Source organism: Gobio gobio (assembly GCF_949357685.1).
Source record: "Gobio gobio genome assembly, chromosome: 19".
NCBI lineage: Eukaryota > Metazoa > Chordata > Actinopteri > Cypriniformes > Gobionidae > Gobio > Gobio gobio.
This window is the reverse complement of record NC_137112.1, coordinates 31561835-31850192: the sequence shown is the minus strand read 5'-3', so window position 1 is coordinate 31850192 and position 288358 is coordinate 31561835. Positions and strand designations below refer to the sequence as shown.

General features: G+C 39.2%; 2 protein-coding genes across 5 annotated transcripts; both read right to left on the bottom strand.

The window, feature by feature from the left end:
- Positions 1-39470: 39470 nt before the first annotated feature.
- mdfi (MyoD family inhibitor) lies at positions 39471-81795 on the bottom strand. Of its 2 annotated transcripts, none has more exons than XM_079844365.1 (5): positions 81313-81795; positions 80562-80702; positions 65959-66099; positions 41290-41565; positions 39471-41173 (listed from the first exon to the last, which is right to left on the bottom strand). In XM_079844365.1, the coding sequence occupies exons 2-5, from the start codon at positions 80662-80664 to the stop codon at positions 40920-40922; spliced, it is 774 nt and encodes a 257-aa protein (XP_079700491.1). In that variant the 5' UTR covers positions 80665-80702; positions 81313-81795; the 3' UTR covers positions 39471-40919. The 2 variants fall into 2 exon arrangements, with proteins under 2 accessions (XP_079700491.1, XP_079700492.1); XM_079844366.1 differs by having other exon boundaries at positions 39720-41173; positions 65959-66096; positions 81313-81784.
- Positions 81796-90469: 8674 nt separating this feature from the next.
- foxp4 (forkhead box P4) lies at positions 90470-221115 on the bottom strand. 3 transcript variants are annotated; one of them, XM_079844359.1, is made up of 18 exons: positions 220533-221115; positions 178463-178640; positions 158139-158228; positions 143591-143713; positions 136509-136595; positions 129927-130077; positions 124666-124870; positions 124072-124167; positions 122074-122178; positions 113409-113496; positions 109154-109237; positions 106299-106500; positions 106115-106191; positions 105743-105844; positions 99433-99554; positions 97913-97979; positions 94986-95158; positions 90470-93647 (listed from the first exon to the last, which is right to left on the bottom strand). In XM_079844359.1, exons 2-18 carry the CDS (start codon positions 178628-178630, stop codon positions 93500-93502), a joined length of 2088 nt encoding a protein of 695 aa, XP_079700485.1. In that variant the 5' UTR covers positions 178631-178640; positions 220533-221115; the 3' UTR covers positions 90470-93499. The 3 variants fall into 3 exon arrangements, with proteins under 3 accessions (XP_079700485.1, XP_079700484.1, XP_079700486.1); XM_079844358.1 differs by having other exon boundaries at positions 91294-93647; positions 129927-130080; positions 220533-221076; XM_079844360.1 differs by having other exon boundaries at positions 91294-93647; positions 129927-130074; positions 220533-221022.
- Positions 221116-288358: the final 67243 nt, after the last annotated feature.

The following is a 288358-nucleotide window of genomic DNA, read 5'->3' as shown; positions in this document are numbered from 1 at the left end:
CATTGTACCTGATCAAACTGCCACTCAACCACAGGAACCTTCATTCACACTGCATTTGCGTTTAAGTTTTCAACTACACGAACTTACTCTTGCTCCGTTTAATGGTAATACATGTTGTCATGTGCTAAAGCTGCGAAAGAGATCTTAAAACAGCTCTTATATTAAGAAGCGTTCTGAAAGAGTCCTCATGGGTGTCAAATCCCACACATCCCTGCTTCTCTTTTCCAAGTTCTGAAACTGGGGACGGGTGAGAATAGGGACAATCTGGGGACAGACTGGCAGCCTAATTAAGCCTGGGGAAAGATGCCTGGGGTCAGCCAATTACAGCCTCATCTATATGCGTCTGTTATGAAGGGTTCTCCTGGGAGACAGGAGGATGGTAACACTGAACGGACAGCTACCGAATCCTATGCCCCAAAACACTGGATGTCCATCAGTTTTAGTGTTGGTGACTGATATTCTTTGTATCTTTTTCTTCCATTTTTCTCCGTTGTTGGTGACATTATTTTTAAATTGTTGTGACATGTTTCTCACTGTGCTTAAAGGATTAGTTCACCCAAAATAAACATGATATTTATTAATTTTTATGTTATTTCAAACAGTTTTCCTCCCCTCATTTTTCTCACTATGCCTAAAGGTATAGCTCACCAGTAATAAAAATACAAAACATTTACTCACCCTCATGCCATTGTGCCGATCACAAAAGGAGATGTTTGAAACATTGTGCTTGTTGCTCTTTTCAATGCAATTACAGTAAAATGAGACTGAAGCTTTTAAGATTCTAAAACAATACAAAAGCACTAAGTATCATACAGTAAATGTCATCCATACTGAAAATCTAGCTCTCCTCGCTGCATTCATAAGATTACGGTATATATATATATATATATATATATATATATATATATATATATATATATATATATATATATATATATATATATATATATTTATATATATATATATATATTTTAGTAGAAACTTTTCAGTGAATCATTTGATCTGATTTACAAAAGCAGTCTGAATGATTTGCTCATAAATTAATGCAAAAATGTGAATCACTGTAATGATCACACCTTGTATGGCTTCAGAATGCTTGGACAGGTTTTCTGCGGGTCTTAAAACTTCTTAATTCACCCGTGCACAAATTAAGGCCTTAAAAGTTCAGAGCAGAATATCAGATTAGACAATGCACAGTCATAGTATTAAATGTTGCATGCTTTGCAAAAAAATTATATCTTCCTCAGTATTTTTTAATGTTACCAATACAAATATCTAAACCTGTTTAAATCAAGATGCATTTACTTGACAAGCAAATGTAAAAAGTCTTCAAAAATATACAAAAATACAAAGTTTATGCTTAAAGCATGAGCAAATATCTGTCAAATATCTTTCCTTTGAATTAAGTAGATTTTTCTGAGCCCATTTGCATGTTTTATTTTGTATCTTCAGTAAATGCTTCATGATTTAAGAATCTTTAGACAATTGCACTGAAAAACAAGACAAGAATACTGAGAAAGAACATCACTTCTCTTCAGTGTGATCAGAAGGTACAGTCAATGATATTTCCATATTCCAATGGTTGGGAGCAGAGCGGTTAGAGCTACTGAAGTAACTCTGAAGTGTTGCTAATACAACTCATTGTGTTTCTCCATTTGGTGAACATATTGACATATTGTTTTTCCTTCAGTTTATTACTTTAAGGCCCGGTTTCACAGACAGGGCTTAGATTAAGCCAGGATTAGGTCTTAGTTCAATTAGGACATTTAGGAAGCTTTCATAAATGTGCCTTTGAAAAACAAAACAAAACAATGGCAGTAACACATTTTAAGATAGTTCAGTGCAAGTTTCTTTCAGTTTCATTTTAGTCTGGGACTATCTTAAAGGGTTAGTTCACCCAAAAAAGGAAAATTCTGTCATTAATTACTTACACTCCAGTGGTTCTACAATAACTTTATGGAGTGACGAGAATAGTTTTTGTGCGCAAAAAACCCCTAAATAACGACTTATATAGTGATGACGATTTCAAAACACGGCATCATGAAGCTTCGAAGCGAGTCGAATCAGTGAGTCGATTTAGCAGTTTGGATCGTCAAATTTCAGCAGTTTGGCGGTTTGACACGCGATCCGAATCATGATTCGACTCACTGATTCATAACGCTTCGAAGCTTCATGATGCAGTGTTTTGAAATCGTCATCACTATATAAGTCGTTATTTAGGGTTTTTTTGCGCACAAAAACTATTCTCGTCACTCCATAAAGTTATTGTAGAACCACTGTAATGAGATGGACTTTGTAACGACGTCTTTAGTACCTTTTAAGGGTCTTGAGAGTGTACCGTGCATTGTGCCAATGGAGGCCTTTCAGAGCCATCAGATTTCAACTAAAATATCTTCATTTGTGTTCCGAAGATGAACGGAGGTCTGACGGGTGTCGAACGACATGAGGGTAAGTAATTAATTGGGTGAACTAACCCTTTAAGCCTTGTCTGCGAAACCGGGGAAAATGTTCCTTACTTGGTCTTAAAAAAGTTTACCTTCATAAAATCTGTAGAAACCCCACTAGGAATATAGTGCACTAGTCATATCACTACTAGTCACTAGTTTTTTTCTCCTTGAAGTTTGTAAGCCCCAGTTAACATTCATTGTAATTGCGCTGAAAAGAGCAACAAGCACATTCTTCAAAGTACCTCCTTTTTTGCTGTACGGTTGTACGGGTTTGGAACGACGAGAGTGAGTAAATGATGAAATTTTACTTTTAGGTGAACTATTCCTTAATGCATTGTACTAGATCAGTGATGAAGGGTGATGTATTTGATGTAAAGATCTCGCCGAGCAGCGTTTTACTCCTCTGAGTCAGGGCTAATGGGTCCGTCAGTGAGACACTAATGACAGATTGGACTAATCACAGCTTCCTTCCATGTGACTGAAGTCTTCTGAACCGCTGTTTTAGCAACACTAATTTCTCCGCCGATACTTCTTTCACATTCTCTTTTTCCCCGTTGTCCTTTTAAATGGACGCAAAATGATTCTGTTAGTGTATCCGCCAGCATTCTCTGTTCACCTGTCAAATGACGGAAAATACCAAATTGCTCTGTCTTTTAGTGCCTCTGGAAGCTATTTGTACAGATGCTGCGAGAGAAAAGAGACGATTGCTTACAGTGTGCACTCATCAGGGGGGTGACACTCAGACAATAGGTTTTGCTGTGGGGTAATTGCAGCCCGTTGGGGTGTCAGTCTGCCCAACAGTGGCCTGCTCGCGCTGCCGTCACTGAACAACTGAGACTCCTCTCCCTGGTGGATGGAGCTTCTTATGGACATCAGGGGGCAGTGTTGAGTCACAATAGTTTCTTCATTTTGTGTGGCCGTCTCCTCTTTTGCGTTCTGTCCTACCCAGATGATGCTGGCAGGGGTCCAGGAGCTGGACCGAGGCAGATTAATTACACTTTTTCAATTAATGTTCTAATGACGAACTGTTGTGTATTCTGCCGATAAGCATGTATAATCTATGTGTCAAGGGGGCTGATAGGGGAGATAATGACACAAGAAGAAATAATATTTCACACCTGACCGAGGTAAATAGAGCCAGATAGATAGCCTTGACCACTGACAACCTGACCACATCTGTATAGAGGCAAACAACACAACATTTTCAATATGTCTGTATATCATTCTGATTCATTCGATTTGAAGCTCTGGGCACATTAATGATGACCCGGAAAAACTAATTGCTCATCTGTCATTTGACAGAAGATGGCAAATTGCATCCCCTGAAGATATATAATATTAATATTTATAAATATAATAATTAATGATGTATGTACATTACAGTTAAAAAAAATATTTGAAAGAAGTCTCTTATGCTCACTAAGGCTGCATTTATCTGATCAAAATACAGTAATATTGTTAAATGTTAACCGTTTTCTATTCCAATATATTTGAAAATGTAATTTATTCTTGCAATGGCAAAGATGAATTTTTAGTCCTCAGTGTCATGATCTCTCAGAAATCATTTTATTATGCTGATTTTCTGCTGATGAAACATTTATTAAATGTTTAATAATAATAATTTTGTGGAAACCTGCAATGCTTTTTTTCAGGATTCTTTGATGAATAGAAAGTTCAAAAGAACAGCATTTATTTGAAATAGAAATCATTTGTAAAATTAAAAATGTCTCAACTTTATACACTATATAATGCAACAGACTAATAGTTGATGAACTGTTAGTAAATAATGGTCAAATCATATCTTATTTTAAATCTCAAAAATGTTCTGATCACACATATGTGGCAATATCAACTTTTTATTTTAAGACAGTAGCCGCAATAATAGCTCAAATTCATGAAATCGCTTTAAAAATAATTAGCTGTTAAGCACGGTCTGTCCTCAGACACGAAGGGAAGAAAAAAATCTGTTTTTAATTCCACAGACACTTAACATGAGTCTTATTCTCACTTTAGCTAATCAGGGCCAATGATTTCATTACACATAGTTTTTAAGATAATAGGAATTCAAAGTGTGTTAAATTGAAATACGCTCTCCATCCATGTGCTGCAAAACAGTACCGGACGAGAATAAAATATTGGGACTGAGGGCTAGTCTTCTGTCCATTATATCATCTCCATCCCATGAGGGAGAGAGAGAGAGAGAGAGAAGAAAAAAGAGAGATAAGTCTCTTACTGCCTTGTGACTAAAGACCTGAATTCAACTTCCCATTAAAGTGTTAAAAAATTTAAATAATAAAAAAAGAGAGAGAGAGAGAGAGAGAGAGAGAGAGAGGGGGAAAAAAACTAACGCACTTTTTAATTAAAAAGGATCCTAATAATCCACATCATATTATACACCGTAGATTCATCGGTCAATTTAATAACATGGAGTCTTTTGAATCTTAATATCTTTGGAAACAGGTTTCCTTCATAACTGAGGGGCTTTGTTAATTACACACAGGGCCTAATGATTTTGAATATTCAGTGGCTCTCGATGTTTTGATAAATGGGCTTCCACTAAGATTTATTCCTAATTATCTCATTTGTCTTTCTCCATTACTTTTTATAGCTTAAATTTATGAAGTCATTAAGACGTTAGTGGCCCTGATAATGATTAGGAGAAAGAATTGTATGAAAGTGAATTATATGAAAATGATTATGGCTAAAGGAGTCTTTAAAATGAAGCCGGTGAGGAAGTTGTGTGGGCTTTGTTTAAAGGTGCAGGGTGCTGTTCAATCACGCAACCCCTGGCACGGCCCTCGTTCGCCTGGGCGCAGGCGGAAATAACGGTGATTAAAATGTCTTTTTGTCACTGTTCGCCCCTCTCTCTCGCTCCTTCTGTTCTGATTCATCCCTTAATGTGCGCTAGTGCTGACGGTAGCAATATTCTCCATGGAACCCGAGATGAGATCGCTCCCTGAAAAAAAGAAAGGGGCTATTTTTAAAATGGCCCTTTATACTTGCACGTTTGTTTAATTTCAGCCCGTCTTTGAAGATAAAATGAAACACATAAATACAGGCCATTACATCCACATTTGGGCTCCTTTATTATTATTACATTTTTACTGGTTTTCAGCTTCCAGACCGACAACCAGGCGGAAACATTGACTTTATTACTTTTTCCTCACTCTTTCAAAACTGATTTCCAGCCTTTTGTACCTAATTAAACAATGAGGTATGTAATATACCATGTGTCTTCTCACATTCACAGTCTGTTATGAGAAGCATCTGGCAATTCAAACATCGGTCATGCCTTGATTTTTATTTTTCAGGAGAATATCGATGGCCATATCTTCCGTTGAAACCATAAATGTCAGCTGAGGATCTAGATCATTGTGAGGAAAAGCTAAACAGTTGAGACCGAATGTCTACATCACTTTTGCGACGTCCCCCTTGAAAGCAACGTCCAAAAACATTAAATGGTGTCTTTGAAAATTAAATATCAAAAATCACATTGTGATGTATACATTTGGTCATTGGCTTTAATTGGAAAATTCTGCGTTCATCTTTTCACTCTCATGTTGCCTCCAACACTGTAAAAAAATCTGTTTCAACTTAAAAAAAGTAAGTGTTCATGCAGCCTTAAAATTTGAAGTTTAGTGAACTCAAATATCCAAGTTATCATGTTTCAATTTTCTAAACTTAAAATTGTAAGGCGGCACGGACACTTGCTTTTTTTAGGTTGACACAATTTTTTTTTTACAGTGAAAGAAATTTGGTAAGGAGTTATTAGTTGAAATTTTGATTTGTTTTATTAAATAAAACCCAATAAAATAAATATTGTATATTGTTATTTATTGATTATTGTATATTAATTTATATTTGTATATTTTATTATTATTATTATTATTTAAACCAGGGTTATATTATTATTATTTAAACCAGGGTTATATATACCTTTGTGGACATGTGTAGATCTTCAATTGAAAAGACAATTTCAAATTTCCGTTTTGTTTTTAAACGTTGTAAAATTTTTAGGGTGAGTATAACTAACTAACAAACTAACTAAATGAGGTGCGGGAGAACATGATTTGCTGTCCATTGAGAACTCTCCAGATGGGAGGCTAAATGCATCTGTCCTCCTCTCATTCTCCCTCCCGCCCGCTTCTTTTCTCTCTACTGAGAAAGACAGATCTGAAGAGGTTGTGTAAGCCCCTAGTTAATTAATTATTTAATTATCTAATCAAGCAGATGAAGAGCATCTCCCTACACCAGTGTTAATTATGAAACAGCTGGGGCAGTGTGCTGAAGGAATATTGAAACAGGGCTTGGCAACCTTTAGTTTTTCCTCTCCCGCGCTCATCTCTGCTTCTCTATTCTGCAGTCAGTATTTCTACCAGCAGGGGGAGCAGTGTCTCTGCTAGTGGATGATCAGAATGGCACTGGAGAAGAGAGAGTTGGGTTGGGTGGAAACTTCCTAGGGCTCAGAAATATCATAGATTTAGTAGGTGAGAGTTTAGAGCTCAGATTCAGCAGAGGTTTCGATGAGCAAGTGCATTTGTTTACCAAACCATATGGGTCTCATCTGAATCACTGTCATTTTTCAACTGTACACTTTATTTTATTTATTTAATTGTTTTATTTTATTTAGCCACTTTTTATTAATACCTGTCTGAGTAATACCTGTTTTAGGCTTACTGCAGTCTGACATTACATCTGTGTATAAATTGGAAAATTATCACAAATATAGTATATATGAATCTTGGCTCTTTATGTATTTGTTTAAATTTTATTTTATTTCATTTTAATTTACATTTTATTTAAAAATTACAGAAATAATTTGTAGCATTTTTTTATATTATATATATAAGAACAGAATCCAAAGCAACTTTTAAATATATAGCTGTCAATGGAGAAAGATTTTGGCCGCATCCGAAATCGCATACTTCATACTACTATACTCGCATACTACTATATAGTAGGCTTGGCGAAAAACAGGATGTGACAAAAGAAGTAAGTCCGAATTCACAGTATTCATAAAAGAGTAGGCAAAAAGTACCCGGATGACCTACTACTTCTGGCGAGATTCTGAAGTGTGCATAAGATGGACACTTTACTATCCCATGAGGCCACAGGAGAGGATTTATGAATAGCATTGAAGCAATGTATCTGACGCTGGTAGGTCACGTGATGATGACAACATGGCAGATTACATTCACACTCTAAAAAAAAAAGGTTCTATATGGCACCAAAAATGGTTCTTCGTCGTAATCATAGAGGAACCACTTTTGGTGCTATATAGCACCATATCTTAACATGTTCTGTATATGGTAGAGGTGCTATATAGCACCTTAGTCAAAGAACCAGTGACCGCTGAAGCACCAAAATTGGTGCTATATAGCACTTAAAAAGGTTCCCCTATGATTACGAACCAAGAACCATTTTTTGGTGCCATATAGAACCTTTTTTTTTTTAGAGTCTATACACATTCATACTATATAGAACATTTAAGCGGTCGTGAAGTAATTACTCAATTATTCAAAATAAGTACCTACTCAAGAGAATATGCAATTTTGGACGCAACCAGTGTCTCTTATCTATTAGCAGGGGCTAATGCTCACCAGCTAAACTCTGACCATTTGGATGAATTTTCAATCTTTCATTTTTATTTACATCCAAATGGTGTAAAACCGACTTAAACTATTGATTAACCACTCATGCGAACATTTAAGGAGACATGTCCTCAATATCTATAATGGTTACAAATATGGAACAGATGAGCGGGAATATCAGTGCATGGTGAATTCAAACCTGCATTTCCACTATGCACTACCTACTATGTACTTCTGCCTTCACCAGTGCGTCCAGCATTATTACCTACCATCCTCCTTTGATTTTGCATAGATTTATCTCTCTTCTTCATAGTGCCTAATTAAAGCATGTGAAAAAGGATGTCAAGAATAGCCCATCACACCGGTCAATGATTAAGACCACCTTGAGTGTTTCCCCCATCTCCTTCCCCAACAGCGTTTCCACCTAACGGCAGCAATGTAGTGGAATTGCCTTTAATTGCAATCATCTAGACAGGCCTTGGATGTCCGCCTGGTAGGGAGACGCAGTTTCATGGGCTCCATGCATTGCATAAAATTAAAGGCAGAGTGGGGACTGGATAATTGGCTTGAGTCTCCAGCTCTCCTCAGTCACGCAAAAGCGCCAGCGTGTGTTTCTTCGACACACGCGTTTCACGGTCACTTCCGCTCGCAGGCCAGCACTCAGCGGGCTGAGATTAATGAGAGCTGGCTTGCCTCGCTCAGCTTTACGTGGCCTTTGGGTTAGGAGACCCTATGTGGGGTCTGAAGAACTAATTGTGCTCAATTTGGCAATGAGGGCTGAGCTCTTAGTCAAACGTCTATAACTAATGGTTATTTAGTTAACGGTGGTTAGTTAGCTAAACAACTCAACTTGTTCTAAAGCTTTGTGTTTAGCTATACTTTTGTTTGCTATAATAGATCGGTCTCACAAAAGCAAACACACTCATACTCCATAGTTTCCACTGCTTTGCAATTGCAATGCATGCATCGCTTCCATGCGAACTGAAACGAGTATTTGTGTCACACTTTTCCTCAAATGCTACCATTCCACTTATATACAGCAATTAGTTCCTGCGCTTAAATCTGAACAGCATTCAAAGAGTGCTGATATCACTTTTTGTATCACTGAAACTATCTGTCTATTAGTGGACTCTTTCTGCAGGCCAGTGGCGTAGCAATTCAGTTCTGGGCCTATATGCAAAAAGTGCAACGAAGAGGCATTTATGCAATGTATCAGGACCAGGACCTTACCAAACACATTGCTTCACAAAGGACAATTATATCTCATTTATTTTTATCAGAGTAGCCTGATAAATACTTAACCTCTGAAAGTGTACTATTAGTAATTGTCAAAAATTGTTAAAATGCAACCTGGAGTGGCATACCTCTACCTAAAAACTTTTGACAACCAGAACAGAACTAACATAAGTAATGGATAATCTAGCTGTGCATTAAATGATTTTAATGCACGACATGGAGGCAAATAACCACTTGACGTGAAGTGATGACTGGAATGGTAAAAAATGATGGTTATGTTTGTCAGATATTTTGTCTACGCATCGTTAGATCTAGCATTCTGCCCACTTTAAATCAGACACAGAGATAAAGTACTTTGATTAGATTACATTTATGTAAATGAATTAAAGAGAGGGGGAGAGAGAGGTTGTGTGTGTGAGAATCGTCTAAGCAGCATTTCTCTATTGAAGGTTTAGTTCACCCAAAAATTAAAATTCTGTCATTTATTACTCACCCTCATGTTCCAAACCCGTAAGACTTTCGTTTATTTTTGGAACACAAATGAAGATCTTTTTATTATGAAATCTGAATCTTTCTGTCCCTCGATGGACAGCTATGCAACTGACACTTTGACGCTTCAAAAAGTTCATAAAGAGATTGTAAAAACGAATCCATATGAATTGAGCGGTTTAGTAAAAAAATGTCTGACGAGACACGATCACTTTATATGATGAACAGATTCAATTGTGGCTTTTATTCACATATAAAAATGAATCAACTCACACATCAGTTATGATAGACGTTACGATGTTCGCTTGACATGTGAGAACCAATGAGGTTCATTCTCGTGTCACGCAGCACGTTTGAGCTTCCGCAAGAACCAATGAAGTTTGTTCTCGCATGTCAAGCAAGTACGGCTGAGCTTCTGTTTATGTTCTCTGATCAATGTTTAAATGTGAATAAAAGCCTAAATTCGATATGTTCATCATATAAAGTGATCAAGTCTCTTCATAAAATTCAAATCGATTAGTTTTACGATCTCTTTATGAAGTTTTTGAAGCGTCAAAGTGTCAGTTGCATAGCTGTCTATTGAGGGATAGAAAGCTCTCAGATTTCAGATCTCAAAAAGATCTTTATTTGTGTTCCGAAGATGAACAAAAGTCTTCCGGTTTTAGAACAACATGAGGAGTAATTTTCATGTTTGGGTTAAAGGGTTAGTTCACCCAAAAATGAAAATAATGTAATTAATTACTCACCCTCATGCAGTTCCACACCAGTAAGACCTCCGTTCATCTTCGGAACACAAATTAAGATATTTTTGTTGAAATCCGATGGCTCAGTGAGGCCTGCATAGGGATCAATGTAATTTACACTCTCAAGATCCATTAATGTACTAAACACATTTAAATCAATTCATGTGAGTACAGTGGTTCAATATTAATATTATAAAGTGACGAGAATATTTTTCATGCGCCAAAAAAACAAAATAACGACTTATATAGTGATAACCGATTTCAAAACACTGCTTCATGAAGCTTCGGAGCGGAAACGAATCAGCGAGTCGATTCATGATTTGGATCGCATGTCAAACCGCCAAACTGCTGAAATCACGTGACTTTGGTGCTCCGAACCGCTGATTCATAATGCTCCGAAGCTTCATGAAGTAGTGTTTTGAAATCTGTGAAAGTCGTTATTTCGGGGGGTGAACCACTATATTCACATGTATTCACATGGACTGATTTAAATATGTTTTTTAGTACATTAATGGATCTTGAGAGTGTAAATTACATTGATCCCTATGCAGGCCTCACTGAGCCATCGGATTTCAACAAAAAAATCTTAATTTGTGTTCCGAAGATGAACGGAGGTCTTACGGGTTTGGAAAGGCATGAGGGTGAGGAATAAATGACATTGTTTTCATTTTTGGGTGAACTAACCCTTTAATAGTGTGTGTTAAATTACTTTAAAAAACTATTAAATTCCCACCTCGTTGCTGAGAAATATAATGTAGCGTTTCAGTAGTAAACCTTTTTTTGTAATAAAAGTCTTAGGTTAGTTAGTCTTAGTTGACAAAAGGTTTTTGTGCTCCTGAATGTTTATGTGTGTGGGCTGCACGATCTCTGTGTGAGAGTGACTGTCTGAATGTGTGCACATGTGCTTCAATGAAGCCATACAGTAATGAAGCACATGCATACCCCTGCATACCCAGATGCTACACCACTGCTGCAGGTACATTGTTACACGAGTAGGTGGTGACATTTGAGTGTCTTTATGAGTCAAACACGAATTCGGAACAGCGTATCATATATATATATATATATATATATATATATATATATATATATATACATATACATATATATATATATATATATATACATATATATATATATATATATATACATATATATATATATATATATATATATATATATATATATATATATATATATATATATATATATATATATATATATATATATATATATATATATATATATATATATATATATATATATATATATATATATATATATATATATATATATATATATATATATATATATTATACATTTTTCTGCCAGTGAAAGCTATTGTAAAAATAGTAAGAGTAGTATGTAGGGGTGTAACGGTACACAAAACTGATGGTTCGGTACGAACCTCGGTTTTGAAGTACGGTTCGGTACAGCAGTTTTACAAAATTGCTTTTTATTTATTTTTATTAAACAGTGGTTTACTGAAAAAAAGTGTCTGTCCTTAAATTAATTCAGTTATAACTAAAAGTTTATTGAAGATATTGCTGTAAAATATATAGAGAGCCCTTACTTGCACATTAATATTAAAGGTTAACAACAGAGCCCAAACTATTAGCCTAAATTCAGTTGCTATTTATTTTAATTATAAAATAGTTTTTTCCCCGATTCAATGTTGAAGTATAATCATTTATACAAGTGCTGTCATTATCATGACAGGTTTATTTAAACATACATGAAATAATCAAGACATCACTAACAGGTTAAGTAGAATCTAATGAATATATATAGGCTAATATAGTGCATATATTTAGTGAAAGAGTTGATTTCTCTAGTGAACTAACAGCTGTGGACACTGAATGACTGCCTGAGGTAAATGTGACGTTAACGTTACATGACATTCTTTAGTTTACAAGCAGTTTTATTGAGGTCTTTCCGCCGTTGAAACACTGATTGAGCGATTACACCACATATGATTCGTGACAGTAAGTTGTAATGCATCCTCAACATACCTTCAGATGTTCATTCATGTTTATTCTTTAGGAAGAGATGATCGATCGCGTTCACAGATGATCGCGTTCATGCTCGTTGCACGGCTGCTTGAATTTAATTGTTTTTTAAAGTAATTTAAGCAATTACACATGTATCATTTTAGTTAATCAATCATTAATAGGCACATAGTTAAAATATAAAAAATATAATATAAATATAGCCTATATAAAGGTCATACAAATAAGCTTTAAAATCAATAAATAAAGCTATAAAAATGACTACATGTGAGCTTAAATGTTCAATTCTCTCTATATATCAACTAAACTAACTTCATAACTTTTACTTGCATTGACGTAGTAAGATTTTTCTTAAAGTTGTCCTCTTTCATAGACAGCTCTTTTCTTCTTCCTGTGTTAATTTGTTTAAATTCTTAATATTTTTCAATCATGTAATATTCTGCATAAGAGAGAAATCATTATCACTGCTTCTCTCGCGAGAAGTGAATCTCAGTTTCACTGATCCACCACAGCATGTGATTGGCTGTTCACTACTGATGTCACAGCTGAACTCCTAAACTCACGATCAAATCCTGAGTTGACAGAGAAAGCTGATGATCAGCATCATGGGACCGACAAAGCCTGAATAGATTGGTTTGGTTTTGTCAACTCGAAACTAATCCTGTAACCCTGAGTTTGTTAAACTACCATCATGGTACAGGCCCCAGTAACTAAAGAAGTGATTCAGGAACTAAAGAACCAATTCGTTCAGGAACGAGTGCGTCATTGAATCATTAATTTAACCAATTCAGTTAAAAACACTGACTACTGTGTTTTGCTCAGAGATGTGTAGCATCTGGACTGTGGCTTTATTTGGAACTATTTTTGTTGGCAGTAAAATATTGCAATATTCTGTCTAAAAAGTAGTTGGTAGTTGGTTATAACTCCAAAACCCAGCCGCTCTGGAGCTCCAAACTCCAATACCTATGTTTATGAACTGTTGTAAAAGCAATATCACACTTGCAATCATGCTGTTTTATTTATAAGATCCGCAATATCAGACTGTGAATACTGGATCAACAGAACTCTTGCTCGTGTGATATTCAACTCTGAATCTTTGAACTTATCTATTTCTGTGCTGTTTTCCTTATCACAGGTTGCTTATGTCTTTAAAATCTTCTCTTGTTAGAGACTTACCTGCCTACAGCAAAGCCACCACTTCAGTATGTGGTTCAAATAAAAAGTACATAAAAACTGTATTAAATAGATTATTTTGTGGAATGCAGTTCAGTTCTAATACATTTCATCTTCTCTCCCATTGGTGTGATTGTGTCTCATTTGAAGCGAAGCAACTGAACCTCGGTGTGCACAGGGAATAATCTCGGTGTCTGTTGATGCATACCTGATCTGTGTTGTCTGCATTCAGAGATTAGTGTTGTGTAGTGTCGCTTAGGGACTGTTGAATAAGAGAGTGTGTTTATTTTGGAGAGTACAGTGGAACAGAGATTTGAACAGCATTAAATATGGAGAACATGACAGATTACATGGATAATTTTAATCTAAATCAGCACAGGGTGTATCTGGCAAAAGGAAAATTACAACTTTTACTAGTATTCCATGACAGCTCCTTCTGTATTTGTCTCTTGACATCTTTTCAGATCGCTGGTACAGTGAAAACACTAAATAGTTATAATACTATAGTATACTAAATAGTTAAACTGAATATAAATAAATAGTCCTCCTTACGCCATTGAATTAAACTGGGCTAGTCAAGTCACCTTTATTTATATAGCACTTTATACAGGAAAGATGATTTCAAAGCAGCTTTACAGTAATAAACAGGAATATAATGATCCATGTTGCAAACAGAATTCTGCTCTAAAAAGTCAATAGTGTCATTGTTCAGCTAAAATCATTTTAGTGTTGATTTAATTCAGTTTAATAACTGTGTAAAGGGAATTAATTATGAAATGAGTTCAATTGAGCAATAAAGCAGCTCTGGAGAAAACAGTGATGCCATCAACCAGCTCAGTTCAGTTCTCATCCGGTAGTGTCAGTGCAGTCAAATAATGCTTTTTTTACTAAATATCTAGTAAATGTCTTTCTATTGGAAAAAGTACTATGGATTGGTTTGAACATCCTAACACATAACACCATCCTAGAAAACTATAAATTCATCAAACACTTAAAAAAAATGATTTGCGATTAAACCGTTACCCGGACATTATTGTTTGATCACTTCCACCTGTTTGTCATCCGTCTCTGAGCATTATGTGACAACAGAAGATTTCGCAATGAGTGAGTCCGGTTAATGGGTTATGAGAAATCATAGACTGTAAAAAATATGGGCGACACACCTTCACTCTCTTCCATTGTAGAGAAGTGAAGCCGCCAATGTCCAAATATGGCGCTGACATCTTGAGTCGGCGCAGTAGTGAACTCGAAGCCCAAATCTGCGCTGTAGTGAAGTGAAGTGGAGCCGTGGTATCAAGGCCCTGCCCACACTCCTGCAGAATCAGTTAGTAGAGTTTACTGCAGAACAACTCATGAAATATACCGTTATGGAAAAGTAGAAATTAAAAGTTGAAGCTCCAATCTCCTCCCGAATATCCAGAGAAAAGTCTGTTGGTGTCTCAGTGACTACTTCGCTCAGAGATGTTGTCAATCTCAGCTGTCAATCATGACGTCACACACACGTTTTTATAACTAAAACCTAACTTATTTAAAAAATGAAAAATTGAACTTACATCAGCATGATAAAAACTACCTAAAATGACAAACCATCTTTAACCCTTAAATGGATGACTGTTTTGCCAAACATTCTTACATATTCGGGTCTTTAGCGACCCGGATCTATATCTAACATGGATAGATCTATACCAGTCGCGATAATATATAAAACTCCGGACATTTGAGTAACAATTACAGAAGAATAAAATAAAACATATTTCGTTACCTTTTGGAGCTTGAAAGGGTTCAGTTTGAGCAGATGTTTTATACCATCATCACTGTCCTCGTCAGAACTCATTTCCCAGTACATTCAGCATTTCCCTCATATTCGCGATCTCACGCATATCCTCAAAACTCATTTTTAACATCTTCAAAATAAATATTTTGATCACTGACAGTGACACTAATATGTGATTGCGTTCAGTACTGTCTCTGCAGTAAATCGCTGAGCCATTTCAAGTTTTGCAGATTATATATAGATTATTGTGTGAAACGTCACTTCATCATTGTGTATCAGACATTGCCACCTTGTGGAATAAAGGTGAATTGCACTCATTTCGTCATTATAGATTTATTTATTATTGTGCAGATAAAAAAATGCGTACAATCTTACACACCTCGGGTCGTTAGCGACCCTATACAATTTGAACAAAAAACTAGTGGAAAAACAGGCATTCAATTATTATTTTATTATTTTTTTCTTGTTAAATTGTTTAAAATGGATTGATTGAGGAATACTAAGAAGGTTGATGTCTAACTTTAAAAAATGAATGAGGAGGAGGGTAGTGAATGACGTCTCGGGTCGCTAAAGACCCAAGGTATACATGTAAGGGTTAAAAAACCCTTACATGTCCCATTAGATTACATAGAGAGGGTGAGGTTTATGACCGATACGGCGCGCAGCCACCTGGGGGCGATCGAAACGTTTTGGCTTCAATTTTCAGGACTTGTGCGGCACACTTGTGGGAAATGCAGTCCATGATGATATAACAAAGACGGAAGGAGTGCCCTCTGGTGGCTATCACTGGCACTCCGGCTGGCAGGCGTGACAGGAGCACACTAAATTTCGAACCTTTGGGGAATTACCCATTTTTTAAAAAACAAACAAACAGAGAGGTCTGCTGGCAAAAAGACAACACAGCAAAGCTTGTAATAAAATGAGAATCAACACTGGCTTGGCTTTCTGCGAGAACTGAGGGGTTTGAAATGTTGTAAAAGTGACGCGGATATGGCGTTTTTATTTTATTTTTTACAGATAAATTGCCATACGTAGCTCTCTAACAGAGTATATTGTAAAGTATTATCTATTGTGTAGTAGGGCTGTCAAATAAAAATGTGAATATTGAATATTCGTTGAATTTACGAAAAAAAATCACATTTTAATGTAAAAACCGTGCATTCGAATTTTTGGTAGAGGCGCGCGAGACATGATGACGGAATTGATGCGGTTTGTTTATCCAGTACAGCGCAGAGTGGCTGTGTTGTTCATTTGAAAAAAGGTGGAAAAAACAGTGAGGACTCGGGGAATGGGGAACCTGTTTGACGGCGTATACAGTCAAACACAGAGCAGTGCAGAAGAAGGCAATCAGGGCTTTGGAGCATGAGATGGATATAAATGAAAGAGAAGATACGCCACCTGCTGACAAAAATCCTCTCAGTTGGTGGCAAAATTATGCGGTATAACGTTATATGTATCCACAAAGACATACTTGATCATACCTCACAAAAAAACGCTCAGCACTCGCTGCAGGTCAAGTTGACTGTTTGGTGTTTTTGACGAACAATATGTAGATGTTTAGTGAGTGGAAATGGATTGTTTCTGAATGTCCGTTTGCTATTTTGTGTTCACATTAACTGATGCACTTGAAGTTTTATGCACTTTTGTTACCTAATTTCCCTTACATGCTAATTAATGAAATGATATTTTATTTAACAACAATTGTTTGAAAAGTGAATTCACTGTAAAAAGTGAATGTCATTTCATTTCAATAAAAGACGTGATGCTTGATTTGGTTTACAATTGCTGGTTGCGCTCGCTTGCGCACTCTTGTGGGCATAGGAGACAATACAGTACTTTTTCACTCTAAAATTAAGTATTGCCTTTAGCATTCGAATATAATTCGAATTTTGATCAAATTTAAGAAAGAATTTTGAATTTAGCTTTTCAGCCATTTTGACAGCCCTATTGTGTAGTGAAAGCTAATTTCATTGTGGTTGTTGTAGCACTGTGCTAGAATTTATTTTCAAGGAAGTACCGCAATAATAATCTTCAGTTAGTTAGCTTGAGATCCGAAGCACAACCAAAACAATGTTCTTCTGCAAAATGCATGGAGTTTTGTTTTTTAACCGCTAGAGGGCCAAAGGTTACATAGTGTACCTTTAAAGGATTTTTAGATGTTTTGCTGAAAAACAAGACAGAAGTAATTTATACAATTATTTTTGACACTGTTTAAAAAAGCAATGAATCACACTAGTTTATCAAAACGTGCCGCTTTGTTCTACTCTTGCAAGAGCACCATTACTGCACAACAGAAACTCTACCACACCTACAGAGATCTCACCAACAGTGTGAAGGTGAGCATTCGTCAACCCTGTTTTTCCTCTGTTTTTACCTGTTCCCTTAAAAGGTTAACAGAGAGGACTCGGCGAGGCACTCTCTGAGCGGCACAAGTGATTGCCGTATTAATTGCCTCTCCCTTTTCTCCACAAGGTCACCCCTGTCCACTGGAAGATAAGACAAAGTAATTCTTCTGTACTACACTAGAGCACAGCACATCACAGAGCCATTCAGCCTGAACCAACGAGAGCGGGGTTGGGGAGGGGTGAGGTTTGGCACAAAGTGGCTTACCTTTCAAGAGGCTTGACATCCGCAACAATACAGACCTCATTAAGAGGTAGGGATATGCCCTCGCTGGCCAATTTAAAACCCCTGGTCAACTGCGCTGCAACTAATTTGCTATCAGCATCAGTGACACCTCGCACAAACAGCTAAATTATGCCGGCAATTTTAAGTGCAAATAGTAAATGATCGTATTTAAGACATATAGGGTTTTTTTTAAAAGGAGGGGGGGGGGCAGTATAATTTTTATTAAGGATGATTTTCTGATCCATTCGAACTCTCCATATGAGAGACAATCATGGGTCAGGGCTTCTGGTGGGGAGGTATGTGAATTATCTCTCTCCTCCAGCTCTCTGGAGCTTCTCTCTATGAGGTGAGAAAAGCCTAATTCCCACCTGACAAAGGGACAGATTGGATATGTTCTTCGCCCTGCCCCAGATAGTGCTGAATACCATAGAGTCATTTCTAATGTGAAGTTGGACAATGGCAGTCATTACTCATTCCTCCTCTGGACAACCTTGAAGACTTTGCCAGAGTTTTGAGAATGGTGGTCATCTTCATGCAAGTTCTAACTGAATATAGCTGGATATATATGTGATTCATGTATTTTGCATCTCTTCGGACCATTTGCGACCTCATGTGTGTGATTTTAAATAGTTTTTAAATGATTTGAGTTTTTATTATTTTAGATGATAATGCATTTTACTGTGGCCATGCAAGTTGCCAATGCAATTCATTGAATTGCAATACATATTTAGTTATATATTAATGTTACTCTTTCACCATATGATAACTATAGTATAATAGAAATGTATTTTAGTCCACATATGGCCTTACAAGATGAATAGTTCCACCCATGTGTATACGTTTCCCGAAATACAGCTTACTGTAAGCAGCAAGCTTATGGGATCTGTTTACAGACAGAATGCGCACTGGTCTTTTGTGAACTCCCTTGAGCGATAGTAGATATCAAGTACAGATAATTAAGTTAACCAGTTTCATTGGAAGTGTTAAATTGAAAACTGCCTCATTCTCTGTACTGTACCTGTTTACATTGTCATGTTTTGACAGTTTGTCAATTTTTCACTGTGGCTGTAACATTTTCTCTTGCAGAATTATTGCAAAGGGAGTTTTTACGATTTACCATCACCAAAAAGAAAAATTGTAAAAAATGGTCCATTTATCGATTCATTTTATAGCATTTGCTACAATAATATAGGCTAAGACACTGATAATGCTTTCCAGATGCCCCTAAGTGACACTTTTTCTTGTTTAACAAGATGTTCAATGTCAGTAGTTGTTTCTAATATCATTCAGGCCACATTTTCCGAAACATTTGCCAAATCTGCACTTTTAGTCTGGCAGCATTGTACAAAATGCAGAGCGAAATCTGACACGTGAGGCGGAGAGAAATAAACTTGTGTTTATCTCTCTTGTGCAAACTTGACATTTTTCCGTCTTTCTAGCCCTGGCTTCCACTTTCCAGCTGTCATTCATTTATTTGCACAGGACAGATGCCAGCAATCAGCATTTTCCACACACATCTACATTACTCTAAATTTAAGATGTCTAATAAAATTAAGGTATGATTTTATTAGATTTGTTCCCAGAAAGAGCAATATTTAGGCCACTGTTACCTAGAGTCTCATGCTCTGAACTATATTACCATTCGCAAATTTGAATTTCCCACTAAATCTTCCATTGATCATTGCTCCAAAGATTTGATATTACCATTCAACATCCCCTTTAACTGACACCGGGTGGAATTCGGTATGAAATCATGCTGTAAACTAGAAGATATTGAAATATTAACACGTCAAATGAATATTCTATATATGGATTGTTGACGTGATGCCATTTTTTATAAAAATGAATACAATTAGTATTGCCATCATTTAAAATGCAGGAAATTATTAAACATTTCTTTGTCTTGCGTGGACCTGTTGATATAAAAAAAGTGCTTTGTTATTAAAAATGTTTTGCCAAATTTTTCCTACGGTGTGACTGTCTCAAGCATGGTTCAATAAATTACAACTTTTATAAATTAAAAAGAAAAGCATACAAATATTAATAAATACCTCAGGCATAATTTTACAAGTGTCGATTGTAGTAAATGACATTTTTTTCATCCATTTATTTTTAAAAGCGTAGGAACTTGATACACTATATTGCCAAAAGTTTTGAGACGCCTGCCTTTGCTTGCACATGAACTAATGACATCCCAGAAAAGGCCTGGCTTGCAGTCTCCGCTCTAATTCATCCCAAAGGTGTTCTGTCGGCTTGAGGTCAGGACTGGTAGAGGCCAGTCAAGTTCCTCTACACCAAACTCGCTCATCCATGTCTTTATGGACCTTGCTTTGTGCACAGTTGCGCAGTCATGTTGGAACAGGAAGGGGCCATCCCCAAACTGTTCCCACAAAGTTGGGAGCATGAAATTGTCCAAAATGTCTTGGTATGCTGAAGCATTAAGAGTTCTTTTCACTGGAACTTAGGGGCCAAATGAAATACCATTGGAAAACAAAAAAACAAAACCACCATATATTTTCTCAAGCATCAGACTTCACATAACATAATAATGTATTTTTTTCTTCAAAAGCATTTTTTTTATTCATATTTGTCAATTACCCATATTCAATATAGAATGCAGTGACAGCAGGTGGCTGGGCTCCAGAACCGTACCGTACATCTGACTAGAGAACGATTCTCTTTTTTAGTTTCCCTGGCAATCGATACGTTATGACCCAAACACTTCAGGTCTCCCAGCGGCCCTCTAAATCTGAGATGAGGGAGCAGTATTTTGGGGGGTGGGGGATAAAGTGGAGATTTCTATTAAGAGAGTCCCTGATAATCACTTCAGCCCTCAAACCTCTTTTCCTTTCTTCAAAGGATGGCCTTGTGGTCCGCCACACTTTGGTGAACTAATGCCTCATGGACTATCTGGTAATAGTCAGCTGAGAATTTTGCACCAGGCAGGCTCGGGAAAAGGAACGAACACAAAGCTGCTGCAAAAAGGGCCGCTTAAGTGGGAATTAATTTTTTTGGGTTTCTTTTATTTTTATTTATTTGTCTAAAATGAAATCAATCATGCTTCTATATAAATATAAAATTATTTCATTTTATTAAATTCTGTTTAAATTAAAAATAAAATTAAAGATGCATTAATGCGTGACTGAGATTGCGAGAAAAACAAATATAAAAAATAAATAAAATAATTTCATATTTTTATTTTATTGTGATAAAATTAAAATGAAATAAAATTTAGAAATGTCTAAAAGAGTGTTAGAGTAAACAGAGTGTCACTGAACTGTATTTTATGTAAGAATCATTTTTTAATTATTTAAGTTTAGTTTTCCTCCGCCATCCTAAAAGATTTTTTTGGGCTGATGTGGAGCCTCTTTCTGTATAGTGCCTTGATGCTTGGGTTCCTATCGTGCTTTCGTCCCGCTGCAGACACACCTGCTCCAGAACGCTAGGCTTCAAATGCTACTGATCTGTGACACATCTTCACCAAGCTGTGCAAATATGCTTAATTGGAGACCATTTAGGGACCTCAAGACCGAAAGAAATGAACTCATTCTCACGATTCCAGAATCAATACCCAGCACTCCAGTCAACATACCGGCCTGTGTGCCAAACTAGCCAGACAGATGCTAATTTGACTGGTACATTTAGTTCGCCATTTTAGAGTCTGGTGATCGTTTCGCACAGTGAAATATTTCAAATCAAGCATGAGTAAATATTAGAGGAGACAAAAATCTCCAAGTGTTTAAGATGAGCTGGAGTTCAAGGTGAAATCAGAGAGCCAGTTAGCCCTGAAAAATGTTTACTTGTGGCAAGCCTCCATGAAGGGCTGCAACGTCCTACAAGGCCACGGTCTGTGCTCCTTATTTGCGCAAGCTGCACTGAGTCACTGTGGGTTAAACAGGGGTCTGTTTTTTCATGCTCTGCCAAGCTACCTCTTTGACATTTAGCTGTAATACATAAAATGCTATGTGTTTTGCTGGGCTGCCTTAGACTCTCACAAAGCACACTTTTGAGTGGACGATACCATATGAAATTGCAGAACAGTGACAGAGAAATGCTGGTTAATTAAACCTGTAGTCTTGCATTACATTACTTGCTGATTCCACTTTCATTTGATATATATATATATATATATATATATATATATATATATATATATATATATATATATATATATATATATATATATATATATATATATATATACAGTGTTGGGGGAAACGCATTACAAGTAACTTGAGTTACGTAATAATATTACTTTTTCAAGTAACTAGTAAAGTAACGCATTACTTTTCAAATTTACAACAAAATATCTGAGTTACTTTTTCAAAAAAGTAACGCAAGTTACTTTTTCACATTTATTTGACTGACAGCTCTCCTGCCCCCATGTTGTGAAAAATAAGGCGTTGTGTGTGAACATGATGGTTATTGTAGTTCTAGACTAAATGTGAGCATTTATTTATCTCACTTGCACAATAAAGATACTGTACTCCTCAAAATGAATAAAATCAGTCAAATGCTAAATCAGAGTACTCAAACCTCAAATATATAAATGTTAAATAGAACAAATATTTGTATGCATTTAATCTACCTTCATTGACCAATGTCGTGCTGCTGACCTTTGATGATTCAGTTAAGCCATGAGCAAAAATTACTAGATTTTTTGTTTTTATTGGTAAAACGTTTTTCTCCTGCGTCCTATTCTTCCATTATCCAGAATGGCAGCACATTTATACCTCAGCCTGAGGCCTATTATTTCAATTTTGGTATGAAGAGGTCTTTACATTTGCACAAAAAAGGACTTTTTTTGCTATTAAAAAACAAAACTAAAAAGCAAGCCCAGCCCAGGTGAGAAAAAGTAACGCAAAAGTAACGCAAAAGTAACGCAAAAGTAACGTAACGCATTACTTTTCTTAAAAAGTAACTAAGTAACTCAATTAGTTACTTTTTAAGGGAGTAATGCAATATTGTAATGCATTACTTTTCAAAGTAACTTTCCCCAACACTGTATATATATATATACAACACAATATTAGGAATAATGGTCATAAAGTTATGCCTGATCGTTATATATATATATATATATATATATATATATATATATATATATATATATATATATATATATATATATATATATATAACGATCAGGCATAACTTTATGACCATTATTCCTAATATTGTGTTGGTCTCCCTTTTGCTGCCAATATAGCCCTGACCCGTCAAGGCATGGACTCCACTAGATGTGGACTCCACATGGACTCCACTAATCCCTGCTGTGGTATCTGGCACCAAGATGTTAGCAGCAAATCCTCTAAGTCCTGTAAGTTGAGAGGTGGGGCCTCCATGGATCAGACTTGTTTGTTCAGCACATCCCACAGATGCTCAATTGGATTGAGATCTGGGGAATTTGTAGGCCAAGTCAACACCTCAAACTCATTGTAGTCCTCAAACCATTCCTGAAACATTTTTGCTTTGTGGCAGGGCGTATTATCCTGCTGAAAGAGACCACAGCCACCAGGGAATACCGCATGGAAGGGTGTACAGTGTTGATTCTGGTCAGTACCTGAATGGTAGACCTCCTGGGAAAACTAGGTAGCTGCTGGTAGAGATGTTAGTGAGGCCAGCAGGGGGCGCTCACCCTGTGGTCTGTGTGAGTCCTAATGCCCCAGTATAGTGATGGGGACACTGTACTGTCTGAGAGCACCGTCCTTCGGATGAGACATTAAACCGAGGTCCTGACTCTCTCTGGTCATTAAAAATCCCAGGATGTCCTTCAGAAAAAGAGTAGGGATGCCGGATCCTGGCCAAATTTGCCCCTTGGCCTCTGTCCATCATAACCTCCCAGTCATCCCCTTATAATGATTGGCTTCATCACTCTGTCTCTTCTCCACCAATAAGCTGGTGTGTGGTGGGCGTTCTGACGCAATATGGCTGTCGTCGCATCATCCAGGTGGATGCTGCACATTGGTGGTGGTTGAGGAGATTCCCCCTTCTATATGTAAAGCGATTTGAGTACCCAGAAAAGCGCTCTATAAATGTAACAAATTATTATTATTAATTATTATTATTATTATTATATGGTCTGCAACAATGCTTAGGTAGGTGGTACGTGTGAAAGTAACCTCCAAATGGATGGCAGAATCCAAGGTTTCCCAGCAGAACATTGCCCAAAGCATCACACTGCCTCCGCCGGCTTGCCTTCTTCCCATAGTGCATCCTGGTGCCATGTGTTGCCTGGGTAAGCGACACACACGGACCCAGCCATCCACGTTATGTAAAAGAAAATGTGATTCAGACCGGGAACACCCCACAAGGGCTGCAGTTTTGGAGATGCTCTGACCAAGTCGTCTAGCCATCACAATTTGGGCTTTGTCAAACTTGCTCAATTCCTTACGCTTGCCCACTAACAGATGCCGTGATGAAATAATCAGTGTTATTCACTTCACCTGTCAGTGGTCATAATATTATGCCTGATCGGTGTGTATATATATATATTACATAACATTTAAACATTTAACATATATAACATTTAAAAAAATACATATTTATAACCCTATACTTCTTTTTTTTTAAATCTACATATATTTATAACGCTATACTTTGTTATATTACCTCGGGTATTAAATTACAAAAAATTTAATAAATAAAATTATAATAATACACTGCTGCGTGAATTCTTCTAATACAACATCTAAGGGAGTGACACCAAATTTTACATCATTCTCTTATTCTGCTGTGATCAATCTCTATATTCTTTTTTGGAAAGTCATGGAAACTCTGTCATTGATTTTTTTCTTTTGCTATTGGAGCCAATGGGAATACAACAATTCACACAACTATTGAAGTTTACCCAACTATGATGACTCCCCCTTCTGAAAGCCCCTTTAAATGTCAAAAGGGTCCATTTGGGCTGTCCAGAACAAGAGGGAACTGCACCTGGGACACTGAGTCACTCATGCACCCTAGTGCCTGTCTTGCCCCATTTGCTGATGCAGTCAGATGCGGTGCTTTTGGCTGTAGACCAGTAGTTGCGTAACAGTATAGTCATAAAACAGCAGGCTGCATATTGTACTGCATTTATTTTGTCGCAGACTTCCAAGTCTGTTAACGGCAGACAAACTGGAGCAGCACACTGAGAGGAAGTTTGCTCTGCAGACAACCTTACGTGCCGTCTTACATCAGAAAACGCCCACCCACCAAGATCAAAGTCGCCGCCTTGCTGTTCTGTCTGTTTTTACACCACTGTCTCCTTTTTCATAACCCAGCACTGAGCAATACCATAGATATACACCAGACTTCATATTTAATGGCTTAAGGTCTTTGTGAATGTAAAAACTTGATGCATAAGTAATAATAAAAATGTTATTCCTTCAAATAAATCAAAATTAGTGTATACAATTCAATGCAAAAATACTGTGAGGGATTTTCTAATGGATATCATCCATGTCATCAGCTCATAAACCCATCCTCAACACATTCATTTATTTAGCACTTATTTAGCGCTAACATAAAAGAAGACTATAGGCTGTATTAAAGGGATAGTTCACCCAAAAATGTTGTCATCATTTACTCACCCTAATGTTGTTCCAAACCTGTATGCGCTTCTTGACTTTTGACTTCCATTGTAGGGAAAAAAAATACTATGGAAGTCAATGGATGCCATCAACTGTCTGGTGGTTACTGACATTCTTCAAAATATCTGTTTTGTGTTCAACAGAAGAAAGAAACTCATACAGGTTTGGAACAACATTAGGGTGAGTAAATGATGACAGCTGCGTCCCAATTCGCATACTATCCGTACTAAATACTATTCGAAAAAAGAATTAGTATGTCCCAAATCGTAGTATGTTGAAAAGAGTATTCCAAAGATTCCCGGATGGTTTACTATTTCCGGTCAGAATCCGAAGTGCAGATCGATGCGCACTCTAACGGCTGATATTGCCCACAACCCATTGCGAGATGGACGAGGATTCGATTAGAACTACACACACGGATATAAAGTGTTAAAAAACTACAAACATGACGGTTACGCGAGTCTGACGGTTAAGTGGAGAGGATTAGATAAAGTGGTTTGAGTGAGCAATTATCAGTATTTAACCTGATGAAAAGATATTTATTCAATATTATCCACATTATATTTCACCAGCAGCAGCATTGAGAACTTTTGTATTGATACGTTTGGCCATTAACTTTGCAAACACATGAGAGGAGTCTAAAGACCCACGAAAGGCAGATCAACGAGCGACTACATCTCTCTCCGATACGGTAGGAAATTAAATTTAAAGTGGGGGATTTTAACTGTGACGATGATTGACAGTTTAAACGGTGACGGGACGCATGTAACAGAGTCCGTTAAAGATGACGAAGTAGTGTGTCCCAAAGCTTGCATACTCTTCTGCTACACACTCAAAAGTATGTACTTTTTCTTCACAAAAAGAGTACATACTTTTAGGACGTAGTATAAGTAGGCGAATTGGTACGCAGCCAACATTTTCATTTGTTCCTCATGTCAGAAATAGAATGGGGCATCAGTTTACTGTCGGAGATCGGTTGAGTCGTAATGTTGTGCTGCGTCACGCCACATCCAGCGTAGACAGCATCGCGTATTATAAAGGGTTCTGCAGTCTTTTGTCACGTTATGCAGTTCACATCACAGTGTTAGCCAGATTCATTTATTCTGTGAGAAAATGTGTCCAATACCAGAAGGGTTACTGGTACAAAGTGAGTAGATTTAAGCTGGTCATGTGATCCTCAAATGGCAGCCCAGTTGATGTGACTTGTTTCATGTAAAATAAAATGGCAAATTGTGAGTCAACATAATATACAATGGCAAGAAAAAGTATGTGAACCACTTGCAGGATCTGTGAAAATGTGAATCATTTTAACTAAATAAAAGATATAAAAATAGCTGAATTTATTAAAATAACCTTGTTCAGAAGTTTATGAACCATTCATTCTCAATTCTGTGTGTCGTTCCCTGGATGATCCACGGCTGTTTTTTTGTTTTGTGATGGTTGTTCATGAGTCCCTTGTTTGCCCTGAGCAGTTAAACTGCCCAGTGTTCTTCAGAAAAATCCTCCAGGTCCTGCACATTCTTCAGTTTTCCAGCATCTTTTGCATATTTGAACCCTCTCCAGCAATGACTGTATGATTTTAAGATCCATCTTTTCACACTGAGGACAATTGAGGGACTCAAACACAACTATTAAAAACATTTGAAACATTCACGGATGCTCCTGAAGGAAACATTCACGGATGCTCCTGAAGGAAACACAATGCATTAAGAGCCGGGGGGGAAAACTTTTGAGCAGGATGAAGATGTCCAAATGTTTAATTTGTTTAAATATATATTTTTTTCTTCATTTAATACTGCCCTTCAGAAGCAACAGAAGACACTTGCATGTTTCCCAGAAGACAAATTGAGTACAATTTACCTTGATCTTCAAATTCAATAAGTTTTCACCCCCGGTTCTTAATGCATTGTGTTTCCTTCTGGATCAGTGAATGTTTCAACCTTTTTTAGTAGTTGTGTTTGAGTCCCTCAATTTCAAAATCATACAGTCCCTGCTGGAGAGGGTTCAAATATGCAAAAGATGCTGGAAACCTGAAGAATGTGCAGGACCTGGAGGATTTTTCTGAAGAACATTGGGCAGTTTAACTGCTCAAGACAAACAAGGGACTAATGAACAACCATCACAAAACACAAAAACAGCCGTGGAACGACACACAGTACTGAGAATGAATGGTTCATAAACTTTTGAACAGGGCCATTTTAATAAATTTAGCTATTTTTTATGACTATATGTCAACTTTTTTTATGTAAAATATATTATTCACAGTGACAGCACTAAATAAAAAATAACATGCATTTGGTATGATCTCTTTTATTTAGTTAAAATTATTCACATTTTCACAGATTCTGCAAGTGGTTCACATACTTTGTTTTGCCACTGTATATAATTCAATTTTTGAAAATTGAAATTAAACAAAATGCCGGTTTAGAAGGTATCACAGGGACATTGAAAGTGTATATTTAATTATACATATTATATTATAAAATGAAATTTTAGTTTAAACTAAGATTCTGAAGGTTATTGTCAAGGTGTTTGTATAAGAAACGTCTAAAGTTGCATTAGTGAACAGAGCATCACTGAACTCTATAAGCTTCCTTACTGAGCGTCTCATTGTTGCATTATCTCTATTCTCTAATATTCACTGTATGTATGGCAGGTTCATTATTAAAGCCACTTACAGTAATCTCATCCATCTTTTAATTTTTTCCCCACTTCTTAATTTTACCCCCTTCTCTCTCTCTCTCTCTCTCTCTCTCTCTCTCTCTCTCTCTCTCTCTCTCTCTCTCTCTCTCTTTCTTGAGACTGGTTTTTGATTAAATAAAAAGCCGAAGGGATGGATATGGCTGTTAATTGCATGGGGCTGATGCGAGAGCTGAATCAACACAGAGGAGAGGTCATTAAACCCAGCCGGTCCTCTCCACTGCGTTTGTCTGACTGCACCCCCCATCTGTTGTGCAAATTCTGCCTTTAATTTAACTTTGCAGTGTTGGGTTGCTCCAATCCACCGGAAATAATCTTCCCCCTTCATCTTCAAACCACTGTTATCCCCCGTGCTCTTATTGTGCAGTCACGTAGCCCCATTGTCCAACTACCAAACTTCAATTAAAAGAGGACGAATATATCTGGGCATTCATCAACTGATTCATTATTCTGCAATCCGTCTCCCATCATGGTTATTTGGATAGGTTGATTAATCTTTCTGTCATGCATCTATAAAGATATATGATGATTACTTATCAAAAAAAAAAAAAAAATCATCAAGGCATCACCAGTTTCATAAAGATTAGTTTTCTGAAAAGCACTCTAAAACATCTTTTCAATCTGGAGAATGTAATTCAGAGCAAATCGAAAGGGTGAAACTTCATCTTATTACCATCTTTGATTACATTTAGGTGTTTGTGTAGGTGCCTGTTGGCATTATTATCAGAGAAAAATGTGTTGGATTGACCACACGAAGACGGTCGGACGATCTCGTATTTCTGCTGACGTTGAAGCCTCAGCTGCAGAAGCAGCCTCATTGTTTGCTGGGTCTAAAGGGAAGCATTGTGCTCAACATGTGTTTCTGATGAAGGCATCACTGCTGTGCCGCACCGCAGAGCTTCAGAAACAAACTGAGAGTGACACAACCATGAAGGGAGGGAGAGAAAGAGCAAAAGAGGCATGTTGCAAAAGCTTATAATTTCCTTAGGCAAATTCCTTCATATTCATCGCTCTGACATTGCAGAACTCGCCTCGTGGAACACAAGAGCATCTCTTGTTCTCTCCGCTGAGGCCGTTCGAGAGGAAGTCGAGCTCTATATGAGAACTTTTCAGATCGGAATTTTCTTTCTGAAGTAGTGCTACATTTTCTTATAAATGAAGTGTGGAGGTGCCAATTTATTCGAGAATACCATGGTGTAGTAGGTCCAAAAAAAGAGCAATTAGATTTGATGTCATTCATTTTCAGTATAAACGTCCAGACATCCACTTAATAGTTTCATCATAAGCCAATTTACCTGTTATTGGAAGTAAATTGAACACAAGCGCAGAAGTGAGTCCATACGGAGCCATTTGAGTCTGTGTTATGTTCAAGCTTCATTGTGCAAGTTAAACAAATCCAGACCGAATCAAATCCATCACTGTCTGCCAGGCTGAGGCAGTTTAAAGGAGCCACGATGAAATACACATTTCCCTCTTATTTTAAATCATTTTCTGCTCGTATGTATTTCTTAAAAAGCTCCATTTTGTGGGAAGTATCTGAGCACATTTATGAGCGATGTGTCATGCTGAACCTGCACATACAGAACACAGCAGTGCTTTCCTGACTGCTTCTGTTTGGTTTATTATCAGGGCTTGACATTAACTTTTTTTAACTTTTTTCTCACAAGCCACTGTGGCTGGCTAGTGGTTTTCAAAAGTTACTAGCCACTCAGCATTTTCACTGGCCACAATTTTACTGCTTGGAAATGACATTTTATATGATTAAAGTTGACTTTGGCATGCTTAAATTACTTGATTTTGAGTCATTTTACTTGATTTAGAAGATTTTAAACCCTTTCAAACTTTCAATGCAGAGTGACCACCCAAATTAGATTAGATTAGATTAGATTCAACTTTATTGTCATTACACAAGTACAAGTACAAGGCAACGAAATGCAGTTTAGGTCTAACCAGAAGTGCAATAGCAGGACTACAAATAAATCAAGACTACAGTGTATATTAGCTGGTGTGCAGGTGGGCAATATGGCTAATATGAGAAATTTTATATACGAGTAATACTTGTTAGGCTATATAAAAGAACAAAGAAGCAAATTACAAAAACAATAGTACATTTATCTAAAGAAAGATACAGATACAGTAGGTTTATTTAATATGTATACATTTATTTAACACCTGTAGTTTTTTGATTAACATTAATGACATTGTAACGAGTATGAATACAGTGTGGCCCCTTTAAGAGTGCGCGCTCCCTGTTGAACTGCCTGCATTTTGTGTGCGTGCGCCCTGCGCCTCGAGCACCCATGTGTGCGGATTATTTTCTGTTGCTAACATTTAGTTATTTTGTTTTATTAAGTAATGCTGTGGATGGAATGGAGTTTGTGACGCACTCTTGTGAGAGTTTTGCAAGGAATAAAGTGTGAGCTGTTTAATGTCGATCGCCTCCGTGTTTGCATCAACTCCAGTTACGTTAAGTGAGCCATCCCTATTTTCACTCGTACACAATGTGTTACAACGTAATATTCTGACACATATCCAGTTATTACCCACCTGTTTACGTACACTTAAGCCATAACTGACTGTGTTCATGCGAGATACTCCACATGGAAATGTTGACATCTGTGTGCGCGTGTATTTGACTATTCAGGCGCAAGGAGAACTGATCACGCGAGAGAGCGCTGCTGTTGTGTGTCATTCAGCGCGATTCTGCCTATCCCGCCTTCACTAACTGCAAGTTAATCGATAAATAATTGTAATTGAATTGTAATTTTGTGAATTGTAATATTTTGTGATACAATGGTCTTGGCATTTCATTTGGCTGTAGGCTGAAATTATATTCAACCCGCCAAAGTGGCTAGTGGGAGTGGCTGCCTTACCCGCCACAGCTGAAATCTACCCGCATTTGGCGGGTGTTAATGTCGAGCCCTGTTTATTATATATGTAGCACAGTCATGAATATCTTTGCGTTGGCTGATCTGATTATTGGCTACATGGGTGTGCATGTGTGACATCATAAAAAAACTGTTATTATTTAGGAATTAAGAATAGTATGTTTGTGGAATGTGCATTTTCATTTTTGTAAACAATACATTTCTGTTCCAAACGTTATTGAAAGACGTCTCTTGCTTCTGGTGCTCGCCAAGATTGATTTAAAAAAAGAGTAGGCTAATATTGTAAAATATTACAAATGTAACATTATATATATATATGTATATTTGTTTGTTTTTCTTTTTTTCTTCAGTGTCACATGATCCTTCAGAAATCATGCTAAAGAAATGTCTTGATATATTGCTTAATATTTTTGTGGAAACCATATCGCATTTTTTTTCAGGATTCATTGATGAATAAAAAGTTCAAAAGTGCAGCAATCATTTGAAATAGAAATCTTTTGTATTATAAATATCTTTACTGACACTTTCGATTATTTAATGCGTGCCTGCTAGAGAGAAAAAAATATTACTGACTTCAAACGTTTGAACAGTAGTGTATATTTAATATAGAATTTGAAATTCATGTTTCTAAAAAAAATGTAAATCCTTTTAAAATAATATTATTTAAATATTTGCAATATTACGCGTTACATATTTCTTGTTTCTTATTTCTTAAAGTAAAAGCTATGGGACATTTACAGGGTTAGAAAAGGTAATGTTAAAAAACTGATATTGATTAAAATTTTTTTAAAAATGTCAGAGAAAAGGCCAAAAAAAAAAAAAAAAAAAAAAAAAAAAAATATATATTATATATATATATATATATATATATATATATAATATATATATATATATATATATATATATATATATATATATATATATAAAATGTGGCTAAATTAAGTAATAAAGTTATTTCAAAAATATGATTTCTTGTAAATTGCCTTTTCTATCATTCCAACACAACACAAGTTTTCATGAAGGAATCATTTTCTGATTTATTAATCCTCTTTTCAGGGGAGCAACACATGCTGTTGTGATTGTGTATTGGTGTTTGTTTGTGCAGAATCTCGTAAGTGCGCTTGAGCTACAGTGTGTGTTTGATATATAATGATGGCTAAAGACAGGCCTGTGAGTCGAGTGTGTAAGTGGGAGGAAAAGATGCTTCACTGTAGAGAGCACAACTGGCTCTGGTCCCACATATTTGGTGACTCACCCGGCCTCTTCAGCACTGATCCCTGTGTCTGTGTGTGTGTGTATGTGCGTGGGTGGGTTGGTGGTATGTGTGACTGTGGTTCTGCATGTACAGTACATGTGCACGGATCCCACAAAATGATCATAAAACCACCAGCTGTGCTCAACCTTTGGTATTAGTGAAATCCAAACAGAGAGATGTGCTCCATTGAGAGCCGTCCTCATTAAGGAAAACCAAAAGAACCTGACCGATATATTATATTACGCACTGAATATACCCACTCTCTCCGCAAAACATTTATTCTACTCTCTTAGATATACATTTGCAGTTGCTTTGATTAGTGAGGCCGGATGCATTAAGGGTAACCGATCATTCCTCTATTTGATCCGGTTTGGTTTGGATGAGCAGAGGGAAAATAAGGAGACCATTGTTTCAAAGGCATTACTGTTAAGTGCCCTAGTGTCCTCTAAACACTTCACTAACACGCTGAACTAGGACTGCATTATATTACTGCATATTAACCGAAATAAAACGGATTAAATGGTTTTAGTGCAATTATCAAATTACAGTCTGCGATTTAATTAAATAAATATATGCGCTGTGTTTCAGAGTAAAGCATAGCACACTGTGTTCATTTTGGCTGCGTTTACACTGCAAGTCTTAATGAACGGATCTGATCTTTCGTCCATATCCAATTTTTTATCCCACCTGTTTACATTCACTTTAGACAAGACTGGTATCCGATATCTGTGTTTACATTAATCCCCACTTTACTATGCCACATGGTTGACCCTTGGGCTTTCAATGGCCGTTCTAAAAATATTTTATAATTCACATCGGGTGGCCATGATTATTTGCCAGCATGGATAAGTTAAAAGCTGTCATGAATGTTTGCAGTGCAAAATCTGATTGAACGGATATAGACTGGAAAATAACGGTAATTTTGTTTATTTTAGTAGCGCGGTAAGATTTCATTTATTTGAATGAATTTGAAGGACCCGTTTAGCGCGTGTTCGGGAAATGTCACGCCCCTTACCATAATTGTGAGCTCTACTCAGATGTAAAACCCATTTCAAACCATTTCAAGCCTGATTCAGACTCAGAATGTTAACAAACAAGAGGATCGTGCAGAACGGATTTCATGCACAGACTTTGCAAGCACTGATTTCACAGGACGTTTCAGAGTGGTCATTTTCTTATACATTTTAGATACAATGTTATGTTCATGATACTCGTAGGACAACTATGGTAATACAACCAGTAATCGATCACAAAACCATGATTAATTTTCCTAAGGGCGGTGAACAGTCTTATAAGAGCTACAGTGAACACTATATCAACACTAATGTTGGCTAGTAGGCGAGCGGAGGCAAAGCTTTGCCTTTTGTTTACATCATAGCAACAACATAAAACTTATAATTGGAACTTTTAATAGAAAATGCACCTACAAATAATGCATTACACTTTGTGATCCAACAACAACAAGTGGGAACTGCTCCATTTCAGAAGCGTTTTGGCGTAGCCTGCATTTTGCTCAGTTTCTGGAAGCTGTTCTCCATAAAATGTGCAGCACACAGATAAACTTTGGGGTTATAATTGTTCAGGATCAATGTTTCAAATACATTTTAGCCACTCTAAGTTCGTCAGCCCTGACACACTTCTCTGTGCAGTGCATATGCTTACTTCCTAGCAACCCGCCAAAATAAAAGCTTGCTGATTTTAGGTTTGAAAATGCATATAAAGTAATATAATTACAGAGGTCAAACGTTTCCTGTAGTTTTTTACCAGGTTTGCACACACTGCAGGAGGGATTTTGGCCCACTCCTCCACACAGATCTTCTCTAGATCAGTCAGGTTTCTGGCCTGTCGCTGAGAAACACGGAGTTTGAGCTCCCTCCAAAGATTCTCTATTGGGTTTAGGTCTGGAGACTGGCTAGGCCACGCCAGAACCTTGATAAGCTTCTTACAGAGCCACTCCTTGGTTATCCTGGCTGGCTGTGGCCTCGACCCATCTTCAATGCTCTAACTGAGGGAAGGAGGTTGTTCCCCAAAATCTCGCAATACATGGCCCCGGTTATCCTCTCCTTAATACAGTGCCCCCCCCCCCCCCCCCCCCCCCCCCCAAAGCATGATGCTACCACCCCCATGCTTCACAGTAGGGATGGTGTTCTTGGGATGGTCCTCATCATTCTTCTTCCTCCAAACACGTTTAATGGAATTATGACCAAAAAGTTATATTTTTGTCTCATCTGACCACATGACCATCTCCCATGACTCCTCTGGATCATCCAAATGGTCATTGGCAAACTTAAGACGGGCCTGGACATGTGCTGGTTTAAGCAGGGGAACCTTCCGTGCCATGCATGATTTCAAACCATGACGTCTTAGTGTATTACCAACAGTAACCTTGGAAACGGTTGTCCCAGCTCTTTTCAGGTCATTGACCAGCTCCTCCCGTGTAGTTCTGGGCTGATTTCTCACCTTTCTTAGGATCATTGAGACCCCACGAGGTGAGATCTTGCATGGAGCCCCAGTCCGAGGGAGATTGACAGTCATGTTTAGCTTCTTCCATTTTCTAATGATTGTTCCAACAGTGGACCTTTTTTCACCAAGCTGCTTGGCAATTTCCCCGTAGCCCTTTCCAGCCTTGTGGAGGTGTACAATTTTGTCTCTAGTGTCTTTGGACAGCTCTTTGGTCTTGGCCATGTTAGTAGTTGGATTCTTACTGATTGTATGGGGTGGACAGGTGTCTTTATGCAGCTAACGACCTCAAACAGGTGCATCTAATTTAGGATAATAAATGGAGTGGAGGTGGACATTTTAAAGGCAGACTAACAGGTCTTTGAGGGTCAGAATTCTAGCTGATAGACAGGTGTTAAAATACTTATTTGCAGCTGCATCATACAAATAAATAGTTAAAAAATCATACATTGTGATTTCTGGATTTTTTTTTAGATTATGTCTCTCACAGTAGACATGCACCTACGATGACAAGTTCAGACCCCTCCATGATTTGTAAGTGGGAGAACTTGCAAAATAGCAGGGTGTTCAAATACTTATTTTCCTCACTGTATATATATATATATATATATATATATATATATATCTATATATATATATATATATATATATATATATATATATATATATATATGAACATTTAAATAGCATTGTATTTTAATTTAACTATATTTGTATTTTTATTTAATACTATTTTTTTATTTCAAAATATATCACACATTATTATTTTGTTTATTTTATAAAAAAACCCTAACTAAATAAAGTGCAATAATGCTATTATAAATGATAAAATTTTGTATAGTTAATGGGTCACAATACGTGCAGTGTGAACACCAACCAAATCTCTAGGTGCTTTCATGAGAACCAGACTGAAAAACGTATGTGCACCCCTGAACATTACACACTTCCTAAAGTTGAAAGTATAGGGATACCTGAAGTTTTTCCGACAAAATAAAAGCTTGATGGTTTAACATTTGGAAATCAATTAAGACAGCCATAGTTATTCTTAAATACTATATATACACACCTAATATTGTGTTGGTCCCCCTTTTGCTGCCAAAACAGCCCTGACCCGTCGAGGCATGTGCTCCACTAGACCCCTGAAGGTGTGCTGTAGCAGCAGATCCTTTTAAGTCCTATAAGTTGCGAGGTAGGGCCTCCATGGATTGGACTTGTTTGTTCAGCACATCCCACAGATGCTCGATTGGATCGAGATCTGGGGAATTTGGAGGCCAAGTCAACACCTCAAACTCGTTGTGCTCCTCAAAGTGGTTCAGTGGCTCACCACTGTTCCTTCCTTGGACCACTTTTGATAGATACTGACCACTACAGACCGGGAACACCCCACAAGAGCTGCAGTTTTGGAGATGCTCTGACCCAGTCGTCTAGCCATCACAATTTGGCCCTGGTCAAACAAAATGTTCACTTGCTGCCTAATATACCCACTAACAGATACAGTGATGAAGAGATAATCTGTGTTATTCACGTCATTATGTTATGCCTGAATCGGTTTATATGTTGTAATATTATTTAGTAGTAGTTGTAATACTAATAATTTATTATATAATCATTGATATTTAATCATAAAATTGTGGGCCAAATTGTGCAGCTCCACAAACAAGCACAATAAACCTGCAGTTGAAAACCCCCACAAATCACAATCACATTTTTCATAGGGTGAAACCCTATTCTGAACCCTGAACAACTATCATGAAAGTCACCAAGGACAGTTCTCTCTCCTAAAGCAGTCAAACTAGCAGCGTGAACTGGACTACTTGGAAAAACAATCGAAATATGGCCGCCATTGCCCTCTGTTGACCCCTGCATTAATAAAACAGACACTATGTCTTCTGTTTGGCATCTTTGTGACTTCTGAAAGAAAAGAGAATCTGAATTTTCTCAGAGCTTGAGGCCAGTGGCGTTTTCACGCCAGAGTTATTAATCTATGATTTTCATCACAGCTGGCGACCCCTTCACCTCCATTATAATGCGCTCTTTGTAATTTCATAGTTATTATTCAATAATGTCCTCTGTTGCTGAATTGTGAGAATATCTGGACGGGATTTGTGTCAGAGTATGAATACCCTCATGAGAAAACAAGAAACTCTACAAATGCATTGTGTATGAAGACACTGGATTCCTCAAAACAGATGCAGATGTTCAAGAATATGTTTAACCTTTCCCCTCGACTGAATGGCTCCTGTTTCATGCAAACATTTAGAGACCAGAGCTGCTCTGACCACCAGGTTAAAACTGTGAACTCCCTATCTATAGACGTGTGTGGTTAAGACACAACCAGGGATAGAATCTACCACCCACAACCATATTTATAGAACATACACTTGAAAGAGAGAGAAAAACAAGGGGAGAGAGAGAGCGAGAGAGAGTGAGAGTGAGCAAGAGATGTAACAGAGAAGGTCTTATCACATATTGCACTGTTGCCTTGAACAGACATTCCTCTTCAACGACTTTGGCAGCCCTTTAAGAGCCTATTAAACCGCACTGTTTTCTGTTGCCCAAACCTCACAGAGCTTTCTTAGGCAACAGAAAAGAGGCTAGAAGCGATGCCTGTCCAAGCAGCAGTCTTTATCACACAACTTCACATAGCTAATTGCCAAATAAGATGAAAATATGAGGATTATGTGCAACAAATGCTATCAAGATGCTGATACGGTTAATGTGATTTGGTTATGAGCAAATAAAGCAGACACCGTTTAGCGAGCTGACGTATTTCCCAGCATTAAAGGACTTTAGTTGCTTTTTGTTTGTCAAGTACTCGCACATGCCTATTCACTAAAGAAGACGCATGTGCATGACATCAGCGTTTTCACAAATGTGCACTTTTGTAGTTTGCACGGAGACAATAACGGTATTGTTTTCAAAAATGTGCAATTTGAAACCCGTTTTCAAAAGTTTGTTGTCATGTAAATGAACAGCCAAAACACACAAGAAGGTTTCCGTTTATGGTTGCAAATGGTTTTGTGTTAATGGCCCCTTAGATACATTTTAGGTCTAGTTCACCCAAAAATGAAAATTATCCCATAATTTACTCCATCCTAGGTGTATATGACATTCTTCTTTCAGATGATTACAATCGGAGTCATGTTAAAAAATGTCCTGGCTCTTCCAAGCTTTATTATGGCAATGAATGGCAGCCCAACATTTGAAGCCCAACAAAGTGCATCCATCCATTATAAAAGTAATCCACACAGCTCTGAGGGGTTAAGAAAGGCCTTTTGAAGCGAATCGATGGTTTTTGGGTGAACTGTTCCTTTAACCCTCTGGTGCTCTTCGTTTAGGGGTTGGGTTGCATTGGTTGTCTTCCCGGTCATAAGTGACCCGGACACCTAAAAATTAAACTTCCTCCACCCTAGTAAAACCAATGCAATTTATTTTTCTTCAATAATATGTATTTTGTATTTTGAGATGATTTGATGGTATTTTTTAATATTTATGCAATAATTATGGTCTATTTTTTTTATATATATATTTTTTACTATTGCAGTATTTCAGGTTAAAATAGAGACTAGGCCTTCCAAATAAATTTTTTTGAAAGCAGATTAGAGCCCTCTTTTGTTTTTTTGCCTCTCTTGTTTTTGTTTTTGAATTATTTAAGAATTCATGCAACCATGTGTGTAATCACTAGAGGTCTCTATGGAGAGGCTTGAGAATTCCCTAGTTCTCTTTAGGACACATTTAATGATTTTTTTTTTGTTGATGGATTTGAATATGTATATATAAAAAAATCTCAAAGACTATTTATTATAAAGTTTTAGATATTTATTTATTTTTTTGTTAGAAATATAGATTTTTTTTCTGTGTATTTGTATTTTTGCAGATTTCCCATTCATTTCCTATGGTGGTCATTTTGGACCGAAGAGCACAAGTGGGAGTATTTTTTTTACGACCACTTAGCATTCTCGAATCATGCCGTCAATTTTTGTGTGTTTACATTCCTAATGCTAGAAAAGTCACTAAGTTTCATATCATTCTGATGAAGCTGTGATTCTTTAAAATTTAAAATGTGGTTCATTGGTTCAGTTTTTCATAGGTGTGTGTGTGTGTGTGTGTGTGTGTGTGTGTGTGTGTGTGTGTGTGTGTGTGTGTGTGTGTGTGTGTGTGTGTGTGTGTGTGTGTGTGTGTGTGTGTGTGTGTGTGTGTGTGTGTGTGTGTGTGTGTGTGTGTGTGTGTGTGTGTGTGTGTGTGTGTGTGTGTGTGTGTGTGTGTGTGTGTGTGTGTGTATATATATATATAAATGTGCGTGTGTGTGTGTGTGAGAGTGGATGTGTCAATATCAAACTCTTGATGTTTTAGAGTGTCAGCCCTTTACTGTGGTGTACTTTTTTTCAGCATCGTGGCCGATTTGTAGATTGTACACACAAATATTCTGAGAATTTTTGTGTTTTTGCCGATTTCCCATTCATTTCCTATGGTCGGTCAGACAATGAATGCTTTTTTTTTTTTACGACAAATTAGCATGCTCGAATCATGACCCCACATTTTTTGTGTTTACATACCTAATGCTAGAAAAGTCACCACGTTTCATATAATTCGATGAAGCAGTGATTTTTAAAATTTCAAAACAGAACATTTTTCGGTCAGAAATGACCGAAGAGCCCCAGAGGGTTAATGGTTGAACTCTGATGCAAGACTATTAGATGCCTCTCTATTAAATAACAAAAAAAAACACACACAAAAGATACAACATCAAATATGACAGTGATAGATTTCTTTTATCCTGTTCTTTTGTACACATCATCGTACACTCTTGTCCAGTTAAAAATCCTGTTTACATCCAGTTTTATTGCAAGCAACAATAGAAACACGTTCTTAAAATGTAAACGATTCAAATCAATGCATTGCTTTTCACCATCTTTCTGTAAGATGATTATGTACAGTTTATGGTATGAATTTCAGCCATTTTTTTCTGGAAAGGATAAAATAATACTGCTAATGCTAGGCATTTACTACGTCAAAAAAACAAAACAAACAATAGGTAGATATGTAAAACTTACATTTAAATTCACACAATTTGATTTAAATGGAAAGTTTTGGAATTACAAGACAGACATTTCACATTGGGAAAAAAAATATGGAGCAATTCACAATGGTTTACAGTATAATATTCCAGTATGTAAGAAGATTGATTGATGAAGTGAAAAAGCTAGAAAGAGTGAGGATAAAAACATCACAGGACAAAATGTAGAGACTGTCAGGATTCTCTTCATGTTTATATACAATCTATGATACAACTGTAGTATGGCACCATATATTAAATACAAGCATCTTTTTCCCACTCGCATACATCTATGAGTTTCGCACTCACAGTTTATGGCTTTTGTAATCCTCAGAGGACTACACCAGTGTACTACAGTAAGTGTGCATACTGAGAGATGATATTTGGGAATACCATAAAAAAAAATTGCGGTAGAGAACTCGACGTCGGAATGTTATTAGGAGACTCCATTGTTTTCTAAAACAGATCTGGGTCGCAATTCAAGCTCTTTTATAGTGTGCATTATTGTGGAATTCTTAAACCACTAGATTGTGCATTTATCAAAACCTTGGCACTAAGACGATTTCAAATAACTAACAAACACTGGCATTTTACGAATGTTTTTTGGACCTTTCTCAGTGGCCTCATAAGTCTTCTGGATGTATTTGTATTCAGCATCATGCCAATGTAGACTCTACAAAACATTTGAAGCAGAAATCAGTCCCGAAAGAGTTCAAATGTATAAAGAGTACGACGACTAACCCTGCTCCTAGCAAGACGGTTCAAAAGAAAGCTACTAGACTGTAACTCACAACTCCAACTTGGTTTGCGGCCACTCCAGATCACTGATGTCATTCTCTGCTTGCTTCTTCTCAGGTCTCAACGCATTGAAAGAGGCAGCGCCCCCTATGGGAGTCTCAGGAGGAGAAGCACAGGCCGCAGCATTCCATGCAGATCTCCAGACAGTCTGCAGACTCGCAGCACGCGTCGATGATGCCGCAGTCCATGTCACAGGGCAGGTCGCAGTCGCCACATTCCTCTGAAGCGCAGCAGCAGCAGAAGCACGAGTCGTCTGATGCGCAGGAGCCGCAAGTGGCGCAGTCCAGCACGATGTTGCACAGTGTGAGGAACTCACAGAACAGACAGGCCAGGATGCAGTGGAAACAGCAATCTGGACGCAGCAGAGAAAGTTAGTCACAACAAAAAACTCACTGGCTAGTGAAGCTTATCTGTGTCAGTCAAGTCAAAGAAATGCGTGCAAACAATCACGGCAAATGACTGCCTCACCATCCTGAGCCTCTGTGGGGATCTGTGAGCTGTTGGATTTGGAGCTACTTTTGCTCCTCTTGCTGCTCTGACTGTTGATGGACGGGTTCGACTGCAGCTTCTTGGGGTTTTTATGGGCTGTGGATGAAGATGAGGAGGAAGAGGAGGCGGCTCGAGAAAAAGTTCCGTTTCTGACCCCGTTGCTGTGTGGCTTGCTGTCTCTCCTCAGTAGCGCTGCTGATTCGGTTGAGCTAGCTAGCATGGAGTGTATGGGTGTAGACCGTGCCTGAGGTTGATCTGAGAGAGAGAGAAAACAAACAAAAAGGTGAGCAGGGATATAGCTGGGTTTTATAACAGCTTTTCTGCTGCTGTGTAATTATTCTCCTTCTGCTGCCTGAGGATGTGTAGAAGAAAAGCAGCAGCTGCATACTTGTGGCCAGAAAACGTAGTCAGTATCTTGTTTCTTATAATGGAATTAGCCTAGTCTGGCTCCGCCCTCCTACGTACTTCCGCTCAATTTTCATTTTCCTTCAGTACTCCGTCTGGGATTGCGGTATATTCTCTGGTTTTCTCCGGTCAGCGAACAGAGGGAGTGGACTGAGAACGATGACGTTGATGTCGTGCGCTAGTTTGAGATGACATGCGTCACGACCAAACGTTAGCGATTGGTTATGGCAGATCCAGAGTAGCTCTGGGCAGATCCAATAGTTTTAAACTTCAACAGAGTACCGGCCTTCAAGGAAGTTAACGCTTGTCAATGGAGAGTGGCCAGACTCTCTGTACAAAAGAAATGAACGCGAGTCTGGTAAGACCAGGCTAGAATTAGCCTTCCAAAAAAAAAGGCATCTGGCAGATTCTTGTGCAATACCTAAGAATTTTATTTTTGTAATTGGCTCTTAATCCTAAATCTAACAAACTACCTCTAAGCCATGTCCTAAGACAGCCATTACTCCAGTCTTCAGTGTCACGTGATCCTTCAGAAATCATTCTAATATGCTGATTTTGTGCTCATGAAACGTTTATTATGATCAATGTTGTTGTTGTTTTAAATCGGAGACTTTTAAAGCATCTGTAATGCGTGTTAGCTCACAAAACTAGTCTAATGAGTCTTTAGGAAACTTAATGAGCATATAAAAAGCACATTGAGATCACAATGTTGCTTAATTTTATATCACAAACAAAACCAGTGAATTCAATTCATCACCCAGCCCTAGTTTTGTCAACAGGTCACTCACAGAAGGAAACAAAGGGCAAGATCGATTTAGATTTACACCAAAGTGAGGTTTGTTTCTGGGAAACAGCCGTCAGAATTCAGTAGGGACAAGAGTCCTGATGGGAAGAGCGCATGTGTTTAGAATATCCGCTTTGAGCTTGCTGGTCTGTCGTAAGCATCGGGTCTAGACTGTTTATATGACTAGACACAATGATATGCCTCATATTTAAGATTCACTTAGTTGCTCTATCATGTTCATCTGTTTCTTCTATAGTTTGTTTACTCATAATGTTTCCTTTAATTTTTGGTTGTGTATCATTTCAGTCTGATGGCTTTCCCTCCTAACCAGCTTCAAAGAACCAAGAAGAAAAAAAAGTCCAAAGCAAACAGACAAGCAAACAAACAAAGAAACAGGAATTAATAAACCGAGATCAAGAGACCAGAATGGATTTGCATATCATTGCTTCAGAGTTGCAGGAAGAGTACACAAAGGAAGAAATAAACAACATGAGATCACCGCTATACGCTTCGTTTCCCACAGAGAGCAAGTGACAAGACAACATACACAAATCAAGAAACAAAGCCAGCAGAAGTTGCAGGAAACATTTCTGTGTGCCTTGAAAATGAAAAATAAATAAACCCACAGACGTCTAAATTGAAATTAAATATTTTATAAACAGGATAGCTTTAATATAACAAATGCAATAATCAGGCTCTACTGTAAGTCAGTAAGACAGAGTCTAAAACGTAAGATGTCAAGATGCTAGCTAGCAGCCAACCCTGTCTACTGCATTTTCCGGAAGTTTCTGTAAAACAGCACATTTGGATTTGTGCTGAATGATAGAGGTGTGAGCCTAAGTTTATTTGTGTAGAGCATTCCGTACACACTGGTAGTTATATGTAAAATATAATTAAAAATATATTTTACAAGATATGTAAAAGATCATGTTTATAGTGTTTGCAACAATTTTGTTTCATTTACCAGTATATTACATTATTTCTGAATGTAATAATTAAATGGGACTTGTCTGTGCTTTTTTTCTCGACCTAATGTGACAGTAAAGGCTGCGCTCACACGGTCAGTCCAAATGCGATGATTTGCGTATCCGATTGTGCGATTGTGTGTCCATGCAGCTCTTTCGTTTTCCGGAATATCTGCATCGGTTTCTATGTCAATGACGTTGCGTTGGTAGGCATAAGCCTAAAACAGCAGCAACAACCACAACATAGAGGGGTTTGCAATACAGATGTTGTCTTATTATCACACTGGACTAGCTACTTCGTCTTCTGAGGCAGCGAGCGGAAGAACGTAGGAGGCTGGTATAAGCAGCTTTAATCCATGCTGTCATCTTCGCCGGTTTCAAAACAGGTCTCCGTTATACTGTCATTTTCTGCACGGCCGCTACTTTGCAACAACACAACCTCATTTCTGCGTGTGCACGTATATCAACGTGTGACGTTTTACACTGTACGTTGGCATGAGAGAGTCACATAAACCACGCAAAATCCGATCAGAGCAGTCATATTGAAACGGATTTCCAGAAATTCCAAACCACATATGAATGTACCTTGAAACGGATTTGTAAAAATCGCATTTCATGTGATTTTTGAATCAGGGTATCTTGCGTCCATTCCAAATCCGTTTTCAATTAAAAAACAGAAAACGAAAAAACAAATCATTTTTCTTTTTTTCATTATTTTCAGACAAACGAAAAACAAGATTTCTGCTTGATTTTTCGTTTTTCATTCAGAGGTAGAAAATGTATAAACAGTTTGAATATTCGATTTCTACATGTGGGCGGGAATTATACGCCCCTTTCGGCTGATTGGTCAGCCGAAGATCAAACTATTCCATCATCGCTTCTTCCTCAGTTCCGCACAGCAGAATAAAAGTCCTGCACTGCCACAGCTGTACGGATTCTTAATGCTTTTATTGCAACTACATTTCATATATTTTTCTCATCAAACAACCAGACTAACGAATGGCTCGACACAACCCGTACCGGGGCAGAACCTAGGCAGGGTTTTCTTCTGTGTAGACCAGTGGCTTTAGACCAGCAAAGTGTCAGGGGGTCCGCGAAATAATTTGCTAGGCTATCCTACTGTATTTTCCTGACTGTAAAGTTACGTTTTTTTTTATCACGAAACATGCTCTGATTTATTCCAAAATGACTTATATAATGTATTGAAAGTCAAATAATCGAAATGTTGACTTTTTTTAAAGTAGGCGTGTCTATTCGCTGTATTTTAGTTCATGTTTCTGGTGTGCGTCAGAGAGATGTTCATATGAGACCGAGACGCGCTAAAGCAGCGCATCCTGTTTTGTTTATTTTACAAAGGCATGACTTTTTGTAGTAATTTTAAATGTACACAAATAAAATAAATATTTTACTGCTTCCAATGAGGAAAAAATTAAGTGATGGCGCCGGAGACTCGCGCGCTCACATAACAGTTCTGGTATTGCTGACTTGACATCGCAGCCTGTTCATTATCAAAATAAAACCAAACATATAAAAAGTTATTCTGCTTAGCCTTAATATTGTACAACAGACAAATTAAATTGTGCCAGTCAGTACTTGCTTTTATTCCAAACTCACACCTATCTCTGCATGTAGCCTAAATAATTTAGCCAATGCGCGTATGAGACTGCGAAGCCTTCTTTACATAAATAGGCCTAGTATAATAAACAAATGTTACATTGCAAATATGAAAACTTTGGACCGAATGAAAGATGTCCAATACAGTCCAACGTCGATACAGTTTCTATTAAAATAATTTCATTTGGCTTGGTATTTAAACTAAATGTTGTTTGTAATAAATGGCACAATATATAGGCTAGACTATTTTTATAGGCTTCTATGTATATTTTTTTATTATTTGGCTACTTATATTTTTCATTCTTGTTGTTTTCTTAATAACATTAATTTAAGGATTTGTCATACAGCGAGGGGAAGTAAAATACGCATAGCCGTGTTAATAGTGTTTATTAGGCCTATGTTGTATTTTATTTACCGGTATTTTAAACTAGGCTACTTCTGAATGTAGGCTAATAATAAAATGCAGATTTTACTACAATGCAACGTTCGCGTGTTTCTCTCTCAACATGACCCGGCGTGTGAATTAGGCTACACTTGGTGCGACTTTTCTGGCAAATAGGCTACGGTCAATTATAAAATATGCTGTATTATTACAAAATGCATAGGATGCATTATAGGCTATACATTGTGTTAATTATCCTCACCCACATTAACTTTGTCACTGCCTAATTATATGGGGGTCATTGGACATTTATTTACTCAATATGAAATAAACTCAAATAACTGCTGCGTATTTCCATGTCCCTGCCTGACTGGTGCGTTTATCTGCAGTTTATTACGTTTATTTAACCCATCGCAATTTATTGGAACTGTGTGAAATAAATAGGGTACCTACAAAATGATGTTATGCCTTTTACTTTCTTTTTTTCGGAACACACACACACAGACACAAAAAAATGTCCTGCTCGCATTTGCCCCTTTTTTTTAAAAGCGGATGCAAACATCTCGTAACATAATACATATGCAACTCGTGCCATAGGCTATTCCAAGCGCTCTGAATACTGGGTTTGAGAAACAAACTGAAATGGCAAGATATTACAGGCTTTAATGAAAATCTTGTGTGCAGCAGTAGCCTACACAAGCACCCTTTTGAGGTATCAATTATAATCCATTTTAATAAAACAGGCATAAATCATAAAATAAAAGAGTATGTCTTTTAATATCTGTTTTTCTCCGGTTGTCTGGTTGCAACGCATTATTCTTTCCTTTTTGTATTAGTGTTTAAAATATTTATTTTTAATTATTTATTTAACGAAGGTAGGCTATGACAGCCGTCATATATCCTGCCAGCTGATGCAAAGAGGTGAATTTATATCTACACGAAAAAACCCTGCCTAGGCTCTGCCCCGGTACGGGTTGGGTCGAGCCATTCATTAGTCTGGTTGTTTGATGAGAAAAATATATGAGATGTAGTTGCAATAAAAGCATTAAGAATCCGTACAGCTGTGGCAGCGCAGGACTTTTATTCTGCTGTGCGGAACTGAGGAAGAAACATAGACTGTAAAAAAATAGGGAAGAACCGATGACGGAATAGTTTGATCTTCGACCGACCAATCAGCAGAAAGGGGCGTATAATTCCCGCCCACATGTAGAAATCGAATATTCAAACTGTTTATACATTTTTCTACCTCTGAATGAAAAACGAAAAATCAAGCAGAAATCTCGTTTTTCGTTTGTCTGAAAATAAAGAAAAAAGGAAAAACGATTTGTTTTTTCGTTTTCTGTTTTTTAATTGAAAACGGATTTGGAATGGACGCAAGATACCCTGATTTTTTTGGCTGTTCAGACTTGCTAAATCTAATCGGATTTCAATTGGATACACACAAAAATCGGATTTGGACTGACAGTCTGAACGTAGCCTTATTTTCCAGAAAACGCCGTATCTGCAAGCTTTCTAACTTCAGCCGCTCTCTCGAAATTGAACGTCTCGTAAAAGTCAAAAACATTTTTCAAGTCTGATTAAAAATAAATGCTTTGTTTCAGGCACAGGCACTGATTAAACAAATTCTCAATTAAGCTCTTGAATGTGGGCACCGTATGGCGGCGGGCACTGTTTGAAAAGTGAACCGCAATCCACGCAGCCTGCCATCGAAAACAAAAGAGCGCGTCCAACGATACGCCGCGGTGCAGCCAGATCAGCGTAATGAAAACAAAAGGAGAGGCATATCAGCAAAGTTATGACTAACGTTATGATTAAAACGTCAGTCTTTTTTTGTGCTGGGTGTGAGGATGAGGCCAATCGCTTGGCGTTTTGAAGTTCAGACACCGTCTCCCTGTGAGTTTACAGCCTACAAATGTTCTAGTGTTCCTCCACAAACTGCTCATGGAGTTGACTTTGGCAAGCGCTCCTCAGCACTTCGTATATTTTACTCTTGAGCACCGCAAAAGACTAATTATTCTGGAAGAAAGAAAAACTATGTGAAATGCAGACCATCAGAGCCAAAGGAAATAAACCCCCAAAACAGAGAAAGGCTAAATGGACCTTTTACGTGAAATGTTTTGTTATATATTTTTTTCTGTGAATGATGATAGTATTTAATCCCATCCTTTTGCTGCAATAAACATTTTCTTGACCTTAACGCATGTTTCAGGTCATATGAGAAACGACCGAAGGGAATATATTGAGAGGAAAAGAGCGAGAGGTCTGGTGCCCATGCGGAGGCATGTGGACTCTGTATAGTCCAGGAAAAACACACACAAACACACCTCGTTCTATTCACAGAGTCTGACGCTCGAAGGTCTAGAAGACAGAACTGGCAATCAGCTACATTAGATAATGGCTGAGCGGACACATGCCCACAGTGTGCTGGTGTTGGAGCCTGGCCGAGCAAATCCGTTCTGATTGGATATTTTGCCATTTCAAACTTTACTCCAGATGTTCAGTTTGTTATAAAGGAAAACAAAAAAGATCATTTATATGAAGTGCATTAAAAGTCAGAGTCTATGAAAAGACTAAAAGCCAGTTCCTTTCCATCGGGTAAACATCACCCTCGAGTCCATATGTTCGGTGTTAGATTGGCAGGGTGTTTATATTGTTTGTCAGGCTTTAATGTGCATGTATCTTGAGTTTGCCAGCTCTTGTTGGAGGATCAGCCCTTCAGAAACAGCTACAGTTCACCCTGGATTTACATCTGACATTTTGAAGCTGTGATGTGTGATTCTCTCATACACAAAGACAGAAACCCTGAAATACTTTCGTCTACATCATCACCAGCTGCTGTGGTCCAGCATCTACGTTATACACTACCATTCAAAAGTTTGGGGTCAATGAGATCTAAAAAATAATAATAACAATTAAAAATGTTATTCAGAAAGGGTGCATTAAATGTATCAAAAGATTTCTATCTCAAATAAATGCTGTTGACAGAATCAGTTTTCAACATTGATAAGAAATATTTCTTGTACACCAAATCAGCACATTAGAATGATTTCTGAAGGATCATGTGACACTAAAGACTAGAGTAATTATGCTGAAAATTCAGCTTTGCCATAATGAAATTACATTTTAAAATAGATTCAAATACAAAACAGTTATTTTAAATAGTAATAGTATTTGACTGACTTGCTGTATTTTTGGTCAAATAGATGCAGCCTTGGTGAACATAAAATAAATTTTTTTAGAAACACTAAAACTTTTATTGACCCCGGACCTTTGAACGGTAGTATGAATATATGTCCACTAATACATAATGCATTTACTAGCAACCAAGTTTATGTTTATGTTTACTAAATATTGTGTCCGGTTATTGAAATTAACTAAATACTTTGGTTAAAAAAATAGCAGAGTTCAAAATACATTTGTACTTTATTTTCTAAATCAGGATACAATGACCTTGCAGTTCCACTTAATATTTAATAAATAGCTGGATATTGTCATAGGACTATCAAAGTTGCGCTAAAACTCAAATGATTTTATTACAATGGATAAAGACAGTGTTAAATGTTGAAATGTGAATCAGTTGATGAAAGCTGCATGAAATGAATGCTCTTTTGTAAGGGTAAGACTAGGTATCTTTAAACAAAGTGGCTCAATGAGAAGAAGAACAATATATCTTGTTAGACACAATGGCTTTTCAAAAACATTTTTGAGAATGATTAAAATTTAAGTCTTGACACTCTTAAGAAACGGTTTCACAGAAACACATTGTTTTCACTTGTGACTCATCCAAACATACATTTAAAGGGTCTATTTCAAGGTTAAATAGAAGCATTAGTGGCTCTCAGAACAGCACCGTATTGTACACTGCTTGAGTTACACCCACAGCATTTCAAACTTTTTTGACCTAAATAAAAGTGCTCACGCGGTTAAAGGGTGTAAACATTTTCAAAGACCACAGAGCTTTTTTTTTGGGTGGGGGGGTAAGGGGGGGTTGGTGGTCAGGAATTGAATCCATAATAGCATGTGGCATTTTTGTGTTATCCTGTGCTGCAGTTTTTGGATGAGGTATTTGAATCAGGGATGTTACTTTGTTAGTGTGCATTTGTGTTAAGAGCAGTAAACAGGCAGCGTCAGCCGGTCTCCTGGGCATCTGCCAGAAAGAAAGAAATTTCTACAGAAGCCAGAAGTTACTCTGCTGAGAATCAGAGGGCAAAACTACGACACGCTTTGTGCTCTTAGCATTCAAAATAAAGTGCATAAACATGGATACACACATGTGCGGTTACATACACAAAAACTTAGTCAGGATGATTATAAATGGAGCTGTTGCTAGGTTGTGAGTAAATCGATACTTAAACAGGCTGCCACCTACCATCAATTTCATAATTTACCATGCATCCAAAAACCCGTAACACCAGAAAAAAGGGAGAGAAGAGTGTCAAGAAGTAAATGTGGATGTGTCAACTGCTGATGACAACTGGCAGGAAGTAAATCAAACGGGAAACAATTCTTTAGAAGAAGTGTCTCTCTTGTCCTTAAATAGTCTTCTTCTGCTAAATGAACTGTTTGTGTATTACACTGCAGTCTGACATCATTTGTGGATGTGAACACAGGCAATGAGTGAATTTTATTAAATTATTAAATAAAAGTAAAAAAAAACCCTTTTCATTCAGCCTTTGATATATAAAAGTTCATCTTGATATAAGAATATCCTGTAAGTTTCAGAGCTGAAAACTTCCTTGTTAGTCAAAGAAAAGCTTTTATAGACACCAGGCCCAGCAAACGCTCGATCTCAGAGTGTGCCAGGCTGTGTCGTCAGAGTGTGATGAAACACCGCCTCAACCGAAGAAGACGAACGCCTGATTCTGTAGCCCCGCCCACCGATTTGTGCATGGCATGTTATAGATAAATAACACAGGCCTATGTGGAGCTAAACCGGATCGAACTTCCAAGCAATAAACATGCTGCATAAGCTTCATTCGGATTCCAATATTATGAATGCTCAGATTAACTTTATTTTTAATGAATATCCACAGGGCTCCAGACTAACTTTTTTCACTAGGAGCACAGTGGCCCCCAACTGAAAATTTCAGGGGCGCACACCACACCGTAAATCAACATGCTAACCAAATCTACTAATTTCCACTGTATTACTAATAGGGATCGGTATCGTTAAGGTTTTAATGGTATTACTACTCTTACCGATACTGCTTATCGATCCGGTACTTTAACAGTATTCTTACCGGTTCTTTTTATTATACTTTATTTATTTTTTTTATAAAAAAAAAAAAAAACATAATTAAGAACATAATTAACATGGCTTTATAATCTGAAAAGTAAAATATCTATAGCAAAAGAAACCGCAAAGTTTGAACAAAAATATCTATTTGTAAATGGACCAGCGTGCAGGCATTCGGAAGGTCTGCTAACATTACAGTAAAGAACAAACCTACAAAGAAATCTAATAAAGTAATGAAATGTAAAATAACACTGCATAGTTTTCACTGTATAAATTGATAGATTAATACTTATAAAAGCTAAAGTTATTTATTGAAGAGATGTGAATATTTTCTATTTGCCTTTTGTTCGATTCGAATTAATGGCTCAATCGTCAGCAGGTTTATTAGACGCTGCCCCTTTAAGACCGATCGAATGTAGAACTAATAATATCATATTCTCCTATTTCTCCAAACTATTTAAGATATAAGCTGTTAAAATAACTACTCTCCAATTCGGTCATTTTGACACCGGCTATTTGTTGTTTATTTGATGGTTTAGACGCGCACACGAAGCCTAAAATATAAAGTGCACGTCGGTCCATTTCGCAGCACACACGCCGCCTTGAAGTTGGAAACAGCGTCTCTTACGCAGATTATTGTGCATTTAATAGCTCTTTATTATCAAACACATCCCGCGGTTTAGCAACAGTAGAGACTGCAGTTTACAACAATCACTGATTCTGACGTTTAGTTTAGGTTTAGGGAGAAATGACAGCGTAAGGCTTTGAAGGGAAGGATGTCGCGCTCGACTGAAGACGGCTATAGGAATAGTTTTATCTCATACCATCTTTTTATAATTCTTGGAAGCCAAAATCGAAAATAAAATTAGATTAATATCACAGCACATCCCTAAAGTTTAAGCAGACTAAACTTTTGTTTAGTTCTTGGCCATCGTCACTCATTAAAGCTGACTGTGGTGTTGTGTTCGCTGTAGCTCCACGTGAGAGAGCTCGCTCGCTTTCTCTCTCTTCTGGATTGCGAATGGCAAAAATGCATCACGGACAAATGGTTTAATATTCTCTTATATAGAAACGGCTGGCAAAGATAGAACGTCTATCAATTATAATTAGTAAGCATATTTTCTTAACTTCTCCAGTACTGACAGCAGGCAAATTTACTGGTCGCACATGTGCGACTGGATGCAAAATTCAGTCGCACACTCTCAAATTTTAGTCGCAAAATGCGACCAATTAGTCGCACTCTGGAGCCCTGATCCAGTTCACGTGAGGAAGACGTGTGTTTGTTCCTTCATTTCACCACAGATTTGTTTGTAAACAAGAGACTTGATTTGCAGACAGGATGGGATTACATGAATGAATGAAGCAACACACTAATGTGAGTAAAACATTTTTTTATATGTGATAGTATTGCATTGTTACAGATCGTTTGATTTCTATTGATTATGTGTACATGTGTAACTGAACATAACTTAGCACGCTGTCACAGGCTGGAGAATCCTTTATTTGAGGTGTTGTTGGTTCATTGTCCTGCGATTCGTGATCAGACTCGGACACGTTTGGGCCAGGGCTTGCAAAGCCCAACATCCCGGGGCTATGTGTTTTCCAGACGGGCTACCAAAACGTATCACCGGCCTGCCGATGGACTATCTTAAATAGTGAAATAACATTCCTTTCTTGATGTGCAATCGCGGAAGTTTTGATCATGCTGATTTGTCTGACTCTGCAGTGAGGCTTGTGCATGTGTGGGTGTGTGGGTGTTAGTGATGCACGGTTCGCGGTTATATCCACCGATCAGGAGGGCCAAGTAATAAAAAATAACATTCCAATTAATTGCAGGTGGATGAGATATAAATCATTGTGTTTGTTTGATAAATACATTTTGCGAGCCCTGTGGGCGAATCCTTCCGGTTGCCGTTTTCCCACACGCTTTCAAAACAATCCCTCACGTGTACTCACGGGGGAGCAGAAGCTCATTATAATATGCAAAGCTTATCCAATCATAGCAGTGGGCATTTACTTCCAAGTCTTCAGTGCGGCACACCCATAAAAACGATACTCGGTTACTTAACGTAACCTCGGTTCTCTCTAGAAGAGGGAACGAGTATTGCGTAAGTTCCTTACGCTACGGGAAAGTATTCTTTCTTCGAGATTTCTGAAAAACCCAAAATTATCCTTAATTTTGTAACATTGTCAACGCAGTGCGGCAGCCTGGCAGACCATAGCAGGCTATTCCAGCGTGCTATTGGCTGCTCTGCTGGCAACTGCAGCAGCCTATCGGTGAGCCCGCGTGACGTGGCGACCAATGAGGGCGCTTCGCGCCCACCTGGCTTCATTTGCCTACAGGTGGGGCGTGGCCACGTGTATATAAGCAGGGCTCACGGGCTGCATATTCGGTTTTCTTAGTTCTGAAGCGTAAAAGCCAGCGGGGCGCACGGCAAGGAACGCAATACTCGTTCCCTCTTCTAGAGAGAACCGAGGTTACGTTAAGTAACCGAGTATCGTTCTCTTACGAGAGGTTCTCTCGTATTGCGTAAGTTCCTTACGCTACGGGAACATATTGTCAACGCCGTGCGCGCCTCGCATACAGCATATGTATCCCAGGGAACCGGGGACCATAACACTGCTCGGGCAGGGTGGCCGGTAAAGAAAAAACGGGCCACCACATATACAGACACTTCATTCGAACTGACGGGTGGTTTACGACGGGTGGTTACAACACCCTGTCCCATGAATGAGGGAACGGCACCTGCCGGTCTCCTTCAAATTCACCACACCTTGTCTCATGAATGAGGGAGCGGCAACGCCGGTCGCCTTCAAATTCACAATATCTTGTTATATGAGTGAGGTAACGGCACCGCCGGTCACCTTCAAACTCACAACAGCTCGTCTCGTAAATGAGGGAACGGCACCGCCGGTCTCCTTCAAATTCACATGAGCCTAGTACCGAACTTACTACCAGTATGTGAGCTATGTCTGCGCAGAATCACTGGGCAGAACCAACGGCCCTATTGAACTGATAACACTTTCGCCTGTAAGGCAGGAACTTCCAGATTGTAAAATCTCACGAACGTAGACGGGGAGGCCCAGCCTGCCGCCATACAGATATCGTGGATGGAAATCCCTCTGGCCCAAGCCCACGAAGAGGCCATGCCTCTGGTGGAGTGTGCTCTGACACCTAGCGGGCACTGCAGGTGTTTGGAAGCGTATGCAGTTGCAATCGCGTCCACTATCCACCTGGACAGGGTCTGTTTCGAGGAGGCGAGACCTTTAGTGCGCCCACCAAACGAAACAAATAGCTGCTCAGAACGCCTGAAGGCGGTGGAGCGTGTGACATAAACCCTCAATGCCCTGACAGGGCAGAGGAAATTGCCACCGTCCCCCTCATCGGATGCTGGCAGAGCCGAGAGGGAGATAATCTGCGCCCTGAAGGGAGTGCCGATCGCTTTGGGGACATAACCATGCCTCGGTCTGAGAATGACCTTAGAGTCATTAGGACCGAACTCCATACACGTCGGGCTCACTGAGAGCGCGTGTAGATCCCCCACGCGTTTCACTGAAGCCAGAGCTATCAGAAACGTGGTTTTCAGCGAAAGGAACCTTGGTTCCACAGTCTCGAGCGGTTCAAAGGGATGAGCCTTCAGGGCCTCTAGGACCAAGGCCAGATCCCATATAGGAACCGACGGGGGCCGCGGGGGATTCATCCGTCTGGCTCCTCTGAGGAAACGGACGATGAGCTCGTTCCTTCCTAGCGTGCTACCTAGCGTCGTCTGAGCGAACGCTGCTATAGCCGCCACATACACTTTGAGCGTGGAAGGGGACCTGCCCAATTCCAAAAGCTCTTGGAGGAAGGAGAGCACCCGCTGGACCCCACATTGCTGTGGGTCCAATCCCTTGGAAACACACCACTCAGTGAACACCGACCACTTAGAACTATATAACCGCCTCGTCGAGGGGGCTCTAGAGTGTGAAATCGTGTTCATAACCCCTTCGGGCAGGTCAACGGGTATCCGTTGGTCACCCATACATGCAGAGACCATCGCTCTGGATGGGGATGCCAAACTGAGCCTCCTGCTTGAGAGAGAAGGTCTGCTCTCAGCGGAACTGGCCAGGGGGGTGAGTGCGACAGCTTCACCAGCTCTGGGTACCAAATCTGGTTCTCCCAGCGCGGTGCTATAAGGAGCACCGGACGGCGCGTTTCCCTGATTTTCGCTATGACCTGGGGCAATAGGGAGATCGGCGGGAAAGCATACAGCGGGAGGCTGGGCCAAGTTTGGGACAGCGCATCCTCGCCTTTGGACAGAAACGTCGGGCAGCGGGCGTTCTCTTTTGTTGCAAAGAGGTCGAGCTCCGCTCTGCCGAACAGGCGCCATACCAGCTGGACTGTCTGGGGGTGCAGGGACCATTCTCCTGGGAGAATGAGGCCCCTGGACAGCTTGTCCGGGCCCACATTGAGGTGGCCCGGCACGTGCGCAGCTCTCAACGAGCGCAGCGAGCTGTGTGCCCACACGAGCAGGCGTTCTGTCAGATTGCCCAGACCTCTGGACCTGACACCGCCCTGCCGGTTCACGTAGGACACCACTGTGGTGTTGTCCGACCGGACTAACACATGGTGTCCTCGTATAAGCGGGAGAAACTGCTTGAGCGCGTTCTCTACCGCTATCATCTCCAAACAGTTTATGTGTAGGAGTTTTTCCTCGCTCGACCAAAGGCCCGAGGCTGATCTGCCCTCGAAAACGGCGCCCCAACCCGTGGTGGAGGCGTCCGTCGAGATGACCTTGCGGTGTGAGATGGCTCCCATCGTCACTCCCCTCTGGTACCAGTCGGCTACTAACCAGGGCTCTAGGGCTGACACGCAGCCCTGAGTCACTCTGATCCTGAAGCCACCGGACGCCCAGGCCCTGTGAGGCACTCGGGCGTTTAACCAGCATTGCAGCGGGCGCATGCGCATTAAGCCCAGCTGGAGCACAGCTGCAGCTGAGGCCATACGTCCCAGCATCCTCTGAAACAGCTTGAGAGGTGCGATTTTGCCTGGCCGAAAATACGCAGCCATGCGCCGAACTTGGCGCGCGCGATGGGGTGACAGGCGGGCTGACATTGCCACAGTGTCCAGATTCAAACCCAGAAATGAGGTTGATTGCGTGGGCACTAATGAGCTCTTGGTCCAATTGACCGTGAGCCCTAGGCTGTCCAGATGGCTGAGCAGCATTGCCCTGTGGGCGAGGAGCTCGGCCTCCGACTGCGCCAGGATGAGCCAATCGTCCAGATAGTTCAATACTCGCATCCCTCGATTTCTCAGAGGAGCGAGGGCCGCGTCCATGCACTTCGTAAATGTACGGGGTGCTAGTGACAGGCCGAACGGAAGGACGGTGTATTGATAAGCCTGGCCGTCGAAGGCGAATCGTAAGAATGGCCTGTGACGCGGCGTTATCTTGATTTGAAAATATGCATCTTTCAAATCTAGGGAGATTAGCCAGTCTCTCGGGCGAATATGCGCGAGGATCTGCTTGGTCGTGAGCATCTTGAACGATCTTTTCATAAGAGCTTTGTTCAGACGCCTCAGATCCAGAATCGGTCTGAGCGACCCATCCCTTTTTGGCACGAGAAAATACCGGCTGTAAAAGCCTGACTCGCTCATAGAGTGGGGAACCGGTTCTATAGCCCCTTTGCACAGCAGCGTGGCTATTTCTGCTCGAAGTAGATGTGCTACTTCCTCGCTCACTCTCGTCTCTGTACGCGCACAGAAGCGCGGAGGGCGGCGAGCGAACTGCAGAGTGTAGCCGTGCTTCACTGTTTTCAGCACCCATTCTGATACACCTGGAATGGCTTCCCACGCTCTCGCGTGCGCCACACGGGATAGAACGGCCTCCGGGCTCGAAACGCCGCGCTTCGCGGGTTTGACGGCCCGTATAGGAGGGGCGGGCGCAGTGCGCGCGCTCTCTGTGCTGTGGGCCAGCCGATCGCTCGCGATGGCTGGCCGCCCTACACACTGCATCTCTGCCGCTTCGAGCGGGGAGTGGCTTGTGTGCGGCCCTACACTCATCGCTCCGGCCACCCTGGGCGGAAAATAAATGGTGTGTGGCGTGGCGCGTGGCGCCTGAGGCATAATGTTCGCGAAAATGTGTGAGCGCGTTTGAGCGGGCACAACTCTTACGCGTGGAACATGACCGGTTAAGAGTGGCTGTGTGACAGCGCGTGTGGTGGTTAGTCGTGGACGCAAACAAGCGGACACGTGACCTAACTCTAGCACTCGAGCGGCCGGTGGCCGCTTTATGTGAGTGGGGGACACAGGGTTTATAGTGCTTGTGTGCAGGGGTGAACACAGAAAAGTGGGCACATTTACTGCATTTGAAACACATACGGCGCGAGCCGTGCGACCAGAAATAATGCAACTTTTGTGATTTCTCTGGTTCGCCGTAAAAACGGCGGTTGTTGACAGGCGAGAAGGCATTTTTGCCGGCTCGTTGGCTGCGTGAAATCCATCTGCAGCAGCCACAGTGGTGGGGGCTGACAGGAAAAAGAGTTTTGACGGTGGTCCGGCCGCGGCGGGACTTAACCGTCGTTTCTCGCCTCTTGCTAGGAGGACTTTGGAGGCTCGGGCTTCAGCGTGATCCTAGGCCGGGGGCCCCGAGGTGGAGGCGGCTTACCACGGCTGGAAGAGCGCGATCTGGGGCGGCCGCTCGGTCTTCTCTGAGACGAAGGGGGCCGCGCTGGGCGCTGCGCGGAGCTCGTTGCTGGCTGGTCACGAGGACGGCGAGCAGCGGAGCTATTGCTAGCGCCGGGGCGTCGAGGCAGGAAAAGGTTCATGGCCTGCGTCGTTTTCTGCACTTCGGAGAAACGGTCGACGATCCCCTTGACCGCTGGTCCGAAAAGCCCAGACGGAGAGAGCGGGGCGTTTAGGAAGGCCGCGCGCTCTGTTTCTCGCATGTCCGCGAGCGTGAGCCAGAGGTGGCGCTCAGCTACCGTGAGGGAGGCTATAGAGCGTCCGAGGGCCTGTGCTGCGGTCTTGGTGGCGCGAAGGGAGAGATCCGTCGCGCTTCGCAAATCCGTGATTAACTCAGCGTCACAGCATTTCTCGTCCATGTCGCGGAGGAGATTAGCTTGGAGGATTTGCAGCACGGCCATAGAGTGCAGAGCGGACGCAGCTTGACCGGAGGCAGCGAAAGCGCGGCCGATCAGCGATGACGTCACTCTGCAGGCCTTAGACGGGAGGGCAGCCTTTGAGCGCCAACCAGAAGGCGGGCAAAGGTGCGCTGCGACCGCCTCTTCCACCGGAGGGATAGCGTTGTAGCCTTTCTCGGCCGCGCCGTCAACTTGTGAGAGCGTCGAAGAAGCCTGAGACGAGACCCTCGCGGAGAATGGCGCATTCCAGGACTTTGCGAGCTCCTCGTGAAGCTCCGGCAAAAAGGGTGCAGTCCTGGAGGTGGGCGCACGGCGGCGACTGTTTAGGAAGCATCCGTCAAGTCGGTTCGGCGCTGCCACCTTGGGCGGGGCCCATTCGAGGCCTAGCTGCTCGACAGCCCGGGTGAGAAGGCGCAAGAGTTCGGCGTCCTCACCCGCTCGAGAGCGTCCGGAGCCCCGGACTGAAGAGGACGCGGAAGACCAGTCCTCGCTGTCGGAAGCCATGATGGAGCAGCTGTCGGCGCGTTCCGCGGCCGCATCCGCCTCATCCCCGGAGGCGGCAACAGAAATGGCGGCCTGGGGTGGGGGCGGGGAAGGCGAGAGTGAAGCGGGCGGGAAAGGTTCCGGCGAGCTTCTCTCTGCGAGCTCCGGAGTCCGCTGCGAGCGGCGCTTCTTCTTGCGCGGCGTGGCAGGGACTGGAGGGATATCATCTTCGAACAGGACGAGTCGAGCCCGCAGGGTCGACATCGTCAGTTCTTCGCACTCTTGGCATCCGCCAGCGTGGAGTGCGGCGGCGGCGTGATCACGGCCCAGGCAGAGAGCGCAGATCACATGGCGGTCCCCGGAGCTGAGCTGCGCGTGACACGAGCCGCAGGTGGAACGAGACATTTGTATCAACGCTCGGCTCTTTTTGTGAAAAGTGTGACGCAGCGGCGACAACACTTTGAGCGTAAAAGGATATGGGGCTGCCGGATAGCAGAGCAGGCACGGAAGGCTGAAGGTGGCGCGATGCTGCCGGCTTCCTCAGGCGCTGTCCTCTGCTTGCTTGTCTGCGCGGTCACGGCGGCGGGTTCCAGATCCAGCGATGCGAAGGGCTTCGCTGAAGAAAAGAAAATCGAATATGCAGCCCGTGAGCCCTGCTTATATACACGTGGCCACGCCCCACCTGTAGGCAAATGAAGCCAGGTGGGCGCGAAGCGCCCTCATTGGTCGCCACGTCACGCGGGCTCACCGATAGGCTGCTGCAGTTGCCAGCAGAGCAGCCAATAGCACGCTGGAATAGCCTGCTATGGTCTGCCAGGCTGCCGCACTGCGTTGACAATGTTACAAAATTAAGGATAATTTTGGGTTTTTCAGAAATCTCGAAGAAAGAATACTTTCCCGTAGCGTAAGGAACTTACGCAATACGAGAGAACCTCTCGTAAGAGAACCAAGCGTTCCATGAGAGAGGCTCAAAACCAGAAAATAGCCTATTACTTATTCATTATGATGTTTTTGAATGTAAAAACCACGCAAATGTCATAAGCTGACCTCAGACAACAGTATAAAAAAATAAAAAGCCAGTTCATACCCCTTTAAATACGTATTTAAAATACAAAAAGTTATTTTCAAATAATCTACTGCACAAAGGAAGTATAGATCCAAGTGTTATTTCTTTCCTAAACCAACTTAACTTCATCCAAAAATCCTCCATGTAGTACATGGACCAACAGCTCTCAGCATCACCTATTCTGTCCTTGTCTAAAATGTACAATTTAGCCCTGAGATGTCAAGTTTCTTTAGGGGTCTAGAATCACTCAGGACCCATGTCATCTAAACATAAGCCTCTCCGGGCCCCTGAGACCCCCAGACATCAGCTGCATTATCTCATCTTAAATTCCCTGCACAGGGCCCCAGGCTTCCCGTAACACCTCATTTAAAATCCCCCGCTGCCCCGAACAGCCGTGAGTAACACCACCTTCTGTTTTAAACCCTCAGGGCCACAGAAGCCGGTGAGTCAGCAATTTCTTATCAATACAAAATGAAAACACAAACACATGAAATCTCCAAGAGCAACAAACTATTAAACGCATAAATGATTATCTTTTCTTAGAAATGTTCAGCTGAAGCCAAAAAAAAACATGTAGGACAGATGGTGCAAATGAAAGCTCCATATCTTCACACCAGATAGATGGAAATCCCCTACTTTCTAAACAAGGATGTCTTTTGTCAGAGCTGAAAAGAAAAAGAAAACATCCAAATGTGGTAAGGATAAATGATACGGCTCTTTGAGAAGCAGAGCCCGATTTTACAGGGTGGCATCAAAAAAAATAAAGCACACACTAGGTTCACAAGAGAGACCCAGTAGTCTTTAATCCCGTTCTGCCTGAGCTCATTTTCAATGACAATCTCCAGCGATGAAGACTCTAATCAGAGAATTTTAAAGCTGTAATTTAAGCCAGCATTTTCCCCTCTTCCTTTAAGACGTTTATTTCCCCTGATGCCGGCCCCTCTGAACTCTGATAATAGATGATGCGATGAGTGAGACAGGAACTGAGCTTTAAGCCCTGCTGAAGCTGAAATATTCACTGAAAAGGCCAGAATGGGACAGTGCGGTGGGATATGCAATGAGACTATTCTCTGATCAAATTCAATTCTTATCAAGCCACCTCTTAACAAGTCTTTACAGTATATGGACCTCCCCAGTCTGTTACTTTCCTAGTTGCCGTTCTGACAGAGACAGAGAGGCAAGTTCATGCAATCGATTCAGAGGGAATGCAACAAAAAAAAAATAGCTTGAAGTGCTTCTGCTGATGTATGAGGGAGATAAGTGAGTGTATTGATGGTTTTTAAGTATGTGTATATACTAGCATAAACAAAACACTAGAGTCTAGACTGTCAGTACTGATTACAGTCATTATGTCATTAAAGGGTGAGTTTAAAACCGGACTTCATAGGCAGATTAAATGGTCCTTATACCTTTTCTTAGAGAAAATCCTTTAATTTCATCCAAGGGCTCAATAATAAGGATGACCCTGTGAGAGTGTTTCAGACCAGTTGCCATTCACTGCATTGCTTTTGAATCAAAAGAAGACATCTTATGCAAACTTTCTCAAAGAATGCGTTCTCTCAGGGTCAGGTGAAATCATCCTAATTATGGAAAGGCTTTCTTTTGACCAATTAGTCCGATTTTCTGCTAGGACTTAAATATATTAACAATACCTTGAATTGAGTATATTTAATGCAAATTTTGGAAAGGAAACAAGATACTATAACTAGATAATGGTTGAAATATTCTAGACAAGTATTAAAGGATTAGTTCACTTTAAAATGAACATTTCCTGATAATTTACTCACCCCCATCTCATCCAAGATGTTCGTGTCTTTTTTTTATTCAGTTGAAAAGAAATTAGTTTTTGAGGAAAAAATTCCAGGATTTTTCTCCACATAATGGACTTCAATGGCAACCAAAATGTTGAAGGTCCAAATCAATGCGGTTTCAAAGGGCTTTGAAAGGCTTCAGAGGCTCTACACGATCTCAGCTGAGGAATAGGGTCTTATCTAGCAAAACCTTCTGTAATTTTCAAGAAAAAATTTACATTTATATACTTTTTAAACTAAATTGTTTATCTTGCACTGCTCTGCGACGTGCCACGGATTGCACAATCCCGTCGGAAAGGTCACGCTAGACGTAGGCGGAAGTACCACCCCAAGCGAACGTGCAAAGACTAATACAAACGCCCTTTACAAAAAAACTCCATCTCCAACTTCAAAATCGTCCGACAGCGTTGTTTAACCTTTTTTGCTAAAGGATGTTTGTATTAGTCTGCACGAGCGCTTTTTAAACACGGGGGCGGTACTTCTGCCTACGTCCAGCGTGACCTTTCTGACATGATTGTGCAATCCGTGGAGTGTCACAGAGAAGCGCAAGATGAGCACTTTAGGTTAAATAGCATATACATTTTTATTTTAGAAAATGACCGATGGTTTTCACTAGATAAGACCCTATTCCTCAGCTGGGATCGTGCAGAGCTCTCTGAAGCCCATGGAAGCCCTTTGGAACTGCATTGATTTAGACCTTCAACATTTTGGTTGCCAATGAAGTCCATTGTGTGGAGAAAAATCCTGAAATGTTTTCTTAAAAAATCTTTTCCACTGAAGAAAGAAAGACATGAACATCTTGGATGGCATGGGGGTGAGTAAATTATCAGGAAGTTTTCATTTTGAAGTGAACTAATTCTTTAACCTTTTTATGGTTAAAAAAAACAGCAAGCATATTTAAAAAAAATGGTTTTGTAAAAGCAATCTACACTTACATCAAAACAGACTCTGAACCTGAACCCATGTTCTCACTCTCTTTTTCATTTCTCACTCACACTAGACACAGATCTAGAGTAGGAAAGTGAATTTAACAGCCCTTTCTGCACTCTCACAGCCTGTCGAAGGCATTCAGTCTAGACACGCTTGCAACATCCATGACATCATCGCCCTGAGCTGGAGCATTTGGACCTGGCTAAATCGTCACACTTCTGTGTTCAACAAAAGTCATTGATTTCTGCTTGTCAGCAAAACATTAAACTTGCTACATCACCTTTCGAGAAAGAAGCAGAAATTTTAGATATATGCAAAAAAAATAAATCAATAAAGAGAAAAGATAAATAAGCAACCGCCAGCCTCAAAGCACACATGGATCCATAAAGGATTGCGCACTCCTTATAAACCTGATGATGCAATAGTGTTTAACATTTTACGAGTCCCAAATAGGCACATCTCACGGGTCCATCTGCAAATAAAACCAAACACGTCGAGGGAGACACGTTTGCAAGGAAAAAAAGTTGGGATGGAGCTAAACATTTTGTCCGCTCTGTTATGCAATCGTAATGCTGCCATTTTTATGGACATTTTAAAAAATGTGCTGGGGACGAACAGCCAAGAAATGCAGGATGCATAATCTCCTTTTTATGTTTTCTTCTTACTGACGTGGAACGCCGGGTCTTCACGGGGTCTTAAACACCCCAATGCTCTGGCCAAGCGTTTATACGAATCAGCCTGTAGAGAGTCTCCTTTGCACTCCGGACAGCTCATTACTAGGAACTTTTAGACAGGTAATGTTGTTCTGTCACACTTAAACCTGCACATTATGACTGCACTAAGGTGTGACAGATTTGTGGGAGTGGGCTAACATGAGCTAGACTTTCAGTAGCATTGCCATATGAGAAGTCGATGTCCACACATGGTCGACGTAAAAACACATGGCTTCAAGACCATTCAATTTACGTCAACATAATTAAATGTTGCTAGACTGTGAAGAGGCAATGAGATCATGTTACAAGCCTTTCCGCTCTCAAAGTCTCCCCAAGAATTCCAGTCACCAAACTCCCAACCACTGCAACCCATTTTGTTTTTAGTCTGTGTCTTGGTTTCCTGCAAGATAAAAGCTGCCTTTCCACCATCGGGCCGAATGGTTCTAAGAACAGTAAGGAACGGTTCCAGTTGTGTTTCCACTTGAGCCTGGTACTGCACGGCATTCGTGCTGGTAGAATGCATGTAGTTACGTCACCACTCAGGATTGGTCACTTATTGATACAGGATTAGTTATCAGCCCCACAGTGGAAAATGAAACCATATTCGTACCGGCTGGCCCTGATCGGCACGGAATGGAACGCTTACGCAAAGAGAACGGTTTGGCCCGACAGTGGAAAGCGACTAAAGTCTAGCTGGTTGCATGCTCAGATGTGCTGTAAGAGTCTTTAGGAGGAGGTGAAGGTGAAAGAGGAAATGGCAGCAGAGACCGGTTGCAGCCGCCCCAGCACAATTATTCCTGTAAATAAACAGCAGTAGGTGTCTGGAATGTGTCAGCACACGGGCTCGGACTGGACAACCAGAGCACGACCTCAACTACCACACACACACAGTGAGGGCCTGTCCTTAGCATACTTTCTCTCAGTAAGTTTCTCATAACCTGTGACTGTGTGCAAACAGGTTAGGGGTCCTGCGCGGATCTATTTATTCCATCATAGAATAACACTTACGGGAAGTCACTGTCAGCTTTTTTCCGCAGCTATAACTGGTAAAAGTACCAGTATGACGAGGCTAAGTTAGGGCTTTCATGACGTCTTTTAAAGAAGCTTGTATCCATGGAAATAGCCAAAATGTCCATGTTGCGTCCTATATCACAGTTTAAATGTAAATGTGAAATATTGGTTTGGGAACAAAAAAAAGTATGTTTTATTTTGCATGGATGCATTAAATTTATAAAAAAAGTGACTGAAAAGACAATGTCAAAAAATATATATACATTTGTATTATTATATTGTAATAATATTTCACAATATTACTGTTTAACTGTATTTTTTATCAAATAAATGCAGCCTTGGTAAGCACAAGAGACCTTTAAAAAAATCTTACCAAGTCCAAAATTTTGAACGGTAATGCAAGCAACAAAATTAAAATCCAACACATGGATTTTATTATTATTATTATTATTATTATTATTATTATTATTAATATTAATAATTTTAACATAAAACATTAGAACAGTGACCACATATTACAAGTACATACCAACATAAATTATAAACACTATCATAAAAATAAAAATACAAAATAAAATAAATTTAGGTTCATGTTGGCCTGCCAAGGTTTTGCAAAAAGGTATACGTGAAATCCTGGCATACTAAAAAAATTTAAAAAGGGATCCATGTCTAATAAAACATATCAATTTCCCTTTTGACCAGCAGGTAATATATTGCAATGAAAGAAAATCAAATATCACTTTACGCCACTCCGACACTGTCGGCAGTTTATCAGAGATCCATTTAAGAAAATGCTCTTTCAACACCTCTTAAGAACAAATTCTTCCTCACTTTGACTTGTTTTGGGACATGTTTTGCTGTATATTTTTGCACCATCCATGCTGGTACATACCACTCAGCCCTATTATACTTCAAATAAATTGACATCATACAAATCAAAAAGCCCATGTTTAATATGAAATGTAAGCTGAAAGACCATGTAACACTATCACCAATATATGCTTTGGAGGGCAGTAAGAAAGCAGGCGCTGACTGCCAAAAGCACAGTGCTATAATTCACCTGGCACTGTTGCCAAGGCAACATCACAACAATAGCAGCTACATCCAAAAATATAAAATCTCAGTTGTTAAATAAAGCAAGTATGGGCCATTTCACGCACCTCTTAACCACCTTCAGCTGACGTGAGGAGAGCCTCTGCCATTGTCCTGCCAAAGTGAATCTATGTCTGGGATCTTACAGCAATATTTGTTAAACCCGGCATTTTTTGTACTGTACTGTATTATGGATTTATTGAATACACTGAGCTGTAGATAAACTCAGACACAGCTGAGTGTGTGAATAGTCAGTGTGCTCATTATGTGTTTGCAGTTATTTTAGGTTATGGGTGGCTATGCTGTCCCAGAGGGGACTGGTACTGGTGTGACTCAATGACAGGACATATCCACAATCTACCCCTTAGTCAGAGGACTTAGTCACAGCCTACTGACTAGTACACACCCAGTCTACATCTACACACACCTCGGTACACGCATCCCTCCTTCATCTCCAGAACATTCATTGCTCAGGATTTTATGATCAGTCAGAGCCACGGCCCTGAAGATAGTGTACTTGCACGAACATATTGTGCTAAAGCTCTTATATAAGTAATTTTCTTTTTTGAGAAAAATTAAAGATTTTTTAAAAATCTTTTTTCTTAAGATTGCTCTAGACAAAACTTAAGAAGAGTTCAAATCTGTTTTTTCATTCAAGAATCTTTTTAAAAATCATTGTAAACATTCTCTCAAAGTCAGGATAACCTCCATCAAATCTCCAAAGTTAAGGATAGGTGAAGAAAGTGTTCATGCTTATTATGATTCTTACGATAATCTGCCGGCAGCGAAAAAAGGTGGCCTTTGAGATTATTTTTATTGAGTTGAACAGCGAGTCTCGAGCAAGAACCACTCTACAATCAGATAACATTAATTTCACTGACAACCCTAAGTTCAAGAGACCTCTGTCCCTTCTGGCCAGTGTCATAAGTCCTAATTTCCTCATCATTTCATCTGTTTCCATAACGCAACAGATATACCAAGCACAAACAAACTGTGAAGGGCTGCTGGGTAACGTAGTCCAATTGTTTCATGCTTACATATTATGCTTTTGCCAGGAGTGCTGGTGAGGTCTGGTTGGGACAGGCTGTTGTTGTTGTTGCCATTCTCCACGTCTCCTGTCTTTTCCATGGGTGGAGTGTTTGAATTCTGTGCTGTCTGCTCACCGGTTTCATTCCCTTCTGAGGCCAAAAAACACAAACACGGAGGAGAGAGAAAGAAAATAAAAGTTACAAAGAGATTACACAAAGCACTGCTTTCAGATCCATTTCTAAAGTCTTGACGCAACATCCACAATGTGGATGCTCAGTTTGTGTTTATATTTGCATCAGCTATTTTGCTAGATCATCAGTTGGTGTGCTGTGCCCACGTATCCGTGAAAGCGCATTCATGCGGTCAGCAGCATGTGTTTGTGTGTGCGTGTTTTATAAGTTAGCGCTGGAGCCAAGTGGTCTTATTATGTGGCCTGGTAATTATACAGGACTGTCTGAGAAGGCTAGAGCAGCGTGACATCAAAGAGGGTCAGGACTGGGTCTTAGCGAGGAGAAGCGCTGTGTTTAGCTGTGCTGAGTACAACTGAGCTCTGCTCCTTCCTGGCCTCTGTCCCATACCTACCCAAATGGAAGCCAGCTGGGCTTTACTGGCTGTCTGATAAACACACAGCATCTCCCGTGGAACATCAGTCCACTGCTCTCTGTTTATTTCCTTTAGTGACTCTCTACCTTTTATCTTGGCCGGCTCCAGTTTCTACCTTTTTTTTGTGTTGAAGGATTTGTATTCCTTTTTCCTTATCTTGTCATTTTGTGGACCAGCGGTTCACTTTTTTTATAGAAATGACCTTAGCAGGGTCCAGATGTCTTGTCAAGATGGCAGATTAGTCAATTAGTTCTCCAATGAATGACTATTAGGCAGTTTGCATGGTAAAACCCTCTCAGAAAAGTGTATCATCTAATTTAAAGCACTGCAGTTGCAGCATTAAAATGGACGTCTTTGACCAATGCATTGTAAACCCAAGTCCAACCAAATAAGACCAATTAGTCGACTAGTTTTTCAGGCAACCCACAGACGAGTCGGTTTTAAAAAGATGTCATTTTGCATGTGTAGTTTTTGAAAATAAAATAAAAGTTCCTTAGTAAGAAAGTTTGGAAGCCCGTTTCCGCCACTAAATAAAAAAATAAAGAGTAATTGCGACTTTTTTTCTCACAATTGCGAGTTATAAAGTCCGAATTCTGAGATATAAACTCGCAATTGCGTGACATAAAGTCAGAATTCTGAGATATAAACTCGCAATTGCGTGATATAAAGTCACAATTCAGTTTTTTTTTCCTCAGTCAGAATTCTGACTTTATAACTCGCAATTGTGAGAATAAAAGGTCGCAATTACCCCTTTTATTTTTTTATTTAGTGGCGGAAATGGGCTTCCATAAGAAAGAGAGCCAGAAAAAGAAAGAAATAAATAAAAGAGAATTTGAGTGATAGAAATCTTGACCTATCAGAACAGACAGATCTGGCTGCTGACAGCATCGTAACCAGATGGCCTTATTTATTTTCTCTACTAAACTATTTCACCTCCGAGCAAGAAAACCAAGACGACTTATGAGGGGCGTCCATTTCATCAACCAAAACTCCAACAACAGACAAATTGTCAGGGTCTGAGCTCATGGCTCACAGAAACCTTTTCACCTCCTCAACCTCAATGACAAATAAAAGTGTTTGCAACACTTCATGCTAGCAGCAGAAATATCCCCTGACGCTTTGCCTGCTGAGGTCTGAATGCATCCTGTGGTGCTGTGCAGACCCCAAGGCCTTATATCCTGTGCTGTGTAGTAATAAAGGAGCTGGAATTGGTAAGTTCACATCTGGAAGCAGCTGCTGACAGAGCAGAAAAAGTCACAATAACAGCAGCAAAAGTCGCAAAAATTAACCTCTAACCACAGCAGAGAACTTGTGAGCCTAAAAAGCGAGAACTTTGAGAAAAACACATTTGTAATACATATTTAATGATTTCTCTCAGAAGTGACTAAAATATAACATCAATATACATACTGTATAATCTATTTACAGACAGATGATCAAAAGGGTGACAACGTAAATGCGATATATAAGATTAAATAAATAAATACAAAATAATTAAATAAAATAATAGAATATAGACATTAAAATAAATACACTTATTTGAGTTCTGAGGGAGAAAAAAAAGAGACCACAGCGTAATAAGAAAGTCTATCATACAGTTCAGAAGTTTAGCATTATACAAACATATTTGACCATGGAATGCTGTGATTAAGTGAATTATTGATTCTGTGATCAGAATCAAAGTATTCCAGAAAGATGTTCAGTTTATTAGAGGACAGCAATACATAGACAGAAAGAGAAAAGCGAGAGAGTGAAACCTGCAGGGTTCAGAGAGTTTATAAGCTGTTGTGGGTGAGTGTGAGAGCAGAGCTGGGGCTGTGGACAGACAGGGATCACGTTTATGAACCATTTTAGCTTTAAAACACAGACCACTGAAGCCTGCCTCGGTAATGCTGCTGAACAGAGGTCTGCCTTTATACCTCTGTGGCACTGAAGCGTGCGTCAGCTCCTTCTGTTCTCCCATTGCTGTGGATCACTGAGCATTAGCAACTGGAACCCAGCCGTTATCAAAGGCAGAGCTTTAATTCCTCATCATAATCAAGCCGTACAGCGGGCAGGGGAGATTTACAGTGCAGGCATCATAGTTTCAGCTAAGCCTTCCACATTATGTGGCTGAAGCAATGAGGAATTTCAAGAACCTGCTCTTAATGATCTCAGCAATTACGCCACGTTTGCAAAAGCCTTTCTAAATCAGATCTCTGGGTTAACGATCTAGTGCTTTAGACACGCAAGTTGTTTTGAGCCGGCCAACTACATAAAAAAAATGCTAAATGTGATTGGTTATGGTGTGTATAGGACATTACTTGTACACGCAACGTGTGTGGACCCTAGAGGCAGAAAATTTGTGGAAATTTTACTTGACTTGTAAACAGGGCTCATGCATTTCCCAGTAAACAACGCAAGAACATAGGAATAAAAATATAGTATGTGAGTAATAGTCATAAAGACTTTATGGCATTAAAGGCATTGCGCTACATGTAATGTTTGCTGTTGTGGGGGGAAAGGGCCCACCTAAATTTTATAGCACTTTTCCCACGACAACAGGAGGAATGAGGTGTCTTGTGGTAAAGACTGCTTGGAAAATGTACATCGACATCCTATTGGTGCAAGTTTCACAGCGATATTCTGTATTACATTGGCACACGTGATTATTCCTTAAATGGCTAGTTCGCTGAAAAATGACATTCATGACAAACTGGTCTTTTTTTCCCCCGTTTTGAATCATGTTTGAACTGTTTTGTCAAAGTTTTATGAAGTTTTTTAACTGTTTTATTATTTTGTTTGTTTGCTGTTTTCCCCTCAAAATATCTTTCACAGAAAGAAGTTATACAGGTTTGGAACAACATTAAAGGTGTGAATATGATTCATGAACTATCCCATTAAAAGTGTGTTGTTTCTGCACCAAGAGCGTCACTAAACAGAATTGCAAAATAATGACAATTTCAAAAAGCCACATCCCAAAATCACAGTCTGGATGAACCACAAAATGTTACACTTTTTGGGGACATCAACCTATAAACAGTTTCCTCTGAATATTAAACTGGGACAGAATGATTTCACCATCCAAATAAAAAGACACACTTCACCTGAACCGAGCAGAATGACCAATGTTTTGCGGGCGTGTATAACATCCGCTGGTTAATAGGCCAAGACACTCATACACGGCTGATTCTGAGTCACTCTCTCAACCTCGAAGCTCTCCATCTCTTTCTCTCCTTTCTGTGGCGTTGCCTTATTTACTCCTGAGGTCTGGGAGCGCACACTGAGACTTTCTATAATCTTCGAGCAGTCAGGTATGAGGCCTGGTATTAGAGACTGAGCAGCCATGTGGCTTTACAGGGACACTTTGAAATACTCTCAACCCTCAAGCCCCAGCCTTTCTTTATTTTGTGGTAGAGTTGCTCTGTCCTCAGCAACCCCTACTAATGCTCTTTCAGAAGAAAGAGACAAAAGAGAAAGAGAGAGAGAGACTTAGAGATATTTCACACCCCCATGCGTCTCAGTGGAATAGCTGAACTGAAGACTAGGCAAGAGACATGCTTGAATTAGAACTTTCTCCAACTCTGCGATCCAGAACTTCTCCTTTGACTCGACGAGACCTCCCCTAACAGTGATGACTGTAAATTCAGTTTTTAATAGAATACAAGAGATTACACCATTTGAAAAGTACTTTCTCTTGTGTGCCAGTGAAAATAACATCCCTTTCATTCTAGAGATAATTTGCAGACTTGAAGTGTAAAACTCGCAACTTCACTATTCAGTGTATGCCTGGAGAAAAATATATTGGCGTAACTGTTAAATATCAGGCAATCTCAGAGGCGGGCCTGAAGGAGCAGTGCACCGGCCACTTGTGTTGGGAGTTAATTACTTGTCATTACCCTGACTAATTAAAACCATCACTCTTTAAAATCCACAGAGGGTGATATTATGCTAGCACAGTGCGAGGATGGGAAAAACAAGGGGGAGAGGTAAAAGAAAAAAGAACAGATGAAATGAAAGGCATAAAAATGAGGTCGATTTTATGCAGCTGTAGGCTAATATTATCATCGGCTTCAGGTTTGGCAGACAGGGTCCGCTGTAGCACAGCAGGCATCTGGAACAATGTGCTGGCCACGGGGCACAGAGAACAGAGGGATACCGATTTGGGAATTGAAGGGCTACAGAATCAAACTACGCTGCAGGCTGCGTTCCTTAAATTCCCAACTGGTGTACTTTGAGATCACTTTGAGAAAAGAAGGTGCTAAACACCAGATTTAATCTTAAAATGCAAATATAGAAGGCAAAAACAAGTCATCAAGGACAGATTCCTAATGTGTTGTATCATGTCTGCATAATAATTGAGATTGCTCTCTCTAAAATCATTATGCAACATGTGAAATGTAACAATACATGCTGGGAGCTGCAGTAAGTTATGTGTGTTAAAGTGGAATTTGTGCTTTCATAAGACCTATGTGCAAGTAACAACAATTGCGAGCAGAAGTTAAAGTTTGTCGTTTTATTGAGTAGGTGTGCAGTATGTGGTTAGAGATGTCTGTATACATGGATGCTAGACACATTGCTAGACATTTTGCAATAACTTTTCTTGCCAGTGTCACAAAATTGTTAGAGGTTGCAATGATGCAAATTCAAATAATTGCTGTAGCATTTTTGTAGCATTTATTTTAGCAATCGTGTTCAATAATTATATTAAGTATTCTTAGTAATCAATTTATTTGAGCAGAAATATTGTATATTTATATTATTACTTATAATTAGTGCTGGGCAATCGATTAATCACGATTAATCGCATCCAAAATAAAAGTTTGTGTTTGCATAATATATGTGTGTGTACTGTGTATAATTATTATGTATATAACAATACACACACATAGTGTTTCATATGAAAAATATGTTATATTTATATATAAAATATTTATATATACGATAAATTATATTTATACACAGTATATACACATGCAAATATTTCTTAAATATATACATGAAGGAGTGTGTATTTAATTATATACATAGTAATTATACACAGTACACACACACATATTATGTAAACACAAACTTTTATTTTGGATGCGATTAATCACGATTAATCGATTGCCCAGCATTACTTATATTATTATGTTGGTTTATAATGTGCACATGTGTAATTCCATGGGACAAGACATAGAATATTTGTAAAATGATTATTATTAATAATACAACTACTATTATTGGTTTTTGTCTCTATTTTTGTGCTTTTACAGTAATCAGGTGGTGGTGCCTGAAGCCCCGGGATGACTAGATCAGCACCCATTGGACCCTCAACATTATATTCTTTTGCTGTTCAACTATCTGGAAATGTGTACCAATCATGTTACAGTATATTCAAATCTATATGGTTGGCCTTGCCAGGCCTTTGAATCAATTACCATCAGCCATATAATATGCTGCTCCCAGAAACAAAAACTCAATTTACTGTTGCATATTTATTCACATTGATCTGTACCTTACTCAACGCACTGCAATTGCTACAGGAGTGCTACAGGAAACAGGTGGTGCCACTTAGTGGAGCATCTCAGATGGATTAAAGCAGAGCACCTCATTTAAAGCCCACATTCATGCTCCCCTTGTTACACATTTGTGAGCCCATCATGACTTTGACACAATTTTTATAGCAATGACCCCTCAGGGATGTAATTAGGGAAGCAAAAAGAAAATAATTAAGCAAATGTCTGTGGCTGATCCTCTGAAGAGACATGCTGATAACTACGGTAACGTCTTCACTAAGCTTGGCTCCAAAACAATAGAGTCTAATCTGGGCTTGTACACTGGCCAAGAGTAAAAAACACACGCTTGGGGGAAAAAGCTTCAAAGAACTGTTTTGGAATTTATCCAAATTCACAGATTATTTAGCAAGTACAATAGAGGAGGGGGGAAAAAAACACTGTAAGCTCATTAAAAAAGAAAATGTCTGGTATTTAACAGGCTTTAGGGAGGATTTAACAGCACTATATCTTGTGCTTGAAAGTTTTTGTGAGGAGATAGAGCAGTGTGAAGAAAGTGGGGGGTCTGTATCTCTGTTTCAGGGCTTGGCATCTCCGTGCGTGACATTCCATGTCTCCTGGTTCTCTTTAACATAAAACGCATTCACTTTTGCACAGTCACGCACCTCTGCTGGCTCCAACGAAGCAACAGGAAGTTTCAAACACACTGGTGAGTGGCCAACAGTTGCCTCATAGGTCAGCATTGATCTGCGCTCGCTCTCTTTCTCTTGCTCTCTCATTTGAACCCTCTCAGTCAAAAAATCCAAATGTTCTTGAGCAATGCTTGCTAATTTGCCATTTTAACAGCAAGATTTATAACTGAAGTGAAAGCTGCACGAATCCCCGCCACACGAGAATCACGACAGCAACTTAAAACCATCAGGCCAGGTATCAAAGACAGACCCCACAACGCTCCAACATGATGAAATCTCCTCAATCTTTCTCACACAAAGGAGACCGGCGAGTGATATCTGCCCCAGACATGTCAGGAGAAGCCAAAATATACATCTTGAAAGCCAAGCTGAGCATTTGCAAATAATTATGTACCGTGAATATCAAGCCATTTGAACAAGACTTCTCAAGTATGTCAGAATATAGAATATATATGTCATGAGTGGACCATAGATTACTGCTGTCACTTGGCAATATCATTTACACTAGAGAGTTTTACTGGACAGCTTCAGTAAGAATCAATCAAATGAAAATGTATAAATGCCTTTCTTTTTGAAGATGCACTAAAGAAACCCCAGTTTTTATGGGGTTATGAATTTTTTAGGATCCAATCATAATAAACAAGGAGAAGCACTAAATACATACAGGTAAAAAAATAAGGATGTTGTGACAAATACATTTTTACTACATAAAACATACACTAAAATGTTACAGCTAAGGAATTAAATGGTGGGTTATATAAACCTATGCTTGTTTTCATCCTCAAAATGGTATTTTAATAATATCTTTCCCTTGGTTCATACAATAAATGGTTGACCTTGTTCATAAAGATAAACTGTGTCACTCACAAGTGACAAGTACATGTGGCATGTTCTTAAAGGGATAGTTCACCCAAAAATGAAAACTGTCATCAGTCACTCACCCTCATGTTGTTCTAAACCCGTAAGACTTCCATTTATCTTCTAAACACAAATTAAGATATTTTAAATAAAATCTGAGCGCTTTTTGTCCCTCCATTGACAGTCCACACAACTACTATTTTGAAACTTCAAAAAGTTCATAAAGAGATTGTAAAACTTTTCCATATGAATTGAGAAGTTTAGTCAAAATTTTTAGTCCAAAAAGAGACATGATCGCTTTATATGATGAACAGATTGAATTTAGGCTTTTATTCACATAAAAATGTAACTACTCACACATCAGTTATGGTAAATGGAAGCTCAAACATGCTTGCTTGATGTGTGAGAACCAATGAGGTTCATTCTCGTGTCACACAGCACGTTTGAGCTTCCGCAAGAACCAATGAGGTTTGTTCTCGTCAAGCCTGTACGGTTGTGCTTCTATTTATGTTCGCTGTTCAATGTTTAAATGTGAATAAAAGCCTAAATTCAATCTGTTCATCATATGAAGCGATCGAGTCACTTCAGAAAATATGGACTAAACCGCTCAATATATGGATTACTTATGAACTTTTCGATGTGACAAAGTGGTAGTTGCGTAGTTGTCAATGGAAGAACAGAAATCTCTCAGATTTCATTTAAAATATCTTCATTTGTGTTTCAAAGATGAACGAAAGTCTTACAGGTTTGGAATGGGATTTTTTAAAGTCTGCATTTATGTGATGAAAGTCAAGTTGTCGCCGACTAGTCGCTGATGACGTCATTAATAAACAAATAAGCCTGAACCTCGAGCTGATACTCGAACTAAGAAATATATGCAAGAACTTTTCAATTTCTAAGCTATAGCCCCATTTCCACCGAAATTACCCGGAACAATTTGAACCAGGAACTTTTTTTTCCCAAGACCTGCTACTGTCTGTCTACCGTGAAGATTAGGCAAATTAGTCCAGAGACATGGGACTGCGCGCGACGGCTCCTCCCAGTCACCGACGGACAGTAATCATTTTTGTGCGATACCGTCTGCAACAATAACAAGTAACGTTATGGAGGAGACGCAAGCAGCGCTGCTTTTGCAAGTTATGTATTGGTTTACTAAAGAGGTAATTAACAAAATGCCGGAAAAGAGACAAGCACTGATACTAAAGCGTATTCTGAAAGCTCGTAAAGCTATTTAAAATAAGACAACGTATGTTATTATCAGCTATTACGGACATTGACCGTGCGATTGCTGAGACAACAGGTGCCATCGAACACAAAGAGCAAGACTGATATTTACTGAACGCAGAACGAACCTCGCAAAAGATTTTTTTTAAATGCCGGTTGAAATAAAATGCTGCGTGGAGTCAACCAATCAGCATGTTCAGCGCCCAAGTCCCACCCCCGAAAGTCCCACGCATTCGTTTAGAACGGCAATTTACGTGTACAATAAGCTGTTTAAAAGTGCATTCCCCCGATCAATTTAGAGCATCCAGATGGTATAATCAAACATGTCTTGTGGAGTGCTCTCGGAGTAGGCATTTATTTGTCATTTTAACTTTGGAAACGAGAGTAAAAGTGGACTTCAAAGATTTCTTATCCTGTTGCCCCATTATCAGCGTCTAGTCGATGTCAAGCTTAAAGCTGTACTGACCCTTTAAGAAATGCTAATAAAAACTGTCCCTTCAACCTACGGAATGTGTACTAACTTAACCTTTCATGCATGGTGTCCACATCTGGGGACAGTTAATTTAATTCCATTTAGGGTTCATTTATCTTGGTAATTCTCTCCAAACCACTTGAGGGCAGTGTCAGTAGATGGACAGCAATATTTTAACAGTGGCTACTGTCTTGTATCCCAAATATTAATTGCTTGATGACATCATTAATCCAAGATGGCTGACAGCGATAGCCATGTGCCAAATTCCCCAGGCATTTCTGTGAAAAACTTTTACATAAGGAGGTCATTTAAGCTAAAAAAATCTTAGTATGTACAGTAAAGTATGATGAATATGTTAGTATTTTAAAAACAAAAATTTAGAGTAAAATGTCATTTTTATACACCAAAAACGAACTGTCCACCTATGTGGTCGTCATGCAACAGTGGAGTCAGATTACATAATGTCTGATTTCTGTAACCTGCTAGTATATCTGTTCTGTTATTGCAAATATGGTTTGAATTGTCTTATATTGTAATAAAACAGACATTTAACAAATATATCAACATAAATAACCATTAAAAATGACATATGGCATTAAATGGCAACTTTACACAGACATACTGAGACAAATGTGCATTTTGCCTACCAAACAGGGACAGCACAGGTCAAGCACTCAGTTCAGAATAACAGAGAATATCCCAGAGGACAGTGTGTGTGTGTGTGACAGTGACCGCACTGATGAGGAGTGTGTGCCAGCAAAGCCCAGCCCATATTGCTATTAGGTTTCCGCATATATGTAACTAGCATTATAGTTCCTACACTATGTGTTTTATCGTTGTTATATTGTAATATTAATGTTTTAAATATCTGAGCTGTTAGCATAAAATGACATAATAAAAGCACAATATTCAATATTGTCATCTGTGGTTTTTTGTCCCATTTTACGCCTTTGTTGCATGGTGTCCACATACGTGGACAGTTAAATATTTTTTAAATAAAACTGAATTTTGTAAAAATTAAAATGGATTTCAATTTTAGCATCATAGATAATGTTTTCCATTAGAAACAATTGATAAATTTAGTAATTCTTTGATGGAATTAACCATGGCTTTTTTATAAAGTTGATTATTAAAATACAGTTTAAGTACAGAATGTTGTCTATCAGGATGCACAATTTCTTTATGTAAAGAAAAACATCCCACCCCCATACATACATAACTGCTTTCTGCATCGTTGACCACAGTTTTGTTAAATATCATGCAAAATGATTTTATCAACCCACAATGCATGGAGAGCATAGAAATCTGTTGACCTCTTTGCAGTCTCCCACATCTATGAAGTTCTCTTATATTTGCACTTTATGTAAAAACTGTTACAGGATTCATAAATCTTAAAACAAACAGAGCTCTCTGTCATCGCTGTCAAATCATAACTCAATTCAAGCATAAGCAGAGATGTTGGCAGTTTGTCAAGTTTCAAATTACACAAAAAAGGCCTTTAGCCTTAATTCTTTGCTGAACCTAAGGAAAAAAAATCAAGATTTTCGAAATAGCAAATCCTTCTGTGTATCTAGCGAAAATAGCTTTAGTCATGCACTCTGGAGAGCAGCGAGTTAGTGTGGATGGTTCATCTCCCACAGTGAGTCAGGCCTGTACACAGAACTATGCCACTAAAGCTGAAGAAGGCCAGTCAATGCAGGCAGTGTTCAGCCTCGGACGGGCGCCATATTCGTAACCAGGCGGCCTCATGCAAGCGTTTTCAAAGAGTTCTTTAGACTACGAGTGCAGATCCTGTTGGGCTTAACAGTAAAAGTTTAAAAAGAAAAAACAATATCATCATTAATTCAAATGTAAACGTTTAAATGTAGACAAATGCAAACACCAGGATGAGCGACTGAAGCTAATGTCTAAACGGAGCGAGCTGAGAATTCCTCTCAGTCTAAATTAGTGTGCTTCATGTTGAGGCAAAAACCTCAAATGTTTAGGAACAATTCAGAGCTAAATGTAATTAAAGGTTATTGGGCACATGGCATATATGCCTGGTAGCCTAATTTTAACCTCATTTTGGCTGTGGCAGTCACACAGGAATCAACACGCTTGCTGGTTTTTGCAGTACTGTCGTGCAAAAGGACGACGGGGCCAGGACTTGCCCTCTCCCACAGTAAATACAAGGCCTCCGCCTGCAGATCTGATTCCTCTGGAGAGGACTGGGGCAGTTTGCAGAGGTGGTTCGCTCAAAGCCACTTGTTGTTCGCACATGTGCATGTGTGAATACACATGTTCACCGGCCCCCAGACCAAAAATGGACATGTTTGGTTGTACACACACACACACACACACACACACACACACATAGGTCACGCATATTCCAAAGTGCCTTTTGTATAGAGCATCATGACTAATCTGGAACTTTGACCCCTCGCTAATAGGACAGTCTGAAGGATCTGAAGAGCATTTCCAAGTGGCCCATTCCTCTGGAATTCAGAGACCCTCCATGCCCTACTGACAAACCAAAGCTCGCTGAGGCTGAACCCCATTCACTGCATTGCTTGATTCCAAAGTATATCGCCTTCAAACCATTGAACGTTTCACTAGCACTGTGAACTCTGTTTGCAGACTTACACTAGCCAAGCACAAAAACAAGTGTCTACTCTTATTAGCTCTGTTCCAAACCTAGTGAGCGGCCTTGCTGTCTACTGCCCACATAGGCTGTACCTGAAATGGAAGGGAATTTCAATACAGCCAATGCAAGTGGAACATTTTAATTATTTCAAATGATTTTAGTTAATACTCTTTAGCATCTTTTTAATATACACACAAAGGTTGGGGGTCAGATTTTGCATTCAATTGATCAAAAGTGACAGAAATCTTTTGTAACATTCTAAATGTTTTACTATTTCAAATAAATGCTTTTCTTTTAAACTTTCTATTCATCCAAGAATCCTGAAAAAAATGCATCACAGTTTCCACAAAATATAAAGTAGTTTTCAACTGTTTTCAACACTAACAATAAGAAATGTTTAAAATCAGCATATTATAATTATTTCTGAAGGATCGTGTGACATTTAAGACTGAAATAATGGCTGCTGAAGATTCAGTTTTGCAATCACAGAAATTAATTTATTCAATAAATAATTAAATTAAATATATTTAAAAAAAAAAAATTGTAATTGTAACACAAAATTACGGTTTTTACTGGATTTCTGATTAAATAAATGCAGCTTTAGTGAGCATAAGAGACTTCAAAAACACAAAAAAAATCTGAACAGCTCCAGACTTGAAAACCACTTGAACGGTAACAAACAATGTCCAATATAAATTTCTCTCATTTTCTCCAGCATTTTGGAATTTTGGCTGCATGAGATTTTTTAAGAGTTCATGAAAAAAGTGTTTCTTTGGAAGCAGCATTAAAGGGATAGTTCACCCAAAAATTTTAATTAGCCCATGATTTACTCACCCTCAAGTCATCCATATCTCAGGTGTATATGACATTCTTCTTTCAGACGAATAAAATCTGAGTTATATTAAAAATGTTCTGGCTAATCCAAGCATTATAATTGCAGTAATAGTTGCTCTGTTTTTGAAGTCCATAAAAAATGCATCTGTCCGTCAAATAACGTGCTCCACGCGGCTCCGGGGTGTTAATAAAGGCCTTCTGAAGTGAATCGATGCGTTTGTGTAAGAAAAATATCCATATTTAAAAATGTAAATCATTCACTTAAGGCGAATAAGGTCAAAATACATGCAAAATACCGGCGCGATCATAGATATATACATAGATTCCTCATTAGTGCCTGCGCGGATCGGTCGAATGAGGCATCTACGTATATATATATATATATATATATATATATATATATATATATATATATATATATATATATATATATATATATATATATATATATATATATATATATATATATATCTTTGATCGCGCCAGTATTTTGACCTTATTCGCCGGAAGTTATGGCGCTGGGAATCTAGATGACATACGTCTGATAAGAGGTAAAAATAAAAACATAAATACTGTTCGGTTTCTCGCAAAAAAACGATCGTTTCGTGTCTTAAGACATCAATGTGTCACCACGTGCCGCATGGTTTAATAAGGATTCGTATGTCTATGTGTTTTTACTCTCATTGCTCTCATATTCTAAAATATCCCCATTGACATGCATTATACGACTATCACACTGCAACGGTTGGAGTTAAAAATCTTAATTTGTGTTCTACTGAAGAAACAAAGACATCTACATCTTGGATGCCCTGGGGGTAAGCAGTTAAACATAAACATTTCTTTTTTGGGTGAACTATCCCTTTAAGTTGCCTATGTCGCCCATGATGCCTTCAAATACTGCCTAAAGAGGTTGCTCACTAGGTTTTAGAACAGCTACTGTATTATATGTATCTTTTCTTTAAAAAAATAACCATCTTTTCTGTTTTAGAAAACTATTATCATCCTGACTTATTTGTAAAGATATACTGTATTTAGCAAAGTTGTGTTAAAACTGAGTTTTTAATCGTTGCACTGAATGAATTATACAACCAGCATTTCTACCACTTTGCCATTTTTTCACTGAGCTTAAAGCAATGCATTCTGGGATTGTCATTTCCATGAAGGATACATAAGATGTTGCCTAGTAATTATGTTTAAAAAAGTATCTTCAGGCAGTGTAATTAAGTTACCTACATTTCGAAACAGTCAGAAGCGTACCTATGATGCCCTAAAATACTGCCTAGCTCACTCGCGTTGTGCATGTGATCAAACGGCAACAATCCACTTATTAAAGTCAACATGAATGAAATGGCTTCTCAAACAGGTAAAAATGTAGGGCGGGTCCTGATTTTGTCCATCATGAATCGATTGGATCGTTGAATGGTTATGGTTTGCTATTGCTGTGATCTCATGTGAGTGACAGGTTGTTCCGCCTTCACGTCGAAAAATCGTCAGAAAAGAGAAGTCGTTGCAAGATGGAGGGGAAGTGATTTTGCTAAATATTTAACTATATTATTATATTAAATTATGTTGCATTATTTTCCTGTTACCATTGTGAAGCTGCTTTGAAACAATCTGCATTGTAAAAAGCGCTATATAAATAAAGGTGACTTGATTAAAGATTATAAGGGTGTATGATTTGTATTAAATAATGATGCGCACAGATAAATCAGTTATTATAAATACTGCAATATTACATTAAAAAAAGAATAGTAATTTTGATTTCAGGGAGACTTTTAAAATGATATTCTCGTTACATCCAGAGACCTGCTGGCTGTGTGTATTGTACCTGGGCATGGGTCGGTGAGAGTTTCCAGGGGCCGGCTGTCCGGTTGGGCTCCATCTGAATGTTCGGGTGGGTTGGCACTGTGGCTGTGGTCCTCCTTGGACATCTGTTCTGGAGCCAGGTGCCAGGCGACTAGAAATTACCCTGCAAAAGAAGCACACATATGAAAAACAGGCTCAAGCTTGCGAACACACAGCTGTCCTTGTTCCCACTATCACTTTTCCCTCCTATTGTTCGGCTCATGTCAGTGGGCCAAAGTACTTAAAAACACCAGCGGCTTGGGAAATAATGCTTGGCAGAAGAAGAAGAAACTAAAATGGCACAATGAAGCAGATAAACATGGCCAGAAAGGATACCAAAAAACCTAAATGTCCCAAAATAATAACAAACAACCAATTTTGATGCTCAGACCATGGCATTCCTGTGGTGAACATACTATTTCAAGAAGTAAAATGTCATGTGTTGAATGACTAATTACCTTTCTTAAATGAAGGCCAAGGCTACTTCAAGAGATGATAAAGTTCCTTCGTAACTACTAAAAACGCCACTAGTCCGAATAATCATAATAATCTTGTATGAATCACGAGCAGCAAACAGAACAACATGACTCTGTTGGTTTTCATGCTGTGGTTTGTCTGTGGCGAGTCTCTGCACGCTCCTGCTAAAACTCACTCAAACCTGTTGAACGTGTCCACAGTTCAGTTAATAGACAAACCTGAGGCAGATGTAAAGCAAAACAGTCCAAACGTCTTACCTGCAATGGTCACTCGGTAACAGTGTTGTTTCAGTCATGCATCTTTTGGTGTTCGCGCAAAACAAACTTTCAAGTGTCCCGTTTCGCGGGGGAAAGTCTTTTCTTTCTCTTCATGTATCTCTCTCTCTCTTCAATTTTTTTGAGTTGCTTTATTATTTACATTAATGTTGACACTCGTTATTCCGTTATTGTTAATCTCGACAGTTATCTCCAGTGTTGAATAAACGAGTTATCTTCGTCTTCAAACTCTCCCAGAGGCGAAAAACTTGACAGAAAACATCGTAAAGTGAAGTCTTTTTTTCTTTTCTTCACTGTACTAAAGGAAGAAATAAACAGCTATGAAAAGCTTTTTCCCCTCTCATATCCTCCTAAATTCCAGTAATGATGAAAGTTGTTGAGGTCGCTCTTCAGTTGTTTTCACTGCGCGCACTGTCGCTCAGGACTCTCTGCAGCAGCAGCGCGCACTCAGCTCGAGCCTTCGACAGGAAATGACATTGAGGGCTGATTACTCCCTGCAGGCGAGATGCCTGTACACTACAATTACACTCTCCAGGACCACATAATAATAGACAAAACAAATCTATAATAAATATAATATAATTAATATAATTAATATAATATAATATAATATAATATAATATAATATAATATAATATAATATAATATAATATAATATAATATAATATAATATAATTTAATATAATAAATATAATAATATGATATAATATTATATAATTAATATAATATAATATAATATAATATAATTAATATATAATTAATATATAATATAATATAATATAATTAATATAATTAATATAATATAATATAATATAATATATATATAATATAATAAATATAATAATATAATTAATAATATAATATAATATAATTAATATATAATATAATATAATAAATATAATAATATAATATAATATAATATAATATAATTAATATAATATAATATAATATAATATAATATAATATAATATAATATAATATATTATATTATATTATATTATATTATATTATATTATATTATATTATATTATATTATATTATATTATTATATTAATTATATTATTATATTTATTATATTAATTATATTATATTATATTATATTATATTATATTATATTATATTATATTATATTAATTATATTATATTATATTATTTATTAATTATATAATAAATATAATAATATAATATAATATAATATAATTAATATAATATAATATAATTAATATAATATAATATAATATAATATAATATAATATAATATAATATAATATAATATAATATAATATAATATAATATAATATATAATATAATATAATAATATATATAATATAATATAATATAATATAATATAATATATAATATAATATAATATAATTAATATAATATATTATATTATTATATTTATTATATTTATTATTATATTTATTATATTATATTATATTATTATATTTATTATATTATATTATATTATTATATTTATGATATTATATTATATATTATATATTATATTATATATTATATTATATATTATATTATATTATTATATTAATTATATTAATTATATTATATTATATTATATTATATTATATTATATTATATTATATTATATTATATTATATTATATTATTATATTAATTATATTATATTATAAACTGTGTATGTGTATATATATATATATATATATATATATATATATATATATATATATATATATATATATATATATATATATGTATGTATATATATGTATGTATGTATGTATGTATGTACACACATTGTATATTGAAATTATATATTATGAGTATAATGTAATACATATTGTTATATATTATTTATTTTATATATGTATATTACATGCATATTTTATTTTTTTTTATTTCATTTTCTTATATTTATTTAATTTTTAATTTTTTTTTATTATATAGCCGTGAGAGAGAGTGAGAGAGATTTTTAAAAAGAGAAATTATATTTAAGATTTAATATGTAAATCATATGAAAGATGTATGTTCAAATGAAACAAATGAATGGTACATACAATACGCAAGTAAAAACAATGTTTTAAAGGTCAACATAGTGCACTTTTCAGTATGTTGTTATGGAAGCCTGCGGGCACAATGAATGTGCTTTTAAACATGTTTGGGCGGAACAGATAAAAATCATATGTACAACTGAGTAAATCAGTTTAAAGCCCCTGTGCCATCTGTGCCAGGGAAGATTTTTTTTTTTTTTTTTTTGCACAGGGGGCAGGAATGATTTTACGCATTCCAATTTATATGTCAGCGTCAGGCCTGAATTCCATGTTTATGGTTCCATCACCTCTCTCTCTTTTAGCCGTTTCCTGCAAATGCTTTGCACATGTAAAGGGAATGCTACACTTTGATACACTCCCATTGGATCCAACGTCCATCAACAGCGGCATTCTGCAGACTTATCTGTCATACAAACTGATATGATGAAATCAAATTATAATGTTGATGACTGTGTAAGGTGAAATGTCCACACCCTCACCCACTACTTTATCCAAGATGACACTCATTGCAAATAACACAGCACTCCTAAGACAGCGTCAGACACTCATTAGCCTCTGCCAATGTTTGTTGACCGGTCAATGATATTCAACCCTTCAAGGTTTTTGTCTTGGTAATTAACCTGACATTTACCAGGTGCCACTCTGCTTAGTTTCTCCTCTCTATGGCCTAAGATTGCTGTGGTTCTCAAGGCTTTAATCTACAGCATGGTTCCACGGAGACATGAGATTTTATGCTTTGCATGCTTAAATGTGGCCCAGATTGGGTGGAACGGTGCTTGGCCAAGCATCAGCTGTTAAAGGGATAGTTCAGCCAAAAACTTAATTTCTCTGGTCATTTACTCATCCTCATGTCCATACAGTGAAAGTCAATGGGGTTCAGTGTTGTTTTGGACCCCATTGACTTTCATTATATGGAAAAAACAGTTGAAACATTCAGTGTTCTGCCTAAGAAAAATGTCTATGTCATGAGGGTGAGTAAATGATGACAGAATGTTCTTTTTTTTTTTTGGTGAACTATTCGTTTAAAGGGTTGGTTTACCCCAAAATGAAAATTCTATACTCCACCTCATGTTGTTCCAAACCCATAAGACTTTCGTCCATCTTCGAAACACAAAGATCTTTTTAATAAAATCTGAGAGCTTTCTGTCCCTCCATTGAGCCTATGCACTGACTACTTTCAAGCCTCAAAAAGGTAGTAAAGACATCATACGCACACGGGTCTGGAATGAAATGAGGGGGAGTAATTAATGACAGAATTTACATTTTTGGGTGAACTAACCCTTTAAGTGCCTGGCTAATGCATCATTTCGTGATTACAGGTCATTGTACATAACCATATCTAGGTCAACTGCTGGAACCTGGAGAAACTGAAGCGCTGACTAAGTAAATTACTTCCCATAATACTTTGTAGTGATTCATGTGAAACCGATAGAATTACAGTAACTATAAATTACAGTAGCTATAATAATGCTAATTTACAAGAACCACTCCAAGATAACGGTAAGAAACATAGAGGCATTACTCATGTCCACCAGTGTTTTTCTCTTGGATGTTATTTTAAACGTTTGACACTGATTGTTTGTAGCGGAATTGAACATTTTGGCACGGTCGGGGAAAGAGAGAGGGATGAAAATGTGTTTCTAATCACTCACAAAGATGCCTTTGTTCTCCTGTCCGGGTCCTTCTGTAAGCCAGCGGTCCGGGCTGAGGTATTCTGTCAGAGCCATCTTAATTAGGCTCATTATGTAGCGTTGGAGGGTGCAGGATAGACTTAAATGAGTGTTTATGTGCGTGTGATTTATCATTTATCTAGGCGGATAAGTGGATGGCGTATTTTGACACTCAGCATCAGTCAGACTTCTGAGTCAGTCGGACTTAAAACTCAGAGTTTAATGCTGTTTCAACAAACGACAACTATTTTTTCCAAAACTTTTACCAAATTGAGCGACCAGTGTTTCCTTCCAGTCAAACTCTGGGAGAGAATCTCAAAATACTTTAAATTAAATAAAAACTTTCTCGAAAAGCGCACACATTTTTCCATCTTCTCTCTCTCTCTCTCTCTCTCTCAATATTGCAGCAACAAGTCTTCAGACCGGAGGCCTGTGTGTTTTAAAGATAAGCTTTCGGGGCAGATTTCAAACGAAGCGAAGAGATGTCAGAAAAGAAGAAGAAAGAAAAAAATCAGAGAACCTGATCCTGGTCTAAATGAGTTGGAATAACACTCTCCACCCTGTCTGTGTCAGTGAGAGATTTTCTCAGAAGACTGAAAGGACTCACTGACTGGGCCTGTCCTGTTATTTTCCTTTTCTTTTCCTTTTTTTTTTCATTCTGTCCCATTCAGTTTTTTGGCTGGTTTATTTACCCCTCCTGGTGGACAGAGCCTGTAACACAACAACAAGACCATCACATGGACACACTTCTGTAGGGTTTGAACACATGACTATTTCTGTCAGTCGGCTGGTTATACTGGCTTATACCATGAAGCCGGTTTAGCTGGCTAGCCAGATATGTTTAAGCTTATTTTGTGCCAATCCTGGGTTTTAGGTAACGTGGTTTGGCTTTTAGCAGTGTTCATCTCCATAGTAACTTACGCTCCACGGCGGGTTAGGTTCTGGATAAAACAGCTCAAGCTGAAATTGGACCAATCAGCTGTGAGCAAAGTGACCCACCTCTGATGCAATAAAGTCACTCCCCCTGTTTCTACTTCAAATTAAAGGTCACTACATATCAAATGGTTTTTAAAGACTAAAGCGTCTGGCTTTTAACAATGCTTATTTATAGTGATAATCATTTCGAATGATTTATATATCATTTATGTAAATATTATACCCTTAATCAGTTATACGTGTATCATTTTAGTTAATCAATCATTAATAGGCACTTACAAATAAGTTTTAAAATCAATAAATAAAGCTATAAAAAATTGCTGCATGTGAGCTTAAATGTTCAATTTTCTCTATATATCAACTAAACTAACTTCATAACTTTTACTTGCATTGACGTATACGACTTTTCTTTAAGTTGTACTCTTTCACGGACAGCCCTTCTTGCTTTGTAAATTTGTTTAAATTCGTAATATTTTGCTATCACGTAATATTCTGCAGAAGAGGGAAGTGAATGGTGCCGTGAGAAGTGAATCTCAGTTTCACTGATCCACCACAGCATGTGATTGGCTGTTCACTATACTGATGTCACAGCTGAACTCCTAAACTCACGATCAAATCCTGAGTTGACAGAGAAAGCTGATGATCAGCATCATGGGACCGACAAAGCCTAATAGATTGGTTTGGTTTTGTCAACTCAAAACTGATCCTGTAACCCTGAGTTTGTTAAACTACCATCATGGTACAGGCCCCAGATGTTCTTATGAAGCACACACACACACAAAAAAATTTCCAATAAAAAAAGTATTACAAAAGTAAAGACTATAGCAATATTTATGGTCACTTTTAAAAAACAGAGCAATGCAGAAAAGATGCATTGTTGACATGTGATTGATGCCTCACAAATCTTCTATGATTGTATCCATTACTGTATTCACACATCCCGCTAGCAGCTTACTCGACAGAATTTAAAGAGAGTGAGAGAAGGTTTGTGCTCGGATTAAATATGTGCAATACATTATATAACCTAGCGATTAGCTGAATGCTATAACACAAAGAGGTAATTGCAAACATTAGCCTATTACTCAGCATGTATTATCAAATGGACTGGGCCATGATGTTCCTATTCCTAAGTTAGTTGGAAAGGCAAGTGCTCTGTAGACATTCCACTTCCTTGAAGTTGAGGCCCCTGCTTTCTGGTTCAATCACCCACTTTGTGACCCGTGTCACATGCATTTTGCATGATTTAGGGGAAGCCACCTCCCTTGCTTGCTCTTAATCGAGAGCACATTTTCTACACCTCACACAATGGACTACTTTTGGTAGCTGTGTCGGTGTGTGTGTTTGTGCGTTTTAGAAACACCACACGCACAAGCTCAAGCTCCAGCAGAGCCACACAACCTCTTGTCTTATTGCAAGGATGTTTGCATGTTTTAAAGTGAATTATATATTAAGTCTCTGATGCATGATGAAAAAAAGACATTTTGAACCAATTAGTGCATGAGGTACATCTAAACCCCCATGGGTGATCACCTTTGACCCTTTCCTGTCATTTTTATGGCTGTCCTAGTTATGTCATTGTGTTTTTTTATTTGTGACATTTATACAATAAATGCAAAATGGCTGTACATTCAGAATACCTACCTCTGTCATTTAGTCAGATATTTTTGGTAGATTAAGGAACACTTTTATTCATTTTATTTGTATTCATTTTTGTTGCAATTTTCTTTCCATAAATGCAAATGTGTCAGTCTACTGTACTGAACATAACGAATCAAATAGAATATTATTCATTGAATTTCCTTTAAGGTTTTTTTTAAAAAACTATTTCAAAGAAAAAAGGATATTTTCAATAAACAAAACTGTGGATAATTAGTCATTCATAAATAATAATAATACTTAAATGGATAAATAGTTCACCCAAAAATCATTTACTCATCCTAAAGTCAAAGTATTTTTTTCTTCAAAATATCTTATTTATACTTAATTACACAGGTTTGGAACAACTTGAGGGTAAGTAAATGACAGAATTTAAATTTTTTGGGTGAATGATCCCTTTAATGTGAACGTAGTGAACAGCAATGGGGATATGAATTATAGACATAAAAACGATGAATGGCTAAGAAAACAAAATTCCTTTGTGACTTCCTTCATGAATAAGAGGGTTATTTACAAAACCACATTAATATGTTAATTTTAGTGTTAATAAAAAAAGTAGAAAGGAAATTACAATGCACAGCCTAAGACAGTGTAATAAGTATTTTTATTGCATTTTATAATGCCATTGTCAATAATTAGTACAGATTACATGCAACTAGACCTACTGTACAGTTTTTTATTGTCTGCATGAACAGACACAAGAAGATTCAGGTTACAAATACACAGATATATGTGTTTTTTTTATACAGCATGAAGAAAAACGGCAGTGACTGGCATAAACATGGTCACCGGGGGTTAGAATGACAAAGGTGGATGGCTAGTTGCCTTTTTTTAAATTTTCTATACCATTTCAAAAGCCACCACATATTCTTCCCCCAAGTCTCATCTGAAAAAGCAAAACAAATGTAAAAAAAATAATAATAAGGAAGTAAACAAGTTAAAATGAAACTAAAGTACATAGAAGTCACTGCTGAAAATGTACACACATTCGTAAAAATACAATGAGAGGAGAGTCGAAGTGGTAGTTCCATTTGATTGGCCGAAGAAGTTAATACCATCAGGCAAAAGCTCCCCTGCAGGGGTCCTTTACTTAGAGAGCGGCAGCTCAAAGCTATTCATAACCGGGCAATGGAGCTCTGGGTTGTAGAGTGGATAACCGTGAAATGTAAAATACCGCCGTCACCTTCGTCACACAATTGTTTGGTTACAGTTGTGGCAGACTTGATCAATTTGGAATACAAACGTCTACCCACAATCCCTTTGGTGGTCACTGAAGATGAACTGCATTTCTAAAAGCCTTTTCACAATCTTATTTGGTATGCTACTGTGGAAAAGCCACACCAAGTTCACAGCGAATGGCAAACAGTGGTCGAAAATAGCCTGCATGACTTCATGGTCCCATTTTAGTGCCATGAGTGTGCAGAAAAGTCTGAAAACATAAGGACGCTCTCAAGAGCCAATCCGTGCACTTTCTCAGAGTCTTTCTGTACAAATCTGGAGCGCTATTGCCTTATGAGAGACAGCTTTGAGTGCTCATGGTAAATAGGAGTTGACTTTAAAGGGAGTCTGTACACATATTGGCACCTAAAGGACCAATAATAAAAAAACACCTTAAAGTTGCTCTTTCTTATAAGCAAGAGAGGGCTACACAATTTTTCTACGTTTTTTTTTCTGAAGTTTTGGTCCTGTCTTCTGAGAAAAGTCCTTCTGAGGTATCATTACACAATGAGTTCAACTTTTTAGTTTGTTTTCTCTCTTTTTTCCTTAAAAATGCATAAATGCACTACAGAGACAAAAGTATCAAAATAGACCTAGCTAAGATAAATATACAAACAGGTGTGTTACCTAAACCACTTATCTAACTCTTAATCTGTCTTTTTTCGAGAGATAATACACACAAAAAAACTAAAGAAAAAAAAAAAAATCATCGTCCCAGACGTTTTATGACAGAAAAACAAACAAAAAAAGAAGGGAAAACAAAATTTAACCATGATACCTGCAGCACATAATATGATAAATACATACACTTCAGCATAAGCAATACAGTATAGGAATTCTGAGCTCAAAACTTTACAATAGCTAAAAAACAGGTGCGGAAAAATAAAAGCGAAAAGAAAACAAGTAAATGAACACACGAAAAAGAGGGAATGCCCTTGAGAGCTAAGCCGAACGGTAATATACAATAATACATCGTTACAACGCGCGTAAAATAAACCAAGGAGTCATGGCGATCACCACCAATGTGTTTCAGTCCACATCTTACAAAACAGCTTTGTTTACACGTGTACCTTAAAAGCACAATTGTAGTCCATTTCGTGAATGCAGCAATTTGTTTGTGAGTTTTTCAATTCCTTCGCAATCCTCAGTTCTTGTAGCACAAGCTCGATGGTTCTCTTTGGATATTTTGGTTTCGTCGTGCGGTAAAAATAAAGGCCCATTTTACTAGGAGCAAGATGATCTCTCTGGGATGGGGTGTGTGTGTGTGTGTGTGCTATTTTTTCCACAGCCGTCACGAAGCTACACTTTGCATTAATTGGGAAGCGGGGTCCGTGCAAGAGTGGCCTACGTTAATGCATTCTGCCCATCATCATTTCTGACACCCAACTGACTGGCCCATTGAGTACGCTCTAATGACCGGCCAGCTCGATGGCTCTCATTGGCCTGGCCTCTCATTATGCATGCGGAATTAGAACACACAATTAAGCCTCCGCACAGAGGACCTGTACATAGACACTATGCTAATAGATCACTTAAAGTGGGGAATATGTGATTTGGAGTAGACCCTTTTAAATATGTTGACCACTTAATGCTTCATACTTAACAGGACTCAGCATTTTTTTTCTTTTTTCGGGAGGGGGTGGAGAGGTAGTCGTTTTTTTTTTTCTGTTGTGTCTCATTTATTTGTTTCCATTCATGCTAATGAATTTGGAATCGAGAGGAATCGACAAGCTCCGTTTACAGCTATGCAACAAGAATCTTATTTTGGTTTTTCCGTCAATGTGTGTGTGTGGTTTTGTTATTTATTTCGTGGATGAATGAAAAACTAGAAAGAATTTACACCTTTTGAATGACTATAGGTGACTTTCATTGGCCTATCTATTTTGTGAATCGTTTTCAAAAGGAGGTAGCATTATTTTTGGTTTTATTTCTTTGAAGGTGTTTCGAAGGTGTGCATGAAATGAATACAAAGGTCGCGCGTGACCAGGTATGTTAGAAAGAAAAAGTGGAAAATAATAACTTGAACAGTCCTTAAAATGTTTCCTGTTGTGTTTGAAACGATCCGAGTCCCTATCAGCCATCCCTTATTAGTGTGGTAAATAATACTGTTCAACAGGGTAAGCACAACAAACAAGTGCTCGCCTGCTTTTTTGGTATTCGTTGAACTGCCTTTTATACTGGTAATTGAAGTAAACCATAATGCTGAGAAACTGCTGCTGGCTTCTAGTGTCACAAAGTACATCAACTGTTATTCAAGTGCCTTTTGCATGTAAAGTCCTTTGCAATCTTAGACGGTGAAGACTGCGTTCTCAACACTGCAATCGCCTGAGCACAAGATGGGGTAGAGAGCTTCCTTTCTCAGATCGTAAGTGCTTTGTACATTAACTAAGGAACTGCAAGAGGCTTGTTAATACTGCTTTTTTTGCTTTTTGTGTCCTTTTCGGTTTGTTTTTTGGCCTTTAAACATATGTAGTGTTAAGAACTCATCAGGTTAACTTATATTAAAACAGTTCTCTCCTTTTTTTTGAACAACAATAAAAAATAAAAAAAGCATTTGCATTTTACACTTTGGTTTTTGGAATGCTCTGTAGTGTAAGTCAAAAAATGAAAAGGAAAAAATTAAATATTCAAATGACGGGTTTGTGTTCTTTTGGCCAGTTCTTTAGGAAGAAGAAATGATAAATAAAAAAAAGAGTTTTTTTTTTTTTTTTTGGTTTACTAAATATCTCTTTGGTTACCTGTAACGAAAGCAAAATGGGGAAAAAAAGCAACAAAAAAAAGCAACATATATTAAATTAAACCTCGAAATTTGGCATGGCACTACTGAGAAAAGGTTGGTTTTTTTTAATAGTTCAGTGAAAGCAAAAGCTCACATGCTAATCAGACACTTTCTACTCACACAGTGAATTGCAAATAACTTTTATATTTCTAGTAGCTATAGAACTTTGAACTGATAATGAGAGAGTCACTATATTGGTTAGCCACAGTACAAATCCCCTTCGCAATAACAGCGAGAGGGGGCAAACACTGTGGTCTGAGGTATTCTGTGACCGTGTTATCTTTTACGTTAAAGCAATACTTTGTATCGCAGCTGATATCAACTGCCTACTACAGAATATTCTGAAACGAACAAAGGAAATGCTGCGAATCTGGGAAAATTAAAATGTGGAAATAAATGAAGCAAATTTGTGAAAAAAAAAAAGAGATATGAGTGCCTGTAAAGTTTTTCAGGATCTTACAGGGAGCCCTGCAATGCGTATTCCACCTCTTTAGTTTCAGCTTCTCTCTGCTATAGAAATGTTCGAGTGGTTTTGTTGCTATTTAACGTTAGATTTCATCTGTGGTTCTGTTTCGGAAGTTTCACTTAACGCTAAGTGCTATCCTCTTTCCTTGTGATCTAACGCTAGGATACGTTTTGGACTATTTTTTTGCAGGGTGGAGTTTGTAGAATAAGGATTTTGGAACTTCTCTCCCAAACGTAACCCCTTTTAGGAATGATGAGAGAATTGAAAACAAAACAAAACAATCATTAACAGAAGACATATAATAGTTGAATTACATCACAATGAAAAATGTTGATCCTTTAGAAATAAACGACTATGAAAGTAAAACGAAATCGAAAGCTACTGCACACATATTAATCAACAATACAGTCAATAAAGTCTCTGAGCCGGTCCTCCACAAGCCTCGTGTCAGTCTGGCTGTCATAACAGCACCACAGGAGAACAACAGCAAAAAGTTCCTTTTCCTGAAATATGCCTTTTTTGGGGGTAGCAACATTTTCTATGTTTAGTCTGACAAAGAGTGAGGGGGGAAAAGCACGTTCTGGCAGATTCTTGTGGATACCATCAGATAAAGATAAGGACAGCACAAGCATTCGCCGTCTGATCGGAGGCTAACACTGCCTCGAGACAGAACGTTTCCCCTGTTTCTCCAGTCCAGTCATGTAAGGGAGACGAACAAAAAAAAGAAACAAAAGGTTGGTCAGGTGGCCAGGGATGCCGTTGCCAGTCTTTCAGCTTGTTTCGTTTCAGTCTTTGCCTTTGTCAAGAGTGGTGAACTTATCTGTGTGACCGCAAAGCTACTGAGTCTTACAGCATCCCCTTTAAACAAGTACAAAAATCCGGTTGAAAGCAGAAGTCATTCTGAAGATGTGTGTTTGTCATCTTTTTCCTCTCTTTTCAGGCATGTGAACATCTTTCTGAGGTAAATCACCGCTGTGTATTTATCCCATAGAAAAGCAGTGTTCTCAGGCCCAAAGAACATACAAATTAAAGCTTAAAAAGACTTAAAATAGAGAAACCTCGAGTGACTTCTGGGGAAAAAAATGACTAAGCGTGTATACTGACGTCAGGTTTCCCTCAGTAGCTTTAGATACGCTGGTCCATTCTTTTATCAGACCATGTTTCACACACAGGAGGACAAACGCACTTGGAGCTTGCTCAAAGGGCCTTTTCGAGGGTACTGACTGAGGAAACAAAAAAATCGAGGGGGGAAAAACATGTTGTGTTTTTGCATTGTGAACAGATGAGGTCTAACCCTGTTTTGGTTTTTGAAGTTGTAGTTGGTTTTGTATCTTTGTTTTCTCACTTGATCTTGAAAATCTTGAATATCAGGGAGTGGTCGGGCCGGTGAGCTCCGCCTCCAACAACCCTTCCTCTTACTCCAGCTCTTCCGTGGGAAGCTCGTCCTCCATGTCACGCTCGTCACCAGGCATGCTCAGGTTTTGAGTGACAGCTGCCATGAGGGACACAGGTCTGCTGTCCTCCTCCATCTCAGCTGGCTCCTCTTTCACATGGATTTGGTGTCTGAAAGAAAAATAACACGCAATACGTCAGTCTTAGATTATAGAAGCAAGATAAATCAAATGAGAGATAAACCTTTAAATGTGCAGCACTTTTTAAACATGTCACTTTTTCAACTGCTTTAAAATGTAGATGTTTTAAATGTATACACTATTCTATAATTAGTAATATAATATAAGATTTAATTAAGGAAGAATATAAGTGTGTATATATATATATATATATATATATATATATATATATATATATATATATATATATATATATATATATATATATATATATATATATATATATATATATATATACTGTATACTCTATATATAGTGCTGTCAAATCAATTAATTGTGATTAATCATGTGTTTACATAAAATGTGTGTACTGTATAATTATTATGTATATAACAATACACACATACATGTATAAAGTTAAGAAAAATTAGTTATATTTATATATAAATTTATATTTATATATAGTATATACATGTAAATATTTATTAAATATATACATGAATGAGTGTGTATTTATCACGATTAATCAATTTCACATACACATACATTTATATCTATATATATATTAGGGCTGTCAAAAGATTAATCGCATCCAAAATAAAAGTTTGTGTTTACATAATATATGTGTGTGTACTCTGTTAATTATTATTTATATATAAATACACACACAAGCATGTATATATTTAAGAAAAAAATATTATTTTTATATATAAAACATTTATATTTATATATATATTATAGATTATATAAATGTATATACAGTATATACATGCAAATATTTCTTAAATATATACATGCATGTGTGTGTATTTATATATAAATAATAATTAACAGAGTACACACACATATATTATGTAAACACAAACTTTTATTTTGGATGCGATTAATCTTTTGACAGCCCTAATATATATATATATATATATATATGAGAGAGAGAGAGAGCATTATTAATTGATATACTATGTATATATTGTTTATTGTGATTATTATTGCATGCATTAAATGGATGAAAAGTTCAGACATTAATTGTAACAGATTTCTATTTCAAATAAATGTTGCTCCTTTGAACTTTCTATTAAATGAAGAATCCTGAAGAATGCATAACAGTTTCCACAACAACAACAAAATCAGCAGCCAAACAAAAAAATTCCAAACTTTGGAACTGTGTGTATTAAAAATTGAATGCATTTATTGTTTCATTGCTGTTATTTCATAAAAACTAAAAAACACACTTTAACGTTATGTTATTGCTTTATTCGGTAATAAATTAAGTAGTACACTACATATCAAGGAACTAGCAACCAGCTGGCAGTGAGTTGGCTAGTCTTACCCATACTGCTGCGGAGAGAGGCCAGGGCTGCAGCTACCGTTACTGTTGACTTGTTCAACAGTGCTGCTGACATCATCGTGGCCGATGTGCAGCATGTTGAGGCTCGCACCTGTGCTGTTGCTCATCAGGGTGGGGCTGTTCAGAAGACCAAGACTGCTCTCTGCGAGTGCAGCCTGCACACACAATTTTTAAGTATTATTATAGAACGTTAAGAGATTCAATGATGGATATGTTGCTGTAAAATCATAAGGCATTGTTAGTGTTGTAGGCCTGAAAGGTCATTTTAGTGAATATATCGAGAAATATGACTGAAGACAATGGTGCCTTTCACAGTTAGCATCCTCAGCGGACGTGTCATTTTATTGATTTTTTTGTTTAACATTAACTATTAAAAGTCTTTGTTGGTCTTGATAAATGTGCTGAATGGACAGATGCAATCTATGTGTTTTGAGAGAAATCTGGGGGCAGTGGTGCAGCAGGTTAGTTTGTGTGACCACTAGGGGTCTCCTCGCCTCCATACAACAGACCCGATTGAAACACACAGACGCGTGCTCCCGTTACACATGTGCTCCGTGCTGCTCAAATGAAAACAACTCTAAAACTCTTTAGGACATGAGATACTGAATTAGTATCAAATACTATAAGGTATTTACTTTTTTTTTTTTAAAGGGGAAAAGAAATGAAGTAAAAACAGGAAAAGATGACAAGATGGTGACACTTACAGTGGGGTCCAAAAGCCTGAAAACACTACTTCTTCATTACGGTTTATAATGATATATATATTTTTAAAGTATTTAAGTAATATTGCCAAATATAATTTATTTCTTTTTCATTAATTCAACTAAAAATTATATTATCAGCATAATTTGAGTGATAAAATAATTAATATTAATAATTATTAAAATAATCGTCATTACATTATATTTGTATAATTTTTTAATACTTAATTTGTAATTATTTACGTAAAAAAAAAACCTCCAGATATACTGTTAACCCCTGGTTTTGAAGGTTTAAAAGGTATAAGTCCAAAAAAGTTTCAAGTCAGAAGAAATAGTCGAAGTAAAAATCAATGCAAGTAAAGGTTAAATTCATATTACTGCATACAAATCTACATAAACAACTGCATATGGATATTTTAATGCACGAGGAAACGTGGAACGGAAAACGGTTCTGGTTGGTTTCCTTCGTCTCCCTACAGTCACTTCTGAACTTCAAAAAAGTGGTGGTACTCATGCCAATTCAAACTGTCGTGACTGCCCAAAATATGCCGTCGAGAGAAAGAGGAAGAGGGAGAAATTAAAGAGTTTAGAGGGAAATTCATTCTGATTCTGTGGAGACCGGGTGGTAGCGAGAAAGATGATCAGGGTCACACAAGTTTTAGCTGATGTGAACCAAACAAGGGCTATTTTTTCCCTTTAAACTATAATTAATAGGGAGTCACCAACAATTTTGGAAGAAAGTGGCAAAAACAGACAGATGTAATAGGTAAACATTCTTAACGCTTGCTTAATGAGAAGATGACCAGGCTGAGTCACTTTTAAAAGGCTGATTTTAGGCGAGATTGTGCTTACAGCCTAAAACAAACACACACTCGAGGAATTACAAATCGAAAACAGCAGAGAGCCACAGCTCTCTCACACTCTGGAAGGGCGTTGTTGTGCGCACTGTGTGTCTGCTCTTTTGTTAAAGGCTAGTTTATGTGCGGCCTTTTCAGGATGAGCAGTTCCATTTCCATAGAGATGGCCTGCGGGGTCAGAGCGGGACAAACTGGGCCAGGGCGGTGGAAGTGTGTTTGTGTGTGTGTGTTGGCCCGTGATTAGCTGGGCTGTTTGTTTGTCAGGCGCTGACACTGCTTGTCCTGTGAGGAGATGGATGGGCACAGACCTGACAGAGCGCCACACACGCTCACACACCCAGACCAGGACGCAAGCACAAAGGCTAACCTCCCAGATCCATCTCTGTCTCATCACACAGTGTTCTTGGGAAAAACACACACACAAACACAGAAACACAGAGCTAGGCTCGGAAAGCTCAGAACAGGAGTCGCGGTGACACCGTGGGTTTCAGATGGATTTTCTAGGACAGACACTAATTTTATGCTGTGACCTTCATTGACAAATATTTGACGCTATAAATCACATATGGCTGGCTGGGAGCGCGTGTGCGATGGAGGGAGGAGAACGGAGGAGGTTTGGGAGAAGCAGCTAATTAGAAGAGGAAATTGTTATCAGTGCCCTTGTGCGCTTCAGCTGGCCTGATCCGTTCAGGATTTGCACACTTTCTGAGGAATGAATTTTCCAGGATGTTTCCATTTGTATAGAATCACTTAATTCATTCAGACTGATTCACTAATGAATCCTTTATACCAATTCGTTGAAAAGAACGATTCACTCATATCAGATCTCCCTACGGCAACTTTTACTCTACCCATTGTAAAATATTTTAGACCTCTAAAAAAATTGTTATATTCATATTTAGAAATTTCCATCACTTTAAAGATTTTATTTTCAATGCAAATACAAATTCAGACCAATTTGCTAATGAATCATCAGACCGAACACTGAACTGGTTCAAGAATCAAGAATTTGGGAGAACAGTGTAACTAGAAAAATGTATATTCATATTCAGACCTTTAAATATTTACAGGTCCTTTCCAGTTGTCAGTCATATTGAAATAAAACAATTATAATAATAATTTCAACTCAGATTACTTTGCTAATGAATCATAGCGAATAATGTAACTAGTTGGATCAAATCATTAAAAAGAACCAACTCAAATTAGAGAACTAAATAAATCGTATGATTTTTAATATCTAAATCTGAATATGTCCAGATACACTTCCCCATCATTTGCAATAACAAACAGTGTGTGTGGATGAATGTATAAGGGTGTTAATTTGATGTACTGAAAGTGCAAACACACTCACCTGATAGCTGGCATTAAGGGAGCCAAATCCCAGCCCAGAAATCATATTCTTCACAAGAGTGGGACTTCTGAAGAGAAAAAGAAAGAGAGGGCGATTAAGTACACGTGTGGCTTACGACAAAACACAGCTGACCAAAGTCTGTTAAAACCATGAAAAACGCTGAGGCACTATTCTATTTACAAAAGATAAATAGAAAACTTCAACAATAGAGAGTAACACATGCATTCTGACACAGCTTAAACTCCACACACACTACTGTTTGTTCGCTTTTGTGTCTGTGTGCTACAGGGCTGAAATCTGGCGGGCAGGCCGTTGGCTGGGTAATTTGCCGTCGTCTCTCTGGCAGAGCTTGAGACGGCGTGTAACATCTGTTTGTACAAATGCAAGCAGGCACGCTTTTCTGCTGTGCATCTGCTCACAATGTACCCTAAACAGTGTAGACACAGACGGGAAAAACACACAGGCGCACAAACACACACGCATGCACTGCCAAACACAAGCAGGCGAGGCACAAAAGAGACCTTTGTGCTTTTGACTAGAGAGTCAGTAATAGGGTAATGATGGGAAGCCCATTAGGGTAATCATACATGCCAATAACGATTACAGCCCCACTTACAGAGCAGACCTACAAGCTTACGCTTTAGCTACAGGAATAAAGGCTGATTTTGGGACTACTACTAAATAAATAGTCTTCACTTAAAGAGTGCTCTTTTAATCCAGTGTTTCGCAGGTTATTGTGATTAAAATGACTTTTGACAGGCTTATATTTCAGTCTGTAAAGCTACAAAAAATTCGGAGCAGGCGTTCTTAAGCAAGCACATCTATTTGATATCAATGATGCCATTGGTCACTTCAAACCTGACTCAACTTGCCTAAAGAGGCCATATTTGTTTTAAGAACTACAGCAGAGCGGATGGTGATAGTGATTATATTTTAGTTCATTTGAAACAAAGCTACACAGTAAAAATGTGTATGTAATTTTACTACAAATGTATGGTTTTTGGAAATTAAAAACTGTGAATTACCATTATATTTTACAGTGAAAAACAGTAATGAAACATTCTGTATGAAAACTTTTTTAATGTTTAAAGCACATTAGAGTATTATATTACATTTTCTGTTATTTAGTCATTAATGTTTATTGCATTATTTTAGTGTTATGTTTGTTACCCTGATACCTGTCTATAATGAGTATCGACCATGTTTTATTGATAGGATATTAACATTCTATCACTTAATTAAATATATGGTTATACGTTTTAAAATATACAGGCCTCTCGTAATACCGAAAATAATATTATTGTATTTTTTTATTTAATATTTTTTTACAGTGTAGATTTTAAGGTCCTTTTATGATAATTTTTTGATAATTTTGGAGCTTGACAACTGGAAATTCATTAAAATTTCATGGACTAAAAGGTCGTAGTAGTTTGGAACAACACAAGGGTGATAAACAATGATCGAATTTTCACTGTTGGATGGACTGTCCCTTTAAAGGCGACCCATCTGAGTCTACGTACCCGGTCATCTTTGGTGGTCTCCTCTTTTGGTATTCCACTTCGTCCACGGTCCAAACGGCACCCTTGACATTCTCGACCCGCACAAAGCACTTGTGCAGACTCAGGTTATGGCGCACAGCATTCTGGGTAACGGAAACAGGACATAAAGAACAGACAAAAAAGTAGAAGTCAGTTTCCCGTTCCAGCCACGACTAGGTATCTTAAGCAGAATCGCGACCGTGTCGCTGTCATTGCTGGAAATGCAATTATAGCGAGGCCTGATATAAACAGCCTTTAATAATGGCATAAATCTTATACCTGCTTTCTAATTAAAAGAGCGCACGTGATGATGAGCACAAAAGATTGTACGGCTCAGACGGGGACATGTCGACTGAGCGTATCTCTCCATCTCGAACCCGTTCCCCCGCCCGCACCATCTCACAGACACACACAACCAATTAAGTGCACATTCTACCAAGGGGAAGTGACAATGTGGTGCCACACCATCATAACAGTGGGAGTTTGAAAAAAACTCCATCTTTGAACGCAAAAAAATAAGAAACGATGCGCCCTATCCCCCCCACCACCATCAGCAAACCCACCCCCTGCTTTTTTTATTTTAAATTTCACTAATCAGCCACTATCTAGAATAACACCCCCAAGGGAGGTCCCTTCCTTTTCATCTGCTATTTGTAGTTTGTTCATGCCCAATTTCATTACCAATTTTAATTCGTGTATAATTAAATCCTGTGTATTTTTTCCGACGCACTCTTTTTTTCCCCCCGAATCCATGAGGGAGGGACTGCTGATGCCGGAATCACTCCTAACCATAATTACAAGTGCCATAATCAGACGAGGCCTCCCTCCTTTGAATAAATTTCCCCGTGCAGGAGCGATGATGCTTAGTTTTGCAAATGAGTATGACCCCAATTTCAGCCTGCCACCTCACCGATTTTATTTGCATTCCCATCCGTGATGAAAGACTAATTCTCCCAGTTAAAACATTAGCAGCAATTTAAAGGGGGTCAGCCTCTGCAGACATAAACAAAATGCCCGCTTGGCTGTGTGTGTGTGTGTGTGCATGAGTGACTGGAGGGGTGGCAGCTATATTAGAAAGATGGGACGCGTGTCAAACGGGTTTCTATTCCTTTGGTGACTGTGCCCACGTGTTGAAGGGTGACACAATTTCACGATCTCTAGCTAGAAATGAACAGCGACAGTGAATGTACAGTACGTACTGTATAGCTTAAAATGGCATTTACAATCCATTTTATTTTCAGTTCAGAGTGAAAAGATATACAAATTTGTCAATATTGATACAAAAAATTTAACAAAAGACTTTTTCGAAGAAAAAAAAAAGTCAATCATAGGACCAGGAAAGGGAATTAAGAAAGCAAATCTCAGGCACTGTGGATTTAAATAAAACACAATCTACCATTGACACCAAGGCCGTTTCTAGATACTTGTAGCATCATACAAAAGAAAGTACAAGTGCACCAGCGGAATGAAATGTGTCAGGCAGACACCAGGTTATATCTTCCACTGAGGAAGAGGGTCTGGGTCATTCTATGACAGGAATGTCTTTTCCTGTTTGATAATTAAGTACTTTATGACCTTTCTATGAAACGCAATGTATTGAGGTGTTAATAGAATAGCTCACATTACTTTAAAATGGATACAATATGATTGTAACAAGGTTGAGTTTCGGTTTAGTGACAGTAAGACATTTCTGAACATAAAAAAAGATTACAATTACAAATAAATGCTATTCCTTGGACTTTCTATTCATTAAAAAGTGGTAAACGAAAACATTTTATAAAAAAATGTTTCACTATGAACTAACTATTAACTACGACTTTTGCATCAAACTCCTAATTGTTGCTTATTAATAGTTAATAAGGTAGTTGTTAAGTTTAGGAATTAGGGATGTAGACTATAGTCATGCAGAATAAGGCATTAATATGTGCTTTATAAGTACTAATAAACAGCCAATAAGCAGCTAGTTAAGAATTGGACCCTAAACTTAAGTGTTGCCAAAAAATGTTAGTCTGGGCAGTCGTAACCTAATAGTTAGAGAGTCAGACTGGTAACCCGAAGGTTTGCAGGTCTGATTCTCAATACCGGAAGGAAATGACTGAAGTGCCCACTGCTCCGGGTGTGTTTGTCCACGGTTTGCAGTGTGTGTGTGTGTGTGTGTGTGTGTGTGTGTTTGTTCACTACTCCTAATGTGTTTGCACTAACTTGGATGGAAACGCAGAGGATAAATTCAGAGACTGATTTACCATACTTGGCCTTCACATGTCACATAAACTTGTTTTGTTTTCATCAAAATGAATTCGTTTTTGCTAATATAGCAAGGGGATGTTGTAGAAAAATGCTTAATACAGTAAAAGTTAGCATCAGCCCTTCATTGTTCAAGTAATTTTACACACATGAGAGACACAAATAGCACCAGTTTTATAGAATGACCCAGCTGGTGTCCATCTTGTGAATAAGAGCTACCCTCTAACTGATCAATGACTTCCCCTACTCTCCGGACCTGACTTTTCATGAAATATAGATGGCCATTAAGAGCACCGGAGAACATGCATCTCCATTTCTATATTTAATACCGGGCCAAATGACCAGCAAGAGACGAAGACGAGTGAGAAGAACGTGCAGTTATTAAAATAAAAAAAAGAAGAGAGAGAGAGAGATTGAGAAAAGGTACTGTAGGAGAAAAAAAAAAAGAAAACTGGCTCTGGTGGAGGAGGAAAAGTAGACGGATTCATTAATTGTTAAATTTCATAAAAGTGAAATGAGTTGTTAAAGATATTCCTGCCCCTTTCACCTCCTTCCCCTCAACTCTCACTGGCTAAGCTCTCTAACTGCTCTTGGGTGCCGCTGCGGTTCAAGACTATTAGCTCGCTGTTCTGTCTCGGTGCCCTTAGCCGCCTTGGGTCCCTCTCTCACCTCACCTTCTCCGTTTCTCTCCCTACTTCCTCCCCTCTAGAGGCTCAGGCACACAAATGAGCCTTGGGCCAGTGTTGGCTGAATGTGGGGCAGCACCTCCTCAGCCCAGGCTCCAGGCTGTAGGCCACGTGAATGGCTAATGAGACAGACAGACTGACAGGAAGCGATCTACTCTACGCGGTGTCCGTTTCCTCTCTTCGGCCTGACAGCACCTTGCCAAGCTCCTAGTCCACAGGGGGAAGTGGAGGACGGGAGGTGCTGGGAAAGGAGGGATGTATTAACACCTCTTTCTGAGGGACGAACTAATGGTTAAGAGCAGGGTGATGAGGAGATGGCCTGCTAAATGGGACAGTTACATGGCCAGCCCGGGCCTTTAATGACCGCTCTGCTTTTCACTTTGGACAGAAAAAGAGAGAGAGCGAGAGAGAGGACACGAGACAAAAAGGTGAAGTTTAGATAAGTTAAACATGGTTATTATTAATAATAATTACAAAAACATTTTAAATATTATTACTATTAAACTTCCATAAAGGTAAGTTTAGATAAGTTAAACATATCAATAACATAAGTAAAACACTATTATTATTATTATTATTATTAATAATAATAAAATGTTAAACATATGGTAGTTTAGTTATTATCATTATTAGTATTAATAATACATATTTTCATAAAGTTATGTTTAGATTAAATGTTAAACATTTCATTATTGAGTTATTAATATAATGATTTTTTAAATCCCATTAAGGTTAAGTTTAGGAAGGTTAAACAGATGGTTACGGAAATAAAAGTTCCAATGATTACTTGCTTTTATGAAATGTTTATGATGATTATTATAATATATATATATATATATATATATATATATATATATATATATATATATATATATATATATATATATATATATATATATATATATATATATATATATATATATATATATATCAAGATTCAAGAGTTTTATTTGTCACATACACAGTTATATACACAATATACAACTGGCAGTGAAATGTAAACAGGTCCGCTCCATGGACAGTGCAAATAACAGTTACAAGAAATTAAAATAGAAATAGAATAATATTAGAATAAAAAGTATTAACATAAGTAGAATTATAAATAAATCAAGTAAAAGATAAAAATAGGAAATAAGATAAAGATAAAAATAAAAATATAAAAATTAAAATATAAAAATATAAAAAAAATATATAAAAAAAAAAAAATATATATATATATATATATATATATATATATATATATATATATATATATATATATATATATATATATATATATATATATATATATATATATATATATATGTATATATAATAATACTAATAATCATCATAAACATTTCATAAAAGCAAGTTTACAAGTTAAACATGGTTATTGAATAAAAGTTATAATACTAATAACAAAGTTAATAATAATAGAGAAACTCTTATTCAACAACAATAACCGTGTTTAACCATTTAAACTTACCTTTATTAGATTTTTTTTTTTAAATATTAATTTGATTTTTTTTTTTTAATTAATTTTGCATTTTTAAATTATTTTTTATATTTAGTAATGATTTATTTATATTTTTTAGGCTATTAGGCTTAACATCTTTGTCTTAAATTATAGACTTTGTGCTTTATGAAGTTGTTCAGACCAATGAGGCAAGATTATTGGAAAAGAGTTCACTTCATAATATTAAGAGATTCAAATATGCACACTCAATACCCATATATGCATTCACTGATGTCTAGTATCAGCTCTGCCCTCCATGGGTGGCATGAAACCAAGCGTCATGTGGTTAAAGCAGCTGATTGGACATCAAAGCTTGGGGTGGAACACACACAAGTGGAAGAGGGAGGAGGACGACAGCAGCTGGAACACAGGGGCCAGGTACTGTGCTCAGGGGAGAGCTGCGCTCCTGTGGCGGGCTCCAGTGAAGTGTGGCATGCCGGAGCTGGTCAGGAGATGTGGAGCTGATACAAAACTGGCTCTGGACCAGCGGGGCGCATGCTAATCAACTAGTCCAAATTAAACGTTCTGATAAGAGTTACAATTCTACGTGACCATGGACTGATAAAACACAGACTGTGCTGGCATATGCATACACATAGAACAGCAGGCAGCCATTGGCTATGCAAAGACTAATTGAATTTCGCCAATTTATGTGAAAGTTATAGTACAGAGTGCAAAGAAAATGGGATCGAATGGACTCGACTCAGTCAGACTTAAACTTCCACCTATCAAACACCAGTAGGCAGGCAGACGCCACATAACACAATCAAAACAATGAGGAGAGCACATCAGGACACCAAAAAGAAAAGAAAAACAGATTTGGGAATGGCCGGCTCATAACATGGTTGTCTGGGCGATGCCAGGCATCATTAATAACCCTCACTGTTATTGGAGCTGTACAGAAGGCTGTATCTCTGTTGTACCCGCTGTACCCATTGGCACAGAGGCAGGATTTATTGTTGTTTGGGTCATGTTGAACAAAGGACTGGCTCCGTTCCTCTGTTTTTATGTCTGTGAGTCATTGTCAGGAGGTAAGCAAGCTCTTCTAAAAACTGACCGCTATAGACTAGTTTCTTATGACATAAGGTATAAAGGCCTGTTTAGATTATGCGAGTAATTGACATAAAACATTCATAAAACTTAACTTGAATGGCAAAATTTCATCAAATGTTTCAATAATTGAATTGTTAGGCATAAAAAATATAAAATAAAAAGGAAAAAGCAAAACAACGCTGGTTAAACTGGTTAGCATTAGCTGCCTGACTATCAAATTTCTATATTACCAGCCATTTAACAATAGCAGTGTATGTTGGACTAACAAGATTTACGATATCCTTTAAAAATATTGGGTATTTGAAAGAAGTCTCGTGCTCACCAAGGCTGCACTTATTTGATAAAAAATACAGCAAAAACAGCACTATTGGGAAATATTAAAATTCAAAATAACTGATTTATTCCTATGATGGAAAAACTGAATTTCCAGCATCATTACTCCATTTGGTGTCACGATTCTTCAGATATCATTCTAAAATGATGATTTGGTGCTCGAGAAACACTTCTTATTATTATCAATGTTGAAAACAGCTTAACATTTTTGTGGAATCAGATTTTTTTGGATTCTTTGTTTAAAAGTTGAAAAGAACAGCATTTATTTGAAATAGAATTGTAATATTATAAATATCTTTACTGTCACTTTTAATCAATTGAATGCATCCTTGCTGAATAAAAGAAAAGTACAAATATTACTGGCCAAAACTTTGAACGGTAGTGTTTATAGGTGTGTCCAGTGCTAGCCAAGCACCTGCCATTGTAGTCAAAAGCAATGTGCAAAATATATTGACTTTTTCATCTGATGGGACATTACCTTCCATGTTGCTGTGTTTCTCCTGAAATAGGCGAACATTCGTGTAAACCAGTTATAGATCTCGTTTAGAGTCAGCTGTCGGTCAGGGGCTTCCAGAATGGCCTGGTGAATAAAGTGAAGAGAGAGCGGAAGAGAGAGTGTGAGCAGGTGTCAAGAGGTGATTCAAATGGCTGTTATTAGTGAGACATTAGCTGATGGACTGTTTCCAGACGGGCAGGCAGTGCATTATGGATAGTGCCACACGTTTCAGCATGACTGACACCGAGCTAAGAGATGCACATAAATCCTTAGTTACCAGCACAAACCTTTGAACTCTGCTAAAGTGCACTGGAGCACAGAGCGCACGGTCCAGATTTCTACAGGCCGACTTACGTGTCGTATGAGGGAGGCGTAGGTGAATGGAGGCCTGACGTCAGCATTTTTGTAGAATTCACAATTCTGTGCAAGTTCTGTAACAGATCAAATCCGCCATAATTATTTCATATATACTTCAGGTGTTGTAGAAATCGGTACGTAGAGTGTGATGAGTTGTAGTTTGTGCGTTTGGGACACTGACCTGAAGCGATGGGGGTGCAGAACTTGTCGGAGTTGCGCCGACGGATGGGTCCGACTCCATGCAGGCTGGAGGAGCTGATGACGGAGGGTCCCTGCCTCATGGGGGTGATGGGAGTGGCGGCAGATGTGGGGGGATGAGGCAAGCCCTCAGGAAACCCCTCACTTTCTCTTTTTGACAGCGACATGCTAGAGGCCAGGTTCAGCTAGACAAGAAAGAAAAGAAACTTTATTAACAATAAAAATAACCAATTATATATCATACACTACATAAAAAAAATGAGGTCCAGGGTCAGGATTAAGCTGGTTAGCATTAGCTGGCTAGCAGGTTTCAATATAACCAGCCATTTAAAACTAACAATATATTTTGACATTTTTTGCAAGCAACATATAAATCACAACATGCACGGTACCATTCAAAAGTTTGGGGTTAGTAAGATTTTTTTTTTAACCTGTTTTTCTGATCAAACATACAGTAAAACAGATATATTGTCAAATATTATTAACATTTTAAATAAGTGTTTTCTATTTTAGTACATTTCAAAATGTAATTTTTTCCATTCGTATGATGATTTGGTGCTCAAGAAACATTTCTTATTATTATCATAGTCAAAAACAGTTGAGCAGCTAAATATTTATATCAAGGAAACCATGAAATGTATTTTTTTCCCAGGATTATTTGATGAACAGAAAGTTTAAAAGCATTTGAAACAGCATTTCATTGATATAGAAATATTCTGCAATATTATAATCGTCTTTACAGTCAATTTTGATCAAACTGATGCTACCTTGCATTAACACTCAAAAATACTAGAAAATAGATGTCTGAATGTTTATTATCCAATTACAAGGATGTTGGCATGCCTAATAATAATAATAATAATACTACATATTATACTATAGTATTCATAATATATAATAATATGTATCTGTAGTATATATGTAATTGTGTCCAAATAATAAGGTTTTATGTGTATTAAGCGGGTAATTGTTTGAATTATTTTTTTTTGCATATACAACTTAAAGTGTGTTTTATGTTTGGGATGAGTTAATATGGCATTGTATTCAATGCATTTGCTTGTATTTTTTTGTTTTGTTTACAAAACAAAACAATGACAGTGCAAAAACACGGTCTCCCTCTATTTGGCGCACGTGAAGTCTCCTCTCAGCCTTGATTCTAATTCGCATCTTCGTGGTGTACAGTGATCTCCAGCATTGCAATTACAAACCAGGAAATATAATCATCGTCAAATTGTCATTGCTCTCCCGCTGTGAGAAGCACATCCTGCGATCCGTGCCAACACATCCATGCCAAAAGCAGTTGGCACAATGACTCCATTATAAGATGATCCTGTTCACCCGGTGAAATTCAAACAAAGCACCCCGCAAATCGTGTTTCTCAGACACACGCAGGCACAAGCGAGGCTCCTCTGTGACACAATGTCTGCAATTAAAGCCACACAAGAGGAGCAAAACAAAGCGATACATGGTAGGAGGGGGTAAAACAACAATCTGGCAACAAACAACGCTTGCGGTTACCCGCCCTCATTGTGGCCCTGCTCTGCCCAATTAGCTTCGGCGGGCACGGAGCGCTAGGAAACAGCTTTCCCCATCGCTCAGGGAGTCTTTTTCGGGGTTGCTTGTTTTGCTCTAATTAAAACCATCATGTGCACGTGTGAGCAGCGAGAGATAGAGCGAACGAGAGGAGGGGCGGGCGTAGCGGGGTTGAAGCTAATATGGCGAATTAAACAGTGCCAGCCCTCTTTTCTCTATATTCTCATTGCCACAGGAGCCAACCTGGCCCATCTCCAGTAATTAGGGGAGCAAAATGGTTTAACAGGTACTTAATTAACGCTGGAGCCGCGCCAGTCTGCTGTGCCAAACACCCAAACGATCTTAATAGCGGTCAATGCCACACACGGGTTTGAGCTTGTGCTAAGCTCCGCCCTAATGCTCACCCTTACCACTTAATGCTAATTCTCTCTCTTGATCACACTCACAATTATCATTTTTTCATTCTCTCTCTCCCTCATTCTCTTATAGGTCACTCGGCCCGGCCCGGTCGCTGTTTCCCATTACCGTCTAATGGCAGCTGATCCAGAGAATTTGTCTCCAAACAGGAGACGCGGCCTACTTTCGCCCTCCGCCTTCATTTATATCCCCTCAAATTAAGACACTCCACTTCTAATTGACAATTAATTTCAACATCTTCGTATTTTAATAAGACTCCTCATCAATCTCAGCGTGAAATATTCATTAGATTCCTAATAATTGCACAGCCAGCTGGTGGCTTGAGGGGGAAATGCATTGTGATGCCTTCATATGAAGCAGCGATGTGAATTATCTACTAAGTCCAGCCCAAAACACTCACTTTCTTTTACACCGTGACATGTAAATACAAGCGCCTTGAAGTACACAAGCGTTCTTCTAAAGTGGATGGAAGGAAAGCAGCTGAAGCTGTACAAAGAAAACTCAATCTGTAAGAGCCCATCGCAACACTTGAGTTGAAGGTGCTTAACGGCTTGCTTGAATAAATGATTTCTTACTTTCATAAGGTGCAAGAAAAAGGTGAAAAGATATGAGCATGTATACACGAATGGGGTCCGCAATGAGACTATAGAGTTTAGCCAGCTCTCCAGGAACACAATCCAAGCACACACACACAGAGAAGACGGCAGATAAGAATACAGCACTTCCTCCTTTCTCCAACAGAGAGCGCTCTTTTGTACCTCACACAGCTGATTTAATGATCATACTGTGCGCTGAACAGTTAACGTGCAAAAAAATACAGACACACACAAAACACAGGTTATCAGAGGATGTAAGAATGAGATGGTAGAAGGTAGATCATGAACTCACAGGTTGGTTGAAAGGCTTTGGCTCTGATGGACGCATGTGCAGGTGGGTCATCATGGCCTGCAAACGCTCGCTCTCTTTGGACAGCTATAGACAACACACATATACACACACACATTAGATAAAAAGAGCAACAAGCAGTTTTTACATAGACCAAATACATAAAGGTGAAGTGTTTACATTTGTCCATGTGTCCAGTTTAATATGCAGAGGCAACGATAAGTAAACCATTTGTACATTGATTTCTGCATAAATGTATTGCTATCAAAACATCCAAACAGCCTGACACGGCAATTATATTACTGTTGATAAATACAGTACAATAAATAAGATTATAAGAACACTGTAAATATTAAAAATATATTGTACAATAAAAGGTAATAAATAAAAATGAGTTAGCATATAAGCTATATAATACCTTTTTATATAAAAAAAAATGAAAATGAATAATTATATAATATATAATTTGATGCTATCCTTTTATCTTTACTTTTCAATAGCATTCAACATAAGACCTCAACTTTTCAATTAGCCAAAATATTGTCTAATTTTACTTCATTTATACATGTTGTTTTTGTTTCACACTGTTTTCATTATATGCAGCTGCTAGAGCTTTGGCAGCTCAAGTGTACAATTATTTGTCACGCCAATACAGCACATTAAAAAGTGAGTGTCGTCATAGTGTGTGCCTCTCTTGTGGGCGCCTTGAGAGGAGGCGGCAGTGACTCTAGATATTCTCTTGTGAGGATAATTTTGCATTCCGCCTGTTAACTGAGTCAGCTCACAGGGATGTTGACATGCCGTTTCACAGCTCTTGATACCTCCGGGAGAAAACAGCTCTCTCACCGTCCTTCTTCCCTCTCTTCCTCTTTTCTCTCGATTGCAGCGTCTCTTTCAGAGACACTTGCCCTGTAACCACAGTCGCCCTCGTTTGACATTCCTAACCGCCATTTAGAGGAAATGTGGAGGCAGCTGGCCCCTCTTAATCAGGGGCGACACATTATGTCAAAATGCTCCAAGACTGGCACCGTATACTTTAGTGGCACTAAAAGTGCCATTTTTTCCACACAGAAAAACAGCTCTGCACATACGAGAGACTGTAGCTATAATAATAAATTAGAATAATAATAATAATTTTCTTCTGAAGAAAAATGTTGTCATGCAAACATCATTGACGATGTCAAATTATTCTGTTTTGTTACTAGAGAATTGCTTAGGTGGGTTTAAAGGTGTTATGGGTGGTTACTAGGACGTTGCTACGGTTTCTGGATGGTTGCTAGGGTGTTTTGAGTGGCTGATATGCTATTCTGGGTTGTAAGAGAATTGCTAGGTGGTTGGCAGGGTGTTCTGGTTGGTTACAGAGCATTACTGGGTGTTTGGCAGTGTTATGGGTGGTTACAAGGGGGTTTCTAGGTGGTTTCTAAGGTGTTATCGAAGATTGCTGGCCATTGCTAAGTGGTTGCTAGGGTGTTTTTTAGAGTGGTTTTTAGGCCAATCTGGGTTTTTTACTAGAGCATGGGTGTGGGAAGCAAAAACAATGTGGGTGGGTCCTCTCTCAGAAAAAATGTACTAGAGTAGATGCCATTTACATTAAGTACAAAATTACGGAAATCACTGTATCATTGAGAGCGGTAATAGTGTAGGGGTAAGACGCATGACTTCAAGTTTTGACGCAAATCGACCTGAGGTTCGAGTCCGCCTTTTGCCGAACTCACTCTACTCCCTTTTCCCATCACATATCAGATCGGAAAGGCATTTATTTTCAATAAAAATGATAAAATATTAGAAACGTGTAATAAAGCGTCTAACATGTTTAATAATAAGTGTTTATCAGTTAAGGGTAGGTAAACGTGCGGAATTAGAGACGATAAAAGTGAGTGAGTCCAATATCATTGATCGTAAAAAGTGGGTGGGTCTTGTGTTTTTATTGGTGTTTGGGTAGTTACTAGGGTGTTCCTAGGTTGTTAATGGATGTTGTAGGTGTTATTGGGGGGGTTGCTAAGGATTAATGGTAGGTTGCTGGGCATTGCTAGGGTTTCTCGGTGATCTCTAATGTGTTTTGAGTGAGTTGGTAGGCTATTCTGGGTTGTTACTAGAGCATTGTTAGGTCAGGTGGTTTGCTAGATGTCCTCCGTGGTCAAAAGAAAAGTCCCAATATTATCAACAGTAATAATGATGGTTGTCTTGGCAAACTCCACAACCTAATACTGGCTGTTTTTTAATGAAATATGTACTGTAAACAATATGCAGCTCTACTGTAAAAATTATCCTAAGGATGGGATTAGACTGTTGTGTTGTGCTTGTGCTCTGCGACTGTGCCCAGTGTTGCTAGAGTCATCCACAGATCTGGGCTGTTTATTCACCCATTAGCTGATATGCGTGTTTAATGAGGGACTGCCACATGCTGGTCAGCGGGGTAATAAAAACAGTGGAAAATCTGAGCTGGTGAGCTGGGAGAGACAGCAGGTTGGCGAAGAGTGGTTCTGGTCTGTCTGGGTTGGCATCGGGGCTGTTCGGGAGTTGGGGGCAGAGTAGGTGACAGGACGGAGGTAGACATGAAAGGAAATACGCTTGGACATGGACTGACTCTCTTGTCACTTCTCATCACCCCTGCATCGATCTGGACACGTGTTTAAACGCTGTTTGTGGGCCACAAAGTGAGCTCGCTGCCAGCGTGCCTGGCAGGGCAGTGTTTTTTGAACGAGCTTTGTTGTGAGGGGTTTATTTTTGGGAATGAGACGAGATGGAGAACATGAAAGGGAGGTGGTGTGGAAAGAAAAGGGAAGCGGACCAATTACTAGGCCTGTTTGACTGGCAGTGATGATGGGAAGTAGTTCTGCCATGTAAAGCTGGAGGGTCTGAAGTGCCCGTCTCAATGTAAGCCCGTCCAGGAGACATGCTTTTTTTTTAAGGTTGTTGACTAAAGCTCCAAAAGCAGAGGAATTCAACCGCTGCAGGCACGGTAAGGTTACTTGACCTGCGTTTTGGTTTGGCGTGTGCTTGAGGAGTGTGAGCAGCTCCTCCATAGCTAACGGTTTCTTTAGTGCGACCTAATGTGCTTGACCGACGTCCTGTCAGTGCCTACCAATCCTAACTGTCACTAGACGCTCTTCTGACAGTCTCTGCGTCCAAACAAATTACTCGCACAGACAATAAAATCACTAAACATAGCACATTTCAGGGTTATAAACAGTTACAACACTGAAATGACACGTTTGAACATTCTCTCTTACATTGAAAATTCCTCCAAATTCTTCTTAAATTAAATACAATTAAAAATTACAATATCCTGATAGTTCTGGAGTTTTTCAAACACTCCCTTTATTTACAATAATTCTGTTTACACAACATCTACCTTTTATCTTAGTCTTTTTTTATTAATTTAACTTTCATTATTTATTATTACTGTTTTAAATGTCAATTAACTGTGACATTTGTTTACACTGTTAATTTAAATGTTATTGTTTAAATTATTTAAGAATGTAATTCATTTAATCATTTACATACAATAATAATTTAAGTGGCAGGACAACCACAATTGTAATCTCGGTTATTTTTCTGATGAATTATGCTGCCCTATTAAAAAACAAAACAATACAACAAACAAACACTGAGCTGATTAGAAAAAAGGTCTGTAATTTGCACTAAGGCCGGCATTAGAAGAGTGGAGCAACGCACAGAGGAAGTCTCAAGCAATTCCCATGTCCAGCCCTCTCATTAGAGATGACACCACGTATATATGCGCACGACAGGCAGCCCATGGTGCTTGCCGAGAGTCCACGGCAGGAGGGATGAGAGAGGTGCTGGGAAACCCTCTAATTGGGATCCATCAAAGGCAGATATTCTGGCCTCCTCTCTCGCACCCGCACTCTACATCACTCTTCCTATTACAAGCTCCAGTGATCTCTATCAACTTATGTGACATGTAATGGGCAGAAAATCATGCCAGCTGGGTGAGTGTGCAGTTTTGTATGTGAAATAGTAGGCTTGGAAGACCAAGTCTCGGCATCCATTAACCATATTGCTGAACACAAATTCAGGCCTTGATCTACTAAAGTTGACACTTATGACTCAATTACCTGCAACATAATTACGAGGCCAAAACGTATACACTAAACACAGTCATTTTTGATAAAGCATGCGGCAAATGCGTAAATGTAAATGAAAACACAGGAACAGAGGTAGTCAGGCGGCTTGAATATTGCTTTTGCAAGATATTTAGAGAAATGTTGATTTTGCGTTTGTGCGCGCATCACACCTGTATCTCCAGCTGTTGAACGACCTGCATCTGGACCCTGCACTGGGCCGTACTGCGATCATCCAGGGCGTGTTCACTGTTCAGGTGCCTGAGAGAGAGAGAGAAACACAAACATGTGATGACATATCCTGATACACAGTCTACTAGATCAATCCACGACCCTATCTAAACTCCCAGAGGGAGATCTGTAAGCATATTTGGACCATCTGCCACAAACCGTGTCGCTGACCTGCCTGATACAGTGCACACACACACACACACACACTGCTGTGTCTCAGCCTTTTGGGATTGCCTCGCAGTTTCTGCTGTGTATGCTAACGTGTTAACACTACATGCCCGTGCGTCTAGTCCTGACTACACACACACTTACCCAAACACAGAGGTCACTGAGCCATCAGAGATCTAGTTGCGGCGTCATGGCAAACCATGACTTCACATAAATCAAAATACAAGCACAGATAGTGCTTTATTTTTCCATTTTGGAGTAGAAATATTTAACTGAATTCTCTTGGGATCACAACGGCCCTCTCAGAGGAAACCCCTAACAATAGTGGATTTCCAGTCGAAAACACTTTTCACTAGGCGTATAAACTCAATTTCCTCTCGAAAGAAAATAAAAACAATATTAGAACATGAAAGATGCGGAAAAAGGGGTTTTCCGCTGAGGATTGTCATATGAACGAATGTACCCCTACACTGTTTGCTGAAAGTCTACTTTGCAAATAGTTTTATTTATTGTCTAACCGTGTTTACCATCACTCATCGTAAGAGATGAATATAACTTTAGACATGATTGTCTCTTGATATTAGGTCTAATCTAGTGTCCTAATGTTTCTGTTATTCAGTTGAAATGCAGCTGGAGTGGGATATTATTTTGGAAACGGGTTTTGTTTTTTTGTCAGAAAGTGCCGTAGTCCATGAACTCTGAGTGGGAGTTGAAAATGGGGGGAAAAAAACCACCTGGATATGACTTCATTTGTTTTACTCATCAAGCGCTGCCTCAGATGGGTGAGCTTTGCCCGAAGTTATTCAAGTCATGTTTTCTTTATGAAGCAATCCAAAACAAAACTCCAAAACAAAGCAAAACAAACAGATGATGCAGGAACCAAAATGAGGAAGCAAAACTGAAGAAAAAAGAAAGAACTTAAAGGGACTGTGTCAGATACGACGCCATCTGTCTCATCCCGCCCATTTTATTTACAACTTTCCCATGCTTAAAATCAGACAAATGAACCCCTGCATGCATATAAACACAATTATATATCCATATAACATCCAAACGATGATGTCATGAAGCATTTGAGCGATGATGTCATTAATCCCTCCAGGTGTAGAAGGAGGCCCTCCCAACTTCTAACCACACACCTGGTGAGGTTTAATGACTCTGAGGTCAAGGGTCAAGGAAGATATAGAAGATGAGTAGAGGAATTACAATGCTCCCTTTCTGAAAGCATTATAAAGCAAAATCTTTATGAGTATTACTTTAATTGTGCATGCTCATTTCTCCTATAATGAAAAATGTATATTCTTTTTGAGATTTGCTAAAGATTACAATGAACAGTTTTATTAAAAATGAAATTTTTTAAAGTTGTATTATATATGAGCATTAGTTGATGGCAAAGGTAATCCGAGAAATAGGAGAAATGAACATTCGATTAAAATAACGTTTTATCATTCTCTACCCCATTTCTCATACTGTACATTATACAGGGAGTGCAGAATTATTAGGCACGTTGATTTTCTGATCATATTTTTTTTTCCAGGCACATTTGACCAATTCCAAACCACAGTAATCCTAATAACTACTATTGATTTAGTATTTAATAATGTATAAGTGATATATAATTGTTCATGAAGGCTGGAAATGAAAATCACCTTATATTCAGGTGTGCAGAATTATTAGGCATGTTTTCTTTTACAGATAAATTGAGCCAAAAAAGAGATTTAACTCCGACTGAAAAGTCAAAAAGTATTAAATGCCCATGAGAAGGATGCAATACTAATGCAATACTAGACATTGCAGTTAAGGCATGACCATTGGACAGTGAAATGCTCTTTGGGTCAGCAGGGTCAGACAAAAACATGTGGCGGAGAAAAGACACCTGTTAACTGCAAAAGAATGAAGAATTAAGGTGAAGAATTAAGGGTGAAACCATCAGGAACCCTTTAGTCTCCAGCGCCACCATTTTCCAGAGCTGCAACCTACCTGGAGTCTCCAGAAGTGCAAGGTGTCAGGATCTCAGAGACTTCAGTTAGGTAAAGAATCCTAAAAAATGACCCCCACTAAATAAGAATCACAAGCTGAAGTGTTGTAAAATACATGAAGAAGGTTTTTTTATAGGCTTTATGGACAGATAGGTTGAGAGTGACTCTTGAAGGACCAGCTCCTCATCCTCTAGTACCACTGTTTGAAGAATTCATCTTCCAGAATCTGGCAGTACTTTTTGGGAGTTCATTTTAGTTCATCCTGAAGTCCGTTTTGCAGAGATGGACTAAAAATGAACTCCCAAAACGTACTGCCAGATTCTGGAAGATGAATTCTTCAAACAGTGGTGCTAGAGGATGTGGTGCTGGTCCTTCAAGAGTCACTCTCAACCTATCAGTCCATAAAGCCTATAAAAAAACCTTCATGTATTTTACAACACTTCAGCTTGTGATTCTTATCTAGTGGGGGTCATTTTTTAGGATTCTTTACCTAACTGAAGTCTCTGAGATCCTGACACCTTGCACTTCTGGAGACTCCAGGTAGGTTGCAGCTTTGGAAAATGGTGGCGCTGGAGACTAAAGGGTTCCTGATGGTTTCACCCTTAATTCTTCACCTTAATTCTTAATTCTTTTGCAGTTAACAGGTGTCTTTTCTTCACCACCTGTTTTTGTCAGATCCTGCTGACCCAACGAGCATTTCACTGTCCAATGGTCATGCCTTAACTGCAATGTCTAGTATTGCATTAGTATTGCATCCTTCTCATGGGCATTTAATACTTTTTGACTTTTCAGTCGGAGTTAAATCTCTTTTTTGGCTCAATTTATCTGTAAAAGAAAACATGCCTAATAATTCTGCACACCTGAATATAAGGTGTTTTTCATTTCCAGCCTTCATGAACAATTATATATCACTTATACATTATTAAATACTAAATCAATAGTAGTTATTAGGATTACTGTGGTTTGGAATTGGTCAAATGTGCCTGGAAAAAAAATATGATCAGAAAATCAACGTGCCTAATAATTCTGCACTCCCTGTAATGTTGTGTATAATGCTCATGTCCCCTATTTTTGGATTACCTTTTCCATTAACTAATGCTTGCTTAAACCAAATCTTTAAATCCATTTTTCATACTGTACATTTGAATGTAAATTCACTTGTAGCAGTTCACTCGACTGATTTTAGCTTTCAATGTTTAATTTATTCAGACATTAAGTTATCAGATATTAAGCACAACATTGGTGCAGCCAATCTCATCCGACACCTTCATTCGTGAGGGAATTCCTGCATTTTTCAGAACTCTCTTCATTGGCGTGGGTGGCCCATGAGTGAAGTTCCCTGCACGGCGGGAGAGCGACAAACGGAAGTGTGTGTGAGCGGCAGGATCTTAACCTTCGCAATACACACTCAATGTGATCCCGGCCTGCTTTATCTCCCTGACACCCTCCGCATGACAACCGTTTTGAGTGTCCGACTGTAGGAAAAGAGGGGTACGCATTCGTTCTCTCATGAGAAATTAAACAAAAACAATGATGTCACCCACTCGACTAATCCAGGCGCAGATAGACATTTTTTCCCCGCAAGCACATGATGATAATAACAAAAACATGATCTCATCTTACTCTCCCTTCCCCAGCCCCCCACCTCTCTCCCTTTTTCTGAATAAAGGAACAGACCACAAATTTTATGGCTCATAATAAACAGTAGCAGCGTTTTTCCGAGAGACCCGACAATGAGGCAGTGTTTACTCCCTGCACCCCAACAGGGATTTGAGGAGCATTTACAACGGTCACAGAAAAAACAGTCACAATCCAGCCCGACAAAGGGCTTGAGTATTCTAACACATGTCGTCCTGGCATGCCAGAGAAAATTGAACATCATTAAAGAGCTCAAGACGGGAGTGTGTGAGATAGAGAGAGAGAGAGAGAGAGAGAGAGAGAGAGAGAGAGAGAGAGAGAGAGAGAGAGAGAGAGAGAGAGAGAGACAGGATGAAGATTAAGAGTGAATGAATGTTTTATTCTCACACCACTCTAGTCAGAGAAAAATAAAAAACTGAGATTTCATCTGATATCATGTCCAGATGAAACTGAAAGACGTTTTAAAGCATTTTCTGAACTGATTTTGAGGGGAATTCTCTGAAATGGATTTAAAAAGTTGTTAAATGGTGTTAAACAGAGATGAGCGTGACTGTTCACACAGGGCATGTTTTATGTGTTTAACTATACTGCTTTTTAATATAGTTTTGTACAAGATAGATGTCTCTGATCGTTGCACTGTCTCAGTGTTTCTTCTGTGTCTTGTGCATGAGTACCATAAGATGCTCAGCCAACTCAAAACAGGTTCCTCTTCAAGGTCAGTTTTTAAGACACTGGACCAATCAGAATAATCAGTGGGCGGGGCAAGCATCAGTAGCATGTATACAGTAGTAACTGTTAATTATTTGTCACCCATACCTTAGAAGAGAGACTTAGTCATGGTCAGAATGACACTTGCCTATTTGATAATAAACATTTATGCATTTGGCAGACGCTCTTATCCAAAGCGACTTAAGGCAAACAGTTCATGCAATCGATGATATACTTAAAATATAATAAATATAATATAATATATAATATAATATAATATATAACATAACATAACATAGTATAACATAACATATATCATAACATATAACAAATTTATATTATGTTATACATTAATACATTTATAATCCGTGTTTCCAAATGCAACATGTTCAGTACAATCGACTCCCTAACGGAACAGTTAAAACAGTTAAACACTTCAAAACAGTTAAGACTTAAAAACACTCTGTTCATGTTGAAAAACGTGACTGTAAAAAATATTCATCCAGCGCATGTTTAGATAGATCAACAATTAAAAAAATAGTACAAAAAGAACACATTCTGTGTGAATGTCCCCGTTATTGGAAGCTAAAAGCATTATTAAATTACCCAAAATGAACATGCATGGGGGCGAGAGATGTGTAGAGCTTTGTGAATGGCGGGCGTTCGTACAGCGGGCACCGACTCCATGTGGGCCTAATTTCCTACTATAAGTGGCAGGCAGCCAGATGGGGCTATAGAATAGACAAAAAGAACACAAGAAGAGAGAGAGAGAGAGAGAGAGAGAGAGAGCGAGACCTCTCTTCCTGTCTTTAGCGATGACTAAAGTGTTCTGACTAGGCCAGGGTGCACGGCACTGATGGCAATATCTGTCACCCCCTCCTTTCTTATCTCATGCCCCCCCCTCTCTCTCTCCGCTTGCCCTGAGGCTATGTGAAATGAGACACCGCGCAACCAAACAACAGCTTTACTCTTAAAACTTTCCCAGACTCTCCGGCTCTTTGATGTGCATGTCAGCGACTATCATACGTGCTTCCCTCTCCCGCCCGCGTGCACCGAGCACGCTCTTCACCCCCGTCACCAGGGACGACCGGAGGAAATTTACATACACATCTTTCCGGCTTGTCAATACAGCAGTCCCCTCGAGGAAGCGCAGCCCTGGAGTCAAAAGATGATGCGAGGGCTAAATAAATAAAAACACGAGGATGTGACCGCCACTCATTAACGGACAAGAACGCCCGACTACTGTAAGAGATGGAGCTGACCTGCTGGATATCAAAGGAGGTGTTCAAGGGAGAGGAAGAGAAAATAAATAGCAGTTGCGTTGCGAGCCTCGAGCCCGCTGAGGCCACAGCAATGGCTGGCTCGCACCCCTGTGACAGGCGGACATGTCAGGACTTTCCACTGTGAAGTCTCATTATTTTAACACACAGAGACAATGGGACTGTTTACATCGCCTTCCCTGTCTGATCTCTTCCTCTCTTTATCTCCTCTCGCCCCCCCCCCCACCCCTCCAAGCATCCCTAAAGACCCCAAACTGGCAAACACACGCGCAAAGAAAAAGAGATGGCGAGAAGAAAGAAGATTGGGAAAAGGGAGATAGAGGAGAGGAGGGAGACTCTTTTTGATGTCTTTGCTTGTATCCAAGAAACAAAGGCTTCTAATTGTAAATGAGCTAATTAAGTATACCACTAACGAAGCGTGAAAACAATTTGTTTGACCCAGCAGTGGAGCGCTCAAGAATGGAGAGGGAGAATTATGGGAGTGGGGAGCTAATCGGCCTCTGACAGCATTGAAGAGTTGCAGGTAGCTACCTGATCAGACACACACACACACAGCGCATACCACACCACACACACACTGTTCCTCTTGACCGCAGGACAGGTCAACAAGAAAAGAACCGGACATCTGTCTCTATGGTTACTAGCAGGGAATGTGTAAACTAGTTTCCTGTGCAAAAGTATTAAGCTGAACCTTTGGGAAAAAGTGTTGTGAAAGCCATAAAGTTCAATTATGGAGTTATTTCACGCTGCTCACATTTGAATTCAGAAATGAACAGGCTCAAAAATTTAAACTAAATTAATCAATTAAAAAAAATGTTACTTCAAAAAGATATTAGTATTAGTACTATTTGTATAGTAGTAGTAAAAAAAAAGTAGTATGGTCACATCAGAGATAACTTTTTTTAGGCAAAAAAATGACTGTGTACCTAGACTGTATTACAAAATAATTAATTTTTAAACTTTTATTTAGCTGTCATAATTTTATATTGTATGATAATGTTTGAAAAATTTGGGGTCAGTTTTTTTTGTGAATTTTTCACAGTTGTCTCTTATGCAAACCAAGAATTCATTGAAAACATGTAATATTGTAAAATAGTATTACGATTTAAAATAACTGTTTTGTATTTTAATATATTTTAACATGTAATGCATTTCTGTGATGCCAATGCTGAATTTTTAACAGCCATTACTGTAACCATTATTAGTAGATTATTATAATGATCCTTCAGAAATATATACATATATATATATTAGTGGTGGGCATAGATTAATTGTTTTAATCTAGATTAATATTACTGTAATATTGGAATTAATCTAGATTAATCTAGATTAAAATGGCTCATTTGAATTCTGCCGAAGGCATTCAGAATATGTGTAGTTTACTCGTAAGTGATCGTTTTTCTTTTTGTAGTTTGAATAATAAATAACTTCTGTCCCTTTAAGACCTGACGCACGCATGGATCCCAAACACTGTTCATGTGAGCTGGTTACGACTGTGTTAATGTTAAAACTCACCAAGATGGGCATTGAGACATTTTTTGAGTGTATTTGACCATTAATAAGATGGAAAAAGGAGCTCATTTTTGCACTTGTATGTCAGAGGCGGCTTTATTACGGTATGTGTGTGTGCCCTTCAGATGTGAGCACGAAATCTGCGGGAATTAGTAGAATTAACGTTATGTGCAATCCCACGCGAAATTCAGACCGGTCACACCAATACTAACACGCTGTCATGAAGAATAATCCAGCAGAACACCCATTCACAATGTTCAGAGGGTTAACTGGACTGAATGAGAGGAGGCGGGTGCGTGTCAACTTGCTGTCGGTCGGAGAAGAGAGGAGAGCGCAGCTGATATCGATACTGTAGAAAATGAGTATTGTATCGTTTCAGATATTTCAGTATCGATACATAGCGGAATAGCGATATTTTTGACAACACTAGTAGGCATACACACAGGTTCGAAGACTCGTTCTCTCGCCCCCTACAGTGCAATTCGGCTAGGTATACATCCGCGCTAAAATATCAAGGTGAAAGTCATTATAGCTTGCGTAGTATAGACCCAGCTCCCAACCCAACTTTGAGAATAGATTAACAGCGATATTTTTTTTATCGATAACAGTCTCATGTTAACGCAGCACGTTAATGCCGATAACGGCCCACCACTAATATATATATATATATATACATGTTTTTTTTCCAGGATTCTTTGATAACTATACAATTCTAATAAAATTATTTTAAAAAAAATTCTATTTCTCTCTATTTATAATCTTTAAGGAAAACCAAAAGGTGTGTACACATTTATAGTCTGTGACATACTACGCATTTGCTTGTAACTCTACAGAGGGCACTCTAGTTTACTCTGATTGTGTCCTCTGACTGTGAAATACCTGTCTATCAAGCGTTAGCACTCTTTTTTCATACACGAGTACAGTCCCACAGCGCTGGCGAATGTCTCACGCTCTCTTCAGCAATAACCTTGCACCCCCCACCTCCCTGTGGAATTCATTCGTCTCTTGTCTGTTCAAACATCACACCTGAACATGGCTGTCAGCCGCCCGGCTTTCTTATTGCCTTTCCTCTCATCCACACACTTACTTCAGCGCAAGAGAAGGCTTTAGTTTACAAGCGATCTGCAAGCTCATCGAAAAAAGGATGAATGCACATTGACAGAGGGAAATGCTAACAGCCAGAGACTTGTTTTGCGGGACGCAGCGGACAATGATGAATGCTCTGCAGCTCGGCTGGGGGTTTTACGCGAGTTACAAGGTTTGACGTGAATGTAGCACATGACATGCTTCTGGAGTGGATTTGATGGACAGCTGTCACTCACTTGATGAACTGGCCCATGTCCTCGCAGAGCGCCTCGCAGCCGGGCCACTTGCACTCGCCGTGTCCGTAGAGCGGGTGGGAGGCTGTGTGTTCCTCGTGGGTCGAGCTGAGAAAGAGAAACAAGATCTGGTTATTTGAACTCTAAATGATTATGTCACACTAAACTTTTACATAAGGAAAACGATTTTGTTTGAAGAAGCAGAAATTACAAACTCAATTCTTCAAAAACATCTAAACACCTGCTTGCTTAATCAAAACAACTCATTGGGGTCGATATCTTATTGCAGTTTTTTCAGGCAGTCGGCATGGTAGTCTCACACACATGCGACTAATACAAAGCAATGAAGCAATGGAAACAGTCTCGAACGTTCCCTGTCTGGGAAAGCCGATAGCTTTGAGCCAGTCCTTCAGGAAGCTTTGAACAAATGCAGTTTGAGAGGACCTGGTAAATGTAAAAAAAATACAAAAAAACAGCCGGCTTTCCATAATCGTGACTGACAGGCTTCCAATGGTAAGTGTATATCATCGTATTAGCATCTTGCACTACGACTCGGGTTCAAATGTCTCAGATGCGGCCAGGAACAACACACCGCTATCTAATTACGAACGAACGTGGATGATCTTCAGCTGTTTCTTGGTAACAACGGGAGTACGGATAAGGAGGCTGCTGATGTGCTGACAGGGCCTGCTGGTGGGGCCTGGGGATAAACGCTATGGTTTTGTTTCATTTGAGATACAGCCACTGTGCGCTCTGTGGCCGAGAAGTCTGGAACGGGTCTCTCTGGCCCGGCTTCTGTAGAGACCCATAACGGATCAACCCCGAACTCCTGCCAGCAGTCTCATCCAGCAATTTTTCATTTCGGGCCTGGCCAACCGCCACTTGCTAGCATGTAGCTTGGTTTTTTTTGCGAGGGCAGGGACCACAGAATCCTTCGTCATGTGTCTGACTGTTGCTAAGCATGGGCAGGGGGCTAAAGGGGGGGAGTGCAGCTTGTGGCGGTTGAAGGTCTGGGGAACTCTTCCCAATTCCACATCAGAGTGCTGCTTAATATAAAGCAGCTTGGTTGCAGATGAGGCCCTCCTGATGCGGCACACACATGCTCCCTCCACCTCTTCATCAGATGTGCTGGCAGTAGACGGCCCACGCAATTCAGAAGCTGCTCGAGCGCTAGACATTACAAACTACTGGCAACCACACTGTCCACATGTGCCATGCATTAGCCTCACCGCACAGTTTTTCTTCCCTTTTGAGTTGCGAGTGTGTGTGTGTTTGTGCGTAAACGTGTTAGGCCAAGTCAGGGAGAACAGTGTTAGAAGAAAACATGATGGAGGGCGTGCTTTTCTTTCTGTTTAGCCATGTCCGTGTAGCATGACAGGGTGGGGTGTGTGATAGTGCTGCTGGTGTGTGTGGATTTATTTGGCTGTATTTGTTTGGAGGGCCTCCAATGACACCGGTGTGTAAAAATGGCCATATTACATAAAAAGATCCATAGAACTGCTGCAAACATCACACTGCAGAACCATTCAAGCGAATATGAATTCTAACAACGTTAGAATAAAAATATATATTTGGTTACACTTTATTTTAAGGTGTCATTATTACAGTGTAATTATATATTTAACTCCACTTACTATAGGGTTAGGGTAGGATTCGGCTTTGAGCGAGGGTTAGTTGCATGTAATTATACATAATTTACTATGGTAAGTACATGTAACATATGTAACAAGGACACTGTTAAATAAAGTGTTAACATATAGTTTATTTTCATGATCAATTTCAGCATTTATTATTTATTTCTTTATTTAGATGTTTTTTTTTTTTATTGATTTAAGCATGTCCTGTATATGTGCATGTATAGGCTGGGCTGGCCCTGTGTGGGTTTGAAAAATTACCTTTATATAAGAACAACAGCAGTCTAAGGCGTGTTCTTATTTAGATAGCTAGGTAACCATGTGTGTACAGTATATGTGTGTGTGTGTGTGTGTTTGTTTTACTCACTGAGTGCTCTGCAGGTGAGCGCCTTTGGAATAAGGCATGAGATGCTCGTCACTGGACTCCTTGGTGAAGGACGAGATCCACTCAAAGAGTCTTGCTCTTAAAAATAGATAGAATGTATGAGTACACCACAGGAGGACAACTTCTCTCTCACACACACAGCAGCTCACCTCTCAGCTAAATTATCACAGTATACCTTCACCTACCCCACACACACACACTCACGCTAAACTGGCACAGGGGCGTCAGTCATGCTGAAGGCATGCTATGTTCTGAGGAACTCACACAAGCACCAAATATCAAATGAACCCAGGCATTTTACATCAGCTCATCAAACGGCACCTGACAGCAGAGACCTTGAAATACGACGTGTGTGACAAAAATATCTATTTATGAAATACTGTCATGTAGCAGTTGGCACTTTGAATGCTCACGATACAAAACACACGAGTAAATCCATGGCACTTTGTTTGCTTACTTTCAAAAGGCTGCCAATTTTAATTATAAACTGTGGATGCTGGTCATTTCATGTCTTTGACTCGCTATAAAAAAATATCATGTGGATAAACAAAGTATGCTTGTGAATTTTCCACTGACCTGTCTCTCTTTGGAGTGTGCACAGAGTTCTGTCCATTTGGCAAAGTATGATGGGGGATCTGAGGTGAGACCTTGGAGGCCGAGTATGAGGTAGTGTTGGAGCTGTTGGTGGTCAGATCGAGACCCTCGTGTTTCATGGCCTCCTCTGTGCTCTGAACACTGGCCACGTCCTTCCACAACTGCTGCAGGTCAGTGGGACACATGGCTGAGATAGATAGAAAGCAAGCAAGAGATTACAACAAACTATAAATCATTATGTATTACAATAAATCATACTGTCCTAAGCCATAAGCTATAATCCACAATCTCTATTGAAACACAACACTGTGAGTTGACAATCACTGAATCAACAACAGGTGCCATATGATGAAACCATGTCTAGGTAGACAGTTTTTTCAGTATGTTTATTACTTTTCCTCATTGTTGTGCTGAAAGTTATAAGCCTGGTGTTGAATGATGAGAGCTCCTCCTGAAAGCATTCAAAACCTGCGTCTCTCCTTATCACACCTCCAAAGCCACCCCCTCTCCACCTCACCACATCTTGAACGGCGGCCAGCTGGCAGCGCATCCCGCCCCAGAGATCTCAAAGTCTGGCAGTGCGCTGACATTAGTGTGGCAAGCCATAAACCACCAGGCGCACACCGCGCCACACTTCACTACGGGAGGGGGGCACACCAATGGGACTTGTTAAGTTCACGGGAGAGCAGAAGGAGGGAAACATCCCAATCTGAGGCAGCAAATGGCTAATTTCAGCGTGTTTTTGTTATCTTTCAACATCTCCGCAAATCCCCCTGGCTACCTCCATTTGTAATTATCACTGTCCCGACCGGCACTGCAACTCACTGGGTGAATTAATCTTGGCTAGATGCTCTCTTGGCATTTTTTTTTTGTTTTATTTTCCCCTCAAACTTGCTGAATTCGAGATTGTTTTCGTCTCTTGGAAAGCGGAGGGGGTCTAGGTTGGGAGGGAGATTTGAGGGTGTAAAAAAGAGAAGGGGGGAAGGGCGGCCAAGCTCGTCTGGCGCACACTGTTCCCAAAAAGCCACAGCCTGCTACGCTATCTCACATGGCAAAGACTTTATAGCAATCCAAATATTATGTCTGGTCCGCCAGCATTCTTGTCCCGGACCCCGCCAAAACAAAACTCCTCGCCTGGCCTGGCTCTCTTCACCCCCCCCCCCCGCCCCCCCGCCTCCCTCTCTTCCCAGCAGGCTCGGGGCCAGGGAAATGATGTATGGCCACACTTGCAGCTACAGGCTGTTGTTCACTAGACACAGACAACCTGACAGAGCACCAAAGGGCCACGGATGTATTTTAACCCTGCAAATAACCAAGCCAGACCGGTGGTGTGGCGCTGTTGCCGTGGATGGAGGGAGGTGTTTTTTTTTGTTGCAAGTTTCTACTTTTGTGAAAGAACAGCCAGAACATAGGAAGTGGAAGGGAGGACGCAGGGTGGAGATGGAGCGGTTTACCTACAGTGAAGTGTTTTTGTATTGCATTTTCTTCCAAACACACAGTCGCACACACGGGCAAGGTGAGGCGTTTCCCCGGTGGTTGGCCACACACTCTCTCTTTCTCTCACACACACACTTCACAGAAAACACTGAAGTCAACCTCATCCCTGTGATGGCAAAGCTGAATGTACAGCTGCTATTACCCCAGTCTTCAGGGTCACATGCTGATTTGGTGAAGTTGAATAATTTGAAATATAAATGTTTTGTAATGATGCAAATGTTTTTAAATACATTGCTGAATAAAAGTATTTAATTATTTGAAATTTTACTGACCCCAAACTTTTGAATGGTAGCACAAAGACTCTATTTTTTGAGGTGTGTACTTTGACAGTATGCTACCGTTTCACCGCAGCTCGGACCACATTCCATCTGTTTACCATCTACATTTGACTAACATTTATAAGTAGATGACCAATCACAAGGCAACATTAAAAAATCCCCCTTGGTTTCTCATGTCTGCTCTCTCCTCTAGCTTCATGCATCACAACTCCTGAAAAAAAAAATACTGAAGAAAAGTTTGGCATGGTGATCACAAAGCATTAAGCTGAGTCCAACAGATCTGGTTGCACCCTTTGGACAGGAATTAAAATGACTTACTGTAACTGTTAAGTGAATATTCCAAAGAAACAAAAGTCATCCCGACTAGCAGTCGAGTCTAATGCAGTGAGTCACTTGCGTTTGAAACTCTAGCTTTTCTGAGGGAATGACTGGTTAGCCAAACAAACACGAAAACAACAACAACGGTTGGCGCCACCCAAGGATCAGAGAACAAATCCTTTTCAGCAGCAGCTACGGCCAAGCATGACTAGCCAGAAGAATGCGTATGGTTGGCTGGCCAGTCATAATGGAGGGCTTCTTTTCAGAGAGGGATTGTGGGGAAATTCCATGATTCTGTTCTGTCGCAGGATTTGTTGAAGGGATTCCAAGAGCCCAGAGTTTATTGTTCTTCAGACCCCTTGAAACAATGACATAAGCAACGGGAGTGGGAGGCGGGCGCTGGGGTCTACGCCAGAAAGATGCCAAAGCCAAAAGTTTACAGCTGTCGCTAAAAATTATTTTCATCAATCTGCAAACCTTCCTCTGCTTTGCTCTCTCCCGCTCCTTTTTTTTCCTCCACCAGACTACTTTTCCTAAAAGCAGCCTTGCGCATATGTTTGTGTGTGTGGGGTAGGCCCACTCAGGATTCCGGATGACGAGTCTATGTTTTCTTAAGACTGAAATAATCAGAGATGTCAAGAGCAATGGGCGAGAATGAGAGTCAAGCACTCTAATAAAAGGCCGGGATCATTTTGGAGGCCCTATCGGCAAAAGTGGCAGGGATTTCGGCATGGAAACTGGAGTCGGCTCCCTGTTTGTTCTGTCCTGTTGAGGCTCTTGTAATGTTATGGCCGCTGTGGAACCTGTAAAAGTTGATGCGTCTAATTTCGGCGGATGGTGGCCAGTTCGCAGTCAAGATCCATTTCTGGTTGGACCCTTTGACAAAACGAGGAAAAATGGAAAAATACATTTAAAACTAATCCAAAACCTCCATTTCCTTCTGTAGGATAAGCGCGTCTGGAGCGTGTAAAACTCACATGCGCACACACACATAAGCCCCCTCCCAGTCTGTGCACAAAACCCGGTGAATTTTGTGGCATATTTTACCTATTATCCAAATGACTGCCTTCCACAAAACCAACAATCAAGCTTTGCTTTTATCTCTTTATGAGCTGATTAAGTTAACAAGCTTCACATGTGGCTCTACGGACATGGCTGTAGTTAGTCTCTGGGGGGCTTCATCCCGCTCTAATAGATTGAGATGATAGCTCATTGCCAAATTTTGGAGGAAGAAGAATGAGGGATTCATTTTACAGCCAGCTTTATTAGCATTTAAGGTTGCGCATGTAGTAGCGGGGCAATTTGAGAGCAAGCATGTGTGTGTGTGGTGGAGGCTGACTAAGAAAGAATAAGTGGGCGGCGGACGCAGGTCTGGCCTCAGCCTGAGACTGCCATCTGGTCCTAGGCTACGGGTATGAGCACAGATGCTGCATTTATTTAGCACACTGCATTTCCTCCAGAGCTCCACTTTCCTTTAATAGGCATCACTAAAGGAGCGAATCAGACGTTCTGTGGTGTTTTCTGGCTGCTGAGGACAAGAGGAGAGCTGTGAAAGAGACAGACCACCGGGTTGAGAGGCCAGTGGTTGTAGCACCTCACCCTGGGGCTAGACAGAGTCAGATTTTTGTGGTCAATATCGGCCAGCTAATGGAGTTTTGTACCTTCAAAGATTAGTTCAAGTGAGTCAGTATCTGCAACAAAATGATCTGCCTTACATTAATAGCACATACTAAATTTGATAAATAACATTCTTCCCTTGTCACACAAATAGCAGGTGACTCTAATTGATTTCAATAGTCTGACATTAACATGTTGCTAAGCTTAATGGCACGAAACTTAGAAGCAAAAAAACATAGCAAAAACAAATATTTTATAAAACAGTACATTTTTAATTACACTGAACTGTTTTAGTGATATACAGGAAATATGTTTATTTACAATATGTTGATTTTACTATTGATGAAGTATATCTGTAGTATAGTATATCTGCCTTTATACTATATTTGGCATAATCCTTTGACTGGTTTGTTCTTTCTTTCAACTAAGGCCTAAAATTAACATTCAACAATTTTTTAAAGTGTTTATTTGTCATTGACTTGCAAAGCACTCCTTAGCATAAAATAAATGCACACAACGTGTTAAAATATTAAGACTTGTTTTCATAATTTTCATCTTGAATATATGTGTATTTTGTCTCACTACACAAGTACATTTTCCCACTTATTTTAAGTATAAACAAGATAATCTGCCAGTGCAGAAATAAAAAACAATTGTATTCAAGATACAAACAATGAAAACAAGTCTGAATATTGTATGCAGTGTTGAGTCTTAATTCATCTTAAGGATTTTTAGATATTTTAACTGAAAAACAAGACAAAATACTATTTGCAATACTTTTTTAATACTTTTTTTGGAATCGTGGCAGTACCCGAGTCCTCAAAGGATGGCAAAGTGTCAGTTGAAACCATAGACTGTAAAAAAATAAGGACGTAGTGTCCGTGACGTCACCCATAGGATTCTGATGAGCACTTTTGAAGCGCAAAGGACGAGAAGGCCGTTGCCATCTTGGCAGCGCGTTGTCGCGCGTCAATCCCTGATAACAGAAAATGGGCAAAAAGGCGGGACGTGGGCGGAGCTGAAGTGACGCGATGACTAACAGACAGCAAATAAATGGCTATCCACCTGTCACTCAAAGTGGCCACACCCTTAATTATGCAGAACTTTAATGCTTTATATAATGTAAACGAATGAGTTATAAAAAAATCACCCCCCTCACAGTTGTCATGAAGGGCAAAATTAGCTGTATAGACCAAAACCAAAATTTGTACCAGGCTGTAAACATGTTTTAATCTGCTGTAAAGTTGGCCATTTTAACATGGGGCTCAATGAGTTTCTGCTCCCTTCTGGAGCCTGTCTCTAGCGTCCAGTCAATGAATTGCAGTATATGTCACTTCCGTATTGGCTTCAAGAGAAACTGCGGGAGGTTGCCGCTTGGTTGAAACTCACAGAAGTAGTTTTTCATAAAGGTACTGTATAATAAATACTGAGTATTGGGACATCCTACTCAGTTGACATACTGCTTTTTGCCAAAAAACTGTGAATCCTGAGCTTTGTTTAACAGATACTGTGTAATTGCATTGGTATGTGTACCTTGCTGCAGGCTCTGAATGGGTACTGCTCCTTGGCCCGGCTGTAGGTTCACCAGGCCTTGTCTTTGTAGATTCAGAATATGTTGCTGCTGTAGTTGTTGCATTTGGATCAGCTGCTGTTGGAAAGCCAACTGTTTATTCCCCAACTGCTGCTGCTGAGAATGAGAGAGAGAGAGAGAGAGAGAGAGAGAGAGAGAGAGAGAGAGAGAGAGAGAGAGAGAGAGAGAGAGAGAGAGAGAGAGAGAGAGAGAGAGAGAGAGAGAGAGAGAGAGAGAAGCATGTTAAACAACAAAACAAAGAGATGGGAAAAGCGGGAGGAAGAGACTTGGAGAGCTGCAGGATAAAGAGGGCGGGAAAGAGGAGACATTCATTGGTTTTTATAAGCCTTCAACCTCGTCCAGGACATGTTTAGATAGGACATATCCTGGAATAGAGATATTTTCCCCGGCAATCACCAAAGCACTTCCTGTGGCGGTAGACAACAAGCAGCCAGCAAAACTCTGAGGCTCGGTTCAAAGTGTCGAAGTGCATTGTGAAGCCTCGTGCATTAAGAGATAATGCATTAATCTAGGAGTGACAGTTCCATGTGGTCTAGGACCGACACCAAAGACACGCTCGCAAACACGCTTGTTCATTCCTGCGTGTAGCAATCTGTTAGCATGTGGTTGGCTCGCAATTAACACGGCAATAAACAGTGACTAACAACATCTGTGCGCAATGTTAAGAACAGTTCCAGATTACATGACATCAGATGTTTATCATTTTACGATAAGGCTTGGTATTTTTTCACTATGCATGAAATGTGTTTTGTGAAACTTGAGACTCCAAAACTCTCTTTCGCTGTTTCATAAACAAAAGCCATCATTCAGCTTTCAAGAGATTTATTTTTGTTCCAGCTGACTTCTGGTGACGTTTAACAAAGAGATGAAAAATGAGCAAACCGTTCAAAATCAGCTATGACATAAGCACAGTGTACTCCAAGACTAGCCCTAAACTTGTATAAAAAACCCTTCAGATCTTTAGCCAGAGGTGGGAAAGAACAGAAAAAGGGCCAAGGTGAAGAAAAGGCTGGAGAAAAAAAGCTATTAAAAGTGATGCATGTATTATATGTTTAAAGTGACCTAACATGGCATTATTGACTCAACCGATGACATTTTGGGAGTTTGGGCCGGGACTACACCACCGTTTAAAAGTTTGGGCTCAGATTGATATATATATATATATATATATATATATATATATATATATATATATATATATATATATATATATATATATATATATATATATATATATATATATATATATATATATATATATTTGAAAAAATGAAATTAATACTGTTATCTAACATGGATGCATTCAATTTAAATGTTTTTCTAAAAGAACTTTCAATTCATCAACAAATACTGAAAAAAATGGTTTCCACAAACACAAAAACATCCAAGTTTCCTATTTATTTTGCACCAAATCAGCATATTAGAATGATTTTTGAAGGATCATGTGACACTTTTTTCAATATTACCGTTTTTACTGTATTTTTGATTAAATTCAGTTTCTATGAGACTTCTTTCAAAAACATTAGGAAATCTTACAAACCCCAAACTTTTGAAGAGAAGCATAACTGGTTTTCTGAACAATGGAAGATGGGTAGTGTTTTGGAAACCTTTTTCAAAGTATACATGGTATATGGGTCACCATTAAAATATTTCTAGAGCAGAAAGGTGCAGATTTGGGGAGTTGAGTGTGAGTTGTGTGTGTAAGGGTAAGTGTGAGTGCTATGGAATACATGGCATGTACCGATAAGGTCAGTTGGTGTCGTGGTGATAAATGTCCTCCTTCCTGAACCGGCCTGAGTCAAACCACTGTTTCCAGAGACACGCTTTTTGATGTTCCCCCAATGAGAGAAGGGCCTTATCTCCTTTAAGATAACGGCGCAAAAAAGTGGAGGGGAGAGAGAAAAATATGTTGAAGGAGGGAAGGAAAATAAAAAAGGAAAATAATTAAAGGTAGTTTCTTAATCTCACTGTCAGAGAAGTGTTTGAGGCCGCCACCCGGGGCACAAGGCCTCATGGGAAAGGGCCACATGGGTCAACATCACCAGAGAAGAGAGAAAACACAAGCCCTTTCCAAAACCTACTGAGCTGCTTTGTTCCTTACACCCTACATAAGCAAAGGCAGCATCCTAACAATCACGAATCCTCGTAAGTGAATGATCCGGAATAGGCAGGAACTTAAATACTGCTCCGAACATGAAACTCAACTCAACTCACCACAGATTTCAATAGTCTGACATTAGCAATGTCAGGAACATTAGACTTAGGAACACTCTTACCATTTACCTTAAGAAATGTCTTAACTTCTCTCTTAATCTGGCCGTACCTGTTCTCCTCAACTTTGACACAGACAGATGTGAAAAGTCCAAACAAAGAACATTCAGTTCCGAAGACCACAACCGAAGAAGTGAGCTAACGTCAATATTCAGCATGTCTATCCCTTTCTTCCTCCTCCTCTTCATCCCCGTCTCCTCTCCTTTCTATTTCTCTCCTTGTTTCGGTCCCATGGGACACAGTTCAAGTTCTTTAACACATTGTGTCTGCACGCTGTTTACATTAGATGCAGTTGAGTGGCTAAAGCTAGCGGAGTAACAGGCCTGTCAGCTTGATTTATGAGCACATCAAACAGAGTTTGGGCACGCCAGGCCCGACTGACAGCGCTACTTCATTAGGCTGACTCCAGGGTGACTCCACAGCTCAACCGTCAAACTGAGAGAGAGAGAGATAGAGAGATAGAGAGAGAGAGGGGGCGAAACAATAAAAAACAGAAAAAGAGCAAAAGTGTGGATTGATGATGCAAAAATGTGTGTGGCAACCATCTCTCCCGCTCTTCTATCTGTCTATCTCACCTCTCAACCTGCTTGTGCTGACTGGCAGTGATATGGGCTGCAATTAAAGCATCTTTTACTGAGGGAGAGCATAACGTGTCATCGCTCCATCTTCTGCTGCTTTACCAAAACAAAGCCCTGAGTATGAGCCTCCGATTTCAAATCACACATAATATAAACAGGCCTTGATTGTTGAAATATGATGCTAATAATGACGAATGAAAGGAAAACAAAATATATTGATGACAAAATTGAGGTGGTGGTATTATGGCCAGAGATACAGTTCGCTTCATGGCGCCAGATTCCTGTGCCAGTTGAACCAACAGCATGGTAGAACAAGGAAAGGTAGGTTTCAGAGGACGAAGGGATTTAAAAGAGCGCTAGAGGGATGAGAAACACCACACGTTCTTGTGTTTCTATCTTCTTTCGTCTCACGCCTGACTGCTTTACTTTTAGTCCAACGCTGTCAGTGCACTTGTCCCCAGGGGAACACCACTACATGGCAGACAACACACAAACACACACAGATGGAACCCTAAACATGGCCTAATCCAATATGCATATTTATCTGATTTATTTTCCTTGCTGTGGAAATCCAGACAGCATGCATTTATCAGTTCAAATAAATTAATTAATTATGGCCATTCAAACGCAACAAGCAAAATAGAAGTCAAATTTGTACTCAAATCAAGTCTATGAAGCAGCTCTCTGTGAACAAACACCCAAAACGTGCGCACATAATGTTGCTTCAGATAGCATAGCAAATTGTCTTTTAAACGAGTTAAAGTGTTAAATAAAACGAAAGGAGTTGTGAAAAAAATAGGATGTGGATCAGATCCACGTCACGTGTGTCAGGTCTTAAAGTGAAAAATCTTAACCCGGCCCAACTGGGTCAGCAGGGAAAAAACCTTAGTGGTAAGCCCTGATGTATTAAAGGCACAACAAATTTATGTAAATTAAATAAATTAAATTATATTTTTAAAGCCTATTAAAATGTTAAAATTGATAGCTTTAAATTATACTGTAATGTTGAATGGCTACAATTAATGGCTAAAATTGACGAAAACAATCAATTTAAAAGAGAAACCAGTATCAGTACTGGTATCAGTGATACTGGCCTTCATTCATAGTGCTTAGTGCTTATATAATAATAATAATAATAATAATAATAATAATAATAATAATAATAATAATAATAATAATAATAATAATAATAATAATAATAATAATAATAATAATAATAATAATAAAAAGTAACTGATTATAAAATAATTAAACCTATTTTAATATTAATTTAATTTTAATTTGAGAAAAAGCATAAGATCTTTAAGCAAAGAAGCTACAGCTAGATTTCCAACCTAATACAATTTTGTGACACAATGTGTACGACCGGACTGCAGTGTGTTGGCCAAGCATTCTTGTCTACATTAGTTGCATAGGGCCAAATTTCAGGCCGACTAAAGAGGCCCTGAACAAACGTGAGCTGATCTGTGGGGAAGAGGAGCTGACCAATGCCCTCCCGATTTAATTTCCCTGCTCTCCTTCCACTCAGAGAGCACACCATCTCCCTTGCTCTAATATTTAATAAGGGAAAATGTCTGAAAAACTCCTGAGGCCTTGAATAAGGTTAGTCATGCTTTTTTATACCTTTCCCCTCCCTCTCACTTTTCAATCTTTTTCCTTGTCTTTTTTTCCCTTCTGTCTCTGTCACGTTCCTTGGCTATCTGTGGAAAATGTCAGGATACTGGTCTCATTTGAAGTGTGTGTGTGTGTGTGTTTTGCTCGGTATGTGTGTTTCGGGCACCTTGTGCATTTGCCACGCATTTGCTCTATCAGTCACTATGCTGTCCAGGGCATATCTAACGTGTCTTAATCCCTTGTCCTCCATGTCCTATAGCATCCTCCCCCACCTCAGTCTCTCACCTGCTATGAAGTCAAGAACTCATTAATTTTTTGATCACAGAGGCCTGCAAACCACCTTCAACCCTATACAGCTTAGATGGGAATTGTCCTACTTAACATGGAGTTGTTAGCTGAGTCAATAAATACAACCGAGACAGAAGATTATTCTCATTTAAACCTGTCTCCTAACATGGTCAAGCTGGACAGGGTGGTGTGTTTTCTGTTTTGATGGTTTTTAGGTGCTTTTCAGATAGAATGCCAGCTGGGAGACTTGTTGAGCCATCCAAAAATCCCCTTAGTCAGGCTTGGAGACAATCTAGGCCATTTTAAACCAGCTTAAAAACCAGAAAGCAATCTTAGGTTGGTTTGTTTAGCAGGGCTCACCTCAATTCCACAAATTCACTGGTCTCCTTTAATTTAAACAGGCTAACATAACCTGCATCTAGCTTGCAGCTGTATAGCAGCTAATCTCTGCTTTTTTGATGGTTTGGGGCTCTTTTCAGATAGTTAGTCTGTAAAACAATTTGACTGACCAGTTAAACCGTCTTAACACCAGTTTAGTGAGGTTAGGAGACAAACTAGACCAATTTAACACAAGTTTGGGGAGGATAACTGGACCATCTTAAACCAGCTTAAAAACCAGAAAGCTATCTTGGGTTGGTTTGAACAAGTTGTTTAGCAGGACTCAACTCAAACCCACTGTTCCCCTTTCATCAACACATGGTACCATAACCTGCATCTTGCTAGCAGCTGTGCTAGCAGCTATGTGCTAGTCTTTGCCGTTTTCAGATAGACTGGCTGTAAAACCAGTTAAACTAACTTAACACCAGTTTGTAGAGGCTGGAAGGCTTACTAGACTATCCTAAACCAGTTTAAAGACCAGAAAACTATCTTAGGCTGTTTTTTAGCAGGACACAAATACAAAACATTGGTCTCCTTTCATCTACACAAGCTATGGAAACTTGCATGTTGCTAGCAGTTATGTGCTAATCTCTCCGCTAAGCCGTTTGTTCATTAAGCCCTCGCGGAAACTCCTTGATTAAGTTGTATCAGATATAGCTCACGCCACTAACACACAGGCCGCAAAAGTTTGGATTTCATTTGACCGCCAGATTAGCGCAGATCTCCTCTCCCACAGTGGGCAGACAGTGATTATGTCCTCGCCTTTGTTGTGCTGCAGTCTTATCCTCAGTGATCCAACATGATTCCCCCCTCACCTTCATTACCCAGATCAGGTCCTTCTCCTCCTCCAGTGCCTTAATTGACAATTAAAGAAACTCGTCAACTCCGCCATAGTGGGTTGTAATAGGGATTTTCCACTAGGCTTAGCAAGCGGCGACTTGTAAATTAATACTTAACGAGTATTAGCGGGGAAGCCCGTGGTAAGGTTTGGAGCATGACTTTGGTCAACGGCGGAGAAATGAAAATCCATATTCCCCAAATGTCTTAATCCGCATTTTTGAATCACTTAATACACAAAATGCAATTGAGTGCTTGAGAGAGGAGGGAAAAAACCTCCGTCTGTTTTCCTACTGAGGATTTCATGTAATGCTCAGTGATTACAGAGCCTTTATAAGGTCTGTGCCGCTCAGTGCAGCACGCAATCAGTCATGCAATCATCTCACATATGAGAATACAGTTATTTTCAAAGAGTTGGTTTCTGGCTTTCAAGAGGAACAGGCCTCTGCTGTGTGACAAATGATGTGTCAGCCTCCTTGAGAATGCTCATCTAGGGTGCTATGAGGGTGAAGTACACTGTAAAGTGCACTACAGAGGGAGGGGACAGGGGTGTCTCACCTCTTTGGCCTGCTTCCCTGCTTGCTGTTGCTGGGTAAGGAGCTGGAGGTGCAACTGTTCCTGTTGCTTCTTGTAGTACTCCTGCAGCTAGACAAAAAGAAAGAGAATGATTTTAATTTAACAGAAATGTAACACTATACTGCAAAAAAATTATAATTCAATTAAATAATAATGATAATAAACGAATGAATGAAAAAAATGCATACATGCATACATAAATAAACGAATAAATGAATGAATAAGCAAACAAACTGCATAAGATAAACATTTTTTATATTATATTTATTTACCCCATATTGGCATAAGCATAAATCTAACTAACTGTTACATTTATGCTTAAAAATATTCTTAATTAAGGTACATTTTCTGAAAAGTATTCATAATATTTTATGCTATTTTGCAAAGCTTATGTAAAAGTCAATTCATTTTATTATTACTATTCATTTAGATATTTACTAAGAAACAAGAACATTTTACATTTGTTAATGTGAGAAAAAATGCACACTTCAGTGTTGCAAGGACATAGCACAAATATGTAGGAAAAAAGGAGCACTTCAACAAAACGTCAATAACATGCACTTTAAAACAAAACTAGATTCATCTGTACTGCATCCTAGTATGAAGGTCGCATGTATTGTACCTTTTCTCTCCATTCTGTTTATTACACTGTGCAAACCAAATAAAGGGCATTTAAACATCAGTGCTTCTCAAGTACAGAGACACCATGGCACAATAGGCTGCCCAAAAACTGTCCTGTCCATCTGCTTACACTGGAAATTGTGAGGCTATCAAATGAGTCACATGACACTGTTTCTATGATGAGGCAGCTGGGTGCATGGAGTCGCATATGTCTAAAGGCATCAAAACAAATTAAAACAGGATAAAACAAGATCAGCTTCTTGCTTAAGGGCTAAAGTGCCTCCATAATAAGGTATATTCATCTTTTTTCAGCATTCCTCTAAAAGGCAGCTTAAACACCTGGCAGATGCCGCATGAATGTGTCCTGTAAATCATCTGTCCACCCATCTCTTGACGTGGCATACCTGACAGTGTGGAGACAGGCTTCCTTATTTATGATTGACTGAACTAAAACACACAACACCTGCCTCTGAAAGCGCTGGTAAAAATTTGCCCTTCGCTTCTAATCTCAGAGCAGTTTCCGTACATCCTGAAATACAGTTATGATTAAAACACAGGTGGTAGAAACCAGCCAGAGGTCCGCACAAAAACCCAATTTATGCCTTAAGGATCTGAGAGATCTGAAATACAGACACCTGCTTGATTCCTACACTGATGCTTCCCTATTACTGGTACTATCCATTAATTATGTGCAGGAAAGTTTATTAAACACAAAATCATGCCATTGTCAAATGGGAAAAAAGTACCTTTTAGATATTTTTGCAGTTCTGTTTGCTTGCGTGAGGGTTTTATGTAGTTAATAAAGCACAAGAAAGGTGTTTACACACTGGTTACTTATTCAGGGCTCAGCTGAATGAGTCTCTATCTGCTCTACACAGGTAAACACAGACCTGTATGTGCTTTATCACCGTGAAACACTTCGCCACGGCACACCTTGCGCTGATTAAAAGCTTTGGGAACAGACCGAGGCATGTGGAAGTCAATGATTTTAAGTGTGCATAGTAGGGTTAGGGTATGTTTCATTCTCCAGAACAATGAAGGTTATTAGACAAAAACAAGAAACAGGTGTGTGAGGGCAGAACAGTAGAGATAGGATTAATCATTTACAATACTCAATTACTAATTCTCTCAAAACTTTAGGAAGTGTTTTTATTAGTTGCGAAGGCAAACATCACTATTATTATCTTCATACTTTGTGTTGGGGTCTGATCGAAACTTGATAATCGAGGGTCTATTGAAGATATAAAATCTTATGGAAAGTGTCATCAGATTTCTATCTGAAAGAATGTTTTTGTAGTTAATGTTCATTCAGATAATCAGAAACGTCATGAACATTTTAAGAAGTAACATGCCTTTAATGCTCACTTGAAAACCTGGAAATAATAAATATTAAAAAAGACAAGAAGAAACTGTATATGGGCGAGGTTTACACTGGCAAATATTTAAAATAACACACTCACAATAATACTCTCATTTCCTGCATTTGAAGGAGAAAAATTTTAAACATGAGAAAGTCTTCCTGTTACCCTACCATGTTTACTTTCGCCTGTTTGAACTAGCTGCTACTTTCAACTAGCTACTCTTTTACAGAGTCCTAAGTGAGACTGGCTTGCACCCACTAACACTGTCATTACACATCTCCAACCGTAGCTCTGGCTAACCGCAGTGGCCACCGCAGACCCACCGCTGTTTGTTTTACTTTCAGATTATTAATTTACCCAGGAAAGCCTATTAAGATTAAAATCTCAGTTTTGCATGGATGACCTATCTGACATGGAAGTACATGTTGACCGAAAGAGCAGAGAACGGAGGCCCTTGGATACGCAGGGGCAGTGGAGGAGCGCCTGGGGGACGGTGGCTACAGCTGGTGGAGAAAAGTAGAATAATGATACCCTCATTAACTCCTTATCACACATACTGTTTACAGATGTAAAGCAGGCTTACTCAAGGAATGAGGCACTTAATAGTGGGCTACATCCCACATCACAACACTGTGTACAACTTTAAAAAGACGCGACGCAAAATAGGTTTAGTGTACTTTTAGTGTACATGCTCAAAAACTCTTGAATATGGAATTCTTTCATAATTATAATGAGTGCAGGTTTTTTAAAACCTTAAAATATGGAATATTTGTTCTTAAAAAAAAAAATCACAATGCAGGACATTTAAAAATTAACAATAAAATATGATTCTTTTCACCATTTAACCTAAAATTCTAAAATGTTTAACCTAAGATGTTTCCAAAAAAAAGAAGGTTTTATGCATCTTTGGGGCATATGAAACATAAAATTTGTATGGAAATATCAGAAAGGAAAAATATTTACTTCTACAAATTTACTGGGTTCCCACTCGTCCCCCCTCCCCCCTTTACATGTAAAAAAAAATTTGACTTTTCCTTGACCTTTCCAGTCATTTGTGATTATTGAAAAGGATTTTTTTTTGTTAATATTATAATTTTGATTCAAACAGATTCATTAATGTATCATTCCCTTTGTGAACCAATTTATTAAAAAAAATCAATTCAAAACACTCACAAATCAAACATTTCTCTACACAGATGCAAGAAATGATAAAATATTTTAGAGCAGTTTATACTTGTATATTAAACCTATAAACCTTTTCCAGGTCAGGCCCGTCGCCAAGGGATTGGGGGGTGGGTGTATATGGGGGCAGTGCCAACGTACCCCCCTAACCAAATGGTCATTCAGCGAACTTACATATTCCATAACTAAATGTCTTCCGCAGCATTTAGTTCACAGGAACACTCTACAATGATAACTTTAAATCTCACATTATTAGAAATATGATTCAGAAATTTAAGAGCGTGTGTAAGGCTGGGCAAAGCTTGACCTTCCACTGTCCAGGGACTTGAGACTAGCTTAGAATGTTCTCACTCAAACCATTTTGGTCCTTCTGATTGATTTTAAAAGGAAAAGCTGCCAACGGCTAACAATATTTTGCGCTCTGGAAAAGTAAAAGGTTTCTATTTACAATGTGTTTTTGTAGTGTTGGGCAATGTAGTCAATCCCAAACATATCTGTTGATTTAGTGAACGCAATGGCTAATCCGAGGTGTTTAAAGGTAGCACTGAACAAAAACTCTGGCATTTTTCTGTGCGGCGAGTGGATTCAGAGTTCCAAGTTGCAGAGTTACGCTCGCAAATCCTCTCATTATAACAAACATTAAAATTAAAAAATTAAAATTAACAATGGTTTGTGAACGTAGACGCTTTAATAACAAATTATTTATCTGGAGCATTTATGCTGGGATGTGTAGGTTGTGCGGTGACAAGTAACTTTAAACTTTTTCAAGTAAATCCATTTAAATGTTTTTAAAGGGGAAGCTTTAGCCTTGAAGTTGGTTCTCCCTCTGCCTAAAATGTATAAGTAATGCATTATTACACAAAACAGAACTTGAAACATAATTATATTTATCACTCAGAGATATTGTGTTGTTGGAGTAATAGAAGTGCTTTTGTGACTCATGTTTTACGAAGTGTGAATAATGCAAACAATATTTTGTGTTTTGGTGTTGGTGTTAATATAGAATTTATATCTATTTCAGTTATAATAAATACGGGTTGTTATTGTTTCTCAGATTAAAGTGTGCCCCTCATGAAAACTAAATGCCTCCCCATTCTATATGTTCTGGCGACAGCCCTGTCCCAGGTCAAACTATCAACAGGGCCTGATGTTCAACAATTCCAGGCTATGTCGCTGACAGAATGACAGTGCAAAAGACAGAAAACTCTCATTTGATTGGCTGTCTGTCCTCAGAAAAACTCATCTTGGGCCGACCCAAGTGTACACAACTCTTTGGTCTTAAACGAGCCTTGAACTCGCTCATATCCCACTGTTTTACCAGGCGAGTGGTTCTACACTGTTTTCCCTCTACAAAAGCCATCTCACACCACTGAATCCTTTTTTACTACCTGTCGCCATGCTACTCTACGGGATATTGAAGGTGAGCTACCTCACGTCTGCGTTGCCGAGCCACGGCCCTTTCGAACAGAGGAAGTCAGCGAGCCGTAAGGTGTGAAGCGAAACTCCATTTACCACACTAGAGGCATTTGGATCGCAATATGTCGCCTGTCTCTCGGTTTAAACTCTTCTCCACGCCTCGCTGCCGCCCGCCTGGCCCCGCTGCCTCTCGCCCACTCATTACCCCTTTAATTCATGCCAATATGAAGCTGAATAGTTGCGGGAATAATTAAAGAATAATTAAGGGTTTTTTAATGATTTGATTCAGTGGGCCCTTTTCACGTTAACTGCATGCCTTGAAAGGCATTCACCTTAGATTCCCATTATTGTGACCTTGGTTTTACTTAACAGCACAGAGAGGGGATAAAAAAAAGGAAAAATATATCAGCTGGGCTGTAATTAAGGGTTGGAGGGATGTAAAGGTTAACTCACACATGCATAAGTGCACACGCATACATAAACATGCACTTGCTCTCTCTTTCCCGCGCTTGCTCTGTCTTTGTATGTAAAATCATATTTTTAAGGGTATTCACATGCAGAAAAAGCCAAAGCCCACTCATTCTCCCACACACACTGTGATGAGATCAGGGACGGATTGCTGTATGTGTGTGTTGGCAGGCTCTCTGATTGCTCCATTTGCCGTGTGCGAGAGAGTGAGCATTAAAAGCCACTTCTCACGTGGTTCATCACCACTGCGAACCATTAAACCCACTGGCTTTTACTGGAGATGTAAAACGGCCCATGAACGGTAACTATTTCAATTTCAATATCCTCGTTAAATATAGAATAAAAAAAAAAGAGAAATAAAGCGGGGGGAGGGGGACAAAAGTGCTAAGTTTCTTTCTCAAACAGCTGAATTTTGATTTCTGTGAGCGAGCGACTCTTGATAAATTTGTCAGATCTGCTCGGTGCAATTTATACTCGCCTAAAGCAACCTCCTCCTCCTTACTACTACTGTAAATCAATTCTGCTCTGTCAAGATCATTTATGTAACAGAAAACTCTTTTTTCGTCTTGTAGTTGTGAAAGTCTTAATCAAAGAGGTTACGGAGAGGTGCCTGACCTGATTTTTGCCCGAGAGGTGTGTGTGAAAAGGTCGAGGGTTGCGACTTTTGGGATGATGTTAAATATTTGAGAGACGTGAGAGAAACGGGCTTGTTTGTTTCCTCATGTCTGCTCGGGGGCCACACCTCTGGCCTCCAGGCGATATCGCAGCGAGATAGCAGAGGCCATGCAACTAATAAACAAAGAAAGAAAGAAAGAAAGAAAGAAAGAAAGAGAGAGACGGGAAGAGATATGGAGAAGTCTGGCTCAGCAGCTGGGTGAGAAACATTGTCCTCACTCTAACATAAGCGCTCCCTGACCGCCGGCGAGTCGACGTGTAGCGACACCAGCCAAAGGAGGCGTCGTCGACACTAGTACGCTAGTAAATGCTGCTTATAAACGCCAGAGCCAAGTAACATCAAAGCCGGGAAAGATATCATTCCGGGCATGCCTATGAGTGTGCAATCAAAGTTACACAAAACGTGATTACATTACACTCTCTGACATCTACACTCAGGGCCTATTAACGGGGATCACACATGAATGTGCATTTACTGTGCCATCCGACAGCACTCTATAAAAGCACTGGCAACAGCTGAAGGATGTTCCGTCAAGCTGGCCGGATTCTCCTATAAAACATGTATGGCTTAAGCAGTTAGAGGGCCGGACGGGAGGGAAGAAGTTTTCTTAGGGAAGTATGGAACAAAGCGTTTGTGATTTTTGTGTCCAAGTGCTCTATATTTTCGAAAAGGGTTAGAAAGCTTGTTTTAGTATGTACCCCTTGGCGCCAACTTGATATTTTCCACTTAACGTTACGTTTTTGCATAGAAGCCAGTTTCTACCTCAGAGTAAAAAAATAACAGTTATTTTAATAATATTCCTCAGTATTACTGTTTTAGTGTATTTTTGATCAAAGAAATGCAGCATTGGTGAACATCTTTTTTTGAGAATTGCAACTTTATTCTTTATTCTCTCACATCTGAGACTGTATTTCTCAGTTGCGGCTATCTCACAATTGTAACTTTCTTATAGTAGAGACTTTTGTATCTCACAATTATCTGTAGAATAGTTATCATAGTTTTCTATACTACAAAATAAAAAAATTATAACAAATCAAATAAATCAAATTACGAAACTTGATGAAAAACTCTATGATGTCATACACTTTGTTGGAAAACAATGGCATATGGTGCAAAACATGTCCCTGCAGCACAGCTTTTAGAGGACATGCTATAGCAAATAGCGTACAGTGATATTTTGATTAGCCAATAAAACTTGCACCAATTGGCATTGAAAAATGTACCTTTTGTGTGGTTTGTTTGGACACGTCATGTCTGAGCAGCCCAGACATTTACAAATATTGTCTTAAGTTCTGTGTGTGGTGACTTGCATGGTGCACATGTGTGTTGGTGTGTGTTACCTGTTGCAGCATTAGGGCTTGTTGCTGTTGGAGTAAAGCTTGTAGCTGAGGCGGAGAGAGGATCTGCTGCATCTGCTGAGGAGTTATCATCTGTGGGGTCATCATTGCCATGGATACCGGCACCTAAAAGAACAGACAATAAGTCCAATAAGTGACCGCATTGAGTATCATACTCCGTAACAGTGCAACAATTATAAAATGCATGTGACTGTTAAGATGCCCACCTCTACAGTGAGATAAGCACAAATAAGCACATACCCTCACTTTAACACGATACAATGCCATTTCTGTTTTTCTAGCTTCATAAAGGAATGTTGTACTTCACTTTAATTAACTCTTTATCCTGTCATGGCAAAGACAGCACACAAAATATCAGCTCTGTTGACACAATAGAGCTCCACACTGCTTGCATTGTAAAACCCTGGCAGTTTCTCCAAAAGAGAGAAAGAGAAAGCGTGTTGATCAAATCTTCCCTTGAGTATGTAGTCTTTATCAGCCTGAAAGTACTTCAATAAACATAATATTATGATTTGTTATCTAGAGAATCACATCTTTGGCAAAAATAACAAACAGTCTGATAAGATAGCTATCGGCAGGAAACAACTTGCAACAGTCTGGAATTGAGAGCACAATTTGCTAGACAAGAACAAGGCGTAAAGATGGAAAGCGTGATTCTTATCTTATGACAAATATGCAGAAAACGAGAAATGGAAAGAGAGACGAGCTCAACAATAAGGATTTCTCTCTGCAAGCCCAGTTCAGATTTTTACTTGCCCTGCCAGAATTTTCACTTGCCCCATTTAAAATTTTATTTTATTATTAACATGCACATATATGTATTTTTTTTTTCTTTAAGTTTCACATGAACTTTTCTACGGAAACCAAATGTTTAAGTTAAGTTTGAAAGGCATAAAAACACATGTACATGATCAATGCAGCGCTGACCCAATACAGCTACTGTCCTAAAAGTCTCATACTGGTCATAGGCATCTTTACTCTCTTTCTCTGTGTGAGAGAGATGGTCTGGAAAGGCCTGAAGGCAGGCCGCCTGTACACGATTACATCCTTTAATGCAGTAGTACAGGCCACTCTGTGAACTTATGGGCAGCTTTTTAACGGGCCAGCAATTTCCACCAGTACAATTTGCGGCTGCTTCCTCGAATGCAGCTAGCGATCTTCCACAGAGACGCACACACACAAAGCCGCTCCGTGGCGTTCCATTTATTTTCCTATTTACTGCTCAAGGGCCAGAACTGATCATCTCCCTGCAACTGCTCAATAAAAATAAAGCTATTTACAGGCAACGGCTGGCTTGAAGCTGACATACGAGTGCAAACTACAATCCAGCATAATACGTACATTTATCTACATTTTCCACTCAAAGGGAATAAAAAAGACAGGCAACGGCGTGACGACTTCCCAGTCCACTGCCAGTCCGATCTGATATTTGCATTCATTTGTTTTCATGTAGCGCCTGAGCGCTCATATTTTCAGCAGTTTATCTATTCGGAGCTCGAGGGCTCGTGAGGAGGGGTGGAGGAAGGGGGCGAGATAAGGAGGGGAAAGACGAAGAGAGAGAGCTGTCAGGCGCAAATTAAATCTGTAAAGGGCTGATTTGACTTTGTAAACAAGATTGGCGGTAAATACGAACACCGGCTCTTTTCCCCGCTGGAAAGGGGGATGAAAGCTTGCGCTGCTCACGAGCCTCGTGGTTATCTGCAACTGTCCGATATTTTATTGTAAACATCCCTATCACAATCAAAAGAGCCATCTGTATCCTTCAACAATGAGGTGGAGGAAATGCTTCCCAGAATCCATGACAGAGACAAAGAGGCAAAATTATGCACTCTTTTACCCTCTATGACTTGTGCGCCACAAGACAGACACATTTTATGGGCTGGCGTGCCACTCACCTTGATTAATTATAGGCGTGACGCAGGTGAGTCTATGTTAGACTAGCGCTTACAGCTAAAGCTAGCAAGCACGGACACATTTCAGATGATGATGATATCATGCATCTGATGCCATCGCGGGAGAGTGTTCGGTCCTCTGCCAAAAAACGTGCATCCGCCCTTGAGGACTTATATCAAGGGTTAAAACATCAAGGGCCCTACAATTACAGCTTTGAAAGCGAGTATGTTCACCTAGAGAGGAAAAGGCATCTGAAACAAAGCCAGGGCGCCATCTGAGACGAGAGCCCACAGTAGGCCAGTCGGTCAGCCGGGAAGTGCTGTATGCGTGTGTGTGTGTGTGTGTTTGTGCACACATCGGGGGAGACAGAACGTGAGATAGGGCAAAAGAGGGGGCTCGGTGTGGCGGGCACTTGGCGTCACGCCAATTTGCCACGCACGGCTGCTTGTCACCGGGAAAGAGCGAAATGAAAACCTGTAATTAATTGCTCCTCTGCATCCCATTCTCCCGCAGTGACAACCCATACATTCTATTTTATACACACGTTCATTGACATTTTCAAGTTGCAGGCGTAATAATTACCAGAGTTATAACACCTTCTATTGCGGCGCGACAGTGGGATTGACGAGCCGCCTGAATGCTGAGTTGTTAAGGTTTGACGCCATTAATTGCCCCTATAATCTAATATCACAAAGGCGGGCCATTACACACCATGAGCGGAGCGTGCAATTCGACACTACGGTTTCAGAGCAGTGCAGGAAAACAAAAGCGCGCCATTAGGGACTTGACGGCCGCTAACAAAAGCGCAGCACAATGCAGAATTATATTTTCATTCGGCTTTGTCTCTCGCCATAAATGATTCCCCCGTTCATTTGCCGATGAATAGACCCAGTAATAGAGGAGCCAGAAACCCCAACCATTTGAAGTCAGGCATTTATTAAATGCATTTAATTTTTTCTTCCATTTTTTTCTCTCTTTAAATTAACATGCAAAGAGAAAGAAAGGCGAGGGAGATATTTTGCTCGATGAGTAGAAGCACAGAGGCGAGCACCTTGCTGTGAATTATCAAGCCTGAACACTCATTTACTATATTTTAAAAAAGGACACAAAAAGCATTCTGTCCACATATGACGAGAGAGCATAACAAGAGAGACCTGTTGTGATGTGCTGTCAGTAAAGGGCTAGAGATGCCTCACATTCAGAACACAGGAAGAGCACTTGGCCTATAATGGAGCTTCAATAGGCAGCCAAATAGATAAAGCTTTGGAATATATAGACACATTATTTAGGTAAAAAAATGAATATATATGAATATACACATATACATAAATTTATTCTTTTTTCCCCTAAATAATATATAAATTAAAAAAAGCTATTAAATCATTTAAATTATAAAAATATATGTATATAAACCATAAAAAAATATATTCACATTATGATTGATTTCCTCTTTATAGCTATTCAATTGGCAATTTCTGAGACTTTGTGCCTAACCCGGTCAAGGTTTGGTGTGCCAACATTTCTGTCCCTTCTGGTCAATGCTGTACCTACATTTGCTGTACCATTATAGGGCAAAGGCATCTTTCTTCTTTGACAGCCGGGTAAAAAAAATTATTATTTATATCAAAAATATATTTCATTTTATTATAATAGATGAGTGACAAGTGTCTATTTTTAATAGTTCCCAATCATTTATTTTTATTTTCCGAATCATTTATTTTATTAGTTATTTAATCATTTTTAAAAATCATTTCCCTTTTCTGTAAGTAGTAAAATGGCATTTACGGACTAGGTAAAAAATTATAGAATTGCGAGCTGATGAGCGGTCTCCACCAATCAGTGGCACGCAGGTCAAGGGTCGTCTGCAGAGGGTGGCTGTTGTGGTCATTTTCAGCGTATTTCACTTATCTCATCCACCTTTAATCACACACACACAGTCACTTTAGAGGTCAATACGGTAAATGGAGCTCATCTATACAAGCAAAACCTCTTTTCGCACTCACCCGCAGCTTTGAGTTTGTAAGTGGCACGGCATCTGAACGCATCTGTCTGTGAGAGCGCACATAATATATGGTGTGTACATTTGATGGCCATCCCCTAAAACCATCTCCACAAGCTTCTGAGACTGTCTGCTAATGAGCCAGCTTCAGTGGCACCTCTGGTGCCTCCCACCACCATTAAGATTCACCAGCACTGTCCGCACGCACCACGAAGAGCTACCCACTACTGACAGGGGTCAGCTTCAATACAGAGAGAGAGAGAGCAGCGGGGGAGATGGCCGTTCGCAGGGAGCGAAGCAGTAATTAGAGGGGCTATTTGAAGAGCGAGTTTAACTGATTAACAAAGAGAAGAGATGGGAAATGAGAGCGAGAGGGAGAGAGAGCGAGAGAGCGAGCGAGCGAGAGAGAGGAGAGAGAGGAGAGGGAAGCCGAGCAGCAAGAAGAGCGATGCATCCCAGAGGGTCATAAAGGAAGTAGTAAGGACAGACAATGCATTCCAATGAGCCTTATTCTGGCTTTTCCTTTTTTTTCCGGCCTTGATAAATTACAATCAGTCTTATCAACCCCTCCGCTCATTAAAACACAGACACAAGGACCATGATGTGAATCTCTTGTGAACCTGCAGACAGGCCCGCAGCCAGAGCCCGACATTGTGTAGTTTATGTGGGGTCTGAACCGGAACAAGTGAGTGTTTTAATACGAAATCCTCCTCAGCACAATATACTGTCAGTCTGCCAAATGACTCGCTTTCATTAAACTAAAACCATCTGCACATAAAAGTATTCTGCAGGTGATTCCATGCAAAATGTTTCACCTGTGCTCCTGGATTCAATCTGATTCCATTAGTCTGGATATATGGGGCGTCTCAATGCATTCAACGATAAGTTGTAACGTTTCTGCTCTAATGAAGTGGCCACTCAAATGATTTGCTATTTAAAAATAGATTTGGGAGTTGTGGTACATCTTGCAAGGGAATCAATGTTTGTTGGACCTGGTGTAAACTAAACCACTATTGTTTGAAGCCTTAACCTGAGATGCTTCTATCTTATTACATAATGACATTAAAAAGACAGACTACATGGATGGAAGGGTGTGTGTGTGTGTGTGTGGGGGGGGGGGGGTGGGGGTGGGGGGGGTGACAGACAGGCTAACACACTTCATCACCTTCTTTGTATTTGTCTCTATTAGCATTTTTAGGATTGAAAAAAATTTAAACCAGGCAGTGACTACAAAGTATAGAGGAGATCTTCATTTTGGGAAAGGTCAACCTCCCAGTAATGAGCCGTACACTAAATTATGGTATTTAAATAAATGGATGATGATGAATGCATCTCCATTCTCTTGAGGATTCTTTGCCATTCCATATTACAGGGTAATTATCACATGTAGTGCGCTGGTGCATACAGACACACACACACACACAGGAGCAGGAGAAAAAGTGGGCGAAAGAGCCTCAAGTGAAAGCATATAAAAACATGTTACTAAACTTTGGACAGACATGGCAAATCAGCTCCATAAAGCCATAATTGGGACTGGCTGAGTTCTTGAAAGGCTTTTTATAGCTGGAGAGGAATAATATACTCGTCCATATAAAGAAGGGGGAAAATCTGATAAACGGCACTTAAAGTTGAAGAATTTAGAGAAGAGCACAAAGGTCTAGCACTTTAAAGACTGCGAGGAAACTCGGCTCAGACTCGGGAGTATGAATTACGACAGTGCGACACTCATGAGGAAAGGTGGCCAAAGAATCACTCCGACTATGTAAAGGGAGCAGAGTTCTGGTCATCCAAATATAAAATCCTGGTTAGCGCACATACATATATGTTTAGTTCTTCTAGAAAAAGCTGAGATGGGGTGTCATATAACAGCTAAGAAACACAATTGTCCCTCTGTCGTGAGCTAGAATGAATCAACTGGTAAAGTCTTGGTGAAGCACAGTTCTTAAAAATACGATTTTATGGAAAAGAGCACCTTGGACATACTAGATCTGTCAGATGCTCCACAAAAGAAAAAAGACACGTCTTATGCCCAAAGTCATCAAGTTTCATTGGGATGCATCGATATCAAAATTCTAGCAAATACGATAAACCAACATTATATTTTATGACCAATGACTGATAAATGGCAGATATTTAAATTCTATACTATTCTGTCAATCAATCATTTTTAACGCTACAAGTTAATTTAGCCATCACAACATTATAAAGTACATATTGAGATTTGCTACAGATCTCTTTAACTATTATTAAATTATTAGTGTTTTTAAAGAGTTTGATAGCTAGATGACGAAAAACGTAATCTAAAAGTTAAAAAAAGGTAAATTAGCATGCACAATTAAATATCTGATATCTACTGATACCAGTATTTTAAAGACAATTCCAATACATCATGCATCCCCTGATCTGATTCTCACAAAACATAGGCCATATACTTAAATGCATGATTCTGACAAAGCTTGTAACATTTAGTGGCAATGAGACAATAGGTGGTGCTATAAAACATGACAAATATGAACAGTTAATGTGCTAGCAAGTGTAATGGAGAAAAATGGAGGCATATAAAGTTATAATGAATATATAAACACCACAGTCAGTCAATCTCAACGATCCATCTTCAAGCTCACCGGCATTCTGCAGGGACCCTGGAGTGGGAGGGATAATTGAAAAAATGACAAGGAGACGACTAGAGGAGACATCACACGCGGGCATCCATGCACACGCGGGACAACATTCTAGCGCTGTTTACCCCCGTCAAAAAGAATTACTCACCTCACCGATGGAGGACTGGTAGACTGCCTAACCGCAACCCACAGCTGACACTCTCTAATTCTCTCTCTCCTCCTGCACTAGAGTACCTGCAGTCTGCGCTGATGGCCATTATGATCAGTTTATTCACGGGTGCGCTCGTGAGTCTACTGCCCGCGGGCTCAAGCCGGTAAACAAGCCGTCACATCTCATTTACACAACGGCGCCATTAATCGCCTCGCAAACCAACACCAAGCGCCGGGCCATGAGGCGAGAGGGAGACGCCGGGGAGGGAGGATAGAGGTTAAGGCTGGGGTTATGGAGGCTTGGAGGGGTCAGAGTCGGGGAGAGCAGGGATGGAGTAAGGGTGTACCCAAACAAAAACAGGAGGGAAGGGGGAGATCAGATATGGGGGGTGTTACTAAGTCTGTAGTCCACAAGAAAAGGGCTCAAGGAACCGCTGTAGGAACACTGTAAAGGTGTGATCTGTGAGCTATCAATGTATCCTTAAGGACACTTGTCCTTGAAAAAAACATTAAATGAATATATATTGTATAATTGTGTACAAAAGAATGCATTACACATACATGCATATTTTATATTACTTATAAATATATGTAGCATTTAAAAACAATAAGTAAAAAAAACCTACATATATAAATATACATAAATGACAAAAATGTGTTAAGCAACTTTATATATAAATATTTATTTTTTTATATTGTTGTATACATTATATATACACACTTGTACGCTTTTGTATATATTTATTTCTTTTTGTTTACATATTTATATACTGTGACAGAACTACACGCTTATATATACACACACATATACATTACATATGTATGAAGTAACGCGTTCAGAAACCTCAGCATCACCCTGTCAGGGTTTACTTTGCAGTAATGACAAAATATACAATATCCTTTACAACCGTAGTATTATGCAAACAGCGCTTGACATGGCTGCTGTAAACCCCACCAACACATCTAAACTGTTGCCTCTGTCTCCTAACTAGCCCGCATGATCACCTTTCATCTCCACCATCACATACACTTTGGAAGAATGCTAAACCGCTACATGCCAACTCTCCTGACTACATTTACCTTTCCCCCATCATACTAAAGCAGAATGTGTTTATCAACACATGAACAGGAGAACAAAATGCCTCCACTGTTCCACTAGAATAATTCCTTTCTCTTAATCCTGACAGGAGGGGGCAAGGGGTCACATTTCTCAGGTGGAAGCGATAAGGGAAGCTAGGTGGGGTTAGCATAAGCGGGGACGGATGGGAGAGCTTTTAAACAGTCACACCGCCACCTTCAAAAAGCCTGGAAGATATTAGCCTGCATGTGGAGAGTGAAGGGTCACTATTGAGCGGGACGTGACGCTAAAGAGGCCTGTCATTTTAATAACAGGCCCGCTGAAAGGCTGCAGGCGCTATTACCAGGTGGCTCTGTGATGATGTCTTCCAGGCTATAGAGCCCTGGTGCACACAGCCACCTTTTCACAAGCTAATTTGTCCCAAAAATGATCTAAAACCCCCATTGCCGTCCATCCCCCCGAAGTTACCCAATTACCTCCCACAGGTATTTATCATATCGCACTTCTTATACAGTACATGGTGGTGCGGGCGGTTTTGTTTGCGATGTGTGTGTGTGCGCGGTGTGTAATAAAAGCCAGCCACTGGGGGCTGCAGGGCTGAGCGACTTTAGAGAAGCAGAGAATTCTGGGCTGTCACTTGCTTATTTTCACCCAGTTCAAAGCTCGCGTCTGGGGACCGCTTTCTCTGACAGCGTTCGGACAGCATTCGGACAAATGAAAATCCGCCGTTGCGCGAGTGCCCCGAATCGGGCAAGTTCAAGTGGAAAATCCCCCCACCACTCCGTCTTCCATATCCCTCTTCCATTAGTCCCTCGCTTTCTGCGGACGTCCCTCGCACACACACATCTGTGGCTCTATCTAACGCCTCACTGCCCCAGAATAAAAATGACAACAAATTTCCAGTGGAACACAACAGAAGAGATGACTGGGGTGCGGAAATATAAAAGCCCATTATCGACCGCGTTCATTACACTTTTCACTCATGTTTCAGATCAAAAAATGGACTTTTACACTCCACTGCTCAAACCCAAACTCTGAAACGGCCAGCACGGCCCTGGGTGTTTCTTTTCTTGCACTCTCTCTCTCTCGCAGTCTTCAATCTGTCAGGCCTCTTGCATTCTGGGTCACCCTCTCTTACCCTCTCTCTTTTCAAAACAACCTCTTTGAAAAGGAAAAAAAAAATGTGCCAACTAAGCATTTCCACTTAATGGACAAAACAGAGAGTTTTCAAAAATAAAAGTTCACAAAAAGGGCTCTGTCCAGTATGGACGGTCTTTTTGTCCCCCATTGATCCGAGGTGTCTATATAACGTGTCTGTTTCCAAAAAACGCCAAAGAATTCTTATCAAAACCTGCTCTAAAGTGGCTATTTGCACGATAAGCACTGCATTGTGTTTTACCGCGATAAAGAACAAACACGAGAAGCACATTTTCATCAGGGTCAAAGGACTTTCAAAGTTCATTCTCTAAAAATGATCCCAAAGTGCTTGACCACACAGAGGTGGAGGTTCCAGCTGGTGTCACCCATCTCGCCATCGGATCATCTCAATGTGCTACTCCCTTCACCCAGTGCTACCGTGGCAACGCAGCCTCTCTATCAACGCTCAAGAGAAGGAAACTAATTAGCATGTCTCTAATGAGTCTTTTCATTTTTTTTTTTTAATTAAACGAGGTCCTCAATAATACATGAAAAGAGGACACTTTTTCTTTTCAATTACCAACATAGATGGGACTGAAGCCACGTGTGTGTATGTAAATTGGGTCTATATAACCATGATAATAAATTCTATGCCCTTTCCATCACCTTATACACAAAGATAAAAATAGTCCTATCGTGTGAGAGAAAATCAATTTATAAAATCAAAATCAAATTACAAAACATCAAATAGACTGAAGTAAAAAGTAAATAAATAACTAAAAGAAAATCATTTTTAAAGTATAAAAATATCAGTTTATAAAGTTATAAAAATCAACGTTAATAATAATAATAAAGGTCAGCATATTAGAATGATTTCTTAAGGATCATGTGACACTGAAGACTGGAGTAATAATGCTGGAAATTATAGTTTTTAAGTATAATTACACTTTAAAATGTTTGCAAATAGAAAACAAATATTTTAAATTGTAATATTTCACATCATAACTGTTTTTGATGGATTTTTAAACCAAATAAATGCAGCCTCAGTGAACATAAAATACTTCTTTAAAAAAAAAATTATAGATTATATATATATATATATATATATATATATATATATATATATATATTAATGACCCAAATCTTTTGAGTGGTAGTGTATATACTAAATTTTGTCATTGACTCTGATGTATATGTTCTAATTATCTACAGAAAGGCAATCCGAGATTCCTCAGCCCTCAATGTCCCAAAAAGAGAAAGAATATTAAGTGAGAATGAGAGCATTTAAGGAAATAACATGTTGGTCACGGCCAAGGTTCTGGAAGATTCTGACAAAAACCTCAGTAGTGTAACTTCTGGCTTCTTTGGCAGTAAAGAGGAGGAAAACTTTAATTATCAGCCACTAAAAGATTTAATTGTTTGTCACACTGCATTCAAATCTTCATAAGGAGCTTAACCTGACCAGCAGCCATTTTCTGCCGGGCTAAGTCCATTGACTAGATTAAATGACTTCCCTTCCCTACTCTCCTTGCCATTGGACAACAGCTTCAAATACCCTGAACCTGTGGACTTCTAGAAATTAAAAAAATTAATAATTTGAATTAAGACCCTGAGAGTAAAAAGAGAGGTGAAATAACAGAGTCTCTTGACGGCTAGGTGTTGAGTAGCTGAAGGCTTTTCGTAAAGACATAAATGGTATGATGCGTCGCTGCAAAAAAAACCCCGAATCCTCCAGTATTACTTGTAAATCTTCATACCTGACATTTTTCTTCAATAGTAACAGAAACCCTCCTCAGTGACAACAAGGGGCGGTTTGCAGTCTCTAAATCCCTTTAGAAAAACCAGAAACAGGGAAGGGTCGGGGTTGAGGGTTGATGCCCCAAGGCAGTAGATGAGGAAGTGACACTACAAAGCAGAATCTCAGGGCTCACCTTTATCAGTATGCAGGGTGGCCTTGAGCTGAGATGGGATAGACATCACCCCAGAAGCCCATACAAAGAGCCTCAGCTAAAGCTCTACTAAGGGTCATGGGTCGACAGAGGTCAGTGAATCTGACCATAGAGTTCATCAGAAAACATCAAATGTGTATGTGCACGCCTCTTTATAACATCCAGCCTATATAGATTATAGTGCGCTATATCCTCTGTAAGTCCCTTTAGAAAGAAAGCTAGATTAGCCCTTCTGTAAAACTTGCCAAAAGATGCTCACGAGTTCTGGGTGGCTGCTTTTCGTCAAGTCAAAAGCGCTCAGCTCCAAGTCTGCGATATTCTGATCCCTAGATATGCTCTTTTTAGTGCAAATCTTGTATCGTTTCCCCCTTTACATCCAAAAAGTTAAATGAAAGCAATATCACAAGTCTCCTAAACAAGCTGCATAATTTGAGATGCCATTCATGTCAATCTGTATAGCACAAAGGAAGAAGGACAAGTTAAACACTTTAATACTTAAAGGGGAAGTTACCCTAAAAATGAGCAATGATGTTTCAAACCTGAATTACTTTCTTCTGTGGATGATACAGAAAAACACACAAGGAAGGACACACAAGATGATATTTTGAATAAAGTCCAGTGACTTTCGTTGTATTAAAGGGTTAGTTCACCCAAAAATTAAAATGATGTCATTAAATACTCACCCTCATGTCGTTCGACACCCGTAAGACCTCCGTTCATCTTCGGAACACAAATGAAGATATTTTTGTTAAAAGCTGATGGCTGAGAAAGGCTTCAGACAGGCCTCCATTGGCATTCAGTACATTTACACTCACAAGACCCATAAAAGGCACTTAAAACGTCGTTACAAAGTCAATCTCACCACAGTGGCTCTACAATAATTTTACGAAGCGACGACAATAGTTTTTGTGCGCAAAAAAAAAATCTAAATAACTTTATTCAACCTCTTCTTGTCCTCCGTTTTGGCCTCTGCCGTGAACTCATGAAGCACTATGACGCATGCGCGAGAATATGACGTAGCGCCGGCGTTCGGGAATCCATGAAATGCACACTTTAGCCCCATTTTGAGCACTACGCCGAGACCTAAAGCACGATCAATGTAGAATTCAACAGCTTAGAAACGCGCGTCTTCCTCTGCTTGTAAACAAATCGCTTCTGGGTCATGTGTCCGAACGGCGGATCTGCGTAATATTCTCGTGCATGCGTCGTGGAGGCACACACGGAAGACAAGAACAAGTTGAAGACAAGAACAAAAAAGGCAATATTTTGATTTTTTTTGCGCACAAAAACTATTGTCGTCGCATCGTAAAAATATTGTAGAGTCACTGTGGTGAGATGGACTTTGTAACGACGTTTTTAGTGCCTTTTATGGGTCTTGTGAGTGTGAACGTACTGAATACCAATGGAGGCCTTTCTCAGCCATCAGCTTTCAACAAAAATATCTTCATTTGTGTTCCGAAGATGAACGGAGGTCTTACGGGTGTCGAACGACATGAGGGTGAGTAATTAATGACATCATTTTCATTTTTGGGTGAACTAACCCTTTAAAATAGAAAAAATAAATGTTGTGTGTGTGGTCCTCTAAGTATAATAAACAATAAAAGTGATGCTCGCCTTTGCAAACAGCACAATTTAAACAACCAACAAAAGAGCCAAATCTGTTCAATAAGCCATATAAATGATCAAAAGGTGCATAAACAAAAAAAAAGCAACTTGTGAAAAAAGGTGTTCTGATAAAATGTTCCTTTCATTTTCCTCTTCTTGACTTTTCTTTAGCTCAACGAGCACGGTGAAGCAAACTTCAGCCCAGGGTTCAATCTAATTAGTGTGGTTTGTTAATTAAATGAGTGCGCCACTAACGAGGTAACCTGCTGTTCCTTGATAATGTTAATTACCCTGAAGGGAAAACCTCTCAACACGGTCATTTAAACTGTCAGCTAGCATTCCTCCTGGATTATTGATGATTTGTAAAACTCTGGGCAGCTCTCACACTCCCCTTCTCTCGCTCTTACACTTGCACTCTCTACTTTTCACCTAATATGCTCGTATTGACTACACCCGCCCCTCGCTTCCTGCTCGTGATTAGGGGTGGCCTTGTTCTACATCATCTCACCTCCATCTCCATCTGATTCAGGCTAAATAAAAAGTGCACCCTAATCTGTACCTACATGCCAGTCTGTGTTAGTCTCGCAACTGTGTTAACGCAGGAAGAATCATGTTTTCATGAGCATTACTTTACTTTGGTATACACACACACACACACACACACACACACACACACACACACACACACACACACACACACACACAAGTGTGTCTTGTCACATTTGACAGGTGGGCTAAAGCAGGCAGTTATCACCATTGCCCCAATTCAACATGGCAGGCATGAAGACTGTATTTCTTACCAACAGTAAGAATCACCTAGACAAAACGATACAAACACACATGCAAAATGCACAGTGTATTGTTAAACAAGAACTGATGTTTACTCTGTAAAGATAACCTGACTTAAATGGGGAATGAATAATAATGAATAAAAAATAATAAACTAACTTAAATAAAATTTATAAAATAAATATGTATAAATATTTAATTTATTACCATTTATATGCTGCAATATACACATATATATATATATATATACACATACACACATATACATATATATATATATATATATATATATATATATATATATATATATATATATATATATATATATATATATATATATATATATATATATATATATATATAGTGGCCACAAATTAAAAATGTGTTCTCATTTTAGTAAATTGTGGCAACAATATAATAATTTTAACTATTGTATTTAACTAAAACAAGGGAACAAATTATATTGTTTGCACGATTTAGTAAAACGAGGGAACAAATTATGTTAATTTTTTTGCGTGATTTACATAAAAAACGCGGGAACGAACTTGTAAAACGTGCTGACATATTAAGTCTTAGGAATTATTTGTTAATTCGTGACCACGAAATACATATTTTTAAGTATTAAGAGAAAAACAAATTATATTTGGACAGAGAGCCTAAAGCCTGTTCATATCAAGTCTACACAGCACAAAAAGTATATATAAAATAATAATAATACTAACAAAATCTTTATTTTTTTCATTCTCAGAAGAAAATGATATTTTTAGGTAAGGGCATTATTGTGTATTCAGAAGAAGAAGAAGAAGAAAAAAAAAAATCAACCTAACTTCAACATAAAAATAATGAAATTTTTTTTACCCAAACTTTGGTCTTAGTAATGATAGATCGGAGCTCTCCACACGGTGTGTGTGTGTGTGTGTGTATGTGTGTGTGTGTTACAGGAACATGCACATCAAGCTATAAATGAAATTTGGTCTTAAAGTAGTGCCATTGTTCGGCTCTTCACTACAAAGAGCCACATTCACAAATCTGCTCTTATAATAATATAGAACAGACGGGGGGATGGGAGACGATCAAAGTCAGATAGTCAAGAACTTGAATAGACAAATATCTGAGAAAGTACGACAATGACAAATAGGGCTGGTTGATATAGCTGAAAAAAATCTGGTTTTGATATTTGATGAAGGGTTAAGGACAAAAATGAGATTTAGATGTGCATACACTCACATCTGATAGTTATAATAAGTATATGCATGTATTCTTGTATATTCTTCCATGTGTTTTGTGTATGTGTGTGTGGCACTCGTACCTGCACAGGGCTCTGTTTGACCTCGTTGCTGCTGGGGGAGTTGAGTCCTGTGGCCTGCTGGAGGATGAACTGGCGTGCTGCCTGGAGGGCCTGTGGACACGAGAAACAGAGACAACACAGCGGTGAGCACCACACATACACACACATTTGCACTCTGCTTACATTTCCTCTAAATCACAGGAGGGGTACACTTAGCACCGCATGGTGGGCCCCACCTGTTTGCCAACCTGAGTGTGTGTATGGCCCCTCCTTTACAGGGCCAGAAAAGGGCCTTGCTTTCTCTTTATACTGAGAGAGGGAAAATGCAACTCTGTAACTCTACCGCACCCTTTTTTTCCTTTTCTCTCACACTCCCTTAGATCATCTGTCCACTACACCGCCACTCTGAGTTCCGTCCCACATCATGTGGCAACGTTTCGCTACCCTACGAACAGATGACGGCAGTATTCGTTTGGATTTTTCAGACTGTACCCGCACAGGATCTTTGATCCAATGGCAAAATGTGGCTCTCAAAACAAAAACACTAGGCAACAGTAAATCAGCGGGCAAACAGCTTTTTGAAGAGCGCCATCAGGATGCACATTTGCTTCCTGGCCCTGAAGAGAAAGAGGAAGGTTACATAGTAAATATTGATTTATGAAAGGGGGGGAGGGGGTATGTGGGTGAAAAGCCCTCTTTAAAAAAGAAAAAGAAAAAAGACCTGACACCAAACATAAATCCTCAGTCATACTTAGATATGCTAACCGAAAAAAGCTGTAAATTCCACAAGTTTTAGACATTTTAAGCCAGCTTTAATATTCATCTAGCTGTAAACTCACTTTGAAGGCAAATCTATATGGTTTAGCATTCACTGTCATTAAATGGATCATTTATCAAAGACTACAATTGCCATCATTTAGTCACTCTCAAGTCAGGATATAGTGCCATAGCATAAATGTGGCCCATACAACGCAAAATATATATAAAGTCTTCTTGAGTCATACAACAGCTTTGTGTGATGAACAAACAAAACAATTTGTAATTTTTGGTTAGTAGCGAGTAGTAATGACTACTGAAAATTCAGCTTTGCACTTACAGGATTAAATTACATTTTAAATATTGTAAATACATTGTAAAAATCTTACCAAACCCAAACTTTTGAATGGTAGAGTATCTGTGTATAATGTAACTTGGTGAGAATCAATGGCAATTGGAGTCAAACCTATGCACAAATGGGATTTGAGATCTTCAAAAGAGTAATAATACAATGCACGGGTCATACAGACTAGTGTTTCGGAGCTCGACAATGCCTGGTCACTTTCTACTATTGTTGTACGGGAAAAAGCAGCATAAATCAAGTAGGTTTCACATAAGACACTAAGGCAAATGAGTTAAGTAAACGATGACAGAATATTCATTTTTGGGTGAACTATCCCTTTAAAACATGGTCATTTAGCACTGATCTGATATCAGTAATAGACTGTTAGTGCTAATAGCCATTATATCAATTGCAGAAGTACTTACTGGCTAAATGTGTGGGAGGGTGCATTTCAAAGCCCAGTCCAGGACCCTCTAAATAAATGGTGCCAATCCATTTAAGAGAGATACACCTCTGTCTTTTTTATTGTAGAGGGGGTGGTGGGGGTTTTAGAGAGAGAGAGGGGACCAAAAAAGGCGAGAGGCCCCCTATACAATCGGCACATGAGAGAGAGAACATGCAGTGGTCGGTGTGATGAAAACCATCTGCATCAAGAGCACTTGCTACTTTTGCTGAGGTCGCAATTGAGCGGCGTGCGCACACACACATTCGCGCATGCACGCACATGCTGTGCAGGAACCCCCCCACCCCCCTCCATCTGCGCACATGACCTCAGCGGAGGGCTGGATAAGCTAAAGTGACCGGCAGCACCTCCCAGCTACGACTAGCTCTGAGACTACAAACTGATGGCATGTGGTGTGAATTACTTCTTACAGACATGCGCGCACACACACAACCAGAGACAACTTGGACCAGATGGTTGTCTGGCAACAATGATCAACAATTGGACAAAACTGCCACGCTGATTACCACTTTATTAAACTCTTCTTTGATTTTCATAAACGCCGTGATTATTTAGAATTAAATGGTAGCAGTTTAGTGCACACATTTAATCCCAAGTAATTTACAGTGCACTAATTTAATGCACGGCCCCTTCAGGAACAACCAGAGGTTAAGTGCCTTGCTCAGGGGTGCAATGGTGATAGATTGTGATATCAGTCATTTTGCAGTGACTGGGTCACCCCTAAATAGGACCACCCTAAAAAATAGAGGCTTAACTATTAGGCTAAAACTCTCTTACAGTAATCTCAAACCCTCTTTTTTACGCCATTTCCTTACATTACAGGAGTAGATTACCCAAAAAGGAACATTTTATCATCATTTACTCACCTTTCTGTAATTTCAACCATGTATATTTTTTTCTTTCTTGAAAGACAAAACTAGAAGCTAAGCAGAATGTCTAAGCAGCTCTTTTCCATGCAACGAAAGACTCCAAAAACACCAAATTAGTCCCTTTGACTTTTTTTCTTTCTGCTGTGCAACACAAAATAAGATAACAGAATGGCAGAATGTCCAAGTATCTTTTCCATAAAAAGAAAACAACAATCTCTAAAAAAAGAACCAAAAAGACCATTATAAAAATATGTATAAATTACAAGCTTTCCAATTAATACAATGTAAATGTATCAAATGGCTTTAGTAAGCTTAAAATATAAGTATATGCACTGCTTTTATTTTTTGCCACTGTAAATCACTTTCAGGAATTTTTATGTTTGTTTGTTTTTTTTATAGAGAAGAGCCGCTCGGACATTTAACCTAACATCTAATTTGGTGCTGCACTGAAAAAAGAAAATAATATGAACATGGAAAGACATTTTCTAAGCTACAGTAAGTCATAATATGTGAGAAACAGACAGGGATTTGTAATATTAGAAGCAGATGTAGTACACAAGCTGTATGGACCATTTTATGATTTCTTTTATATTAAAAATATACTTTTTTTTTTTTTTCAATTTTTGCCAACTTTTTGGTGCTTGTTTTTGTTGTGTGGAAACCAGCTGCTTGAATATTCTTCCTAACATCTCGTTTATGCTGCTTTGAAAAAATAAAATATGTTTGAAAAAGAGTTTGGAAAGGCATGGCGGAAAATAAATGCCAAAAAAAAAGAAATTTTGCGGTGAACCTCTATTTAAAGAGAAATGCACAATACCTAGTGAAGAACAAGTGGTCAGCACGGCTGGTCTTAATCATAATGCACTGAGATCAGCAGTGGGACCGGAGGCTGGCGGCACTACACTGGCCCAGAGTGAGAGTGACTGGGCGGCGGGTCTCTCTGAGCAACAGGGGAGAGGCTTCGTTCTGTGGCTGGAGAATCTATTGAGTCTGACTTGCCAATTTTATTGCTTTCACGAACAGTGGAGGTTAAAAAAAGATTTGGAGTACAAACAGGGGGGAAAATGCTTTATAACTTCCATCCATACATCTAAGCAGAGACTGAAAAACACATCCAGATTTCAAAAGGGAACATGAGTTGCTTCTTTCTTCTCGCTCACCTACTTTCATCTTATATCTCTCTCCCATCCATCCCAAAGCCTCGTGGCATTCACTGGTGAGCGCTGCACCTTTAAAGAAAGTATGAGGGAGGCCGCGGCTGGTCGGGTCCAACAACAGTTCCATTGTGCTGTTGAGTTAGACAGGTTTTATTGCAGTGCAGGGCGGGCGGGCGGACGAGCCAGAGCGAGAGCGAGTGAGAGAGGGGAAGGGGAGGGTGAAGAGGTCAGAGCCCAGCTTGGCGGCCTTAGCAGCACAGTGTGTGAGTTCTTCTGACTTGTCATCGCCCCCCCCCGTAAATCAACACTCCTGACATTGCCTTTAATAACAGAGCATTTTTTAATTCAGCAGGGTCGTTGGGGGGGTTGGCTGGAGGGTGTAGGGTGGTCAGAGGGGTGGGTGTAGGGAGATTTAGCAGGGGGCTCCCTCTTCTTCCCTTTTTTCCCCATCTTTCTTTTCCTTTTTTCTCTTGGCTCTCACCCTCCCCTCTTTAACAGGCTTAAAAAAAATGGCTGACAACTGGGTTTCTTTACTTTTTTGCAGGAGAGAGGGAAGGAGGGGGGCTTTCGGGTGAGGGTCCATTATGGGAAAATAACAGGGAAGAATTCGTTTTGGCATACGCACGTAGTACGACTCGCTCTCGTTCTAGCAAAGTTGTGACAGTCGCGTCCGTGCGCACAGACGTGCCAGCGTCCAATAATAATACGGCAGATGAAATTTTTGAGCCGCTCTAGGACGGACATTCCAAAACAACGCGGTAAAACACACAAACAGGGGTGATTGCGCGCCTCTTTCCTGGATGTCCCAGCTTCTATTCATTACGCTCAGGTTGCTTAAGTAAACACGACTGGGAGGTGATGAATCGGAGCCCTAATCCGCCTATGTTTGTGGGAGTGAGAATGAGGGAGAGGGCAGAACACAGGGCGCTCGCTCGCTTTTTCTCTCTCTCCTGTAAATCTAAACAGTGAAGTCGGCTCCTCCGCGGACAGGTGGGCACCATATGCTGGAATGATCCATCATCACTGACAGAGAACCATTGTTGACGCCTGCAACGTCCCCCCGCAACCGCCCCCGTAGAAAAACAGAGCCCACGGTGGGCCGTCCATGAGTGTGGGTGGGTGGATGGCGGCGAAGTGGTAGGGGGGCCAGGGTGGCACGAAGGGTCAGAGGGAATCATGTTACTGGAGTTGGCGGATCCAGAGCTGAAGACAGACTGAGACTGCCACTGTATGCTGGGAGAAGCTCAGGAGATATTGATGGAGATGAGGGTAGAAAGAGGCGGGAATAAGGAACAAAGACTAATCCTTCATATAAGAGCAACGTAGAGACAAAAAAGAGAAGAGGATAAAAGAGAAGAAAAAAATGAATGTGGACAGTAGACAATTTTAGATATGGTTGAGATATCCTCTGAAACTTGAGACACGTGATAGTACTGAGGCTTTAACTTTTTCTCAGAAATTCAACTTAACCTCATTGCATTCTAGGAGAAACATTTGAGATATTAAAGAGATGTAATTTTGTCTTTCCTACAGGCCCATCTACACCAGCTTTATGAAACAGCTGCTGGCCACACTCGACCAATCAAACCCCTGCCTCTGTGCTGACCTCCAATCAGAGTTAGATATGATGTGCAGTTATTTATAGTTGGCTAGTGGGGACCCTTTTAGAAGAGGTCAACGAAGTAACAGTGGTGGCCTCCCTCAGGGCTGTGGCGCTGCGTTTTTAATTCATTCTTAAATAAACCCCTGTCAACATGTTCCACTTGCACTCTGGCTTCAACTGCCAAATGGCATATTTATCCGCACTCAAATCGGCTTTGAGGTATTATGTGCCTTGATAATAATTTGGTTTATCTCACACAACTTATTCAAAAACAATTATGATATTATAAAAACACAAAAAGCAACCAAAGTTATAAACCCCTATTTATGCTTACACGTTGCTCTTTCTTATCTCAGTAGACATAATGGTGCTATAAGTTGTCTTTCATTGAAGTATCAAACTTTGACTTAAATGTTTATACTATAATTCCTTAGGATAAATAAGACGATTAGATAAATGTTGATATACATTCAAATTTAAGTAAATTGGAAGAAATTGATAAGAAATTTAAATCACAGGTATTTGAATGCAGACTTGACAAATATTAGCACAGCGTTGACTTTGTTGAGACAACTAGGGTTTTTTCAGGAGAAAATCTTTGTACCTCATTGCGATAGAAACAATTGAGATGAGGTTAAGGCGCCGGCGCCTTTGCCAACTTCATAGAGTTAAAGAGATATGTGATTATCATTTGCTATGTTTTATTATAAACAAATAAATAAATATATATTCAAACTAATTTTAATGTCTCAGCGTCTTGTGGTGTAATTTCAGACTAAACGCAAATAGGTGAGGTCAGTTTTCTGTTAAAATGAAGAGAAAAAAAAGCATTTCAAATGTACTCTGTAATTTGTTCACACTGTTTAGGAAAGCAACAGGGTGTGCTCTTCATGCGAGTAATGTTACCTACCTCATGCTACAACCACACGCATGAACAGATGTGGTCAGACGCTCTACAAACAAACCCAAACACACCAGAAAAAGTCTATTTTAAGGGTGTGAAGACAGAATATATTTCCAATTTACAAAATAGCAGTTCATAAATAACTAGCCAAAGCTTATTTTCCCCTCACTCAACATCAACGGTGTTTAAGGCGGGACTGGAATGTGAACATTTAGAAAAAAAAACATCCTGCGTCGCACCGATGGGGGAAAAAAAAGAACCAAACTTAACCTTCTTTCAGCGGTACAAACCGGGAGGACTTGTTACACTCGGGTGCTTTTGTTCAGCATGCACCCTGCATGATAGCCACCTCCGAATCAGGAGCAGAGAGAGGAAGACAAAGGCACCCTTTTTTCCCCCAACCGGTGCCATTCAACCTTAAAGGAAAAGTAAAGCTATGCCAAAAGCTGCTTCTTTTGAGGTTCGGGCTTGATCCTCCTGGAATTAGGAAGTTCAGCTTTCTCCTTGTAATGTGTCTAAAAATGAAGTCTTGAGCTGTTTCTGTTTGCTTGCATTGGATACGAGAAACAGAAGAAGAGGAGAGGGGCGAGATGAAAGAAAAGTTTCACAGATGTAATATAAGCCGGCATCCAAAACGTCACTCATGTGAGGGATTTGGCAAAAATAATCATACCTGCTTGTACAACCTCTTCAAGCTCTGAGTAACTACAGGCACACAATGCACCCGCTCCTTTCCTTTCGCCACTCCTGACGGCAGCCACTTTATTACTCACGAGTGTGACAACTTGTGGGATTGCTTTGTATCTGAATGGCATATTTACGTGAAGTGTGGCTTTCGGTAGCAGTTGCTTGTAATGTATCAAATGCATCACTGTCAGCTGCCAGAGGAATCTGCCACCACGGATGTTTGTCCACACAATCGAAAGCGCTACGCACCATCGCTTATGGAGTGTTGGCCAGGCCACAGATATAGACTATCTGTGCCGATAATCGCTAAAGGATGAATTATTGTTTGCCAGACTTGCTCTATTTTGATGCTGGAACGCTCCGACACAGCTGGTGACCAAATGAGCTTCGTCTACAGCGGCAGCAGGCAGACATACTGGGCCTGTTAGCAGCTGTCCACCCCGGGCTACAGGACGAGGTGTGGATTGTACGACAAGATCGGGTTTACGGACCCGGGCCAAGGTTTCGTAGATCTTAACTTGGTCCCCATGACTCATTACAGTCATAGCCTGCAGAGCTGTCCAATTTCACGGTGGGTTTCAAATAAACTGCACTTCTGACCATATTTCTCCCCTTTTTTTCCCCTCCCTCTCGCTCCATTTTGGCCCAAGCTGGATTTAATTTGCCACTTCCTGTTCCATCATGCGGTTTGCAGTCACTCGTCGCATTTGTTTTTGTTCAGATCCATTAAAACACGCATCCGAAAATGGCAAAATCAAGTGAATTATTCAATGCCGGAATCATCTGAAAGCACCCGCCGCTGTCCCTTTTTGCCATTTAATGTAATGTTTCCGCAATATAAAGGCTATAGCAAAACCTTAAAATTTAAACGGCTACAGCAGACTCCCATTGGCCATTAAAATGAGGAAAGGGTGAATTGGAGCCAAGGCAATAAAAAAATAAAACTAAGGGAGGAAAAAAACTTTAAAATATGCTGTAATGTTTGAAAACCCTGACCGCTTTCGCTTTTTTTTTTTTTTTTCACATCCTATTTTTCACAAAGGGGACCTGTTTGAAACTTGCTGCCTCTGCTGCTTTCCAGATGTGCGTTGCTCACCTCTAAGTCCCCAAAAATGTTAAAACAAAAAGCCTGTTGGAAAACAAAGTAAATATGGGCTGCAACATGATACCAGCAGTGTTTCGTATGTCAGAGAGATTTTGTTTTTGAAAACTGTGAAAAAGATTGCGAGGATTTCATGGCTGTTGAACCCATTAGAGTAAGGCAAACAGTGAAAGAGGCTCAAATGAGCTCATATGTACCTGGTGTCTCTCTCGGCAGTAACTTATCCCCATGTCCCACACTGAAAGAGCAAAAGAGGAAGTGTAATCCACTATGGCTGGGCTCTCTGGGCATCATTACCTCGTTGTTGGCACCGTGAGCTCACTTTGTAGTGCTGAGGACCACAGCATTAGTGAGAGTTCAGCGTTGAGACAGCTTGGATAGAGAGAGAGAGCTCGGAGAGTTCAGGATACGGGTCGTCTCAAAATCCTCCAGCCTCGGCAGCCGCACAGCCGGCTAATTGATGGCAATTGCACGGCAGTTTTGCTGTGGTTTTCTTAACACCGCCCTTCTGGCAGCCAAACAAAAGTTCTACTTGATAGGGTTTCAACCTCTCTCTGCTGTGCGGACTGCAAAAACTAATAAGCAAAAATTGACTTTCAAGGTCTTGTCGTATTTGAGAGCTTTTCAAGATCTTGGAGTGAGTCTGCAGGGATGGTTCGGGGTAATAGGAAGGTGTTGGGGTTTGATGCGAATCATGGCTTGGGTGACCTAGCCCAATGGGAAGCCGTCCAAAACCCATCCTCCAACAAACACATGCTAAACAGACTGACCTGGTCTCCATGATGAGGATAGCGCTAACTGGCAGCAGGGCTTCCCGTCCAAACCAGACATATGGAACGCATCTCTTTGTTATTATTAATAAAGAAAAAATTAATAATACACACTCGGGATGTTGCCAAAAGCAAGCTAGCGAGAGAAAAAAAAAGACACATGCGGTGTATTGTTTAAACAGAGGAAAACTTGAAACCACTTGCTTGGAGAAGAACTAAAAAAATAAAGTTCATGCTTTTAGTCCGAGTTTGATTTTACACCTGGTAGTGGCTAAAGTGATACTGATCTTTAGAAAATAATCAAAAGGGATAAACGACACATTGAATTGAAAAGGTTCCTGCCATCTGTGTTTAAATGGGAGTGGGGCGGTTTTGAAGACGAGTTAGGAGGGAATAAATCGTACTGAAAGGAAACCGAGTGCTATGAGGCCACGTTTCACATCTTCAAGCTCAAATGCCAAAAGCGAAAGAGTAGAAACTACTGTCGTGTCCACATAGGAAACTTAAAATCTCCAATAATGATGCACAATGTGAATATGATAAAGCAAACACACTTTCTTTCAGCACTGTGAAAGCAAACCCTCAACAAATTGAAACCAGCTCCAGGTTTCACATGTTCTTCATCAATATTCAATTACATCAGTAGCATCAATCTATATCATCAATCCGAGTCACTCGGCACAAAGCGGCCTTCATCTCGCTTCTATCTCCACCCTTGGCTATTAAGGAGAAGAAAAATAGAAACCAACATTCTCTCTCTTCTCTTCTCCAACAACGCCTCTCCCTGTTGACTTTAGTCTCTTTTTAAGATGGCAAACACAAAGAGCAAGCGGAGGCAAGCTAATTAGCAACACTTAAAAAGGGATCTGGCTTCATTGTTTGCAGTCCCTCGCCCTCACCAGTTACCAGGGCAACAACTTTGAGAGTGGTGCTGCGCATATTTCTTTTGCTTTTTTCTTCGTCTTTTTGTTTCCCCTGGGGGTTCTCCATTTTTTGGAGTCTGGAGAGGGCCGATGGGAGGACAGAGATAGAGAGCTGAGGGGGTCTCTTAAGCTTGAGTGCAGAGCGGGGGCTTCTGGGATGGCGTAAGGTTAGGCCTCGGCATTACACAGCACAATACAGAGTTCTAAGTGGGCATTGAAGGCAAGGAAATTGGGCTTAGTGAGTACGTAAGTGTGCATGTGTAATCAGCTTGGTTAAAGGAAAAGTTCACCTGTATCAAAATCATATGACTTTATTTTTTGTGGAACACAAGATATTTTGAAGAACATCCATGTAATCTATTTACATCCATTTAATCAAATTTAAATTGACATATTGTGACTGAAAAAATAAATAAATTCATACTTAAATTTATCATGTCACGTTTGATTTAGTTTTAGTCAATAACAACTTAAATTTCAGGCTGCTGCAAACACACATCTATTATGTTTTTTTTTCTTTTTCTCAGAAGTTTGGGATTAAAAAGTAAAACAGTAAAAAAAAAAAAGTTTTTGTGTTTTTGAACAAATCTCTAATTCCACCAAGGCTGCATTTATATGATCAAAAATTTATTTATTTGAATCTTTTGGACTTTTATGGTGTTTAGGCATTTTTGGAGACCACTCGTAGTCACAATATGCTTTCACTATGTGAAATCTCTCAAAATATCTAATTTTGTGTTTTGTCTAAGAAAATAAAGTTATAGGGGTTTGAAGCGACATGGTACATGGTGACATATTTTTCATTTTTGGAGGAACTGTTCCTTTCAGAAGATAAAAGTGGTACCAGTCCATGACAATTTACTCTCTTTCCACCTCGTATGCTGATTAGAGCGGATACAGCGAAAACACATGCCAATTAGTGTCAATTATGTCTGTTTCCTGACGTGGAGTCCAGTAGGAAGTGTACTAAGGCTAAAGAACCCCTCCCTCTGCCTCGCTAACTCTCCAAAACTGAAATTCCCTCCCTTGCCACCCTCCTCCTTCTGCCCCTCATTCTCTCCATCCTTCCTCCATTCCTCTCCACTTCAACTATTACCTAAATCTCCCCCTCCCACTCCTCACGGCTTTCTCCGAATCACTAAATCCATTCTCCTGCCCTATTTTTTTCCTGTCCCCTTCCTTTTCCTTCCTTTCTCTCCTCTCCTCTCTCTCTCCCCAGTGGTTTGTCAATCAGCTCTGAGGGAGTTATACCTCCAAATGCCCACACATTAGTATCCAGCTGAGAATCTTTCATAATCGCCATGGTGACTAGAAGAAGGTCAATGCTTGATGTGCTTCAAGCACTGCCTATGAACTGCCCAGGCCGTGGAAATTACAGGCACAGAATAAAAGGTGGCTTTGTGGCACCACTTTAGACAGTGGGACGTGAGTGTTTGTTGGTGCAAATCTATTATGTTTGAGCATGTTCGCCAAAACAAGAGGCTAAATGAGGGCTTGTGAGTCAGAGGGCAAAACACATGATGGAGAAAAATTATGAACAAATTTACTTTTTTTTTTTTTCGTTGCCGTTATTGCCGCAGAAATGACACACTCCACCTTTAATAAATGTCACAATATTTGTAGAATTTTTTTTTTTTAAAGTTACGAGATTTTCAGTCAATAACTACTTAAATTTCAGGATACTCCAAATATGTATTTTCAAAACTCTTTTAAAATGGATTAAATTAAATACGATGGAGAAACATTATAAATAAAACTTTACAGTATGACAGTGATTTGTTTTTGTTGTTGTTAATTTTTGCACTTTTTTGTTGCTTTGTCTAATGATTATTTTTGTTTTGAAAAATAAAATAAAATGAATGTTTAAATTAAAATATACATTAAAATACATTAATTAAAAATAAATAAAAATAAACAAACAACTCATACATCCATATATACATGTACTGCTCTGATTCTTTCTAACAACATGTTGTTCTCACAATTACTCCCATATGAGTTTGTGATTATTGTAAATGTGATCTGTGTTGGGTGACAGTGCTACCGTGGTCTGGCTGTGTGTTTGGAACTGATCTGAGCCCAGCTGTGCTGGCAGTCCTTCTGAGATGCTCTGGATAGACAGACGCACTGGATAGACGCAGGAAGAGGCGACTGTGTGTTGCCACAACTGCTCCCAATGTCTCCAAACACAGAGAGAGAAGCATACCAGCACACACACGTATGTAAATGCACACTAACGGCGGCCCTCTTTAGCCTTCTCAAAGGTTTCCCTGGAAAAGCCATAAATTAGTTTTATTACCCTCCCATAAATATGACATTCCCACATTCCAGAATTAGGACTCCACGTGTGAAAAAATCATTAGATGAAGAATATGAAATATCTCGGAGCACATGTGAAATACATTACGCTTCTTATGAACCTTTACTTATAGAAATGTGCATGTGTAACCAATCCTAGACAGCAACTTTGGTGACAAACGAAACCATACATTTTATGAAGAGCAAAAACACTAGTTATCGAGGACCATTATCTAGATAAACCAAAACATTTCCAAGTTCTTATTTTCTTAATTTTGAGAGCTTTGAGTGAATACAACAAAGCAAGTTAAGAAACATCCTCTCAACTACTTTCTCTTAACAGTGTAAGATGCTGAAAACCAGGCCAGTTTTTCAATTGTACAACAGGAAACCAGCACGGCGGAGGTCTTTTTTGGTATTGCTGCGGCATCTATTGAGGTCGTCTACAGATGCTAGGCAACTACCCTCCCTTAACACCTCCCCCTAAAAACCCTCGCCCTTGCACCTCCGTCACTACCAGCGTTTTGTGACCAAGCTTGACCTTTCTTCTTCACTGACCTCCGTACAATGAGACAGGCCACAATTAAAAGTGTGGAATGCTTTTAAGCGATGACACCTTTCAATGGGCTGAAAATGTTCGATTTACTGGATGTTATTAAGCTGGCTTCAGGCCTGGCCCCCATCACCTTGCATCCTTGTCCAAAAGGGATATGATCCCTGTATTTAAGACTCTCCTTTCCCTCCCATTATGTTCGTTAGACTTAAGCTGTTTGAGGGGAAGATGAGAGAGCCTGTTCGTGACAGTGGACCCAAGGCATTGTGACCGCTGACACGTTTGGCTGCAATTGGTCAAATGAGCTTCATTTCACACGGAGGACGTGATACGGCCATTACTGTCCGCCGAGTACTGAACAGAAGGCCGTTCCCAACAGTAATGAGACGGGAGAGAGGCCAAACACCCTGACTGTCAAAGCGTCCAAGCTTCCTATCTCACTATGCTTAGCATTTCACACGCAGAAACCCAATTAGAGCGTCTAGACCACCTCATAGGTACCTATGATCTGCCATCAGGACAGCCAACTCAATATGGCCTATCTGTCCAGACATCTGAGATCTATATGCCTTTATCCACTCTTTCCATCTGCGCCGTGGACAGTTTAATTAAAGCTACCATTATGACCAATTTGCAGAGTCCATTATGGCCTCTTAATGGTGGACGGTGCCAGAGAAAACAAAGAGTAAAGCAAACGTCACACGCACACAGGTAATTCGGAGTTGTAATAACATAAAAAGTGGGGGTGGGTTAAGATACAATGACCACAGGAAGAAAAACCGTCAAGTGTCCCTTACAATATAGACCAAGGACCAGAGAAAACTGAAATTGTTAGGAACACTTATGATCCAAATATAACTCCAGTCAACATTAGGAAAGTGTAAAATTGCTAACATTTTCAAAATTGACTAGATGGTGGGTTGTCTGAGCATGTTGTTGACTTTTCGTAATCTGAATAAATAGGCTGTTTTTTATATAAAAACTGACATAGGCTAACGGCAGTTGACCATTGGGACCCATTCCTCGTCAAACCAAATCCTTTTCCCAAAGAGTCAAAGAAAGTTGAATGTAGAGTGAGTGGAGAAAGAGAAGAGGAAGTTAGAGAGACAGTGAAATCATCTGCCATCTCCTGTCTGTAGGCCATCTGATCAAAAGAGTCAGAGCTTTACAACGATGTGGTCTCCATATGCACCAGATCCAAACCATAACCAATGTTAAGCTGTCAATATTTGTCCATCTCTAAAGGAGGAGTCTGGCTGTCTGTTTCACATCTCCATTTTGTGCTAATCTTTCTCAACTCTCCACTAATTAGGGAAGCAGTTGTTTGTCTTCTCACGCCTTTTTTAACCCAAAACTCAGAAGTGGTTAAAACTGAATCTGAATTTATAATCATTTATAAAACATCTATACGCACAAAAAAATTCATAAATGCATCCTACTTTATAAAAATCACAGTTCATCTTAAATTCAAGCTCAATGCGAAAAAGTACAACTCAACCTACAGAACACATAGAACACAAAAAGTTTGTACGCATGCTCTTCAATTGGCGTACGCAAGATTATTTTCTGTTTCTGCCTTTATAAATCCCGACTGCTCCTCACTTTTGACGTAGGATAAAATCCATGGAATTTAGGATCAAATCAAATTGTATGAGCACTTTACAAATGAGACCCCTGATCCTTAGAAAAACCCATTTGTCTGTGTTTTGCCCCTCTTTATCGTCCACCAGGTAAAAACGCATGTCCAGTTGCTTGTTTCTCTATATCAATGGCGTCACTCATAGCAGGATGAGTTGTGATGAACTTTAAGGACAATTGGTTTTTTTCTTGATACTAATCCACATACTTGTAGTCAAAGGATGGGCCACATGGTGCTTTAAGAGAGCTAGTCTGGGCCAGTTTTTAACCTGCTACGCACTATTTGGGGCACATCCTATCTAAACGTTTGCTTTGAAGCGAAACCACAGGTCTACTGTATCCTTTAAAAGAGCTAGAGAGAGAGATAAGACCACCCTATTAAAGAAATCGAGGTGCAGCAGAGGGGTCTGTCAGGGCCACCTCCCCATGCCCAGGCCGAAGTAGCTGTAGACTGGCTGTGGAGCGGGACCATTTGAAGTGAAGAACACTCAAGGGATTGAAAAACAGAAAACCCTTGGTTGGATTCCTGGCTTTGTGCAACAAGAGGATGAAATTCTATAAGGACTCCACTAGTGTGCACTCTTGTTTTTTTCTCTCTACCTCTCCTGTCTTCCTTTTTTTTCTACAAAGCAAAGGGTTTTGCTGGTCTTGGGGTTGTGAAGCAGACAAGGAACATTCCTCAGGGGGGCCCAGGCGCCCTTTCTTGACACATCTCAGCGTTGCACTTTCTTTCCCCCCCTCCCTCCCTCGTTCCCTCTCTCCAACCACTTCAGCCCCACTTTCCCCCTTCCCTCTCGACTCTTTTCTCTTACCCTCTCTGACTCGGCTACCTCGTATCTGTCCGTACCCACAATCCCCTCCTCTCCCGAGATGCCTGCCTCCGTTCCTCTGACTCAAACTCATCCTGGTGCTCTCTTTCGCCATTTCACCCTCCCTCTGCTCGCATTCTCCATCACTCTGCTGGGCTTCTGTTTGTTTGGTAAAGGCTGTTGAGTCTTTGACGTCTGCAGATGCCTGTGATTTCTCCCAGGCTCCCGAGGGGCCCAGGGAGAGAGCGCTTTGTGCTCTGACAACGCAGGTCTGCAAAGAGGGAGCTGGGACTGTTTTTCTGCTCCAACGCTTCTTGGCAGGGTGTTTAACCAGTATCGCTGCACTGTACCGCTTCCAGGTGAAAGATTTGGGCTTGGAAGAAGAGACTAGACAATAAACAGAATAAACAGCTAAACAGAAGTGCATTTACTTAGGTTAAGGGGATTGTTTTTTTTATGCGTATTTTAATTAAAAAGTGTATTATACACTTTGGTCAACTCATTCCATGCACACTATACCATTTATAATTTACAGTTTTTTTAATTAATTAATTAATTAATTATGTTTTTTATTTTTAAATTAGTATTATTTCTAATTTTGAGCTTTTATATCAAAACCATTCTTACGCTTTTAAACAAATAAATAACATTTTCCTGCATAATTTTATTTTTATTTAAGCTGAAAAAGGTTGCATTTTTTTGTATATTTATTATGCATTATATCTCTTAAATTTACAACTTTCATTATACACCTGTTTGATTTTCTATACATTTAATATATTTAAATTAATACCACCTTGTGTACATGTACAATGACAAAGATCATGACTCGACTTAAAGTTTGACATCTATCAATAAGTCGATTAATTTACATTTCAGTGAAAGGGACTTTTGAAAGGATTCCTGAAACACCCCATATTCTCTTTCAATCATGCCCTCAATTTCTGCTGGGCTTCATAGTGACCCGCTCCATAAAAAAAGCTGTATGAAATGAGGATAGCAGAGCAAGACATTAAAACTTGATAAATGACTTTTTAGGAGGCTCTGCCATGATAACACTTTACTGCTTGCTTTGCCATTTTCAGAGCCTTCCTCATTAAAGTAATTTGGCTTCAAGGCCAAACTCTCCATTCATTTAAAATCAAATGAGGGAACTTGATGATGAACTAATTCATTCATCAGATTCTTATGAACAATGGCTATCTGAGATGGAATAAAGGAAGCAGATTTCTATGGCACTGCCACCCATAACATAAAGGGCGCATTGCATGGCTTGCTAGAAGAAGACGAAGAAGAAAAAAACAGGAGTAGTGAAGAAATGAGAAGACTATTTTGGAAATATCTGTGGACAAAGAGGTTAGGACATGGAGGGAATGTCATTTAGTGAAACTGTATAAAATAAAATAAAAACTATTTTCATTCGGTCTAAAAACTAAATGGTGCAAAACATCCAGTCACAAAGTCTATTCATTGCACCTGGATGCTTATTCTTAATAAAGTGACTTTAGAGGCTGAAAAGTGAATAAAAACATATAGGCATTAGTACATTTCCCACATTAAATAGTGATAGGAGTTCAAACAGGCGCCTTCTACGTTTTGTTTTTGTGTGTGTGTGTGTGGGGGGGGGGGGGGGGGGGGTGTCTCTGTAGACCGAATCAGGTAACACCAAAGTAAATGTTTAAAACTGCTACTGGAAGATGAGCAGGTGTGTGGAGCCTCACTCCATAAGTCTCAAGGCCATCAGAGAAATAAAATGCACATACACATTAACACTGACACAGGCCTGTACACACTCACTTATAAAATCCGTATTAGACAGTGGCTTACATCTTTTATACCACTGAAGGTCTTTGTGTGGCATATTTTTTATCCATACAACAAGTGAAACTTTTGAATCGTTTGATTGTTTGAAAAACAAAAATTCAACCTACAACACCGATTAAATTAACTGCTTCTGTTCTGATATGCCAAAGAGCCTGCTAAAACAACAAATATAATAGTCACATTTTTAAATAGTCACATTTACAATAAATAAATTGATGACGACAAATTCACAAATGCTCAAGCAAGACTATAAGATACTCTCTTAAACAAATACAGCTATATGGCAGTTTAAAACTAGACAAAAGCTTTTCTTTTCTTCTGACCAGCAAACTATGACATGATTATCATAGAGTTATAGTTACGGTGTCATAGCTTCTAATAGACATATGAATTACGAAAACCATGATGTAAAATGTTTTGGACGGGTCTTTTACAAGGAGCTACTGCTGCCACCAAAGACCAAAAGTTTGGGTCAGTGCGACACAAGAGAGAAAGTGAGAAAGGGAAATAAAGAGGGACAGAGAGGAAGGAAAGGAAGAAGAGAGACAGAGTGTGGCATTGAGGCCGCGGCGGCCGTGTGTTTGACATTGGAAATGGTTTAGAGCAAAAGGAACTGGCAATTTCTATCTCTAATTAAAGGCTTTGGCTCACATGACCATGTACAGGTGCACCAACACCAGAATGCAGAGCTGGGAAGAAAGACCTCCTTGTGTGTGGTGAGGCCATACTCGCTCAGCGGGAGTCTCCACACACACACACACACACACACACCCCCAGAGAGAGAGACACAGAGAGAGACACGGGGGGAGAGAGAGAGAGAGAGAGAGAGAGAGAGAGAGAGAGAGAGAGAGAGAGAGAGAGAGAGAGAGAGAGAGAGAGAGAGAGAGAGAGAGAGAGAGAGAGAGAGAGAGAGAGAGAGAGAGAGAGAGAGAGAGAGAGAGAAAGAGAGAGAGAGAGAGAGAGAGAGAGAGAGAGAGAGAGAGAGAGAGAGAGAGAGAGAGAGGGAGGATGCAGTCTAAGATTGCAAACATTCACATTCATTACCTTCACTACAATTTCAAGCCCTTATTTCAACTGACAATATAACCACTACTTTGCATAGTTTTTTTTTTTGTTTTTTTTAAAAGTTCTTTCCCTCTCTCTTCCTGTTCTGCTTTTCTTGTGCTCTCTTCTCTCCAAACGACTCTCACTTCATTGGTGATTTTTTTAAAACTTATGGCCATTTGTGAGCAACTCTAATGGTCAGACTAGTGACTTAGATGGATATTTTTATATTCTTCACAATATCTCAGATCATAGGAGGCACGAAAAAATTATTTCATATCGCCAACAAACTGAACATCTGTTCTGAGGGACAAATTGTATATTTTCATATATGCTTAATGAATAATATACAGTTAAATTGTTGAATCAAGGCCTTAATCTTTTTTTTTTTTATATTTATTACATTTTAAAACTAATATAATTTATGAAAAAAAATGTAAATTACAAATTGTGTGTGGGGTTATTTAACCCTCTGATGCCTGAATTTTTAAATTCTTCAAAACAAAAATATAATAATTTGTTTTAAGATACAATTTTATAATTTAATTGAAAAACAAATCTGTCCATGATTACAATAGAAGATAATGTTAAATATTCCAGAGGTTCACCTTGGTGCTTCATTTTCGTTAAATGTATGTTGTCCAAAAGTCAAAGTTGATCACCCACTGTGGTTTGGATGTAACGGCACACTTAAATGGTAAAAAACTGCTTTAAAAAAAGATCTCTCCATTATAGTGGACACCAGCATCAGAGGATTAATGAGGGGAAAAAAAATGAGAGGATATTACTGTCAAAAGCCTTTACATATACACACACCAAATCAATTCAGAGATTTAAATAATATGGTTTAACAGATCCCACTTTCTTTTAGTAACAGTTCATCAATATTACATTAAGACAAACTAGGATCTTTTAACAGGCGTGCAGTGCAGCCTGTGTCTTTGATAACAAGGTTGAGGGGTCCTGTTACCCTCTGCGTCTGTAATGCATTTAGGAAGAGTGTGAACAGAAAAAGAGAGTTTCAGCCAAGAGAGTCCGGGAAGTGAGGAAATTCCAACTGACAAACTGGATATGGAAGACACTGACGCATAGGCCAAAGAGCAAAAACAGCACAAGCCTCTACACGCTGACGTGTCGCTGCATAAAACAGTTGCTTAGAGGACTATTGTGACTCAGGCTAGGCTGAGACTGCTGCTAAGACTGGACATCAAGAGTGAGGAATTCAGTGAAGTCGGCATCATCTACAGGAATGACTGAAATCGCCAAGTGCAGTTCTGGATGACTGCATGGAAATATGAAGCCTGAGGACCAGATTTGGTTAAAAGATTAGATCACCCAAAAATGAAATCACTGACCCTCTCTCTCATTTCTCTCCAAACCTGAGCAACTTCATTTTTTAACACAAAAAGGAGGAATTTTAAAGATTTAAAATGTTTAAAGAACTGTTGTGTTGGTGGCTCTTTTGCATGCAATGACAGTACGCGTGGACTGAAACTTTCAAGTATAAAGTACAAAAACAATAAAATGATCATAATGTGGCCTAATAACCTTATTTTTAACATAAGAGCGTTTGGCCATTTGTAACCTGAATGTGTGAGGCTTCCGATGTCATCCGCTTCCAGTTATTATAGCTGTGCAAAAACCTGTTATGCTGCTTGATATTGCAATCTGGTATTTGTTATATTATTTCTATAATCGTAATCATAAACATGCTGGTTTGTAGTGCTAATTAAATACCATTTACTGCACTGTTATCATCATTCTAGTCGGAAATTCACAGGTAGATATTTTAAGTCTTCTGAAGTCATACAATAGCTTTGTGTGAGACATGGACTGCAAGGAATTTGGAAACGCGTGATTCATGAACAAACCATTTTGTGAACTGGATTAACTGATTCACTGAAAAGATCAGAATCTTATCGCTAGAAAAAAAATGTGCTTGGCAATTATGTTTTTTTTGGTCCAGACCCATTACTTTATTTAAAAAATACATTAAGCATGAAATTTCTATACATTATGCAATGACTTAAACATTCTATGATGTGTATGATGTTGTCTAGTTTTGAATATACACACTCTATTATGTTTTTAATGTCTGAATTAATATAATTATTATTACAATTATTTTAATCATAATGATGAACAAACTACATTAACAGGATGAGATTTCTGAATAGAAAATCAAATATTGAAATACTGAACAGTTTGGCAGTGCAAGTTTAGACTGTAAAATATGGCGCAACCTCCTACAATTATATTGTAAATGTTTGCAATAAAAAAATAAAGTAAAACTTTGTGTTCAACAGACGAACTATACAGGTTTGACGATTGAGGAGGAGTCATTTTCAGCAATTTCATGTTGAGGTGAACCATCTCTTTACATTTTTATACTGTTCCCATCAAATGACTGAAAAGTGATACTGTACACCATACAATCAACTCTTTGAGGTTTTGAAAACAATGTAATGCAGTTTGCTTCATATATCTGGTTGTTTGTATGTTGCGCAAGCCATGGGAATTGCACAAGAAACAACTAACAGTTCAACACGCTTCCTGAAAGTCAGGGTAGAGGACTTGGGGTCTTTTGCGCACACACACACACCTGCTGCTGTTGAAGGTGCAGTAAATCCACTGGGCTGATCTCCCCATTGGTGTCACCGTTGGACCCGCCCTCTCTTCCTCCGCCATCTGATTGGCTGCTTAGGCTGCTGACTCCATTTTGATTGGAGGGTGTTGTTCGAATGGTCTCAGTTGCTGATTCTACCATCATCACGTGGCACCTTGCAAAAAAGAAAAACATTGAGTGACCATCAGGCATTGTAAGAAGTCCTAGGAAGCATGCTAAGATCTATGTAGGTAATGTGTTTTATCACAAAAGCAAATGCACACTAATCAATAGCACAGATTCACAAATCAACCCCATCAGAAAATGTTTAACTGCAGTAGAAATACAGTGACACAGCTGCTAACCTTGATAAGAACATAATAAACAAGCAGTGTGCCATACATCCATTTGGATATACCTAAAGAACCACCTGAGCCTCCAAACAGCCAATGGCAGCCAAGGACACAAACACGGAGGAAGGCACAGCGAAGGTCTGCCTGAAGAGATACTTGTGTCAAACTAAAATGGCATTGTGCCATGAAAGAGCGGCATGCTTTTCCCTTTTACCAAAGGTTACAACACAGTGCATCAGCTTTGATCGAAGGACATTTGTCTTTGACAGAAAGTGTTGATGCATCCACCACAGAGACAAAGAGGCCCTTTCAATTAGAAAACATCTGCTCTAAAGAAACACCAACCTCTTGTGCACCTTATTATCAGCAGTACAAAAACACAAGCAACTTTCTAACAGAAGAGGAATGCATTTAGTATCTTTAAGAGGTAAAGTGAGGGGAAAAGGAAAAAGGCTTCAAATGAGTGAATGATTCAGTGAACTGATGACATATTTACATGTATAATCTTATGAAGACTATACATGAGTGCATGTATAGTGCACTAAAACATGAGTGCTCTTGCACTAAAAAGGATGTCAATTTTGTTGTCATTTTTGTCCTGTTATATCAATTTATTTAAAAATACATTAAATATGCAATTCACACATTAAATGACTTGAATACACCTCTATTTATATGCATTATATATGCATAATAATAGAGGTGTTTTCAAGTCATTTTATGTGTGAATTGCATATTTAATGTATTAAATGTGTATATATATTGCATAGCATATTTTTTGCATATAATTGCATATTTAATGTATTTTTTAATTAATTGATATTATATACATCAATTTATTTAAAAATACATAAATATGCAATTATATGCAAAGAATATGCTATGCAATATATATATATATATATATATATATATATATATATATATATATATATATATATATATATATATATATATATATATATATATATATACACACACACAAATGTATATTTTAAAAAATCATATGAAACATGAACACAGAGTACATCTAACTTGACATTTTTACTACAATTGCTTGCTTTATTTAACCTTGACCTGCTTACAAAAGCAATAAGATATTCATTTAAAAAACATCAACATGATCAACAAAACGGAGCATTGTGATCGCATTGTGGGAATGGTACTATCTACACATGCAGTACGTGCCGTGCAGTAAAGCTCGCCACAACAACAGCTGAAGACTGCCGAGACCGAGATAGAGAAGACTTTTTACCCGCTTCTACACTCAAATCAACTATACATTGGGACATTTTGGAACCTCAAGGGTGGTTTTATGGGTCCAACAAGTTCACAGTTGGAATCACTTAAATGCACCTGGTTGAGGAGTTGTATACTTCATTCAAAGCTGTCATCTAAGGCAGTCACGCGAAACTCGCATGACTGAAGAGGATGCAGGCATGTCGTGTCTCATGGGGGACGCAAACCAAAGATGTGGGTAGTTTTATTGCATACCACGTGTGGTTAATTTACATCCACCCAGACCATCTATATCACTCGGATGTGACATGTAGGGGATGATACCAAAACCCCAACAGCAGCTTTCAAAACCCACTTCAAATTCTTTTCATCATGACTAAAACCAATTTCATGATTTGCAAGAAACCCAAACTGTTTGAGAGATGCAAGACTTTGCTGCATCGGCTAGCTTGAAGGAACGAGCAGCTGCTGAGCGAGAGCATCACTGCCATATAAACCAGCCCGAGGTGTAAGCAAGCATGAAGCCTTGTCATATCCCGTAATGGGTGTATATTGCTGCTATAATGGAAGGTCGTAAATAAAGCAGCCCAATAAATCTGCACAGGGAACCTTTGATTACGGCTATGAGACAGAAGTTTGCAGCGTCTTGTAATTGTTTTTGGCAGGCTCATCTGAGCCGCCAATGTTGAGGCTTGCCGCATCTTGTTTAGCCCCCAAAGCCCCCCTGGCTGAACTTTGACCTGTGAGAACAGAGGAAAATGCATTTTTCTTCTACAGGGGAGTGAGGGATACAGAAAGGGTGGGCGTTCTTCTTCAGATCGAAGAGATAAAGTGTGCATTTGGGGGAGGGCAAGGCACAAAAAAAGGAACGTTTGCCTTTTAATTGGGACGGAAGAGAAATGGGACCAAACTTGCCTTCGCTTCAGGGACGAAAACACACGAAAAAAAAATAAAAAAAATTCAGCTCGCAACAGATAAAACAAAAATCCCAGGACCAGCGTCTTTGCGGCATGGTAACGCAATGCATTGGCTATGCACTGAGGTTTTCTCTTTTTTATGTTCTAATATCAGCAGATTTTCTTTGGCACTTACAAGAAAGGGTGGAGGGGGTGGTGATTCATTCTCTATCCTGTTTCTGCAAGTACTGAGGCTGCAACAAGGGATCATGGGAACTTCTGTGACTGCCTGTTAAAAGCTGTTTATATTGCTGATGCTGAAAGTTGCTAAGGTAAGATAGCAACGCGGGGATAAACACGTCCCTGAATTCTGATTCGGCTCCAGAAGTGCATATTAGCAGTAAAAAGTGAAAGCTTTGTAGTTTTGCTGATTTTTTTCCCCCTCATCTGTATTAAAAAGGAAGTAACACAAAAACAAACAAGGTCAGGAAACGGAGAGATGGCGAAACAAACCACAGTTTATCTCATTCATGACTAAATCCCATCCTCCCCGAAGCAAAGATTCTCCTTTCCCTTCGTTCTCTTTCTCTCTTCTCCGACTACCCCTGAGGCAGCTGCAGTTCCGTTCCTGTGCTCAGGGTCGGAGTCGGCAGCTGGCACGGGAACAGAGGATTCCGAGAGAGCAGGGTTGAAAAGACGCCGTCTGAGCCAGGTAGGCCAAGGGGCGGAGGTCTCCTGGGTAAATCTCATACAGGTGGGCCGTCACTTCACACCCTCTCAAAAAATAGCAAGCCCAGCGGGGACTAAAAGCTTCCAGTACTCCGACAGGGTCAGAGGTGAAAGGTAGATTGTCTTTTCCCAGCTTGCTTTTTTATTGTTTAGGGAACACAGTTTGCTAAAGACGTCAATACTATTAAGTAGACAAAGCATCAGGTGTTCCTGCCTAAATGAACTTGAAGGCAGTTTACGCTTTTCATGCAACAAAAGCAGTGTGTCCATGGAAAAATCTAGTTTAGAACACATACAGTTAAAAAAAAAATCTATTTAATGACTTGCTTATGGTGTAAAAAAATATTTCCTTACATCTTGAATACATATTGCAGATCGTTTTATTTATTACATTTGAGACATTTTTTAAGCTCAATTAAAAACTAAATTAATTTTAATTCATAAATTTTAAAGTTATATTGAATAACACCAACATTTCTTAAAAGCTAAAAACAAAGTAAAACATACTTTTGAAGTAAATCTGTAAACACTCATATGATGACAGGTTCAGTGGATGAAGCACAGATTCACTGAAGTGGATGTCAATGCACCTCTGAACCAGAGTACCTTGGCCCGGTCGGCGGGCCGAGAGCTTTGAAGAGGATTGAGGCTGTCAGATCCAGCCGGCTGATCCCAGATCAGCACATCTGCAGCCCCAGACTGCGGATTGGACTCATCGTTCCGGTCCGACTCCAAAACACAAGCCCCACTAATGCCCTCTGAATTCAGTACTTCCAGCCTGGATCATTTCACCTGAATGAAGATGGTAAACGGCCAGTGCCATGTTCAGATGGTCCGTACAGCGCCAGCTAATGGAATCGGTCTTTATTATTTCAGATGAAAATGAGTATATTTCAAATCCTTCACATAAAAGCTTATTACTGGCCTCTAAAACATTGAAAGCTCTATAACGGATAATTGACTGTGATACCTGAATTTTCTTTTTACACGTTTTACTTTTTTCCCCTCTTGTTTGGGTCTCAGTGAAAGAAAATATGGCAAACATTAAACCGGGCTAAAGATATTCCTTTACTGTGAAAAGGACTGTTCAAGAAGCAATGTTTAAAATAATGCAAGGATTCAAGCCGTAACTCACTTGGCAATGTCGACAGACTGGTTTAAATTTGCAACTTCAGCTCTCCAGCACACACCAGAGCTCCATTTAACTACAAAGAGCATTACCCAGAACTAAAAAGAAAATAAAACGGACGTAATACAAGATGACAACTTTGACAATATTTATAAAAATGGAATACCGCTTCATCCTGCCAGTCCTTTCCCACTTTTTTTTTATCACCAACTCATTCATTTACTTCATCTTTCCTGTCCTCTTCTTCATATAGGAACTCTTCAAGGCATATGCGGAACCATTTCACATTTTTTCAGCAGGGCTGTAAGCTTTATTTGTCTTCCTTTGCACCTGTGGAACAGCTCTTTCAGCACGTTACGCACACGCTAGCACACACAGACACCCTTCTCAGTCGTTTTTTTTTTTCAGCAGGTTACCAGATTAATAACTCTTTATCATGTTAAGCCTTATACAGGTCTATTTATATAAGTCCCACAAAGGCTGTTTCTAGAGCCTTGCATCAGCTCACAGGAATGCTCTTATTAATAAAACAAAGAAGAAGCCAACATGATTAGTGGAGACAGCCACAGTTGTGCCAGCACATCTCACGTCTTCTCCCTCAGGCTACTGAAACAACCATCCCGCAGAGACGCGAACGCTTCGTCAGGAGTGCACCACCTCTGTTTGTCGCCAAATATGATTGAGCAACAGAAAGTCCACCAGAGCACATGTAACAACTTGCTTTGTTACAAAATCATCTAGTGATTTTAAGACACCATAGGTTCAACAATGGCGTTTTTAATTATGCCGTTTACTAAGATACCTCATTTTGGCCCATAATGCATTACAACAAGCATTCCAGAGAAAAACACAAACTAATAAAAAATAATAAAAATAAACAAGAACTGCAAGCAGTTTTACGGGACCAAGCCCCAGAAGGGGCTGTAGTGCAATGCAAAGCCAATTTTATAAAGTTGTTCCCCCTTGACTCGAACCCCCTATCTCTGGGTCAGGTGCCTGTCTCTCATCTTGTTGCGCCACTGGGCACACGTGTTCGAACGTCTGCCGAAGTTCGATAGTTCTAATGAGAATCGACTCAAAATGGCGATTTTTTTTAAAGCATTTAATATTTAAAAAGTTCAGTTTAGATCAATCTCGGAATGACTCAATGTCTGGAACAGAAGCACTTTTTGCAATTAACCAATTGGCATGCTAAGCTAATTAGCATAAATAAACAAACACAGGCAAGGATAACTTCAGAGACAAATTTCTCAGGAACGGTAGCGAATATCAGACATCCGATCAGTCCTGTCTGTGCGGCTCAGTCCAAAGATCATCGGAGCCGATTTTGGACAAAATGTGAAGGAAGAGTAGCGAAAAAGTTTTTCACTTCAATATGGCGGAATATCATTTTCAATATGGCGGACAGTCACATGTTTGGAAAATGACAAATGAGATATCATCGGAATCGGCATAAGCCAGGAAACAAAATTACATAAATTACACAATTTGGACAATGTTTTCAAAGATATATATGATTTTGCGAAAAAATCTTATCTCTGAAACACTAGGTGGGGCTGTTGTGAAACTTCTCAGGTACGTTCCGGACATGCTGTCGAATTTTGTGCAGATATGTCAAATATTTTAAAAGAGATCGCAATTTATGACAAAATTCAAAATGGCAGACACAGGGTTCATCCGATCCTGACATTTCCATTATCCACGGATTCGGCATGACAAGGATTTTATTTACGATTTTCTGACAAACTGCTCAGAAGTCTCATGACCAGTAGGTGGCGCTGTTCCCAACTTTGGCATGGACCCTCAGATTATGGGTCCAATGAAGCGTACCAATTTTTGTTTCAATGGATCAAAGTTTGGCCAAGATACAGGCTCAGAACCAATTTTGGGTCGACCTCGTTAAGTTCGCAATATCATAATTTTTTTTTTTACCAGAAAGACAAAATTCTGTTCAGTCATTTCTGTTCAGCTCGGTCCAAAGATTCTCTCTGTCAATCTTGCAAGAATTGGACAAATTTTGAAGGAAGAATAGCGAAAAAACTGAATACTGTACTTTTCAAAACGGCCATTTCTGTATTAGGCAAGAGTTTTGATGTAAGATGTTGATTGTGATCAGCATGATGAGAGGAATCAGGTACGTAGTATTTTTACGTACCTGATCAGGTACGGAATCAGGTAAGTTTTATTTTTCTACATCAAATGGTTCAAAAGTTATAACCAATTCAATGTTGAATTTTTGAACTGGTGGTGGCGCTATGGAGTTGGTTCTAGAGACTCCAAATTTCACTTACTATAGATGAACATCTCTACAATTATGCCAAATTTCATAATTTTCCTACTTACGGTTCATAGGGCTGCCATTGACTCCCATTCGCGAAGAATAATAATAAGAAAATCAACAGCCCCTTCGGGGCTTGGCCCCTAAATAATAAAATAAATGCGATGAGGTGAAAAAAAAGTACTATAAAGCTTATAATTTCAACAATACTGATCAAAATGTATATTAAAAAGTTAGGTGTAAATAAATAAATAAACAAAAAGCAAACCAACTTGAATGCAATGCAAGTTGCTTTGAACAAGTGTCAAATGCACTAAAATGTAAAACTCAGGTGGGGGGAAAAAAATCCAAAATGGCAGATCAGGGGAAAAACGTTTATTATAACTACTACTAAAACTAATATTTCATTCAATACTGAGAAGTGTCTATTAAAAAGAGTGTAAAGTGTAATTAAAAATACTTGTGTGTACTATTTATTTTTCTGGTAGCTTAGCAAAATGCTAAGAGTGTTTCAAATCATTTATATGCAGTTTCATAGCAGCCTATGTAAGCAGTAGGGAGCAGGGTAGCTCACTAGGTTTTGAAACAAAGATACTTTTACAAGGAAAAGGTTCATCAAGACTGTATAAAATTTCAGTTAAACCTCTTAAAACCTCTGAACAACAACAAAAAAGCTGTTTCTGAAGCAAACACACGTTCATTGTGTTTATTTATTTGCCTCATCAGGAAGAACTGCTCTCAGGACACAAACATTCAGGAACGCAGTCTACGGAAGGATAGGGTGTATTTGTGTTAGCAACTCCAACTGCTAGCCCACGGGGCAGAGGGCAGGTGTGTGTGTGTCCCAGCGGTTAGAACACACAGCTTGCGGCTCTTCCTCCAGATTTGTCTTCCCTAGACGTATGGTTGGTGGTGAGAGGGAGGGGGGCAGGTATGACTACATCAACTAAAAGGCTGGGCCCAGGGGAAGTCTGTCACTGTCTGCCGTGAAGACAGATAGCAGGAAGACCCAGAGCTGAGAGAGAGCGTGAGAGTGAGAGAGATGTAATGAGCAGGGTACCTTAAAGTAAGTCACCACAAGAAAGGGTCAGAAACAAATAAGTGTTCTTGATAGAAAAATAAAGGAAAGTCTGAATTCCTGGGTGTCTCTTAGCAGTTTTAACCTTGGCCCAGTACCGGCCACTTCAAAGGGATCAACAACCCGCTCCTCCCGGGGGGTATGGCGCGTTGGAATATCCTGACAGTAAAGAAGAGACCCTCGTTTGAAGACTGCTTAGCCGAGCACTTATGCATTCCCTTTTTATGAGCGAAGCCGTTCTCCACTCCACTCTCCGTGGAAGTGGCACACTGCTCCACTTGGCATTATGACAGAATCCCTTCACGTTGCCACCCACTTACACACTTCACTCACCCCAGGCCTTTAAATTCAACATGAAAATGGCGTCTGCAACCCATTTTACTGACGTAATGTGACATTTTAGAGTGAAACAGGATATTTAATGGAGACGTTAATGAAACGTATTTATTTGTTATTTCTTTTACTTACATTTATTCTATTTTATTGTATTATCCATCAGGAATAAATGAAGAGAGGGCAGTATATACCAAAACGGGATATGGTTTGTTTTTAAAATTATTAAAAACGTTTTTGTTCATTGAAATAAAGTTAAATAAAATAAACATTAGATGAAAAAGTTATACACATTAAAAATGTTGGCAACTAACTAATAAGTTTAAGTTGAAGCACTTAAAAAAAAAAACTGAAACTGAGAAAAATAAATAAAACCTAAATAGCAATGAAAAACTAAAGTAATAAAAAAACAAAAACATACAAATGAGATTTTATGAATTGCCAAAAATGTCAACAAATTGTAATGAAACCGCGTTGGATGAAAATTGTTGGTAACTCTAAGCACTGAAAAGTAAAATTATAAAGCCAAATGTTTTCCTTTGCAATAACATGCACTAATGAATTATGTACAATACGATCAGGAGCATGTACAGTATTAACAAAGTAAACATTTAACTTTTTCATGTTGACTTTAAAGGAATCAGTGTTACCTCCCATCTCACCTACCCAAAGAGAAACACACGTGAATGTCAGTTATTTTAACAATATTGATTGTTTTACCATTATACTAAAGCTCAAGACTGATTATACATGGTTACCTGGAGCAATCCCAGGTAAAGGACACCAACTGTCTCTTAGGCAAAATACCTACACCCCAGCTGGCTCAATTGCTCCAAACAGATCCCTACAATTAGTGTACTGCACATCTCCTAGGATAAAAGAGATCTTCTAAATACCAGGTAATCAAATACAAAGTCTTTGTTAACTCTTAATTGCCCTGTAAAGATACACGTTTTGTGTTTTGCCCTCATTCTCATATCTCGAGGAAAGATGGTGCTTTTGTACAGCATTAGAGCTACATATCCAGTCGAACTCAACAGCCTCCTCTTGTGATCGCATGGTCACAGTTCCATTCTGTACAGGTGCAATAGATGGACTTTACCTGCTCATTTCTTGGCCTCAAAGACAAACTAACATCTAAAAGAAACATTTGTGTCCATGTGCATTCCCACCATGCTGATTTAAAGAGCAGTGAAGGTAAACATTTGGAATGGTTGCTGGTTTATTTGGGACTAGACTGTTTTTACGGTCACAACCAAAGCCCTTCCCTCTTATTACTAAAGCTTAGGACCACCAATGTCCAAAAATAACCCATTCATTTCCCTACGGCAGAGGCTGAGGCAAGGGGCACAGCAAAAAAAATGGGAGCGTGGAAAAAGAAAATGGAATGAACAGAATGATCTGCATTTATGAGGCTAATGACACAACTTTGATCTTGTGATAATTTTCAACGGGTCTCAGAGTTGGTGTCCTAATTTCAAACTCAGTTTTTTTCAGCTGAGGTTTTCCTTTTTCTCTTTCAAATCTAAACTATGGCAGATGACAATTAAGGAATTGCTTACCCGCTGACTGTCTCAAATCAGAGGCACTCAAAGGACAATTCAATTATCAAGGACATGCCAATATGAACGTAAGAAAGTAAGAAAGATTCTCACGGGGAAAGAAAACGAGGCCAAATAAAACAGAGGAGACAATCAGAAAAAAAGTGTGTGGGGGAGGCAATTGGATTCATATGATATCTAATGCACCATATGGTGATCTGATGTGTTCCTTTCCTTCTGTGACGTGCACCTGATGCAGGAGGAGGCAAAGTCCTGTTTGTCGAGCCCATAAAGATTAGCTTTAATCAGGTGGGTTTCGTTGCATTCGGTAAACACCACCAGCATTCCCAACAGATGAGATCGCTTCTGTGTGTCTGTGTGACCGGGGCAAACATTTACTCCCACTGACACTACTACTACCCTCTGCCTTTTTCTTTTTGGCCAAAAGTAAGTGATTTTCCATCCTGCCCTTGATTTTTAAGATACTGGAGATTTCTATATGAGGCCTCCTCACCTTGCGATGCACAGAAATCATAGCAAATATTTGGAATAGGTGCTGGGCTTTCACAAACGGCCCATTTGTCAGCCATTGAGCGCACACGTATTCATCCACTCAGACCAGTGAGTCTCGACCACGAGTACGTGAGCAGGTTCCAGGGGGTACGCCAAAAGATTTAGATTTTGCTGGGTTTGTTCCGTATAGATGGAACAGGCATCCCAGGATTGCGTCAATCGCCCCAGCATCACCCCAGCCTGGCACATTAGTCACTACAAATGTGTCCATTTACATCGTGATTTTTCAGCGTCGAGTATATTGAAGTCAATTACAAGCATGACAGTTGAAAGTAATGGCCAATCAGAGCCCTCAAAAAGCTGAATGAGTTTCTGTTTAGTACTAGTTTAAGTCCTACAGTAAATACTCACAAACTTAACCCCAACTCATTATAACAAACAAAGCATAATGCATAGTAAATTAGAGATTCGTTGTGCACTTAAGTTAGAGTCATTGATTAAAATAGGAGTTTTCCAGAGATGCAACAATCAACTGGCCGGGGACCGGAATCAGTCGATTTTCCGCATGATCTGCCCAGACCGGTAACCGGCTGGTCAGTCTCACATCTTTCCGATTCCGAGCCTTTCGGTTTTGCTGCCAGCGGCACAGGAAATTACGTCACAGCCACGCTCACACTCACAGGTCCATGTAAACATCTCGTGGGCTTGAAAGTTCTTCACTGGGAGGAGTGAAGACAAAGTTCGCAATTTGTAATACTTGTAAGGCCAACCACGGAAAACGTTCGAAACAAACAAACCTAATTAAACACTATAGTGTTGTAAAAAAAATAGATACTTCGGTACGGAAATATCTGAAGCGATTCCAACATACACCGATACCAGCTGCACATTCTTGGGCTCTTCTCTCCAACGCGAATTGACACACACTCGTCTCCTCTCCGGTTGAATAATACTTGTATTGCATATCATTTTACTAATTCCTGCTGGTTTCACGCTCAAACCAATAGTGCGAGCACCACTAATCTATATAAGTGCACATAAAGCCTTCTTTCAAACATTCTGTAAGTCGCAAGTACCAAAATCAGCGGCTTACTGGGCTTAAATGGTCAAATACACACAAAATTGTCAAAATGCCTTGGCAAGTATTCAGTTAAACACGGTTAGTTTTGGAATGTAAATAGTTGAGAAAGATGTAACAGTATTGGATCCGTGCATAAACTCAGCAGTCTTATATATTCCTGCTGCGGCTCCTGTCATGTTAATCAAAGAACAAAGGACAAAGAAAATCTTCTCTCTGAATAACTTTTGCAACTTTAATTGTAAGCATTAAGCACCCACACCACAGATTCTTTGGTTTAGTGTCAATGAAGGGGAATGTCTTTATTGTAGCCTCATTGATGGTGTTGTGGGGGTACTTAAGGGTAAAAAGCAGCTTAGACATCAGCCTACAGACAGGCAAATAGAATGAATGATAAATAGATAGAATGAACGATCAATAGATAGATGGATATCTGTAAGTATCGTGTATTGAGTGTGTGGCTCTTTATAGGTGGAGGTCACAGGGGCTTGTGGGTCGTGTTAATAGGCAGTGGTTATTATCCTGTGATCATCAAGATGAATAAAGCCATTTCTCATGTCCTGTAATGGTTTAAGAGGCTAATGATGGGGCAAGGGCAGTCTCAAGACCGCCTGAGGTACTAATACCCAAATTGTATTTAACATGGTGGAACAGAGGTGGAACTTTATGGCTATGAGGAGCAAGCAATCCAACAACTGCCTAAACGCACCCGGATGCAATATCTGCTTTATGAGCATAACCTTCATATGCAAGATAAAGTTTGAATGAACAGCAACTGAGATTACAGTGAGAAAGTGAAGATGGGGCAGAGTTTGAGAGTTAGCTGATCTAGATTTTTTTTTAAAGGAAATGTTTTTCTCAAATCAAGGATGCCGTTTCTTATTTTAGACAGACAAAACATGGCTGGTCGGTCATTAATCTAGTAATTACAATACAAATATTAAAAACCAATTAAAGGTTTGAATAAAATTTTTACATTTTCCAGATTAAAAAAAAAAAAAGGATGAATAGGGACAGATTAAACTGGCCTGAAGAGGAGGGAATGAAACTAACTTAAGACTTTAAACGGGGCGGTGGGGCAAAGTGATGTCTTAAGTTCAAAGTGGACATGACGATATAATTTTATACATCTGCTTTCATGACTGGCACTCTGGATTTCTGAGTTAATTAATTGATTGGATCAGAGTGGGTATAATCAAATAAAATTTTATAACTCCATAATAAAAAAACAACACTTTGGAAGAAGGCATGTGGAAAAATGATAGCATGTCCATTTTTCAAATTAATTGAATTTTAGTACTTCTGAACTTGGTCCAAGGCGTCTTATAAGCAATAACTCCACACCATCTTTAAAATGACTAAAGACATTCAACATAGACACATTTTTTTTGGTTCCTTGATTTCTGGGAGAAAACCACCACTGTTTATAGCTAGCAACCAAGAGCATTCAATTGCCAGTAATTTCCATATTATATTCTCCAGTAGTTGCACTGACTAATAAAGTTCTCACCAAGAGTAAAAGCTAAAATATTAATTCCATCTTCAGCAGTGCTGATTGCATTAAAAAACGTCTGTTTTATTATTTAGCACAGAAAGGAAAATCTTTGTTAAAGTGACTTGAATGCAAATTGATATCACTAGAATGAACAGTAGAAAAGCATTACTAATTTGAATCATAATAATATCAATAGAATAATTCATAATGTAATATAAATAAATTAGAGAGGTAATTCATTTGAAAATGGATGCCTTCAATTAATGCCTCAGCCCCCCAACCCAAAAAAAAAGAGGGCACATACACCCATTTCATAGACAAGAACATTAATTGCTTAACTGTAGTCATTGTTATGAGGTGTCAGAACCCGTGTAGAATCAGGGAAGAAACTAAACATGCAGAGTTCGCTTTAATATTACATCAATTTTTCACTGCATTTATTCAATATTCATGAATTATGCTTGCTCTCACTAACTTGTCTTTATATCCAGCGTGAAGTGTTTTTTTCCACTATGAAAACAGCAGCTCGTGTCCCAATTCAATTTCAGCGAGGATGATTTTAAAATCAGTACGTGACACGTAGCCTTTTCACCTTGTTCATTTTCCGTTCCTCTCTACGGAACAAGAGTAGCTGCCTTTGTGTCATTATCAGCCTTATTACACGTCATTAAAATACTGGAAGAAAATTCCAGAAGAAATATACACGGTACACCAGGGCTCTCTCTCTCTCTCTCTCTCTCTCTCTCTCTCTCGTCACACTTTTGGGGTTGAGTGTGTGTGTGTGTGCGAGAGAGCAGAAGTGACAAAAAAAGAACAATATAATTGGAGAAATGTACGCAGTAATAATAGGTATTCAGAAAATGATAATTCATATTAAACAGGGTGCATAAAGTCAGCCTCATTTGCATGTTTTAGATTATATGCATTTCAAAAGTAATTTCCGCAGGGCATATGAATGACATTAATTCCCGAGTGGTTTCTGCTATAGACCTCAAACTATCAAACACTCAAACATTTAAAAGATGAAAAAAAGAGTACTGCCACATTTGCGAGGGGAGATTTCAAGGTTAAAGTATTTGAATGCATGTTTTAAAGTTCTGTCTAGGTTGTTTAAAGTTGTAGCCTAGTTTAAAGTTCACTAAGATGTGTTTGGAACAAAACCGTCATGAGACTTTGTACTCTAAAAATTCAGCACATATTTTTGTCATGTAAAATTGAGGGATGGATGGATGATTCTTATAACAACTGACAAATACAACTCTATAATTATTTCATTAACTTTAATAAATTCATTGCTAACTTCAATATAAAAACTATGCCATACACTACATTGTCAGGTAACCTAAAATATGTGCTAACGTGGTAACTGCTAAATGAAAAAGATTAAAGCATTTCAATAATTGTCAAGTGTCAGATCAGGTAGAAATAGCTTGCACGTTTTCACTTCTTACAGTGTAAGAGTCAAATATGTCATTTCAAAAACCTAAGTTGTAATAACCAAATGCCCATCACGAATAAATAGATAAATCATCTGGACACAATGTGAAAGTACATACTGCTTAGTCTTCCCAGACCCGAAACATGAGTAAGTGTGTTGTGCCAATCACTGTAATACGGCACAGAGGAGTGTGGGTATTCAAAGTGCCAATTTTAATACAGCCCTCCAGCCAGAAGTTGGGAGAGAGAGGAAGAGAGAGGGAGATCCCTTTTAGCCTTGGTTCGTTTGAAGAGAAAACTAATTGGAGAAAGACTTGAGTAGGAAACCTTCAGATTTGGCAACTTATGTGGAAAAATCTATTTGATAAAACATATTTGACCAAGTGCCATAATGTTTCTGATGCATAAGAGACTGACGTTTAGAGTGTTATGAATAAAGCAATGGTTCTCAACTGGGGAGTACGTATAAAACAAATCACATCACAAGCTGTGATTTAAATTTAAATTTAATATTACTTTATGGACATTGTTGTTTAGTTTTATGCACAGGAAACAATTTTGGTATAGCGTTGGGTCGCTACTTCATTTCCTGAAGCAAAGCCCATTTTGAACCACTAGGCCAACTAATGGACAAACCAAATAAACGAGCAAGTCTAAATGAGCATTATGACCTAAACTTGCCCATCCTGCTAGTTTTGGCTTACTCACAAAGATTATGCATATAAAAATAATTGTAAAAAATAAACCACAGGGGAGAAGGCGAGATACGGTCTGGGCTGCCTCCCTTTGTGAAGTTTGTGTTGTGTCTGTCTAAATATTATGCTACCGAATGTTTCCCTCTACATGATTATCTCATTATGAATTAATGGTTTGCATGCTGCGATGTGTGTGTGCAATGCCTAGTTCGCGCTAACTGTTTATCTGCCTCACCATAAAAAAAATAAAAACACGGGACAGAGCGAGTCTGGCCATCATAATCGTGAGTCAGCTTGTTGTGGCATTTAAAAGTCAAGCAGATATTAACAGCTTGGGCGGTGAGCGGGTAGTGAGAGCAACTCTAATGAACAGCATGCAGACGGTACGCTGCTGTAATCGCCCTGACGATCGAGTTTCGTCCTCTTCGTTTTACAAGTCTCTGCTTACAGGTGCTGACAGGCCACTATGGCGAGATTTAAGGGAAAGAAAAATGGATTTTATGGCATTATCTCGTTATATCTCTCGCCCCGTTCTGTACTCATACTGTAAGACTAGCCTCTTTGTCCTTCTCCAGAGAAGGATACGTGGACAAGTTCAATTATGCGGGGAGAGTAAATGCTGAGGGAATGGGAAGTAGAGAAAGGCAGAGTGAAGGAGAAGAAATGGAGAATATCTAGAGGGAGAAAAACTGGCTAATTAGGACCTGGAAAATGTATTTGTTATTTTTTTTTTTCCCAAATCTTTTTTTCCCCCTCCCTCCCTCCCTTTTTTTTTGTTTTGTTTCCCGAGGGAGTTTTTAAAGAGTTTTATTTCTTTTCAACAAGGGAGGCGGAGGGGAAAAATGAAAAGAGGATTATGTTTCTTAAGACAAAAATCATGACATGCACATAAGAAAACGAAACGTCTCGCAACAAAGGAATTCACAATGCCCATATTATCAGTCGAGTCAGTTTGGACTGCACTAACATCTGCATTTACACCTCATTTCTTCTGTCTCAAAACACAGGCCCAAAACGTTGGGTAGTGGAAGTTCGAGGCCTTTTTTTTTTTAAATGGAAAAAAGCTTCCATCTCTTCCAATCGAAACCTCGGGCAATAACACTCTAATGAAGTGCATACTAAAAGGGCTCATTCCAATCTCCTTACTTCTGACACCAAGCGCACTTGAAAGGCCATCTTTAGAGAAGCGGTTCTGTAATGATAGCGGCGGATAGACTGGACGTGTAAGAGGCATATTCATTCCTTTGGCTTTAATTGGAGAACTCGCATGACTGACTCAGAAAGGCTGCTAGTCTGGTTCAGAGCCCCCAAGCCCGAGCCCAGGGGCAGCCAGGCAGAGCTAACGCCCTTAGTCAGGAGGAGGTGAGCGCCCAGCACAAAGCCAACATCAAACTAGAAACTCGGGCTAAAAGGTACGAGCGGAGCTGAGGGAGGGGGCGGGGGTTCTGGGGGTCTGAAAGAGAAAAAAAAGAAAGGAAAAAGACGATGCTTTTAAAAAGACAATTAGAGCACATTGATTTCTCTTCATTGTTTCAACAAAACACATTCCAGAGCATCTGGGGCCTTGACTGTTTTATTCGAATGCAATCTGTGGTGCTTCTTTGAGTTATTGTAATCGTTTCCTGCACAATGGCACCCACCTGTTTCTGACATTCCTGCGTATCACAGTTACTCGCCATGTATCATGTCTCTACTGTTGAATAAAAAAAAAAATACACTGACTACTGGTGGAACTTTAAAGACCTGTCTGCATAGCTTTAACTGATTCGATGGTTCAAAAACAACTAAAAAAAAACACAGCTTGGAATTATCAAGACAGCCTGGGACGGGAAAAGGGTGGGGGTCCTGTGAGGGTGGGGGTGGGGGGGGCAAACGCCATCTGCTATCTTTCACCGGAGACTTCTGACTCTGACTTCTCGTTCTCCTCTGCTTTTTTTAATACCTTCGAAAATAAAGGAATGGAAAAAACCTGCATATTTGTCATTTCCGATTGTTTACCTTTTTCACGGCAAATTGATTTTTACATCTCCTTTTCCTGGAAGCGTCTAGGTGCGGGCCTGCCAACCCCTGTTTCTCTGTTTTATGGACCTAGCCCTCTGGAGAAGTTTTAAAGCTTTCAGTTCAGAAGTCATTTAAATGATACAATACCGCTTTTGTCCCAGGCACCTCTGTTTCTCTCTCTTTCTCTCGCTCTTCAATCACCTAAATTCCAGCATGCATTCTTTTTTTTCTCTCTCCAAGTTCAAGACTACGTTTAAAAGCTTCTTTTTTTTTGTCATTTCCTCGCATCTCTTGAATTTGACTGTTCACCTCAAAGACAAATTGCATCAGGGCTTTGTGATAAAGTGAGATCACACATGGTTCAAAGTTTTTGTAGACGTCTGGTTTTACACCCATTATTGGGTAGTTACGGTGTCTGGCATGTGGGACAAAATCAGAGTTCTTATTCTTCAGAATTATGCTTTAATACCCAGTCTGCAAGTAAGACAAGGCCAAAACTTAGGGGGACAGAACAGTGAACGGCCGTTTTGATTTTTGTGACATAACATTTAGGCTAAAGATTAGCCTGTTACTGTTAGCCAACTTTTACAAAACATTGTTGCATATCACCATGCAAAGATCCTATCCCTCAGCAAAGTCATTGGTTGGGATGACTTTAATAAGAAATTATCGAAAACATTTTTTTTAACATATTTATTCATAAAAAGAGCCTTAAAGTTCCAGTGAACCGGAAGTTGCAGCTGACTTTATTTCAGTGCTGTGACGTATTTCCAAGTGAAACGGAATATTGAATAGAGGGCAGGGTTTTACTTCAACGCTCCTCCTCTCCATCTCGCGCTCATAGCAGACTAACGGATGGAGGGGAGTGGTTAAGGGTATTCAAACCCAAGCCGTCACACAGTCGTCATCGGAAAGGGAACGCCATTCAAGACCGGAAGTTACTTTTCAGATTTTGATTAAAGATTACCGCGGCAAACAATTTTTTTCTGTGTATTAACTTGCACGGATTAGTTGTTCACCCTAAGACTTGTAATGTGGGCTAACAAATTAAATAAGATCGATTTTGATTTCATGAGGACTTTAATTCTTGATCACGAAAATACAGCACTGTCTACGATTGGCATGCTAACAGCATAGCCTGTTATCTTAGCATAGTGCTAACAGTTTAAGGAAAGTTCCACAACAAGATTTGAAAACATGTTATGTTTTGTATGTGGGACATCCATTTGCCTTTAGTCTGAGGACTTAGACCTAAACGTATCCCCTAATATGGTTTTTACACAATTTTATGCAACCAAAAAAACAGATTTGACAAAAAAGGCCTGCCAGATGCTGCACGCAAAACGCAAACATCTAGAATCCATATGGAATATCTGAAGGCCTTGATGGTTAAAAACTGGCACAGGCTCAAAAGCTGTCACCATTCAAGCTGTGAAGTCTTTTTATTGTCTGTGCGTGTACAAATCCTACAGAAAAGGGAGGGGGAAATTAAGGGGAATTCTTTTCCCTGAGACCTCTAAAAGTAGATCTCAAAAACCTGTTGAGCTGGAAACATCCCTCAACCCCCAAAACTTTAGCAGAGATTAAAAGGCTAAATGGACCAGCATGACTAAACATTTCTTAGTGCAGGGACATGTTCAAAGGCTCTTGGGAATTAAAATCCTCATCAATGCTCCAGCAGAGACAAATCCTTATTTATTTTCTATAATAGGAACACGTCTTTCCAAAGCAGCGAGAGGTGATAAACTCCTCGCTTTGTTCTTTTTGTCGTGATCAAACACATTCCGGCTACTGAGAGCAGTGCATGTGGTTCTCCTACTCACAACCTATTTAGGAATGGACGACTGTGATCATCAGGACTAAACCCAGAGTAAAATCGTAGTACTTTTAGCACTCCAATTACCTTCAGAGGACAGTACAAGGTGGTCTGAACATCTCTGGTGCGTAAATGTATTATTCCATGTGCAAAACTGACTTTACTTCAACCTGTTTCCAAATATTAAAACAGTTTTGGGTAAAGCTGCTTCACTAATTCAAATAATTCTTTCATGCTTGTCAGATGAATTACAGTTGTATTTATTATTAAACTACATTACATACAAAACAAGCACCAAGAGCACACAGTTAAAACCTAGCTAAGTGATTATATGGGTCTGTTTGCGTGGAAATGGAGATTGAACCTGTTCACAGTCATAATTAGGCTAAATAAAATTAAAATGATATTTGCGGCGCTCACAGGTACAGCTGGGACCGGTGTCACGGGGGTCCACTCATCGCCGGTGATTGGATCAAATTGTTGGGCGATTTACAGCACCATTCCCCCTCTGTGTCAACCAATTAACATTTCCTTAACACCCTGCACCTCTTTGAAGTAAGGTGTCTCCATTGTAATGGGAGGTTTGCAAGGTCAATGTCTTTTATGGAAGCTTTCCGTCATATTTCTATCTCCTCAGCAACGACATTTAATTGTGTTTTCAAATTTTAAATGTATTGTAAAGGCGCTTTCTAATTCGCCAACTGTACTTAGCCAAACTGGACCATGCAGAACTGAAAAAGGCACAATGTGTCTATTCACAGGCCTGAAAAACACAGAGATGACGCATTGATCACAATGGCAAAAAAAAATTACAAACAAAATGTGTACAATGAGCATACAGAAGCACAAAATAAACGATAAGACAGATATTGGAAACCCACAATGCTTTTGTCCTTCAGTGCTTCCACACGCATACATTGCACACACACATCCCAAGCTCCATTTCCCAGTAATATTGCGGTGGTGGTGAGCACAGCTGGCAACATCTGGAGGCATTTTGAGTCTGTTTACATTTCCAAAACACTGAAAAATACTGCAGGTGCCAGAAGAGTAATAAGGAACCAGGTCACAAAAAAGGATTGTTTAAACTCTAACAACTCTCGGCTGTCTCTCCCTCTCTCCTTCTGGAGCTTGCTCTCTCTCTCCGCTCATTTTTCATCAATCGCACACCACTTGCCTTTCAACGAAAAATAAGGCGCCGTAACAGTGCTCCAGCAATAACAGGAAAAATGGACTGAGAAGGAGAGAGACTGATGTAAAGCATCAGTCCTTTACAATGAGCCCTGGAAGATTCAAAGAAGCATACCAAATCTAATTGAACTACGAATCCTGTGTGTGTGTGTGTGTGTGTGTGTGTGCGCGCGTGTACACATTATATATACATAAACTCCCAAAAATCTATGTGATAACACTGATCTGCTTTTTTATTCTCTTGCACAAGTCACATCTTTAAACTTTAAACCAGACTGACTTTAAACATTTCCTTAACATATCAAGAGGGGCTTATCACATGATTTTGAAAATGTCCACACCACTGAAGAAAACCACCGACACTTACCGTAACACATAAGCAAACCATATAAATATTCACCAACTTCTCCACATGGTCTTTCTTAAACCCCCTTAATACACACAAACACACACCGCCCAGCTGCACTTAAGTTTTTCCTTCCCTTAAATGTAGAAAACAACCAGGAAAAACACTTGGATTTTGTTCAGCTTAATCAAAACAGACATAAAATAGCCCAGAACGTTGACATCATTTCAACCGCTTCCCCCAAGGCGGGCAGAGAAGGGTCTGCTCGAAAATTTGACACAAAGGCACATGCTGTGTAGGATGCAATTACAGTGATTGAGTGTAATTTACCCGTGTAAGATGAAACCGGCCGGGCAGATGGAGGAGAAGCCGGGGATCGTGTTCTAGCCAGTCTGCACATGGTTGGGATATGGAGCACAGCTTCTCACCTTTGAACTGACTAACATTTAGCGTGATGACATGCCATGCGAACACGCATTCCACATTATCATGGGTCGATGTATGATCCTGGATGCGTGCGCATGTAGACCTGGCGACATATTTGTGCACAGAACCTCTGTGCAAAAGTTTTCATGATTTGTCAAAAAACCATTGGATTTCTTCCATGAAAGTGCATACTGAAAGCTCAATTAAAACAATTTGGTTTCCGAATGTTACACCACTCAAATAAGGCTTGTAATCCTTTGTGCTTGTTCAGTTTTTTCCCATGAGAGGAGGAAGGGAGGAACAAAAGTTTAGGTAGCCTTTGAGACGCTCGGTCTCAAGGCGTCTCGTGGCCCTTACAGAGACTGACTTTTCACGGATTAACATCTACACCGATTGTTACCTTTTGAACAAAGCAGCTGAAAGGGAAATAAAAGGGAATTACAGTCTGCGATGGGCAGTCACATGATGGTGCAGCCAGGAGACAGAACCCTGGGAAAAGTTCAGAAATGGGGCAAATCAGAATGTAGAAAATGTGTGGAATTTCATTAGGGTTAAGGACTATCATCAAACTAGAGGCCGACACCGGACAGAACATGAGAATCTCTTTAGAATTTAACTAGTCGAACAGATCGGGAGTTCAAAAGAAGAGAAAAAAACAACAACAAAATCATTCGTTTCACTGTCCAGATTTTATTTTAATTTTTTTAAATAGTACAATAATCGCTCTGTTACATCTTTGTCTATGTACAGTGTTCAAAAACATTTAATAAAATAATAATTAAAAATTATTATTTTCCATTTTTATTAGTAGTAGTAACATTATACTTTAAATACGTAATAGTAATTTACTTAATAATAAATTATTAATAGTAACATTATGCTTAAAATACTTTAGTATATTATTAGTAGTAAATTATTCTTAATAATAATAATAATAATAATAACAACAATAAAAATAATTAAGTAATAATTATTTTCTTAAATCTAATGCTACCAATTCATGTTCATCCATCAAAAAACTGGTATAAAACAGCATTGTTTAAATTACAAAAAAAGTAGAATATACGCATCACAAAAAAGTTTGCTCTGTTTTTTTATTCATTAATTCATCCTAATTAAGCACAATCTTTGTTTATCTTGTATTCACTTTTAAAGAACATCTCAGCTATTGTATCTTTGCATTTTACATTACAGAGTGTTGACATGAACACCACAGGCTAGAAAAGCCTGAAAATAAGACTCGTCTTTAGTGAAGTATGAGTTTTTACAAAAAATCCCTAAAGATATGCAAGGCATCAATAATTGACAATGAGGCATGCATATGTAATGAGCACAAGGGTGTATGCAATGCCAGTGATTGCCACTCCAATCCATTGAACTGTATATGCTCAAAAACAAAAAACCAATAGGAAGTTTGTGAGGCAGTGCAGTGCTCATTCTTCCTGATCTACCCATACAATTTGAGGAGGAAGAGGTCGGAAACTGCTAAAAGAGGGCAGCCCACTAGGTTTGAGGGTCAACTTACTGTTCACACAAGCTCCAGCTCACAAATCAAAGCAGTTTTTCCACTACTTAATCTTAAGGGTCGTGACTCGCCATGCAAGAGGAACTGGGTCCACGGCCGACTGGCAACTCTATAAACATTTAACAGCCATTTGCAGCCATTCACAGCCACACTTTAGCTATGTGCGAGTCTGCCCTTCGGATGCCCCGATACCTGCCTGCCAGGACCCTTCCTTTTAAGCTCAGTCGTTACTGGAAGCGCCTGCCAGCAGGGTTAGTGTGTGTGTGTGTGTGTGTGTGTGTGTGTGTGTGTGTGTGTGCGTCAGTTCCACTTCCACCTTACGGGCTTCATCACTCTGAGCTCATTCAACAATGTGTGTGTTCTTTTAAAGGAAAAAATCTGAATGAAAATGAAAGTGTAAAGTGAAGGACTTAAAAATGCAGTGGCCTATAGTTAGCATCAGCTGTGTGAAGTTGTTCCTCCACCCATTGACATTCATCAGCATTGTGGGAATTTTAATGAAAGCTTTTGCTCAGTAGACTCAGACAGCAGAGTATATAAGAGCCAGACCTGTTCACACACTCTCGCCCAAACTGGAACAATATCTCAACAGTATGAAACCAAACAAAAAGTACACGCACGGTGTAAATACAAATGCGTAGCAGGTATCTGGATCCAAAAGGACGATCTGCAGGCCTTGTTCATAGTTTATCGCCACTGGCTGTAGAACAGCGATGGGCACACGGCTACAAGGAGCTGTTCTGCACCTTTTCTTTTCTATTCTTCCTTTCTACTGTTCCTTTGAAAGGTAACAAGCAGCATTTAGGCAGGGAGTGAAAAGAAGTCAATATCCTCTGGGGATCCAAGTGGATAACAAAATGTCACTTTCTCACAGTAGACAGTCACAGAAGGGTGCACACAAACACACACAGGCTCACACGGGCAGACAAACAATAATACACACTCACCGAGATACACAGTAGTGATTCTGTGTTTATACTCACACAACAACAACAACTTGGTACCAGCTGGTAGACTACCGTTATCATATCAGTCTCCCATCAGTCCAGCAAACACGGTTTCTTAACTTTGTTTTGTCTTATGTACCACCACAGCTCCATTAGTAAGGTTTAAGCATAAACGCCAAATTAGATAAGATGTGTCCTTTTAAAATCCTATTTCACTGGATATCATTTAGAATTATCACTAATATTATTAAAGGTAAATGAAAATTAAAAAAAAAAACACTTTAATAATTATTATTAAATTATATTATATTTAAATGATTTTTAGTTCCTTATAAGTCAGTATTACACTGGATTATTATATTAAGTATTATTTAATCAGATATATAAATAAACAGTAGTAATGATTTGGTATTTTAATATATTTATTTGGGGTTTTTTCAATTTCTTTTAAGGCATAATACTGTATATAATTTAGCATCAATTATATGCTCAATTATTTGCAGTATTATGACTTTAAAATAAAAAATATTAGTCATGATTCCTAATTTTTTCAATATATACCAAGTTGTTGTGCAAGCATAAGTAGAATCACTACTGTGCATCTCAGTGTGTATTATTGTTTCTCTATCCGTGTGAGTGAGATTAGTGTTATTACTCTTAATTAATCAGTTCTGTAATGAGCAAGTTTTATAAATGCGTGTAGAAGAAACCTGTTCAGAATACAGAATATGCATGGCTTTTTTTTATCAAAGCAAAATCAAAATCTTTACGTACCCCATGGAACCTGCTTAAGTACCCTTTGGGGAATCACTGCGTCGAAAGCCAATCAGAGAAAAGAGATGTCTAAATCACTCAACGTCCCAGTTAGCGCTAGTGTGCAAATACACATTACGTATCAACCATAAGACAGAATCAAATTCTCACGTCTCATTCTTCTCCGTTACTGCGTCTTCAGACAGTCTTCCAGGAAGAGTGTCATTTTTAAGCGTTGCCAACAAGTTGGAACACTTATGAAGATCCTGCGACCGCTGCACTGGAATGCCTGCAGCTGGCCGCTACACATGTCTGCACAACAGAGGGGGGAAAGACACGCAGCGGAACGCTACATTTCACATCAGAAATGTCTTGAGGGACTTCTGTGTGGTGGATACGCCAGCTTCATGCTTGGTGAGGTCTCCGCTGACCTTGTTTCATGTACAAGCCGCCTTACGATCATTCAGCACCGAGCCGAGCGTATTCCTGCAGGATATTTGATCATGTCAGCTGCGATACAGAAAACCTACTATAAAAGACATCAAGCTTTAATCATTATTTTCAATTACAAATTATATACAAGCTGTTCAGTGCTTGCACAAGACGAGCCTAAATGTTCTCGGTGCTCAATGCATTTTTTGCAGAAATATTTCATACTCTGCAAACTTCTGTCGCTCTCTCAATAGGCAGAAGCCAATTAAATATTACGCTTCTCTTTAAAAGGAAGAAAGGGGAAGCAAAGTTCACATCATCTAAAGGAATTCCAATTAACACCCTCCCACACAGCAATTAACTGTTAAAATAACTGATGAACAAACTGAAAATCCCTGGGAGTTCAGATGCTGCTTTTCTAATTAATTCCTGAATCTCCAGCATCTCTTATATAATGAAACGCCATTTGTTTGTTTGACAGCGCATCAACGCCTGGACCGGGCCAAATAAGTGTAAATAAAAATACAGGCTTTGTTTTGCCCTGTTCCGAATGTACTTGCGATTTACTCCAACAACGTTCATATTTCTGTAGTCGTTGAGGAGCAACAGAAAGAGACGTTGGACATTAGAGAAGGAAGCTGACAGCTGTGGTCGTACTGCGAGTGTGTGTGTGTGTGTGTGTGTGTGTGTGGAGAGACTCCTCAAAGGAGAGCTAATTAATAGATAGTGTGCTCAGGCCTCTGTCACAGTTTTCCTGTCAGGTCTTGCGTAAGGACAAAGAGACAGAAAAAAAATAAAGAAAAAGGGAAAACTGGAAAAAAAAAGAGAGAGTGTGTGTACTGCGTTTATTGTTCTGTAAACTATGCACATCAGAGGCGGCTTTGAATTTAACCTCAAGACTGAGGTTAGCAGTGCTGACGCAATACCCCCTGCCATTTGATAAGACGTTTATTACAAATTGTAAATGAAACTTAGCCTAGCTAAATACGAGAAAGAAAAAAGGATTTCGGGTTTTTTTTACAGGGGAAGACGGACAAAAGAGGAAATGAATTATGTGTGGAAAGAGATTGCACCATTTATTTAGTCATAGGTGGGTTTTTTCATAGTGTTCCCTTCTCTTTTTCGAACACTTAGCGGTACAGTAACATAATCACTGCAGTGTCTCTATTAAAACAGTATGTGCAATTGTGGACTGCACTGTTCATCTGCTTCATGTCATGCACTTGTTCAAACTGACTTGTATTCAGAGACTCCGGCTCCAACCCCATGTGCATTTTTACATTTTCTGCAAAAAGACCATGAGCATTGTTTTCCCTTTCAAAACTTGCAAATACAAATGTGATTTGGGTGGTTGATACGGCGTTGATAAGGTTGTGTGTTATGGGGTTGCTTGTGTGGTTACTAGATGCTGTGCAAGTACCCCCACCAAGACTCTATGGCCAACTTAACACAAATGGCATTGACTTTCTGCAGTATCTGTGGTCTTGTTCATTTTACAGGAAGAAAAAAAAAATCAACAAAGTGATTTTTTTTAAAGGCATTTGCCAATAAATGTGGTCAAAATAATCTTTAACTAAGTATGAGCGAAAGTGATAAAAGCAGTGAATACCTAAATTCTAATTCAAAGATTCCTAAAGTAGTTGAGTCGTCAATCATAAATGATTAACAGTGTCACTATTTAACATGCCAAGCATGGCACATACATTATAATGTCACAGGTTCACAGCCCTGTCAATCCTTTCACTAAAAATATTCAACACAGCCGCCAGCAAAACCCAGACACTTATTTGCATATCTCAGACTGTGTGTAGTTGGACACCTTAGATAGCAGAAGCCATTGCTTTTGCATTTTCCTCCGTTTTAATATAGTGCGATGGCCATCGAGAAACAGAGCGCTGATTTTACAAGCCCTAATACTGAAGCGCTTTATCAGGCCAGGATCCGACTCTTGTCAAGTGAAACTGTGATAAAGTCAGTTTCTAACTACACCAATCGATGAAAGTAATTTATTTACCTCGGGTAGGCAATTTCAGTTCCGTCTTAAGATGGCTGGAGTGAGAGAGAGTGAGAGACAGAGAGAGAGAGACAGAGAGAGAGAGAAAGTTTGGCTTGGCAGGGCTTTGTACGACGGCGCCCAAGATTAATATTCCTCTCATGAAACGTTCTCGGACATGTGAGGCGACTCCATAAACCGTGCCGGGGTTAATGCACAGTACTAAATCTACACCAAATCTCAGGCGCAGCAAAATGGGGGGTGGGAGGGGGGAGATTTGGGGCGCTGTGCCACTATCATTCCCACCTCTTCCCCTCACCTGACACTCCTGTGGAACCTCGGAGCGTTCGCTACATTAAAACCTCCACGGCGTGTGATACGGCTCAATCAGAGGGCCTTGTTCGTGTAACCGTCCCGAAGCGAGAGGGAGGGTGGTCTGGTCCATAACTTGACTGGGTAAAACAAAAAGGCACATGAATTACACATAATAATCAATACAAATGTGACCACTTAAGGCTTATGTTGAGGTGCTAATGAATATTCATATTCAATGTGCTTCAGGCGTTCGTTGTGGTTGTAAACCCATCACGAGAAAGGGCAACCCAAAAGGTGAATAAATCAGAGCATTACATAAAAACAAGCGTGTGTGTGATGCGAGTCAGTGCATGATCGAGGCTCGTACGGAGAGTGTGTGAATTACAGAGTGCAGTAAGTTTAAAAAAAAAAAACATATAATCTGGGCAAGTGCATTAATTCAGTATATCTCGCACGCTTGCCTTTACGTCTCTCATGTGTGAAGAAATCTTTAACCAAGGCGTACGTTTTTGCATTTCTATTAAACACAGCTAGCCATTCAAAGAAACTACAGTACATGAAATCCCTCCCTCGCTCTCTCTCTCCATGGCCCTGAATGTCATTTACATGAATCGTATTGCTCTTGCCAACCTCGAGTCAGACCCCATTTACGACGCCCTTTATTTCTGCAAAAGACTAGCAGACTTCCTGACCTCCTATCTCATTTCTCTCTGTGGAGGTTAGTGTGATGGCTAGCACGTTCTGGATGGGAGAGGACGTGTCTTACAAGGTGGATGATAAAAGCAACCTCAAGTTGGTGCTAGGACATGTTATTACAGTGTGTTTAAGTTTACGTTTGACTGACAGGACAGCTCGGCGTGAAAGGATTTCTGCCGCTACAGCTGCTGTGGTTTTGTGGACTTGACAAACATAACCCTTTCTTTTCACTATTGTTTTTCCCCTCTTTCTGCCAGTCTAACTCCAATAACAATGCTATTTGGGGTGGCTGAGGCAGCTGCATATTTGTCGTCCCCCTTTCTCTTCCCCTCCCGTTCCTCCATTGTGTATGATCTCAGTGTCTGGGACAACCGGTTTGATCCCCTATGCGAGAGTAATTTGCCAGTAGCCTTCTGTTTCAGAGCCCTGATAGGGATGAGCCCCACCTGGAGAAAAAAGGCCTAACGTCCATTACTTGTGAGCTATTATTAGAGAATGTTTCAAGAAAAAAAAAAAAGTAGCTTCCTATCATACAAACATTAAAAGAGTGTGTAATCCTGGCAATATTGAGTCATTTGAGCCACCCGCTCATGGGAGCTGTAGTTTACGGTGCCTTGTCATTGTTTTCAGTGTGTAGTCAACACAGCGGATGGTATTTGAGAAATAGTCCCAGCCCGGCCGAGGAGATCTTGCACCGCCAGCGGCATTAATTAACTCCTCATGCCTGTCAGAAGTAATAGAGAGCAACGCGTTTAGACACATCAACAGGGCGGCTGGTCATAAAGTGAGAAAGTTGGGCGAAAAACAGACTAACTAAGCTCTACGAGGTCCGTTGCTGAACCAGCAGCCAATGAGTCAGTCGCCTTGTTAAAACAAGGAAGGGTTCGGATTTCAACTCCACTTCTAAAGCACAATGCAAAAATCTAAATCTGGTCCCCTTCCAGGAACTATATAAAGGTTGAGTGAATCTGGAATATAGTTTTACAATTAAAACATGTGGGTGGGGCGATTTAGTCGCAATATTAATATCATTTGTGCATATGCACACAGTAAACTCTCAAACTAACACTTTAATCCCACCCACTTTAAAGCTGTCAATCAAAATTGCCCTCTTTTTCACCTACAACTCCACCCTTCCTGACGGGCGGGCCAACTTCACAGCTCTACTGTATCCAAAAACAACTCCGCCTGAAACCTGATGCCGTACGCCACTAAGGATGCAGACGACACGCAGACTCAGAAATTTTTGGGCTGCTTTGCTCACGGTTAGTGTTTGTGCGTAAATCGAGCTTGGTCCCGGCATCCTGAGGGGGCCCCCATTTTAACAGTACACAGACTCAAGACCTCAATTAGACTTCTGTGAATACACTCACAGGCCACACTGTTTACCATCATTTCTCAACATTTTAATGGGATCCAGCGCAAATTCAAATAAATGAGCACTTCAGATGATGACTTCAGGCCTTTCTACTGTTTATCTGCTATGCCCTCCCTTTTGACCTCGGTGCCACTCGCATCAGTCAGAACGTTCAACAATAAAGATGGCCCGCTGGCCCGGGGCCAGTGTGAGGGTGTCCCGGGCCAGTTGACAAAACTCAAAATATTACTTTTGTTGATCTTGTACATCTATTTTCTATGCTTTGAAACCTTAAACACAAGCCAATACTAGCTGGCTAACATAGACAAAACGTTAAATAAGCAAAAAATATATATTTGGGACGCATCAATATATAAAAATGTGTCAGAAAATAACAAATCAAACGGTCAATAAATGTCAATAATTGCATTATGCCATTGTTATCCAGCAGAATAAATGCATGTATAATGTATTTAGATTATAGCTGTATAATGTATAGTTTAGAACTTTTTTGTGAAAAGCTGCAAATGTCTTTTTTAAAGACACACACACAATATAATATAATATATCATGCACACTAACTTGCTTAAAATCACAAAAAGTATTTATTAATTAGCAACACATACATATATTCATGCACATATACATATATTTCTGTAAAGAAAATAAAGAGAAACAAATGGTAAAAGTAAAAAAAGAAGATCAATCTTTTGTGGTGGGGCCAAGTGAAAAGGTTGGTAAGGAAAAAGCCTTACTGTTGAGCCCTGGTCAGACTTCTGGTACCAAGGAGGAAGGAGTCCTCAGTGTGTGGTCACTTTAAGAAAACTAATGCTCAACAAAAGCAAAGCTATAATTTATACTTGCCTGCCGGACAAAGCCTGGAAAAGCTGGTGGAATGTTTGCGAGCTGCCTGGATACTCCTGGAGAAGCAGGGTTTCTTATTGACGCAACGGCTGAGAAAATAACACTGGCTTGTGTACCAAGCCCATGGCCAAATATCCTTTTATCAGAGAGTCTGCTTATAACCCAAAAGAGAAGGGAAAACAGATGACCAGACAGCAAGCTAAACAGAGAGAAAGGAAGTGAGTGAAAGACAGATAAATGGGAGAGTGAGGGGAGACGGAGAGACCTCCTCTGCCGTGTTCTCTCCTTTTCATTTCGTTTCCATCCTGTCACTCATGTGATAAAGTGGCTACATGAGACTATTGAGAGCAAGACAAACTACAGCCCAGGTCACAGCGTGCATCAACAGTCTGCGCCCCCGATACCTCTCCATCTGCTACCGTCCTGAACCCTGGATCTCTTTCAAGACAAGAAAAAAAACTTTCCGTCTTCTATGAAAGAAGGGCCATCTGGAATTTTCGGCAGAAGGTTCTTCCCTGGTACACATTTTTAAACCAATCCGGCCAGGCGCGCGGAGGCCCGTAATGGCTCTGACATGTCCCTGCGCCATGACCTCATCAGACAGTATGCAGAGCCAGGGCACAGAGCGGTGAAATTCCAGCAGAAGGTTCCATTCGGCCCATGATGTCGTGCACCTATCCCGACACACATCCCGATTGGTATTCGAGCGCGTGCATGGCTGACGACTCGCGTCACCAGCCCACTAACGTGACAGGTAGTGGGGTTTGTAATTGGAGCCGATCAGTAAGCCATATGCCACTCGTCTCCTAGTGCCAAATCCCCGCCCCCGCCACCCCTCTGATGCTTGGCACACTCTGGCTCCTATGGAAAAAAAAGCCCTCCACTTCATTAAGAAAGTAAACACAAGTGCTGTCTGAAGTGTCTAATTAGTCCCCTAATTACTCCCTGCTCGTTACTAATGCAAATTAGATTACGCTGCTTAACTTCATCGTGTCCACAATGCCGCTGTTAATTGAGGCCTTTTGAAATTAAATTACTCGCTAATTAGCATATCAAAACCATTAATTCTGTGCCAGAGAGAAAGAAAAAAAAACAACAACAAACGCCAAGTTTTGCTAATGAGTTTTGCTAATTGAATATGTACGTTCAATATTGAGTTTTTGCCAGCCGGGCTTCGTTCAAGAAGCTACTTAGCCACTTGTGCGAGCGAGTTCAAAGGGAACGGAAGCCAGTCTTGCGCCGTTTAAGGCAGCACTCCAACGTTTTGTCAATATTTTCGTGTTGCGCAGCACGAGGGTAACACTCGGTGAGTGAAACAAATATGCCCTTGATAGTAGTAGACATTTATTTTTTTTAAATGCTAAAAGCTATGGTATGAATGATACATATGCATTTGTTCAATTTGAAAAAACAAAACAAAAAAACCCACTGTGCTGAAGTGAATGACAAATTCACAAATTACAAAATTCAAAAGAAATTATGTTTTTTTTATAAAGAAGCCTCGTATTTTAAAATAATTGTTATAATTAATAATTGTTTAAATGTATATATATAGATTTTTTTTTTAAAGATGTCATTTATACCTGTGATGGCAAAGACAATTACTCCAGTCTTCAGTGTCACATGATCCTTCAGAAATCATTCTAATATGCTGAATTGTGTTCAAGAAACATTTCTTATTAATACAATGTTGAAAACAGTCGTGCTGCTTAATATTTTTGTGGAAACGCTGATGCCATTTATTTGATAAATAGAAAGATTTATTTTAAAGATTTTTTAACAACCCAAACTTTTTAAGGTAGAGTATGACGAAAAGTCTATTATTTCAAAAAACTAGATCAAGCTTGTATTAATCTCAGAACGTTTCTTTGAGCGGAGAACTGATTAAGTAAAAAGATCATAATTAAAATATTTAATTATTGTAAAACGCTATGCAAGCATTTCTATTTTTCTCAAGTACAATCAAATGTGAAGATCTCATCAGTTTCACCACACTAAAAGAAACTTCCAAACTTTTAACCTAAAATTCTCTCATACCTTCACGGGCAGGCGTCCATTCAGAATGAATAAGCCCCAAGTAAAAGTTCACGCCATTAATTCATGTAATCTACAGAGGCGACGAAAGGCTTAAGAAATCTCAAGAGCCGTTTTTGCTTCAAATGTAAACGACTACGATTAAATTTAACACTTCCCTTTTTGGCACCCCACCCCCACACACCCTTCAACCCAATATCCGTCCAATATGGATTTCTGAAAGACTCCATTCAGTGCTCTCAAAGTCTCATTTTAATACTATCTCCAACTTCCCATTTGAATATGGACCTAATGGAAGAGGTGTAGAAGAGAAAAGAAATTGAATAGTGAAATTGAGAGGTAGCCACACAAAAAAAAAATTAAATAACCGTGATAATTAGATGTGAAGATATGATAATTTCTTTACAAGGATGCATTGAAAATGCTTCTCTACAACATTTGGCCTAATTGTCAGAATTACCATATTAACCAGTTACCATTTGAGTAAGTTGATTAAAAAATTGATTATTCGTCCATTTCTTTTAGGAGTTTCTTAATCAAAATCTAACATCCTTGAAAAATTAATTTGAAGCCCCTCTTATCAGTTAATTAAATCTGGTTGGAAGTCATTTTTCTGTGAAGCGTGATTAGACAGCACACTGTTCTGTACTGTTCGGGCCGCATGACGTTAGAAAACTTTTCAATGTCTCATCAAACATTCAGAAATAAGAAGAATAGAATTTCTTTGAAGGGCCGTCTCTTCTCTCATTCTTTTTTTTCCCTTCCTTTTTTAAACTATGCCTTTCTGATAAATTACGCTATACCCGAAAGATCTCTCACTCTCATTAACACATTCTCATTACCAGACAGGAATATAAGGAAAAAGGAAAGAGAAAAATAGAGAGAGAGAGAGTGTGTGTGTGTGTTGGGGGACAGAACGAGAGAATAATACTTTTGTAGGATGGATGACTGTATGGAATTATTTCCTCATATAATCCGGCAGAGTGTGCAAGTGTGTATATATATTTGAGGTGTTTCTGAACTGCTGTCTCGGCTGGAGGTGAACCTTAAGCCAAATTAAAGAAAGAAGAGAAGCCAAAGATACAAATGTGCTTTACAGACAGAGAAAAAAAAAATCTGAAAAAAGTCACAATCTCTTGAGAAAACTCACAACTCTCCCCTAGAAAAGAAATCAAACTGAAATACAAAAGCACTTAGAGCACACAAAAAAATAGACAGCTCTTTTTATGACCCTTTTAGGTTTTTCTGAGCAACTCTTAACAGTACGGTATTCCAGATTCCTCAGACAGAGGATCTAAGAGGGGCGATAAGTCATATTTGACAAAGTAAAGCTTAACACATATTTCATTACAATAAAATACATTGTAATATCAATATCTTTGGAACGTCTCTGTGGACAAAGTTGTCAAGATGATAAGACAGTGCATGTCAGAGTCGGGTGGGAAGGAGGCTTCGGCTGGAGAGGCGCGTTGCTCTGAAAGTCAGCCAACACACACGGCGCAAAAACGATTTCGCCAGACAACCTTGGGATAAGCTGCTGAGGACGACACATTAATATACCAAGATAAAACAGGTGATGAGACACTAATTCTATTTTTTACTGGAAGAGCCACATATATTTTCTTTCATTTCCCCCTCCTCCTAATGCATTACGCTCATTCTTTATCTATAAAATAGGGTGGCCAACTAATCGGAGCATTTATCAAATTCCTCACATTTTAGCATTTATTTTGGAGGGTTTCCATAACTCGGAGTACAGGCCGCCGTAGAGTTTCCAGAGCTCAACTGACCACACGCAAACCTTTGTTTTCGGCCTATGAGTCTTACGGACCACAGCAGTGCAAAATAAACCCTGGATCAGAACTAAAAATACTGTACTGAATGTTTATCGAAATGTTTGAGACCTTAACAGAGGGCAGCCAGGCCACTCGTCATTCACGTCAAGGTGTGAGTGAGGCCACGGGTTTCGCTTCCTACGGGGAGTGGGTCAATTAGTCTGATTAGGTGTTTATTGAATGATTGGGGGATGCTGATTACACCGCTGAGGCGTTCGGCTAACTGGAAGTCAATCAACAGAGCCGCTCTGGTTCCTAATACAGCCACCTCATGGGGTTTGTTCATTCCTCACAGTCTCCTTCCACATCTGACCTGTCACATTTTCAGAAAAACCCTATCTGTTTCAAACACAATTAACCTTTGGGACAAGGTGGAGAGAAAAGTGAAGAGACTGGACAGGCTGAACAACTCACCTCTTCTATATCATTATCGCTGATACATTTCAGAGAAAAAAAAAGTAGATGATCCTTATTAGGGCCCCTTATGAACAGGTTCGAACCAGTTTTCAAAGCAGAAACCAAAGTGAAACTAAATCCAAATTCACGTCGCCTAGAGGGTTTAGACTTTATTTTGCACCGCTTTTTCTTCTGTGGGATTTTTTTTTTTTTTTTGCATGGGGGGTCGTGAGGGACAAGCCACGGCTGTGTTTTTGAAATTAGCCATGGCAAGCTGGTGTGCGGAAAGTGATTGCTCTAAACCGCGGAGCGTTACCGGGAGGGACGGTGGAGGTTCGCACACGCAGACGTCTCAGCCTAATAGCACCCAGGAGATGTGCTGCGACTGAGGATTTCTGGAAACTTCTCTCTGACCAGATTTTTTACAAACGCCCAGCACAAAGCCTCATAAAGAAACTGACTCGTCAGAGATGTCGAGTTCAGCCTAACTTGCCGCTGTAATCACTTCCTCCTTCACTTTGACTCTGGCTGTTCAAAAATGCGATTTAAAAAAATATGTATCCACACAATTTAAAAAAATAGAATTGTTATTTTCAATATCAGCAGGCTTTAGAGTGTGTTAACTATTTTTATGCACTTGTATTGTAGGCTTGTTTTGCTGAGAGCTGATTGCTTTAAAGCAAATACAAAAAAAAAATGTGTTAGTCCTTGAAGAAGTACTGCATTTGTGTTTTATCCATTACTAACCGATTGTAAATACTTGTGAGGGGAAACAAAGGCAAAAGCGGTCGTAGTTGACATGATAGAGGAGAATAGCCTACCTGTGGACAGTGGTCATATTGCTCTGTTTCTTCTTATCTAGAGATTTCAAAAACATTTTCCTTCAATTGTTCTTCTATCCGCGGGAACTGAATTCATTTTTTTCTATGAACCAAAACAGCAATTATGACAACCAAACACTTAAAATATCACAAAAGAAAAAGTCCTTCCTCAACCCATTTAAAAAAATAAAAAAAAAAACACAGGCGTGGAAACGTCTGAATGTGATAAAACGCTGCATGCAAACTCTTTAAACAAATTTAATCAGGTTTTAATACAGGGAATGGGTTTACATCTGAGGCTTCACAGTCTTTCATCCGCTCACCATTTTATCTGATAAAAATGATCGCTTGATTGAAAAGAAATGAAGTAAAGATTAGGTATGCTAGTTTCAAAATTAAGCATTCAGTCACAACACCTTTCTATCTGAAGTTATCTGCAACTTTTATCATGTAGATTCCTTTAATAAAATCTGGGCATGGGTCATGTCAGGAAAGGTAATTCAAATTGAAAGTGAAAAATTACCATAGAATGCCATGTCATCCTAATATCGCAGCAATGCAATTCCTCCCCATAAAAAAGCGCATATGTGTGGAGGAACATGAATTTGGCCATCATTCCTTTTTTAATTAAAGCATTCAGTCCCCTTTCAACGCGAGTTCAAGGATGCCAGGAGACTAATTCATTTGAAAAGGTAAGATGTCTGCGCACAAATGTCTTCCGACACACAGATTTAAAGAATATGGAATAAGAGAGAGGTAAGAAAGAAAGAGTTCAAGAGGTCACACCACTTCAAGTCGCCCTGCTGTCATCCAGTGATCAGAGTTGAAAACAGACCAGTGCTGGAGTTCGCCTTTTCGGTATGTGGGTGTGAGAGCCTGAATAAAGCCTACCAAAAAGAGGCACATCTACGAAAAATGCAAAGAGGACATCAACGGAAAATAGCTCAGAAATTGCTCATTAGCTTATTTATTTATCTAAAGCTAACTTGATTCAAATAAGATCACTATATAGTTGACTGTGGATACCATTAAAGCACCGCTATAAAGTACAGTATAGTAGTCCAAGACACACACGTCAGCTTTTTGTAAACCTGCCATTTTAGAGATATAGATATATATAAAAATGCTGAGGATAGACTTGTATGGTTTGCATCTCTCTTTTCACACACACACACTTTTATATACATGCAACATTGAAATACTTTCCTGCAGTACTAGAAATAAAAACATTTTAATTTAAAAGTAGTACTTTTTCCTGCAGCATTAACACTGAAAAAGTAAATATAAGTGGAAACATGTCCTAAACAGTGCATGATATACATTTAGTTCTCCTCAAACGAAATCAGTGTGAAGGAAAAGTGAATTAAATTTTATAATATAAATAAATGTACATTTTCAAAGCACCTTTGTTCGCAACTTTCTTGGCCATGCAAAGGAAATTAAAATTCTAAAGTGTGTGCGAGTAAGAAAACAAAGCACAAAACTTATTCACTCCTGTGGAAAAGTCCTGGACAGGAGTGCTAATCCTAGGTTTAGCGAGTGGGTTATTTCCCAGGAAGGAAGGGGTATGGATGTAGAATCCCATTACAGATGTCAGCCGACTGGCAGTGACCGCGAGGGCAGACATCATACCGGTACAGAGCCCAATCGTGCCCCCAACCTACTGGCAAGAAAAGCTCAAGCTGTATGAAGTCTGACCGGCTCCCCTAACCCATCCACCCCTCCTTCCATCCGCGACCCCTCTGTAGGAAAATACTCTCCCTGACTTCTCCCGCTAGCGCTCCGATGAATGGAGAGTGAGGGGCTGTCTGTGAGTGTGTTAGTGTGTGTGTGTGTGTGTGTGTGTGTGTGAAAGGGGGGGGGGGTTACTATACAATTATTCCGATAACAGCTGGGGATAATATAGTGGCAGATGTCCCCTGGTCAACAATGCTCACAGACCACAGCCGAGAGCAAAAGGCAACTCTAACCAACGGTTAGCAGACAATTTAAAACAGAGTAGAAATCCTTCCTTTTTTTCTTAATTTTTCGGAAATCCTAAGCCCCTCCTGAGCTATTGTAAAATTTCTGATTTGTGAAAAATCATTATTAAAAAAATAAATAAATCACAACAATACAATCAATTAAGCTAAAACAATTCATTTTGACCAACATCAAGTTTTGAATGATATGAATATAATTGTTCCTGTGTTTTTGAGTCTGCGTCCATGTGTGAAAGCCCTCGTATTATTTGGCATGTTATGGTTAGCGCTAGACAACATGCTTTTCCTGCAGTGCGAGTGTGTTGCGCTGCGCTGCGCTTCTTGCACTCGTCACCCCCCACCAAGACAAGACACTTCACCACAACAGCGTCAGAGAAGAGGAAAAAAAGACAAGGCCGTACACAACACAAAGAAGCGCATGGATTTGGGTATTTAGAACATGATATACATTCTGAAAAAGTGATTTTCTTGTAGGAAAGTGTCTAAGAAAGTTGCGTAGGAACTACAGGAGAAAGCATCAATCAAAAACGGAAAGACAAATCTGATTTTGTTTAACACATGGTTAAAAGATAATTCTGTCATAAGATGTATCATGTTCGTCCGTTTCAAATGCAAATAACTTAAGTAGGCATCCCCTTGTTACCCATTACTAATACCATAAAAGAAACCAACACTTCTCCATCCCGCTGCTACTTTACGGATTAGCGAATGAAAATTAGATGCATTTATATGGTTATTACTTATATGGTCACACAGTGGGGAGGGGGATTTATCCAAGCGTACAGTGCAGCGCCAGAATCTCCCTCAGGAACGAACCGCTCGCACCTTCGGCAGCTGGGGGTGGATTAGAGTTTTAAACCCGGACTAAGGTTTACTGCGGCCGGCAACACTGACAGGAATTCCTCCCGCCGTTGCCGCCAAACAAAGCCGGGCAACGCGGATAGGAATAAAACGCCTGAGGTTTTCTCCTCTCCTGTTTAGGCAGAAGTTTTCAGTAATCGCAATCACTGTTTTGAGAGCTTAGCATTTGGCGTCACAAGTGGGATTTTTAACTGCGATAGAAGCGAGAAACAGAACCGGGCTTCTCTGGAAAACTTTACTAAGACGCATTCAAACAAGCCGCAGCTGTCACTCTGACATCAAGTCACGTCTTTTGTGACAGTGCCGAAAGTTTGCTCCCATCTTTCCCGAAGAGCTTTACTGATGCGGCTGCTCTCCGCCGTTCTCTGACGGACATGATGGCTTGTCAGCGTTACGCTGGGGTTTTTAAAATATACAGCGAGTCGCATTATAAAGACCTTCGTGGAGGGGGTGAAGGCTCGAGGGGGGAGACAGCGGACTGAGAGAAAATCCATAACACAAATACAGCTGTCAGCTGGAACGCAAAGTTAGCAGAAGCAGCTTCGGTGGCCATAGGGAGCAAGTTTATGACTTCAGCTTGCAACCTCCCTTAGACACCATCTAGGCTTCAGTAATCAATACACAGTGTTCTTCATCACACCAACAGGTACCTGAATCTCTTTCGGGCAAAAAAGCCCAGTTGTAACTCTTTCAAGCAGGTATCCAGCATGTGAGTGACCATGCAGCGCACTAGTCCACTTTCCATCCGCGTCTGCAGCTGCGAGCTGCCAATAATCTCTCCTGAGGTGCTCGGCTAATGGATATAGAGAAGTAATGATCAACGCCTCAGACTCAAGTACTGTCATTTCCGTCCAGTGAACACCCTGCTTTTCCTTCTACCACATTTCCCCAGCTCATCGGAAATGGGCCCTTCCTCTCTCTAAGCAAACGCTAGGGTCATTCTTTAAGACAGTCATCACCTCATAACAGCCTGGCACTCTCCCGAAACCCGGCGTGAAGCCTCCCCACACAGGAAACATTGTGCGCCGAAAACCCAAAAACTGCACAAAAAAAAGTGTGCCACTGAGGTCACAGCAAAGAGGAACTGTGCTTACGAGTTCAAGTGAAGAATTAAATTCACATCATTGGGAATAAATACACATAAGAAAATAACGTCCAGCAGCATCTTCAGCAGCTGACGGATCGCAGAGATGGCATTTCCGCGCTGCAGTCTGGTCTCTCTCAAAGTTGAAACCGTTAACGCCAGACCTTTTCGATATCTAGCTCAACTAATCAGATCAACATTGTCATCTGGAAAACATCCTTCACTCTGGTTACTCTTTTCTTTTTGGTTTTTAATTTGCAGATGCTGATATTGCTTTTGTGTCATTTGTTTGTGTAGTTAGCTCCTTTTTTCCTCTTTCATGGTTCAGAGTTTGAGGAGAAAAATGACACCACTCTCTGACTAGTAATAAAAGCAGCCCTCACTGTCTAAAAACGTGCATAATTTATTATGCACATACACTGAAAAATGCTCAGCCTCGCCGTTCCACCAAATAACATCTTCAATTAAAACCACATGTTTAATCTGTGGCTGGTGCTCGCTGCTGGTCAACGCCAGAGCTGATCCGTTCAAAGACGCAAACGGGCGTAAAAATTACAGCCTGACCTTTCACGTAAGGTCAACTGAAATATGAAAGGGAGAACGCAGGCATGACATATTTCACACAAACACGTTTCGGAGAGCAGAAGTGGCCAAAAGTGTGGTTGACAAAAAAATTATCCTAATCAGTTAGAGATGGATATGTATTGCTCTTCAAAATGCTTTCGCTAAAAATGCACTTGTGTGAAAACTAACATTATTTTTGGAACGGTGAAAGAGTTTAATGGTGGAAATGCCATGTGAGGGTCTAAGGGACAGTGCTTCATGAGAACAAGAGTGCTTTGTGTTAAAACCACCCGTGATATTGAAAAACTTAAATTTACCTCTAAATCACTTCACTAAGGCTCATCTGAATTTGAAAAGAGCACACACACACACACACACACACACACACACACACACACACACACACACACACACAAAGCACTAAATGCTTTTTGCACAGCACACATCGACATATATTTGCATTAGCAAGAAACCGGTTGTTCAAACAAAGTTTCAATCACCAAATGTTCCTAAAATATTCATCAAAAAGCAACATGCCTGAATGTACACCTGGCATCAGGTTAGTCTCAACATCAACGTCCAAAACAAACACATTCCTGACCTTCTCTACCCAGAAAAATACCCACAGTGGGCTGAATACCAGCCTGCCATGCAATCCACACATTCATCAAAATAACGGATTTGAAAGATCTCAGAAAGTGAGGTTTGTAGCATGTATAAACATGGAGAGCAACAAAAAACACAATCACTTTTCACAGGAAAAAAGTGATGTATCAATTATAACTTGAACTCTACGGTAGCCTGGCATCCGCCGTTAGAAGTGCTAAAACTATCGGCTGAGGTGTAGCTTTTGCCGCCTGCAGCTGCTTGACGGCCATGCAAATAACTAAATTACCCACTTTACTGCCATTTTCATGCCCTCCCTGAATGAAATGCCATATTCTTCGTCAACTTCATGAATTATCACTTTTACTCTATAGGCACATAAAATCATTCAATCACTCTATTCATCTAACACACAAGCAGATCAAATGGAAATTGTATTCATCACTTAATGCTTATGTTCATCTACATTTACACATGTCACATTTCAATTAGCAGGGAATCTGTTCATCATAAGAGGCAATACATCGACATTAGGAGCACACAACACAAAAAAGTGTTTTAGTACAAGAAAAATGATTTGTCTTATAAAATAAAATAAACCAAATATTCAAATGTAAAAGCCTGTGTTGTTAGTAATAATGAAGATGAAATAATTAAAAGATTAAACAAAACAAAAAAAAATACAGACCAAATTAAATCATTTATCATTATCTTCCACTGTTCAAAAAATGTTTGTCTTGTCATTTAATATACGTTTGCATTATGCTGTAAATTCCAACAGTGATTTAAGTCAACATTCACTTATTTTCTATGAGATTTAAATTAATTGTGTCAAAAGCTCCATCAATCAGTCCTTAATAACATGAGATGAACACACTGACAGATTATGAGAATGATGAGGTATACATAGCCTATATATATATATTTTTTTTTTCCCCTTTCTTTTCATTAGCAGGAATGAAAATGTATTGTTAAAAACCAAGTACAGAAATAGTCCAAATTACTAGTGTACTTGGTTCAACTCCTGAGCTGTAGTTCCCTCTTTTAATGCCCGGGACTGGGTTAAAATTGTTGCTTGTTTTGTTTTAGTGTTGCTGTTGTGTTTGAGAGAGAAACAACCACCGCTGATTTGATCACGAAACGAACAAGAAACCATTAAACATATGGTTTAAAAAATAAAACAAAAAGTTAATCTTGCTCATGCATCGGTGTAAATATTAATCTCTAAATAAAGAAATTAAGTTTTGCATCACTGAAGTTAGTCAGCAATCCGTGTGTTAATCCGCAAAAGCGAGGCAAAAACTGACCAATGAAAAAATATTTTATTTCAACATTTTCTTTTTGATGTGCAAAGTTAATATTTTTTTTATCTGGTTTAGCTATACAACCCTTACTCAACGTATCTCGCGGTATTTGATGCGTTTGAAATCATACTCATTATACTCATCAACATAACAATCAATACATGCTGCTTTAATCTTATTTTTATATTTATATTTATTTTATTGAATTCTTTACATTTTTAATATCTCATTGTCTCAATAACACACCGATAATAGACCCTAAAACAACGAACAAACTTCAATACGTTTCATTATTTTTTCTTTTAACTTTCTGCTATAATTTTAAAACGTTCAATTATTATTATTTCTAAACGTTGTATCTTATAGAAATGAAAACGTATGAGCCAGAAGGCATGGGTTATTTGCATAAGATCAGATCACTGTTTGCTGAGGGCCTGTTAAAAACAATAAGCTACACGGAGAATAAGAAAAGAAAGTGCATAAAGTCGTGCTTTAACTTTTTAGTTTACGTTCATATTTCAATGCTGTTTATTAACTTAAATTGTTAATACGGAGAGTTTTGTTTCAAAGGCCAAGCAATATATGCTTTCTACATTTCTGTGGAAGAAATATGGTCTTTCAATAGAAATCAAATGCACACAAACATATATGTATTCCAAATTACTTTATCTGATCTGTCAATAAAGTCACATTTTTTGTTGTTGTTGCTTTGATCAAATTTCAGAGTATGTGATATTTTCAAACTCATTTACACATGCCCAATAAACTTATCTTTTTCACGATCGAGGTTCATTTTTATCTAATCCCTTCCAAGTTACTAATAATTTGTTTTATTTATAAATGTCTCTTATTCATAACCATGTATTCTCGTGGAGAATAACAACACGCTTTCGTCTCCGGTTTAAAAGTGTCACGTAAAAAAGTTACCTTGTCTAATTCATTGTGATATCCCATTTTGAAAAAAGGACACTGATATTTCTTTCTTTTGATCTGAAGAAGTGTGTGTGATAACGCGTCCGTGCATTCAAATATGGGATACGTATTAAAATCGCGTAAGAAGCGAGGAGCAAAGTAGAAGAAGAAAGAAAGAAAGAAAAAGAAGAAGTAAAAAAGTGGATATGAACCTGTTAGGATATTGTGAAGAACTCTACTTTCACTCTACGGCTGGACCATGTGGAAGAGTCGCTCCAGCTCTCGTGAATGTCCCAGTGATTCCAGAAACCTTCAGAAGAGCAACGCAAAAAGAAAAAAAAAATCCTGTTCTATGAGTGATGTCTTCAGACCATTACTTTCAACGACAACTGTCTTTATTAGTCTTCCTTTCCTTTTTACTGGCTTCCTCTCTCAGACTGGTCACTCAGTAGGGTGATAAGTGGAAACAATAATCGTGCACTAGCTCAAAGGCTGCATGGTCACAGCGCTCCTCAAAGTTCATGAAGAACAAGCACGCGGCTCTTTACGCCTCCTCGTCGCTTCAGGTCTTCCCTCTTTCTCTCTGTTAGTCACACGGTGAGTTTTCCTAAAGTCCCAACAATGCTTCTCGCTGGAGTTTTTGGCATCTCGTCTGTTCCTCGCTCATTCGCAGAGAAATCAGTGTTGAATTACTCCGCTTGTGTCTTGTGTTGGCGATGTGTTAGGGGACAGTTTGGTCTACCGTAATACGCCTAGAACAGGCGCGCGCGCACATCTTCTGCGCTGCCGCCGCTTGAAGCACAATAAAAAAGCTCGCGCGCTCCAGGCGCTGATCTTTTCACCTGCGCGCGCATCACTGCTTTAGTTTGGCCATTGTGGCAGCCGACGAGCAACAGATGTTAGTCAAAGGACAGACTCACCATGGGAACCGTTACCTTATTCCTCATATTATATTCTTCAGGAAGCAAGTCTGTTCTTGCTGCCTGTCATCATTCAATCATAAATAATTTGGTTTTGTTGTCCGTAAGTGTTAATAATGGCCATATTTAAAAGTAGTATCCTCATCAACGATAGATAGGCTACAGATAAATAAATAGATAACATTGTATAGTGCAAAAATCGAATTCACACAGACTAAATTGAAAAACATCACGAAGGGCCATGTATGATGTAGGCAAGTTGATGATTTATGAATATCACTCCAAATTGAATGGACAGTCAAGAGGATGCTTTGTCAGTAATCTGTCATTTTATCAAAAAAGTTCAAATATGATTTATTTTATGGTCAGTGCCAGTGGAAACTTTCTCTCAGCAAAAATGGCTTTTACTTGAACCATCAAAAAAATTATTCACATCTCCACTGGACAATAGGATACGACCCCCATTAGTCAAGACATATTCATTAGAAAAATCAATAACCCAAGATGTAGCCATGCTGGCCTTAAATGAAGCCAGCCGGCACATAAAACAATGCTGACTTCACTTCTATGTCCTGCCATATGGACCTCAAGTCCTGGTAAAAAAAAATTGCACTTTAAGACATGTATTTATAGCTTTAGATTTACTGGGAAAATGTTGTTTGTCAACTTTTTGAAGTGACTACTGCATGTTTAATCATTAATGAAGAAGTTTGCACACAGGTTCAAAATGAAAACACTTTAGAACCAAAATGAATATTATAAGGCACAAGAAGATTCTAAAATTAATTCCTTTTTTAATCGGTGCTTGTGCAATGTTCTCCATCAGATTAACATGATACACAAACACAGATTTCTAAAACTTGTTTTGCCTCATGCACATGGTCAAGCACGACTCAAAATCAGATACATAAGACGGACAGGAGGAGATTCGGTCTGCTCACCATCACGGGGTTAAGATTAAACACTCTTGTGGTTTGGCCATCACAGGCTAATGAGGCTCTCATGAAAGGATTACACGAATAACCCATAGGATGACTGACTCTCTACATACAGTTCACCTCTCACAAGCACACACACCTGCAAACAAGATCACGGCAGTTCAAAAGTTTAGACAAACTCAGCGATGATCAATAGCGAATTAAGGTGTGTTCACACTTGTAGTTCGGTTCGCTTGGCTCATTTGGTATCCGGACCTAAAAATAAGTTCACAGCCTGATTGCTGTAATTATTTTATCACAACTTAAAATTCAACATTAGAAGAAGAAATAATGTGTTGTTTCAACTTTAAAAAAGGATGTGTTTGTACTTGACTTAAAATATTAAGTTTAGTTAACTTTAGTTATCTCAACAAATTGTTACAACTAATTGCAGCAACATTTTTAACACTGTGGTCGGCTTTTTTTTGACGTATTGCCTATTTTTGAGACAGAACTTACCGAACATCCAAAACAATGCCGTGTGCTGGGCTAAATGTGCTCGCTGTATGTGCGTAGCCTACCTATGATGAATATATAGAACTCGTAAAGAGCTTCTAAAATGTGTAAAGGAGTAAAAAAAAAGCGTCAGAATCCCTCCGTCACACACAGATACAGTTCTGATGCCTGTACCAAATGTAATCATGAATATGACGAGAAAAAAGGACATTCTGTCCGTTTTTGGGTCTCATCTTCCCGCTTTTGGTTCATTTACATGTCTTTTATCCTTGTGGCGTTCATTTTTCATTTGAACCGCACCAGCGTTCGCTCTTATTCAAATGAACCCGGTTCGTTTTAATCGAACCAAACATGCCAAGTGTGAACAAACACACCCCTAAACAAATTTGCCTTGTCCTTTCATTAATCATAAGCATTGCACACATCTTCGATTCAATACACATATTTTTGTACGTCATATCATGGATGCATTGAGATCTGGAATATGTCTTCTAAATAAAATGCCCAAATGAGTCCATTAAAGTTGTACTTCCGTTCACACAGGCTCGGTAAGCCAGTTTGATTAGTATTGTTGTGACATGCCATCATATGACCACAAGGAGGGTGAATTCTCACTCGGCTAATAATCTGGATGTTTGTTACCTCATCAGTCCCAAAGCTGACATCAAAGCTGCGGATCAAGTCCAGAAGTATCACGGCTGCACACTGTTACGCTCCCTGAGAACCACCCATGCATACTCAGACACACACATACGGCCAAGAACATTGGATTTAGTTTGTATTTTCATCATTTTAACTAAATAAACAGTATAAAAGAGGCATATTGTATACAGTGGACTCGTGTTTCCTCTCTCCTCTGCTGCTGGAATACCACCAGAGCCCGGGGACATGGAAAACAACACATTTATTTACTGTACGTTATTTGTTTACTCGTTCGTCTGTTTGTTATTTTCAGACTCTGTTTCTCACTCCCGGCAGGCGATGAGATATTCGGTGATGGTGATGCTATCTGCGTGTGTCTGTTTGCTTGTTTACTTGTTTGTGCTCGCATAATGTCCTTAGGGACTGCAAACAAGACCAACAACGCTGGTAAAAACGGCCTATTGCAGTCTATGAGGGCATTGCTGGACTAAAGCAAGGACGCTGGAAGTGAAGAGCTATGTAGCCCTTCAGACATATTACAGTCGAAGACAAAGGTGAGTGTCTTAGTCACTGTAATCTAATAACATTCTCTTTTATGAATGAAAAAATAAAAACTCCTCAGCACTTTCATCCAGCACTTTCGATTAACATTTAAGAGCAGGCTTTGTGGTTAATCAGGGGTAATAATTATCAAAGTCGACAGGTAATTAAATTAAACATAATTGGCTACACGAATTGGCTGTTCTACAACATTTTTCCCCACATAATTAAAGAGAAATATGTCAGTATTCAGAGGGAGAATGACTTAAAAACAAAAAAAAGTGTTTAAAATCACACTAGAGAAGTTGATGTGGCTTACAAGGAGTGTAAGCACAATCTAATACCCATTTAGTCCGTATAAACAGACAACTTAAGTGGAATATTCTGGGTTCAACACAAGTTATGCTCAATCGACAGCATTTGTGGCGTGATGTTGATTACCACAAACATAAATGACACTTAACACTAAAGTGAATGGGGCCAATTTTGGAGAAATGTTTAAGCATAAATGTGAAATGTATTTATTTATTATCATTTATAATATTATAATATTAAAATATATACTTTGATTAATATTTAATATTTGTGTTACATTGCCATGCACTGTAAAAAAAAAAGATTGTTGGTTTAACTTAAAGTTATCTGGTTGCATTAAAATTTTGAGTTAATACAGGGAAGGAGATTAAATAATGAATGATGAAACTCAAAATATTATGTTATCTGAACCAAATTAATTATCTAAGTTGATTTGACAAAATAAAAAAAAGTTGTGATAAATCATGAAAATATTTTTTTACACTGTGGCAAAAAAGATTTTCAAGATAAATAATAAAAAAAGAAAAGGTTGGTGTTCTTAAAATCATGTTAAAGGTGAACTATGTAGGATTTTTGCAGTAAAACATCCAGAAACCACTAGGCCAGTGTTATATATTTTGTTCAGTTGAGTACTTAGAATATCCCAAATGTTTTCAACTATTTGTAAATCGTGAGAAAATTGGTATTTTAACCAAGGAACCGGGACGTGTGAGCTATGCGTGTGAGGGAGTCGCCTGTCGATTGCGTCATATCTGCGTCACCCTCGGTCTCCGGTTTTATTCAGTGAAACACTTTACTCTCACTGCAGTGTGAACAAGTGTCATAGCAGCCGCCGAGCGAACGTCATAACTTAATTTTCAACACACTCAGAAATATCTAATACGATAAACAGAGTTGCGTTACCTCATACTCATGAATGGAAAAGAGGAAGTGGCGCCCGCAACCGTGTCATAATAAAAGTCCCGCCAGCGACTATGCCATAATAACAGTCCCGCTCTTCAATCGCTTCTGCGGCCTTGCTCAGCTCCACAACACTCGGTCCTGCTCTGCTTCACTACAGTCATGTTAATAATCGCATCTATGAACATGATTTCTGCCCGAGTCCTATCCTGACTCTTTTCCACCGGCTGTGAGGTGAAGACCACATGTCCCGAGATTCTGCGCTCAAACGTGGCGTCATCAAACTACGCCTTTGTTTTGAACAGGCGACCTCTAGTGGACGGAAAAGTTACATAGTGTAGCTTTAACATGCTGGCTATACTATTGAAAACGTAAGTATTTAACATTTACCCATTCATCTTCCATTTCACTGTAACCCATATTTTGCTTTTCTTTTTTAAAATATTTTTTGTGGTATGAACATTATGCTACAAGTGGTGTAGATTGAGTTTTTGATACTCCTTAAAGTCTTTTGGGGTTACATTTAGTGAGACTAAGCAAACGCTAAGGTCACTTGTGAAATGTATACCAATGGCCAGTGACAGAGACACTGCAACAGATCTCTCCATTACACACACACACACGTTGGTGCAACTACATAATGAGGACATTCCATAGACATAATGGTTTTTATACTCTACAAACTGTACATTCTATCCCCCTACACTACCCCTACCCATCACAGAAAACATTAGGCATTTTAAAATGTTTAATAAAACATTGTTTAGTATGTTTTTAAAGCTATTTAATTATGAGGACATATGAAATGTCCTCATAAACCACATTTACGTTGTAATACCAGTGTAATACCAATGTTATTATACACTATTCAAAAAAATCAGGTCTCCAATTGAAAATTTTCAACAAAAAAAATCTAATTTTTTAGTTGGCCAATTTGAATTTCTGTGAATTAAATTGCATCAATTCACAGAAATTCATGTGATCAGTCACTAGAAAATGTTCAATAGGAGACCTGATTTTTTTTTTACAGTGTACAAATTTGTGTCCTCATAAATCACATAAACAAGCACACACACACACACACACACACACACACACACACACACACACACAGGCAGGCCAACATAGTTACAGATGACGCAGGCCATTGCCTAAGGAGCAGAAAGTTTAGTGAGTGTGTCTGCGTTTATGCTAAACTGTATTTGTGGTATTAGGCTCAAAATGCTTTAACTGCCACATGGGAGTAATGTAGTAAAAAATTAACACTGTAAAATAAAATAAAAATTATTAGAGTTTACAAACATACCCTAAGGTCCATACTGGCAAAATAAATTTAAATAGAACCAATTATCCTTGAGATTTCAGGGGGAAATGGGAAGAAAAAAAGTTGAAAAGAGCTATTTAACAGTATAAAAACTGTACCTCAGAATAAGACACTATGATGACAGCTGCAAGCCACTGTTTATGCCACAAGACAGTAGCAGTTTATGCAAAACAAATTACACCGTTTGATTGTTGAGGAAGATCAGACTCAGCAGCATATTTTCATTAAATCGTCATAAACGTGTTTACAGGCACAGCTGGCTTCGGTTAGAGGGTGTTAAATAACACAGCACGGTATTGTTTACTGCTTCACCGCCGTGTTCTGTCCCTCTTTCTTCCCCAGGTCTTTCCCCTCACACTCGTCTTTTTGTCAACACTGTATTCATCCTCACATAAACCACATTGCCGAGCTGTCTTCGGGGAGCGGTAACCGATCCTAACGGCCCATGTCATGTGAGGAACTTCATCTTGAATAAAGCTGTCAAAAAAAAAAACCCAGATCAGTCGGGAAGGAAAAAAAGGGACTGGGATGAGGCCGGCGTTTAACGAGCTGTTTTAAGGTGCCGCGCTTTTCAGACAGAAAAAGAAGAGTTCAAATCTTGCCTGGGGCCACTTAGGAGGAGCTGACCGACTCGGCCCGGCGAGGCGCAGCTGTAGCCCAGCCACAGAGACTGCGAGAGGGCTGAAGTGTCACCTGGCTCCCCTGAGAATAGTGAGGGGGTGATAGGAGAAGCAGAGGGCTGCGGGATTGTGGGAGGGGTAGAGGAGTTTGCGAAGTTTTCATTCACCGAGCGGCTCAGAGGTGGAGCCAGCGGCGGTACATATGAGGAGAGCTGCAGATCGTACAAAAGGAGGCGGCAAAAGGGCTCTTGTTGAGGCGGTGTGTCTGTACACACACACAAACTCTCTGCTCTCTTCCTCGGGTGCGATCTTGTATCAAAGCAAACAAATGACATGCTGTCTCCCTCCCCGCTTTTCTTTTTTTGATCCGGCATTCACTAAAATGACACTCCATATCTCAACCGACTGACATTATCAATCTTCAGTATGCCTAAATCTTCCGGCCAAACTTGCAGTTCCCAGAGGAAATCTAGTGGCATTGTCCTTTGTTTGCTATGAGATCCCACAGGAATCAGCCCTGACTTTTTCACTGCATGAGGAGAGCTGTCACACAGGCGGCCTGGCACGCAGGATGCTGGGTTAGGATAGGCACTGTCAGCCCACTCAGATTCGCGCCTCTTTCAGGAGCTGTAAGACAGCGCAGGCCGTGGCATTTCCACTCTCAATGCTGGATTTGGCTTCAATATAAAATACATCAGAGTTCTGTCTCCTTGTGCCGGTGTGAAAGAGACATCTGGATCTGATATGAGAGACCACAAGGGGAGCATTTATTGTTGGCTTTTACCTATAGGTACTGTTGACATATTCTTTATTTTATCATTTTTCACAGGAGGGGAGAAAAGAATCTTGCAGTTTCCACATCTTTGAATGCATCCACAGCATTAACTTTCACTATTAACAACTTGCACTATTCCATTATTGATAAGCCAATAACAACTAATAAAAAACTACAATAACATTATTATTATTATTATTACATCTACACTATTTGTATTTCTATAATAAAACATATTTTTTAACAAATTTTACTACTAGGCCAAATTTAATAATACAAAATTACAAACAAACAATTGATAAATATGATATAACATCACATATATTAAATACATAATATAAAATATAATTCTATAATAAAACATACACTAATAAAACATTACTACTAGACCAAATCTAATAATGCAAAAAATATATAAAATCACATATATTAAATTAATAATAATACAAAATTACAAACAAACAATAGATAAATATGATATATAAAAATCACATATATTAAATAAATACAGATACTAATAAAACATTACTACTGGACCATATCTAATAATGCAAAAAATATATAAAATTATAGTATAATTTTAGTAAATATATAAAATATATATATATATATATATATATATATATATATATATATATATATATATATATATATATATAGAGAGAGAGAGAGAGAGAGAGAGAGAGAGAGAGAGAGATTAACCTAGACACATCATCAGTGATGTAACCTGGGGTCATCGGGTGTTTTGGGTCTTTCAACATCATACACCCTCGCCCAGGTGACCCAGCCAGGGGTGATCAGTCCCCGACTTGTGTCTAGGTAGCTTGTGTGATCCACGGATCACCCCTTTTGATCCACAGCCATCTAGATGCCTTCTCAGCGGCATCCGTGATGTTCATGATGGCTTTTTTCTTGTGCAGTCCTCTGATTCCCAGGAGCTTGAGGGCCCTGCAGAGCGACTGGCCAGTAAACCCTCTGCAATCAACCTCGATGGGGAGGCAACGGGTCTTCCATCCCCTACTACAGCATTCTATTACCACCTCCTCGTACTTGGCCCCCTCCGTTCAAACGCCTCTTCCCAAGGCACAGTCAATTCCAGTAGGACCACCTGCCTTGATTCTGAAAGGAGGACCATATCAGGCCTAAGCATGGTCGTGACGATGGTTTCTGGGAATTTGAGCTGCCTTCCCAGGTTGACCTGTAGCTGCCAGTCCCGGGCTGTTACCAGAAGACCCCCTGCAGGGTTTCTACTTCGTGGTGGTTTCTCTCCAGCTTTGACAAATGTAATTGAGCGCTGTGCTGGTTGCTGGTGCCTGCTAAGAGAGATCCCTGTGCTAATGGCTTCTACAATGACCCTTAGCACCTAGTCGTGGCGCCACCGGTAACGTCCTTCTCCCAGGGCTTTAGGGCAGCAGCTTAATATGTGCTCCAGGGATCCTCTTTTTTGGCATAGAGGGCATGCAGGGGCGTCTATCAGGCCCAGGAGAAGAGGTTGTTTGGATTGGGGAGGACATCATAGACTGATTGGATAAGAAACTGGATTCGGTGTGGCTCTGCTTTCCACAACTCAGACCATGAGATCTTTCGGTCCATCACCTGTTTCCATCCCGTCTATGCCCCTTGTTGTCACATCCCCACCATCCGGCAGGTGCGTCTTTCCTACACTCCTTCTTGGATTTCTTCTTGGACCAGTTAATGGATACAGCCAAGCCCTGCACGTCCTGACACCACTGTCCCTACCAGCACACTGTGCCACAGCCGTGCTTCAGCCTGGTCGACTGCCTCCTGGGCCTTCCACTTCCTACCTGTCCTCACCTCTATGTCAGCCGAGGAGACTTTGGTGTCAGCGGACTCTCTGTACAGCAGTACTTCTCTTGCTCGGGAAACCATAAACTCCTCTGACAGGCTGCTGACGGGAAGTTATAGCTTGTTCTTATGCCGGTACAAGGCTATGCTGCTGAGTGGCTGATTTTCCTCTCAAAGCCCTCAACGGTAGTTAGGGGGACATCGTAAACCAGCAGTGCCCAGATGAGTCGTGGCAGAATGCCATGATGGTAAATCCAGGCTTGTCTACTGCAGCAATCCAGGCGTCCAACTCTTTCCTGGTTTCATGGAGTATGGCTGTGTCCATAAGTGTGCTGTTGAAGACTTTTCCCAGGCTCTTAACTGGCTTCTCTGTTATTTATGGTATTTTGACTCCTCCCAATGAGAAACGGAACTTGTCGGTTACGTTTCCCTTCCTCACCACAAGGGATCGGGACATGCTGGTTTAAAGTCCATTCGTGCCCAGCTGATGAGGCGTTCGAGGCCTTGGAGGATCCATCTGCAGCCTGGTACAGATGTTGTGGTCACCATCAGATCGTCCATGAACGCTCTGATGGGAGGCTGTCGCACACCTGACTGGGTGAGTGGGCCTCTACATTCCACCTGCTGACTTAACTAGCATATTCATGGCTAAGGCAAAAAAAAAATCACTGAGATAGTGCACCCTGTGATTATTCCGTTCTCCAGCATATGAAATGCAGATGTTGTTGATCCAGAGGTGACTCTCAAACTAAAGCAGTTATAGTAGTACAGAATGAGGTCCCTGATCTTGTCTGGAACATGGTGTTGGGTCAGTGAGGTTTCCATCAGCTTGTGCGGGATTGACCCAAAGGCGCTGGTAAGGTCGAGCCACAGCACTGCCAGATCGCCGTCGCCTTCTCGAGCCTCCCGGATTAGCTGGGTGATAACTCCTGTGTGCTCAATACAGCCTGGAACTTTTGGGATCCCACCTTTCTGTACAGCGGTGTCAATGTACTCATTCTGCAGGAGGAACTCCGTCATGTGCCGGGCAATGATACTGAAAAATATCTTTGCCTCCACACTGAGGAGTGAGATGACTCTGAACTGCTCGATGTTGCTTGAGTTCTCCTCCTTTGGAATCCAGAAACCTTCTGCATGTCTCCACTGCGACGTCACTTTCCCCCTCCTCCAGATGACTTTGATGATTTTCCACAGTCGCTGAAGGAGTCTGGGGCACCTCTTGTAGACCACGTAGGGCACTCCACCTGGACCTGGTGCTGAGTTGTTCTGCTTTGACAACCTCATGGACCTCTCTCAGGGTTGGATCCTTGAGGTTGAATGCCATGCTGGGTTCTGGTGGGGTTATTAAAGTGCTGCACTTTAATAACCCCCGCAAGGTCCTGGTTTCGTGCACTAATGCTGTAGCTAGTACTGAGGTACTTATCAACCTCTTCTTGATTGCAGGTGAGTCGACCGCTACGCTTCTGTCCTAGGAGTCTCCTGGTGAATCCGAAGGGATTCGTTATGAAGGCTGCACGTTTGCGGGCTCTCTCCTTGCCCCTCTTTCTGTGGCACTCAGCTCGACGGTTGGTAGAGAGCTTACTCCTTAAGATGTTCCGGAGCTCTTCCAGGGCAGCTTTATCCTCCGCCTTTGCCTGCTAAAACTGCTTTCTGAGCACACGGATTTGGTCCCATCGATTTGGTCCTGCAGTACCACTGGTCGAATGCTGCTCCTTCAGGCCTAATCTCTCAGCGGCTATGTTGATGATCATTGAGCTCATTGTCTGCAGCCTCCGGTCAGCATCCCCTCTGGCTGTTACTTGGAGGATCTGGGCCACATCCTCATCAAACTGGTGCAACTTATTTCCTTATTAGCGGCAGGCCACTTAACCTGACGTTGTTCTGAATGCCTGGCTTGGCAAAGGCCTAGTGGTGCATGGAGGGTCTGGGCACTGTGGGGTGGTTCCGGGCCTGGCTCCTCCTGCGTCTCACCAGGTACTTGACCTGTACGTTGCATCACTTGCTTACCAGACAAGCACTTAATTCTGGCCTGGTGGATCTTAAGGCCATGCAGGTTTTTGCAGGCCTTGCCGCATCTACAGACTGCACTCGTTGTCTTGTGTACATGAGCTTGGGTCAATACCTGTATGTCTGTCCTGTTGAGGTGCTCATTCTGCCCCCCTCTCGGGCACCTCTGGGGGTATGTTTCCTCAGGGCTTTCCGTAGCTTGCTAGTGGATGCCCTCAAAAGTTCTGCAGTTTGGGGAGCTAACCCTCTCTGCCCCGGATGCTGTCTCTCCAGCTGTCCGCTGTCTCTCCAGCCGTCGCCACTGGCTCTGCCAGACTAAACTGCTTTTAACACACACCTTACAGGTGCAACCTAGACACATCATCAGTGATATATTATATATATATATATATATATATATATATATATATATATATATATATATATATATATATATATATATATATATATATATATATATATATATACTGTATACACACACAAAAATAAAAAGTTACTATAATTATAAATGACTGTTATGACGATGACTGTTAATAGCAAATGAGTTTCCTAGCACCTCTATCACTACAGTATCTGGGCCTTAAAAAATATTTTAAAAAAACACTCAAAACTGACAGTCTGTATTATGAACAATTTTAGTTTCCGAACAATTTCAGAGTGTGAATGGTCATCAGTTTGATTTCTGTGATTCAAGAGTGAATCTGTGTTTAAATTTTAATCAAAAGTAAATTATTTTCCCTTTTTTCTTTTCTTTCTGTCCCCATCTGTCTTTTCCTCTCTCTATCTCTTCCTTCTGAACAGAATTCATGACCTCTGCAATTCTGCTTGTCCTTGAGACCCATAATGAATATTCAGCAGATTAGAAGACAGACATGAAAGTTAACATTAGCCATATATTTAAAAATCCCATATTCAGATAATCCCCATATTTGTCAAAATCAAACACAAGAGAAATAGAAGAGGACAAATTACATAATGAGAGGATGGGGATATGTCTTGCGGACAGGGAATTAGATAAAGACACATTTGGCTGAGTATGAAGGAAGGAAATGTCCTTGAAGATGGTTATTGAAATCCTGCCGAATGGACTGAGTTTGTCGTGAACCCTGATGGTATCTGATTGTTCGGGGCTAGTGATGAAGATCTACACATGCAGACATTTTAAGTTTATTTGGTCTATGTGAGAAAGTAAGCTAATTTGAGTGCCATGTCTTTCACTGAGCACACACACACACACACACACAAGTTCAAATGTCTGAATGAAAGCAAACGTCATTTGTAAGTGTGTGTGTGATTTGAGGTTGTCTGGCTTTTCACTTACCACCGATGCCAGTACTAACAACCCCAACCCCCCAAATCCAAAATGCGGAAATGTGCATTATGTTCTCCACACCACTACTTTCATTTCTTCCTGTGTCTCCCCCCGTCTCTGTATCTCTCTCTCCCTCTTTTTCTCATTTACGACGAGTCATTACCATGAGCACTGGGATGAAAGCTTAGGATCTGGCCGACCCGCTCCCTCTGACTGACGCATATTCATTTAAAAATGAGCCACTTATTACCCGTCCAAACTTTTTACAGCCCCACAGTGCACAGTAGAAGACAGCTTTATTCCCACTGAGCCCGAGTGTGGGCCAGAAAGCCTTGCAGCCTTTGATGGTTATATATGTGCACAGGCCGTCGCCTTGGCAGCCGCTCTCAGAAAGTGCGCCATGATTTGTAATGTTACCTTTACAGCTTTAAACTCCATCAAACAGCCTTGAGACCTTTTTTATTGGGATAATGTAGGGTTCTGACATATCATTAACAAATAAATTAATAAATACAGACACATGCACACTTGGAGAAATCTTGAGCTATACATTTTCAGTAGTTTCAGATTTAACATTAATATGATGTGTTAATTTTAATTTTAATGGTAAGATAGAGAGACTCATATGAAACGAAAAGTGTAAAATAAAATTCAAGGAAACTTAACAAAGATAAAATTAACAAACAAAAAGAAAGAAAAGTAGCCCATATTTTATATAGAACTTTATACACTATATTTATACACTACCTTTCAAAAATTCAAGACATTTATAATGTTACAAAGGTTTCTATTTCAAATAGTGCTTTTGAACTTTCAATTGATCAAAGAATTCTGAAAAAAGATCATACTAACAACAAGCACATACACAACATATTATAATTTAAAATATATTCAAATAGAAAACAGTTATTTTAATTTGTGATACTATTACTGCGTTTACTGTATTTTTTAGCAAATTAATGCAACTTTCTTTGAGCATAACATTTAAAAAAATATTACTCCAATCTTTTGAATGCTTGTGTATGCAATAGAGGCTAATAAAATTATAACCGTATTTAAGAGGTATTTGAATTTAGGTAAAATCACTTTTACTTAATGTCACGTTTATTTACAATGTTGTCAACTGCACAATGAGAAAATATAAACAATATATCGATCACATTTATAAATCCTATAAGCAGCCATAGACAAGAAGAACAAACAACAAACATCTCTACCTAAATATATAATGTTTCTTCATTGAACCCACTGCTTCAAGCTCGAGGACTTGTCCTTCCTCTCTCACACACACCTGCTCAAATACACAAAGCGACACACATGAACACAAATGTGTGACACCACTCTAAAATCTAAGTCCACTTTAGAGTCCCCTCTAGAGGCTGGATCTGAAGGAGCTCACGAGAGAGACAGAAATGAGGACAGTCCTCTGGGTGTGTACGCATGCACGTGTCTTTTGTGTATGTAATGATACAAGATCCTGTGATTGGCTTGAGCGGCCGGCAGGTTGACAGATTGATTGGTAGATTGATGTAAAGCCCGTCGAGGTGCTGTACATCTGTGCTGACTAATGTGGGCCAATCAGGCTGATGTAAACCAATTTGATTTGATTGAAAAGCCGATTGATTGAAGCTAGGACATGCAAGCCATCAGCCAGCGACCAGCAGGGGAAAGAAAACGGATGTGAAAGAGAGGGATTTGATTGATTAGCTGATAGATTGATTAAGTGAGGTAGATGCTAAGCTAAAAGAGCCATCGTCGGCCCCTTTATATGTGTTTAACCCTGCTCCCACACTAACCTTCAGTCTGTAAGCCGCTCAGCGAGGTCCATTACATCTAGGTGTGAATAATTCATGCCCTGGACGCTGTAGCATGGTGGGTAAACACATGTACACATGTTTGGTTAGACAGAGCAATCTACAGGAGGCAAGGCTAGTCCGAAAGCTTCAGGGCTGCACAACACAGTGTTTAAACTATAAGAATTAATTTATAGCAACACCAGAATGAAAATATTGGAATCATGTGCTCATCCTTCCCAACATATATGAGTTTCTTTCTTCTGCTAAACACAAAATAATGTTTTAGTTTCCCCTGACTATTGTACATATTGTTCTCAAAATATCTTCATGCTCCACAGACGAAAGAAAGTCATCCAAGTTTGGAACAAGAGGGTAAGTAAATGAAGAAAAAGGCAAGTAAATGGGTAAGTAAATGGGTAAGTAAATAAAGGAAAAATTGATAGGTCACCCCGTGAGATATTTTCAAAGAATCACTTGATATGGTTTACAAAAAAAGGTCGGAATGGTTCACGCTTGAGTTCAACTAACAAAACTAACAGTCTCCCACTTAAAGCACTAAATATAAAGCGCCCCACCCACTAGACGCTGAAGCTGCAACTAAAATCAGTCACTTGTTCACGCATTTACTATTTTCTACATGGTGAATGGCACATAATGCTCTATATAGGGGGTAGGGAACGATTCAGACAGTGTTAATATGTTTTCCATTGAGGCGAATGAAGTCTGGTTTCATGTTAGTGTCACGCGAACCGCCGCAGTGCGCACACAGTCTGCCCTGGTCTAGAGACACGATAGCACAGAGCAGATCAAATGCGTGAGTTGCCGCAGACCACAAAACATATCGGACCCATTTGAATTCTACACATAACTATATGAATGAGATTAGGAGGACAAACTGCAAGAGATTAGGAGGAAACTGTTAGCTTACCGAGTTCAGCGGCTCTGGCCGAACTGTGATATAAACTAAACACTATTGGCTATTTAAAAAAAGGGGAGGAGCTGTTCGATATGTCCCGCTTCAGTGGAAATCACGGCAACATATTGAATAATGCAGTGTTTCAAGGCACTTCAGTGGGCCTTTAAGCCCGATTTGCACCCCCAAGCAATCTGGGGGTGTCGGCCAATTCAAGGTCTGTCGCAAACGACTTTTTGTCCAAAAAATCCTCAATTGTGTGGTGTCATTACTATTATTTTACTGCTCCCGATTGCGTCAGAGCCCGCACGATCCCAGATCGACAGGTGTGTGGTCTTGTGGTCAGGATGTATCTTTTAGTGTCGGAGGATAAAAATGCTAAAAACCGGTTAAACTGCCCTTATGGGCCCTATTTTAACGATCGGAGCGCATGATCCGAAGCACATGGCGCAGGTGCACTTTAACGTCAGAAAAAACATTCGGTGCGCCAGGCGCATGGTCCAAAAGGATTGTACACCTAGTCTCTAAATGAGTCATGGGTGTGTTTTTTGGCGTCACGTGCAATGAACCAATCGAAGTCTCATCTCCCATTCCCTTTAAAAGCCAATTGCGCTTGCACCATGGCGGATTTGCTATTTACATGTCGGAATTTGCGAGCGGAAAGACTGAAAGCTTCTCCAGAGATGAATCCTTTTATTTGGGTTTTTTATTAGTTTACGCGTGTTGTGCAACCGCCTATAAGAGCATATTATAAACGCACCCTTTAAATAACACAAATGCGCCAACAATGCGCCTAAACACACCTCGTTTTCAGACTAGCATGCCCATGGGTGAACAGATGGGTGCGAGTGCATTTGCTATTTAAACAAAGTGGCGCTGGACGTGAAAATGATAACTGTGTCAGGCTGAAACTAGCGAAACATGCACAGAGTGTATGATAGGGCCCTATGTCTGTGGTCTTCCTCAGTTTTTAAATTGGTTAAGATTTCTCAGGTGTTTTTTTTTACAGAATAAAAAAAAATCATATGGGTTTGAAAAACATGAGGGTGAGTAAATTTTACATTTTATGTGTACTATCCCTTTAAATTGCCACACATAGCTGCACACATGCACTTTCAACAACACAAAACTCTCGCTTTTTGTTGCACGGTGTGGTTAATTTTGAAAGAAAAATCTTAGGCATGGGAAATTTCAGCCACACATGCAGAAAATCAAGCTTATTATGTGTTATTACTTTACAGTGTGCAGATTCAGATGCTCCGGCGTCTAAAGGCCGGGATCTGTAGCATGTGTTTTGTGTGAGAACGCTGGCCACTTCTTAACTTGTGTTTGTGTTCGGTTGCTGGGTGCCCAGCTGACGAGAGGGGGCCTCGGCAACCGTCACCGTCCGCCTACGCCTCATCATGGATGCTTCTTGGTTTTATTCTTCCCCCCTCTTGCAAAGGATTGCGTGCATTAACGCTGAACGACAGATCGAGGAGGGGTGGGCACATGAAATGGCAATTAAACCACGATGACCCCCGTCGCCTCCGCAGGTCGCTCGCTGTCACGGTGTCGGCTGAAAAGAAGAGAGGGGATGCAAACAAGCGCACGGCGATGGATATGATACAGTGCGTTTCTCCAACAGCTATAAAACCTGCAAATCTTATAACCCAGAGAGTCAGTTGATCCCAGACAGTGCCATCTTACTTTTGTGTACTAACAACAGAATGTATCCAGGGAAGCAGGGCATGTTGGGACGCAAAGGGGCTGTAACAACTTCGCAGAATCATCCTTAAATACTGCAACAAGCACTTAGTTTGACAAGCTGCTGACAGAAGCGTACACGACTCGAGCTTAACAAAGTGACAGCCTAAACTGAGGTGTGTTCACTCCCTCGGAGTCAGAAGACACTTAAGAGGGGGAAAAAAAACATTGTGCTAGTTGTGCTATACGTGATGATGCTATTTGTGCACAATAAATGTTTATAGGGATTTATTGCGCTGCTATGACATCCTGCCTGAAAGCTTTCGGTTACTAAACGAGGGAGAATTAACTGTTGCATTTAGAAGCTTTAAATAGCACTAAGGAGGGAGGGAACGCATGGGCAAGAACTTGCACTATGACTGTGTCTCTCATTTAAAGTGCACGTAAAAAATGTGCATATGTGTGTGTATATCCAAGCGCAACGATACAGTAAAAGAAGACCTTCAAAATTCTGCACTAATGCCAAAGAATAGGGGATTAATGAATGATCCATGACCTCATTGGCCTCGAGAGAGTTTTTCAAAGTGACTAAATGCTCTAGAGCACAATGACAGGCACCGGCGCACTGGATGCTTCTGCCATTTATTAAATTATTCCCTCCAATCTGTTTGATGATTTTCATTATTCACACTCAACTGAAATATTAAGGCCTTGAAAAGCCCTTCACTCTTCAAAATGCAGGGAAGAAATGTCTTAAAAGACATTGCAAAAAATGCAGAGAATTAGAAATGGTCAGGTCAAACTCTCCAAAGAATTGATTTTTTGATTTTTTTTTGTGTTTAATTTAACATGTGGGGGGCGGGCAGATTAACACACAACTAGGATGCCAATTGTAACAAATTCGGTCAAAATTTCTTTAAAAATGTACTAAGAACTGGAGAAGAAGGCAATAAACTATTTAATTAAATAGTGAACCATGATTCCAGATATGGAAATGTGAGGTTTCGTTTTCAGGAAATGAATATATTAAAATGAATAATAAAATTCTGTGACTAGGATGGCAATTGCAGCAGATTCAGTCGAATTTTTTTTAAAAGTGTACTTATTTAAAATCACTAAGAAGAAGGGAGAAGAAAGCAATGCTTCATTCTTAAAAATAAATAAATAAATAAATAAACAAACAAACAAACGTAAGGTCATTAAATGGGCTGAGATTAAATATTTTACCATGTTACAACAGAAATGTGAGGTTTCATTTTCAGGAAATGAGTATATAATATTTAACAAATGAATAGTAAAATTCAGTGACAAAATGTGACTCCTCAAATGAACAAACAACTAGGATGGCGATGCAGCAGATTAAGTCGAATTTTCTTAAATTTTTCTTTTACTTATTTAAAATGACTAAGAAGAAAGCAATGCTTTGTTCTTAAAATAAATAAACTTGGGGTAATTAAATAGACTGAGATTAAATATTTTACCATTTTTCCAGATGTACGGAAATGTAAGGTTTTGTTTTCAGGAAGTTAATTTATATAATACAAAAAAAATAAGCTAAATACAGTGCCACGTGACAGAATGGGTTAAATTTGCGCTAAGCAGCCAGGTGTCTTGGGGCAACATGCCAATTCAGATCCCCGCTCTGCCAACTTCTTGTTGACAACGTTAATGCCGATCATTTAAATGTGACATGTTCTCAACAAGAGCAAATTGAATTTGTGGCGCACTCAAACAAACGTGCCTTCAGGGGTTGTGAGTCTGCTATTGTGCCTTCCCTCAAGGCAAAAGGGAAAATGAAGCTCCATGACCTCTCGCTTTCTCTGTCTTTCTCTCGCTCTCCCCTGAGGAATAGCAGCATGGATCATCCCCACAGTTGTGCAGATTCTATTTAGCAATCGCTCTGTCTTCCTCCTTTGTCTCCACATTTCCCTCTTTAACAGGGGCTCGGAAAATGTTCCCCTCATGGCTCTGTAAAACATAATCCCCCAAGGCCTCTTTCAGTACAGAAACAAGTCCAGCTGACCCGCGGACAAATAAACAAACAGAATGCTGAAGCGCTGGGCCGGAGCGCAGAAGCATAAAAGGACTCTGGGATCAGACAGCCAGTATATTTGGCAGGGGAATATTATTATAACCCTGTAAATCAAAATAAACTAGAGCGTTTCACCCAACCATGCTTAGCTCCAAATAAGGGTCAGATTTGAACTAATATTACTCATGTAAAAGTCCATAGGGGCTTATAGCAAGCTTAATTATGTGCTGAGAAAACTGTCATGATGCTTGAATGATGCCTGACCATTTTATACAAAAAAAAAAAAAAAAAAAAGGCACCAGAGATGTGCCTTACAATGATTTTAACACAGGTAAGGTGTGTTCTTACACCTTATCCTAACCAGATGGGACAAGGCTTTTGTTTTGTTTTTTTTTCAGAAAAATTTACATTCAAATGCTGCACACTGCAGTTCAAAAGTTTAGTGCTGGAAAAAAAAGTATTTTACTCACCAAAACTGCATTTATTTGTGAAAATATGAATATTGTGAAATATTATTACAATTTAAAAGACTGTTCTATTTTAATATATTTTTAAAATAAAATGTATTCCTGTGACGGCAAAGCCGAATTTGAAGCATTATTACTCCAGTCTTCAGTCACATGATCCTTCAGAAATAATTCTAATATGATAAATATTTTAGCAAAAACATGATTCATGATTTTTTTCAGGATTCTTTGATGAATAGAAAGTTCAAAGAACAACATTTATTTGAAAGATGTTCCTTGAAACATTATAAATGTCTTTACTGTCATTTTTGAACAATTTAATGTATACTTGCTGAATAAATAAACGTTTAAATTTCTCTCTTTTTTTTATTTTTAATAAATGTGTTATGCTCTATTTTTACATTCAGTGTGACTAGGGTCAGAAGTCAACCAGGCCTCAGGGTAAAATGACACTAAAAGTGACAAATTGTCAACATGTTTCAAATGTTTGGGCAAAAATGCCCCTGCGGTTCATTCCTCTTAAAAAAACTGTAATTAAGGTAAATATGTAAAAAGGTGTGAAAATCACAGTAACAGATTTTGAATGGCTTTTGCTTTTATAAAATAGTGGCATCAGCAATATGATAAAAGACAGATGTTCAATAAACATTCATCTTAAAGCAGCCTTTTTAAAACTGGGATGTGGTTAAGGCCTATGGTTGGTTTTGAACTAAGGGGATTTAGTCCTTCCTCAGAATGGTTTAGAAAGAGTCTGTGAGAGCCTAATCGGGCCCTCATGCAGAGTCTTTGTGGCCGGTTCGAGCCCAGCTTCCTGTTCTGAGAGGCGAAAGTTGCCTCCGCTATTGATGCAGGGCACTCAGACAAAGAGGGCACGTCAGAAGAATGCAGAAAATTCAAAGGCAGAGTGGTAGATCTCCACTGGTATCAGCCATTCAATAGAACGATGAAGTAAGAAGCCACGAGGAAGCCATTTAAGACAAATTTAGAAAGAACAGCTATTGTCAATTAAGAAGGAGGCTGAAAGACTTTATACACTGGATTTCTTTCTACAGAATTATTGGTAATAATAGATGTATATCTAAATCTAATATTAGCCCTCCCTTAAGACTTGACAAGTTGCAAGCTGACGTGACACCTCAAAACGATCGCGCTCCACCACTTCGAGCAAATGAACCTCCAGTCTGAAATCCAGATGACGCTGGCACCTCGCCGTTCCAAAGTACCTTTTGTTGCTCTGTTCGCCGATGCCCTCAGAAGTCAAAGTCGATTTCTTTCTTCTGCCAGACAGATACAATCGTGACTAGCCTATTCAGAGGCCACTGGCTGCTCCTCGAAGGCTGGCCTATTATGACGCTATAATATAACCTCTGGCAACATCATCACTGTAGTATCACAAAGGTAATAGGCAGAATCGAATGAAGAGATGGGCCTTTATGCTTTCTCACTCAAACATAATTCTCTTCTCTTTGCCATTTTGACACCATCGTTCTTTTGCCCCCCTTCCTTTTTATTCTCCCTTGAACTCCATGCTCACAATATGCTTCTTTTTTTTTTTTGCTTGCTATATAAAGTACACAATATTCAACCTCTAAGTTTGAGAAAAGAAAAAGAAAAAACAAGAAAAGGCAAAAACAAAGGGAGCAAGACAAAAAAAAGTATTATTATATATGGTCACACTTTAGATATAGGGTCCAATTCTCACTATGAACTAACTATTAACTACGACATTTACCACAATAAACTCCTAATTATTGCTTATTAATAGTTAGTAAGGTAGTTGTTAAGTTTAGGTATTAGGTTAAGGATGTACAATAAGGCATTAAAGGGTTAGTTCACCCAAAAATGAAAATTCTGTCATTAATTACTCACCCTTATGTCGTTCGACACCCGTTAGGCCTCCGTTCATCTTCGGAACACAAATGAAGATATTTTTGTTGAAAGCTGATGGCTGAGAAAGGCTTCAGATAGGCCTCCATTGGCATTCAGTACATTCACACTCACAAGACCCAAAAGGCACTTAAAATGTCGTTACAAAGTCCATCTCACCACAGTGGCTCTACAATAATTTTACGAAGCGACGACATTAGTTTTTGTGCGCAAAAAAAAATCAAAATAACGACTTTATTCAACCTCTTCTTGTCTTCCATGTGTGCCTCCACGACGCATGCGCGAGAATATGACGTAGCGCCGGGTTCGGGAATCCATGGAATGAACACTTTAGTCCCATTTGAGCACTACGCCGAGACCTAAAGCACGATCAATGTAGAATTCAACAGCTTAGATGCGGCGTCTTCCTCTGCTTGTAAACAAATCGCTTCTGGGTCATGTGTCCGAACGGCGGATCTGCATAATATTCTCGCGCATGCGTCGTGGAGGCACACACGAAAGACAAGAACAAGTTGGATAAAGGCGTTATTTTGATTTTTTTTTTGCGCACAAAAACTATTGTTGTCGCATCGTAAAATTATTGTAGAGCCACTGTGGTGAGATGGACTTTGTAACGACGTTTTAAGTGCCTTTTATGGGTCTTGTGAGTGTAAATGTACTGAATGCCAATGAGGGCCTATCTGAAGCCTTTCTCAGCCATCAGCTTTCAACAAAAATATCTTCATTTGTGTTCCGAAGATGAACGGAGGTCTTACGGGTGTCGAACGACATGAGGGTGAGTAATTAATGACAATTTTCATTTTTGGGTGAACTAACCCTTTAATATGTGCTTTATAAGTACTAATAAATAGCCGTTAATAGTGAGAATTGGACCCTAATCTAAATTGTGACCATATATACGTATATACACTTTTTTTTGTCTCACTCCCTTTGTTTTTGCCTTTTCTTGTTTTTTCTTTTTCTTTTCTCAAACTTCCAAGGTCAGATAGGACAGCGAATGCCACTGGTGTCTGCTTGAATTGTGAACGCCACTGGCGGCCATTGCCTTGGTTTCCAAGGCAACACACTAACCATTAATTTTCAATTAAAGCAGACAAAGAGCTGACAGCACGGGCTCTATGGAAGATGTCAAGAATCTGTATTAATATACGACAAGTGAGCATAATTGTGTGTCCATTTTTTTTTTTTTTAAACTCATCTATGCTATCATTTAAATGAGAATGCTGTTGATAATTTGAGGGGTGCGCTTTGTGTGTTTTTTTTCCTTTAGCGGAGACACATATCATGTGTATTTCAAAAATAACATTTGCCTATTCCATCACCATTTTTTTTTTTTTCCTCAAAGGTGGCAATTATTTTTTATTGTTTTGCCACTATGTCTCGACACACTAAGATCTATATTGGTTTTGACAGGTGGACATGTGGCTTGATGCCGATCTGACCAGTTCGTAGGTAGTGATTTCCTGTCTATCTCGCAAAGCTTCTCGCACATGCTGTATGACAGACATGTCAGGTAAATATTCACCTAATCATTACTACATGAAGAGTAGCTGCTCTGGAGAAATGAGGAACAATCTTTCAAAATCACACCTTTCTCTTAGACACTGTATATTCAACAGCTATTAATAAAAATGCCTTTAAACACACTCACACACATTCTGTTTTCATGTTTTATGGGGACTTTCCATAATTTTATACTGTACAAACTGTATATTCTATCCCTGAACCCTAAACCTACCCCTAAATCTACCCATCACAGAAAACCTTCTGCATCTTTACATTCTCAAAAAACATCTTAAACTGATTTATAAGCTGTTTTCCTCATGGGGACCAAAAAATGTCCACAAGGATGGCAATATCCAAAATCCTTGTCCTTGTGGGGACATTTTATGGTCACCATGAGGAAATCAGGACATTTAATGTAGGGTTTACCAGGACCACACACACACACTGTTCAAAGGTTTGAGGTCGGAAAGTAATATAAAAAAGTGATATAACATAATATAATCATATAACCGTATAAAGAGATGACTCCAAATCCTGCGGGGACTTCTGTGAGAACTAACTGTGTGATACGTACATTTCTGAAATACATAACTTGGAAACAGTCACCTCTGATAACAGATCACTCTAAATTGTAACATGCATTTTCTGTAAATCTGCTTTGAAACAATATGCATTGTGAAAAGTGATATACAATTGAATATTTGAATGCATTTTAAAATGTAATTGATGCCTTTGATTTAATTTTCAGCATCATTACTCCAGTCTTCAGTGTCAAATGATCCTTCAGAAATCATTCTAATAGGCTGATTTGCTGCTCAAGAAGAATTTCTTATTATTACTAATGTTGAAGACAGTTGTGCTGCTTAATATCTTTCTGAAAACCATGATAGATTTTTTTTCGGGATTCAAAAGAATAGAAATCTGTTGTATTTACAGTCATTTAATCAATTTACAGTATGAATAGAGGTATTGCTGTAAAACGTCTACAAAACAACACAATGCCAGCAATGCAGTGTTTTGTTAGAAAAATAGCATGCGACTGAAAAAAGTTACTGTCGCTACAAGTAGGTAAGCTATTTCACTACTTTTATTTCGTTTTTCTGCAGTGCAACAGTAATAGAAGATTGACTAAAAACATAATAATTGTTGATAAATGACCCATAAACTCAGACTTGCTAATAAATGACTCACGGCTTCATGTTCATGAAGCTTGAAGGACCTTATCAGCTGTTTGTTTGTTTCAAAGAACAAGGCCTCTTGTCGGGCAAAAGAAAAAGCCCTGTTACAAAATGTTATCAAACTTTCACCTGTTTGGCTCAATTAGGCCTCTGTGAAACTGGAGCCCTTTTTAAGGAGCTGTTATCAGACGTGCCTGCATGTGGGCAAAGAGGGCAGGGAGGAAGTCGTGGCGCCCACGGTTTATTTTCAAAATCTCCACCTTTGCATTTGTGTGTTACTGTAGATAACAAGCGGAGAGACAGGCAACTCGCAACTAAGAACAAGGCCGAGGGGAGGGTCAGGCTGGGGGGGCAACCAATAAGACACTTAAGAGTGATGACAACACTGAGTGATGTAAGAGACTTTCTTGATGCCTTTCTGGAGAAGGATTTGAGAAAGCACTGATAAGGTAAGGTGAACACAATAGGGCCACCTACCGTCACCAGACTTCTCATAGGGGAGAGAGAGAGAGAGAGAGAGAGAGAGAGAGAGAGAGAGAGAGAGAGAGAGAGAGAGAGAGAGAGAGAGAGAGAGAGAGAGAGAGAGAGAGAGAGAGGGAGGAGAGAGAGAGAGAGAGAGAGAGAGAGAGAGAGAGAGAGAGAGAGAGAGAGAGAGAGAGAGAGAGAGAGAGAGAGAGAGAGAGAGAGAGAGAGAGAGAGAGAGAGAGAGAGAAAAACATTGTTTCAAGGCAAAGACAGTCAAAAGGCTTTTAGAGACTTCCAGGGAACGAGTGGAAGGAAAAGAGATGGTATGACATCTACATAGCGCTCTCTGTGCCTTTGCTGCCTCATTAAATCAAACAGTCCCAGAATTGGTCCATAAACGACTCCCGCACTTCCCTTTTCTCCCTGTCTTACTATATTAGAGCTTATAATTAAGGTAATTACTTTCAAAGAACTCATAATAGGATTCCTCTTCTTTCTTTCTTTTTTTTTATTCCTCACATGGCACGGTAAATACAATTTAATATGCGTCGCCCATTAAACGACAAACTGACCCATATTTCTCAGCTATTCGCATCAGAAAGGAAGAGTAATCGGGGAGGGAAGGAACTGCTTTATTATTTATCAAAAACATGGAAAATGAAGCAAGGGGGTTTGGTGATTAAAGTCTGAGCTGAAACCTCTCCGAACAGTTTGCTTAATATTTAATCACCTATTAGCTCCTCTTCTTCTTCTTAATTAATTTTATGTAACAATCATTTTCAATTCACATATTTAATTTCCCACCAATGTACCTTTTCATTTAACATGTTTTGAGTGTTAATCTGAAAGCCCTGGAAGTGCAGATGTGCTGGTAAAATTAGCAGATGGTAAAGTACCTTCATTTGTGAACATTTTTAAATAACCTCTCTCTCTCTCTCTCTCTCTGTATATACAGTATATGCATTAAGATGTACTTCATCTACTGCGCTTTTATGTGAGGTAAGCAAGCAATATAGTGTGTTTGTAATACTTAATAACAATATTAATATTTTATATATTATAAATAGTAATGCTATTTATAATATATTGTGCACCTCAGCATGCGCTGACCCCGCTTTGTGATTTTACGTGGCCTACCACTTCATGGCTGAGTTGCTGTTGTTCCCAATTGCTTCCACTTTTTTATAATACCACTAACAGTTGAGCATGGAATATTTAGTGAGGAAATTTCACAAATGGACTTATTGCAGAGGTGGCCACCTATCACAACACCACACTTGAATTCACTGAGCTCCTGAGAGCGACCCATTCTTTCACAAATGTTTGTAGAAACAGTCTGCATGCCTAGGGGCTAGATTTTATACACTAGTGGCCACCGAAGTGATTAGAACACCTTAATTCAATGATTTGGAGGGGTATCCCAATACTTATGGCAATATAGTGTACTTATAATATACTTAATAACAATACTATTTATAATATATAAAATATGAATAATGCTATTTATAATATGTCTTTAACTACTATGTACTAACATTTAAATTAATAATTCGAAAATGATTTTTGTGTAAATACTATACATGTTTTTATACTTATACTTGTTTTTTAAAATACCTTCATGTAATTACACCATCAATAATTACACTGTTGACATTTTCCTTATCTCGTAACCAACCCTTATACCTAACCGTTCTACCAAACCTGTAACTAACCTTACCCGTATCCCACCTCAGTAGCAGCAAAAGTGTTTCGCAATACAATATGAACACAATAAGTACATTTTACCTAACTTTTTTTTTTTTTTTTTTACGTAAATGCATATTAATTTTCAATATTATTTTTCCATACAAGCAGCCTGTACTAGAGCCATATTTAGCTGTAATCTTGGCACAGGATCATTTTAGGTGGGACAAACGGAGGTGACATGACCTACTTGGTGCCTTATGTAATATAATGAAAAACTGGGAGGAAAGCACCTTTTAATAGCTTAGTAGTTTTGCATTCACATGTTTAAGAATATTTATTTTTATACTGCATGCATTGGCCTTGACGCTTCTTCACACACAAACATAGAAGCGCTAAACACACCAACAATCATGTCTCTATTTCCCCCTCACTCTTTTCCCTCTCTCTCTCGTTCGCCTCTTTCTAGTCATCAGGGACACTAACCATACTCTGATTTGCATGCAGGGCCTGGACGTGGCGGAAAGTGCCGTCAGGCCACAAAGGCACCTTGGCAGATAATGAGTGGCGTATTCCAGGTACAGCCCCGGAGTATCGCTCCTCATCAGGGGAATTTTCAATTAAGGGATGCAGATTAATAAAGCATAATTGTGAGGCTCAATCTACCCATGGAGAGGGTGGGAGGAGGAGGACATGAACGCGCTCCGCTGGCAGAGCAAAGCCTTGCAGACAACCACACCATACTTGGCTGCAGTCAATGAAACCGTGTGGCCAACGTTTAGTAGTGATGTACAGAAGCAGCACCTGCGGTTATGTAAGATAATGGCTTGGACGTAGGCACTGAGGTGGTGTCTTCTGAGGCCGTGTGTATTCTTACTGTTTATCTTGTGAGTTATGAACGAATGACCCACACAATAGGCAGGCCTGCTCTATTTGAACAGGAAAAAGTAAACAACACTGGTATGCCTATATCCGCCTCTGGGATTACTGCATTTATATATTCAAATACCAGTACTTTATGTCCCAGGAACAGATTTCATTTTTTGTTTTCTTTTATACAAACAAGTTCATATTAAAACTGTTTTTGGAAACTTTTTTGCATGGTAAATTTAAAAAAAAAAAAATCTTAAAAATGCACAACATTTTTTTAACATATACTAACACACACACATACATACATATGCAAAAATATGTATGTCAATAGTCCAGTTTATTCCAAAGTTTTTTAAAATGACATTTAAATTGTCGTGGGGAGGTGGGATTGTGGTGAAAATGATAATGAGGTCTCATAAAAAAATTATAGTACTGTATACATACATTCTGTGATACATGTATATAAACTGTTCAGGGTTATTAGGGGACAAATTAAGCTATAGAGAGAGTATGGAAGAGAGTTGACCTTCTAGTCCGGAGGGCCAAAAAGGACCTTAGTGAAGAACCACCCAAACTGTATATGCACAGGATCAAGCAGCTGATTGGTTCATACTGTGTGTCTTACTGTGTAGATAAGACAGGACCTAGCAACTTGCCGAAAGTCTTTTCTCTCTAAAAGCCCTTTATAAGTCGTTCGCACCTGCGAACAAAAGACAAGCAACTCTCTTTATCTCAGTTTATCTGCCATCATCTTGCGCACATCCAGAGCTGGGTAAACATTTAACACCTTTAGCAAAGCTACTTGTGCTCTTAGTCAGAGGTTTAACATGAGGACAAGTTGTTTTCCTTGTTGGTTAGTTCAGAAAACATTCCATTCGCCTCCACTCCCTTGACCTGTCACCGAACAATGTTTGCTCTAAAGCTGTGATTTATCTGAACACTACAACACACAGGCCCTCCGCTGCACACATAGAAACACACACCCACACATTTACTTGTAAACACATTCATACATGTACGTGCACATCCACATCCACAAACAGACAAGCGCAAACTATTAAACCTGTTTGTGCAGCCTTGCATTAAATGGCCTTATTTAGATAAAAGCTCTTATTTAGGTCTTTGCAAGTCGCAGATGAATAATCAAACCTTGAACGTTTCTGGCAGATAGAATGTAAATCTGAAACAAGTTTTTGTTTGTTATTAGATATAAGCCAGATATAAGCTGAACACATGTGAATAGCAACTACAGCAAATCCTAACAAATGCTTCGGGGCAATTACAGCAATCCATTTGCAGAGATGTGCAAATTGCCTCTGCGGGTTTGTAAATGTTTGTGATCCCGGTCCATGTCGTTTAACGGCCGCTTTGCAGGGAAGCAAAAGAACAGATCTGCTTTTCATGACACATGAGTGCGTTCACCTCTGCGTGAGAGGTGCAAGTCTGCATGTCTTCAGCATATACAGTCTTACTGTGATTTATGAGTGCATATGTGTGCGTTGTTGCCCTTCCATGTGGAGGAGGCACTTGAGACAGACGCAGGGGAGTTGCGCAAGAAAGAGCATCAGGCATCTTTTTGCCCGCGGGACGTGGGGCAGCCGAGCCCAGAGGACAGAACGCCGCGGTGTGAGTGACAGGCGTGCACGGCTGCTCGGGTTGGGGCTGGTTTAGTTCACACCAGTGCAGACATGAGGGAATGCACCTCTGGGAATTCAATGCCACACCAGCTTCGGTCTCCTTATCTGAAAACAGTTTCGCCGTTTTTACTACAAAGCTTTGTCGAGGGTCTGTAAGGGTTTCCTTGCGCCCCGACTCTGCAGTGAGTCAAAGGTAATGACGCCCATTTAATCCCAATTTCCTCATTTGCAGTTGGCCTGGGGGGCTTGGAGCTCTATTTATATACCTCATTTGAGACAATTTGGGTGTTTGTTCAGACCACCTTTATATCCTTTCCATGGGAGGGCCTAGAAAAACATACCAATAATATAACCCTGTTATAATAGGGCAAAAATTTTGAAGGAATGTTAATGGGCTCAATACAACTTGCCCCACAGACATCCATTGAAAATGTATTACTGTAAAGGCTTTTTTTGTTTGTTTGTTTGTTTGTTTTAACAAACTGAGGGATGTCAAAATAATTATCTGTGCCAATAGACAACAGACAGATAAATAAAAAAATGAAATCACTGAATTTATCACACCAATACACAGATCATTCCGGATCAGCAAACATGTTACAACATCTGTGTTTTATCTGAACAGCTGCTGGAGCACCACTGACTGGTGTGAGCTTGTCTTAACACTGCTGTTAAAGAGAATTACTGCAGAGCTTTCAGCTAAAATGCAGTGCTGCTGCTTAATAGGAGACCGCAGATTTTCATCTAAACACACCTTTGCAAAACTAAACTAAACTAAACTAAACTTAGAACGAAGTGGGCCTTCTTTTTCTACTTACATATTCCTTAAATAAGAAGTGTTTTACCACATGCTAATTAACATCAGTAGGAATAATTCAATTAAAACAAATTATATATTCCTTAAATAAGTGTTATTAATTTTACCACATGCTTATTAAAGGGTTACTTTAGCGATTAGCATTAAACTTTGTATCAGTGGAAACCCGGTAGTATATTCGAATTATCGTACTTTCCCCCCTCATGTCCCCCTGAGACAAGAGAATTATGCATTTTATTTCTGGAAATAATCCTCCGATGACGCAAATATCGTCATTTTGCGTCATCGGAGGACTTTTTGGCCAGAGGCTAGAGACTACAGCCAATAGAAGGAGCTAGTTCTGCATGTTTTCAACCCGCCCATAGAGGTGGGATCTCACTCACAGAATGTAAATGCGCACGGCCGCTCGGCTCGGGCATTAATAACGGAGCAAAGTGAGTGCTTCAACTTTTCAATGAATTCCTATTAGGGCTGTCACTTTTTATTCGATATTTTATTCGATCCGGTTTTTAAAGTGCCATGCAGAGTCCTGCACGGGTGCGGGTACCCGCGAATATTGCTGAAACGGGTGATAAACATCCTAACTGTGTCGGATATGGGTGTGGGTCGGACAAGGGAGTTTATTTGCGCCCGCGCGCCCTCCCAGGAGAATCACAACCGCGTGCGATCTGCCTGCACTCGTCGAGATGGATCCTGAGGAGTTGAAGAAAAGATAGCCGCAAATGTGGAAGTTCATCTCTGAGGAAGCACACAGATAACTGTGGTAACAAACCAAGCACAAGCAGTTTTATCGAACAGTATTTTTGTTATGTTTCCTGAGTTTGGTCTCCTAATAACACTGTCTTAGTACATTAAGCCATGTTAAGCGTTTCCTTATGGTTTTCAATGGGAGAAAAACGCTTAACATGGAATTAAACGCGTTGCTTTCATATTCTGGGCTCATCTGATTTTTTGTACATAGTATACATTATTAGTATTATGTTTACTGAGTTTGGTCTCTTAATAACAGTTACATTAAGCCACGTTAAGCATTTTAGAATGTCCCGGCTGAAGTCGTCCTTGTGTTAATGGTCGTGTAATAACTTTTGTATGCTGGCAATAAACATTTTTGTAAGTGTGTCTGTAATGTGATAATGTCAACTGATTTTATTGCGGGTGTTGTTTTGTTTTGTCGGGGGGTGGGGGCGTTTGGGGCGCTCGTAGATATTCGAATATATTCTAATACATTGCTTGATATTTGATATCCGTTCAAATTAGATTTTTCGCAAAAATGACAGCCCTAATTCCTATGAAAGTTAAGCTTCCATAGGCATGATCTGATAACGCGCCAGACTGGACACGCATCGTGAATGACAGTCGCGCTTACCTCAGCTCTGCTCAGCTCTTCGCTCTCGTGATGAATGAAATCTGACTCCTGCTGCATTTGTGTCGTGACTTTCGTTCGGCTCACTCACACTTTATTGAAAAGACACGTTCAGTTTTTAATTGTAGTGTCTATTCTCTAACTGAACGAAATTATTTTATTACTATGAAAATCAAAACGGTGGGGGCGGTGTCATGGTGGGCAAGTGATAACCAGTAGCCGTGGCTTTGGGAGTGGCCTCGTTGAGCAACGAAGCAAGTGCATTCTGGGAGTTGTTGTCTTTCATCCACATGAGACAAAAATAATTTTCTGTCTTTTCTCAGTCTAGAAGGCACCAAATTCAAAAATAATTTCACATTTCTAATACATAAATGCCCCAGTTTAAATACACATTCATCTTCTCAGCGCTGAAGTACCCCTTTAACATAATTTTAGTTGCATTGAGCGTGGGGGCGTGACGTCACGGCTCTAGCGTCGTGGTGGCTGATGGGAAAAATCTCCATATTGTGAGCCCAATTGTAGTGACGCACCGAGGAAGTTTTAGTCATGGGAAGAACCTGTTGTGTTGTTGGATGTAATGTCTGTTCACACGATCGACGGGGCAAACAATTAGACAACAGACTTTCTTTTTATTGTTTTCCGGCCTGGAAACAGAATGAAGGGAGTCATGTGTCCGATGTAACCCAGCGGAGACTGATGGCCTGGATATCTGCCATAAGACGCACGGACATACACTTCGCAGACATCCCAATATCATTGAAATATTCACTTTAAAAATTCGTACATATTCATTTTAAGAAGTGTTATTAGTTTTACCACATGCTAATTAACATCACTTTAGCTGCACACACACACACACACAAAAAAGTTTTGAATTAATCATTCTTTTGAATTAGATCTTTGTAATGAATCAGTAGATTCAGTTCACAAAATTATTCAGTTAAAAATTATTTTGGTTTCCAATAATTCAATGACAAATTTTTGGGTGAACCACGCTTTTACCGGTAGCAATACATTTTCAGCTGTCTGTTTCTTTGCAGTTATTTCACTGAAGACAATATGCTTTACTGTTTTTACATATGTGTAACAAATCAGCTTGCCTCTGGTGAAGCGACCAAAACATTCCTATGACTCTCCTGTGTTTTGCAGTAAACATTAATTTTTGACTGGTGGAGATTTCATCCATACCACTTTAATGCTTATGATTCATGAGCATCTGAAGACACTGAGCTGTAGGAGAACACACTTTTACAAACACTGCATGTCCTGTCCTGACTCAGACATGTAAAAGTAATTCCAAACAGTTTCTCAATGCATCATGTCCTTCACTGTAATTCTCTCACTCTATCCCCACAGATGTTTAGATAAAACGATCCATTCTTGCTGTTGAAAATCATATGTGGCTTTTTTTCTCAAGTTTATCACAACCATCAAGGGAAACTGATTTTGCCAAAAGAATTACATCACATGCACATGCATGCACACAGAGACCAACAAACAGATACAAACACGGTCGAAACATTAAGCTAAAGTCATCAATCTGATCAAGTGTGATGAAACCATAGGAGATTGTTATCTCGAACAGCTGGAACAATGCAAAGCCATTGATATTCATTAAAGACTAAATTAAAGTGAACGAACAGCAGAAAAACAAGCCAAGCTTTGAGTCACGGTTAACGGGGAAGTGTGTAACAGTGTTGTTATGTTTCCATCCAAAGTTGCGAATTTATGTGCAAAATTGAAATGTCACATAAAACATTTGTGAATAAAGATGAAACATTTCGATGACAGACTTTGGCTCAGGCATTTCAGAACGATATTCTGTAAATGTGTTGCCATTGTAGTTTATGCGCATGTTTTGTTATCTGAACAAAAAATATGAACCTATATATTTTTTTATTTTTTAGAATTTATGCACATATTTGTGTTTCAATCCATAATTTTTTATGCGATAACAAAACATTTGCATTAAATAGGTGGATAGAAACATTTATGCAACAACAACATTGTACAAAAAACCGCATATAATTATTTTGACATCCCTCAGTTTGGTAAAACAAACAAACACAAAAAAAACTTGTTTTTCAGCGTACAGATGACAACGTTGTCAAAACAATCCCTGTTCACACAGATCTGCAAAAGTGACTAAAACGCTTTATTATGTATGCCAGGCCAATAGTTGGCGATGTCGTTTTGTAAAGAAAACACTACACACCTATAGACTGAACATGCATGTCGTTACCGTTTTCACAAATCCGTGTTTTGTAACATCATCGTTTTCAAAAGTTTGGGTTTTCGGGCACCCAAAACGCTGTTGTTGTGTAAATGAATGGCCAAAATTAATAAAAGTTTTCAGTTTTTAGTTGAAAACCAACCGTGTTGTATAAATGGCCCCTAAAACTAAAACTTTTTTTTTTTATGAAATAAAGCTTAAATAAAATATTGATATTAGATGAATTCTTAAAAAAACAACAACAAAAAAACACTCAAAACATTACTTTGTTTTACTTAGATGCGTTTGGGGCGGGGCTATCTGTTTGTTCAACCAATGGTAGATGGAGAGAGTTTTTGGGATTGTTTTTGTTCGAAAACCAACAATATGTTTGCCATTTCCTCTGGTGAGGCTAATGGTGTAGAAATTATACACTTCACCTTTAAAAACCCATGATGATAATGGATGCTATGGTGACCGAAATGCTAATGATTCCCTTAGAGAGATGGAGGTTGTATGCAGAAAGGACAAATGGATCAAAAATAACATTTTTAATCATTCCAGTCTTTGCAATTGACTGCTGAGAAGATGCTGGCAAATGCACTTGGCGTCACAAACAGGAGAGGTGGAGGATCATAACAGGAGGAGGGACGACTATAATCAATCTGTGTCTGCAGTGAGCTCTCAATTACATATTCACAAGCGTTCTCCATCATTGTTAGTGTTAATTAATTTATAATATAGAAACAAATTACCTTTGCATGAATGAAAATTACACCTAAATGTACCGTAGCAGTTTTGCATGGCGATGATTAAATATTCCCACCAGATTCAGATGTTTGCATCAGTGCGCTGATGAACTTGTATAACATTATTAAGTTAGCAATAATAACTGGCTAATTTACTCGTGTAAACAAAAGCAAAAACAGATGTGACACCTGAAGTGCAAAAACAAACACTCCTGAGAGAGATAATTAGTCAGAGAGATTGTTAATATAATACACACCGAGCCAAAATGTTACATCTCATTTGAACATTGAAGTTTCATGCTGCCATCATAAGCCTGCTTTTTGTCTCTTGCAGTTCTGATAGATGCTATCCTACTTTAAACAGCTTATTATTATAACTTCCCTTATTATGAACTCAATTTCAGCAGCCAGGAGGAACAATACACCTGCTTTCTCCTGTAGATCACTGACAAAAGAAGAATAAATATATATTTGAAAAAAAAAGTAAATCCTCAGAACCAAATAAAGCAGTGAGCTAGAACAGATAATAGAAAGAAGGATATATAGCCAGGTGTCTCTGTTCTCTTCGAGTAGCGGCAATAGATTATAATAATAAGTTAGTTGGACTCGAATGTCTCAAATGAGGCCACACAGCTCCTCTACTTTGAGGCTTAACCAAAGAAATGAAACCCGACACCTTTCAAATACACCGCGTGCCGGCATCTCTTCTCTATGGTGCAGTTTGTTGTATTTTTCAGTAGAGAGGACACTATGTCAAAAGGCAGTGTATGAAAGAGCCCTGGTTTAGGTATTTAGATAGAGGGATTTGGAAAAGAAAAGTTTGCAGATAAATAAGCCCACAGGGGTTTCTTAGACTCAATTATCAGGAATGCACCTAAAGGTTTTATTTATGAGATGATGACCTCAGCTCAGTTTGTTTGATAACAGAAAAACAAATTAAAAATAGAGTCACTTACAGAGTCCTCTGCAGGGTTTTGTTTGTGAAGGAAAGCACTCCCTCAAAATAGCTCTAGCAACAAGTTTTTCACGTTAAAATACCATTTACTGCTAAAATGTCTCACTCTAGGACTTTTAGGCCGCGTGTCCACCAAAGCGGTTTAGTCGGCTGAAAATGCTAGGCGCTCTGCTGAAAACGTCTCGCTGTGGGCGCTTGAGAACGTTTTGGCAGTTTTTTTCAGTTGAGATTTTTTGCTTGTTATAATATGGAATATCCGCGGAAGTGTTACTAGTATATCATTTCACAGATAGTTTGTTTCTGTATTGATTCTATTTACAGTGGGGCAAAAAAGTATTGTCAGCCACCAATTGTGCAAGTTCTCCCACTTAAAAAGATGAGAGAGGCCTGTAATTTTCATCATAGGTACACTTCAACTATGAGAGACAAAAGCACATTGTCTGATTTTTAAAGAATTTATTTGCAAATTATGGTGGAAAATAAGTATTTGGTCAATAACAAAAGTTAATCTCAATACTTTGTTTTATACCCTTTGATGGCAATGACAGAGGTCAAATGTTTTCTATAAGTCTCCACAAGGTTTTGACACACTATTGCTGGTAGTTTGGCCCATTCCTCAATGTAGATCTCCTCTAGAGCAGTGATGTTTTGGGGCTGTCGCCCGGGCAACACGGATTTTCAACTCCTCCAAAGATTTCTTATGGGGTTGAGATCTGGAGACTGGCTAGGCCACTCCAGGGCCTTGAAATGCTTCTTACGAAGCCACTCCTTCATTGCCCGGCCGGTTTGTTTGGGATCATTGTCATGCTGAAAGACCCAGCCACGTTATATCTTCAATGCCCTTGCTGATGGAAGGAGGTTTTTACTCAAAATCTCATGATACATGGCCCCATTCATTCTTTCCTTTACACGGATCAGTCGTCCTGGTCCCTTTGCAGAAAAACAGCCCCAAAGCATTATGTTTCCACCCCATGCTTCACAGTAGGTATGGTGTTCTTTGGATGCAACTCAGCATTCTTTCTCCTCCAAACACGACAAGTTGAGTTTTTACCAAAAAGTTCTATTTTGGTTTCATCTGACCATATGATATTCTCCCAATCCTCTTCTGGATCATCCAAATGCCCTCTAGCAAACTTCAGACGGGCCCGGACATGTACTGGCTTAAGCAGGGGGACACGTCTGGCACTGCAGGATTTGAGTCCCTGGCGGCGTAGTGTGTTACTGATGGTAGCCGTTTTGTTAATTTGGTCTCTGCAGGTCATTCACTAGGTCCCCCCGTGTGGTTCTGGGATTTTTGTGATCATTTTGACCCCATGGGGTGAGATCTTGCGTGGAGCCCCAGATCGAGGGAGATCATCAGTGTTCTTGTATGTTCTTGTATGTTCTCACAGTTGATTTCTTCACACCAAGCTGCTTACCTATTGCAGATTCAGTCTTCCCCGCCTGGTGCAGCTCTACAATTTTGTTTCTGGTGTCCTTTGACAGCTCTTTGGTCTTGGCCATAGTGGAGTTTGGAGTCTGACTGTTTGAGGTTGTGGACAGGTGTCTTTTATACTGATAACGAGTTCAAACAGATGCCATTAATACAGGTAACGAGTGGAGGACAGAGGAGCCTCTTAAAGAAGAAGTTACAGGTCTGTGAGAGCCAGAAATCTTGCTTTTTTTGTAGGTGGCCAAATACTTATTTTTCACCATAATTTTTCACTTATCTTTTTAAGTGGGAGAACTTGCACAATTGGTGGCTGACTAAATTCTTTTTTGCCGCACTGTAAAAATGCTGATACAATGTAAAGTATTTCCTGTGGCTCTTGTTTTAAATTATTTTGTTCCGTTATTATACTGCTTGTTTTCATCTGTTGACGTTGTGTGGCGGTTGGTCGGTGTTGTATTTGTCCCGACCCTCCTCCACTGTGATTGGACGGCTGGGTGAAAAGTGACAGTGATGAGCGCTGCATTTTGCTCAAAGTTGAACATTCTTCAACTCTCAGCGACCGCCTCGTTATGCTCATGGCGTTCTAAAAACGCGGCGCTCACATTGAAAACAATTGAATATGCCAGCCAGCCGCGTGAAAAAACGCTTTGGTGGACACAGGGCCTAAGTCTCACTCTAGGACAATGCAATAGAACAATTTTTTTTTCATGCACTGTAAACCCTAACGCTCAAAATATTTAATTGGTTTGAGTAGGACAAACTTACATTAAACAAATTATTTAACTAACTAAAACTGGGCTGGGATCTTTTTATTTCCCAGCATGCTGTGTCCTTGGCACTCGAAAGGGAGAGTAAATGCTAAAATTAAGTGTTATATAATGTTTTTGTGCAAGATTAATGATAAGGGAGATTTAGTAGTGATTCATGTTTTGTTATGCTAATTTAGAAGAGTTTCTGTTAATGTGGGTTTTTGTAGAGTTACTCACTCTGTACTCATTCTCTAAGTGCTATATCATGCTATTGTTTACATGTTTGCAAATTAGAAAGTTGTCATTTTCTGAATTAGTTTGTTATAGCTAACTTAAAAAAAACCCATTCAATTTTGAGTTCTCATAACTTATTACACAACTTAAAATGAGGGTTTACAATGAAGTAAATAACTCATTTGATTTGCAGGAACTCAAAATAAAAAAGTTAATTAACTAAATAATTTATGTTAATTACTTTCGCAATGTGTGAGTTACCTAACTCAGTACTTCGAGTTAGGAGTAATTAACATGCATGAGTACAACAAACTCAAAACTTGATAGTTTTAATAACTTAAAATTGGGAACATTATAACTAATTTGCAGTGTGTCACAGATCCCCAGATGTGATGCTCCCTTGCAAGGGACATAGCTTCCTTATCAAGCTTTATTTAAGGTAGATATACAGTACATATAGACAATATGTCAGGGATTGCGTGTAGTAAATCCATCAGAGAGACATGTGACACAGAATAAACAATGACTTTTAATAAACACATAGAGCAATAGCTTTACACATAACCTACACAGAGCTAAAATACTCAAAGGAAGATCATTAATGGAACAGGGAACCGGTGTAAAATAATAATTCGAAACCATGACAACTTATGATGAACTTGAACACTGGCAAAACAGTGACAAATAAAACCATGTCTAAGGGTATGTCTGCACGACAATAATGTACTAAATACAGACGATAACATTGACGAAACGCTCCCCGTTCACACAGATCTGCGAAAATGACTAAAAAGGCTGTATTATGCATACCAGGCCAGTTGTTGGAGGTGTCATTTTGTAACACCCAACATGCACATGACGTCACCGTATTCACAAATTCACGTTTTTGTTGTTTACATGGAGATGGTAAAGGCATCGTTTTCAAAACCTAGCACTTTGAAACCAGTTTTCAAAAGTTTGTCAAATAATGGCAAAAACGCATAAAATGTTTTCGTTTTCAGTTGAAAACGGTGTCGTGTAAACATAACCTAACATTTTTTGGAAAGAAATTAAGGATTTAGGGTGGGCGTTTTCACACCTACCTTGTTTGGTCCGGATTTTCTGACTTTTCAGTTTGGTCCGAATCAAAATTGCAGGTGTGAAACCTCCCCCGTACCACGGTCCGGACCAAACAGACGAAATTTGGTCCGACGAAAATAGGTAGTCTCGGTCCGGATCAAACTGAACAAAGGTTCGGTTCGTTTCTAGTGTGAAAGCATTTTCTGTATGGTTCGGACTTTCAGACCATTTACAGGACGTTCCTGTTTATGTTTAAATATTATAATGTTATTTTTAAATTAAATCTAGGCTACATTGATTATGAAAAGTGAAAAGATGCGCAATATGTCAGAAGACAGAAAGTCAGAAATAATTTTGAATGAAATTTTGTATGATTTTGCTTGGAAAGCATTTCTTTAATGGGAATTTCGTTTTGTATAAATTGTATCTTAATTTTAATCAACGTTTAATCAGATAATTGCCTGGATTTAATAAATTAGAAGCAAATAGTCTATAGCAGACAATAATCGCGGGAGCGATCGATCACATCCTTTACACATGAACTGGAGCGGGTCTCAAATAAACCGAAACTCAGCAGGCTACTTGCCTCACAAACATGAGAAATATGTGTATATAAAGCTTGAAATGTCCACTTTTAAACGTAACGAATAAAAAATAGTCAAGCAATGCGCACTGTTCAATAGTGGCAACGATATGCGTCCGTTCATTCATTCTTGTCAAAGACGCTGACGTCAGACGCATGTTCGTTTACAAACCAATCAATGTCCAGATGCCGCCCACATAGATGATGACGAGTGGACGCAAATGAATCATGTACAGTTCTTTAGTCCGCTCACATAACTGCAATGTGAAACCAAACCAAAACTAACCGAATGTATAAAAAGTATCAAAACATGAACTTCGGTTCGGACCTTGGTACGGACTAAGTTCGTTTGGTCCGGACCAAAAAACAAAAACAAAACATATAGTCCTGGTCCCCTTAGCGTTCACACTGGCATTTTTAACAGCGAACCCAAAATTACCGAACCAAAGGCCTAGGGATCCGGTCACACATATATACGGCTTTTATGATGTATATTTCGCGACAGAGCTTGCTTACCGAACATTCAAAACAATGCTGTGTGCTGGATTAAACGCGATCATTTTATACACATATACGTACATATGTTTTTATTTTTACCAGCTGAGAACTCACAAAGATGTTCAAAACATTCAAAACAGCACCAGGATTTCCTCCGTTGTATGCAGAAAAGAAGATCTGCATATATCAATGAGGCACTTTACCTCCTCGTTTCTCCACGTTTGCCCTCTACTCATTTTGGATACACCGATCTTTCCGCGTCATCAAATCAGCTGACTTGTAGCGTCGCATCTTGTGACAGCACGTCCTGTTTTTGGTTCGTTTACATGTCTTTGGTCCGTGTTGCGTTCATATATCAATCGAACCGCACCAGAGTTTGTTTGGAAGCCAGAGACCGGACCGGACCGGACCGAGACCCATCTTTTTAGCGGTCTCGGTCCGCTTGTTTGGTGCGCACCAGGGTTCATATGGCAGCGTTCACACATGTTCAAATGAACCGCACTAACCGAGCAATCGCACCAGGGTTCGTTTTATTCGAACCAAACATGACAAGTGTGAACGCACCCTTAAATGCACTAAATTAGTCAAAAATGACAGTAAAACGTATAGTTACTCAATACTTTTGAGGCTCTTTCAAATAAATTATTTCCATTCATCAAATAATCATAAAAAAATGAAAATCCACAAAATTCGCACAGTTTTCAAATTTGATTATAATGAGAAATATTTCATGAGCAGCAGTTCAGCATATTAGAATGATTTCTGAAGGATCATGTGACCCTGGAGTAAAAAATTCAACAACCATCAGATGAATAAATTACATTTTTAAATATATTAAAATAGAAAACATCAACTGTTATTTTGACAGTACTGGATATAAAACATAAATAGCTACTTTCATGTATAAAGACAAAACGGAGTAAAATAATATGATGATTTTTTTTCTGCATAATATTGACACTGCTGTTTTTGTAAAAAACTGAAATATAAAATTGGTTCGCTGTGGTGATAGATTCAGCTGTGGCACCATTAAAGCATTATCTGGTTGGTAGAAAATAAAGCGAACATTAATTCATTAGAAATTAACACAGCCATCTAATTAACCGACAACATTGCTCTCATGACAACAACGGCAAATGTACTTAGCAGCAGCAAATGCACGTTTAAGAATCTCTAAATAAAAACTGTGCCATAAAGCTCCAGTCCATAGAAAAGCACACACCACGACTGACAGTAGCGGGAGCTGAGTTTATTTGCTCCAGCGAAAAGGCATTACAAGGGGAAGCCCTGCTCTGAATGAGAGCATCTATGTCAATTACTCTCCCCTGATCCCCGCTCACTATTTACATGCTCACTTGAAAGCTGTAGCAACCTAATGGGATCGCTTTCACAGTGCGATGATAAGCCATATTTTCTGTGTCACCTCAAATTGAGGCGCAGCTCTGTTGCGGGGAAGAAGATTAAGGAAGCAGAGGAGAAAAACAAATCTTCCCAACAGGGAATTTGAATATGAAACAAAATGGGCTCCAATTGGCAGGAGCTGACAGGTATTAAAGGCCCCATGGCAAGCATTGTTACAGCCTTGAGAGGAACATGCGATACAAGAGGGTTATAGACTAATAAACAGCAGCGTGAATACAACAAGCAGCTTTGCGGGGAAAAGACAACAAAGCCCGGGAGAAAAAAGGGGGAGATATGTTTAAACTGTCAACACTGTCAGAGAAAATGGCCCTTAAATTAAGCGCTGCGCGTGCGGTGGCGAAGGAAAAAGCGGGAAATTGCCTTTTATCACCTCGCTGAACAATGGGTGGCCTGACAGCGCTTAGCCAGATAACTTTAGTATTCCTTTACTCTAGCATATTTACAATTTTAGTCCTCCTTATGTTCTCTCTCTCTCCAACGCTCCTTTAACTTGCGTGACTTTCCGTGCTTCTCAATGGCTGGGCGCTTTCAAGTGTTTAATATCATGTAAAATAACTGCCGCCCACCGCTCCTCTCTCGCCGCATGGCTAAGCGCTACAAAGCTGCACGCAATTGCTGGGACGTCTCAGACGATTGCGCCAGCGTTATCTCCAGTCCTGTTTATTATTACCATTATTATTTGCTTCAAATATTTGACTAGAGTGTAGAATAGGACAAAGGGGGAATAAAAAAGAGGGGGGAAAAAAACACTTGCTGCTGTTCATCCCATTTGACTTGTTAAATAAACTGCCTATTTACGCCCATGACAAAACAAGATTATATACAAACATAGCCTATTACAAAAGCAGCGCTGTTAAACCTTTGTAATCTAGGGGTTGAGGAGGCACAGAATCTAGTTGAGAGATAATATGAAGAGGCCACAAGCAGATATTTTGCTGCTAACAACCGCAGTGGCATACAAATGCAAAATACTCGACCTTTGGAAAGTGCTATGCCACCATTTTGGCAAGATACAAGCGTTTTTATGGGAATAAAACCAATTACTGTATACTGAGCAGCACAAACCAACCATCAAGTTACCGGTGTCAGAATTGAACTTCAAATGGCAATATTTTCAAATTATTTATATAATATTCTATAAATTGTAAAATATATATGTTTTTATATTTCCAGGTCATGTTTAATGGGCATTTTTTAATAAACATTTAAAAATATGCTGTCATATGTCAAATACCTCGGTTTAATCAATTGCAATAATCAATTAGTTGGCTGAGTTACATTAAAGTGCCGCTATTATGCTATTTTACAGGCTGCTAATTTTGTTTTGGAGGTCTTCTACAATAGTTGAACATGCATCCAAAGTCAAAAAAATACTTACATTTTCTCATAATATACATTGCAGCATCACCTCTTTTCTCACAGTGTCTGAAACAGTTTGATAAAGGATTCAGTCTCTGAAACCCTACTTTCCGAGAGCCTACTCTGCTCTGATTGGTCAGATGGCAGATCTACCACTTACAGCACGTTTTGGAATCAAAATGCCCTTTGCCATATCTGAATTTCAGCTCAGAGGCATCGGTTTTACTATATAAATCATTTGGAAGTGCATTCAAAGTGGATTTGCTTTCGCAGTGCAGAAAACAGCATCTTCATGACATGTCGACAACACGAACCAAACACATTCATGCCTCATCCAAAACTACAGTGTTCAAGGGTGGATCAAAGTAGACATTGTTCACAGGAAGCCAATGAAGTCTATAGGCTGGCATTTAGCAAATTTGTTACAAACCTACATATAGATTTGTGCAGGAACTAAGGCTGGATTTACTAGTTTCTGGCAGAAACAAGACCTTACCTGCTATATTACACACTAAGGGCCCTATCTTGCACCCAGCGCAATTGACTTTGTACACCGACGCATGTGTCATTCCTATTTTGCACCCGCGCAAAGCGCGCTTTTCCCTCCACAGAAGCACGTCGCTAAACTAGTGAATGAACTTGCGCTACCTGGGCGGTTCAGCGCAAAAAAGGAGGCGTGTTCCGGCGCAAACAATCCCTGGTGCTATTTTGCTGTTCCATTAAACAATTGCGCCACTGACCAGAAAAAACCTAGTCTAAAGTCAGTGGCGCGTTGCGCGTTGTTCATTATATTTTAAGGGCGCATGCTTGACCATAATGTAGCCTATAGCGTGCACAACGCGCATACACTTTGCTCATGTAATCTACACAGATGCAACAGTTATTTTTGCAAATCATAAATTGTTACACTAAAAAAATATTAACACATGAGATGACGGAAATCATTGTGGTGTGCCACGAAGATGTGAAAAAAATAGGCATAAATCTAGCTTACAAATTATTCAGGCTAATTGTAATAATTAAGGATAAGACCTGTTTGCCCAATAGTGGCAAGACATATATGTATATAAGGACATCTGACAAATTGGTTTGTCCGTCAAGAACCAGGAAAAAAAATCGACTGAAAAACTGAAAAAACTGAAAGACTGAAAAAAAAAAAGACTGTGAAATCACCTTTACCATAATGTACAACATTACAACTTCACTTCTCTGTCTTTCACTGCTCTTACAAGAACATCAGTCTCCTCGGCTGTGAACCGCTCCTGGCGTGCGCCTGGTAAATACGCCATAATAATAGCAATCCATAATGGAACTTGCTCACCTGCTTTTAAAGGGAATGTTGGATGACGCTCGGATTGGTTTATTCACGTTACGCCCAAACCACACCTATGAATAATGAAGCTACTTCAGACCAACCCATTTTAGATTTGCGCCGGGCGCAAGAGCCATTTATCCCGCCGGGAAAATAGCAACAGCGCCGAGACCCGCCCACAAAGTTACTTGCGATTCGCGCTTTGACACTTGCGTTTCAGATCGTTAAAATAGGGCCCTAAATGAAAAAGCATAATAGGGACACTTTAAATGCTTAATCTGAATAATTAATTCTTTCACCACCATTGACAGACTTTTCCGTAATTTATTGCACAGTGCTTACCCGCCACTGACGGATCCAGCAATCCATGTTTTAAGGTAGGGGACGCAATGATGCATCTTCTGATATAGTAAAGAATCTCTGGATACAAAAACAAGTGAAGAAGCAGAAACAAGTGATAGAAGCATTATGCTTATGCTCATGTAAGCTAACACCATCATCAAATATTAAACAGTATACAATCATTTTGGCCCCCCTGTTCATTTCTGTCTCCAGTTACACACCAAAAGGTGTGTAGGTGACGTCTCAACTGACTGAAAAAAGTCATCCAACATTACAACACATGCCATTTCTTTATCTACAAGTGAGGACTATTTAAAGTCAAATCAAGCAAAACACAACTTCCCAAGTGAGCAACGACATTATGTAGAACACTGCAATGAGAGCTTAAATCCCCCTATCTACATACAGAATAAGACGTCCTGTGGCTAGAGAAGAGGGATTGCATTAATAGGGTCTGTCCTCTGAGATTGTGCTTAAGGCTTTATGATATGACTATCTGTAGCTAAGTGGGCAGGTAGATGCTAAGAGCTTAGACAGACAAAAGGAACTTTTGCTTCAAGGCAAACTAAGTTATTATACTTGGTAGTGTTTAGAGAGTGTGTGCATGTGTGAATATGCGTGTTTCAACTGAACTACTTCCAGAATAACAGCAAGTTAATACCTTAAACTTGGGAAATGAGATGCTCATCGCCTAAGAAACTTTTAAGGAACGTTGTGAAACTGTATTGTAATTACAACTGTGCTGCCTACATTAAAATAAAATAATTATAGGAAAGCAATTAAGAAAATGAATTTAAAAAATAACATCAAAAAAGGTTTGCATAAGCCATTCACTTTTGTAATTCCTTCAACAAGCCCTTTTTTGCTCTCAGAACAATCACACAAGTGTAGTCAACTGACTGTAAATACACCTGTAGAGACACAATATGCACTACACTGTTGACAACCTCTGCTGCATGGTTTAAATATCAACTTGATTAGATGTGCCAACTCTAATTCTCCAGCTATTAAAATGTCGTCTTTTATGTGGTGGTGGATGTTGGTTTCACATATACACACACCTGGTAACCCGACATCAATAGGAAACCCATTCTCCCATGCAGTCTTCTCTTTGTACTTGTCCGCTTTTTTTTCTAATAAAGAAATAAGCACACACACAAAATACAGAGTTGGAACATATCATTTGTTTAAGTTTTACACATTCACAGCCCCCCCCCCCCTTCTTTTTTAAAGAAATTAATACATTTAGCAAGGACACATTACACTGCAATTATACACTGTATATACACACTATAGTCAAAAGGGGACACCTGCCTTTACATGCATATGAACTTTAATGACATCCCATTCTTAATCCGTAGGGTTTAATATGGAATTGGCACACCCTTTGCCGCTATAACAGCTTCAACTCTTCTGGGAAGGCTTTCCAAAAGGTTTAGGAGTGTGCTTATGGGAATTTTTGACCATTCTTCTAGAAGCGCATTTGTGAGGTCAGGCACTGATGTTGGACGAGAAGACCTGGCTCGCAGTCTCCACACTAATTCATCCCAAAGTTTTCTATCAGGTTGAGGTCAGGACTGAGTGCAGGCCAGTCAAATTCCTACACACCAAACTCGCTTATTCATGTCTTTATGGACCTTACTTTGTGCACTGGTACGCAGTCATGTTGAAACAGGAAGGGGCCATCCCCAAACTGTTCCCACAAAGTTGGGAGCATGAAATTGTCCAAAATGTCTAGGTATGCTGAAGCATTAGAGTTCCTTTCAATGGAACTAAGGGGCCAAGTCCAAACCCTGAAAAACAAACACACACCATAATCTCCCTTCCACAAAAATTTACATTTGGCACAATGCAGCAAACCGTTCTCCTGCCAACCGCCAAACTTAGACTCATCCATCAGATTGCCAGACAGAGAAGTGTGATTTGTCACTCAAGAGAACACGTCTCCACTGCTCTAGAGTCCAGTGGCGGCGTGCTTTACACCACTGCATCCTACGCTTTGCATTGCACTTGGTGATGTAAGGCTTGGATGCAGCTGCTCGGCCATGGAAACCCATTCCATGAAGCTCTCCAAGTTCTCTCTCACTGTTTTTGAGCTAAGGAAACACGAAGTTTGGAGGTCTGTAGCTATTCACTCTGCAGAAAATTGGCTACTTCTGAGCACTGTGCCCCTCAGCATGCGCGGACCCCGCTCTGTGACTTTACGTGGCTGAGTTGCTGTTGTTCCCAATTGCTTCCACTTTGTTATAATACCACTAACGGTTGACCATGGAATATTTAGTAGTGAGGAAATTTCACGACTTGACTAATTGCAGAGGTGGGCACCTATCACGGTACCACACTTGAATTCACTGAGCTCCTGAGAGCGACCCATTCTTTCACAAATGTTTGTAGAAGCAGTCTGCATGCCTAGGTGCTTGATTTTATACACCTGTGGCCATGGAAGTGATTGGAACACCTGAATTCAATGATTTGGAGGGGTGTCCCAATACTTTTGGCAATATAGTGTATATATATATATATATATATATATTTAAATAAATGCGGTTTATTTAAAACGTTATATTTATGCAAAAAATCTTTTGAAACTTCTGAAAAAAAAAATCACAAAAATTGTCCACAAAATATTAAACAACACAACTGTTTGCAACATTGATAATAATAAGAAATGTTTATTCAGCAGCAAATCATCGAAATGAGAATTTCTGATTTTCAGCTTTGCCATCACAAGAATAAATTACATTAAAATAGAAAATCATTATTTAAAATAGTTATATTTGTCAATATTACGGTTTTACTTTATTTTTGATTAAATAAATGTGCATACTGTGTTTGTGCGTGTGTGTGGTCCTGGTAAAGTCTACAATATGGGAACAAAATGTCCCCACAAAGATGGCAATCCTTGTGGGGACATTTTTTGGCCCCCATTAAGAAAACAGCCTTTAAATCATTCTTGATGTTTTCTGTTTGTACAGTATAAAAATCATTATGTCTATGGTAAATCCCCATAAAATATGAAAACACACAGTGTGGGTGTGCTTTGAGTATACTTCCATTTATCATGTAGTAGTAAAGTCACTAGTGGTGATAAACTTTGTTTATCAACATTTCATGGTTTTGAACATAGCTCATCCAATCAGATTTTAGCATCTTAATTTGTGGTAAACAAAGACCCAAACCGACTGCCACTCTTACAAATACACACATACACGCACACAGAGCTAATAAGCGCATGTTAAGTGGCTCCACTGCCTCTTACCATCTACATGTGTATGCAAATACTCTATTCATCCTTGTTTTGCATATTTGGCCCAAATCCCCTATCCCCGTCCTGCTGTTGGTCATGATTCTATTAGAGACCCCTGATTAATATTAATACCCCACCCCTTTCTATTCAAGACCATGAGTACTCCATTGAGATATTCTGTCTGAGAGTCTCACGGATGACAGTGCTCTCGCAGTTCCTCCAAATTGTTTTGATGGACTTTCCCTCTGGGAGTCTTTAAAGGGGGCTCCTTAAAGGCCTGCCAGGCACGGCGAGCTGTCTCATGCGAGGGGAGAAAGGGGGTCGCCGTATGATTTTGTACATGGTGAGCGCAACACACCCTCCAGGGCCTCCTCTTGACATCGGAGGGGGAGTCGTCACTCTGGGTTGACGGCTAGTTGACAGCCACAGCCTCGACCCCTCGCATATCTGTACACATTTCAGTGTGTTACACGCTCCGGTTCTGACAGCTGAATGCAGGAAACGGTCATTTCACATTTGGAGGAAACCTCTAGTTGGATTGACAGTACTATTTGTTTATCTGCAAATAGGCACGTTACGCTGATTGTAAAGCTGTATCTGTAAAACAGATGTTTTGACTGGCCTTTGGTCTTCTGGAGCTGCTGGAGTAGAGAAAGCACAAAGGAGAGATGTTTACTCATCTATGAATGTGTCGGAGCAATGTGGAATACATACACTTTGGACCAAATCACCACATTTTCACTATATATTAGATATTTCTGTCAGAATCTACAGTAGCAGCACGAAACAGGTCGGTCTGGAGCTGGTGAGTGATCTGACTCAGCTGTACTAGACCCCGCTGATCCAGAGTCAGAGGAAGTGGGTCATTTCCTGCAGCCTGATGAGTAACACACTGACCTGGGTTTCACCTCACCAATCACAGAGAGAACGAGAAAAAAACAGAGATGTAATAATGAGCGTGAAACATCTTTTACAATTAATATTAGGGAGTGTTCGAATTGTGTCAGGGCTCGTGGGGGGTCCACAACCGCATCCCCCACATATTCTTCCACCAAATCATAAAATGAAAACTGATGAATTTTTAACTACCTTCAAATGTGACTGACTGATTGGGTCATAAATAGGTACTTGCTTACCCGTATTAGGCACTGTCCCCTTGTGGTGGGACCACCCCATGTATAAAAAGTCCAGGAAAGACGTGTGCAGATAATTGCATTAGTGCCCGGCCACTTTGTCCTGTAGCGTTGGTTTCGGATGTATTTTCTCAATTCATTTTTCTAATAGGCTTAAAAAAAAAACGTCTTCTATATGTCATGAACCAAGCCAACCAGCTACGAGGTGAATCACAATATTACAAACTTTTATTTGAAGCAAAAAAATATTTGAATATCGGTACAAAATTGTTAATGAGGAGAACTACAATCCCATGAAGCATTGCGAATCACATTAAAAGTGATGGAGAAATATAAAATTATTCATTTAAAGTAGTTTAATAGATTATTGATTTATGGAAACAATATATTTTAAAGGTACATTTGCTTGCTGCAACTCTCTGATTTGTGAATTTACTTTCATGGGTAATGTATTTTTTCCACCACAAATGCAGCTGTAAATATAAAAAATGATTATTAAAAAAAATAAATAAAATGAAATAATGCAACTGGATGGCTTCGACAAAAGCATAAATCATCGATTAACAACCTCGGAACTCATGGTATAGTTTGTCTATAAAGGTTTATAAGTTATTGTTAAAAATCACTTTCCCTATAGAGAAAATGAATGGAACCCGACTGTCGCACTCTATTATGATTTGTTGTGATGACATCATCAGCAGATGATTGTGATGTAAAACTGTCATGTGGATGTTGTAAATATAATAAATAATCTCCATTTGAGGCAGCCATAGAGCTAATTTTTGGCCTCATGGTGTAATAAAGATGTTTTGAAAGCCCTGTTTACCGATTTATGAACCATAAACTACAGTGCACATGTTAATTGGGACTAATTTGAGTGCTCATATTTTTAGACAGAGTTGATGTCTCTATTTCGCTGAGTGTACAGACACACACATGCTAGGTCTGTGCGGCTCTGCCTACCTCAACAGCATTATTGGGCATCATAAATGCATTTTGTGTCAGAATTTGCCAATGATGTACTTATGCAGCACAGAAATGCTGTCTAAGTAGAAAGGTCACTTCCAGAGGGTCTGCAAGACCTGTGTGGCGTCGGTGTGTGTGAAATGAAGAAGTGTGTTATTGAAAGGTGTGTAGTGTGAGAGATACATTTCGGGTTGCAATAGCTGTCACTCAAAGAAACAAGTGCTAACAGGCCGCTCACATAATGAGAATATTCTGGAATCCTCTCAACTTTCTAAATTAATTTCATTCCCGTATACACAAACTGTTACAAAACATTTCTCTTGCATGCTGTGCCATCCATACTTTTTTTTGGCATACACAGTAATGCTCTGTTTTTAACGGCAGTGACAAAATGACTTGAATTCATTATTTTCGAAGACTTCTAGCTAGTGAGGTCTAATTTATTAACAAATTGTTGTTATGATCTCTTTAATCATTTGGTTCATAAAGGTTCACAAATGCTTCATCCAAAATCACATACTATGAGTGCAGCCAACTTCTTTTGAGTAAAAATTACTTCTCAAACATTAAAAAAAAGTATGCTCTATATAGTATAAATGTTATATGGATGTACAGTATTGACTTATATATAAGTGATATACGGCCTAGGAAAATTTACATATTCACCCTTTATTCAAGTATTATTAAAAATCTGTTAAAGATTTTGTAAGCATATTGTGTAATTGAGTCAATGGTTTTATTTGTGATAAAGCAAAGAAACATGCCAAATTGTGTGGACATAATTTCTGACCAGGCTGTTAAAAAATATAAACGCATGCAAAGTTTACTTTTTTTTATCAGATAAATAGTTTAGTGTTTTGTTCTTCCTCCATATTTTTAGGTTTAATAGAACTTGTAGTTTAATTAAAAACGAATATGCCCTCCGAACATCACTTTTGGCCACTACTGTATGCTACATTTTTGATGTTGTCATTATCAGGTGACCTACCAGCGTCAGCTGAGTCACTTCACTGCCATTCACAACTTCTTTCCCATGGCCTCATGAGATAGTAAAGTGTCCACTGGATGTTTAATCTCTATCTTAAGTGGTAAGCCATCTGGGCTTTTTTTCCCATGTGACAGGTGAAGTGAATAACACTGATTATCTCTTCATCACAGCACCTGTTGGTGGGTGGGATATAATAGGCAGCAAGTGAACATTTTGTCCTCAAAGTTGAAAAATGGCCAAGCATAAGGATTTGAGCGGGTTTGACAAGGGCAAAATTGTGATGGGAAGACGACTGGGTCAGAGCATCTCCAAAACTGCAGCTCTTGTGGGGTGCTCCCGGTCTGTAGTGGTTAGTATAAAAGTGGTCCAAGGAAGGAACAGTGGTGAACCAGCGACAGGGTCATGGGCGGCCAAGGCTCATTGATGCACGTGGGGAGCGAAAGGCTGGCCCGTGTGGTCTGATCAATGAGCTGCTGTAGCTCAAATTGCTCAAGAAGTTAATGCTGGTTCTAATAGAAAGGAGTCAGAATACACAGTGCATCACAGTTTTTTGCGTATGGGGCTGCTTAGCCGCAGACCAGTCAGGGTGCCCATGCTGACCCCTCTGTACTGTCAAAAGCGCCAACAGTGGGCACGTGAGCATCAGAACTGGACCACGGAGCAATGGAAGAAGGTGGCCTGGTCGGATGAATCACATTTTCTTTTACATCGCGTGGATGGCCGGCTGCATGTGCATCGCTTACCTGGGCAACACATGGCACCAGGATACACTATGGGCAAGCGAGATGCTTTGGGCAATGTTCTGCCACAAAGCAAAAATGGTTCAGGAATGGTTTGAGGAGCACAACAACGAGTTTGAGTTGTTGACTTGGCCTCCAAATTCCCCAGATCTCAATCCAATCGAGCATCTATGGGATGTGCTGAACAAACAAGTCCGATCCATGGAGGCCTCACCTTGCAATTTACAGGACTTAAAGGATCTGCTGCTAATATATTGGTGCAAGTTACCACAGTACAACTTTAAGGGGTCTAGTGGAGCCCATGCCTCGACGGGTCAGGGCTGTTTTGGCAGCAAAAGGGGGACACAATATTATGATCGGTGTATATAGTAGGGAATATTTGGAAGCAGCCCATGTCTGCCTGAACGATTCATCCATGAATCAGACTGAATATGACTCAATGAACCAAGAACCATATTTTTCATGGACATTTTCGATTCATAATAAGCCGAGAGTTAAAACTATTTTTGTGTGTGAAACTAAACAGGTTTTGGTCTACAAAAAAAAGTCATGCCTGCAGCACTCTATATGCCAAGATGGGATGTCAGGGAGCACATTTTGATTAATAATTAAGTAAAATAATCACTGAAAGCATCTTTCAAACAGTTCATTGAAACGAACTGTTTGAAAAAACTGATCACAAAAATGAGTTAAACTTACTGCTTCTAGTGATATGATCATCAGCGATGATTAGATGACTAGATGTGGGCATGACCAGCGATGTTCATAACCATTACTTTTGCAACCAGAACTATCTACTAGCAACCAAACAGTAGCAATAACCTAGCTAGTGGTATGAACGAGGCATAAACGCCATGTACACTCAAACATGAATACACTTTTGACATCATTGCCAGAATAATGTCTCTCAGTGTGGCAGACAATTACTGTAAGGTTAATATGTTAATTATTATTAATCAAACCGTATCAAAGTGCTTGCTTGTCAAAATGGCACATCTGCATACTGATCATTTAATGAAAATTACGGAACAAAAATAAAGCCACGTAAAACCTCTCAGAGATACACATGTGAACCTTATGTGAAGGGAGAAAAATGAAACCCTTGACAGAGTAAAATCAATAACTGCGGTAAACCATAAATGCTCTGCATGTGTGATGTATGACTGAGAGAAAGTATGCTAATCTGTTAACAGCAAAAGCACCATATGGATCTAAACTACCAGCATCATTAAAGCAAATGCTGGCTTTTACTCTTTCACAGACGATTTCATTCTCCACAAACACTGATAAATGACACATGTTGCTGACTGGCAATTCAAACAAAAATAAGACCAAGTGGGCGGACGCACAGTCACATCTAAGAGAACAAGACGGAAGACTCGCCACACACTCAGAGATAAAACATTGCTCAAGGCCCTAAAGATCTGTCACATCTGAAGCAAAGGATGAATTTCAAATGGCGACCTAACAAACAAGCCTTGGGCAACTGTCCTCACAAAGAGAAGATAGTGTGGCATCTAACAGCATGAACAAAAAAAAAATCTCGATAATTCTTCTCAACATTGACTCGCTGACATTACCTCAGCACCCACAGCTCAGCTCTCATAGCCAGTGGCCAGAAACAGACACCCTATGAGTAACACTACACAAAGCCGAGGGTAAAAACAGGAGAAGTCTGATCTTTACACCTCAGACCACCTTTTGTCTTTTCAAAACAACCAAACAACACGCAATACACAAAATACACAAGCTGCACAGTTTGTGTGTAGTCTATCATGGTTTAATAGGAATTTCGGGGTGTGCTAAAATTATTAAATATAGTCATGTCTAAAGGGTGTTGTTATGCATGTCATGCAACTGTAATCCCAACACAATATCAAGGCAATTTGTAACTATTTTACATTTTGACGAATTCACATGAATTCTTATGATATCATTCCAATATTTTCGTACAATCTGCTTACACCCAACGGACGGTTAGACCTTCATGTTTTTTCATACTTTTCTTTAAAAATCTTGTTTCCATACAAATTACATCGCACAAAATTGCCACCTCGTAAAATAGTTACGTTTTCTCATGAGATCGGGTTGACGATACAGCACTGCTTTTACCTCTTATAAAACAACAAAAACAAAACAAAAAACATTCAAATATTAAGGACATATTTTTAACAAAACGTTAGGTTCAGCAAAGTTATTTGTGGAATTAGGGATGAACCAATCTTAAAATTCCAGCTGATACGATTAAGCCAATAATTGTTTTCATGTTATTGATGATAATCAATAATGGCCAATATTAAAGTGCCCAGATTACGTTTTTTTTGTGAATGTGAACGGTCTGCAAAGTTGTAAAGTCTAAAGTGCTTGCTAAATAAAGTTATTGTCTAGCAAAAGAAAGAATCGACTCTGAACCATCTAAACGAGGAATTCGAATCCCAATCAGTTACGGCTACATGTCACTAGCTAACACATTTGCAACGTTGTCCACTTGGGAACAACTTGACCAGCCCTTCATTACGGGATTCGTAAAACACTTGCTCTTGAAAGATGGGTCAGTACCCAGTTTACTTGGACCAGCTTGTTTCTCAGAATCACAACCTGCAAGTACGAATAATTATTGATGTATATTTTCTACCGGGGGTTCAAAATATGTAGTCCTGTGTTTTATATTGTGTAGGTCTCCGGTTAACTCACGTTATTACTTTCTGACTGAAATAGTTAATGCTAATCAGCAGTGGGCCACTATTACCTAAAACTGTGTCTATTAATGCAGATTGTCATTCTTACTACTTTGAGTAATGATTAAGGATTGAGCAAGATTTGTTTTGCAAACTTTAATTTTACATCAGTCATTCACGTTAGTGCTCGGCTAACGTGTGCGCTGTTATTGAAACAGTTCCCGCATTTGCACTACAATGAATTAAAAATATACACATCTGGGTTTTGATAGATGTACACTTGTTAATGCTAATGGTGAGGAATTACAGTTGCAACATCTCACAATGTTCCTCAAAATGAGTAGCGCATCACTGAGAAACGTCCTGCTCAAGTCGTCCTTGCGATGGAGGTTCAGGTTGAATAATTAGTTCTCGTTTCATCATCGGACTCGCACTAGGTTTGATATGGTAAAATTGACGCAATCGTTACTTTCTTTACAGTGTGTATAATCGCTGAGCTCTAGGAAGCCTCCGGCTGAAGTTCAGTTATGGTAATGGGTGTTTAGCTTCTGATACGTGCTGTAAGCGGTAGACCAATCGTAACAGACTGGACCATCTGGCCAATCAGAGCAGAGTAGCTTGTGGAGAGGAGGGGCTGAGTCATTTGAGAATCATTGAAAAATTTGGTGATGTGCAGTTTATATTATGAGAAAATAACTGTTTTTTTTTTTTACCTTTGATGCATGTAAATAGTGGTGTCAACAATAATCGATTCGGCAATGCATCGCAATGCGGGGCATGCACGATTCAGCATCGATGCGGCTAAGTGCCATAATCGATTATGTCATTTATTTTCTGGCCTTGAGTTGGACAATAAAGTTGTGAAGTTTCAATTACTTCCGGGGTCATAACAACAACAACAATCAAGATGGGAGATTACTGATTAATTAAAACACTTATGTTCACTGCTGGAAAAAGTTGGCTGTTATTATTGCTCTATTTTAATTTCAAATGGTTCGAAAGCAGAGAAGAGAAACATTTCTCATTCAAAGCACTGAAAGCAGTGATTTATGTTTTCTTTTTCAGGTTTGAAAATGCCATATCCAATACCCTGTACCATTCAATTTTATTTTATTTAATGACATTTATGTCAAAGATACAGGAGAGTGATAATACACACGTAGCAGCCAATAAAATCTGTTGTTCAATATCTGACTGCTTGTATTGCCTCATGACTGATTACAAATTTGCCTTGTTGTGTGCAGTAGAATTTTGATGCATCGCAATGCATCGTAGAATCGAATTGAATCGATTCGTTACCTGGTGAATCGTAATCGAATCGAATTGTGAGGGCAGTCCCAATGCACACCCCTACATGTAAACTTGTAGGAGAAAACAGCATAACAGGGGAACTTTAAAATTCTATACTATTATGACTGAATAATGTTTTTTTTATTTATTCTAAACTAAAATCAACTTCAGTGAATCTAGGAATCACAACAATGTAATGTACAGTATGAAAAATAAATATTAATTTGAACAGTGTTATTAAAATATTAGTGTTAGCTGACAGCAAAGGCAATATTAAATGTAAAAATTGAGAAATGAGAATAAACAAATATAATGTCAGATGAAATATATGCACGCCCTGAGATGCGTTAGCCCTAACCCTAATCACCATTTTTTGTTGATCAAGGAAAACAATTCCTGTCTGAAAATGTAATGCTAACCATATATCCATACCCGTAAACCTAACACTACCCATAACTTATCCCTAAAATCAGAGGGAAATCATAGGTGATGTACACTGATGTACAAGCACCTCACCCCATGGATGTAAGCCTAAACTTGATATACTAAACTTCGTCCTCAAATCCTCAAACGTCCTCAAATCTGATTGATTGGAATGTTGTTCTAGGATCAACAAAGATGTTGGTAAAATCAGGTTCTGCAAAATATATAAAACTTTTTTTTTACCGGATTATCCATTTTATAATAAATATTTAAAGTACCTTGACTATGCTGATAATTCAGCTACCAATAATAGTGCAGTACTATAACCATTAAACATTTTACCAGATTTAAATCCATTCTCAGTGCAGAAAATAGTCTGCAGACTATGGGCCTGCTCATAAGCCTTTCATTTGGCCAAATGTATTGAAATGAATTCTCTGCATAATTAGCTAATACCTATATCAAGACAGATAACATGAAGACAGTTCTCCTGCTGTGGTTGGCATGGCACCCAACAGACAACAAAGCCCTGAAGACAGCCGCTATTGTCTCTCAGCAATTATAGCCACGGTAACAATAGTATCTGAGTGTGTGAGTACGCGTGTGTGTACGGATGTAGGAACGCAGACCTCTGTTTAAGTCTTATCATAAATGGGGAAGAGGGGTTACAAAGACGACGTCTTATTTACCGGAAAAAAACGCAGTGATGAAAGCCAGTACAGGGGAGAGAAACAGGCCTCCATTTTTGTACTCAAACAACTTAAACTTTTTCCCAGGTTTTACAATGCAGCAACACGGAAACACTTTTCATTGAGGCACACCAATGAACACACTGAAAAGGATGTTTGCTTATCAGGCCCAAGTTGTGCAAACTTTTAAAAGGGAGTGTGCGTTTATCTGCAAGCGCACGGTTTGAACAGGCTACACTAATGTTGCTATTGAACCAACAACATTCCTCTAAAACAATCATCTCTTCATTTTCCTACCCAATCTGTCAAAGGAAAGTCTTTCACGGAAAAAAGCAGAGAAAAATAACTTCCTTTCTTCTTCCCAAACAGCCTGGGAGTCTTGCGCAGATGAAACAGAGCTAGAGCGGCGTTTCATGTTTTGTTTGGTTTACGCTGTTGCAAACTCTCACACAAACTTGTGTTACCTGCACGCAGCTAGCTTTGAGTTTGATGGAGTGTGGAGAGAGTTCCTGCAGGGAAAGCTGGAATCACAGGCCCAACGTACCTTTGTGTCTTAAATCCGTCAGACAGGAGCAGAACCCTTCTCTAATCTACCGCTCCGTCTCTTTGTCTCTCGCAAGTTGGGCTGAGAGCTTAGCGAAAGTCACACCAGTGCTCAGAAGGGCCTGGATGAAAGAAACGCAGTCATGGAGTAATTCAGCCAGTGTGGACGAGACCAGTTTTCAACACCTTAGTGCTCTTGAGGTCAACATGTTTACTTTCTTAATACACATTCCTGGTGTTATTGTGAACGAGTTATTCCAAAGCAAAAAGGTTTGTCTTCGTAATCTTTCATAATGATTTTGCCTCTAAAATTACTCGCATGTTCCTTGCTGATGGAAGCACAAAAATGTTTGAGCCAATCACTTAAGCTGTAAATGCAATGGGACTAATGACTAGCAACTATCCTAACTGTAAAGAAAAATGTATAATAAAAAAAGAGTATGTTCTTTTTTATAAAAAAGTTTATAAAAGCTATATAAAAAGCAGGCAGTGCTAATGATCAATTAATATAATATAATGAATAATATAATATACTATACTACAATATAATATAATAAAGTAAGGGATAATCCATGGCTAGCTGTTCATTAAAGCATTTTAATGCATGACATGGAGGCTCCGCGAAGCGGAGGTTGCCTTCACAGGGTGCATTCAAATTGTTTAATGCACAGCTAGTCGTGGATTATCCTGCTTACTATGATCTTTTGCCGGTGTCCTAACATTTCATCCTACCCATCAGATTGTCGTATACCGGAGCTGACTGTGCATGCGCACATCATTATTTAATATATCTATTTTTATATTTACATTGTTTTAAGGGTAGGTTTAGGTATGGATGTTAATAAAGCCTCAAACCATATGAATATGATGCTGGTAGCACAATCTGATAGGTAGCATTTTTTGCTGTCGAATTGTGCTAGGACAAATCGACAGAACACCGGCTCTGAAAAGTTCAAGCTGTTATTGATGTTTGCAGTGCAATACTTGACCAGAAGGGTAAAAATGATTATTGTTTTCAGTTACTACTCGTCAGTGTTGCCACAGTTACTTTGAAAAAGTAATCTGATTACTGATTGCTGATTACTCCTTTAAAAAGTAACTTAGTTACTTTTAAAATCAAGTAATCTGTAAAGTAACTAAGTTACTTTTTAAAGGAGTAATCAGTTAAATTAGTTAAAAAGTTAGATTACAAGTTACTTTATTAGTTACATTCAGCAGCTGCCGACAACACCCCTGCCGCCTCAACATTAAAATGACAACCGTTTTTGCCAACACTCACTTTATGTGCATGAAGTGCATTTTTGACAGTAACGTCAACAATGTATCTCCTGACATTTTAAATTGAAATTAAAAAATATTTCCTGAAAAAAAACAAACATGTTTTAATAAAAAATGTAATAAAGACAGACTTTCTTGACTTCACTTAACATAAATACTCTCCCCGAGATGCAAGAAGAAAGCAAAAATATATATTTTTACTAAGGAAAATTAAAAAAATAGTAACGCACAGTGACTTGGATAAATTACTTTAATCTGATTACTGGTTTGGAAATAGTAACGCGTTAGATTACTCGTTACTGGAAAAAGTAGTCAGATTAGAGTAACGCGTTACTGGCATCACTGCATCGTTAGCATTCTGCTCTCTTTCAGATAAAGAGATAAAGCAGTGTGGTTTGCTTTAATTATCGAAAGAGAGAGAGAGAGAGAAAGAGAGAGAGAGAGAGAGAGAGAGAGAAAGAGAGAGAGAAAGAGAGAGAGAGAGAGAGAGAGAGAGAGAGATAGGAGATGCGCAAGTGTGCCTGAGCAGCATCTCTCTCTAACAATGAAGTTATGAGTTTAAGTCCTTCAAAAACAATTATGTTACCCCTTCATTCCTGAGAAATATAATCTAGCGATTCAGTAGTAAAGCCATTTCATTAATAAAACTCGCAGGGCAGCGTTGATACGTTTCTGCATTTCTGAATGTTCATATGTGTGCGCAGCACTATTTCTAATCTCCGAGTGATGTGTGTGTGCGCGCTTCAATGAAGGCAGAGAATTAAAGGTGCTATAGTGATCTGGGAAATGCTAACTTTAGCCGGCTAACATTGAAAGCATACAATCCCCCCTCCCTGCAAATCGCCGTCCAAAACCACACCTCTTTCAGACCAGAAGTGAGACGACCAGAGACAACGTTATTGGATTAGATCATGTGTCATTCATTCACCAATGAGAAAACTTTACAGTACAGTGAGTAACAGTACTACAATAACAAACGTAAACAACTGATGACGTATCATGTCTGCGTGAACAGGCTGCGCAGTGGTATGCAAACACACATTGACTAACAGGGAACATGTTATCAATTCATTCGGAGTGAATGCAATGATTGAATGAACATTTTATGGACCACAGACGATATATATTTATAAAAAATACATTTAGACCACATAGCCTAACAGTAATTGCTATCAGGGTATGAGACGACTTTCAACCAGCATAACAAAATAATCAATAATATGTTATTGCGGTTATGAGAAGGTCCAGAAACAGCTGTTGCTGCTAAACTTTAGGAGTGATTGGGAAAGTGTTCATTAACAGGCAGAAAAAAAAGCAGCAGCAGTTCTCCAAAAACAGCCTCCACAACCAAGCCATCAGATCACTAACGAGGTGTCGATACAGATACGGTACAGAGGGAGCAGGATTCATGGGCGTGGGTGGAGGTGTGTACGATACACACACACAGACTCTGCCCATACGCTTACACTGTATGTGTTACTCCAATCAACCACTCTTCAATAACTCTCTCATGTGCACAGTATCGAAAATGTAGAGCGTGAGAGAGGGGATAGAGAAAGAGAATGAGAGATGCCATAAGAGATGGGAGAGATAGAGAGGGATGAGTATGGTGGTCTCTCGGAAAAAGACTCATCTGGACCTGTGAGGACACTATTGTACATGCAAATTCAGTGTTAATTACAGGAAAACAAAATTACTGACAAAAATTTTGGTTAATGAAGGGTTTTTTTGTCAATGGCAACAAAGACGAAAAATGTTTACTTTTAAAAGTAAACGATTAAAATTAAAACTGATGACGACAATCTAAAAGAAAAAAAATACCACAAAATAATAAAAATGCACTAAAATTCTAGAAAATCAATTAGTTTCAAATACAATCATACTGTAGTCTTGAGCTTCGTAATCTGAAATAATTTTTTTATGAATAAAATGTTTTGCAAACTTTTACATTTGAGACATTTTAGTCAAATAAAATTAATTTAAATTAATTACTATTAAATTGTTCTAAAATGAACGAATATGACATGTTGAGGTAGTGACTTAATTTTAAAGCACATTTTTACAAAAATATAAATTTGCATTTTACGAACAGGGACAAACTGGGCCATGCTAACCAGTCAAACCCTGACCCCTTGGTTTGGGAGCAAGGCTGTAGGGTGAACGTGATTTGACGTATCAACATCTTTATCCTGGAACAACATTTCAACCAACCAATCAGATATGAGGCACAAGTTTACAGTTTATGTCAAATTTAGGCTTAAAACCAGGGTTAGCTGCTTCTACATTAGTGTTATTCACCTCATTTCCCTTTGGCTCTAGGGGTAAGGTATGGGTAGGGTTAGGTTTAGGGGTAAAATATGTTAATCCAGGAATGTCTTACTTGGCAAAATCAGGGTGACCATAATAAGTGTGAAGGAGCATCTAAGTTCAATGGCAGATTCCCCACCAGCCACCTTGCTCCTATGCCGCAATGCCTTGGCTCTGATCTGTTGTTGTTGTGCCTTTGCTCTTGTTGCATGCTTACGCTAAATTGCTTTTTATCAAATTTCATTGCAGGTCCACTACATTGATTCCTCTCAGGTTTCCAAGCCAAATTCGTTTTCTTTCGCTCTTCTTTTGTGGTTCAGAGAAGGAAAGATCCCTCCAGGTGCTTGGATTGTAAAGTATTATTGATATACTGAATGGCATTGAGTCTCCTAAGTGAGTGACTCTAAGAGTAGAATTCCTCTGGCTGAAAGGTGATGCTCAAACCGACCTTGTCTTTGAGGTTCAGGTTTGTATTATTCCTTACAAATCTAAAAGGGGAGTTTGCTGTTGCAATATAAAATGACTAAATACATTCCTACCAGTATCCAAACAAGCATTTGCACAAAAATGCATGCACATACACAAATAAAGATGGAGATTGGCAGGATGTGCATCTTTTGATTTACTCTGAAAACATCCATGTGCCATTCACTGACCAAGGTCAAGGCCTCACAATAGAAGAATGCTACACATCAAATCAAATATATTGCTTTTAGCATTGCTTTCTTAGATCACAACCAAATTGTTATGCTAAAGCGGAGCATAAAGGGACACCAAAAGATGGCAACATTCGTCCACCTCATACCCCCCTTTTTTTGAAGTTTTACAGTATTTCACTTTGATGGCGACACAAAGTTAGCCTTAAAAAAGGAGGGGGTGGGTGGAGGTGATTGCACAAGCGGGGTGGTGTAGGGTCTGAATCAAGTCAAATACACAAGGCTTCTCGGTTCAACAAACGAAAAAAAGAATCAATCTATTCGGCCCAATAGGTCTAAAACTGCAATTATAAAAAGCGGTAGCGGCTAACAATGTCCACCTTAGCGTGCACAAACTGCACAAAAGAAGAAAATAAGGAGAGTACTGGAGAAGACAACATGTATTGTGAAGCCACAATGTTGGAGCACAAAATAGAGTCCCAGTTGTTGGTCAATAGACGCTAAATATGGTTGCTGTTAATCTCATAACTGGGACAAAGGCTAGAGGTATGATAGCTTTTGGGCAGTTAATATGCTGTCATTATTAAGAAAAAAAACCTGCTATTTTTCACAATTCTTTGGCAAATACCTGGCCTTCACCGAATAAAAATGCTTCTGAATCAACGGCTTTGTAGGACATTCAGGCAAATAATGGAACTTCATGAAGAGAGTTTATAAAATTTCTGACATAATGTGGATGTATGTGTAGTGTGTGTGTGTGTGTGTGTGTGTGTGTGTGTGTGTGTGTGTGTGTGTGTGTGTGAGTGTGTGTGTGTGTGTGTGTGTGTGTGTGTGTGTGTGTGTGTGTGTGATTGCACCACACATACTGTACATGTCTGTGTTTGCTTCCTGTGCTTGGAAAAAACACAGCTGCAATAAACACACTCTCAGTTACCTTTGCAAATAGAGGTCAAACCTCTTTCTCAAGAGCTGGGGAAGATAAAGTGTACCTGGGAGATACTCCCAATGACAGCTGTGTTATTTGTGTAGCCACTGAGCAAAAACAGACCTCCTAACTACAACAGAGAGGAAAAGAAGAGGAAACCGCTTTTCATCCACTGCTCTTTCAAAGAAAACACGCGGCCAAACTCATACAAGCCACCTTTCTCATTCTCAGCTCATGCACTATAGGATTATTTATTGATTATTTACCTTTATATGTAATCAATATTATTACTTTTCATTAAAAATGAATTCTGTCATCATTTACTCACCCTCAAGTTGTTCCAAGCCTGTATACATTTCTTTATTCTGCTGAACACAAAAAATATTTTTGAAGAATGTTGGTAACCAGACAGTTGATGAAACCCATTGCCTTCCATAGTATTTTCTTTCCTACTATAGAAGTAAATGGTTACCCATATTCTGCAAAGTATGTTATTTTTGTTCAGCAGAACAGAGAAATTTATATGGGTTTGGAACAACTTGAGGGTGAGTAAATGAAGACAGAATTTTCATTTTTGGGTGAACTATCCCTTTAAAAAAAGAACAAGAATTTTGTTGTACGGCTCAATTGTGTTTCTACATTGGAATAGATTCTAAAGAAGTTATGCATCTCTGGATCAGACTGAATAAAACTGCCTCAATAGAATGAGTTGTCATTTATAGACTGATTTAAACATCTGATTTGTATGAATATTAAAAGATGACTATAAGATTTGAATTAAAAAAATTTGTTGATTTGAATTTATATTGTGGACTATTTTATGGATTTATGTTTTGACAAAAAAAAATATTCTTTTGAAATTTTCAAAAATGCGAGGTGAAATTACCAGTAAATATTCATATTAAAGGGTTAGTTCACCCAAAAATGAAAATTCTGTCATTAATTACTTACCCTCATGTCGTTCGACACCCGTAAGAACCTGTTCATCTTCGGAACACAAATGAAGATATTTTAGTTGAAATCCGATGGCTCAGAAAGGCCTCCATTGGCACAATACACTGTACACTCTCAAGACCCATAAAAGGTACTAAAGACATCGTTACAAAGTCCATCTCACTACAATGGTTCTACAATAACTTTATAAAGCGACGAGAATAGTTTTTGTGCACAAAAAAAACCTAAATAATAACTTCTATAGTGATGACCGATTTCAAAACAATTCATCATGAAGCTTCGAAGCGTTATGAATCAGTGAGTCGATTCAGCGGTTTGGATCGCCAAAGTCACGTATTTCAGCAGTTTGGTGGTTTGACACGCGATCCGAATCATGATTCGACTAGCTGATTCAGAACGCTTCAAAGCTTCATGATGCATTGTTTTGAAATCGGTCATCACTATATAAGTCGTTATTTCGGGTTTTTTTGCGCACAAAAACTATTCTCGTCGCTTTATAAAATGATTGTAGAACCACTGTAGTGAGATGGACTTTGTAACGACATCTTTAGTACCTTTTATGGGTCTTGAGAGTGTAAAGTGCATAGTGCCAATGGAGGCCTTTCAGAGCCATCAGATTTCAACTAAAATATCTTCATTTGTGTTCCGAAGATGAACGGAGGTCTTACTGGTGTCGAACGAGATGAGGGTAAGTAATTAATGACAGAATTTTCATTTTTGGATGAACTAACCCTTTAAGAAATTACCATCTAAGTTTTCATATTTTACAACTCAAATTTCTAAAATTCAAATTTTTTGAAATTTACAACAACTAGAACAAAGGTCAAGCTTCCATGTTACGGTAGTCGAACTGAGCATTTTGCTCAATAAAAGAGTTCTATAATTTTCTATAGCTCCATCTAACCTGACTGTAATTGGTTCTAATGATCAACTGCTGCTGCTGCTGCAAAAAAACATGTTGTAAATAGAATATCTTTATGCAGCGGTGCATATTGACCTAGATGGAATTATGAAAACAACACTTCTTACAAGTGAATCTAAGCTGCTGTAATCATTATCTTGATAATGTTCTAGATTAATTGTGCAGCTCTAAGGCTTGCTTTGCACACATCCTGATTCAATTTTTTGTATTTCTTATTTAGAGCACCGTCCCTCAGGGGTGGAAATACCTCAGTGTGAGCTTTGATGAGACCCTAGCAAATGTGAAACTCTAGTCGAGTGCTTTGTCTCCACAGCCGCCCAGAGGAGGAGAGGAGAGGCCAGTTTAATTTTCTGCGCTTCATTAGTTAGCTAGACCTCTGGAAGCCCCCCCATTGGGCCGGCCTGCCACCACACACCACACACACACACACACCCCTCCACCTGTCTCTAAGGGTGTTCAGCACCGCGCTGATTAGCCCCGTCGACAAATGCATGCACTCACACACGTGCACACGTACAGTTCAGGTGTGGCTCGAGGCAGCACGCATGCTTCAGCTCAATTGCTTTTTATCAGATTTCATCAGGGAGCCATTACCTCTGTCTCTTTACCTTTTAGGCTTCGGTTACCCTGCTATCTTTCTCCTCTTTTTTGTGCCGCTGGGCAGACGCATGCATGTTTAACCATATACATTTTGAGTGTGAGAAGGTTAACTGTATAATGTTAACCTCCTGTGGCTAGCTCCAATTTGGCCGAATAGAAAATTCTGGAGCCTTTAACACTATCAAAGATGTTCGTATTCCTTTTTTTTTTTAGCAGTTGGCTGCCTCGATCAGAGACGACCTAATTCTTTCACACATAGAAAGTGTTTTAACTGATCTTAATGCATGTAAAAATGTACTTTTTATTAATAAATTAGAATCAAAATGAGTTGTGTGGCTTTTAGACTGTCTTAACATAGACTCATTCTCATGTCATTCCAATCCTGTATGAAAATAGTACACAATGATGAATTTTAATTTTTCGTATTTGTATCGTTTACTTTATTGCATTTAGTGTATGTTTGCATGTTGTTTGTGTAAGCTTGCCAGAAAATTCTCACTTAGCCTGTTTATGATGAGACAGACTTGTGTAACTATTTCCCGTCTTTTTTTTTCGGGGCACTACAAAAACATCAATTTTAAACCTAATAAGCATTGTTTGCTATTCATTATGTTGCATAGCACTAAAAGAGACAACTGTTGAGAGAAAAATATAAAGTTATCAAATGAGTCCATGTTATTCCAAACAAAAATTCACTGTGATTATGATTTCCAAACTTATAGGAACTACAGAGGATGAACACTAAGTCACCTATGCTAGTGTACTTTTAAACATTAAAATAAATGAACATATGAATGAACGGGCCAATTTAGCAGATAATTAACATTTAGTCTTGCAAACCAAACCGAAAATATTGATGAATCATGTTGCACTTCACAGATTTTTGTCCAATCAAATGCTCTCTAAAATGAGAATTCCCTTCCCCCTAATAACACCTGCAATTGACTAGAAAGACAAAATTCAAATTCATGGCTGTGATTTAACAATTATATTGGCTATATACAACTCTGGAAAAAAAAAAGAGACCACTTAATGTTGAGAAATCAATGTTAAGTGGTCTCTTAATTTTTCCAGAGCTGTATATGCTCCACCCAAACTTCCTGTAAAAATATGAGTGATGCCAATACTTTTTTGGTTCCGTTTATATTTAGTAGACGTTCCTTTGAAATATGCATCTAAGAAATGTATCAGGAACCTGTCAGCCTAATCCCAAATAATTCCCACTAATTCACCCATAGAGAAATCAGAAGTACAGTAGGCTACTATTTCAGTTCTGAAGAACTTGGGATCAGTCCCAAAGAATTACATAAGATTCCCTCAACTGTCTAATAAGGGCCTGGGACTGTGGCCGGTGTGTATTTAGGCTGGTACAGAGCTGGATGATGGCCGAGTACAGTGTCAGCCATGGGTGCCATTTCTGTAATGGGGTTTTCATTTATTGCCTTGAGGATAATCCACTTTAGACAGGAAACACTACCTACAGCCATTAAGTCTAATCCCATGGACTCAGTGTAATTGTCTGGTTTCTGAACACACTGCAAGTTGTGATGATTGCACTGTGGAGGCTGCAGGAAGTATATATGAGAAAGCATGACTGTGATGATGATAATTATAATGATGAAATCTTCATGACACCAGGATGACTTAAGCAAGGACACTCCCATGTGATAGGAAGTGAACAGTAAAAATGCAAGCAAATTAGATTAGATTTTATTTACTTTAACTTTGATTTACCTTAACTTAAAGTACAAACTTTGTTTAATACTTTTTTATATTTAACAAATATTGTTTATTAAATTAGCATGTTTAAAGGTGCTAATTAATTGCTAATTCATTTTGAAATGTTTTTATTTTAATGATTAATTGTAATAAAATTAAATTCCATTAGTAATGAGTAAATCTGTATATTGCATTGCCATTTATAAATGCGACTATGCAATCTTTAAATACATTAATGGACAAACTAAACAAAAACATATACACCGATCAGGCATAACATTATGACCGAGGCATGGACTCCACTAGACCCCTGAAGGTGTACTGTGGTATCTGGCACCAAGATGTTAGCAGCAGATCCTTTAAGTCCTGTACGTTGCAAGGTGGGGCCTCCATAGATTGGACTTGTTTGTTCAGCACATCCCATAGATGCTCCATTGGATTGAGATCTGGGGAATTTGGAGGCGAAGTCAACAACTCAAACTCGTTGTGCTCCTCAAACCATTCCTGAACCATTTTTGCTTTGTGGCAGGGCGCATTATCCTGCTGAAAGAGGTCACAGCCACCAGGGAATACCGTTTCCATGAAAGGCTGTACATGGTCTGCAACAATGCTTAGGTAGGTGGTACGTGTCAAAGTAACATCCACATGGATGGCAGGACCCAAGGTTTCCCAGCAGAACATTCTCGCTCAAATCCTTACATTCGCCCATTTGTCCTGCTTCTAACACATCAACTTTGAGGACAAAATGTTCACTTGCTGCCTAATATATCCCACCCACTAACAGCTGCCGTGATGAAGAGATCATGCCGTGATAATAGGAGGTCATAATGTTATGCCTGATCGGTATATATATATATATATGCAGTGCACACAAAGTATATACACATAACTTTCTATATGTATGTATATATTTATTGTGCGCATATACTGTATGTAAATATGAAATTGCCATAATGGAACAGATTTTCTCGAAAAAACAATTCTGTCAGATATTTTTACACATCATTTTTAGAAGAATCATCAGGTTAAAGTAGATGACTGATCTTTCAAAGTGGGCCAGATTTGTCTCTCCAAGCCTAGTTTTTTTCTGCACAAACATACATTTCGGTAGAGATAATGCAGCCACATACCACTCGAATGTGTAATGTGGTCACATAATTCCTCATGCAATTTCATGTGCCACTATATCCTTCATACCTGCCAACTTTCTTCTTCTTTTTTTATTCTACAGCCACTATTTTTCACCCCCTTCACACACAAAGATTGCACAGTGCATCCACAAAGCATGCATTTATCTCAACTGAATGCAGGGGCATGGGAAGGCTCACAGCAATTAACACACACTCACACACACATACGGGCCATCTTGACCTCTTTCCCACTACTGCAAAAACACACACTAATAATCTCACACAAACCCGTGCATTCACTCTCACAAAGAATCTCTCACTAAGACAATGCACATCTCACACACACTGACATGCTCACTCTGTGGCAGAGACAGAGGTGTTTATGAGTGGACTGTTTGGGGCGGAAGTAGCGCTGTTCTCTGACCCAGACTCCAGGCCTTAGGGGAAGGTCAGATCTTCTTGACCCCTGCGTTCCATAGGCCTCGCCTGCAGCAGCATAAAGCACTCTCGCTATGTCTTCCAGACAAACACACACATACAAACACTAAGTCTCACAGTCCTAGATGCCCACCATCAATAAATGGCCACACAGAAGTTCTGATTATTAATGTGACCACAAAATTGAGATTGAGATGAACTGAAAATAAAATGATCTTTAGCAGATGATCTTTTATTATAAAATTATTTTTATTTTAATATGTTCCTTGAGGTTCAAATATAATGTTAATATTTTTTTTTTTGAACGAAAAAAACTAATACAATATATGCAGGGAAAAAAACCATTATTTTTCTATCTACATTCTGACCCTCTGTCTGAAATGTTCAGTTTTTAAGGGACGGCTTCTTTAATGGTGCGTTCACACCAGATGCGAATGAAGCGTTTCGCGCGAGTTACTTACAAGTTAAGTCAATGCAAAGACGCGAATAGACATTCTGCGCTGCGATACGCGCAAATGAGGTGGCACGAATGACATGGCGTGAATTGAGCGTTTGACGCGCCGCGTTAAAGGGTTAGTTCACCCAAAAATGAAAATTCTGTCATTAATT

What these genes read in the sequence shown, in the direction of transcription:
- foxp4 (XM_079844358.1), bottom strand. Translation starts at nt 178,630, where the DNA reads ATGATGGTAGAATCAGCAACTGAGACCATTCGAACAACACCCTCCAAT. An exon ending in TGCACCTTCAACAGCAGCAG is followed by an intron (nt 158,229 to 178,462) that starts GTGTGTGTGTGT and finishes TCGTGTCCACAG; the next exon opens with GCCCTCCAGGCAGCACGCCA. An exon ending in CCCTTAATGCCAGCTATCAG is followed by an intron (nt 95,159 to 97,912) that starts GTGAGTGTGTTT and finishes TTGTGTGTGCAG; the next exon opens with GCTGCACTCGCAGAGAGCAG.
- mdfi (XM_079844365.1), bottom strand. Translation starts at nt 80,664, where the DNA reads ATGTCCAAGGAGGACCACAGCCACAGTGCCAACCCACCCGAACATTCA. An exon ending in TCTCACCGACCCATGCCCAG is followed by an intron (nt 66,100 to 80,561) that starts GTACAATACACA and finishes TTTTGGCCTCAG; the next exon opens with AAGGGAATGAAACCGGTGAG. An exon ending in CCCCACAGAGGCTCAGGATG is followed by an intron (nt 41,174 to 41,289) that starts GTGAGGCAGTCA and finishes TGCTGCGTCCAG; the next exon opens with ATTGCTGTTTCCACTGCATC.